Source organism: Heliconius melpomene, chromosome 7 (assembly GCF_056956725.1).
Source record: "Heliconius melpomene rosina isolate 202511_hmr_F chromosome 7, ASM5695672v1, whole genome shotgun sequence".
Taxonomy (NCBI): Eukaryota; Metazoa; Arthropoda; class Insecta; order Lepidoptera; family Nymphalidae; genus Heliconius; species Heliconius melpomene.
In genome coordinates, this window is record NC_140395.1 from 9,934,274 (window position 1) to 10,203,621 (window position 269,348).

A 269,348-nucleotide genomic window follows, 5' to 3' on the forward strand; every position below is an offset into this window, starting at 1 on the left:
ATTAACTGTTAGACCAATTATAAGTAAGGTTACTTACCTTACTCATATTAAAAAAAAATTAAAATCAATTCCAATAGTTTTTATTAGATTTAAACATTAAACAAAAAAAAATGTTATATAAATATTTTTGTAAAGGTTGTATTGTTTAATTATAGAATATAATAACGCCAGTAAACGAAGAAAAAGGTACACAAGATAGCATAAAATAAAAAACGATGTTTTATATCAATGACATTTATTTCATTGTATGTACAAAATCTTATATATCTAATCGTTTCATACAAAAGTGTCCAAATTTAAAGTGTTTGATTACTTGGAATGTTATAAGACACTATTTTTCATTTATACAATTTCTAGGATGAAAATGGTTAAGTGATTTAAAGCATTATCTTCAATACTTCGAGGCAATTAGCTACAATGATATTTTGTGTCAATTATGAATCAGTTGAATGATCAAATAAATTTTAATTTATAGATTCATAAAATATTAGGTTATTTGTCAAATTAACAGTACACAGGTCACAATTTCTAATTAATTTAAAAATTAAATAATATACCTCCCCCTTAATTCTATCATTCGCTCAATGTACAATAACTCTTTGGTATATGGTCCTAAAGCTATATTTACTTTTAAAAGGAATTTGGCCCCTTTGCAGTTGAAATAGAATGTTTAATACTATGGAACTTTAATTATCTATGCTTTTTAGAAATAAAAACACAAAATGTTGCAAAGGAGCCCAAATAATTTCAATTTCAGAGGTACACAGAGTAAATTTCATATTCAAAATGTCAGTGGGCCTCGAATATGTTTAATATTTATCGAAATTAGTCAATTTAAATAGTAATAAACTATACATGTATATATTTTTTTACAGGTGTTTGTAATGTGTGTGAATAATCTCTAAAAAAGAATGTTATTTATTAGTCGACCCTTTAACTTATTTAAAATAATTCTGAGATTAAGTATCTGCATTAAATCTACTTTTATGACAATCATAGTTCAAGGGGCCATCCATAAATTATGTTAAATAGGAAAGTAGAAGTCATATTTAAAATGAGAAAATGTGACATTATGTGACAAAAAAATCACAGTTCAAAATATTATATTTAAATAACAAAAATATTGTCTAAATAAAAATAAAATAGGTCCGTTGCTGTTTTAATTTAAGAATTTCTAGGTGTAAAATTGTTAAATATGCGACGTCACATAAACAAACGACATAATTTATTGATGCCGCTTATAAAATATTCGAATTATCATATAATTATCAACAAAGAAGAAAATATGTATGCTTATTTTATAAATCACTAGGGCCGACTGACTCCTAGCACCATAAAACAAAAAAAATCTATTTATTATCTATTATATATGTGATGAAAAATATCACATTTTAATTTAGAATATGAAAATACTGTCCATAATATCGATTTCCAACATTATTGCTTATTTTAATGAAGTTTTATTTGCAAATGATTCTAGATGTGCTTAATCTACTATTATAAATAAAATATTGAAGACTACAAATGTTTTGATCAAAATGATGACACTTCGTGCAAGATGTCAATTATTAAATATTAATACTTGATATATAAAATAAATGCCAAAAAAAGGCAAATGGAGTAAATGCCAAAAAACAAATTATAACAAAATTGATAAAAGAATAATAATTGATAAAAGAATGATAGTAAATAGGAAATAGTATGTGTGTGGGTTTGATTTATATAATAATATTTGTATTAAGTACAAAAATCTTTAAAATAAATGATTAATTGTGTTGTGAAAATATTTTAGAGTAATTAAAAAATAAATTACGGGTCATATCACATTTGTGGGACCACCTTTAACTTTAACCACTTTGTTACATCACATTATTTTGCAAATACAATATACAAAACACAATTTTGACTACATACTATTTTAATTTAATAATTTCTAGGTGTACAATTGCCAACCATTTGTGACGTCACTTGTCAGATGATAGATGGAGGGGTCAAAAATATGAAATTCGTGTGACGTAATTTATGAATGAAGACGGCGTTACCTTAAACAAATTGAATTATAAATAAAAAATTGACATCTTACGAGTATCAATTCAAATTGTCTAAAACTTATTAAGATAAGTTTTCAGTGAACATTTAGGACTTGTGGTCCGACACTACAAATCATATGAAAAGCCGAATAAAAACGACAAGCTCACTTTCCTGTATAGTTTAGTAACGCTTCGAGTATAAAAATACTAAAATTAGAAAATATGAGCGTGTGCAGGGTTACGTATCAGATTCTATGTTCGATAATAATATTAGAAATTTATAATTTTAGTTGAGAATTACTTTTTAAAAATAATATGTTGTTTTTCAATATAATACAGATAAGAAAAAAATAATATTGGTGCAATTTTCGAAAATTCTTTTTAATACAAAATGTATTACAATACACACAGAATCTGATATCTAACAAGATAATTTTACCACAAAACGCAGCCTTAGGACGATTTTTACCTCCCTCTCATTCTAAGGACCTTACACAATGCCAATGCCATAATAAAGTTCCAGCGTTCAAAAAACAAGCACGCATAGCGTTTTTTTTCACTTTTCACATTATTTTGATATCACAGCACTAATCTTGCACTTCTCTATAGGGTATTTCACTTGTCACTGTGAACGATTCGAAATAATGATTGAGGAATTCGAAAGTGGGTCGTTTTTCAGGTATAGCGTCCCAACATTGCAACATAAGTCTGTATATATCGTCCGGTAGGTAATGTCCGACCGGTTTAGGCATCCTGTACCCTCTTTCCACTTGTTCTATCACTTCTTTCCCATGTAATCCTGGATAGGGTATTTGTCCATATGTAAATAGTTCCATAAGTAATATCCCGTAAGACCAAACGTCACTCTTTATAGAGAATCGTCCGTAAATAATCGCTTCAGGCGCTGTCCATTTAACTGGGAACCTGGAGCCTTGTTTTGGACAATATTCATTGTCTTCTATCACCCTCGCGAGACCGAAATCGCATATTTTGGCGACATTGTTCTCTCCTATCAAAACGTTACGGGCCGCCAAATCTCTGTGGATGAGAAGTTTTGATTCCAAATACTCCATGCCAGAAGCGACTTGCGCAGCAACGTAGACTAAATCTTCGAAATGCAGGGACTTCCCCTCACCGTTCCTTAGGAATTCTAACAAGGATCCCTTGCACATGTACTCTTGTACGATGTACACGGGCTCTTGTTGGGAACAGACCGCGTAGAGGGCGACTAAGCGTTTGTGACGGAATTTCTTCATAATGGCCGCCTCTTGAAGAAAGGCTTGTTTGGACATTGTGCCTTCTCTCAAAGTTTTTACGGCGACCTGAAATTGATAGAAAAACAAAATTCGAAAAAATTGTTTTATTTGCTTTATAAAATAATATTTAATTTATTATATGTTATCTTAGTTTTTATTTACACGATGTATGAAATGACATCGTGACATGATTTTTTGTTTACTTTGAATTTTTTTAATGTACAAACAAATGTACTGCTTAATTTCTTAATAAAATAAAAAGCAAAATATACAATTGGTAATTTTATTTTTTTAATTTAATATGTTAATTAAAACACTCCGTTCCCCACTTTCCGCCAATTATCGAGACATTGTGGTTTGACTAGTGAAAATCAAGCGGTTTTTCTTGTTACCGGAGCAGGGAAATGAAAATAATCCATTTCCCCGAATGGAAAGTTCCGCTGCGTCACGGCGGTATTATTCACTACGAATTAAATAAAAAACATACTGTGCGACAGAAATGGATTGTCTTAAGACCACCTACCCTGTTCTACCAACCATTATACGGTAAAAGTACTAATTTAGGAAAAAAAAAACGCAAACCAAAGCTAACCTCAATATTATTACACCATTTGCCATAATACACTTCGCCAAAGTTTCCCTGGCCAAGCTTCTTGATCAACTGTATCTGACTCCTGGGTATCTCCCACTTGTCCCGCAGTTCAGGCCCGAGGTCCCACATTTGAGGTTCAGGTTTTGGACAAGGCCTGGCTAACACGTGGCAGAGGCCTAACGCGTTCTCTGCAATACGTGAACGCATTTCATTCGGATTATGTTATTTTTGTGTTAGTTTTTGGCTTTGAAAATTATTTTTCAGATGAAGATACAGGAGAGGTGTAAATGAGAAATAATAAAGCTAAGTTGTATACGAGGCTTTTATTTGTTATTTTCCTCTAATAAGGCATTTTAATAAGCCTTTGACGTGTTTAGTCGTTAGATTATTATTATCGAGGTTTTTTTTGTAATAATAAGATGTTTCCGGCTTAGTAAAATACTGTAGGTATATATTATGAACTTATTAAATTAGCTATTTTAATATAATATAATATTCGTAGGAAAAATGTGTTAAAAATTCTCAAATTTTATTGATAGCTAAAATTAAAAAGACCTTCAGCAAATCTTTCAAATTTATTATTTAATTAAAAAGCAAACTTAATAACTAACTTAATTACAAATAAACTGTTTGAATAACGCCGAATATTAAATGAAAATAGGGTGAGAGTTATATTTCTATTTGTAGAATAAATATACTGAAAATCTGCTCTATAATCCTTTAAAGCTTTCAAGCCGCTTGATGGTTTCATTCAAATTAATAAATGAATTATTTATTAAAGGCCACAATTTAATGAAAATAAATTAATATTCATTGTAAGTGGAACTCGTATAGATGATATTTTCTATACGAGTATAGATTTCGTTATTTCATTACAATTTATTTTATATTAGGCAATTATTAAATTCTATAGCAAAAATATATGAAAAAATAAGCAAAAGTATCTCATATAGTCCTACCTTAGCAATAAAACTTTAAAAATATGATAATTACAAAAAGAAAGTACGTATCAAAATAAAACTCACTCGTATACGACATGACCAATGCTGGTAGACTAGGAAACGTTTGATTCGTAGCGATATAAAAACCGCCATTGTCCAAAGGCTTTATTTTATAGTGTTTAACATGGTATCCCCTTCCTTCTTCCCAGTCTTTAACACTGAGGCTGAACCCATGTGGGTTATGTTCTGCAGGTCTAACTAGAAATGTTCCTCGGGGATTGATTTCTGCTAAAAGTAATTTGTCAGCTTCTTTGCGTGATACGTGTGGGAAGAACCAACTGGAAAATAATGATTTTGTTTTAGTTTTTTTTTAATGAGAGGTGAATAATAATTTTAAAAAATGTGAATATATTGTCAAGCAAATACTTAATAACATATAACTTACAATTAAGCAGCAATAATAATATATTGAAAAAGAAATTGGATTAAATAATCAAAACAACAACAAAAAAAAAAGTTATGTTGTTGATATTCCAATTTTTGTTGACGCCAAGTCGCCAAATAACAATTAAAATCACAATCTGCATAAAACTCATCAATTTTTACTATCTTGAAAGCTCAATTTCGCGTCATTTTATAGTACATTTGTCTAACCGTAGTAATTACATGTTATTCTGTATTATGCTTTAATCAGATTTAATTATTAAAATAGTATCTAAACATTATTATAGAAAGACAAAAATACTATTTATGAATTTTACTGTATGAAAACTAACCAAAAAATTAAAAAAACAAAACCAAAACTCACTCTTCACACTCCACGGAACTCTCCTCGGCCACAAAGTTGGCCGGCACCAGTCCCTCTCGCCGCGTAGTGAGGTGGAGGACCCGCCACCAGTCCGTCTCCGCATCGCTGAGGACCTCCATGCGGTCGCCTTTGCGGAAGGAGATATCGGATTCCGCGCGTGCCGTGTACGCGCATAGTGCTTTTACCACACGCCGCCCGCCATTTGATATGCCTATGCAAATGGACATAAGCATATTTATTATTTTCTTATATGAAGATTTCTGTATGTCAAATGTCTAAATATACAACATACATGGCACGTAGATTATGGAACCTAGTGTTAGGACACTCCGTTCCCATAAGACACTTCCGTTCCTCACTATCAGTACGTGGGAATCGAACTCATAACCGTTACGTATACAGTCTCGCACGCTTGGGCACCCGCGGCACGAAGGCTTAAAAAAAAATATGCTTTGACATAATAAGGCTTTTATGCACGATTTATTTTTAATCATAAAGTGGAAACTTCAACAATGTTTTAAGTGTATGACTAATCAAAAATTGTGTAATAGGTCTAGGTATAGTATGATTTAACTTTATACATATACCTTACTTTTTATAATGGCATCCGCGACCCCACGTTAAAAATTAAAATACACTTTTAACCCAATCTTAATATACGGTAGCCATTAAGGAAATTCATAAAATAGTTAATTGTTTGAAACATTGTTTTGACTTCCTTCTACTTTACCTAACAGCTAGTCCAAATATTCTCATAAAACATTTCGTATATTTCACAAACTACGACGGGCGTTTAGATTATGAAACGAATAATTTACTCACAAACTAACTTAAATTTTGCAAAGCAACAAAGACTAGTCTCTTCTCGAAAGCTCTCTGAATATGTATCTGAATCGAGCTTTACGTACAAGCAGAGCTTTGCGTCTTATAAACATGGGCATATCTAGAGAAATTTCCTGGGTGGCCTGGTCTTTAGCTTTGCACATATTTATGGAGTGGGCACCAGACTGTTCTGGGGTGGGCACGGTACCCCCCCCCCCCATCCCCCTCTTCCTACGCCCTTGCTTATAAGTTACGGGACTCGGAAGAACTATGTGAATATTTCAAAGCAAATTAAGGCCGTCAACTTACGCATTTGTATATTCATAAAGTAGTGCGAGACAAGGGCGAGGAGGCGTAGCACCCTGGCTCAGTGCCAATTTGTGATTTAGTTTACCCGAATCCCTAACTTACTATTTATATAAGGGAAATAGTTACTTATTAAGGATATAACGTCTCGGGTACGGTAACTTCTAAATACTACGAAATCGTGGCAACTTGATATGTTTTGTTATATTATGTATACAATTTAGACAATAATATAAAGTCAATGTAGTGTTTTTGATATCATTTGCTCCTCCATTTATATTGAAATAAAGAAAAAAAAATTAAACAATTTGTTAAATTAAATATCTATTGTAATTATGAAAACATGAATGCAACGAGCTCCCATAACTGACTAACAAATCACTAACACATTACATTTCTAGTTCAAAACTTGTCATAAAACTCTCTTTCAGCGCCGCCAGTATATTTAGATAACGCTATATAATAAATTATTAACCGCTAAGTCCTTTTCAGAGCGGCTCTTACATGTTTAAATAGAGTTATTTATACCTTACAAAATTCCTAAAATAAAATATCCTCCCAACATAATCCGGGTGCTGTTTAAAGATTCATTCATAAATAATGATAAGTTACGAATTTGGACTACACAAGACTACTTTTCGTAAACATAATGGGTTTCAGGCCAGTCGTGGTGCAGGAGCACATTCATTTCTTCGCTCTGGTGTCGTGGCTAAGTGCGGCGTTGAGTTCCGACACTCAACACGATGCCTCCAGAATTCGGCAGGAAAACGGGGCACGGAGAGTCTTAACACTAGGTTCCTTCTACCTCCCCTGCTGTGTGCGGGATACAGACATTTAATATAAATACTAAAATATAGCCATTTGTTCGTTTTAAAACGATATATAACTTTAATTTCATAGCACGAACGCATTATTCGTTCGTATTTATTACAAAACGCAATATTTTAAATAGGAGTAGGTAATTACAATTATTAACCTAAAACATGATATGTACTATTTAAAGCCTGTAATAATACTTAATCAATCTTCTTTGTTTATAAACAATATCCATTTAAATTGGTGTTAATGAAATTATAAGTGTTCTATTGACACGCTCAGAAGCCATAAATAATTAAATTAAATCAAACTAAGTATTTAAAAGAAAATAATCCCATGGAAAAATATATTGTATTTTATAGTTATTCCTTATTTTCTCCGTGTTAAGATACTCCATTTTGTACGAAAAAAAGTCATTTTATTAGATATTAAACATTACGTTGTTCCGGCACATAGTAGAAAAAGTAAGGGGAACCTTATGGGAGACATACCGTTCTACAATTTTCGCCCTATTTTAAAGACATTACATGTTGAATGACGGAATTCAACGCAGCGCGTCTTGTTACCAGAGCGACGCGAAAAAGAAAATAATTAATTCTACGAAAGGCAGTCGAACCCCAATACTTACACGCCCCGGGGTTGCGCGTGCGCACGATGTCCGCGGGCCGGCGCGACACGGCCCGGTTGTTGGGCTCGCCGGTGTAGCGTGTCTCCAGCGACGGACATGTCGTGAAGCCCGCCTCGTTCTTCTTGTACGCTGGATATACTGAAATACATAATAGTTTAGTTAATATAATGAGATAGTTAATATATGTACATATATAATCAAATTAACCATTGCAAGTATATTATATTGCTGTTTTGAACTACTAAGAAGGGTAGTTTTCGATTACATTCACGTTTAAAAGACGCATAAATAACTATTTTATTGAAATTTTGAAAAAAATAAAAAAAGTACACTTCTTCAAATTAAATACTTTTCAAATTTGATAAAAAAATAATTAAAAGACATTACATATTACATAGGTACGGAAACCTCGATGGGCGAATCCGACTCGCACTTAACCAGTTTTTTTCAGTAAAATTATAAAGGCACAGCATCTCGACACATAAAATTACTTTGAAAACGGAAACCAAGTAAGCGCGTAATGACTTTCTTGGAATACAAATAAGTACTTGACGTACGTGTTACATACAGACAGACGCTTGTATGAAAACAAATTCCTATATAACATTTTTTTTTCGTCCGCACAGTTTAAAAATACATTATATAGCTGTCAAGCAGTTTCAAAATACATTACGTAAACTTTTATTTTTACTGCGAATTATGATATATATTATATAATATATAATTATCGTAAATAGCGATTACTATACAGCAAATAAATACAACTACTGGTATTTATTTGCCTAATAAAAGGTTATTCTAAACTGTACCTTAATAAACTTTGTCAAATACTTATAAGAAACCAATATATAATTTGTAATTTAAGCTCCTGTTCTATTTATAAATTGCATCAGTTGCAATTGCCTTTCTGAAACAAGAGCATCATAGTTTAGTATTAATTTAGTAATAGTTTAGGTTCCCAACAAATTAGTCATAGTTTGTTAGTGTTGGTGGCCAAAGGTATAAATAATAACGTTAAGTTTATTGCATCAGGTAAATAGCATTCCCAAAATATATATTATTATTAAAACAGAAATAAATGTAATATTTTAGGTACAATCACTATGCCCGAATAGAAAACTATATTTAAAGTACTCTTTGTACGAATTTGAAAGAATTTCATCAAGTGATAGCTATTGAATAGAAAAATATCGCCGTACCAATCTTTTCAAAAGCAACTATAGTAGATGTACGAGAAAAATAACGGGAAACTAGGGCGCGTCGACAAGAACGTATATTGAGGCAAGCATATTGATATTGCTAAGGCTACTTACACTTGACCGGAGCTAAATGGGTCTTTGGCCGGCGTTCACCTTATTATCACGATTTGTATAGCCATTCTATTGAGTAATGGCATTGATTGATGCATATTTTAGTACATGGTTCAATTCACCCAACGGTCACTAATTAGAATTAACACAATAATAGAATATCACAGAGTTCTGTATAAAAACAATATAAACATTAAATTTGAGAAAATGTCACTAGCATCAGTTGCAACAATAAGGCACCAATAAAAGAAAAAGAATAAAAGGTAAATTACTCTAGTCTTGAAGTAAAACTAAGGACATTACTAGCTGAAAAAAATAAAATAGAAAACCCATCGCTATGAACAAATAAACGCAAACAGACGTTAAATGGCGAACTTTAAACATCGTGCGAAAAATTCTCGAGCATTGTTTTGAAAGAAAATTGTTTCCGCTCGGGCATTTAAGAGTGGAAATTGCTGTATTCAATTTACATGAAGATATACAGATAAAATAAATAAATATTTTACTTCGTGATGACTTTGGACTGACTTTAAAAATTGAATTAAAGTTAACTAAGACAATTTTAATTTAAGGGAGATTATCGGTAACATAACGCCAAACATACTGAAATTTATATTAGTAAAGTCATTTAATTCTATATTAATATATTTAAAAGAAAAATAACCCTAAAAGGGAAAGTCGTTTAAGAAAATGCAAAAAAAAAATGTATGGAAATTTTATATTACAAAGAAGAAAGACATTTTGCAACTTAGGTTTTGCGCTCGCAGCTTATTTAAGACTTGCCGCAAAGAGGATTGCCTGAAAGGAGAGAGGCAAGAAATGGGAACTATCAAAGTGCAAGCAGTATACAAGTATGAACCATTAACGAAACGAAAAGGCTGCCTTACATGGTGTTTTGATTTTTCAAAAACGCTGACGCAATCTTGTGAGTGATGAAAATATTCATTGGAGTTAAGTAATAAACACTTGTATGGAACAATAGTCTTTGTTTGGACATTATATAGTATGAATATGAGGCAATACTGGTGTGAAAGATAAAAGTAAGGTCGTCCTAAACATATAATAAAAACTTCCATTTTTATATAGGTAATGTTATGGTTTTATGCAGGTTACTAAATACTTAACATTATTTATATTTACATATAGAGCTGTCAAGAATAAGATGGAAGTTGTTTGATGCTTTTGAAATTGTACAAATGACCTGTCAACAAATCTGTGATAAGCAATAGGAACAAGTACCTAAGTAAAAAAAAAAAGAGAAAAAGGAAGTTATTTGTTATTAGGTTAACTTCTATCTAATTTCAAAGGACGAAAATGTGAGTTATTAAACAAAGACACAGACAAATACAGAGTAAGAATTGGAAAACGTCTGAAGCGTATCTTAAGAGGCTTAAGCAGGAGAGAGGTAAATATTGAACTCACCCAAGGGTCTGTCGGGGTCGTGACGGCGGCTGCAGCACTTGTTACCCATGGCGCGGCCCGCCCGCTACGCCGCGCCAAGCCGCTTCTGTAACAAACAAAAGAACAAAATAAAATATAAATCAAACACTTAAATATTAGGTATTCCGTAAATTTGATTTTGAAAGCGCAGGGACCTACTACCTAATGTGGGTGCGTAAAAGCTCTGCTGGACTGTCCGAATTTTCTACCAATAAATAATATAATGTTTTATATTATTTCTTGAGTAAAACTATTTGATAAACCAGAGTGACTTTTAAACCTATCTAGGTCTAAACAGTATTTTTTAAAATAAATGCAAACAAACAGGTATAGCAACAATTTCATAAGGAACCTCGATTTTGTGTATTAACATAAGTGAAACTGAAAAATCCACGTTATAAATAATAATTAGTTACCTACTTAAAGTTTTATACATGATAACCTACTTAAATTAATACATACATTGGACAAAAGAAATCGACAAACTTCTGGATAATTTGAAATGATAAGCAGGTCAAAAGTGTCAGATACATTATCATCAATCACGCCCATATCAATATCAACATTTTTTCTTATCACTATATCAACAACAAGTTCCCACGACTCTTTCTGATAATACTAATACGTGCCCGAGAATATTAAAGCGACGAAGCGATTTATTATTACCAACTTTCCAATTTATATGATTAGAATACGATATAAAATATATAATACTAGCGGCTTCTCCTGCGTGAACTACGTTATTATTATTTTCTGTCTCCACGAGTACCTACGTCCTATAAGTGATGTCTGTGAAAAATTTGAGACTCCTAGCATTTGTAGTAACGAAGTTTCATACAAACTTTCAACCCCAAAAACAACTACTTAAAGTCGAATATTGCAAATTCCCGTCTTAGCGAGCATACGTCCTATAAGTAACTCCTATACAAAATTTCAGATTCCTAGCTCTGGTAGTTTTTGAGATTTCGTGATGAGAGAGAGTGAGTGACCTTTCGATTTTATATATATATATATATATAGATATTTTTTTTTATTTTTTTTTATTTGTATATGCATGTTTGTTTTGTTTAATAATGCATCATTTGTAAGTTCCGAATCCGCTAATTACAAATATTTGAGACCGGAATTGAAATTTTATATTTACATTTTCCCCATTCGGACAGAGCGGTGTCGAGTTCCGTTACAAACAGTTAATAATGGCGAAAGTGGGTGCACCAAAAAAATCTTCTTTGCCAACTTAACAATATACAAGAAATCATTTTTATTCCCATCAATTTCTAATATTATTTACAATATTAATTACTCAATTTCCACTGGTCAAGGGCAAGACATTTTCCACATTTGATAACAAAATTATTAATATTATAGTTTACTGTAGACAGATTATCAATTCATCAATAATCCCTCAACGTGCCGGGCGTGCACAATGACGTCCGGTCGCTTGGTGTGGAATTACGATGACATAAACGATTCTTGTTACCAATTTGACGTCTCGGCTTACGATGAACAATATTTTTTAAATAAAACGTGATATTTTAAAGGATTGGGGTATTACAATTTTGAAGTGACCAGACATTTTAAGGTGAATTTGAATGACTTGACTTTTTTGTATTGGAATGAAATAGTTATATATAACATGTGAAATGAATGTGTAAGCGCGGCTAAGCTTATACGGCGAAAGCTTCATATAAGCTCTTTCACTTAATAATGTATTTGAAAGTTAGAGCTCTCTTACTTTTAGGGGCCACTTCGACCATCTTTGGGCACAAGTGTGCGACTGTAAACGCGACACGTTGTGGGTTCGATTCCCATTGGAGGAAATGAAATATGTAATATTTTCCTTCGTTGTTCGCTCTTGTAACGAGTCAAGTGTTGAGTTTCGCCACTCAATGCCTCCAGAAATTGGCGGAAAGCGGAGAGCGGAAGTGTGTATGTTCCCAGGTTCCCTTTGTTTACCCTGCTATATGCGGGATATAGCGTGAAGATAGAACTCTCTACTACTCTTACTTAGCTTTCGCTTATGCCTTAATTCGTGTATATCGAATATAGGGCTCAATGGGCTTTCGTATAATAAAAAAATAAAATAAACACTTTGGAATTTATTAGAAAAATATATTAAATTAACAAATTTTATAAAAATTCAAAAAACGTAAATAATAAAAAAAAACACAACAACACTTACTACTTTAGTAGCGATAAGAATTAATGTAATGAATAATAAATGATATTAAAATGGACGGATACCTAGAAAGCCAGTTAACGAGCACGGCCCTTGCATCGTAATATCAAATAACAATATCACTTACAAACACTTTCCTGTTATTGGAAATATGCGTGTACGAACACTACGAACACGTAACGCACTGTTGTCGTCGACGCTATGAAATATAAGAGCGTCCATTGTAAATTGTGCTTAGAATGTACATAAAGTGAAGGAGTTTAACTTGTGTTAGGGGGGGAATTGATTGAAATTTTGTAAAATATTCACAGCAAATATATATTCAATAGTTCTAAAGGAAACTTTTAAAATGTCATTTAGAAAAATAGCACGATTCTGAAATTTCCAATGTAAGTATAGTATTAAAACGAGCTTTAAAGTATGCCGAATCATCAGCAGCATTGTTAATAATTAAGATATTAATTATAATTTCTTACAAATTTATAATAAGCAATTTTAGATACTCGCTACTTGTCTAGCTGATATAAAAATAATAATAATTTAAAATCTCGTTTTAAAAATTTGTCTTAAAATAGTAGTTTCATTTTACCTCCATTTCCTCTCCATCCATATATAAAACCAACAAGATTGCCATATTCTATTTACAGGTACAATTGGATATTTACTAACGAGTTTATTATAAAAAAATCGCATTCAAAATTCTAAAATTAGAGAAGAGGCCCTTAAACCAAAATGGAAGAAAGTAAAGGTGGCAGAGGCGCGGGGAAGGGACGCCCCACCAACCTGTTGCCTTCAATCAATACCATCAACGCAATATTATTCATATACATTCATACAGATTGTATGGAACACAACCAAATTTGTCTACAAATATTCGGACATCGGACAATGGCATGAATGCGAAAACAACCTCAATGCTCAAAAACCAAAAAAGAAAACGAAAGATTTCGTTCCAAACGTAATTTAGACTTAATACCAAATATTACCTATATTATTATTAAGATACAAAAATATTTATTGATTATTATTATTAAAAAGACCAAACCAACCAAATATGCATCAATAAAAGAGATCCAAAAACAAAATTAGTTCCAATTTAAACGAGACTACCATTTAAAGAATAACAAAAGCCTGTTTAAACAGTTACACCTAACGGAAAGATAAACGGAATGATCGATAAATGTAAACATAAAACGATTACAACTTTAATGCAAACATTTACATTGCATTCACGAGCGGGATGGCGATGTTATTAGTAATTGTTATACGACAATATAGATTTTATCAATAGTTTCACAATTTTAGAAAGGAAAGACGTATTTTGCTCCTCGCGCATGTACCGAGGGCGGTCAATAACCCGGTGGGCGGAATCTTGAACTTGAACTACATAGAAAATGTTTTGTGAAAATTTTTTTATTAAAATATATATATAATAATATTAATAAAAACGCCACATGTTTAAAAGAACAAAGCCTAAAACCACATGAATACGCTCGAAGGTCAAAACACCTTTACAATATGATAATTTATTTTTTACCTCATTTATTTCTGAGTATCACCTTCATTGTTTTTTTTATTTTATCTTTGTTTATTCTCCATGTATCTAAACATAATTTTATAAAATTATGTATTTAATTATAATTTAACTCCAAAACTTCCACGTTTTTTGTTGAGTGTATAAATTAAATAAATATTTACGAAATGTATTATGAATAGCTTGAAAAATATTGATAATCTTAAAACATATTGCCTTGCAGTGATCTAAGCTCATGTAACATCGTTAGCACGTCCAGAATACCACAAAATGAGGAAGGTAATATGATCTTCTATCATACATACATTTATGTATGAGACATTGAATATAACGATGTTCGATAATTTACATATTAAACTTTTTTAACGTCACGCTATACTCCGCACAGAGAGCTGGCTACCTAGTGTAAAGACACTCCCAGACTGTTCCCCATTTTTCCGCCAAATTTTTAACGCCTTTGCGTGTTGAGTGGGGAACTCAACGCCACGCTTTGCCTCCAAACAAGAGCGAAAAAATGAAGTGGGAGTCGAAATGGGAATCGAACACAAACTATCGTGTTTATAGTCCAATTTGAACTTCTGCGCCACGACTGGCCTCAATATTAAGCTAAATGTCTCATATATTTTTACTAACATCAACAGAAGCTTTTCAGGTAAAATATTCATGGGGAAACATTTTGTAAAAGCTGTATTATTTTCGTTAATGCAATTTCGATGTTAAATTTATTGAACATCGACATTGCATCTATTTTCAACGTAAGCTGGTGAAATATTTTTAAAATAAAAATAAATAAATGCATTATATGTATAGATATATATAAACCTACTATAAATTTATATGTTACCGTTAAGTAAATATTTACAAAAAGTGACTTACGAGTTTTGCGACCTAATTTAAATTCGCGATAAAGTTATATCCCATCAAAAACATAAATGTGAAATGAGAGTCAACTTAAATGTTAAGTACTTGTCGTCGTTCTTGACTTCATCATCAAAAAAATGGAAGATCTATACGGGTCCTGAGTTCTGTGTTCACTCGGGATAAAGCTCAAGCCCATATTATATTTGCAAGTTACAATTTTTACAGCTTGTACTGGACTATTCTGGTGATATTTGGTTTTGTGCTTGGTCGTATAAAAAGCCCTGTAAAATTATTTGAAAATCTACTTGTCAACTAATTCACGTTTGATTTCTGCCTACCCTGCAAGATCTAGGTACATAGATGGTATTTAAATCAGCTTAACGTATCAAACATGCAGAAGGGTAGGCAGAGGTAACCTAATGGTAAGCCATACGGTTCCCCATTTTTCGCCGAGCTCTGGAGGCATTGCGTGTTGAGTGGTGAAACTCAACGATGCCCTTTTGCCTCGACATCAGAGCGAAAAAATGAAAATGTAAGTTTAAATAAATATTTCATTTCCTTGAGTAGAGATCGTACCGACAATCAGTTGCGTTTACAGTCACACAACCGTGCCCCTGCAGTCCTTAGCACCACGACTGGTCTCATAGATTATAATTGAATTTAATTAAGCGCTCGAACAGCACCTGGGCTACGCTATGATTGCTTCAGGTTCAGTGTTTGTTAGTTGTTACTAGGTCCCCATAGCTCTGTTGAACTTGACAATGATTTGTGTTTAGAGGACGTGGGCCGGCAGTCGGCCGTCGGGCGCAGCTGCGGGCGAGACAATGCCTCCACGCTGCTATGATTAACGCACTCACCTCCACCGACGCGAGATCCTTGCTTTCATGTGTAATTAGTTTTTGCAAAAATAAGATGAAAATATTGTATATTTAAATATAATATACCAGTATAATGTATATTGTATAAGAAGGGTTGGTAGTTCACTGTTGCTTAATATTTTATATTAAACTTGGCCATAATAATATATACAGAATTGACTGAAAGCTATATTTGAGAATAGTTTATTCTTAACGGGCGCCTTTTAACTCCCTAACATGCAATCCCTTAAGTTATTTAATTAACAATTATCACATAAGAAAACAGTATTAGATAACATAAATATAATTAATATAAAATTACCTGCAAAACGGAAAATCCCTAACCAATAAATAATTACGTATAAACCGTATTCTTCCAAACAAGTGAACAACATTTAAATACTTAAACGGAGGACTAACGCAAATCTCAATAGTAAATATCACCAACCAAACTATAATATAAACATATCTGGAACTAAATAAATTATCGTCTCTTATCGAGAATTGACGCAATAGAATAACGCAGTGGTAAATTGTGGCACCAACGTCAGTCCATGTAACATTATAACCGGCGGTGGAGCCAGCGGAGCGCGTAACGCAAGCCATGATGAACTAGGAAGGTTTCTCAGCAGAACGACCGTTGATTATGCAGGAAAACGTCGAGTTACATGTATTTGGTACCGAGATTATTTATAATAAGCCTTATTAAAACGCCGTACACGCTCCGATGGAACTCTCAAGGCATTACAAGGCGCTATCCGGCGGAAACCGTTGCTATGAGAATCTTGTTGGGGCGTACGTCGTGTATTAAAACTTAACTTTGATAACAGATTTTGATTTTTTTAGCTTCACGCTGCGGGGCAGCGAGAGTTTAGTGTTACGACACTCCGTTCTCTACTTTTCGCCAAATTCTGGAGGCAATATATATCGACGCCATGATAAGATTTATTCAAGTAGAGATTATACCGTTATCATTTATCATTGATCTTATAAAACAAATCAATCAAGAAGCATAACTAAACAATTTGTTATGCAAGCAGCAAGTTATTTTTGATTAAAATCTAAAAGTAAAATAAAAAAAAGAATACTACCCTACATTTATGTTAGCAACATTTTATTTATAAATAACTTCGTGGTTATTTAGGACCAGTTGTGTCAGTCAGTCAACGTTTAATATTCTTTTTCATACAAAAAACCTCGACATTGTACAAAAATTTTGTAAGAGGTCAATGGACCTTACGGATGTCAAAATCTAAAAATAAACACAGGAGGCCCACTATCTCACGCTCTAAATCATCGCTCCCCTAAGACGGAAATATGTCGGACATTTCCCATCTTAACCCTCTCGGTTAAGCCATATCCTCTGACCGAAAGGTTTCAACTGTTATGTGGTTTATCGAGACCCGATAAGGGTTGCTTTTAGGATTCGAAAGGGTCTGTTTATATTGATTTTCGTCTAACAAAGACTAATGTAATGCAGTTGAATATGGCTGCAGAAATCTGTTTTACTTTGAAGGTAAACATTTTTATTTTTCAAAACTATATGGGGTATACCTACATATGTAAATATGTTACATACATCTACACGTATATACATAATATGGAGAGAATTACGTAAAGATTTTCTTTTTAATTTAATCCTTAACAGAATATACTTTTATTAAATTAGTGAATCAATTTTACATTTTTAAATATAAATTATTATAAAAAAAAATACACTTAAGAATATAAAAAACCACTCTTCCGAGGGCGGGACAAGGATCCAAGCCATCGGTGGCTAGGGCTCCAGAGAGAGGAACCTCCGCACAATACGTGCCGTCTCAAGTAATACTGCCTTCTGTATCCGGTTCTTGATCCAACAGCTAAGCGATAGCCTCTTAAGGTGTTGGTCGAGGCTTTTCGCTATTAAACCGTTAACCGAAACCACTATCGGCACAATGATAATCCTTTATCATTATGGTACCTCGATCAAATTCTATGAGAAGTATAGAATATATACCTATATTGACCACCTGGGCAATTTGGTTTATATCTAGAGATGCTGCTAGCTGAAGAAGCGGGTGAAGAATGAGTTGACAATACAACCATATAAATTTAGACAAACATCGCCTTTTTTCATCACAAACAAATATAAACTTGAAAAATAAAATTTCACATTACTCTTGTAACCAACCTATAAAATTATTATTCATTTATTACAGTGACAATAATAGCATATTTTTATGGACAATATAAAACCATCGACAAAATGGCCATACAAATCTCATTTTTGTGTTTTTTAAATAATAAGCTAAAATGAGTTAAACCATTCTTAGATAAACATACTCGTAGATTAATACCTCATATACTAATTAACAACACAACGTTCACACAAATACTACGCGTCGAGTGTACCCACACCACATATATTAGATTCTATTTGGTAATCTCGTTTCCTACGTAGATACTGATTAAATTATATTTGGTTAACCCACTTCCTCCGCCACGGGATGTTTATGTGAGAACGTGCGATGCAATGTTAACGTTCAAAACAGTCTCGAGACTTGGTGGCACAAATCTCCTCTTTCTCTCGATTAAAAACAAGGCGTAAAACAAAACAAAACAAGGCAAAAACAAAACAATTACGAAGATTATAAGGGTTGTGGATGGTTGTATAAAGGATATTAGCCTGATGTTATCGACACTACAAGGACGAACAGTTTATACATTTTAGATTTAAAGACACTATTAAAACATGAAATATATTCGGCAATCCAATATGGGATCTTAAAGTTTTAAATTAGCTATTAATTAATTAATTGAATAACTTACCAATAATAATAATAATGAAATGAAGTGACAAAACGCTTTTATTTACAATATATATTTTTTTCGCTATATAGAAGAATCGATGCGGGTATTGGTTTAGAAATGAAAGAATTCTGATACTAAACATAGCAATAACAAAAGTAAATTAAACCGATGGCGATTGACGTAAATCATTTGTAGAGTTAAATATGCGTTAAATATAAGATTCATGGTAAATTGCTACGACAAAAACTCGTTGGCGAATACAAGAGCATCCCGGAAACGCGAGTAATTTTGTAAAACTACTTTTGTTTTACGCCCGTTCACGTCATTATTTTAACGCCTAACAACACTTTTGTATTCAAAACGTGTTATTTCTTAGCTATTTGCATTTGCTATGGTGTCAGTTGAATTAATGTTTTAAATTGAGAAAACATTGTAGCCTCCTGAATCCATACCTATATTATAAATTCGCAAGTAACTCTGTCTGTCTGTCTGTCTTTTACGCAACCAGGGCCAAACGGGTAATTTAATTGTGATAAAATACTCATATAGAGATACTTGAGGGTCTCGGGATGAACATAGGATACTTTTTTTTCTCATATTTGTATAACAAATTTTCAATATATACCAATATATTAAAATACTTATTAATTTGACATGCAATTTATTCCGCCATGTTAATAACAATCGTCGCGTTGCTAAGCAATAATTTGCAAAGTTTGTTGTCAGAAAACGTCACCCAAAATGAGCTGCTTAACGCATCTCTCTATTGAAAACTGAAAAATAATTTCATAAATATATTTAATAAATATTCGTATAGTTCAAGCGGGCGTCCGCATTAGGGTCCACTAGTATTATATATATTTTAATTGTAAAACAAAAGAATAAAAAAATCATAACCCTCATTTTTGCTTCGGCGTAGTTGAGTAAATAAGGTAGGCAGATATATTGCAACGCAACAAACCAACAAGTTACGAAGCCGTATATATAACTTTAAATGGCATTATAACTCTATATTTATAAAGAACTTTAAACTTTAAATTTTTTTTAAACATTATATGAAAATTGCTATTTCCTTTATTTGTACAATTTAACAAAATGACTTTTGATTTGACGAATTAGATTTGAACTTCAAACAAAACGAAGAATATATCCGTTGTTCTTGCATGCTCTACCTCCATGTAATAAATACAATGGAGGGCAATATGGCAGGGAGTATTTTTAGCGCTCAGCTGTCAATGCACATGTTCACGGAGGAGGAGCGCCCTCCTGTCGCCGGTGGTCATAGCTGTGGGGCGCGCTCGATCAATACCACACCAGGGCTTCCCTTGCCACCGTTATGGCCCACGAAAACCTATACAATGCTTGTAATTTTGTAATCTGTGCCCAGTTGGACTTGGAAGAAAGTATATAATACAAATAAGAAATATACATGTATATAGTTTTATTGTCGTAGCATAATGATATGATCGTGTGCTAGTAACGCGACATTTGTGGGTTCTATTTACACTCGGTGAAATGAATTATTATCTATATTAATATAATGAATCGGATGAGTGTTTGTTTGTTTATATAAATGCTAAGATCTCTGGAACTACTTGTTGGAATTACATGTTTTTTTAATAATCGGTGCCCAGTTAGACTTAGAAGAACACATAATACAATACAAATAAATAAAAATTAATATCAACCTATAAATCATTTAGTCTTAGTTGTCGGTTTAAGCTGCAAAATCGTTTCGTAATTAATTCGAACAAATTACAGTTGCAACGTCTTTATCCTTACTTGCAATGCAAATGGCTTAAGCAGAATTAATATCAAGAGAACGTCTGCTGTTCCATTAGGCATGTCCAATGAGTTTAGACATTTACTGGCCAGACTGGTGACTTATCTACGTGGGCTCCGCGTACCACATAGTATAGTGTGTCGAACTGTAAACGCGACGGTTGTGAGTTCGATTCTCATTTGGGGAAGTGACTGATAATTTATTAATATTTCCATTTCTCCGCTCTGGTAACAAGGCGAACCATTGGCGTTGAAAATTTGCCGTAAAGCGGGGAACGGAGTGTCTTAACACGTTTATTTTTTATCCTGCTATATGCAGGATACAGCGTGAAAGTGGAAAAAAAAAGTTATGATGCAAGTATATTTTAATTTTAATCCACAACAGGAAATAATGTGAAACACTGTCCACCCACATTTACTCGTAATTGAAATATGGACGCTCTACTTAATTTGTAGGGAGGAATTCTAATATATGAATGCAATACAACTAAATGGGTTCCAATAAAGGGGAGAATTTCGAATATTTAACTTTAGAGGGCGTTGAAATCATACATTGAGAATGAATAGGTGGTGAATGAGTCCTGCCTACATTTCTTTTCATCTTCACGCTGTATCCCGCGTCGTATACATTCCCGCACAGCAGGGTACGCAGAGGGAACCTAGTGTTGCAACTTCGTTCCCTAGTCTCCGCCGAATTTTCGAGTACATAGTTACATCAAAAATTGTGTTAGAAAATGGTAAGCTGCCACATAATCAGTCTCCTGTGAAGAAGACTATGGCAAGCACTATTTCTAATATAATAGATTTGTCGACATGTATGCACATTATTAAAGTGGGTACTTCCATCATAAATTATTCATTAATACGAATTTTTTTGCGAAATTTTATTTCTATCCGTCAGTATTTGAATCTCATTTTCAGCCTCAAAAAGTTTTCATTTTAAGGTTCTTGTCAGATCAATAATACAAAAATGTCTTTGTTATACGAAGCTTTATGGCACTAACCGATTTTTCATTGATTTTTAATATTGACTTGTCAAATTATTACAAAAAAAAAAAAGGTTTTTATTATTTCAGGTTACACAATGGAAAAATAAAAAAGAGTAAGGTAAATTTATGTATATATTTTTGAAATGCGACACACGTTTTCTACGTTCGTGATGAATTTCCGTGAAGACGGATACCCGCTTTTATTCCTCCACCATGTGGCCTTTGCGGCAGTTTTATAAAGGAAGGTGCAAACCTTATAACGGATTGCTCCGCTCAAACGAGGAAATATATATTTGTTTTTCGACCACACAACTTTTCTCATACTGAATAAGTGTTGTATGTAGAATATAGTTGATATTGGTATTGTTAGAATGAAAAAAGTATAGCGAAGTTGATTATGAAATCTTATTACAAAGAAGTTTGAATTTATTTACAAGGATGGAAAAAACAATACTAGAGTCAAACTACTAAAATATTATTTTTTGGAATATCTAACTCTGAAAAAAATAAATTTATTAATTTATTAGAAATAGATTCAATTTAATCTATTATTTTTCATATTGATGACCAATACTGTAAGCATCGTATGAAGCCTTTTCTGAACTTAAACCTGTTTACGGCTTCAGCAGATTGGATCGTAAGGTGGCGTCATTATTTCCGTAACTTCAGACTGGTGCCCGTAATTTTTTTACCAATAATATTTCGCTTAAGGCCAGTCGGGGGCAAAAGCGTGTGACTATAAACAAGAGAGGCGGTGGGTTCGATTCCCGCTCGAGGAAATGAAATATTTAATAAAAATATGTCTTCGTTTTGTAGTCCAGCGTAGTGTTTGAACACTAGGCTCCCTCTGCCTAGCCTGCTATATTCGGGATACGGCGTGAATCTGAAAAATCTAATATTTCGCACATTGAAGTTTTAATTATCTCCTATACAGTGTAATAGGTATCGATTGAGAATGTCAATAAAGAACCATAACAGCGCGCAGTTTGACCTAGATCATCATAAAGTTCATATCTAGTTACGGCAATGAAAGCATATTGAACAGTATCTATTTTTATGACATATTGACCTGATTTCGAAAAAGAAAATTAACATGTTACATTGAAAAATACCTTGTGCCGCATCTATTCACGGATTGAAAAAAACTTGACAGACACATACTGTAATTATATATATTATATTCCTAAATAATTAACTAACGAGACGACCAAAACACATACAAGTGGAAGACGTATTTACGGATAGACTCTACAATTGGTACACCACTACAAAGCCACGAACAAAGGATTTCATGGAGTGTATCAATAGTAACATACTTATTTTAATTTTTAAATTAAAAATAAATTCATTAGATTATGATATTAGATTAATTTAAATATATTAATAAAAAGTGATGAAAAAGTTAAAATTTTTACATTAGAAAACTGCCTTGAAAAGTTGAATTTATAAAATACATGTAAAAGTTTTACATTTGCAATCTGTATTCCAATCTATCTCGATATGTCCAGTGGTTCGGGCGATGCGGTTATAAATCAGTTGGTTACAATTTTTTTGAAGCGTTGTAAAAATGAAAAATGTGAGTAAAGATTGTTAAATGTAATTTTAAGAATAAAAAAAAGGTTAAGTGCGAGTCGAAATTGCGTTGACTTAGAAACTTTTTTTCTGTGCTCTAAGGTACCGTAGATCTCGCTACGGTACCGTACCTTAGAGCACAGAAAAAAAGTTCAAGCACAGATCTACTAATATATTTGATATTAATTTCAGCTTGACAACTCCACGCGATATTGACATAAATGATCTTAATAAACCGAAAGAAGGATAACAAGTCATCTTCCATATAAGAGTTCCGTTTTTCTCTTTTGAGGTACGGAATCCTAAAAAACAAAATAAATTAGTGCAATGCAACACTTGAATAATTGTGTAACAGAAAGTTTGAAATTTCATACAATTTAAATGGCGCTTTTACCCCTTTGAAAAGTAGATCTCTTGTTATTTGCATAGTTTAGGTGGACGAGTAAATTTGCCTAAAAAAATAAGAAAATATTTTCTGCTTTATTTAAAAGAAAAGCATTGTTTTAATTACAATCACAGTGTAACGTAATTAAAAGAAGCTAAATAGAAATTTGCTTTTAAAACAACATTTGAAAAGAAAGAAATAATTAACTCGCACTCGCTTAACGTCTAATTGCCACTCAAAATGATTGATTAAAAATAACTATTACTAAAAAACTATAGAAGTTTTATTATTAATATGATAATAATAGATTATTATACGAATAGGCAGGCTTGTTTTAAATAAAAGCGAACAATAAAAAAATACAAGGCGACATATATTTATTACACCTTTGTAGCATGTCTGAAGTATCGACGGTTGCTAGGGGTAGTTTGATAAAAGCTAGTGTACAGGTAAGAGTGCTTTAACCATAAAGGCCATGTAAAAAGGTTCTTAAAGACACGAATAAAAAGTGAGGCCTGTACTATACTGCATTAATAAAAATTTACAATAAATATTTATTTTAAACTTACACTTTTTACTTTTCAATTATGATTTCGTTAACAGGTTTTGACGTTTTTCTCATATTTTTGTAAGAATGCATGGAAACAGTATGCATTCGAATATGTGTTTTTAGCTGTTGCAAAAATGCAATAAAGGATTTTGTTTTGAAGCGCTTGTTGAAGCGATATTATGGGTACAACGGGTTTGAAACGTGTAATGTAAAAGGTGCTATTTGACATTCATATTTTATTATATTACTTTTTAATTATTATAAAGAACGCTTCTCTACTAATAAGTACCTATTACGTAGATTTTAGCTCAGCCCACTTTGAATAATATTAATATCATTAACAAACATGAGACTATTGTCTTATTCTTAGTCTATTATAATATACACTATTAGATTTATATTTCTGTTAGAAATAATTAATGAAGTTTACTATAAAAGGATTTCGAATAATACGTCCACATTCTATTAATGTATTGATTTCTGTTTTAAATTGAACAAACATTTTAATTAGCAAAAAGGTAATTATTTAACGAAACAGATTGACAGATGAATTTAATACCTACCGAAATAGCATAACGGCAATACCTACGAATAATACAAAACATTCCCATTTCACATTTTCGATATTACCAACCCTCATTGGGCTGGGGTTGATTTCAATGTCCCCTCTCTCCTAGCAACGTATAAATAACTTCACAGCGAGTATTTAAAGTAAACAAACAGTGGTCGTCCTTAATTCATTTGTATATACAATTAAAAAAAAAACCTATTGTTGTACACTAGAGAGCTGTTGAAAGCATTTTATGCTCCAATTAGGCAAGCCTCTCATATGTAAAGAAAAAACTTAACAATTTCATAGCGTTACGTAAATTTAACTTTCGCTTGCGAATGAAACTCGACTGGTTTTAGTTTTAACTTAATATGCACCAAGAGTAGAATATACATTATAAAAAAAATAATTTGTCGAGAAGTTGTTGATGTCTCATTAAATTTAATTACTTAAAGATGTAAATAAAGGTAAAAAATATATATATGAAATAATTTAAATTAGATATGCCTCTACACCAGAGTGAAGAAATTAAAATATTAGAAATTTCATTCCCTCGAGTGAGAATCAAACCCATAACCTGTCGCATTCACAGTCACACGCTTGTGCTTGAAGAAGTATTTAGTAGAAAATATGGCAGTAGGATCTCTTTTCTCTTTTACTTCTCCTCAAATATGTGTGAAAACGGAATGTGTTTAATAACACGAATATAGAAGTTATCTACTAATAGTCAACGCTCGGAAAATGGATGGAGATAAGTCATGCGATAATACATTGGTAGCACTGTTACAATTGCTTGGAATTGTTGGGTAACGTTCACTGTCTTGGACCACTATTTTCTCTTAGAAATATCAACAAGTATAAAATAATAATTTAATGTTATTTATGTGTCCTATATGGACCAATAGAACTATTACAATAGTTGATAAGGTCGTGCCCAAAGTTGTTATTTTTTATAATTGATTTGTTTGATTTTTTTTTCATTTTTTTAGTATAAGTTCTTGTACAGATAAATTTATCTTTAAAGGAAAGTTTCAGTTAATAAAAGATAAAGTTATATTTGACGTGCACTGTACAGACTATAACAAAACAATCTTTAACTATGACAGTAGAAACGGGCGAAGACCGTATTTTATGAGGTATTAAACTAAATAATGAATGCATGGAAAAGTCCGAAAGTTCTAAATAGCTCAAACATCGTAAAGCTATTAAGAATAAAGGATGTGGGCGCGGCTAATGATGACAATGAACTTATAAAACTGTTTGTAATGTCGAAGCTCGTGTAATGACTTTAGAAAAGTACTATAAAGTTTTAAATAAGTTACACAATTCACGTGATTACAAATTTAATTATTACTTTCGAAATTTTGTAGATTAAGTTTATTAATTATTTTAACACTAATTAATAGGACAAAAGAAATACCTGAAAGTGGAGAACCGAGTGTCTTAACACTAGGTTCTCTCTGCTATAGGGGAATTGTGCTCAAGATGGCATACTATGATAAGATGACACACTACCAATATTGATGAAACTATTAGCGCTAGGTGCGATCTTGTGACGTTTTAGAGAGTGTCTGTAGATGCAGCTAATGCTTAAATTCAGTATGGCTGAAAGTGAATGCAGATGGGCAAGTAATTCATGTTTTCGTTATTTTGAATTGCTAACAATTTTTCTTTCGCTTTTGCTTGATGGTGAAAAGACATGTAAGATAAAGATTTTCTATTTGAACTAATTATAAATGTAAAATAGGATTATTATATGACACAACTAACGCTAAAAACACATCCTGACCAATAAACTTTTGTCCCAACGGTTAAAATTAAATTCATATATCTATTGGGTAAGATGACATATAAAACGTGAGTATAAGATGGCATACTATCTTACCCTTATAAATAGAATCGATGTATTTTTTTTTTGCCCTACCTACAAAATGCCTGGCAATTACAAACGAATATATATTGGTCGCAAGAAGACATGGATAAGGCTGCTAGAACACCGGCATTTAATAGCCGCAAGTGACGAAGCTTATTTCCCTTTTGGAAAAGTAAGTGACTGATAACGGAATCCAACCTCATAGAATTTGCAACATGTTTGAATCTGGCCATAATATTGTTAACTACTGTTGAACTATGCTCAAAAAATAATGATGGCATTTTTATGTCTCATACGTTGAAAGTGTAATATCACATACTAAGTATGTCATTTTACCCTGTAGATATGTCGTCTTACACTAGTCGACCTAGGTGCGATTTTTGTTTGTTTTTATGATGTTTGAAAGATGATTGTTCTGAAACTAAAATAATTTCGTTGATTATGAAATATATAATAGTATACGCAATATGCTGTTCTCAGATGACTTTATTTATTTGAGATATTTGTCTTGAAACAAAAAGTATGTCATCTTAAGCACAATTCCCCTATGCGGGATACAGCGAGAAGCTGATTTAATGAAAAACCCATCAAAATTGCCATATAATTCTTAGAAACTTACAATTTCTGCAAAGTGCCAAGACAAAATTTACTACAAGCTAAGGGCAATATATATGTAGGTAGGTACATATCATATCCGGAAAGCAATAAACGAAGTGGTTTCTGCGCACGGTACGCAACACATTCAGTCAACACAATATACCAGCAATATCTTATATCACTCATCACGCTTAACAGGTCAGGCGTGATTGATGAGACACTATGTTTTCTTCTTTATACTTCAAATATTACGCTTTTAACTCGAACTACTTGTTACATTTCCTTTGTCTCTCACGCACTAAAATCTTCACATAAGCTAACAAACCTAGTTTTGGAAGCATAAAAATATTTTTCATATTCACAAGAACTTATAAAAAGGCTAAAAATATAGTTGAGAGCTTAATAGCAACATTTTCGCTCTGACCTCTTGGACTGGATTTTAAAACATAATTAAAGAAAACAACTCTTTAACGTGAACATAAAGTTTTTAAATAGGTCAATCCATTGAAAACTGGCAAAGCAAGTGGGGATTATGTAATATGAAACATTCTGAATCGTACGAGATAATTACGCTTTGAATATACGTGATTATAACGCCCATTTCAACATGCAATTACATGATATTTCTATATATATACTTAGCACGTGGAGTTTATTATATAAAATAAAATACGAGATTTAAATCATTTGTCTATAGAAATTGCACTTTGCAGGTGTCGGTCGACCACACAGGTGTGTTTAAATAGTACCTATGTCATATTAATATTAGAGCTTGCCTACATTGAAGTAAGTCAAAGCAATTAAAATATTTTATTTCATAATGCGATGGGTATATGACTAGTACTGTCCATTTTCATATAGTAAAATAATTTTAGCATGGTATGTAATTACATAATTTTATCGTATATAGTTAGTTTCTTAATTTATGGGGTTTTGAACGTGCTAGTTGAGCACCAATCACATCGCCACTTTCGCAGTGTATGGAGAACACACGAAGGAGATTGTACGGTAAAAAAGAGAATATTAGACAATAGGAGAATGCATGTCCAAAAAAAGGTTCAGTTAAAATACTGCCTTCATAAATTTTCTTTTAGTATTTACAACATAGAGTTGCCTTGCTTCTCAAACTTTCCATAGATAAACCTCCCACAAACACGTAGGTACCTACTAGCGAGTAAATACATAAAATTTCCACTTCACTAAGATGCAACCCTGCAATCTGTTGCAGACGGTGAGCACAGCCGGTCAGTGCACGTATCACACGCTCAATTACACAATCGACGCAGACCTCTGTTCCATAGATTAGTGCAACCTTTGAGAGTGCACTATAAACTAATCAGAAAAATGCATAATATAATATAGATAAAAATAATAAGAGTGTAATATACATTGACATTCTAATATTGTAGGGTCGATCCCCATTCGAGGAAATGAATTATTATTTATTCATATTTTCATTTCTTCGCCACCAAGGCAAAAACCCGGCGTCTACTGGCGCCACCCAACACGCAATGCCTCGAAAAATGGCGGAAAGTGAGGGAATATAGTGTCTTAACACTAGATTCTTTCTGCTTACTCTGCTGTGTGCGGGATACAGCGTGAAGCTGATCTTTTTTCCATCGTAATAAAATACTTTAACTGTTTAAACTTTAAGTTTGTGATATTAATATCATCAAAACAAAGATTGATGTGACATTTATAAGAAGTCTATTAGCTCGCTTTTAATTAATAAGCAAGAAACTTCTTATTTCAATATAAGGAAGGAGGGGTGCCTGGAATGTCTCGGACAGTAAATGAACTTAAATAGACGGAACGGCGAGCAGCAAGTTGATATCATTTATTTTTAGTTTCGAAAACCAATTCAACAGCAAAGTGGCGGAGTAAAGGGGAAAAAATAGAGTATTTACGTGGCAAAAATCAATATTAATAATATTGTGAATAGCGCTATTAATATATGCGTACTTTAGTTAATTAATGAATACGAAAATAGAAATAATAAACATAACTATTATTCAATAAATCATTCGTTTTTATCGATAATAATAATATATGCATAAGGAAGTTTAACCGATTTTCAAAAAAACATAAACTTAACGAGGCATAATAGTTTAAAAAAATATTGACTTTTAAAATAGGTATTTCAGAAGAAAAAGATAAAAAAAGAAAGGAAACAGATGTACCACAAAGTGAAGCTTTATAAGCAATTACTGTTTACCGTACATTACGAAGAAAGGAAATTGCCAACAATCATGTTTACAAGGAGCCATAACAAGACAAGGTATTCAGGAATGCAAGAAGTTCAGGCAAAGTAGGAAAAACAGCATTTGAGCAGATTTTTAGTAGAAACAATAAAAATACAAAGGCCGATGATAGCGAAATTTTTCAGACTTTCTGGTTTAAGCATATAAATAAAGAAAATTTGTTGAAAGTAAATTTGAAAAATGCGAGTCGTTGTCAGTGAATGCTGTCGAATCCCCTTGTGGTGGTACTACGTGAAACATTTCGGCTTTGTGTTATTAAAAGTCTGTGGAGTTATGCGGTTGTTTTAAGGTTGGCTAAGGAGCAATTTTAATTTTCTGAGTGAAATTACTATTAAATGTAATAATTATGCTCTTAGAAGTGTCGAAAAATACCAAAATGTTATTTAGCTTTTTATATTTTAGCTATCTTTAAATTATTTGTTATAAAATTCCAGCTTTCCTTAAAAATTAGTTAAACTCCACAGAAATATATCGATGGCATGGCATATTTGCTTAATATTTGTCAAGAGCAGTAAGTAAAAATAATTAAATATTTTCATCAATATCACTTATATCGATCAGTTCAATATTATTCGTCCGTATGCAAAGTATTTATTATCAATCCCGCTAGACTTAGCGGCGCACTCAATACATTACGAGGTTCTTGAACTTGAGACTAAACGAACGTATTTATAACATTGTAACTTACACTCACTAAAAACATCCGATCCTGGCTCTATATGAAGAACGGATTTTGGACCCAATATTAATATGTTTGCATTTTATTACAGAAAATCGTGTGAGGAGATAAAAAATATAAAATTCAATTCTTTTTAAACTTTTCACTGTATAGATATTTATATAATAAGCAATAGGCTACTTGTCCCTTTTTTTAAGTATATTTGGTACCAAATTAAAAGCTCGACGTTGAGTTTTGCCACTCAACACGCATTGATTTGAAAAATTCAACAGAAAATGGCGGATTGTCTTAACACTACGTGTCCCCTGTCTACCCATACTATATGCGGGATGCAGCGTGAAAAAAGTCCTTAAAGGTGAACTGCCAATTTTAAAAACGTGTAAACAGACAAATTAAGTCTGAACGTCTGTACGAGATGTGCGTAGGGTTTTATATAAGTACCTATTGTTTGATATTTTCAATACGGATAGACTCTTAATAACCATAATCCATATACTACGCCATGAATAATACTCGTGCCGCGAGAGAAAAATGCTCCGTTGCATTATACGGGGTTTTCATATAGAAAAATGTTAGAGTTATTATTTATATGTTTATCAATTACTTATTTATTAATATTTAGCTCTTGACTAGTATATAGTTTTTACTTACATACTACTGTATATAAATAAAAACTGTATGAGTTGTAGGTATTTATTTCGATGCTGCTTAATGATCTGTTTTAAATATTACATCTATCATTTTTATTATTCTTAATTGAATTTTAAAATTAAATATGTAGATTAATTTCTTATACCCATATTTAGTAAATATTTTATAATATTGCTATACTGACATTTAAAAGCAGTTTGCAAAAATAAAACACAAAAAGCTTCGAATAAAAACTAGTAAGAATACTAGAAGCAAACCTGAACTATAGGCGTTGAGTAGGATGAAACTCTGTATATATATGGAATTCTTATACAAAAACTAATTTTACCTTTACCGTATGGAATATAGAATGCAGCTAGTTCATAAGGAGCCCGTTTAGGAGCATTCTTAAAAATACAATTGGGTCGATTCTTATATACTTGTTTTAAAATCAATGGACAGGTGTTCTCTCACATTCGAACAATGATGGTACGATGAGTCACCAAGAATGAGGAGAGGATTACAAAAAACACAAGCTCGTACTGACTTAAAAATTCAGTTCATAGTAGTGATTCATTCGTTTTTAAAGTATGATAAAAATGAGATACGGATTGCCGACGTTTATAACGAATTCTCATGTATGATGAAATCTAATAAACACCCAAATTAATTCTATTATTTTATTTTTTAAGAAAAATCTAAAAAATCTAGATCCAAAAAGAAATTAATATACCTAATATAAATATAATTCAATTAATCCATACATACACGCAACAAAGTCATACTTATTTATAGACCATGGAGAAACTAGGGTGGAGTACTAATATAATAGTAATTCCGTCATAGTTTCTCATATTATGCTAAAGCTTGTCATTCCTTCGAGTTGAAGTCATATTCAGTAACTCAATATCAGACAAATTACGTGGAAAGATTCCAAACTGGAGTACGTGATCTAGGGCGGGCAATGCGTGTGGCATCTCGATTTTCGGTCAACCAGCCCGATGGGGTTTCAGGGTAAGTGTACTAGGATAGTTTAGCTCGACCTATTGATCTGTTAAACTATTCGTGCTGATGTAAAAATAATTGATTATTATATAAAAAGGAACTAAGTTTATAGGTGCTATCTTATATGAACAAAACTCGTTGTTTCTTATATTCTACTAGCGGAAGCGCGCAGCTTCGCTTGCGTATTAAGGGGTGAATCCTAATAAATGACGAAACATGTGTTCAATGAAATATTTTTAAGAGTCTAAATTTCAAATTTTATAAAAATCGGTGGCGATTTAAAGATTTTCCCATACAAACTTTTAACCCCTTATTTGCATCCTTAGGGGGTGAATTCTAGAAAACCCCGAAACATATGTTCAATTAAATATATTTAAGAGTCTAAATTTAAAATTTTATAATAATCAGTGGCGTTTTAAAGACTTTTCCTATAAACTTTCAACCCCTTATTTGCATCCCTAGGGGGAGAATTCTAGAATGAAACACGTGTTCAATTAAATATTTTTAAAAATCTAAATTTCAAATTTTATAAAAATCGGTGCCGATTTTATTTTTTTTCCATACAAACATTCAACCCCTATCTCACCCCTTTAGGGTTAAAATTTTTCAAAATCCCTTCTTAGTGGATGTCCAGATTACTAAAGTAAACATCTGTCCAAATTTTACGTTTCTACGTACAGCGGTTACGTCTGTGCGTGCGTCTTACCTCAGTCAGTGAGGACAAGTCCTTTTATATACAGGGTGTCCCAGGAGTCAACGATAAAACGAAACGAGGTGATAGACCAAGTCATGACAGTTATGAGAAAAATATAAAAAAAAATCTTTGTCATGTATTTTTCATATTATATTGATTTTAAAAAATATCGGAAAAACCGACACCCTGTGATGGTTTTTCAAGTCCCAGGACTACAAATATTACACTTTCTTCATTTTTTTTTCTGTAATGTAATCATGAGTAACCCTTCTGTGAATTACAGTTTAAGATTGAAACATACCTGCATCAGCTTTCAATAAAATATCGTATTTTTGCCAAACATTAAATTCAAAATATTTACTACACTCAACTTTAACCGACTGTACTGTAAAAAAAATATACTACACTGTTTTTGCAAGTAACTTTAAAAGTTGGCGCATTTAATCTGGATTCCGAAATGGTACGATACTTGCTGGATTACTTCTTTGTTGAAGAGAGAAAAATCGAAATACACGATAATCGGGATGACGTTCAGCGTTTTGGTATCTTTTCCGATACATTCTAGCTGCAGTATTTGCGTTACATTCATGGAGAATGGTTATTCTCCATGAATGAAATGCATATTGGCAATGTGTCAAAGACTGAGTATATGGCCTGCGAGAGCCCGGACTCGAGCACTATCCTTATAAGTCCTGGGCCAGCCCCTAAGTCGGATAAGCGTTGCCTGGGCTAAGTGGCGGGAGGTTACTGGTGTAGTCTGTGATCACAGGATACCGTCCAAACTCTTATTCGGCCAAGGAGATCGTGATCGATGCCTCCAGACTCGTGCATGACGGATCCAAGGTACCTAAACTTTTCCAACTTAGGGGCTGGTCCAGGACTTATAAGGATAGTGCTCGATTCGGGCTCTCGCAGGCCATATACTCGGGCTTTGACACATTGCCAGTATGCATTTCATTCATGGAGAGTGGTTATGTAACGAAAATGCTGCAGCTAGAATGTATCGGAAAAGATATCAAAACGCTGAACGTCATCCCGATTATCGTGTATTTCGATTTTTCTCTCTTCAACAAAGAAGTAATCCAGCAAGTATCGTACCATTTCGGAATCCAGATTAAATGCGCCAACTTTTAAAGTTACTTGCAAAAACAGTGTAGTACATTTTTTTACAGTACAGTCGGTTAAAGTTGAGTGTAGTAAATATTTTGAATTTAATGTTTGGCAAAAATACGATATTTTATTGAAAGCTGATGCAGGTATGTTTCAATCTTAAACTGTAATTCACAGAAGGGTTACTCATGATTACATTACAGAAAAAAAAATGAAGAAAGTGTAATATTTGTAGTCCTGGGACTTGAAAAACCATCACAGGGTGTCGGTTTTTCCGATATTTTTTAAAATCAATATAATATGAAAAATACATGACAAAGATTTTTTTTTATATTTTTCTCATAACTGTCATGACTTGGTCTATCACCTGGTTTCGTTTTATCGTTGACTCCTGGGACACCCTGTATATAGATTTCACTCTGAAAGCTAGGTTCCCTCTGCCACCCTCGTATATATGAGATGGCTCAGAAATAAAAATAAATATACGACATTATCTATCATTTGATTTGAATGCATTTTCCATATATATCGTACTAAGCAGATGAAAGTCTTAAGGCCTAAATCCACTTAGCGAAGTACGCAGTAAGCTATATAAAACCTTGGAAGCCAATAATAAGACTTTATTGTATTGATTCTCACGTAGTAACATACTTTTTATACGTATATTAAAAACTCCTAATAAATCACAATATAGGTTATTAACTAACAAAAATCCGTGTTTAGATTATTTAACAAGTAAGGACATACCGAGTACATAAGTCTATGCCAAAATTCAAAACAGTTAAAAAATTTTGTCTGTACATGAAATATATTACCGAAATAACCAATGTAGCCCTATCAAAATGTAAAAACACTTATAAAATTTGAATGTATGATTAATTTAAAAAAAATGTCGAGCTGTTTGTCTGTATCGAAACTACTGGATTTGAATGAAATTTTACTTGTTGTTATTAAGATTGGGCAGGATCTGGGCTACATTTGATTTTGAAGACTGGCACACCTGATGGAGAACCATAACGATCCAGCTAGGTAAACAATAAGAAATTATAAAATTATAAAATCTATTGACGCAAAAATTTTAAATCTAATGAAGAACTTTAATAATCCAGCTAAATTATAATAAATTATAAAATGCCGCCTTAGTAAATGTTGTACCTACAGTATGGCAATTTTAATTAATAAATGAAATACACATCTTCGGAAAATGCTTTTGACTGTAATTATCATTGGCGAAGTGATTTTGTGCTCAACTGGCTCGTTCGGAACGCCATAATTAAATAACTGAACTGAACTGACTTTAATTACGATGGCTGTGAATTCTATCTCTACGCAGACAAATAATTAAATTCAAATTGTTTTTTTTCAGTTTCCGTAAGATATAACCAGGCATTCAGTTGGAAAACAACACGCTGAGATTCGAATTTGGGAAGAAAGCGGAAAACGAAGTGTTTTGTCACTACCTTCTGCTTTGCCTACTAGCTAGAAGTTTAGATCATAATGGATAGAAGTAGGATAGAAAGGGTCATAAAGTCCACACAAATGAAGTTTATTTTGATATTTTTATATCTATATCCATTTAAAATAAAAAATGCTATGCCTATTTTTTTAAATAAAAATAAAAAAAACGCCCTAGGTAATAATATGACCGACACGAAAACCATGTGTATCCTATAATTTATCAGAGACAATGGTTGAATTTCACTCAGTGATATATCCATTGTCCTGGCGACCTAATAGCTACCTCGTTGCTAGTATTATAACTACAATTATATTAAACGTATAGCCCTTAGGGGTAAAGCTATATTGTCAAACTCTTGGAGTGTCTCGTCAACCCCAACACCGAATTGGAGGAACTTCTATTGTTCTAGAAAAATCTCATTTTTTCTCACAGTTTTATTTTTCTTTGAACTCTTGAAAAACAAATAACGAATCCTTTCATTATTAATTTCATTTTATATCTAAATAAATATTTTTTGACAAAATGATTACTTTAAATATTAAAGGTCGAAGCCCGCTATTTCCACGTTTGGTTACGCATAAGTTTCCTCTTGCCATAGAAGGTCGTCGATCCAAGTTCGGTCACGCAGGGGTTGCCATGTATAACATAATACTTTTCTTATAGAAATTATTAGAACCACAAACAAGTTTCACCGACATGGTCGTTTCACTTCAATGACGAAATAAAAACAGAACTTTTGTTGATTGTAAGACATAAAGAGTTCACATTTTTTGTTTATATTTTTTAAATCTATATAAGACCTTAGATAATAAATATATAAATTATTAATTAAGTAAATTGTTCCATGAGTTAGACAGAAAAAAAACATTTTTATAGTAATTTTATATAACTTACCAATTAAAAACAGAAATTACATGACTTGTACCTGTAAAAAAAAGATAATAAAAAAATGCACCTTAAACATTTTGAAGAAGGTACTTAATAGAAGTACCTACAACTGCTTAATAGAAATAAATTCAACACAAAATAACACGTGCTAGGTTATATTTTATGAGTCATAAAACTAGTGGGAACGATCAATATACTAGAAGTCAGTAATTTTCTTCGGTCGCCTGTAATAGGGTCTTTGGAATAATCTTTTGTTGTTTCTACTTGTAAAATTCAAATATACCTTCGACTTTAAAATAATTATATATACTTGAAGACAGCGGGAATTCGCTGGATTCAAAGGGCGCAGAACCGGACGGAGTGGCGAGAATTAGGGGAGGCCTATGTCCAGCAGTGGACGTTGAAAGGCTGATGGATGGATGGATGGATGGATGGAGACCGCTTTTACCGCTTATGTATGTGTTTTGGAGATTGTGTACTGCGCAAAGTTTGTAAATTCAAATATTTTAGGGAGCAAATATTTACATTTAGGCCAGTCGTGGCGGAGGGGTACAAACGTAAACAAGACACGTTGTGGGTTCGATTCCCACTGGAGGAAATGTATTATTTAATATTTTCATTTTCTCGCTCCCTTTGCCTGCCCTACTAGGATACGTGACGCTAAAAAATATCATAAATTATATATATTTTTAACGTCTTTGTTAATCTGCTTTGGTACTTTGATAGCAACGCGTTTGGACCAATAGGGCATTAAGCTCATATAGAGATAAAATAAATAACTCAATCTATTTGGCTATTTTAGGTAAATAAGACATCAGTAAAGTTTATTATTTCTTTTTATACGTGAGTAGTATGTGAATCTAATAACGACACACTTATTAAGCATGAATCTTTTTTACTGTCGTAATAGATATTTCACATAATTATTTAATACAAAAATACTAAAGAAACCGGGCCGAATCCGAGCAAAGTAGATACAGAACAATCTTTTTTTAAACAGAAATTCCTATAAAAATATTTGACTTGACGCTACACTTAACTAATAATTTATAACTATTTAAAGGACATTAGGATACAACAAGGATATTCTAACCATTTACAACAAATATTAGTATTCGTTATTTCCACTACAATGATCTTAACATAAAATAAAAAAACATTCGTTAATAAGACAACCAAATGTGGCAACAACCCTCCCTCGGAGTTTTATTTTTACATCAACTATTCTGGGACATCAAACGAAATGGTAGCATTTCGATCATAACAGTGTGTTAATTAACGAGATATTCGGCAGTTCGACCCTGATGCTGTGGCAGGCGGATAGTTCACGGTCTTTGATTTGGACCTATGGATATAATATATCTGGAAGCATGGATATAACAGTCTGGGCCTTCTAGTTCACTGCTCAAACTTCAAAATTACTATTATTTTTATAAAATAAGTACAGATCGATAATATATCTTTAAATTTCAAGGAACCTTTATACAATAGCAAAAGTTAAGCTTAATTTTCTGCAGCTGCTTAAGCTACGTCATCTGTGTAATAAGAACAAAAGTATGGGGGCTGTGATATACAATAGCCTTTATTAAAATGCGCCTACAGTAAGTAAACCAGGCCGGAACGTGATTGTTTGTTTGAAGATTGGTTCTATGAATAACTATAAGATAAAAAATGAAAATTTCCAACTTTACCAGCTATAGGCCTATAAAAAAAAATGATTTCATGTTTCATATAAGGAGAGACAGGTTTTGATATCCCACTCTAGACAGTTCCTAGACAGTATAAGTGAACGGCAGGTACTTAATTAGTAGTACCATTTGAGAAATAGAGAATTCGTATTGCAGGGCTGTTGTGAATTACGAGAACTGCTACCCTCATTTATCTTTCATCTGGCTTAGCTTAGACTAAAGCTTTGACTTTAGACATAATAAGTGGAAAAAAGTAAAGGCAGGAAATACTTCACATGTAGAAATTGTACTTAGAATTATACTCGTAGATTGGAAATCCAACTACCCTACCTACACAACAGCGTAACGATCAAGTAACTAATTTTTATTTTATACTAACGGCCCGCTCGCGGCTTCGCCTGCGTGAACTACGAGATTATTAATTTCTGTCTCCATGAGTGACGTCCATGCAAAATTTGAGACTCCTAGCATTTGCAGTAACGAAGTTTCATACAAACTTTCAACCCCAAAAACAACCCCTTATTAGTGGAATATTGCAAATTCCCGTCTTAGCGAGCACCTACGTCCTATAAGTAACTCCTATGCAAAATTTCAGATTCCTAGCACATGTAGTTTCTGAGATTTCGTGATGAGTGAGTGACGTTTCGATTTTATATATATAGATACATTTAAATTTATCTTGTATATTGAAGGCAAAACATAAGTATATTATAAATATAATAAGCTTAATATTTCTTGATTTATTACTATTGTTCCTGTGCAATGATCGATCGAATCTGCTAATGGATGTATCAGAGTTAATATAATTAAACAGAAACAGACCAACACAATATTACTTGGGTGGTACATCAACTATGTAGAGAATACTTGGTGACTATACTAAAAGCAATCCGTGCATGACAAAATAGCAGTTTCTTATATTATTACAGGTTTTTATTAATAATGAAAGTGATTTATAGGAAAATTATTTAGTTACTCTTTTTATAGTAATGTGAAAGTGCCCATGTAAGTAATTCATATAAATAATTTATATTTTAAATTCTTTGCTTGGGTACCTGTTAACATTTGCACTGGTAGCTATTTTTTATTTAACTTCACTCTGTATCCCGCATATAGAAGAGAGCAGAGGTGCCTGGTGCTAAAATACTCCGCTCACCACTTTCCGAATTCTGGAGGCATTGCGTGTTCAGTGGCAAAACTTAACGCCACGGTTTGCTTCAATACCAGAGTGAAGATATGAAAATATTGAATATTTCATTTTCTTGAATGGAAATCAAACCCACATTCTGTCACATTTACAGTCATAGACCATTACTTACTTAAAAAAGCAGTTTACATTTTATATTTTAGAGTGTTATTAACTTTCTTGTAAATAATTCATATTGTTTATAAGGGTAAGTAGATAATAAGAAAGGATTTGATATTTCATTTGAAATAAAAATGAGTCATAACGGCCAATGACCTCAAGCAGCTCTTTATGGAGAAACAAACAGCCTATTACAGTTCTCGCCCAGCAACAGTTTCGTTACACCTGGTAAGTCAATTGGACAGCATTTTCGAATAAATAACCTTAACCTCTAAAAACCCTGTAGCGGTCGTTTTGACTTTATCAAAAAAAAAATTATAACTTATTCTTGGCACGCTATAGGTCACTACTCACCCGTCAACAGCCCTAGCCCGGCAAGGTCAACTAATTGAATGCCGGTTATTTAGAAACATAAAAAATATTTACAGTGAAGCATAATTAAAATATTATAAGATTAAATAAGCCAAATAAAAACGATAAAATACATTTTTCTTGTAATTTTTAGAATCTTCTAAAGTTCATTAATACAACATTGTTTTGTTGAAATAACGAGTATTTGAAACATTAAAATATAATAAAAATAATCCTTGGTTATCTAAATATGTGTATGTTTAGAATTACTAATTACTTAATTAGTAATTGTTAGACAAACGACAGTGTAGAATTGTAAAACTAAATTAAATTAGTAACGCTCGGATTCTCGGATATTTGGGTCAAAGATAATGATATCACTCCAAAGTAACCCGTGCGTAACTTTAGTCTACTTACATTTCTATTTCTTTTTTATCTGTTTTTTAAAGAGTTTAACTATGTACATTTTCTCTTTAAATAAATATTTTCTTCATTTCTTCCTCTATATCAAGACTTGCCAGCGTGTCCAGCCAAGTAAAAAACTGGAAACGTGCGATGTGTATTTACAAAAACCATTTTAAGTGAATTTTGATACCTGTATAGCTCGTAAAATTCGTCTACACCCTAAAATCTAGCAACTTTATTGAAACACACTTGGTTTCTTTCATATATGAAATTTCAACAATTTACCTCAGATATATTAACGATTATGGATTAACGCGGATGGGTCCGAAGAGCTGAGGATCGAGGGTGGTGGCGAGAATTGAGGAACGCCTATGTCCAGCAGTGGACACAAAAGATGGCTATCGATGATGATGATGATGATATTAACAATTAAAAACAGACATTTTTGTGATCCTGTTTAACTTTTTAACGAGTTTATTTATCGTATTCATAATAAATATCAGAAACATTATGAGTTACGTTCAATGCCAGCTCGGAGCCGTGACGGCCTCGTAAGAGCGGCCTACATCACATTACATTATAGTTAATGATGTGTACGAAATCAATCGACAGTACGTACGTAGATCAATAATGTTTTAAGTCCCAATTTCATCTATAAGCAGCTCTATTTAGGTTATTCCATGTCATTAGTAAAGTTTGCAAAGAAGAGAGAGATATTGCCAACTTATTTTTAATATCTTATTCTATAAATTTATGAGTTGTTTTCTATATACGTAATCATCATCCAATCGACAGCCATCTTTTTTCCACTGCTGGACATAGGCCTTCCCTAATTCTCGCCACCACCCTCGATCCTCAGCTCTTCGGACCCATTCGCTTCCCGCCAACCTCTTTAGGTCGTCGGTCCATCTGGCAGGTATAGGTAATACAAAATTTTAATATAAATCGTACTTATTATTAGAAATGCAGTTCCCTATACAAGTTTATGATAATTTCTACGATTGGGCGACTAAAGTGAAAAGTAATGTGATGGAAATTATCATATTGGTACTAAGATTACTATGCCTACGTCATTGGCAGGGTCGAGATGGTTCATGGAAGCTCATTTCGCAACATTTACAAACATCCCACGCCTACTTCACAATGCCCGTCTTAATTTCGTCTGGCCCTAATGACTTCATTCAAGGTGTCCGAATATTTCTTACAATAATATTTTGAGAAGTTGTCACTCAATTTGAGTGAGAAGTGATATCCTTGATAAATAAGTAAATATTTATTTAAATGTATTTTTTTTTCATATTTACGCTGTATTCCTATAACGCAGGGTAGGCAGAAGGGAACCTAGTATTAAGATTTTGCGTTTGGTACCCGAGTGGGAATAGAAACCACAACCATCGCGTTACGGGCACAAGCTAAACATACCAGGGCTTGACTACCACACGTTATTTTAAGAAATATTAAAAATAGGAGAAAAAGATTCAATGAAATTAATACAAATAGTCACTTGCGTGTATTATCACGTTATATTTCAATAAGAAATTGCTGTAATGTAGCAAGGAACGGTGGCGGCGGTGTTTGCTGGTATCTCATTGCTTTTGTACAGCACAAGCCGCGTTAGCCTTTCAAGAATCTTTTAACTTTAAATTGAGGCAATTACGTTTTCTTTTCAATATTACCCAAATTTAGTTTTTAAGTACCACATTTTAATCTGGGACTATTTTTTTATTAAAAAGCATACAGAAACATATAAATTTTATATTATTTGAAAAGTAAGTTTAAAGTTCTCTCTTTATCTGTAATGTTAAGTATGTGGAATCATTTTAAAATAAATGTTTGAGGTACGGAACCCTAAAGATAGAGCTTTTTCTTTCTTATATATAGGTAATATTATGTTTATATAATACTTTTTAAGCGAAAGTTTCTTATAAAGAATATGTTTTTATGCCTTAACCTTTTTGGGAAGTGATAAATAAGTCCTTACTCCACACGGACACACTCAGGTTGTTCCCCGAAGCGCTAGATGGAAGAGTGCGTGGTGGCTATAAATATTAATGACAAACATCGATTCAATGGTACGGTAGACCCGAGGAGAGGTCAGCGGCCTTTGATCCGATTGTTTGACGCTCATATCTCCATCGTAATTAGAAATACCTAATATACTTACACACGGTATGCGTATGCATAATATATGAAACGGCGTGTTGTGAAATAAATCTTGTATGAGATAAACTAAAAAAATCCTAGTGGTTTTATTCGTGGCGCAGGGGCACAAAGTGGGACTGGTTGTGGGTTCGATCTTCACTCTGGGAAATGAAATATTTATTTAAATGTATATTTTTATTCTTTCGTTCTGCATTCGAGGCAAAGCGCGTTGTTAAGTTCCGCCAATCAACACGCATTGCCAGAATTCGGCGGAAAGTGGGGCACGAAGTATCTTACACCAGGTTCCCTCTGCCTACTCTACTGTGTGCGTGATACAGCGTGAAGCTGATAAACAAAGAAATAAAATAAAAAATGTGTATGTTATTTCGAAATATCACTAGCTATTACGATACCAAAATTGTTTAACAAGTGAGTCATTGGAAAGACAATAACATTTGATATGCAGTCATCAATCACAATGCTCTGCTTGGTAAATTGTAATAATATTATCATTAATTGTTTTCAATTTGAAATACGTGAAAGTGAAACATTAGTGTTAAAGGAAAAACATTTTATCATTATTTTATTTTTTCGTAATTCGCATTCGCATTTTATTGTTTTTCAGTAAGAAGAGTATCCAGGAGTAACAAATCACTCTGGTCTCTACTGCTCTATTTATCTCTACGGCATTATTTTCTGGTAAATTAGAAACAAAAGAATCCAGATAAAAATATTGTTGATAACGATACAGACACCTATATCATTAAGTAAATCAAATACGTTATATATATATAAGTAAGAGCAACGACAATTATTTAATTCTACTTAATTACACTATGGCAATCTAAAAATAGTACATTATTCACTTTCATATCAATATAATATTTAACACAGAAATATGGGGTCAGTGTCCACACACTGACTAGACGCTATGAATGATATGCCCACATCAATACAGCAAATTAATGGTTATTTATGTAGAGTTAACAAGCGTATTTGGACACTTTTAATGGTAAAACGTTATGATTTATTGTCATTAGATTAGAAATAAAATCATCGTGACTTTTTGATGACGGCCTTATTTTTTATAAAAACAGAAAAAAAAAAGAAATCTATATTTCATCATAGTACAATAACATAAAAAAAACACGATTGGCTATATATTTTTGATTTATTTGTAAAAATTATATATATTTGGGGTTAAATGAGAATATTTGATATGGCCGATAAAATTCACCAAAAAAACAACATTACTTACAAATGTATATATTCAGGAAAAATAACTAATTTGCATATTTAACGTATACCTTAATACCTAGATACACAATTTTTTATAAGATATCGCTAGAGTAATTTATTTTGAATTGGTTTTATTATAAACTACTCAACTAAATATAAACTATTGATAAAACTATATACAAGATAAATAGTATTACCAACATTAGCGTTCTTCAACCGGATGCCAACTCATTATACAAAACGAGAGCAATGTCTTCATTATATGTCTATGCTTGTTTGACTATTAGTAAGTTGGTAGTATTGAAAAGAAATTAAAGTCCTTTTAAGTTCAAACAATCCAACCTTTAGAACGCAGAAATATTTATTTTTCTTCCTAAAATATATCAGCTAACGATACGATATCTAAATTTCAACAAATTAGTATAAGTTGGCAGTCATGATTATATATATTTTTTATCTATAGTATACAATTTAGGTACATTTCTGCCTGGCTTATTGAAGACAGGTGTCTAGATGTTGTTGTAGATGGATGATAAACAGCAATAAATATTACATTATTATTTAATTATCTTTTAATCGACACGATCATTTCTATCAGAACAATGTCACTAACATATGAAACGAAAGACGAAAACATTTTAGTGATAAGATAGCACGTTCGTGTAATAGTAGCAGTAAATAAATTTAAAATTTTGTCTAGCTACTTACACTTATCACGCTAGAATTAATAAAAATAAATGTTGCAATGCTTCTAATGGAATCTAATTGTATATTATTTCTTCGAATATAGAATTATTATTTATAACAGTAATAAAGATTAGGCTTTATCAATGAAAATATTTATAGATAAAGACGTATAAAAGAGAGAGAGAGAGAGAGAGATGTATAGTATTCGAAAAAGCTTTCCCCTTAAATATAAGTAACTTACATATACTTAACAAAATAAAATAAAAATGTTAATCTTATATTTGTTTAGGTCCCCAAGATAGCAGTACCCAATACGACTGAACGTGTACGGTCATGATAAAACTTGCATGATATTATGTGTCCCATAACGTCGATAACTCCAACAGGAAGGACTCGGGGCGAGGGTAAACAAATAAACAAAGGAAAGTTTCGCAACACAATATCATTTATCCCTATTTATCTCAGCATTAAATATTTATGTAAAAACTTAACTGCTTTATGGCAATTATTAGGCCTCTCCGGTAATATTTCTAAATGGATATGGAAGAATCCGCTAAATGCCTGTCTGAGTACATTCTCTTGGAAATCCCTCTATTGTATGCGAGTGTAAAGCACTGGCAACCCCTGTATTGGAATATGGCTGTCCCGTTTCCCCACACGGTGCCGTGTCCCACCCCTCCTTTCATAACATCGTGGGATAATTAAATATTTATGTCATCGCAGATGGCAGAAAAATTGTAGTCGTAAATATAACTTACTTAATTAACGGTTTGGCCACCTAATTCTCGTTCTTGACAATTATTTTTAATTACTTTAGAAACATTATACTGTTATGAAATTGCATAAAAATGAAAGCGGGGAAGGAACGCGTAACACACACAACAATGGACTATTATATGAAAAAAATGACTGAGTTAAAATTAAGCTAGCAATTGAGATTACGTAAAACAAACCTGTATTTTTTAAAAGATTCTAAATTCTCGAACACATCCCACTGATAAAAACACTGTCACGAACTTAGTTAAATTAACGATATTGACACAACTTAACCGTTAACGTCGACGGTTCAACGACAAAACACACTAACTAGATGCAAGTACACACTATCACTGACACTACGAAGCTTAATAATATGTTATAATGGGAAACAGATAACACTTCATTCTATATATGATGGACAAAGCTCGAAGTCGAAGTCGGTTTATATCCAACAGAAGCGACAAGCGGCCACAGCGACGGTAGTATGGAGACTGCATCAGACGGGGGCTGGGGGCAGGGCATCAGGAGGGGAGCACAGTGGGGCGCGCGCGTCGAGCACTCCTTTGTAGGCGTCGAACCAGCTTTGTATCACTCTGATATGATAACGAATGTTTACAAAGTCGACGATATCTAACGCGAGTAAAAATCAACACTAAAATAAGATATTTCGAAAGTTATGAAATACACCGATTTTTATTATGCTTTGCTTTATTTATTTTCTAACAATTCAAACTATTATAAATTTTATAAAATATTCTTTTGAAATATATTATTTCTGATTTCATCTTTGTTTTTACTAAATGATTTCAATTTAAAAGTAAAGCTCTATCCTACTATTATAAATGTAAAAGTTTGTGAGGATGAGGGTGTTTTGTTGCACTTTCACGTTTAAACTACTAAGCGGATTGAGGTGAAACTTTATATTAATATAACTTATACATCAGAATAATACATGGACTTACATTTATGTAAAGATTTTGTATAATTTGGCTATAATATTACAATAATTTTAAGCGGGCGAAGCCTCGTTTTGGTCGCTAGTATAACATAGGTAATATTGATAATAGTGTCTTTAAGATTGTATTAAAAAATACAATCACAATACACAGTTAGTATTTGAAGATACGGAGTTATTCGTTCCTACATAATAATAAATAAACGAATAAACTACAAATAAATTAAAAAAAAAACATGGATACGGCGATCGGTGAGAAAATTAAGCTCGTTAAAAGCAAACCAAAAAACAAACATATAATTTTCCTGACGAACGTTGAAAACTTAATCTCTTTCACTGAAGTCCACGTCGTGACTCGTGCCAAAATAAACAAAAACAAAAAGAGACTGTTTCGTTACGCCTTGCGTAATTAAGGAGCACATGTTTCCCATTCCCTAAAACTGGATGGTGTCGGATATAATAGTTACGGGAGAATAATGGGTAGGTGTAAATATAGATTATAAAAAAAATAAAAGTGTGTTTCTACTATCCGTTTATAGAAAATTAATATAATTAAATCGATGTATAAGACGAATAGATGAATTCTGTTATAACTTAAAACTAAATTTATTTTAAAACAAGAAATTGAATATGATCGAGCTGGCACTGTTTATTATTCATTAAAGACCTGGTCTGGATATTTATGTAAAACGATACCTTTCTGCCTTTTTTCATCACATACCTCGAACTCATGTAAGGAAAAAATGAAATAATTTCAAGAGAGTTCAAAAGAATCTTTCTTTCTTATTACTTTGCAAATATTTAAGCTATTTATTTAGTAATATTTAAATTTACACAATATTTCACGTCATCGATTCTATCAACTATATATCAGCCATTTCAATATTTAAACCAGTTTCTAAGCAGTGCAAGATAGTATCTTTGTAACTTATACAAAGTGATATCTAAATAGGACAACCGGTCAGTATCAAAAATTCCCAAAACGACCAAAACTTTATTAGGCTTTGAACTACTATTTAGTGTTTAATCATTAAAAGTTAAGCAAATTCAATTCCACACAGACTGTCTCGATGAATGCACTGTCGGCTGTTGCTGATTCACAAACTGGGCCGTAAAATCGAAATGATTACTCAACTGGCAAATGAGTTCGTACGGTATAATGAACTAACTATATAATATTTTATTGAGATTGATATTGTAATTACTGTTTACTTGACAAAATTTTTCGTCGACAAAGAAGTAATTGATTTTTTAATATAAGTTTTCTTAATTAATAATAAATAATCCATAACTGAAAATACAAGAAAATTTATGTTTTAACATAATCACTTAGTTATAACAATATTGTTTTTATTTTAAATACTATCAATTTATATATAGAATGCTTTCCCTGGTAACATCTTATTTGAATAATTATTTAAGCTAAAACACTGATTAGTAATAACCACAAAATAGTAAATACAGTATCAAATGAATTAATTAAAATCTGCCACAAAATAATGAGGGTAATTAAAAATAACATCACAAAAGACATAAATCATTCAGCAATATCGACTCACTTCCATTAGAGCTCCAACTTGAGGCATCTGACGCAGGCGGGACGAAACCAAAACGATCATAAATAACACACACTCAGTATATCGAATAGACTTGAAAGTATATTTAGTTTTATATTTCACAGGTTCCGTTAATGGTATCATGTAAAAATATTAATATTATCATCATCTCTTGCATTTTATGGGGTAGGCAGTGAGTGAGGGAAAGAGTGGGAGTGACTAAGCTCTCTCCGTTCTCCACTTCCAATACCTAAAGAAGTAGCTTACTGAGTAGTAGAGTGCAAAACCGCGTTTACCAGCAGTAACCAGTCCGAGAAAATAAAATACTTATATATTTTATAGGCATTAAAGAATTCCGCAAAGTAGGATGTGAATCAAAAATATCGTTATTAATCAAAACACGTTTCAAATGCACAAAGTCTATTTTAAAACATAAATTATATTCAAGCAGAAGTTAATTTGTCGGAAAGTAACATGCAAATATATTACGCTACAATTCGAATACGCAAATAGAGATTTTTTTTTCCTTCACGCCGAATCCCGCCGGGTAGACAGAGGGAACCAGGGAACCTAGTCGAAAGATGCGTTCCCCATTCACACTTCCGTTCCTCACTTTCCATTGTGTTCGCAGACTAAAATAGTTGAACATATGACAATTTTTCTTTAGCCCATGACCAAACTGCCGGGCCCGCCCATAGAGGGTTCCCTCAGTGATCGAGCCCTTTTATCTGATATCTCACTTGAACTAGCCGCTTTAATTTTGCCCCCCAAAATACATTTTGTAGAGAGAGAGACATTTTGAGATAAAGGTTTTTGACAGACAGACAACAAAGCGATCTTATAAAGGTTCCTTTTTTCCTTAAAAGATATGGAACCCTAAAAAGTCAAAATTACTGTAAAATTTTACAAAATTAACAGTGGAATCAACAAGTGACAAACAGTACTAAATAAATGTTGTGAAAGTTAAGTGTTTGTATATTGGCATGGCAGTAAAAATAAATACTAAAGCCGGGATGCGTTTGAACACCGCATATAAACAATTGCATATGTCGATCTGTCTTACACACACTTTCTTAGGAAGAAATATGTATTTGAAACGCTCGCTGTGGCGCAAGCGTGATTGTACACGCAACGGTAGTGGGTTCGATTTCCATATTTATTATTTTTTATTAATACTTTCTTTTCTTCGCTCTGGCAACAAGGCAATGCGCAGCGTAGACTTCCGCTTCTCAAAATGCAATACCTCGAAAATTCGGATGAAATTGGGGAACAGAGTGTCTTAACACTAGGTTATCTCTACCTACCCTATAGTAGGGTATACCATGTAGATGAAAAAATAAATAAAAAAAAATGTCTGTTAGTCTTACCAAGAGTTCACTTGAGTTTAAAGGAATTTAAATACAAGTGACTAAAAACGGGTACATTTCGTCACTAATTACATACGTGCATAAACATATTCTGTCGCAAAAAATTAAAATATGTTGAAATAGAATAGGTAATATTAAAATATAGAGCACAACCTAACTTATAAGTGCACTGAGCACGAAAATAGGTCGCTAAGCTGCTCTATTTTGAGGCAGAAATTATGCTCCATTTAAGGGTGATAATAATTTATAAGAAATCATGATACTCAGTCGTTTTAGTTTCAGAAAAATTAAAATTTCTTTAAATATAGCTTTTAACATTAACTTTACGCTGTATTCCTCATGTATTTGCATAAAAGCACGGCATAGCGTAGAGTTAGAGGCAAGACACCCAGCTCTCCACTTTCTGCCGGATTTTTAAGATATTGTGCGTGGAGTGGTGGAACTTAACGTTGTCATATTGCCAAAACGAAATATTATTCACTTTCCTCAATAGAAATTATTAGTCACACAAATTTTTTAACTGATACTTTTGTGGCCAATACTACGTTACAGATTAGAAATTACAACTATTCTGTTCTCTCTCTATATTTTCTATTATACTTCTCTACTTTCTGAAAAGTAACAAAAAAAATATTTAATACAAATATACTCGTAGATGCAAATAATATAATCAGTGAGATTTTAACAGCAACAACAGTTAGTCCAACTACATATAATGCAGGTGGACTAACCGTCAGACGAATGTATATATGTATATTTTATACATATAAAGTAAAAACAGCACGTGCCCAATAAGGGTTCTACACAAAGACCGTGGTAAGTATGCATTCTTAAGTTAATGTCAGCAGATGTGGGCTGCGTTTATATAATAGCATATTGCAACAGACGGCGTAACTATCTACATTAACCATATGGTATCCTTAAATTTTAAGTAAATATAAGGCCTCATTACTTATATTTCAGAATTTGGCTTCTTATCAATTTTGTATATATATATATATATAAACTTGTATATTTTTTTTAGCTTTTGGCTGTATCCCGCACACAGAAGGGTAGGCAGAGGGAACCTAGAGGGGCGAGAAGTCGGGAACCTAGAGAGGAGAGGCGGAACGAATGCCGCGCTTTGCGTCAACACCAGACCAAAGAATTTAAAACATGAAATATTTCATTTCCTTTAGTGGAAATCGCACCCACAGGCTGCGCCATGACTGGCCTATTTATATCCAAGGTGTTATTTATGCACCTACCTCAGTAAGTATATCTACTGTAGCAAAATTAATTTCTAGAAGACTACAGAGATAATCAATATCGTCCGCTCCTCAAATTACCGAGTAATTTCAGGCGGTAATTATTCAATTTATACAGGACTAGGCGACAGTATCAAAGAAACGTTTAACGATTGAGGAACGTCAAAGATTCAAAGTCGATTTCTACTTAAGGAACTTGAATATTATTAAGGATTCTCTAGGATTCTGTTTGAAGATTTTTAACTAATTAATTTCTTTTACGAGACAGCAGTGAACTTGTAATAGTTAAGTACATCACTTTCTTCGACACTCACCCATTATAAAAAGAAATTAAAATGAATTTTGTGCAGAATTTAAGCCTACCCAGCTAAGTATAAATTAAAATAACACTTAGTATAAAAATTAAAAATTTTGTAATATACAAATATTATTTACATAAACTACTTAAATATTAAAATACCAGTTTAAATTTATCATAATAACTTCAATTGACATTGCTTCTATAAACCAACAATACTGCCATTGTATTACACCCTGTATAACACCTATAAAACAAATATCAATACCATAACAACAGCACCAAACCCATAACATAGAGTTTATGTGTGATAACCGCGGCATCAGCAAAGATAATTATAAATGGAGCGGACGCGACCTAAATACGGGCACACGTGAACGACTATTTCCAGACAACGGGAAGGTATGTCAGGTGGTTTTCGAAATAGCACCTCTACTGAAATATCTAAATCTGTATTTTATTGCGCTTTTCATATTTAATTTTGCTTGAATTTTTTGTTAGGTTATCCAATTTAGGAGGAAAAAGACAAATTCAAATGGTGCTTCAGGTTTAAATGTATACGTAGATAATAAGTATAACGTATTTTATTTTAGGCCCGAATTTATAAACCGATCTCAAATATGAGATTCATCTTGAGAGTGATTTTACCTTTTAAGGGCCTTAGTATGGTAGGTAGTTGGGTATACCTACTTAACGTTTACTATTAACAAAGCTTAATTATCAATCCTACTTTCTAAACTTTCAGGCTCTGTCACAAAATTAATAATAGACTATAACAAGGTTTTGTATGTATGTAAAATTTTTAGATTTTAATACACGCGGAAAAATCTTTGTAACTTTAGAGGCCTTATTACGAAATACCATTCCATTATTTCTAAATACCATCTTGGTATATTCAGAACTTATTATATCAGAAAAAAAATGGTAAAAATGGCCTAAAAATGCGATATACGTGCGTACATGCAAAAAGTCACACAATTTGATATTCCAACAATAGCCACCTATATACAGGAGAGCAGACGGGATGCAAATAACAAAAATCAATACGCCGAACGGGTTGAACGCAGCAGTTTAACAGGCACAAAATTAACTATATTATATATACTCTTCATTAATACCACATTGAAGGTCCCTAGGTAAAGTATCGAAAATGAAACTCTCTCTCTCTCTCTTTTAAACTACTAAGATGTTTTAATTTCTTTTTTTTTCAAAATAAAAAAAAATAGTTACTTATGCGTATCGCTCTTTTAAACTACTAAGAAGTTTTAATATATTTTTTAAAAAATATTTATAATTTCATATGCGTTTTTAAACGTGTATATAATCAAAAACTACCTTTATTAATAATTGAAAACGCCAACAAACGATAATTGCAATTTTTCACTTACGACACTTTACCCGGTTACCGTCTATATATCGATTGGCACTGACAATATCAAGACAATGGTCGGCATAGTATAATACAACAAAAGGTTATGTACACAGACAGAAAGGCAAACAGTTTACGAATTAAAAGATGATTTACAAACAACGAAACGAATACAGAATTCTCAGATGCTCGGACTTATTGGTAATAGACAATAGATGATCTGACATCCGTTCGCGGACACCGTCAGGTTAATAAATAGCTAACATAAGTTAAATTGAGGCCGTAGTGGCTCAGGGGCAAAACTGTAACGAGATGTTTGTGGGTTCGATGTCCACTCGAGGAAATTAATTATTATTATATTTTCATTATTTCGCTCTGGTACAACAAGGCAAAAGCGCGGCGTTGAGTTTCGCGTCAATGGTTCGAAAATCGGTAAGTGGGGGGTAACCCATTCCATCTGCCTACCCTGCTAAATGCGGGATAGAGCGTGAAGCTGAAAAGAAAACACTAAAATCTCGAACCGAAAAGGACTCATAAACCAGACACTAACATGATGTTAGTTTTCTTGAACAATTGTTGTACTCGTACGTGTGTTATATGTAAACTAAGTGGTTGAGAACTCGAGTGTACGAGCTGGTGCTTGAACTTGTTGACCCAGTAACGGCGGCAGCAAAAACTTCCTCTCTACCTGATTCTAGTCGAATTATTCGTCTAACAACAATCTTTATTAGCCTACTAAAATATTTGTTTTCTTTCTCTCCTTTTTACACTTCTTGTCTATGAATTTTACTTTCTTATTTGCTTAACAACTCTTTTTTGTTTCTAAAATTATATATGCGTTATGGTTTAACAAAGAAGTTTAAAGTACAAAGAGTTAAGAAGTTTAAAGTAATAATGATATAATTTAAAATATCAAGATTATACGCACACAGTAACTATGCTAATTTAAAGCACAAATAAAGAACAAAATACTGCAGTTTATCGAACGTTTAAAAAACTCTATTAAAAAATCATATAAGTTAATAATAGTATAGGTGCATAAATCACGTCGCCTGGAAAAATTACTCGTTGCAGGTAGCGAAAAACTGCATAAATTGCAGCAGCCCCGTCTAGAGTCTAGACTGACACTACAGACACGAGCAACTTCGTTTGTTACAAAAACAAAGACAATCTTAGAAACAACTGCGCTCATTACCGTAACATTAAGTATAAAAGCGTTTCTATGAGAATCATAATACACTATTAAATATTATGTTGATTATGTTGTAATTGTACTAAAAAAACAACACAAAGCTCCTTTGTTGATAGTGTGTTGTTAGCGATAAGCTCTGATGAAATGTCGTGTCTATCTGTGCTTGCGGACGACATTTAATTTTGGTTCAGGATAACAACCTCAGTGGAAATTCATTTTGACGAAAAAGCTAGTATATGCTACTCTCGTTTATTTTCTTTTTCAGCTTGACGCTGTATCCCGCACGTAGCCTCCTCCACCCCACTTTTTAATGAAATTTGGAAGCATTGCGTGTTGAGTGGCGGAGCTCAGCGCCGCGCTTTGCCTCGACACCAGAGCAGAGAAATGAAAATATTCAAATATTTCATTTTCTTGAGTGGTAATCGAACCCAGAACCTATTTAGTCATACGCTTTTGTCCCTGTACCACGACTGACCTCTTACTCATATTCTCGTTTATACGCTGTATTATTATAATAAATATTAAAAACACGATTCGTGTTATATTAAAAATGTTATTACTTGCTACAATTTTAATTTAGCTCTTCTCCATACGCTTTCCTTGCGAGATATTAAATACAAACTCAAACATTCAGCATTGGAAATGCTGCAATAAGACAGGAACTGGGTTAATATCTCAAGGAGGCTTTGAGAGGTGAACTTATTGACCCACATATAGCACAAATTTGAATGACCTGGTAAACGCTTAACTGTACCATTTTTTAACGCTTCTAAGTAAAATAAGTGCAATGGTAACGTGTGGTATTGCGAGGCCGTATTCGTACAAAGTAATTAACTGGAAATATGAATTTGAAATTATTATTATATGAATTACAATATTCCGAAGAAAGCATGACTAACTTTCTTTGTAAGACTCTTAAAATAAGAGAAACTGTTTATTAATCTTCATTGTCTTGTATTTAGTAGTTTCACAAAATGCTAATATTTGGATGTTAATTTTTTTTCAGTTTCATTCTGTATCTCGCACATAGCAGGGTAGGCAGAGGGAACCTAATGTTAAGCGACTCCATTCCTTATTTTCCGCCGAATTCCGTAGGCATTGTGTTGAGTGGCGGAACCTAACGCGGTTTCCTCTAGTGGGGATCGAACCTACAACCAGTCGCATTTACAGTCACACACTGGTGCCCCTGCGCCGTGACTGACCTAGTTTTTTTAAAAATATTTTTTATATACTTCTCGACGATGTTACAATAGTTAAGATCAATAATATTATAATGATATCTTAAGATTTATTTAATTTCTCAAATATTTCAAATTCCAGTTGATATATGTAAGGCATTTACATATGAATAATAATAATAAGTTATAAAATTGTCGAGCACAATGAGAATTTGCATAGAATTTAAACGAACTAAAATGCATTTCCATAGCTCGTCTGTATGTAAATGTAACGCCAATGTAACGCCCGAAACCTAACAGTATTACTAAAATGGAGATAATGGTTATGAACATGATAATCGACATCATTAGTTGAATTTCTAACCGTACAAGGTAATAGTTTGCTATATTTTGCAAAAGCTAGAAACAGACATATTTATTGAAGACTTCCTGGCGCTGTGGCACAAGCGCGCGGCTGTAAACACGACGGTTGCGGGTTCGATTGCCACTCGAATTAATGAATTATTATTGATATCTTCAATACTTCGCTCTAGTAACATGGGAAAGCGCGGTGTTGAGTTCCGCAATAAGCGCCTCGAAAATTCGACGGATACTGGAAAACGTATTGTCTTATCAATAGGTTCCCTCTGCCTACTCAGCTATGTGCGTGAAGCTGAATGAAAAATCACGTTTATTTATATATTCAGCTATTTTCGTCAGTTCCACTAAAGGCAGAGGTTAGACAAGCAAAAGATTACTCGGGTTAAGTTGAAGAACAATAAGCTATCTGACAAATAATATTGTAAAAACTCTAAAAACATTGTTTAGTTTTAGTATTGTGTAAAAAAAGAACATTAATTCCTTTTTCCTTATACATATTTACATTTACCTAACGGTCGTACATGTCATTATAAAGTGTATCTTATATATATAAAATCGAAAGGTCACTCACTCATCATGAAATCTCAGAAACTACAAGTGCTAGGAATCTCAAATCTTGCATAGGAGTCACTTATAGGACGTAGGTGCTCGCTAAGACGGGAATTTGCAATATTCGACTTCTCAGGAGCTGTTTTTGGGGTCGAAAGTTTGTATGAAACTTCGTTACTACAAATGCTAGGAGTCTCAAATTTTGCATAGACGTCACTAGGACGTAGTCATGGAGACAGAAATTAATAATAACATAGTTCACGCGGGTGTAACCGCGAGCGGGCCGCTAGTAAAATATATTTAACGATTTAAAATATATTTTCAAACGTGCAGCATATTCAATATTTGAAGTTCTACTTCGCGCCTTTTAAATAACACGCTTTTGATTTTTAATAGTTTCATACAAATTAAACTGACACTTTCTAGCGTGAAGTAGTTAATTGCTAGCTGTTGTAGAAAGTGGTTAGTGCAGGAAATGTTTCGAAACAATTTTGTAATAGATTCAAAAAAATTAGATAAAATTTGCTTTAAAAGCAAGGATTAAATAAAAAGTGGTCTTGCCTTCAGGACTAGATTTTTCTGTCACCCACAATCAGAATATCATGGATTGGAAGTGTAATAGTTCAACTTAATATAACTGTAGATTCGATTACCTTTCGGGGGGAATAAAGTATTAAAGATTTGTAATTGGCTCTGGCCGTTCGCTTGTCTGTCGTTAATGAGAAATTACAAAAAAAGCTATACATAGTGTTCGACCCTACGAGTGAACCCGCGAGGAAATTCTTATTTATTAATATCGTAAAAGTTAAAAGTAATTTTACCATATTAATAGTTTTCAAGTATTTTCCAATATTAAATTTAAACGAAAACAAAATAGTTCACGTTCACCTCGCACATCATCCAGGTAACAGTGTGCAGTAGCTTTTGAAAAGAGCAAAATTAATCTGAAAACGTTCAAAGCGGCATCAGTCCGAGTTCTATTGCCCGTACGAAATGGAATTTCCATTTGAGATTAGCCAAAACGATTTCAGCACACCAGTGGAGCATTCTATATCTATTTTGTATAGATACGTCTCTGGACACAGACACAAAATAAAAGAGTGGTAAGCCCTTTTTTTCTTTTTTTTGTGTCGATATTTATTTTCTACGATATTGGACTGTTTAGGGGATTGAACAAAAAAATCTGGTGCTGCTAATGGTAATCAATTAACATCAGGTGAACCGCTAGCTCGTTTACATGGTCTTAATAAAATTAAAAAGAAAAAAGCTAATGAAATATATATCATTCAATGCATTAACTTTTTCTAATGACGTAATTAAATAGGAATTCCGCAACTTGTTTTCGTTAATATATTTTAATATAATGATTTATTGTTGTAATACATTAATTATCTTTTTGCAATCAAGAATATTCAATCTATTTATCTCTAAGCCAAATAATTCAATGGCAATCGTGGTGTTTGTTTGGCAATTTTATTTCCTTAGACGAAGGATGTTTGTAATACAAACTTTGTATTCAAAATTTAAAATCAGTTGATAGTTACCAATCAAGTTGTGAACGATTATCTTCTTATTTTTAGAACGACACTAATCACCTTGTCTAATTCTTTATAAATTGGATAATAAACATAAATTATACAAAAAATCATGATTTGTCCGAAAGACTAAAAATACTAAATGAAAGAAAAAAAAATGGAGTACGGAAGTGATTATGACACTTCCGGAACGGATCCAGAACGGAGTGTTTTAATACTAAGCTTCCAAATTCGCTCTGTCTACCCTGCTACGTGCGGAATACTAGCTAATGTGAAGCTAGGAAAAAAATGCTCATATCTGTTCTAAATTACTTGACATTTTATAAAAATGTTATAAATATAGAAATAAACAGTAAAAAAGTGCTCCCGAGAGAAAAAAAGAGAAAAAATAAATAAAAACCACTCATCTATACTTATACCGCCAACGCATGAGGCGTGGGCCGACTTACCATACAAGTAATAATTTGTGGCGTTGAACGAATCTAGCCACGGCAACCCGTGACTCATTGGTATTTTACTTTATGACCCACTAATTGAAGGTGGTAAAGTTGAAATATTAACGTGAAATTAATTGTTTTTTTTTTTGCAGTCGAAAAAGAGAAATTTTAAAAACTTTATTTTTCGTAGAGCTACTTAGAAGCTATTTATTTAAGCTATTCAAAATTTAACGTGCATAAAGAATAGAAATTGTCGTAATTGGACGTACTTTAATTGAACGTATTTTATGGAAAGTATTAATTTTGAAGATATATCATGAATATTTATTATATTTAATTTTGATGTAGAACCATGACAGCCTGACGTAACTATAAAAAGAAAGTTGTTAAGTGTGATGAGCATTTTTCTTTATATTTTAGATTCAAACTATATCCCTCACATAGAAGGTTAAGCAGGGGGACCATGGAACCTAGTGTTAAAACACTTTCCGCCAAATTCTCGAGGCATTGCGTGTTGAGTGAATTTTTGAGATCTTGATTCATCGTGGGTATTCATTATTAAGCATCAGCGGAATAATCAAAAACTTTGACTTTGTGGTTCCTATCATTCAATTTATTTACAAATTAAGTACGCTCTCATCTGTATTTCTAAGTTAAGCAAAGGCTTCCACCATTGGGGGAAGCGTGGTAAGCCTTTTTGCATAGCGTGTGATGTGGTTTAATTTCGTCGACGACCCCGTTCCTCCTGTTCTACTTTCAGATCAGTAACGATTTTCGTTTACGGTCTCCGCCTGCGATTGGCCCTACTAAATGCATAATAGATAAGGTCTATAATAAAACCGTTCGAGTCCCGGCCATTGCACTGTTATGATATTTTTGGATTCTCCACACTAAGTGAATGAATGGGAAGATTCAAAGAGCTATATCATGCTTGGCTGTCCAGGTAGTTTAACGTGCTCTAGATAGAAATATTTTTGTTATTTCTAAATTTGGATCTTCAATGTATAAAAATATATAAATAGAAATTTATACTTAACCTAATTGATACTTATTTATACTTAACACTTAACAAATATTATCTTAAAAATAAAAAAACTTTAACCACATCGAAATAAATCTACGACGAACAAAATATATGTTTTCCATGGCCATATTAGACGTAATGTGAATTTTAATCAAATTTACATGAGTCGAGTTCGCTGAATCATTCCGCTTTAATTATAACCGGAATCGCGGTAGGTACCGTTCAGACACCTCTTCGTGTAACCGAATGCACACTGTTCCACGAATGCACCGTTTAAACTCCGATGCGTGATTCAATGGTCGACCACTCGTCTATTGTTGGGATATCTCTTGTTTACCAACACAATTCCTGGCAATTTATTTCTGCTACTCCACTCTTCGCAGAGCAACTTCTATTTATTCATTGATAATAGAGGCCAATCGTGACGCAGGGGCCATCGTAAATCGACTGGTTGTGGGTTCGATTCCCACGAGGAGATGAAATATCAACAAAAAAAATCAGCTTCGCGCTGTATCTCGCACACAGCAGGGTAGGCACAGGGAACCTAGTGTTAAAACACTCCGTTCCCCACTTACTGCCGAATTCTGTAGGCAATGCGTGTTGAGTGGCACAACTCAACGCCGCGCTATGCCTCGACACAAGATCGAAGAAATGGAAATATGAATTTAAATAAATATTTCATCTCATTCTTTCATCAGGCAGTCGTGGCGCAGCGGCACAAGGGTGGGACAGTAACGCGACGGTTATGGGTTCGATCCCCACTCGGGGAAGTGAAATATTTATTTATGTATATATTTCCATTTCTTCGCTCTGGTGTCGAAAAGTGGGGAACGGAGTGTCTTAACATTAGGTTGCCTCTGCTTGTGTGTGGGATACAGCGTGAAGTTGATTTATTTATTTTTTTAATTTCAGTTTTACATATTGAAATGTTATTAACATTTAATATTTGATAAGAAATATTTTGCGAACCGATAATCCTTGTATAGATTAAGCGGCTTAACTGATTAGAACATAATTAGCTGACGTAATAGATTGTGTGGACCTAGCATTAATATTACGGTAATCATTATAATTATAAACGAATTTTTTACGCAGTTGTAATTCAAGGATTTTTTTCTTTTGTTATATTAAAAACTCAGCCATGTAGGCTAAGAAACTTAGTGATTCATCACTTCACTAAAATCTAATTAGAATAAGGAGGATATTTTAAATATGTAATAACCCCGAGGTGAAGTTGAACCTACAACTATCGCGTGTGCAAGCAGATGCTTTTCGACTGCGGTTCGATGGTCTTAAGAAATTTGGATAATTGTGATATCTAAAATTTACAATGTGTGAATAAAAATGTTTGAAACATGCTTTCTTGCCCCACTTTTGCCGGTTCGTCGGCCATTTTCGCATTTGTTAGGTGAACGGTTTGCTTCGACGATCACGTATCAAGTTAGCCTGAAGCCGTCGCTTCCGATTCGAGAATATATTTGTACGCGAGGATTTTCCATTTCTGCTGTACAGGTTTCCTTCCATGTACACGTGTTTCGTAGGAAAAATATTTTCTGCTTCGATAATATCATAAAACCTGCTTCGTTGAAATTGATATATTCTAACAATAGCGAGCCTTTGTACATCATAAAAGACCCTCACTCCAGATCATTTTTTCTATATATTTGAAATAGTATTATGAGAGTACTTATAAAGACTATTTTTTTAAAATTAAAGGTAATAATAACATTTCTAATTATGTTCGAATAATGCTGATGTTGCTTCCATATTATAACGTAATTTTATTTTATAAACAATTTATCTACTAAGAATCCTGTCGTGATATTTGAAATTCGGTCTATTTAAATATTCAAATCATGATCTATCAAAGTGTTGAATCTTTGTTTACTCAAATTCGTGGTACTGATGTCCAAGTGATATCAATTCTAAATCGGAAGGGTCAATATGACGCCTTGGACGGCGCCAGGACGTCGCTGGAAACACAATTCCTTGAAAACAAGGTTATAATATGAACATATCGCTATTAACTACTTTAATAAGGTGTAAATTATATTTGTTTTAGCAATATTGTGGGAAAATAATTAACAAAAGTATAGATTTTTAGTAAAAAAAGTTTCAAGTAACAGACACTATTTGTACTCTTAAGTCTGTAACCTTTTCTTATGTGTTCATATACATCGATGGCTCAATTTTTTTTCTAGTTTTCTAACATTTCAATCTGTTTAATATTAGAAGAATTAGCATCAACAATACACATAATAAATAAAAATTTAGATAATAAATACTAAATAAATAAATATGTGTAAAAGCTACCTTTTAATCTCTGTAGATGTGGAATCAGGTTAGCTGACTGCATCCGCATTGGATACATGCACAGAATGACAGAAAGAATAAAGAAAAACATGCTCAGGAGTTTGGACATGTTGAGAAAATAGAAAAAAAGGATTTATGGATTAAGAGTAAGTGGTGAGAAAGGCACGGTTAACCTTCAAGAACATAGTCGTAAGAGTCAAGTATAGGATTCAAGTAATAAACATTTGGAAAATGCATTGAGCATGTGTGAAAAAGTTGATGAGGGTGGATGAGGTGAAAGATATTTGTAAAGGCCATAATGTTTGGCACACCATTCTTTCTGGCTACTTCCCTAAGGACAAGGTGTGAAGATAACTCTTAATTAATTGAGCAGATATAAAATATTTGAAGACATTTTTTAACTTTCAATAAAGTGATTTCATTACAACTGTTCTACCAAACAGGCATTATCGTAATGTTCAATGTCCACACACAGCAGGATAGGCAGAGTTCCCTCTGTCTTCCCTAGTCTTAATGCTCCATCCCTCACTTTCCACCGAATTCTGAAGGCGTTGCGCATTGAGTGGCAGAACTCAACACCACATTTAGAATTTTAATTCATTTCTAATATTATAAATTTTAAGTGAACTGCGTTCAATATTTTCTTGTTGTTTAGTGTCCATGCTGACCTTAATTAGTGGTTTATATAAAAGTGTAATATGTGGCATGAACAATACATTAATAGTAAATTTATTTGGTATGCACTATAATCTGTAAATAACATCAATTTAAATAAAAATTTTAAAGTATAAAAATAATCCAATCTTAATGAATAGCAATTTTGAATTAAATTAAGGAAAAAATAAAAGATGAATATATAGAGACTATACAAAATTTTGATTGGAAATAAGTAAAGCTTAGCAAGTTCTTAAGATTTCCTTTATATAATAGAATTTTTCATTCATCTTACTAAAAAAATAATAAACAAAACTCACGGTCTCAAAAAAATCTTCACAGCGCAGTTTCATCAAACGGTGACTATAACACCATATAAAAATATAAAGAACTCAAACTCTTTACATATAACAATAAGTAAGATGACTTCAGGCATCCATTTTTATTATTTTAATTCAAAAATATTCAAAGCACAACATTTACAACACGATAAAACTTGCGTCGCCCAACTTCATAGTGTATCAAAATAACAGACAAAAAAAGCTAATGGAGAAATGTCGAAAATATGTACCATATTCGTATTTAAAATCAGTTCAATACTGAGGTATTTTATATTTGACTATCATTTTATCTAATTGTATATTGATTTAAATAATATAAAATGATACACGTTAATTAATTGCCAATCCATTTACACTATCGTAATTATATACTCTGTGAAAAAACAGCTGGCGCCAAGTTTATGCCAAAAGTATTTGGTAATCTGTCAATGTCAGTGATATTTTCAACTTGTGTCAATAAACGCGCTTGTTTCGTTAATTACTAAATAGAAACTATTATTATATTTGATGAGAAAATATCACATTGTTTATTTATATAAGTGTGTAAAATGAGATAATAGCAAATTTTTCAGTCATGGAGGAAGAAAGTAAAATATTTTCTCTTGATAACTTTTCCTAAAGTACGTCAAAATTGTTTTTAATTGTTATTTTTTTCAATTTATTTCAGAACTTATTCGTAAGAAGAAAAAAGCGTTAAATGGTAGCAATAAACGAGCTTTGATCGAAGCTTTTAACGATTTAGCTACTTATTATTATAAGCAAACACGTTATAGTGATGCTCTTGATGAATACAAAAATGAGGCTGCTGTTTGTAAGGAGCTCGGTCTTCGCTTGGAATGGGGAACATGTAACAGGATGATAGGCGAAATGTATATGCTTTTGGCAGAATTTGATAAGGCTCTAAAATATGAAGAGCGTCACTTAGGTAAATTATATTTTGTAAATTGTCACTTGTAAAAATTATAATCCAATTATTTTACTGGTTCCTTGGATAGTCATGAATAAAATATTAATTTGCACGAAATTTTATAATTATTTTTATTTATAAGCAGTGACAGTAAACATTATTTAATTACTTATTTGCAATTATTATTATAGCTGTTGCAAAAGAACTTAATAACTTAGTAGAAGAACAGAGAGCTCTGGCAACCTTGGGTAGGATATATTTATGTCAAGGCCAAAGTTCATCAGATGAGAGGGAAGCTATACCTTCATTGAACGCTGCAGAAAAGGCATTTATGAAAAGTCTTGTTCTTTGTGAAAAGTAAGATTTCATAATTTTTTTGTAACAATTATAAACATCTTATAATATCATTACAATGGTGTCTTATATTATTTTTAGATTAAATGGTAAGATAAATAAGACAGAACTAATGGATATGAGAGCACGTCTTTTACTCAATATTGGTGTAGTGCAAGAACACTTAGGGTTTTTAGACAAAGCTATAGATTGTATTCACAAGGCAATAACTATATGTGGAAATCATGATTTATATGAAATACTTCATAATTGCTATACTACAGAAGCTCTATTGCATTGTAATAAAAGAAAGGATTTTGCGAAAGCTCTGAGTTGTTTGAATAAAGCCTTAGAAGTTGCTAGCAGACTAGAAGATAAGGTATTTATTATTATTTATAATGTGTAAATGTAATCAAAAGTAACTAATACCAAGACATACCATTCTCCATAATCTGCCCAATTTAAAGACAATGTTGAATAGTGGAACTCAGTGCTGTACTTTATAATATTACTACATTACAACTACATTCTATATGGGTATTTTTAAACTGTTTTTGTTTCAAAATGTTAACCACAATTTTTTTAATTAACCATAGTAACTAATGAGCTTGAATATTTTCATTGTTTACTTTCAAAGAAAAAATTATTAATATAAAAATTATAACTATAGATATTAAAATCATGTGAGACTCTGGCATCAAAAGCAGATATATTATGTAAAATGTCAGATTATCAGAGTGCTAAGCAAGTGTTATTAAAGGCTTGGAAATTAAAAACACCTGAGGAAGAAGAGAGGGAAAATATTGAGTCAAATCTTAAAGTTGGTGAGTACAAATGTGTCATTATTTTTAGCTTCACCCTGTTTCCCCAATATGATAGGAGGGATATATATATGAAAGAGTTTTATCTATCTATAATTTAGTTGCAGCAATATGTTACACAGAGGACTTACTCATATCAACTGATCCTTCAGACCATACTACATTTAAGAAGTTATATGAGAAATTAGGAGACGGGGCTTGTCATTTAAAAAGTTATTCCAGTGCAGTTGAAAATTATTTAAAAATGCTTGAACATGCAGAAATAGCTGGTGATTGTGGGAAGACATTGATACCTATTTATGTTAGGTGAGTACAAATATGTTTTATATTGTGGAATGATCCAGTGAGGCAAACTGTATGTGATAGTTGTGGGCTCAATTTCATTTCTTCGTACATTCTTGTTTAATTTTTTTTGCTCCGATTTGAAAAAACCTGACCTATTTTTATGGTCCCATTCTATTTTGTATCAATTAAAATGTGAAAGTGAGAATGATTTTAAAATGAATTGTATAACATTTTCAGATGACATTAATTGAATGTAACAGCTTATGTCAATTTTTTTACGTTTTTAAACTTTGTGTGTGTGTCTTTAGATTTTTTTTAATGGTTTTCTATAAATGGGATAGAAAATATAGTAAGAAAAAAAATATTTTCCATGAAGGAAATATATGAATATATTTTATTTATTAAAGAAAAAAAACCTAAGCTCTGTAAAGTGTAAAGTAAACTTTTATTACAATTTAATCAATTTAGTTTAATTTATTTCTTCCAGTCTATATCAAACATATAAAGACATGGGCTCATACAGTGAAGCTTTAGTTTATTACTACAAAGAGTATGAGCTTATAAAGGATGTTCCAAAGGAAGCTTATACAACACTTTATAATATAGCAGAAGTATTATTTTTAGCTAAAAAACCCTACGACCAAATTGAAAAAGCTTGCCATGACGCCAGAATTGCAGTAAGTAAAGAAAATATTAAAAATTACCTTCACGCTGTATTCCTCATCCAGCAGGGTAGGCAGAGGGAACCTAGTGTTAAGACACTCCGTTCCCCACATTTTGCCGAACTTTGGAGACATTGCGTGTTGACTGGCAGAACTCAACGCCGCGATTTGCCTCGACACCAAAGCCGAAAAATGGAAATAAAAACTTCAATAAATAAAATATTAAATATAAAGTATATATAAGTATACTATAATATTGTAAAACTGAACAGTTTATTTGGTTGATTGTTCCTTTCTCAGTTATTACTGGTTTGACAAACACTGACGTCATATTAAAGCACTGTTTAAAATACTTATAATCAACATTTTACTATTACGCAGGCCAAAGAATGGAATAAAAAGAAATATGAAATTCGAATATTAAAAAATCTACTAAAATATCAAGAGGAATTAAATGAAAATGACAAAATGGAGGATACCAAACGTGAATTAAAAGTTCTGGGTTACGACGATTTCGACAATCTAGAACATTCTGAAGATGAACAAAGTTCTGCCGGCGGCGATGATGATATAAGAATCGGTGATGATATATGTCTTGATGATTTGACTGGTATGTTATTTATTTAGTAAACTATATAGACTATATTACCAGGCTGGTTGGCGCTTCATGAGGGAGGCCCTACGTTCGGCAGTGGACGGCGATAGGTGATGATGAAAAACTATATAGAGCTCGTGTGTTAAGTGACAGTACTCACGCCTTGGTTTTTTTACCGGATAAAGCGAGAAGAACCAGGAAGGTTGTATTCACAGTCAGACATTGTACTTACTGTGTCATGAGTGCCTTTAATTTAATGTATTTCAAATTATAATGTATAGATAATTGTGTAAATAAAAGAAATCCGTAAAATAAAAAATAAATCGTTGGTTAACGATAGTTGTGTGTTTAAAATCCTGGTCAGGTGCACAATCACAACTAAACAGTTTTCATTTCCTTGAGTTCCACTACAGTGCTTCCATTTTTTTTAATAAAAAACCTTGCTTAAAGTATTTCATTATTGTTTTAGATCTATCGGACACAAATGAAGAAGATATAAGTAAACAACGTGAAACACGAAGACGAGGCAAGGGTTACACCATTAAGAAGAATATGAAAGGAGAAACACAATTACATGTTGTACGTATCATAATAATGTGTGTCAATTGTAATTAGTGTCCGATTTTCACACTACTTTTTATATTTCACACTATGTTCCTTGGTTCTCTCTACCCTTTTATATGAGGACTATAAGTATAGCTAAAAAGAATATTAAGTAACATTTTATGGTTTGTTCATTTCCAGGCATGTATATCAGGAAATAAATTACTCGTTGAACGTTTAATAGCCAAAGGTCATCCATTAAACATTAGAGACAATGCCGGCTGGCTCCCCCTACATGAGGCTTGTATACACGGACATACAGAAATCGTTAATATTTTAGTGAATAGTGGCGCTAATATTAATGATAGAGGTGGTGTCAATTGTGATGGTGAGGATAAACTTTTTTTTTCTATGTATATGAAAGTTGATAATATTTATTATACTAAGTTATTGCCATGTCAATAGAAATAAGTAATTACATTTGGAAAACTTAGCTTGTTTTTTTTTATGACACTGGTCTTAAAGCAAAAGCGCGGCGCAGAGTTCCGCAACTTAACACGCAATGCTTCTAGAATTTGGCCAAAAATGTAAAATAGTATATTAAGACTAGGTCTCCTCTGCCTACCATGCTGTGTGCGAGATATACAGCAGTGTGAAGTTAAAAAATATATTTTATCAAAGCTCTATTGGTCGTAAGTAAATTCTAATGTTTTAGACAGTAATGGCGCTAATATTCATTATAGAGGAGTTGTTAATTACCATCTGGTAATGCTAACAATTTGTTTGTTCTTTCTTTATTTTACATTTTTTGTTATCTGTATTTTTATTATTTTTTTTACTTGTGTTTGAGTGGCATCTAATATGTAACATAACAATTTTATGTTCATAGTGTATTTTTGGATAATACTTACATTTGTAAAATATTTCAGGAATAACACCGCTGTATGATGCTGCAAGTAATGGTCATTTAGAAGTAGTGAATTTATTATTAGAAAAAGGGGCTATTGCGTCGCTCAAAACTGATTTTGGTGAAACTCCCTTACAAGTGTTACAAAAATGGCGTACAGCCACCATATTAACTAAAGACGAAGAATATTTATACAATCACATATACAATAAAATACAAAATATGCCGGATAGACGATCTAAATCTAAAACACCAGTCAAACCCATACAAGACACGACACCGCCAAGTACTTCAAAAATGACAGGTCAACTAAAACAATTATATTCACCTGCACTCAAACGACGAAACATTATAGACGACGAAAGTGACGAAGAATTTGATTTGTCGCAAAACGTAAAGAATCAAACTGCTTTTCCATCTGACTCTAATTCTTCTGACGATGAAAATGACAAATGTGACAAAAGTATTATATTAGGTGTCAAAGAGTATAAAAATGCTATGTCGGCTATAAGAAATAGAAATATGGAAGCACCTGAGAGTGAAAAGAAAAAACACAAGCAAAAACCAGCTTTATTAGCTCCAGAAGAAGTTGATGACGACTGGTTAGAAGATGATATGGGAATCATGAATAAAACCAAGAAAAGGAAATTAAGCGATCCTCTGACTGTAATAGCTAAGAAAACTTCTATAAACAGCCTAAGAGAGAGCATAGATAATATAAACAAAATTAACCCATTAACAGATAATAATAGCAACTCTAAAAAGAAATCACGCTTAAGTGATGTAGTTGTGAGCGATAATAGCTCAGACTCTGATCAATATCAAATAAACGAAAATATTAAACCTAAAAACGTTGACGATTTACGTAACATTTCTAGGGTATTCAATGATTCTAAAACTAAAGATACCAGAGATAATATGAGAAGACGGTGGAAAAGACAGAGTACTTTATTAAGAGCCGGCTTCCAAAGAAAAAATTCTGTAGACAGCATTAGCGGTAGTGACACCGAATTTACAAGAGAAAAAAGATCGACGAAATCGTTTTCAAGAAAATCCTCAATGGAAAACTCATTTTCGAATTCCAACGATGGTTTTAATATATTGCAAAATATAAATCCTAGTATAGTTCAGCCAGTGAATGTTATACAGCCGATTAGTATAGTTCAAAATAAAAATGGTAGAGCCATGCAGACTCAGATACTGCCACCGGCGGCTGTTAAAGTTAAAATTGAAGATAAAATTCTTTTGATTTCCTTGAAGTTGGAGACAATAAATAAATTGACAATCAGCTGGCTGGTTGAGGAAGTGAAATCCAGATATTATAAGTAGGTTATTTTTGTTTTTTCTCTCTCTCTTCCTACCCTCTATATGCGGTATACAGGGTGACACAAAAACGTGAATATTAATACCTAATTACTAAAATAATACATAAAAATGTTTTTTGTCAGAATAACTGGTCTTCGACCGATCTTTAGTCTACTAACATCGGACGGCGCGATCCTCTCAGAGGAAGACCCACTAAGCTTAGTGTTGTCATCACCGGAACTCAATACTTGTGTTACAACGTTCAAAGCCTCGCCAGCGGAACAAAGATATTTGGAATGTTGTGATGCGTTAGATATTTGTGAGTTTTTAGTTCTTTTTAATTATTCAAGGAACGGAAAATGTTGGTATTCTGACTTACAAGATAATTAGATTTTTCTTAGTCCCCTATTTTTCACTTGATTTCGAGCATTGAGATTTGAATGGCGGAACACAACGCCGTGCTTTGTTGTATAAAAATGGGAGAAATGAAAACAATTCATTCCCCGTAAAGGGATTGATATAATCATAACCATAACCATAGTGTTTATAGTTAGATACCAATTTTTTGATAATTTAAATAATATGAGTTAGTAAGGTTCTAATGATAAATGTATCGAATAATACGCTCTCACAACTATATTAATATATCTTTACGTTTTTAGCGCCATCTGAAGAAATACAACAAGCAATAGGACGATGTCACACTACAAAAAGACTAGCACTAGGATCTCAAACACTAAGCTCAATACAAATACGACCTTTATTCAGAGCCTTAACACATCAAAACCATATAACTGCTATAATGATATCTAATAATAATCTAGGCAACGAAGGAATTAAGTATTTAACGGATTGTATGTGTACATTAAAACAATTAACAGTTTTGGATTTGAGCAAAAATAATATAACAAGTGAAGGAATTAAAATGTTATACAACTTGTTCGAAAAATCAGCAAGGCCTATATGTCAAACGTTGGAAGATATAGATTTATGTGGAAATTCAATAAATGACGAAGGTTTTAAATATATATTAAAACTGAGTTTCTACATTAAGTTTAAGAGTTTAAAATTAAATAATTGTAATATAACAGAACATGCTGTGTTTGAACCGAATAGAAGTCAAGTTAATTTTGATACGCTGGAAGTATTGGATATGAGTAATAACGCTTTAAAACAAGATTTTGTGGTTCGATTAATGGCGGTTTTAAATGTTAATATAATTAGTGAATTGGAGTTAGACAATGTTTGTGTAGACGGTAATGTCGTGTCGTGTGTGGCGATTTTTATGGATAAAGCTAAGGAATTGAAAATAAGGAAATTTAGCTTGTCCAATTGTAAACTTGTTGACGGATATTTTATGAGAATATTTAGGTAAAGATTAATTATATTTTTTTTTTATTCTATGTATGTAATACTTACTACTGCAATATTTTTTGTTTAAAATTTTAAATCATATTGTATGTCAGTGGGATAACTTCTTTAAAATAACTTTATTTTGCTGAATTTTATATTAAATATTAACTTCTTTTGTAATAAAAAAATATTTTCTAAAAAAACTATTCTTAATCTAACATCAATTTTCAGATCCCTCGGCCGAGCTAAACATTTACAATCAATCACACTAAAAGAAAATAACCTAACTTTTATAGCATTAAAGAAACTATTACAAAGACAACCTCCAATACCCCAAATAAACTTAGAAGGATGTCAAGACATTTTTAAATTTTCACCGGATTCAGATTTTAAAGTATGGCTGCCAGCTATCAACTTTGGACGATGTGTTCCCGAGATTAATGTAACACCGATATCGAGAACGGATGAAGAAAGGGAAAGTTTTAAACAATTTTCCAAAACGTGGCTAAGTTGCTTTAAAGAAAGGGGAATGATTGAGCACTGTGACGGCGGTGTCACTAAATTTACAGCAAGATAATATTTTTTTAATAATAAATTTATGAATATAATCGTATTTATGAATATCAGCCGTTCGACCATCCCTTGATACACGATGATTGAATTATGTTTAGTTTTTTGGGAACGAATTATTTTCTTTTCTTTGCATTGGTTGACTAAACGCGGATTTGAGTTTCGCCAGCAATACACAGTATCTCTGATATTGGACAATTAGTGGGGAATGAAGTGTCTTAACACTAAGTCCCCTATGCCTTACTAAAATATTATTACCTGTAAGTTATAACTATGTATTTTTTATGAAAGAATTAGAATTATTTAATTATAATTAATATATAATTAATAATTTTTATTTTTAAATATGTTACTGTAAATATGATCTAGTTTTATAATAAAACAATTTTTGAAGAACATTTATTTTATTTTTCAAAAATTCATATTAAAGAAAAAAATTATGTGTCTATAAATATCTTAATTTTAGATAAAGATTACTTTTCAAATGAGGTGATATCATAAAATAATAATATTATGTTATCTCTGGCGATAGTGTATGCAGTGCAGTTTGTTGTAGATGTCTGATGATGACTTGAAAATAAATTGAGTTTATATATTTTAATACAATTGTTATACTTTCGCGCTATACAGTTCTTTAAAAATGTTTCTACCTGCCCGAACATTGAATTATAACAATACAGTTAAAACTTATTTATTTCTATTCTTCTATTTATTCTATTATATTATTTCTTATTTTTTAAAATAACAACATTTTTATATATTGAAAGATACTAATACATGAATTCTGGAGGCATTGAGTGTTGCGTGGTGGAAGACAACGCCGCGCCTTGCCTCGACAGCAGAGCGGAGAAATGAAAATATTAATTAAAAAGCATATGTTCACTTTATATCTAAGTAGTAGTAACCCTAACATTTTTTTCTATCATCCCATATGGCGGTTCAGTTAACCTCACAATCAGTCTTTACAGAAATTACTTCTTTTATGTATTTTAAGGCATATAATAAATATAAAAACACTCTTACTTCGTATTTATCGTGAAATATATTACTTCATACTCCAATATAGAATATTTTTATATTTAATGTCGGAAACAATAAGAATGAAAATCTAACTTAAGTGTTAAAATGTTTCTATTGTACAGTAGGTTGAAAATTATTTTTTTAAGAAAGGAATATATTTTATCTGTGGAATATATTTTAACTCCTGTCAAGTTGAATGTAAACATAACCTTAATAATTATATTATGTTAATGTCACATGGTGTACAAAACTTTTGTATTTACAAAGTTAAAATTTCTTAAATTGTTATTTTTATTCAATAAATAATAAAATAAAAGAAATTCACGATGGCAGAACAAGTAAATCAACGTATTGAGGGTATGATTAATGAACTAGAGCAAATGCGGCGAACAAATCTTTACGATGATGATGAAATCAAGTTAGTAATTAATTTTTTTAAAACTTACTGATGTATGTAAATTTAAAAATAATTACAATTATTTTAAATGGAATTTTTAACGTTTGATTTTAGAGATATTTCAAGAAAAAGAAAAGAATTTGAGTATCGCATTCAACGTAGGGTAAAAGAAAAAGATGACTTTGTTCAATATATAGCTTACGAATTAGCTCTGCTTGAAGATATTTCATTACGGCGAAAACAAGCAAAATTGACTGAGAAGAAAAGGGATATTGAATTTGCAATAACTAAGCGATTAAATAAAATATTCAAACAATTCATATTTAGGTTTCAGGATGTGACCATATATTTTGAGTATATAAAATTTTGCCAAAGTGTTGGTTTTCAACATGCTGTATCTGCTATATTAGGCCAGATGTTACAGGTACTTGTTTTTTATTTTTTACATATAAGGAATAAATATTTATTTAATATTATTTTATATTATAAAATTTTATATTTTTTTCTAATCCTACTAAAACATTAATATTTATTTCTTTTTGATAAATATTAATACTATATTAGAAATATACATATGTATTTATTAAAACCAACATATCATATAGAAGAATTTCATAATATATGTTAGAGCTATCCAAGGAACCTAGTATTAAGACCCTGTACCATAACCCCTGTACCATAACAGCCTCAATAATTGGTATTACATTATACTCCTTGGCTAGACAAAGTGTGTCATAATGCTCTGCCAAGTACCTTTCAAGATGCAATGCCTTGAATTAATCAAAAAGATATAGAAAGGAGTATTTTAACAATATATTTTTTTGCCTTCCCTGCTATATTTGATGTGGGATGCCTTTACATAGTATCATAGTTGGTTATGATATATTCAACAAATTAATGATATTATTTTTTTTAAGATTCATGGAGATAAACCAAAAATGTGGCAAATGGCTAGCAAGTGGGAGAGCAAGGAGCAAAATAATCTAGACAATGCTAGAAATTTTCTTCTTAAAGGAATCCATAGACACCCTGAATCGGAATTACTGTATTTAGATTTGTTTGATATTGAGCTCATGATTGCCTTTAAAACTGAAGATAAAGAGGAAAGAGTAAGTTTAAATTGAAATTAATTGCTTCTAAAAAACAAACCGGTGTTTTAATTATTAAAGGTAATGGAATTTGAAATTAGAATTGAATAGTTATAATAAAATTCTGCTATGTATTTTAATTTTGCTACTTTAGAAATTAGTAGTAACTATTGTATTTCTGGCCAGCTGGCACTGGGCGAAGGTACAATATATCACCCAATGTGAAGTCACAGCTATTGTGATTGACATTCGGGATTCATTATTTATACATTCGGCATCACCCCCAAACCTTGATACAATGTCTCAAATTCAGGTGGAAAGTCAAGTAAAGAAAAGCTTGAAAGCAAATATATTTTTTTACCTATATACCACAGGTTTTAATGACAACAAGTGGTAAATTGAAGTTGCATGGGTCATAAAGTTCATGCAAATAAAGATGCAATTGGCAACTTGTGTAAAATAAATTAATAGAGTCCGATTATCCAGACAAGATTGGAGAAAAGGGGCTATAACTTTTTCATCTATCCTCACATATATATTTTTAATATAGCTTGAAATTACAATAATTGTTGTTGTCTTCTTTTAATATAGGAAAAATATTTAAAAAGAGCAGATGTTGTTTGGAAAAATGGCTTAAAAAATATGCATGATGTAGCTTATTTATTCAAATTGTGTGATTGTTCTCTAAAATATGAAATAGCCAGTTCAATCACAGACTCTATTAAAGAAGAAATTTGGGAAAAAAGGACAGAAAGGGATGTTTGGCCTTATATTGCAATGAAAGAATTAGAAGTAAGTTTTTATTTACAAAATATGATAATAATTTAAATACTCTGAGCTATTTTTCAAATGTTCAATATTTTTTTAGGGTTGCCACTGGACAGAAATCGAACAATTTGTGGACAGTAATGAGGAAAACCCTAAAGACATTAATAATTATATAGGAGTTTATGAAGAGGCCTTGCAACAGGTATTGGTTTTAATTAAACCAACTTTTAAGATTTGGATATGTTATGTTAAGGAATTGATATAAAAACTTGAAACATACTATTGAATATTTATACACAATTTTTATTATAATCTCAAGTATATTTAATTAAAATAATAAAACTAATGATATTGCTATATTTTCACAGACTTAAAATTCAATATTGTTATCTATTTCAGTTCCCTGATGAGAAACTGTGCACAAAATACATACATGGCTTACTCGGACTAAGTGGATCTTATAATGATTCACAAAAAATTCGTTTTGTTAAACATGCTTGGAATTATGGCCATGAAAATGCATTGTTGACAAATGAAATGTACACATTTGGTATAAGAATGTTGAAACTGGAAGATGAGATATCAAGCGATGAATTTGTTGTAGTAAGTTAAAATCTATGCATATTACAATAGTTATCAGTTTATTAAAAAAAAGTATCACTCTGTATCCCACATAAGTCAAGTCAGACAGAGGAAGCCTAGTGTTATAGTTTATTATTGACGGATTATTTAATTTTCGTTGAGTTGTAGAGCTCAACACTGTGATTTTCGACTAGAACAGGAAAATGTATGATATCCCAATTAGTTATACTTTTTTAGAAACAAAAAATTACAAAGCGGGACTTTTGTTCTTAAAAAAAAATTGTTTCTAAAAAAGTAGTTTTATTTCCTAAGTGTGACACTTTAAAAATGGAATATGTTTATGGTTAGTTGATGAGTTTCCTTAAATTGGTTTTGAATTAAAATATTTCAATGATAAATGAATATTATACTATTGTACTCTTTAGTCTATTCAGTCTTTTGAGGTGATTTGAATTTTATTGTACTTGAAGTTTAGATTATCATGTATAGATAAATATATTATTAAATTTTTCACTGTTTTAGATTTTGGATGCAGCTATAGCTAAGAAACCACATTATCGATTTCTATGGGAGGAAAAGCTTCAGCATTTTAAATCTAATGAGAATGAACTTTTATCAATATTAAAAGAAGCTAATAAATATTTGAAATCTGATGATATGATAGCCCTTTGGAATTTTATGCTTGACATTGTAGAATCCAATATTGTGGTATGTATTCTATCTAACTTTATAAAGCTTATATTTTATTATTGTTTAGATTACACCTACATATTAGTATTTTATATTTTTTTCTCTATATTTCAGTTTAAAAATTGTTATAATAAGTTTAAAATATGTGAAAGTGCAATTCTATTATCATTAAAACCAAAACTTTTAAAGAAAATTTATGAGCATAATGGCATTAAAGCTGCAAGACATGTTTATGAAGATTTCATTAGAACACCACCAACACAAGAAGATGTACATAAAGTAATGATTGAAATTGAAATGAATCAAGATAAACCTTTGGTAAAAAACATTAGAAAATGCTATGAAGCTTTAATTCAGCATCATGGAAAAAATAATATTGAAGTTTGGATGGATTTTATGAAATTTGAACAAGAAAATGGAAGCGCACAAACTGTTCCTGCCCTTCATAGAAGGGCTATTGGAATGCTAGAAAAACATTTGGTAGATGATTTCATCAAAGCACAAACTTTAGCTAAATTAAAGTGATTGCAACATTATTTGTCTTTCATTGTATAACACACACTAAAATAAATAACACTTACATGAAACAAAATATATTTATTAAATATAACCACACCTTTACTCAACAATCTAGCAAAGGATCCACATAATACACCTTTTATACTAAATTATTTACAGTAATCATTTCACAATCTCTACAAGAATTCAAAATACCTACTTTGGTGATTATGGAATAACACTTAGCAAATAAACTCAAATTTATAAATGCAATTGTAATTAGTGTAGAGGTGATTACTGCATAGCTGCAATGGGTGCAATATAGTACCTAAAGATTAATGATGAGCCGCGTTTATGTTGCTTGTTCTTTAAAAGGTCTCTCCAGCAGGATTGCCAGGAGGGATATGCTGGCATCAGAGGAGGGTTGCCGGCCCTCAGGCTGCTGCCCGCTACTGCCATACAAGTAGACACGACTACCAGTGGATAAGTTAAAGTACTAGTAACAAATGTGAGCAATGGTACTGTGTAGTATCGCAGGTCTTTTGTTTTTACCAAATATTTGTTCACATAGTATGCCAATATACCAGTGACAGCTACACAAGTTAAATCCCCTAATAGCTTCGGTATAATACCATGGAAGAAACCAAGTATACCATCATCACGATAAATAGATACAATCGCTCCCAGCAGAGAACTGTAATCTTCCTCTTTGCCAATAAATGATGCCATCATTCTTACCGACACTACGTGGAAAGGATATGAGACTATCACAGAGGCCGAGTGCATAATCATATCACGACGACCTAGCTTATAGTAATCTTCAATTTTAGGTTCTTCATCAGTAACTATATTCGGAGGGTCGTTGATTTCAGGGAGGTCGATACCACAGGCGTCGATTACTCTTGAAGTAAGCTGGTTCGAAGCGATAAGACCGAGTACTTTTGCAGATAAACCATTATAGCACCCAAAAAAGCCGTCTGATTTCTTAATAAACTTGATGTATTGAAAGACGTTAGGTAATATCATGGCAGGCCGACCGAAAAGCGTTGTAGAGCGTCGGGGCGGCAAAGGCTCGAATCCTAGCTGGATAAGCACTTTCGCATATTCTATAGGATGGCATATTGTCGTTACTAATAATTGAGAGGATAAAGTTGTTATCTTTTCTTTTTCAATTTCGTCCATGTCAAGCTACGGATCCTTCTTCTTAAATCAAATACTGACAAATTTGTAATCCATAAACAACTACAGATAATATAACTTGACACTGAAAATGAACGATTGTCTACAGATAAATATATCGGTAAGTTATAACCAAAAAAATCGGTATAATATAAATAAAGATTTTTATTACAAAAAGTACGACAAAAAATACATATAATATAGTTATCCATAAAAAAACACAGAGAGACAATTAAATAGATTTTTTTATTAAAATAATGAATGAATTAATATATTTAGTTTTTGTTAATAGTCAAGGTTTATGATTATATTTATCATAATTAGAAACATTTATAAAATTTGCAAACACTAATTGTCATCATAAAGTAAAATAAACGTTAATAGTTATTATAAAACAAAAATAAACGATACAGTTAAACAATGATGTTTTAATTACATTAGATATTATAATTACAATTACACAAATACCGACGTTTGCAAAGTGAGCTTGAAAACGTTAATAAAATTTGTAAGCAATCATAAGGCAAGCCAAACAACCTGTTCACACATTCGAGTTGTGGACGCTTGGCAAGCCTCAACAAACGAGTAAGCGCACCATCACACAATAATGGGCGCGCATTCGGAGATACAAAATAGTCTTTTGTTTGAATAATTCTTACAAACTTTTTAGTATGTTCTATATAATTTTGTTTTTTTTTCAGCTTCACGTTGAAAGCAGAAGGCTCCTAGTGTTAAAACATTTCCGTTGGCCACTTTCCATTAAATTTGAGAGGCATTGCGTGATGAATGGTGGAACTTTGCCGCCGCCAACGCCGCTTTGCCTCGTTACCAGAGCGCTGAAATGAAAGTCTTAAATATATAATTTCTCTAGTGGGACTCGAATCTTAAAAACATTGACTCGTCAATGTTAATGATTGATTTCTTATAATTGATAAAATGAAATTATTGGTAATGTTGACGTCCTCAATGATCATCGCTAGATCAACTTCTTAGTTAAATAAAATAAACATTTATTATAGGTAAGTAGTAGTATTTTAAGTAATCATACGTAAAAAAATCATCTCGTTATTTATTATCGGGTAGGTTGAGCTCGTTGAATGGCGGAAATATCGTGTTCATCATCTTACTAAAGCAGGGAAATGAAAATAATTCGTCTCCGAATAGGAATCCAACCCACAACCCTTGTCCTTATAGTCATACGCTGCGTTGCAAAAAAATATGTACGTAAGTATGTAATCACAATTTTAAGAGACACCACTTTAAAGAAAATAAAAGACAATTTTACAACATTAATATATATTATTTTAATGAATATTATTTTATGCATTAGATGTTATTTCAACATGATTTTCTTCATCCACTGTACCCAGGTGAGCTGACAGCTTTCGTTGAATCGGATGGACATTATTTTCTGGAGTATTTTCAAGAGGATCCTGAAGTAAAATTAGTAATAGTAGACTCAATTAGTAATTAAATTAAATGAAATCAAATCAGCTTCACGCTGTATGCCGCACATAGCAGGGTAGGTAGGCCACACTTAGTGTTAAGATACTCCGTTTCCCACGTTCCGCCGAATTTTTCGTGGCATTGCGTGTTGAGTGGCGGGCTCAACTTAACACCGGGCTTTTGATTCGGTGTCAGAACGAAGAAAATAAAATATTCACATATAATAATTTCCCCCGAGTGGGGATCAAACCTACAACCGTCGCGTTACAGTCACAGCCTAGTGTCCCTGCGCTACGACGACCTAAAATTAAATTAATTTTTTGCTTTGTGTTGTCGGTAAATTGTTTTGATTTCAGTATCAGTTTCACAGCAAAAATAATGTTACTGTAAATTAATGCTAACTTCATATCATCTTAATTATATTTTTTTCAACTTCACTCTGTATACCCGACACTTGTCGCTGAATTCTTGAGGCATTGAGTGGCGTAACTCAACGCTGCGCTTTATTAAGATTAAGAAATGTATACCTCATTCTCATCATCATCAGACTCGTGTTCATCTTCCGTTTCTTCATATGACGCACTCTCGGCTTCTTCCTCTTCTTCCTCGTTTTCTAACGTTTCATCTTTTTCTTCCAAAGGCTCCCACGCTATGTCTTTGTCTACCATATCTGTTGTATTGAAATTTGAACGTAATCGTCAAAATCTTAACTCATTGACAAAATTTTATAACATTTTTTTAAATAATTATTTTTATAATCCTTTTTTACATTTTTCAAAACAAAAATATATACTTTTTCTCACGTTATATCCCGCACATAGCAGGGTAGGCAAAGGGAACCTAGGAACATAGTGTAAATATATACTTGTTACCTCTAAACCGCAGCGAGCCGCGTCTGCTGACGGGTTTCTCCTCAGATTCTACAATAATCGTTGGCAAGACTTCTATGACGACACCATTTGACTTCTTGTCGCCATCTTTGTTTTCTTCTATTTCTTTGTTGAGCTATATTTATTATTTGTACATAATATAAATCTATTTATATAAAAGGACTTGTCCTCACTGACTGAGGTAAGACGCACGCACAGCCGTAACCGCTGTGCGTAGAAACGTGAAATTTTGACAAATGTTTACTTTCGTTATCTGGACATCCATTAAGAAGGGATTTTGAAAAATTTTTACCCTAAAGCGGTGAATTAGGGGTTGAAAGTTTGTATAGAAAAATTCTTAAATCGCCACCGATTTTTATAAAATTTGATATTTAGACTCTTAAAAATATTTAATTGAACACATGTTTCATGGGTTATTAGAATTCACCCCTAAATACGCAAGCGAAGTTGCGCGCGTCCGCTAGTATTATATAAAGACATTTAAATTTAATTGCTTAATTTTACATCTGTCTCATATTTTTATAATGCTAAGTGATTTAAAATTTCAGTGTACTTGTACTTTCTGCCCAATTTTTGAGACACTTTGTGTATTGACTTGCGGAACTTACCGTCGCACTTTGTCATGTCAGAGCCAGGAAATGATCATGATCCTTCTCCTGTGTAGTAATCGAAACCACAACCATCTTGAGTCATCTCACCACAACCACGAGTCACGGCAGCATGATTTTTTACTTACCTGAATAAAAGACACAGAAGGTTCTTGAAGTTTCGTTGCCTTCTCTTTATTTCTCATTATATTTTCATCTGTTTCCTTTTCCAATCTCATTTTATAAGCTTTTTGTGTTCTCCACATCTATATAACAAACACTTTTTTGATTTAGGGTATATTTTTAATATTAAACTTAGATTTATTAGCTTCACGCTGAATCCCGCATATGGCGGGGTAGACAGAGGGACCCTAGTGTTAAGACACTCCGTTCCTTATTTTCCACCAAATTCTGGAGGTTTTCCTTGTTGAATGGAGGAACTCAAAGCCGCGCTTTACCTTGACACCAGAGCAAAGAAATGAAGATATAAATTTAAATAAACATTTCATTTCTTCGAGTGGGGATCGAACCCAACCAGTCGCGTGTACGAAAAACCTGGCTGACCTCCTAATTCTAACTATAACTATATTTATTTCATTAATTCGAGTAGGAATCGAATCCACAACCGCCGCGTTTACATTATTCGGACATTTCACGTTTCAAGAAGCCCAAGAAGATTTAAAAGCATTCATATTATAAGTAAATTTACTCGTCTAAGTTTAATTGTTTATGAAAATAACAGGTAATGATTGTTTGCGGTATTTTTTTAACCATTTCTGAAAAAAAATATCTATTTAGAATTGGAGAAATACTGACTTAGAAGTTGTTTTAATAAAATAGAGAAATTATAAAACGAAAATATCTTACATGAGACGCAGTGTAGCACAATCCCAATATAAACACAACAATTAGGGATATGAACAGTTTGTCAGTGTTCTCTTCCTCCGCGTCAGGCGCCGTGTGCAGCGAGTCGTAGGGCGCGCGCGACGGAGGGTCCTCCACCCATGTCTTGTCTACACTCTGAAATTAAATATTTAGTTGATTAATCATTATTAAAATTGAATAAAATAATTGTAATAAGTACATGAAACTACATGCTACATGATGATAACTAGCATGAGGACGCCCCGAACCCAAAACAGGTATACAGAGACCGAAATCAATTGTATTGTGATTGATATATTTACATAAAAAATAGCACAGAACTTAAAGTGTGAGATGACGAGATTTTACAATGTATATACATGTCTATTTAATAAAAGTTAGGAAGTGGTATGAGGTCTCCAGCGGTGACATCGTGTGCGCGTACAGCATCAGCACGACGTCTGTCGTGCACGTCACTACTAGGAACATAAGCGAGCACTCACAATGAGAAAGCTGCCGTTGTGAGCCCGGTCGTCCCTCTCGCGGTGCACGGGCCAAGTGTCGTCGAAGTCGCTGGAGCACTGCGCGGCGCGCACGCCGGGCGCGTTGACGGCGTTGACCGCCTCCGCGCCCGAGCGCGTGAAGAGCATGTACTCCTCCAGCGGTGACATCGTGTGCGCGTTCAGCACCAGCACAATGTCTGTTGGACATGTGATGTGTGTATACATATATAGTACAAATACCATAACATTTGTAATAATAATTAATCTGTCTATAGAGGACGCTACACTATCAATTTTTCTGAGTTCAAATCCCACTCATGAAAACTTCTTTTAATAGAACGCTAAATTATAATTTAAAATAACACTTACTGGATAAACATCCATTATACCCCTTATAAATCTTCAACCTCGGATCAGTAGTGTTCAGACCTCCGATCTGCACTTCATTGGAGCCGACGTCCATTACTTCCCATAGCCCTTGCGGGGGAAGTTTCTCAAGAGGCACTTCTATTCTATCTATTAAAAGCTTAGCTTCTTGATCTGTTCTTGTATAGTACACTGTGTGTCGTGCCCCTAATAATAAAATAATTAAAATTATAGATTTCATATTATAATAAAAACACAGTGAAAATTTTATTTTGTTATTTTTAAATTTCTTTCCATTTCCTAATAAGTGATAAAAATTTGCAAGTTATGAGAAAAGTGTTATTACTTCTTGTGTCGGTAGTGTTAATTATTATGATTATTATAAAAAAAACACACGTTTTACAAGGTTCAAGTACCGTTCAAGAAGTTTCTATTTTTCACTTCAGCGCCGTACGTGGCTTCTTCTCGGTCCTCTTCAAACTTCAAGTACCCGTCTTGAGTTATCGCGACCAGCAAATAGTAACTTCGTCTGAAAATAGAGTTGTTTGGAAATTGAATATTTAATTTCCAATTTCAAAATGTACTTAATAGACAAAAAAATAAATGTAGTTATAATATTGTTAATAATATTATTATTTTATACTTTTTTAGAGTAAATGATAAAAAAAAGGTAGAGTAGTCTCTAGCTTTTTTAAGCTGAACTTACAACCATATAAAAATAGTGTAATCACAATAACACGCAGTTTGGCATTTGTCACTCGGTAAACGATGGTTTCTAGTCAAAAAGTAAAATTCTTCAATGAACAATGTTTACAGTTTGCATTGTATTTTAGCTTTTATGAAGTTATAAATTTGTTATTTTTTTTTCCTATTTGTATGTTTTTGTAAGTTCAGGTTTACTTTACATACTAACTTGTTTTCAGTTTGTACCAAAAGAAGGACTGTGTTCTTTTGTCTTAGGTCGTTGCTGGAAAACGCCAGTTTAATTTTTACCTAAAAATTAATAAATACATTTTAGTTAAAAACCCTTTAACTACATCATCTTTGTTGTTAGTAAGTTTGAAAAGTTTAATTACTTGATGTATTAACAAAAATAAATATATGATATAAATAATATTAGGTATTATTATATTTCAAGGCACAAGATTTGTTTATTCCTAGGCATTTCTTATATATTACGAAATAATTCAAGTTTTCATATTTCACTCATTTAGAGCAAAATTTGCGGTGGGCGGAACTTAACGCCGAACCTTTACATTTTTTCACCACGTATAATTATACTTATTAATTTTATTTTGATGTATTGCATGGTATTTACCAGTAAATAATACGTGCATTTAATAAAACAAACCATTAAATATAAGTATATAATTAACTAATGTATATTTGTAATTTATTTCGTCCCCGGCCCTATAGTTCATAGGTCTAGTGTCACACAGATTAAAATATCAGAAATATTATTTTCATATAATAATATTGTTAAGTATAAGTGTAAAGTTTATTTTGCATATGCCTTGTAAGAGCCTTTTAAATTTGGACAATTGTAGGCTTTAGCTGCTTGTATTTTTATATAGGAATATTGTAGATGAGAATGATTTTGATATTTAAATAATTTTTCAGTGACATTTGATAAATTACTTTCAATAAAACGAAAAAGAAACCGGGATATTTTATAGGATATTTTTTAAATAATAATTACAGTAATCTTATTTGATAGTAAGTCCGCGATTTGTAACGCAAAAGTAAAATAATGTTTTATTTCAAAATATTATCGCAATAATTCTAAACGTTAAATTCCATTAAATAATAAAAAATTGAGAATTGATTGACTTTTTGATTTTTAAACTTACTCTTGTTATAGGTCCAGTTAAAACAAATTTCCGTTGCAAAATGCTCTCTCCGTTAAAATCAGCTCCTTTCTCTTCCATACAATATTCTCCAAAGTAACTAGTGAGTTCGCAATCGCAGCTACTCTCTTGGTTCGTGAAGTCTTCGGTACAAACGCCGCCATTTTTACAAGGCTCCGAGTCACATTTCATATTACATTCAGGTAATACACCTGTTAAGTCTAGAAATAAGACGATATGTTATCATTGATATATTTAATAATTTAAACATTTGTACTTTTTTTAGTGTCACGCTGAGTTTTGCAGACACAAAAGGGTAGGCAGAGGAAACGTAGTGCTAAGACACTCCGTTTCTCATTTTCCGCATCTATTTCTATTTTATCCTATTGTATGGTAGTGCTTATAGTTTATTTAGTTGTGTAAGAACTATTATTTTCACAAAAGTTTCATTTAATAAATATTCATTTTAATATTATTATTTAAAAAAATATTTATTACCTTGTTCAATGTTCTGCTGAGCTTTTTTCGGCAAATCGACCACGTGATCAGCAATCTTGAATCCTCGTACGCAGCCTACGTAGCCCCCTTGAGGGAGTATGGTAGCGCGCGGCGCTAGGTGCAGGGAGTAGGGGTCGTAACCCCCTAAATTCATTTGGAAATAATCTGTTGGGGGAGCTGGCGGTCTTTGGGGCCGAATTACTTCTAAAATTGTTAATTCGATTATTTTAAAATAAAAATTGTTCAATTATCCCCCCAAATAGAAATGACCCAAAGTCACGATGCATACAAATGCTACGATTGCACCATAATATTTCACTTATAAAACAACTTATACACGAAAGAATTAATTTATTTTCCTTTTTTAAAAGAAATAGTAAGAATTTCAAAATATTTTTAACCTCAGATATATTCAAAATTATTGTTAAAACGAACGTAGAAGCATGATTGTAATAAAGTAGTCGTAGAGGGGCTGGAATATGTTTAAAAATGTTTATTACAATTGTAATACAATACAATCGTAGAGATTTTATGACAATAACTAATTCCTACCCTATTTAGGATAAGATTTAATTAAAAGGCAAAGCGCGGCGTTGAGTTCTGCCACTCAACACGCAAATACCTCCAGTTTGGCAGTAAGTGGGGAACGGAGTATCTTAACACTAGGTTCCCTCTGCTTACCCTGCTGTGTGCGGGATACGGCGTGTAGCTGATTTATTTATTTTATTCATTTAATTATTATGCTGACAATCTTGCAAAATAAGTTGGGTGGAAATAAAAAAATCTTGTACATTCATTCCAAATTGGTAATACATCATTTTAATATGTATACTTGAATAGCAATATGTCAGAATGACTAAATAATTTATTGCGAATATTTTGTTAATTGCTTCGCTGTTATTTTTAAAATTCAACGAGTTCTTATGATCATAGGTATATTATTAATTGGATTTTAATAATATATCAATCAAAATCTAATTAAAATTGTTTGAATGATGATGAATGTGTTTGTGGTTTATGTATTTAGCTTAATTTTTAAGACTAGTTGTTACGTACATGCATAATAACTTACCGAATAATAAATATTAATCGATTTTTTGCAATATGTAACATAACATTGGACATTAATAATAATTTAATAAACAACTTTAGATACTAATTATTTATTATCTCATATTGTATGAAACAATGTGTCGTTTATGAGTATTATTATAATGATAGAAATTGATTTGGGGTACAAACTCATATGCGATAAAAATTTAGCAAAGGTATTGTTCATGAAAGTCCGTTACTTTTATATTCCTTAGGTGGGAATCGAAGCCGCAATTTAAATGTACGTATATATATATATATGCACACTAAAAGATAAAGATTTTTAAAACACTTGGAAAGAAAACAAAAGAAACTCACCCAATTCCGGATTCCGCCATGGCTTATTCGTATAATTAGACAGCAAATTGGCAACTTTATTAATAGTTGTATTTTTATCATTGACGTGTAAAGTTGTCGTATTCTCCGTCCTTATAATGGCGATCTGAACACTTTCACCTTTGTTTATTTTTTCATATGTAACATTCATTTGGACAATCTCATCTTCATTGTTGAAGAGATATATTATTTCTGTGCCATTATGTATGAATAAATGTATGAAATTATTCAAATTGTCATTCGCGTACAGCACTAATGCGTTGTCGTCGTAAGTTCTCAAGTTCATAAGAACGTTCTCAAGCATCATCTTCTTCAATCTGATCTTTTCAGCGTCCGTCGCGTTATCTACTAAATAGTTTTTTTTGAGATATGCCTCTTTTGTTTGGAACGTTAAGGCTTTCTCGTTTATGTCTGGAAAGTTTATAATTGTGTGAACTTCTATAGTATTTCAAATATATTTAAGTTTTTATGTGGCTTGCTTCGACGGTTTAATATTAGTTTTTTAGAAACTCCTTTGAAATTAAATTATGTAATGTATTTTCTTAATTAAATATAGAAAATGGATTTTTTACAATATAATAAAAGGTAATTATAGTATAAAGTGTTTGTCAATGTGAATATGTGAAAAAAGCAATAAAATTTTATCTCTATGCACATTTTATTTAAGATTTTATTTTATGGAGTATGTAGAGAGATTGCTAATATATCATTCTATACTTTCGTTCTCATTAATTTAGTGGACGACTTTATTTTGTTGTGAAATTTAAAGACTTAAACGTTATTTTTCTTTTATAGGATTTAAATTTAGACTTCCATGTCTCACTAAAGAAGAATCTGAATGTTTCATAAATCAAATTATCATCTCAAACTTCTCTATATTGTTTCATTACTGAGTAAAATAAAGAGGTAAAACTCGGTTAAGATTCGAGGCCGTGTTATGCTAATGGTAATTGCATTTGTAAATAAACATTTCCTAACGAGACGGAAATAATTAGCGAATGTGTAACGCATTGTTTTAGTACTGATAAATGTTTTATCATCAATTTTGTATATTACGATGCATGACGGTTGTTGTGGGTTTGATTTCCACTAATGGTATATTGGAAAAAATTTACTTTAAATTAATTTTGAGTTGTATATTGGATTGTCTTATCTAAAATATAATGACTACAAAATAGCGGGAAAATAGGAAAAAATCAGTTTCTTAACTAAATTCTCTTTAACGTAAACGTCAGATTTGTCTGAAGATGCAAAAACACACACACACACACATATATATTATATTTAGTAGATATTTTTTATGTTATATTTAAAATATACAATGACTGCTATTTTAAATTAACAAATTTAAGATTAAAGCTTATATTATGAGTCTATTGAGCAACATAACGGAGTGTCTTGGCACTAAGTTCCCTCTATCTACTCTACAAACTGCCTAAATGTAGGATCCAGCATGGAGCTGGAAATAAAAATACATCTACATCTTCACAAAAAATAATTTAGATACTAAAAATAACATAACGAACTCACTCTCCTCACAATGTAAGCCCAAGTGCGCCCAAGGATTCTTACAAATACACTCGTAGGACGACCAAAGCTCCTTACAAGTGGCTCTGTTCTGACACGGATTGGGGACGCACGAGGGCTTGCAGTCCTTGATGATCTCAGACAGATGGACGGACATGTAACTGTATATATCTAATATTTCACCATTTACTACTAAGCCGCGGAAACAACCTATGAGACCTTGGTGGACTGTTGATTTTTTAAGGTGTTCTCTGGAATATAGAAAAAAATAAAATAATGTGAATTAATTTGATAATTATGTATATACCTAAATAAGTATTTAATAATGTTGTTAATAATACCAGCTTACTACTTTAAACAATAATAAATAATTTAATCGAGGAAGTACTAAAGACATGTAACGTTATATCGTGACAATAAATACAGCCACAAAAGAAACCAATTGCCTTTTTTACGATAGATTCGGCAATTGATACTTAGTATGTAGAATAAATCTAATGTAATATATTATAACGTTATCTTTGTAATGTCTTTTCATTGTATCTACATATTATCCTATATGTACACATACATTTACAATTGTTAAGTATTTAGGTATGAAAAATATTTCTATCATATTAATTTATTGGTTTAAAAATATCTATAAAGTTCTAATTACTAAAAAAAAACTTGAATTTAAATTCAAACAATAAATAACAAAGAAATATATTTCACATAAAACTATTTACCCATTCAAAGTGTAAACGTACTCTATAAGCTTATACAAAAATATTGTACACAAAAGAAATTGAACCTATGCCTCTTATCCTACTACAATTTGATTAATTTTCTTTATACATCTTTATAATATAAATTAGTACCAATACTTACGCAGTAGCCCCTCCAATAAACATAGAACCTTCGAAAGGACCAAATTCCTCTTCTAATAACAAATTAAGCATTTGATATTCAGTATTAAGCATAAATCTGACATGATAAAAATTATAATCTATCCAAATTTTGTGCCACTCTCCGCCATTTAGTTTTCTTTTGGAATTAATAACGAGTTTTCTTGTAGTACCCGTGTTGAGTGTAAAGTTGAATGTCAGTTCGTGTTCTGTAAATTGTTAACAATTAATTTTTTTTATTAGCTTCACGCTGTATCCCGCACTTAGCAGGGTAGGTAGAGAGAGTGTAACATGAAATTTTCAATAAATTGCGTGCGTGAATAACGGAACTTAACGACGCTTAGTCTTGCTATCAGAATGAGGAAATGAAAATAATTAATTCCTCGCAAGTGGGAATCGATCCCATAACCGCTGTGTGACGCTTGATATAGCGCTGTACCACGACAAGATAATGTAACAAATTCAATATTATGCTAAGCATATTGATGAAATTAGATGTAAACTTATAAAACGATATTATTTATACTTTTTGAGATATATTTGAGAAAGAATCCAAGAATAGAAAAATGACTTACCACTAGTCAAAGCGACCATAAAAGATGGATAATTAGGTCTAATGGGTGGTTGGAACAACAAAATGGCGCTGGTACCAGTAGTTCGGAAACTAAACGCTATGTCGCCTTTCCTCCACCCTGGCACCTCGATATAGGACTGCGACGTGGTAAATGTTACTACGTAGCGTTGTGTGTCTGTTTTGATGGAATGAAATATTCTTTAAGGGTTAAATATATTTTTGAAAAAGCAACTGTTGAGTTTCTTGCCGGCTTTTCTCAGCACTCAGCAGAACTGCCTTCCAAGCCAATGGTAGCTTCATGTGGGACTGACACTACTGACATTTCTGTCTATATGACTTGACAATTCAAAAGTGCTGGTAATATAAGCCTTGAATTTGAAATATTTTGATTTATATTTAGAAATAGGCCATTCAAGCATTTATCTCTACTAAATTACATGTCCCGTAACTATAGCACAGGCTCAACTTAATATAGAAGAGTTAAGAGATGGCAGTTCTTAGAGGCAAAAAACGCTCAAATGTCCAAAGATATAAGTTTTAGCGAAATAAGAGTTAGATATTACACATAACATAATTTTAACTGTCAATCTAAAATAACAAAAACCATACATACTTGTCTCAACACATTCCAAAGGCCCCAAAGTGATTCTACCCTGAGCCTCTTCAGTTAAGTCCTTTTGTTGTAAAAAGAACATTTCAGTGATGCCCAAACTCTTGGGACGCACTAAGGTTCCTTCATCAGAATGCCATTTGTTTTCATTTGCATCACAATTGCATGATTGCGTTGGATTTACGCAAGTCGCGTTTACTCCGCACGGGCAGTAACCACTAAAATATATAATAAATAGTGATATAATGAAGAGAAAATGATTTTAGAATATATGAGATAGATGTAGAGATGTAGATACTACCCAATAGAAGGCATTCTTTCTATATCTAAAGTACTCAATACAACCTCGATACCGTAAGACTCAGTTCCTTCTCACCAGTATAAACGTGTAGTTTAACGCCGTGCTTTATTTTCTACCGGAGTGGAGAAATAAAATAATTAATTCTGTCAAGTGCAAATTGAACCCATATTCATCACGTTAATAGTCATACGTCGACGTCATGACGGACTTTAAATAATAAAAAAAACAACTTAGAGGATACAAATATATAGCAGATTAAGTTCTGCAGCAAATATTTAGATATTTAAAAAGAAGATGGAATGCAAATTAACTTTATTACTAGACAAACCAAAATTATCTGAGCCATTATTATATAAGCGAAGTTGAATGGCTACCGTAATAATAAGCAATAAAACAAAATCATTAACGCTAAGTAGCAATAAAAAAGATAAATTACCTAAAATTACTGAAATTTCATCAAAATAATTATAAAATAAAGTGATTCAAATGAAAATTGCTCAAAGCTGTCATATCACATTCACCTCGCATTGTGTATATAACCAGATTAATATCGACGATCTCTAGGTAAAATATCGAAAGTGAAAGATCGCAAATTTCTATGCTTGCTGCTTTGAACTACTAATAAGGGAAGTTTTCGAATACATATACATTTAAAAAACGATAAAAAAAACTTATAAAAACTACCCTTCTTAGTAGTTCGAAAGAGCAACAAAAATATTTGCGATTTTTCACTTTCGATTCTTTACCTAGGGACCATCGATATAACGGGCCGACATTATCGTCACATTAGCACGTGATATATTAACGTTAAATACGAATAAAGGATTGTAAAGTAATTTAGTAAAACGGTTAAGGTTGAAATTAATATCCAAAAAGGTATTAATGAGGGTATGTACAGTATTTAATGTATCCTTTAATACATTGTATGTGAACCCTTTTAGGTCAAGGTCTTTAGACCGCTGTAAATTGTTTAATTTATTATCTAAAGGTTAACACAGCGTGATTTTCAATTTTGTTTATTTCTACCTAGAACGCGTGTGGTGTGTGGTTTTTAACGCTATGCTCGCTTGTGCCATTATATTCAATAGCCGAGGTATTTTAAGTATTTTTTTCCACCAAGTTTATTAACGTTAGCGTTACTAGTCTTTTTTAATAAACAATTAAGTATTATATCTCATTGACACAGACAATTTTTTATACTAAAGATGTATCTTTATATAAGAAAAATATAATAAAAATAACCAAAAATACTCACCGTTTAACATTCCCTATATAATCGACAGTATCATTAGACGACGATATGAACCACGTCGCGCTGTGTAACTCCAGAGGCGCCATGTTACAATCGTATTTGATGTATTGACGACAAAACAATGAATGGGATATTAATTCTTGTAGCATTTCCGCGGAGAACTCTCTGTATTTAATTTTAAAACTAAAATCTTGGCCGGATGCTGAGCGGACGTCCTGGGGAAATGTTATTGTTTAATCTCATTTGTTTATTAGTACAAATAGTCTATACTATGACAGCTATTTATTATGATATTTTATATAATGTAGCAAGACGAAGATATTTATTAATTTTCTACTTTTGATTTGGTTTGCTTACATTTATAAAAGTTTGGCAAGTTTATTATTTTATTTGGTAACTTTATTATGCTTCGTAGGTATAGAGAAATATAAAATAAAATGATATTTACACTTTAGTGTACATCCTATTTTTTATTCCTTCCTATTTATTTGTTTTAATTTATATTAAATAGTTAAAAAATATTAACTTCAATATACAATATTTAAGAAATCAATACTTTAAATTATTCATATTTTAAATAAGTAAACTTACCACTTGACTAGGCAAATTATGTTCAACAACTGTAGTAGAGGAGTCTGCTTCTATTTGGAACTCACATTTGACGTGAGCTGGAGGAAACTTGCCGTTACCGTCTATATCTATTAAATACACGTCGTTTCTTGTATAACCAAGGAGAGCCAGTTCTTCACAAGTCTTACGGAATGTGGCGAAGTGGCAGTTTTCTCCTATATAACCTGGGATCGTAATTTCATTTTAGTATAAATATGTGTATTACAATATTGATAAAAAATTGTGTTTTTGGAGTTGATAAAAAAACAAGTAAATTACTAATAAAGAAAACAAAAACCTGACTGCATAAACTAAATAAAAAAACCTAGTAACACTCGCGTCATAAAGACAAATCCAATACGTATAATTTATTAAAATAGCTGGTTTAACAGTTACAAGGGAATAAAAGAAACGACACACATACATACATACATAGGTGCTAAAAACATAACCCTCATTTCGCAATCGTGTAAAGAAATTCATATGTTTATTATTAGTTCCCAATTTTTTTAGTTAGTAAAAGGTTATTATAAAAAACTTGCAGCAATTGAAAGTAACAAATTGTTTTGAATGAGTTAAATTCTTAATATATATATTCTATTTATATACTTTACCTGTATTATCACAATTACATATAACTCTATCCTCCCTTATGGAGCAAATGCCGCCATGCTCGCAAGTATTGGGTCTGGTACAGGGATCTACGTATCTACAGTCATCTATCGCCACTTCTCCCACAACACGTTCTGTGTTTATTACAAACCTATAATTATATAAATATATGAATTGTATGATGTATGGCAGAAAACAATTTAATTTGTAATAGTTAATCGATTTTTTAAAGTTTATTACGTATAAATCCTTTCACAACTTTCCACAAATACTAAAAAAAAATATTAAAAAAAGAGAAAAGCAAAAAAATCTTTTAATCGAGAGAACATAGAGATGATTGTTGTTGTTGATAATTATTAGCTCAATTATAAAACAATGTAGAGTAATTAGAAGCCGTTTGTCCAAATATTGTTCTGGCGAGCTTAATTCTTATAAGAATATCGTATCTTATGGACAATTGGCTTCTGGATTTAAATTAAAATAAAATGTATAAAAAATGTTAGCTAATAATTATATGATGATCTATACGTATAAAGATACGATAGGACCTGCTTCCTAAGATGCAATATAATTAAATTTGCGTAATGTCTATGATCATTTACATAATAACAACCTTTTCTACTTAATTTCCTACACTCAGTATTAATGTTGTCGTGAAAAACACTATCATATTTAACAGGAAAACGAAAAAATTTTAATTTTAAATAAATGATAATTACATACCTTGGCTCAATTAAAAGACCATTAATTTTTATGTTTCTCATACATCCAATTAGACCTAAATTGGCGGATTTCAACCCGCTACCAATAACGATTTTATCTTGTAATTGAAAATCTAATCCTGTAAAAAAGCAAATGTAAAACTTACATAATATTACATACTTAAGTAAACATGTTTTATTACTCAATTCTTACTGTTACATCATGCTTAAGCAAGAATTATTAAATAACGATAAGATTAGATCAAGATCTAATTAGATAGGATATAACCTGAGAATCAATCGAAAAGCACAATTTATTGAAGTAATTACTGATATTATGAAATACAATAAGAATATATCATTGGCAAAGTAGTGCATTGCAAATATAAAAGAAAAAATAAGAACGTCCTCAAATTGGTTGGTATTTATACAAACAAGTTGTCAGTTTAAATTAGCAGGGTTTCTTTACTTCTAGAAGGTGCTAACGTAAAAAAAGCTGAATGGCAACAGACAATCAAACAATATTGACGCTTATATACGATTTAGTATTTTTTAAGTATGTTTTTTATTTACATTGGTAGGTAGTTAAATGCCACCTAATCTCCGTCTCAAGGTAACTAAACAAATAAAAGTGATTAAAGTGCTAAAAAGTTATAGTTAACTTTAAAGTTATATTTGTTTATTCAAGAAAACTATTATTTCTAAATAATAAAATTGTAAAATATTATATTATTTTGTAAGTTAATTTTAAGAAACAAATAAAAAACAACTCGGTACGGACAGGCTCTGAGGTTTTTGTATGTATAAAAATGTATAATACGAGGTTAAAATATTAGTTGACATTTAAATTTTAAATGGCATTAAAAGATAAAATAATAAACTGAGCGTCGTGATAAACTTTTTAATTTCCAAGGTCAGCGGTGAGTAGGTAAGTTCTCGTATGTTTCAGGTGTGTTGAAATTTGAATTGATGATTCTGGGTTCACCGTTCAAATCTCAGTCGATGTAATATTTATATTTTTAAACATATTTTTTTACATTTTACAATATGTTCTGCAGATTAGCATAAGAAGATTGTATTAAAACATTAAATTACATATGTAATTGTCTTATTAATGTAGTGTTTTCTAAGTTAATCTAAATAATTTATAGGTAAGTGTGTAGAAAACCGACCATAATGAAGAATAAGAAGACCTTTAAGTTTTCCGAGTCTATCCATGTTTTACCTAAGCATATTTCAATCAAAGCCCCTACAAAATGCGAGTCAATAGTCAAAAAATAAACAAGATAAAGTAAGTTATATTTACTTTTACAACATAATACCATAGTTTTTTAAACATCTATTAAAAAAATCATGGAATTTAGTAAACATAGAAAAAGAGTAGAATAGAAGAGTAAGAACATGCTTTTTTGTAAGATTTATAAGAATCAATTAATAGTATTTTCCATGCAAAATACAATTTTATTCGTACCAAACATTTGAGCATGTTTATTATGATGATCGACGGTCAGTTTAATCCTGCCTTTCCTATAATCTAATTCGACGTTATGCCAGTCGTTGCTGACGTTGAATTTAACTGATTTTAATACGGTTACATTTTTACCTACGTCTGGTACTAGCTCGAAACGAATTTCTTCTTTTACCATTCTTACCTAGAAATTGATTTTTTCGAGATATTTAAACAATTCATGTATAAAAATTAAATAAAATCTAAAGTTCGTATTAATCAATTTGATATTTAAAGCTAGGTACATACATATATTGGTTATTTTCAAGATTTTTAGTGCCAAAATAAAAAAAGCCGTACTCGTTGGGCAGCAAAATAATTATTATAATTTTAAATAATAAAATTTCTGTTATTGATATAGTAATATCAAAACAATTCTACGATTAATACTTTTTTTAGAAACGTATAAAAATTTTGAACGTAGCGGGATTTGAACCCCCTGTCTTGGAAAGCGTCCAAATGCTTTGACCTATAATGATGAGAACCTATAACTATACGTTCTCATCAGGGTAGGCAGAGGGAACTTGAGAACTTTGTGTTAAGACACTCTGTTCTTCATTAATTCATTAAAATAAAACCACCGAATACGACTCGATTTTATCAAACTTAAAATGAAAAGTAAAACAATAAATATTTCTTTTTATATTACTTCACAAACAAATTCATTAAAGTAACATAATTATAGCAAAGTTAATAAAACTGAGTGTTGTTGCAAAAAATGCTTTCAAGACTAAAAATTATTCAACGTTGTGAAATTATTTTATTCATACATTATAATAAAAAAAAATGTATTACAGCAATAAAATCATTTTAATTTATTGTTTCTTTAAGTTAACACAGAGTGCTAGTTCACTGTTGACTATGACACAGATAATATATCTACTTATGTTTTTTTAAATATATTTATAGAATACATAATGTTATGCAAGAATTAATTTTATTCGTATAAATTATCATAATAATTGTTAAATGTGAAAAATGTGTAAATATATCTCATCTTAACGAAGGTAACGAGTTTTTATTTTAATAGAACATTTTGAAGTGTTATAAACAAAGTTACGTTATCAAGTTATTTAAATTTTGTACGTTTACATAAAAAAATAAATCAGTCTTTTGGAATATAACAAAAAATGTATGACTATATATATAGCTTATATAGTTATGCTTTTTATAATATTCATAATGTATTATTTTACATAGTTAATTAAAATTACACAGAGACAATAAATAGTTGCCAAATTAAGTATATGTAGCGATAATTTACAAAAGACATAAAACAAGTAATATACATACCTCCCAATAGCCTTGTCCAGAAGTAATCTGACTGTAAGCCAAAACCGCCATATTCTTGCTGGTTTTAAAGTCGAAAATCAAATTTATACTATTCGTCTGATTCAATGGCCACCAAATATGGGAGGTGGCGAAAGGATAAGTTATCGGTATCACTTCGATATCGATCTCTTCGAACTCCGGGTCCAGTACCCCAATGTAATGGACCTTAGGGTTGTTTTGTTTTAACTCGTACAAAATCGATACATCGTTATAATAAACGTACTTAAGGTTCCCCGCGAAATTGTTGAAAGACTTCAATCCTTTCATTTTGTGTAGATCTGGACCCCCACAAATGTAAATCTCGGGGTCGATACAAACGAATTTCGCGTCACCAGGGATTTCGTAAGTAGCTGTTATATCGTCGAGGTACACGAAGATTGTTTTTTCTTGTAAAATAATAGTTATGTTATGCCACTTGTTGTTATTGACCCTTTCTCCTAAGTAATCTTCCACTGGTCCGTCCCCTAAATCTATTTGTATAGCGACTTTTTCCTGATGTATCGATAACGCTATATAGTGATGTTTATCATCGATTTGTCCGCTCGCGTAAAATAAAGCGGAATCGTCGAAACGAGTCTGAAAGTACAGTACATATTTCTTAAAAATAAAGTGTAAGGGAATATAAAGTTTTTCTATAAATTATATTATTTCCAAATGTTTCGAGAACATTTCACAGCTTATTAAGATAATTAGATAATTAATGTAAATAAATACGTGTTTCCTGAGCAAGCTTCGTTTTTTAAATGAAGTCACTGTTTAATTTTTTATTGATAATAATTATTACTAATAAATTAATTTTTAACAAAAACAAAAACCGACTTCTAACAACGAACTAAAAAGTGAAAAATAATTATATAAAGATTTTATAATTTTGAAGTCACCAGCCATCACCAGATGGTGGTGGTAGTGGTTGTCAACGAGTGGTTGTGATTGTTCTATGTAAAACTTCATTTAATTAGCTATTATTTTTGTGCAAAGTTACATTTTGGTATATTGACAAGAACAAACATAAAAAGTATTCGGGTGAATTCGGAATCTCCCTTTTTTGAAGTTGGTTGAAAATGAGAACATCCTCTTTTTTGAGATTGGTTGAAAAGAAATGCAACGATCAGGAATCTCACTTCTGACATCAATTTAACAAGTTTTTGCTTGTAACTATTACAGTATAATTAATTTTTGACCAAAAAAAACAAACTTTCTCAATTTTCTCCGGATTCCATAATCGAAACCTAACCAAACTTTCACCAAATTATCCTTGAAGTGTATCCTTTCAAATAAAAAAAGAATCATCAAAATCGGTTGGCGCGAGATTGAGTTATTCGGCTATTAGTCGCGCACATGCATAATGCAAATTTAAGACTTATGTGATTTTCTCATGGATACCATTGTCAGACATGGACCAAAAAAAATGGGACCATTCGGGAAGCTATACCTTTCAAATAAAAAAAAAAATTATCAAAATCGGTCCACCCAGTTAAAAGTTATGAGGTAACAAACATAAAAAAAAAAAAAAAAAATACAGTCGAATTGATAACCTCCTTTTCTTACAGAAGTCGGTTAAAAAAGATGTAAATTGTTTCACTATTCTCTCATACTAATAATACTTAAACTAAGAGTATGTTTAGTAATACGTAATGTATTGAGTGACGTCTCATCAGAGTGCGAGAATATTTTATTTCTCTAATTAGAACGCGAACCTACTACTACCATTGCGTTTACAAAGTGACGCTGTACCAGTAGGCTATATTTAAAATTATTTAATTTAATTGTCAATTTCTATTCAAAGTCCCATTTAAATATTAATTGTTACGCAAAATAAAAAGCGAAAAGCTTTATAGACTGTCGTCACCTTCTTAGCGAAACCTTTTAGCGGTTGACATTGAGATTCTGGGTTGTTTTTAAATCTTGATTTTTTAATTGTGTTTTTATAATTCGTGAAAAGGTCAGGTGAAGTTTAATTTTTATTTCTTTTGTTATACCATCGGGTCCATTTTAAAAGCGTCAAATTGTAATTCGGTTGGGACTGTGTAGAATGCTAGTATTTTTGAAAAAAAATCACTTAGACAGACAAAGTAAAAAATTGGCTATTTTCTGGCTTCACGGATATAGCAGGGTATGCAGGGGAACCTAGTGTTAAGACACTCCGTTCCCCATTTTCGCTGTCGCGCTTTCCATTATTATCAGAGGGCAGAAATTAAAATATGAATATCTACTGATTCATTCTCCCAAGTGGGAATCGAACCCACAGCTGTCGCGTTTACAGTCACACGCTGCCACTACGTCACAACGACATCCTTCGGATTAATTTATGGTTAAGTTCGCCCTGCTCTATATTAAAATGTATGATTTTTTACTAAAACATACAGATTATATATCTAATAATGAAATGAAAGCAATATTACCAATAGTGTACGTACGCGGTATGCATTGGCGCGGTATTGCATTAGCATTCACAATCACGTACAAATATACTGTTATGACGCCATTTAACAATTTATCATGTTTAACGACTCTCTAAAATCCCTTCACCAAATTTTTTTATAGTTATTTTTTTATGATCAATAAAGGTTTTATGGTAAAACTTAAATTAATGTTCTTTTGTTATTAATTTTTACTGTCATTGTAAACGTTTGGTAATATGCTGTTAAATCTTTATACTACTTAGGTATCTACTTGTAAGGAAGGAAGGAAGAAAATAGTACATATTTATAAATAGGCAATTTAAATTAGATAAAAAAAACTATTTTCTATTCAAATTAATTTGGTTTTTATATCCTGTTCATACAGTTGTAAGCACTTAAAAAAATATGTGGAAAATTTTAGCTTTCTGCCTATTTGGTATAATGAATGACAAAATAAATATCATAATTAAATCTTACCCGAAAATGCAGACTGACTCTAGTGTTAGTGGAATGAACTCTATCTTTCCAGTCGTACACGCGGTAGGAAACGTAGCTGGAACCTCGCAATGTTAGTATTGTGGCAGCTGAAATATATTTATTATATTTGAATTATTTCAAAAATCCTTCAATACTTAAAGTTACAAGAAAAATAGTAATACATAGAAATATTTTTATTTACATACGTTTCTAGTATGGAAGCAAATAGATGTAAAACTATGAGATTTTAACCAACGTAAAAAAAACACTTACTGTAAACATCGCAAAGCTGTTCTTCATATAGGGTACCAAAACAATCACACCTGTACCCATTATACTCATTAATACATCTAGAACCTTCGAAACACAGGTTTTCCATAGTTTTACATTTGTCTATACATCCTTCTTTAACGTTTTCATGTTTTGTCGCTATCAAAGGAACTATAGGCAATAAATCAGATGCAGCTTTCCCTGAACCTAGTACCATATCGCTGATACAACCAACAAACGATTCTATTATGTACTTAACACCGTGGAGTTTTTCTTCAGAACTAAGACCTTGGGATAATAAAACTGATTATTAGATATATTAAAATTAATTTTATGTGGGAAAGTATAAACAATAAAAATAAAGTTTATCGATATTAAAAAATTCAAGACAGAACGTTATAATTTAACATTTTTTAATTAAAAGTCATATGTTAATTTATTTCACGGAAATTAGAAATATCGATAAATTAATTAAAATAAGACAATAGCTTGACATATTGACAATTAATCGAGATGACATTATAATACGGAAATATTGAAGGAGATTTTCTAAACAGATAAAAAGAATCGTCTAGTTTATATGGAATTAAAATATTATATAGCATTGAAAGTGTTATTTGCGATAGCGACAACCCTCACCTCCAATAAGTATGACGGATGTTAAGTTGTCAGTTATGCCATAATTTGTGTCAAAGCTTAAACCCTGAAAATATATAAAAATAATAATAAATACATATATAAATAATCGCAATGTTTTAATTTTTTTTTATAAATACTTATTTACGCTTATTTATCGTGTATCAACCAATAAAGCACTAAAGTCAATTTTATGAACACATATAAAAATATAAAAAAAAGGATATAAATAAAATAATATTATTTTCTGTACCTTTAAATATACTTCCTCTTTCAGCTGGTCTACTTTAGCGATCAGTCTAGCGCCGTGCACGTCTATGGTGACCACAACGCTGTGCCACTGGTCTCTGTTCAGCGCTCTCCCTACAGTTACTGATGTCAAGTGCTTGCCGAACACGTGGACGACTACAAGTTAAATTATTGTTATTATTTTAAATTCACGATGTATCCCACTCAGTAAGGTAGGCAGAGGGAACCTAGTGCCCCTAAGACACTCCATTCCTTATTTTTCGCCGAATTCTGGAGGAGGCATTGTGAAGAAAAATGGAAATATGTACTAAATATTTCATTTTCTCGAATGAGAATTTTCGAAATTTACAATAAAAACATGATAATTAAGATAACATAAAAAATATATCAGCCAAAGCTATACTTTGCTAGTATAAAGGATATTTATAATAATAATTATTATTTTAATGTATGTAATGAATTTAGTTGGGCAGGCATATTAAATATAAAATGTCTACTGGATTTTTTTAATGATTATTAATTATTTATATTTAATTTCATAAATAAATGACAATTTAATTTATAAGTAACAGTAGACCTTCTGAAGTATGTCGAAATAATTATTTATTGACATCGTTTTCTACCCCACATGTCATATCTGACCTAATTTTAACTTAAAAAGCTGCCTTGAATTTTAATTATACGAGTTCTGAATTTTAATATAAATTTCATTTAAATTAAACGACTAGACGTCGTCCGCAACTTTGTTTGTGTTGTCTTTAAGATGTAAGATAGAAAATCCCACTTTTCTCTTTTCGACAATTTTCAGAACTTTTAAAGGGGAACACGCTCAAGAAGCTCTCCAGTTCTCCCGATTTTTCAACTTTTTTATTTTTATTCCAATGCTATAGGTGGTAGCGTGATATTATAAGCACTACAGCTTTCCTCAATTAATGGGATATCTATCACAAATTTATTTTTTCAAATCCAGCTCATAGTTCCTGAGATTAGTGCGTTCAACCAATCACACTCTTCAGCTGTATAATATTAGGATTAGAATATGTTGATTATAAAATAGATTAAAAAAGCTTACCTTTAAGCTCTCCCTTCTCCACAATAACGTACAAAGCGTAGGGTTGCATTTTAAAAACCGGATTCTTCACATTATGATAAACTAAAAGACCATGAGGAAGTCTTGTACGAAACTTAAACGATATTTCTCGGCACAATCTGTAATTTAAATTAGACTCAAGAAACAAGTTTTTTTACTTCGACTTCTTGATGATTTTAATAAGCTCTCATTAATATTTAATAGTGAATCAAATTATATTTTAATTTAATATAGATGGTTTTATTTAAATAAGCCTCGTATCTTTTAAGTTTTTATGTTTTTATGTGATTGGCAAATTTACTTTGTCAGACATGGGAAATGATTTGAATTATTGATGTAAACATGTATGTACCCGTATACTAATATTAATTACGATAGCTAAATATGTTTTTTATTATTGTTTATTTGTATTTTAGATTAATAGAATCTAATATATTTAAATTCAAAATTATTAATATAATGTTTTTTAGGTATATCATAAATAATTCAAATAATAAGACTAATTTGTTTTTTTTTTATAAAAGTCTAAAAAATATGACTATTGGTGTGGGCCACCTTAGTGCTACGTTGTATAATTACTTATTAATTATATTATATGTACGTTATTAAAATATCAATTAATTATTAAATAAAAACATACCTCAATTGAAACCTCTGTATAATATCTCCATCTAGCTGTATATAAGTATTGTCCTTGGCAAACATGAATGTCTGATGATGACCAGATTCCGCAAATGTTAGGAACCTGTCTCTATCACTAGGCGGTATCGGCGGTATGATAGTGGCATACGTAGAGGTAGAAATGTTGATAGTGGTGGGCAGTGGCGATGTTAGTGTTGATGATAGTGTTGTTTGTTGTGGAGCTGAAACAAATCATTGTAGGGTAATAGAACAACATACCAAACAATATAATATTATGGTACATATTAGTACTTTAGTAATTAATAGTCATTAATTGTATATTTTCATAACTTAAATAATTAAAAATAAGTTAAAATTCCAACTGCTAACATTTTGTAGAAGTCTCCAGAAAGTTAAACAAAGTAACATATATTCTAATATTTTTTGGAAAATATGCTCAAATATGAATAAAACAATATGACTACAAATCTCAATACCGGTATATTATTCTTCGGTTTCTGTAACTTTATAGAGACTAGGTATGTAGACTCACAGATATAAGCTTTAATAAAAAAAGCATAATATTGTAGACAAGAATTAAACTAAGTGAAATTATTAAAAGTATATTAAAAACAACGAATTTAAAAGGTAAGCACTATAAATTACAGATTTTAAGCCCTCCTGAAATAATTTCCGATATACAGGGTGGAAGAGACAGCGCTTCTTTTATTGAAACTGCATATAGGGTATTATATTTCAAACCCACACCTAAGAAATTAATCAAGGTACCTCAACAGTTTGGACGTAGGATTTTTTTTTATTTCACGATTTTTATCCATACCTGTATTTCGTGTGACGCACACATACGTATGCGACGTTTCCCATTTGACAGGTAAGTGTGTGCCTACGTTATACTTTACAAATGGCGTTTTATTTTAAAACGATAATTTTATTATTTATTTTGTTTGAAAAAATAACTTTTATAGAGTAGCTAAAACTGTGGTTTCATTTAAAGTGGTGCTGACAATTCCACCCTGTATAAAATGAAATATTACAACAATACAGTTGACCATCGAACTTGTTATTCTCACATGAAAAAGCCAGTTACATAAGCTCGGTCATCTCTACCACATTAAAGATGTTTTATTTATTATTCTAGTCTATTTCCTATTGTGTGATGAGGTAACAGTAAAAGATAAATAATACGTCGAGTACCTTTTTCCTCTGAAGCTAAATCTACTGGGAGACTTGTGTCAACATCAGCTATTCCATATGAAATCAATATAACGGTTATGTATATTCCTCGTCTTTCCCGCAAACCCATTTTGCTCTATTAAGATCATTTATCTGAAATAAATTAATGAAAATGTTGTAACGTTATGGCTTATTCATTATATGAGAATAATGGGCTTCGAAATAAGTAGTTTTTCTTATTTATTTCTTTCTTTAATATTGCTTCTACATAATGAGTAAGGCTTAAATAACTTAGTGTTTTGACAATCTGTACATTTGAAATAAATAAGTTAAATGGTGGGGCCCAATACTGGGTTTTGTCTTGTAAGATTTAGTTTGGAAAATAAAAAAAATCCTTAATAAAAAAATCACAACCATCAAGTGTTGACATGTTTGCCAATGTTAGGTCATCTGTATGACACAGACTCATAAGAAGTCGATTGTAACAATGACATACATTCATTAAAATTAAATATTCCTACCAAATTCATTTATCTGAGTTTCTAATTTTGTTATCAATTTAAAGAAAAATATTTTTTTTTACATCTCAACGGCCTTGATCGTAGCTTGTAAGCATAATAAAAGCTATGCTGTGTGAGATTGAAAAAATCTGTTAAAATCGTATCTAATAGAATAGTTTGCTACTAGGACGACGACGACGCAACGATGGCGTTTGGTCATCCATATTTTTGTAGTGGCATTATTTTTCTTAAATACGACTCAGCATAACACACAGACAAGTGAAACCCAAGAGAAACATTGAATTTCTTTACATATTTCTTTTTCCATGAACATTTAAAGAAATTCAACAACACATATTCTAGACGTGAGTACAATTCATTTAGAACAAAAGGAGGATGTTTTGTTTAAGTAGTGTCATTAAGCAAATGATACAACATAAGTGTGTTCTTTCAAATCTTTTTCTATTTGAATACTTATATGAAAATATTTTTAGGATGGTTTGAAAAAATCTTTTATAAAATATTTTTTTGGCTATTTTGAATATAAATAGTACAGTTAGTATATATAATAGTAATAGTATAGTAGCTACAGTTACCGTGTTCAATAGCGGAATTCAACGCCGTATTTTATTCTTTTTCTTTCTCAAAATTCAAAAATATCTTTAATTATATTATCTCACTACAAATATATGGTCGTTGTAAATTTTGTACGAACATAAATGAAGTTGTTGAGAAAGTTGAGAAACGAGTTCAATACAATTTAAAAGATAATGAAAACTACATTAATAACCTGTATTACCTTTAATTATACGAATTATAAAATTCTTTGTTTATTTACCATTATGTGTTTTAAATATTATAGAATGGAAGCCGTTAATAGAGTCATTTAAGAAGGTACAGTACAGAGTCATTAAATAACACGAAACAGAGTGTTTAATTTTTTTTATTTTCCGTCAAACAACATATTTTGCGTTATGTGGGAATAAATAGTACACTTAAGTTTTTTTCACAAAACCGTTAAAAATATGACTTTTTCTATAGCATTCCACCTATGTAACATCGTAAACATCGGTATCAAAGAAATAATTTAATCTAGGCATCTCTTTTGCTCAAATATTTTTTATTACATGATCGAGACATGTTCAAATACATAATTCTACATGAGTCAAACAATTTCTTTAAAAAAATCATTTCCGTTCCTAGCTGTTAGTACAAAATATTGTTATTGTAATTTATGCCTTTTGCCTTTATAGTAGCGTCCATTTTTATAGTACCAATATTCGCATAGGGTATGGAGCGGAAATATGGAATCAGAGTGCACACACACTACATCGCGTTGGCTAAACACGACCAATATAATTTGACCCGTTTTGGTCTCACAATTTCTAATTAAATAGGGTTAAGGCGAAGGATTTCAGAGACACAAGAAGGGTCAAGATTTTTTGGTTGTCGCGTGCATCTGAATTGACTCAAGTGCTCTACAATCTCAAGATGGTTTCGGTATGACACATTTGTAATGATTTTTTTAAAGTTTAAATATTTGGTGGTTATTTGGTTATTGTTATTTTTTAACTTAAGAAAAATCTGTATTTACATATTTTTATTTTATTACAGATTTTTAGTATATTTATTAGAATAACTACACGTGCATATATAACTGCAATTAAAACAAAAATGACAAAACAATAAAACAATTATTTTTTAAACATTCACTTTTTTTAGTATTACGTAATAATACTCACGGTAAGAATAATAAAAATTGAAATATAAAAACAAAACTATAAATCACAAATTAATTATCGCAATTCGGGCGTAAACATATAAATACATTATTGTTAAATGCACACATCGGACACTTCACTTTCAATTCGCGCCAATTTATTATCACAGATAATATTTGTTTTCTTTTTTTTAAATTTAGTATACGCACAAGGACATCAGTTGCGCGGCCCCGTCAAATCGCACTGAGGAGTTAACAGCGCGTAATGACACCTCCAATTTGTCCTCGCGGGTCAGACCCTGTTCCCAGACTCGGGTATAGGAGACGAGCGAGTTAGTTTTTTTATTACTTGAAATATTTATCGTTTATGTGATTTTAGTATATATTTTGCATAAATTGAAAGTTTGCAAGAATATTCTTTACTGTGTTTATTTAGGTTAAATTAGGTCCAGTTCAGTTCTTTTATTATGGCCTTCCGAGCGTGCCAGTTGAGCAAAGAATCACATCGCCAATGTCACGTTGTATGGTGAAATTAAAGTAATATCTATGTATATTTATAAACATCGTTTTTTATTGTTGTAAAGCTACAAAGGTACCTTTGTCTCATAGACCAAACTTGCATATGCCAAATGACTAGCACTGGGACTAAGATTGGCAATTTATCAAAAAAAACTATTCCGATTCGTATAAATTTTCATAAAAAATATACACATACAATACATGTTTAGATATACATTGGTATCAAGTATTTTGTTTTATTTTAAAACACTTTTACTACTTTTATTTCCTACGCCAACGCCTTTAGGTTTTTTTGAGTTAATAATTATATTTTTTAATCAAAACATAACTTTTATTCTTGAGTTGCACTTCTCGAGTGCAATTGCACGAATGCATGCAATAATTAAACGAATGACACCGGCCAAGACATTTGACACTTAACTCTTAATTGGCATTGAGATTTGATTTTTACTATCTGTGTACTTTTTGCTATACTTACTAAAAAAAAAACAAACAAATACAATTAGTTTCAATAAGGAAGTTCAATGCTATGTTTTGTTTTTATTGTATAAGGATATAGCTTGTTCATTTATTAACTAACATAAAAATGTTGATTATAAGTACCTAAATAATATAATGTCAACTATGTACCTACATATATGTAATTCAAACGAGATCTAAAAAAAAATATGATAATAGTGAAAGAAGGAGGGAGGGATTCGTTGACCTATGAGGACGGAGTGTCGATAATATATCATACATTAGGCAAGTTCGAAGTAATTGATGACAGTGAAATGACTAGGCGAAAGAGGTGTAAGAGCGCTTGGAGCTGGAGAGGAGGCTCTCCGATCTCAACTTTATGACTAAGCCGGAAAAAAAGAAAATGATGAATTTAATGTTATTCTAAAATATAATAAATTGGTTCCGTTCCTTTGTTTATTTTTTAGTACAATTAGATAATAGACAAATTTGTTTTAATAATAAACTTCAATTCATTTAAGATCGTGATTCGATTTGAATCGTTTACTTGAATCGATAACGCATTGTTAAACTACAGTAGTAATAGTCACTTACATAGCGTTTGTTAACTTTCTTAGATATTCTTCCATTTAGCAACAAATTTATTACGCTTTCATCGACGCAACTTGTTATTTGTTTTCAATAAAATTCCTTACATTTATAAGCATAAAAGTATTTATAGCTTACATGTAAAATAATATTGCTTTTAGCTATGCCTTATACATTGTTACAGTTAGAAGTTTCGTTTTAAATTGATAAAATAATAATTTCCTTTAAACCTATCAAGCATAATAAATATAAATAAATAAAAAATATTATATTTTTATTAATTTTATTACGTTTCTTTATTCTAATAATATATAAAAAAAATAAAAATGTAATGTATTGTGAATTTTAATTTTAGAATCTTAAGTAAGGCATGATAATAGAACGATAACTGGTAACATGATAATTACATCAGCACCATCCTCTTTGAACAACAAATTATATAAACTCGAATGTACAGGTACGGAAATTTTCCATTGGTCTCTATTTATATATACACACTGTAAAATGGACGGCTGCTAGGGAAGACAGTCTAAAAGTGATTATTTAATATTTTTACAATAAAAAAAAAATATATAAAAATACAATATATAATTGTAAATTTATCATACATTTTCTTTTTTCCGTTTTTGTAGGTTTCTAGTAATAAATATGAAATAAATAAAGATATATTTACATAAATAATCTAAAATTACAAAGACTTTTCCATGTAACAATAACAAATACGTATATCAATTTTTATTATAGGGCTTCCGTTATATTTTCATGTTCAACATCAACGTTATTTCATAAAAAAAGACAGAATTTATTGTACTTTAATAAAACTACTTTTCTTTTTGCCACCAAGCTCTTTACGAGAAGTGTTTTTGTGTGAAAACGATTACTCTATTACGTAATTTACAACCAAAATATATTGAACTGCATCGATTATATTATATTAATACTCTACATTCACATTATTTATAAGAAAAGGTCTTTTTATGGTGGTCTTATTGATCGATGAAAGGTAGGTGCTACAGACGGACGCGTAAGCAAAAGTTAAATATTTTCGTTGTTATGTAATGGTAAATGGTAATGATACAAAATTAGTTGGCTGGATGAGGCAGTGAATGGCCGCGGCCATCGCTGTCTACACGTTTCCATTGCCTGCAAAGTTCATTTAAATTTAATATTAATATAAGCATATTTGTCTGTATTATATCCAATAAAATTAGTTATATACGAAACCATCGTGGATTTGATTCCCACTTGTGGGATAGAATTATTTTATAGTAATATTTTTAATTCTTCGATCTCGTAGTGTGGTTTTGTCCTGCTAGCAATAGAGACAATAATCATTGCACTTTACTGCATTGTTTATTTATTGTAAAGTGTATTTTGTCATTAAGTTAATAGGAATTTATATAATACTAATCTAATTTTAATGATACGATCGTTTAACATTTGTACGTAAAACTAGGGTAATTACTTTATTTATATTCGACTTCGCTACTACGTTTATGGTTATAATATTTACATTAGAAAAGATTAAAAACGTATAGAAGAACAAAAAGGCATTTGGTGACATGCTCGAAAAGTGAAGAAAGTCAATTGTTTTTGCCTAAACTTTTAAATGCTAGAATATATAAAGAGATGGGTTAATATGCAAAAAGAATAACGTACTAAATTTAAGGATCAAAATTTAAATAAATTAGCTTACAACTAAAATATTTCGAATTCAAAAAATATATAAATTTAGTGATGGAATTGCCGAAATACGAATAGAGACCGTAGAAATAGTGCACAGGCACAGGCACAAGAGTGTGACTGTAAATTCGACAAGTAGTGGGTTCGATTCTCATTCGAGGAAATGAAATAATCAATATTTTCATTACTTCACTCTAGCGTCGAGGCAAAGCGTGGCGTTAAGATTCGCCATTCAACTTGCAATGTCTCCAGAACTTCTCGGTCAGTGGGGGGCGTTTCTTAACACTAGGCTTCTCCTCCCTACCCTGCTGCATGCGGGATACAGCGTGAAGCTTAAAAAAAATAAAAACTTAACTTTGAAATATCCCACCGTATCGTCTTACAACGTGGCCGCGCTATCTCGCGGTGCGCGCTGACCGGTGGCGGATGCGATGACGACCGCTGCCCATCCACTGGTACGATCGACCCAAATACTGTAAAAGCTTCGCTACATTTTCAACTATAATCTGTTTCATCTAAAATATCCTCTCGATTCTCATTCTAAAGTACAATGCTACTTGTTTTTGTCTATTGTATATATTTACATATAAATGATTATATAAATTCTATTATAAAATTTGCATAAAGAATACTACTTATTGTAATATATGAAATGTAACCTATCGAAAATAGACATATAAGAACGAGAAGAACCTAGTAGAGTAGACACTCCATTCCCCATCTTTTGCCGAATTTTCGAGGCATTGCGTGTTGAATGGGGAACTCAACCACGCTCGGTTGTCTTGGTACCAGAGCGAAGAAATTAATATATTAATAAATAATAATTTATTCTCGCGAGTAGAGATCGAATCTAGAACCGTCACGTTACGGTCACGCTCTTGTGCCCCTGCGCCTCGATGGTTATATTAATTTATAATTTTAACATGTATATTATAGATCTAAATCGAAAAAATTGGCATAAAACACTTAGCTATTTAAACAATCTCATATGCTTAGCATAATGTATTATATTTTTTAAACATTTATTATATTTTTTAAATTATTAAAAAAGTTAGAAAACAAAATATAGTCTTATTAGATACTAAATGTGAACGAATGTAACTAAAGACTATCATTATTGAGACATTAGACATGAACTAACCTAAAAAACTAAAAAAAGGCAAATTAAAAAAGAAATAAATGTATATTTGGCATCGTAGATTGCTCACGCGAGCCGTCTATCATAAAAGTTAGTTTACATAATAACTATCGTGATATGAAATGTTACGTATGCAATAAGATTTCGTGTAATCAACAAGGAACCTAAAAATATTTGTAAAGGTCAATTTTGAATTCCTCATTCGTTTAGTAATTTTTAGTTGAATAATGGTATGCAGAGGGAACTTGGAAAATTTGTGATCTTCTGTTTCCTACTTTCCACCGAAATCTGGAGGCATTACGTGTTGAGTGGTGCATCACAGCAACGCGTTTTTGCTTCATTGCCAGAGTGAGGAAATATTATATAATATTAAATATCTCATTTTCTCGAATGGGAATTGAACCCGAAACCTGTTACGTTATTTTAACTTATACCATTATCCATTTTACTATTCAACTTGAGACCAGTAGTGCCGCAGAAACACAAGGGCAGACAGGTTGTTGGTTCGATTCCTACACGAAGAAATGAAATATCTTAACAGCCACAGCGGGTAAATACTCCTAATAGCCTCGGTAGTGACAAAATTCTTTTTGTACTGAAGCACATAAGTGTGAGAGTATGTACACAACTGTCTCTAGTGTTTACATCTATGACCGTATCGTACGTGCCTTCAGCTAAATCAAGAGAGAGAGATTAAACAAGAACGCACTGTACGTGATTGAATGTATGTATTGTATTTCTACAATATGCGTACTCTGCCTTCTTTGAATATTTTATGTTGCCATGTATAAAAATATTCATTTGTTTTTCATGTTATTCTTTTTAATGTATTTCTTACTGAGAATGAGAATGAAGATTCTGTTAATTGTTCTCATGTGATATTTTCCTGTCTATTTTCTTCTTCTTATAAACCTTTTATAAGAAGGAGATAAAATAGATAGAGAATGTTCTAGTTGTTTGGTTATCGTCAGTACAATTAGAACATTCTCTACCTATTAATAATCTATTATTTTACGCCTATCTAACAGATTCTATAATGTTTTTTTACGTTACTTAGAGACATCCTATCGAAACATAATAATAAATCACTTCGTTTTTTATTTTTGATCGCAATAGATAATAAATAAGGAACGAAGTATCGAAACTTAAGTAACGGAAACGTTTTTACATTTTAAAAAATCGTACATAATTTGATTTCAAGTTGTAATTTTTTTTCAAATATCTATTTCTATCTCATATAGTACCTAAATCTTAACTTACAGTTCCACTAAGTGTAAAGTAAACCGATAGTTATTATGTAAAACATCTATTTAAGTCTCGTCGGAGTAGAGTGCGGTTATTTTGCATGCAATCTACTTTACACGTAACATCCGCTCGAATTTTATGAGAAATAAGCTTTTATTATTTGACTGTGACATGGAATTTTTCTCAGCGATTTCTTTTTAAATTTCCGACATAGCTACTTGTATTTCTACAATTGAAAGTGATCGTTCGTTTATTTTTTTTAAAGGAGATTCTTTATCTCGCAATCCTAAGAATATTAGTACGGTTTTGATAATAATTTTTGTGACCATATTTTTGAGGTGGAGCCATACAAATCTTATAATAATATCGGATTTATTATATTAGAATTCAATATTTTCTAGACTTAAGTTTTATTGGGTATGTACATTATTTGTTTATTTTGCTTATTGAAATTATATAGGGGTTGTTAGTTCAAAACCGATGTAAGATTATGTATTTAGAAAACTATAACTGTAATAGAGATGTAATGTAAGAATAAAGTGATTTGTTTCTCATATACTAAATAGTTTAAAATTTATTGACTAATTCCTAGCAATTTGTATGAGGCTTTAACATGACCTTGGTTCTTAGAGGCGTTGATATAATTATCCAAGGAAACGATTAAACTTGAACCCACAAAGATTTCGTGTTTGGTAGACTCCTTGTAATCTCGTCAAGACGACCTAATTTTATCTAATAACCTAAGAAGTACTTTAACTTTACTGTCTCTGATTTTGAAATAATTTAAACTTTATTCTTATTAATGAAACAAAAAGCATATTCAAAACGTTAACGTCTACAATAATTCAACACCAGTTTTGTATATATAATTTATATGGGGAGTTGTATTGATTAAATAGATAACAATAAACAGGTTGTATGGTATTTTAAATTGCTAGCAAGTGAAAAAACATTTAAAATGGAATAAAAGAGTAAATAAACAATTACATTTCAATCCTAGTCTGGTCAGGAAAAAACTAGTCCAGTGAGACAGTATAACAGAAAGGAGATTGAAACCGCAAGGTCTTACATTTAAAATTAAAACAAGGTAGACTTGTATAAACTAGATATATTTTTTTATAGATTAGAGTTCTTTGCAGCTGAAGGTAGGGTCTTAAGAAATAACATATTTGTCTAAAGTATTTCATTCAATAAACTGGGTGTTAATTTTAGTTAATAGTAATTTATTACTGTCTATGGCACGAATATTAAAAAAAAAGTTAAGGTGTAAAGTAATTTTCTTTTAATAAAACTAAAACGTTTATACTTTAGTTGTCTTAACGTATGAAAGAGTTTTATTTGTAGTATACAAATTATGTATAAAATTAGTAATCATAAAATTCTAGTAACATTTTTATAATGCTTGAAAATAATAAATTTGTAAGTCAAATATCGATACAAATTTACATTCGAAGGCTTGTGTCTTCAATACTGGCAACTGACGTGACGTGATGTCAGACGTCAGTTAACATTGTCAGTCTAATGAGACCTTAAAAAGCGAAGAAAGTAAAATAGTACACGACATTTTCAACTAATTTGTAAAAATATTATAAGAAATTTTGAATTTAAAAAAAAATATGATAAAGGAAAAAACAAAGAAAAATATTATATAATTGGGTCAATTTGCATGTTTATCATGCATATAAATAAAAACTAAAATAAGTTCGAAACTAAAAACAAACTTATAGACAAATAAGTGGTACTAAGTTACACCAAGCCACTGCAATGCGCTATAGCATAGCATCAAAGAATGCGATCCTAACCACACTATTTATTTTTGGGCTAAAATGAAAAATCATATAATAAACTTATTGCGGCAAATATTTTTCAAGTTGCCATGCAACAGATACGTATTCTGCAAGGAAAATGCTGGCTTGCGAAACGGGCGAACGCGAAGGTGAAGGCACCAGCGCCGGGCGCCAGTCGCCGGCCCGAGTGAGAGCGAACACGTCGCTTGCGCTGCCTTCACTAAACTTTGACTTGAAAATCGACGCGCGCGCAACTATCAAACTAAATCTTACCCCCTATTATTAATTGAAGAAAATTTTTTTTCAATAGTGACCTATTTATCTGTGCGGACTGTGCCTAGTGTTTAGTGTCGCAACTTTCCAGTGAGTGCATATTATTTTTCTCGTTATTTGACACATATGTATGACGTGTAACGGGTGTTGAGATCTGATCCGCTCGCTAAATCTGTGTGTCAGTGTATCTCGGAACAGTGTGCCGGAATTTTAACGGACTTGCTTAAGCGAAGGTAAGAACGGATGTTTACAGTTACGTTTTATTGTGTAATCTGTGAAAGCACTTTTATTATAAACATGAGGTATATTTTATTTGAGTGGAGTGGCGAGAATTAGGGGAGGCCTATGTCCAGCAGTGGACGTTGAAAGGCTGATGGATGGATGGATGGATATTTTATTTAAGATTTCGTAACCATTTCTACAATATTATCTGCTGATATTGCTGCAGTAGATAAGTTCATTTTGACAGTATTTCTTGTGAAAGGTTTCGTGGTGAAATGCAATAGCGCCGTGTCGAAAGTTTCAATTAAACACCGATATTAGTAAAGTTAAGCAAAGCAGTGGGTAGACTGAAGTGGAACTAGTTTTATTTTACCCAAAGCGGCGCCAGGAAAGGCTGATATATTCATATGAGGGTTTGAATATTCATCGATTGTGTTTGAAATTTTCTAAAGGCTCCAACGAAAATGTTGGGGAAAAACGGTCTAGGAACGGGTTTGTGGCCAGAATAAACAATGCAACGGGTGAAAAGGTCCCTGACTCATCTCTCGTACTCAGCGCGTGTCCTAAAGCTTTGGTTTCGAATATATTTACCTTTTAACTAAGTTGTGCCTCATTTTGTAAGCAGATGGTAGAGCGTTAGTGTTTTATTGAATGGGACGTGGATACTTTTATTGTAAGGCTACTTAGAACATATTTACTTTGAAATATTTAATGTGGGTATTTTGAAAACATTTTTCTTTAAATTTATTTACATAAATTATAACAATCAGTTATAATAACTTTCTTAATAACCACTATAGTATGTTTTTAGGGGAAGTTGTAATTTTTTATACATATAGAAAAAATATAATGACATGTCAATCCATACTGAACTTTGATTTTTTTTAGAAAACAAGTTAAACTTTTAACATACGCGCTTAAAAAGAATGTTATTTTTGAACTAGAGAACTTAACTGCATTATGGATAAGATAGGGTCTATTTATTAACATGGTAAAAAAGATATATAAAAAAATAACATCAATTTAAGAAGTATAGTTATTGTAATTTATGTTGTTACATGCCGTACGTATTATGATTAACAATCACTGAGCATACGTGATTTTTCTTTGTAATAAATATTTGTAATATATATATTTTTATATTATAATTATATAATAATATTAATTATTATAATACTTATGCCTAATTGATGTACGCGTACGTGCATTGAAAATTAAATTCAATATTTTTCCTCAATCTGCATATTATATTATTTTCCTTACCACATCTATTAAAAAAGAAAAGAGTAAAAACCAGTATCTTTATTATTCAAGACTTAATAAAATATCAGATAAAGAGAAGAAATAAATATTGACGTAGGTACATTATACAAACTTTATTGGAATGAAAGAAAAGGACAAACTTTAGGTCTGTAATAATATTTTATTTTGGTAATATGGTAATAGTACTTTGTTTGTAAAAACTATATTATGTCTCATCTCTTAATCAAATTTAAATACCAATCATAGTTTTAGACATAAATAATAATAGGAGGCCATCGAGAGCAGAGGTACAATCGTGTGACTGTAAAGCGTTGAATTCAACAAGCAATGAGCTCGAAAATTCAGCGGAAAATGGGGAACGGAGTGTGTTGACACTAAGTTCCCTCTGATTAACTTGCTATTTGCATAATAGAGTATGAAGCTAAAAAACAAAATCATATAATTAAACGCAAAACGCACAACGACGATACAAAGCTTAACTCTAACTTAACATTAAGTTAACATTAAGTTAAGTTAATACTTGAACTCTGAACTATACGTCTCGCTTATAATCTGTAAGCGAGGACTACAAAATAAAATACATACATTACATGCAATGTACCGGCACCGGCCGACTACTTTGTGAAAAGTGCGCAATATCTACGTGATGACATCAATGTTACGTTAATATTATTATATGAAATAATTTCCTGTTTGTGTAATTTTCAATTTTCATCTCACTTTTTGCTTACATATACTTATGTTTTATTTTTGGCTAACTCTCTTTTTTTATAATAAGTTTGCTTAGTGTTTCAAATTTTATTAGGTTGTTCCTAAGATCAGATCCTTGCTAAGAATTCTGTACTTAAAAATATACCAATTCTAATATTATTTTTGGTTATTTGGCAAAGAGAGCCATTTTATAAACGTACACATGCATATCATATGTACTATCTATATCTGTAATATCTATATTAGCTGAACTGCTGAACTTGCAAACTTAGTGTTAAGATACTATTTGTGTTGTCTGTAACCCCTTTTACTTATATGGTAGACCGTCAAAATGCCGGCTGTCTTTCTACTGTGGATTGTTAGTCTTCTTATTCTTTTAAAAGTACTTTTGGATACTTTACAAATTAATAATATTATTTTTAAATTTATAATATATATTTGCCCATAAATACGTAAGCGATATAGATAAGCTAAATGTCAAATAATATACCTAATAAGCATAGTCCATTATAATTTAATATACAAGTTTCTCATTTATAGTCTGTGTGATTTATTATCTTATGTTTATTTATAAACATCTTTAGCATATAAAGAAAACGCGGAAGGCGCGATTGAAGTTACCATTTAGATGTTGCCATGTAATTATGTACATGCTGTTTATATTTATGAGAATATCATAAATATATATAAAAGATATAAAAATATAGAAAAAATATATATATCCTTAAGGTTTGTATAATTTTTGTTAACATATGGTTTCTTATAAGAAAAGTTTGGGTTGTACCTTTACGTGGTTTTTTTCCCGTTTCCGGAAACAATTACTTAATAGTTCCCTAAATATTAAATATCTACAGCCAGTTTTTAGCTTTCTACGCCCGATTTTTTCGGCTGTGCATTGTCTACCGTCTACGGTCACTCATTTAGTAACGGAAGATATTAACACAAAGGATTAGTCAATAGGGAAAGTGTTTACTAATTTATTTTCACTTGCAAATTTTATTACCCCCTGCCGACACTGCTACGTACGGGATACAGCGTGCTAAAAACTATTAATAATAAAAAAAGTAGTGGATTCTAGTAATTATTTAATAAACATTATTGGAATAAAAACATGTTTTTGTGCTTATATCGTAAATAATAGGTACGTAATTTATTAAATTACCTCGTTCGTTTTTATTCATATTTATTTAAAGCTATGTTTTATTACTGTTTTTTTTATTGTCTACCTACTGATAAATTGATTTTATGTGCAATTAGTTTTATTACTAAGGACGTTAATACAAATAAGAATAAATGATTTTTAAAAATTGAGAGGCTACTCGTGGCGCTGAGGCGTAAGCGTACGACTGTAAATGTGATAGGTTGTCGGTTCGATTCCCACTCGAGGATATTAAATATTTCATATTTTCATTTTCTCGCTCTGGTAACCAGGCAAAGCACAGCGTAGGGTTTCCGTAAAATGAGGGAAAGAGTGTTTTAACACTATATTAGTTCTGCCTTTATTTATAAGTCAAAAAGCCTGAAGAAAACTCCAATAATTCGACAAAACGGCAATATTTCCAATAGTCTAACGCAATTTTGTACGTAACATTATAATCAAATCATAAAAGTTGTTCACAAGAATTTTCTATATGCAACATAACGTGGAGTCACGTTAGAATCCTATTCCTCTTGTCTTGCATGTTTCCATACATTATCTCCCCTTATCGTGTTCAAGCCGCTGTTATAACAAAGGGAAGACGACAAACAAACAGACTAGATGCTTATATTTGTACTATAAGCCTCGATAAGATGTTTAGGGAAAAAACCTAAGTGTAATAAACGTATTAGTCTTAGGTTTTTTTTAATCGTCGTATTTTTTTTTGTTTTTGATTAAATTAGAAGGCATTGCTTGTTGAGTGGTGGAACTTGATACCGCCCTTTGCCTTGTTATCAGAGGAAAGAAATTAAAATATTAATAAAGAATAACTCATTCCTTTGTATGGGAATATTAGGTGCCTATATTTATATACATCAAGCTTGAAATATGTACAGGTTTCATTAATAAGCATAAAATCAAGAAAATAACTATTACTTAAATTCTTTTTATTAAAGAATTGTATTGGAAAGATATGCAAGCATAAAAACTATGTAAAAAACTTGAGAATCTGAATTACACGCACTTCTAATTATTGTAGCATCTTGAAACTTGGCAATTACATGGAGATTAGATGACAATATAATATTATGGTACAGCTCGAGCTGGTCTGATGATAGAATCAGAAGATGGCTTATGGAATCTTTTACTCTCTAATAGTAAATATATCGGGATTGTGCTTATTACATTCGTCTTATTAATGAGTTCTGTTTAAAAAAACATGTTTTTTGAGCTACTAATTTTAGAAATATTTAATAATATATTAGAAATTGTTTTAGTTCTGTAAGAAACCATGGCGGATGCATAGTATTAAATTGATGAACATTACGTAACAACACTTTTTTGAATACGTGAGAAAAAAAGTAATTGCGAAGGCGTTATTTTTTAAATTTTAAGTTTTAAATGTGAATCGTGATGTTTTCGTCCCGGATGCATTTTTGATTGCCTTAACGTATTTGGAATTTACATATAATTATCATGAAGACACGTTTAGTTTTATGAGAATATTATTTTTTATTAGTAAATTATTAATTTTGTATATTTTAACCTCAATGTATTTACATATAAACATATAAATATACATGTTTCTAGTAAACAGCTGGTAAAAACCACATTCTTCGAGCCACAGTTTAAAACCTTAATTAACGTTTAACTAGCATTAATCGATACAAATAAATTCAGTGCGCTAACTAACTTCTCTGAGTGAGATTTTAATTTGTAAGTATCTATTAAGTGTTTTTCAGGTGATAATTAATATTGAATAGCTAGCTGGTTCGTATTACGAAAGTAAAACATTAATAAATAATTATAAGTGTTAATTATATATGAAAAAAGATATACAAGTTTCCATATGTATGTCCTTGAACATTAGTAATTAATTATATGTTTTACGTTTATTGCAGTGGGTACGTGCTTGCACGAAATATACGATATGTTAAGAATGCTTATGTAGTGTACGATATACCTTTATAGGAGTTGCGAATAGTTCGAATGTCTTTTATGGATTTGTTTGTATGAACTCATCTATTAATTGAATTATAAAAATAAACTTTGAAATAATATGATTAATTATTTGTTTTAAATTACAATAAACCTAATAAGGGTCATAATCAGAAAAAGTGCACATTTTGTGTCTTTTCTTGTCCCGCTACTTTGAATGCGTTTTAAAAATACAATTTTAAAGATAATTTAAATATTTTGCCATTTAAGATAAATTTACTTATTAACTTAAAGATTTTTGTAATATTTTAAATGTATTAAGGCTTTTAATAGTATTTTTTGTTAGTTGCAAAAAACTTTTCAAAATGCTTCCATACAATTTTTCGTGTCCCATTCACCACTTTACTTTTAAAAAATTGATTTGTTACGAATATTTATGGTTTTATTTGATTTCAGATATGTTTATATTACTTTACTTTATGCATAATATTAAATAGAACTACTTTTATTGATACATTATTTAATAAATAATATATATTAATTAAGTAAATTTGTCCCAAAATATTGTCTTTTTGTTACTCAGGGCTAGTAACGTACAATTAAAATATGAACGCAATTATTTTGGATGGTATTTAATATTAGTTTTTATTGTGGCACCATTATTCGAAAAGTCAATGCTGTCATAGCTACAACCAGTAGTGTTCTCGCAGCAGTTGAGGGGTTCAAATGTTTTAAAGGGAATGCGTAAAATTACATCTCAGGGTTATAAACGGCTTTTATTTTGGTAAGTATTCTATAATTTCGTTTTCTTGTTTATGTTATTTGCTTCTTTTTACAAAATCTCAAAAAAGAACGTCAGTGCTTGCACATGCAACACGCGGCTTATGAGCAAATATTTAAAAAGGTTAGAATTTCTCAGACTTCATTCTCAATTTCGTTATATTTACGGTTTACGGTATTACGGTACGTTACGGTACCAATGTTTTCTTATATATGTTTATAATAAAATTTTATCGAACCGATGCTTGTATATGGAAGATATGTATATAAGAAAAAAAAATTGCTGGCATATGAAAAAAACTATTAGTGACTTTTCATAACGTAAAGTAACCAAAAATAATTATTTTTAAGTTTTTTTGCTTGTTTGCTTGTTTGTCTATGTGTTTGTGCACGCTAATTTCAGAAACAGCTGAACCGATTTAGTTAAAATTTATTTTTATTCTTTCTGAAATTAGTTGTGATTTTGTGATTTTTATTTTTTGATATATATTTTTGTATTTTCAGTAAGCGTAAGCTCCTATGTCAAATGCTGAAACAAATGCTTTTTTTTTTAGATATAGAGAACGTCTTAAAAAGACCAATCCTATTAAATATGAAGATATGCGGAATAAACACTTACAAAGAATTAAACTTAATTCCAATGATAACGACTCAAATTTTAATATATTTTAAAGTGAATTTAATTTTATCGTTAACTTTGTGATCTCTAACTAGAAATATAAGTTTATTACGTTACGAACTAGCATTATTATATTGTTAATATTCTCATTATGTTTTTTTTGTTATGTTTTCTTCTTACATTTATAATCTGTTAATTCAACGATTGAACCTTTAGAATTTTGATCTGTGTCTCATTAAATAAAAAAAACAATAGTTTTATTCATATAATATCGTTATTTTGTTGTGTATAATGCCTTATGTCATCAGTTTCGTAACAAACTTTATCAGTGTTGTTACTTATCAGTTACGTTACGAATTCGAAAATGTCCACTTTTCTGATTATGACCCATAAAATGTTTTATGTTTATATTAGTACTTTTATTTATATGTGAAATGTCGACTTGAGGATTTTGCCATCGAGTGGAAATTAATTGATATTTGTTTTAGTCACATATTTTATATTTTAGGTAGATAGATCCACTAATGTATATCTTTTTTGTATAAAGAAAAAATTGAAAAATAACATTGAATAATAATAAATAAATTGAAATAATAAAAAAAAAATAATAATAATAAAATTTAATAATAATAAATAAAAACATTTAATAATAGTAAATAAAAAAACTGAATAATAATAAATAAAAAAAATGAGTAATAATAAATAACGGAAAAATTGTATCTAATAACTATTTAAATATTAACTTTCATTTCAATCCACTGACGTCTATAGCTAATTTAAAAGCTTAAACATACATTAAGAAAATATATAATTTCAATGTTAAACATATAAAGTAAAGACCTTAAAATGTCCTATGTTACATTTTTATTTGAAACGCAAAGGTCGTACAGAAACTAGTATGTTGGCATTTAAAACTTATTTCGGACTTTGAGGCTTCAGGACGAGTTCGACTGTTACAAGCTAAACTATTTTTGCTAGCAAGACTTACTTTTTAGTTAGGTAGGTATGTTTCAAAGTGCATTCAGAGAATCGACAGAAAACTACAAATATTCATTTTGAAGAGAGAGAGAGAGAGAGAGAGAGAGAGATATTTAACATTTTCGAGATTTGTAGTCTAAGGGAAACAATTTGAGAGTTTTCGCTAAAGATATTTAGATACTTTCCTATAAAAGTAGCGAAGGCAACATTTTGATTACCAAAATATTTTGTTATTTCTTTAACATCACGCTGTATCTCGCATATAACAACATAGCAACATGTAGAACAACACTACGTAGTTATTAAACACTTGGATATGGGGATCCAACTCTAAATTATACTTTTCTAAAGTAATAAATGTTATAAAGTAAATCAATATTATATCAATACTAGCGGACGCGCGCAGCTTCGCTTGCGTATTTAGGGGTGAATTCTAATAAACCACGAAACATGTATTCAATGAAATATTTTTAAGAGTCTAAATTTCAAATTTTATAAAAATCGGTGGCGATTTAAAGATTTTTCCATACAAATTTTCAACCCCTTATTTGCACCCTTAGAGGGTGAATTCTAGAAAACCATGAAACACATGTTCAATTAAATATTTTTAAGAGTCTAAATATCATATTTTATAAAAATCGGTGGCGATTTAAGAATTTTGCCATACAAACTTTCAACCCCTTATTTGTACCCTTAGGGGGTAAATTCTAGAAAACCATGAAACATGTGTTTAATTATATACGTTTAAGAGTCGGAATTTCAAATTTTATAAAAATTGCTGACGATTTAAAAAAAACCTATACAAACTTTCAACCCCTTATTTGCACCCTTAGGGGGAGAATTCTAGAAAACGATGAAACACGTGTTCAATTAATTACTTTTAAAAATCTAAATTTCAAATTTTATAAAAATCGGTGCCGTTTTTAATTTTTTTCCATACAAACTTTGAACCCCTATTTCACCCCTTTAGCGTTAAAATTTTTCAAAATCCCTTCTTAGTGGATGTCCAGATTACGAAAGTATATTTTTGTCTAAATTTAACGTTTCTACCATTAGCGGTTACCGCTGTGCGTGCGTCTTACCTCAGTCAGTGAGGACAAGTCCTTTTATATATATAGATTATATCAGTCGGACATTACAGAATGACATACAAACAAGAACCACAATAACCACATAAAAATAAAAAAAATGAAAATGATTTTAAAACATTTATATCAGCATTATATTAAAACTTGATATGAGGGATAATTAATTACGAAATGCTAATGACCAGTGGAGGCCGCTTAACTCGTTTTGCTCACATTCAAATGATAAGGATTTTTTAGTCACATTTTTGCTTATTTGTTTTTCTGTTACTTATTTTATAAGGTTAAAGTCGCCTCTCTAAATATACAGATTTCATATATTTTTTGTGCTTTTGTTGTCTTCGCTTATGGCGCCTCTAAAAGGTTGATATTTAAATATATTTATTGGTGTTTTATTAGTACGATAAATACTTACTCAAAGTTTTTCCTTAGTGTAATGTAATGATACAGTCTATCCGAGAAATTCGATTTTATTTCCCACTCTACCACGTCTCTATTTCTTCTCTGCCCTACTAATTTCTCTTTGCCTTTCGAAAAGATTGGACATATAACATAACATACTATAAGCTTATAGATATATAGCTTCGCTTTATCGGTTCACAGCATCTCAATTTATCGTAATTATTTATAATTTGAGGCAGCATACTACTGTAGACTCTGGTCTGGTCAGCTAATAATAGTGGCGTGAAGTATCACATATTAAAATGCATTAGAATTTACTTCCTACTACAAGAAAATATGGCGAGATAATATCACAAAGAATCTCGATGTACTACTACAGGGTGTAGCGACTAAGATATAGATCTTGAAGAAACTTGTTCAGGTTAAACGTGGTCCTCCAAGGATTACTAGACACGGATTTATGTATAAGTCGTGAGCATATCGCGTTAATATAACTTTTTGTTTATATTATAACTAAGAGGTCATGTTAAAGTTCTGCTAATATCCATTTGAAATAAAAATATTATAGAATTAATTCTATAATTATTAGTTATAAAATATGACCGCACACAGTAGGAACATAGTGTTAAGACACTCTTTCTTCACTTTCCGAATTCTGGAGGTATTGCATGTTGAGTGGTAGAACTTAACGCCACGCTTTCCTCTACACCAGAGCGAAGAAAAGGAAATAATAATGAAAACTGTAATTTAATATAATATTAGTATATTTGGTACGGTATGGTATTTTATGGTAAAGAGCAGTCATGTTTTGACAAAAAACCTGCGTATAAGATTTTTATTTAAAGGAGAAATGTATTAATTGTAATTTAAGTAAAACTTTTTAAAATATTTAAAAAGATTTGCTTAAAATCAATAAGTCGAACCGGATTTGGCGAACTGAAACTTTTAATGTCACATATATCGTGTAACCTTCGCGTCATCAAAACGAATGGAATGACACCATACAATAAATTGTCAGAAGTTTTCGAAACATTGACTCATATTTATGGTAACCTATATAAAATACTCGTATGTAATATACTTGTAGTTTCTACAATAAATTGGAACAAACATACTGACATATACATATATCAGTGACACATTATACCACTTTCCGTGGCGCAGTCGGGTAAAAATAATATCCATTCACACCGCAACACCAGCTCTTATCTGTCCAACAACAATAAGGTAAAATTACAAGGATTCTGTCACCGTGGGAAAATAATAGACCAAGTTACATTATTGTACGTATCTACTCGCTGTTGTTCTCGCAAGTATTCTTTCAAAACAAATTAATCTAGGGTGCTCTTTAGATATAATTGTGCAGAAAGATACTCTTAGATCCATTTGACCTGGATCTGGAAATCGATTGGGAATGTTAATATTTTTTATTTTCACGCTGGATCCCGCACATAGTCCGTCTAGTATTAGGACACTGCGTTCCCGTTGAAATACTTCCTCGTTCTACTTTCCCCCGAATTCTGGAGGTATTGCGTGTTTACTGGCGAAATTAAACACTGGGTTTTACCTCATTACCAGAGCGAAAACGTTAAATGTTCTAACAAATGACCTCATAAAAATCTTATAAAATTCCTAATTTAGGGCGCTTGTAACAAAACATGTAAGAGAAGTGATGGCTTCACAATTGATTGATATTTAAAATGTGACCTATTCATTCGATAGTGAATTTCCTTTTTAGTGTCATTATTTTAATTCCTCGCATACTTCTTCATTACTGTTGATTAGTAAGCAAAGAAAACTCTGATAATTCCGCTCATTTTTTCCGCTTTTTAAATTCATATATATATATTTCTTATATTAACTTACAATAACTTACATATAAAGTATCTAAATTATTTTTTTGAATCGTATTGCAGTGACTGTATCCATTTCGGATAGCGATCATTAACATAAATGTTTTACTATAAAATTGCATTAAGGTCAGTGTGGGTTCATGACACGCGTGACACAATTCTAATATGTAGATATATAAAAACAGTTACAACATTTAATATGACGCCTATTCATATTCAACCTACTTAAAATGAGCTTGTTGCAAGTCATTTTATGAGTAAAAAAGAACTTAATAATTATTAAAATATCTGCTAATGGTTCCGTACAATTCATACAATACAATTTCTGGATTTATATAACGGGTGGTTATAAAAGTTAACAAATTTATGTTTGCGGGCGTACGTACCCATTTTATATGAAATTAACTATAAAAGTAAGTTTGTAATATGTATTTTCTACCAAGTACTTTTAAAACTCCAGGCGATCTTGAAATATCATCTTGATAAATCGGGCAACAAAATGATCCTAAAGGGTTTAATTTTTCCTTTTAAGCCACGGCCTAGCCTAAACAACATATTTTATTGAAACAATTTTCTTTTCTTGATGACATAATTATTTTTGTATTGAAAATATATTTAAGCATCTATGTTTCATTAAATATGTTCTCAAAATTTCTGAATTAAACAGAACAAATACAAATGTCTAAATGGAAAATGGAAGGTATGCTTCGGAAGGTGATACCTTCCAACTGAACTGGATAACCTTAAATATTAATATATTTTAATATAATTTCATATATAAATTTTATTTCATTTATATTATAATATTACCACTTGTGGCATAAGTGGTCACAAGTGCATTAGTATAACTTGTTCGTACTGAACTGTCAATCTTTGACCTCGCGCCAGCCTCGCATTCACCTATGCTATTGGTCACCGGCTCGCCTCCAAATATAGTTTTTTATATTTTTATTTTATTTTAAATAAATTTGTGCTGTTTTGTAACTTAATCTAGATCATATATATAAGCCAGCATTTTCATTATTTAAATTACCATGCATGTATGCTAGAAATATGCCAGATATCCCGATTATGGCGGGATGTCCCGATTTTGAACCAAAAATTAAATGTCTCGAGTGGGACACTTACTAATAATTTGAGAGAGAACTGACACCAAATATACTATTTCATTTTTCATTTTATGGCCAGTTTAAAGATATTATAAATGTTAGGTGGCGAAATCCACCAAGCTTTGTCCAATCTTATATGGTAATCAAAAGTACGTACTCGTTTATTTAAACAAACATTAATATTAACGGGAATCGAATCCATTACCCCTATTAGTCATTAACTAGATACGTCAGTCTAGTCATTAAGTCAATTCCTAAGCAAAATCACAACCAGAAATAAACTAAACATTAAAATAAACGACGTTTAATATGAAACAAATGTATATAATATTCTAATTTAACACCTCACTCGAAGTGGCAGTATAATAACAGAATAAATAGTGTTAATGAAAAACTGTACGGTAATGATAATGATCGCCATTGTATTGTGAATTACCTCGAAATTAAATTCGTAAGAGTGTTGCGAAACGGTGAGTTGAGTGATGAATGTCAAGCATACGGTTAGTTTTAATTTGATATTATATTAGTTATAGTGGTAAAAGAAAAATGGTTAATTGGTAATTTGATTTGAAATGTGTTTGTTAATAAAAATTCTATTACATTAAGTCATATAACGTGCGAGATTGAAATAGGTGGTGTATGTTATGTTTAATCGTTTTATCGATTATCAGCATCGAGCATGGTAAGCGGAAGAAGCATAGTGTTAAAACTCACCACTCCCCATTTTCCATCGAATTCTGGAGGAGTCTATTCTGATCTAGAGGCCAGTCGTTGAGCAATGGCACAGGCGTGTACCTACCTGTAAACGGGACTAGTTGTGGGTTCGATCTCTACTCGTGGAAATGAAATATTTCACATTTTCTTATTTCACTACTCAACACGCAATACCTCCAGAATTTGGCGGATAATAATAATATAATAGATAATAGCGCACTAGGTTCCCTCAGATTATCCTGATATGTGCGGGATAAAGCGTGAAGCTTACTTTGTGTTATTACGTAACCTATTGTCCAATAGTACATTTTTATCCTCGTTGCCCACCATTTTACATAAATAATAATTTATTAGTCAGCTTGACATTAAATTACTACGCAACAGCTCGCAAAAGAAACGTTAAGCAACGGAGCACTCGTGTCTTTGAGTAATTTTAGTGAAGTCCGATTTCAATTTTTGGCATACTTTTTACTTTTGTATCAAATGAGGCACTGGCGCAAGCGAAATCAATTGCCGGGTTATTTTTGTAATTTATTTAGATTGTTTATATTAGTTTCTGTTATAATTTCTTAATGTTATAACAGATTGTTAAAATGTACTTATACTAGAAGAGACTTACTATACTAGAATTCAACTAAAATAGTTGTATATTAGAAATAACTTGAAAAAAAATTATTGTTAGAATTTATAAATAGAAACTCTATACCTAATAATGGATTATGAAACCTTTCGAGTCGGTTACACCTTTATGTTCACTTTACGTTTAAAAAAGTACTTCTAGAATCCTTTAAATAAATAATATTTCTAATTTGACTTTTAATTATTAAAAGTTAATCTATATATATAAAATCGAAAGGTCACTCACTCATCACGAAATCTCAGAAACTACATGTGCTAGGAATCAGAAATTTTGCATAGGAGTCACTTATAGGACGTAGGTGCTCGCTAAGACGGGAATTTGCAATATTCGACTTCTAAGGGGTTGTTTTTGGGGTCGAAAGTTTGTATGAAACTTTATTACTACAAATGCTAGGAGTCTCAAATTTTGCATAGATGTCACTAGGACGTAGCCATGGAGACAGAGATTAATAATAACATAGTTCACGCGGGTAAAACCGCGAGCGGGCCGCTAGTTTGATATAAAATTTTCGTTATCCTTAATGAGGCAAGGTGCCTAATTTAGTTTTTCTTATACTTCGACGGCGTACAAAAACCGATTGTTGTCAGGACAATGGTCAAAATCACTAGCGGGGCGGAATCCCAATAGTTTCGAAAGTGACCGTCGTTTGTATGGAAATTGTGAGTGGTTTACGTGTCGTCCCAGATACCTTATTGCATGTATTAACTTTGCACTTGGACAAGGATATTTTCATGATTTTCGTAATGTTTGTAAATATTTACTTGTTTTTGAGTCAATGTCGTATCAACAAAATTTTGCTAATAATATTTAAATACTATTTAATTAGGGTATATATAAGTATGGTGTATTTACGTACATTTTAGTCTTTGTCTAGACACATTTAGTAATAAATCACTTCAACTAAACATAACACTACAAATATATAGATTATTTTTACTTTTATTTACAATATTTTCATTTATTTTTCTACCTCTAGATTTCGGCGAAAAACTGTTGAGCGGAATGATTTAACACTAGGCTTCCCTCTGCTTACCCTGAAACTGAAAAATAAAATGTAATAATAATAGTAATAAAAATAAATTTCGATAATTTTATTAAGCACCTTACAATTCACATACAAAATACACATGTAATGTGCGAGGCTATATTCAAATTGATTTTGTACGGAACGTCATTCATGCGATATTAATTACTTCATATTACGATACGTTGAGTGACAATGATATAATAAAATTAATATTTATACACTTGAATAAATCAAATATGGCCTCATATATTATTTCAATAAAATTCAAATTTACTGTAACTACCGTAATATACCTTATATTACGGTTACGGTACAAACAATAAAACAAATAAAAATATTTTCTATTTTATTCCTATGCTTGCTAATTTGAGTGTGAATATATGCTCAAATTTAATTACAAATCACCGAATACAAACGCGTGGTTGAAGTTCGATTTTGACTTAGGAAAAGCGAATTATTACTGTTTCTCAAATCTGGTGCCATTCAATAGACAGTACCTCAGATTCAGACGGATGCTGAGAACGAAGTGCTTGAGAGCGATTGAATACGTGATATATAATCACTCTTAAGTCTGAAGTCGATCTTGATATGCCGTTTTCTTTTATAGGTACGTAATATATGAACGAAAACGTCATCTCAAGATCGATCTCAATAGAGCTTTTATAAAAACGGGTTAGGACTTAGGTTCTTTTTGTCTATTCTAGAATATGCTGAATATAGCGTGAACATGAAAAGTTTATTTATATTAAGTTATATTAAATCAGAGAATAAATAATAATAAATAATAGCCTTTTTCACTTCACTTCAGTTTTTTATCAAATCGTGTTATATCAGCCATTGCACGCGTCGGTTTATAAAATGCGGGCTATTGACCTAGTTATTAATAATGGTTTCTACGGTTATAAAATTAAGTAATAACAAATAGCATTGTGCTTATTGTTGCCTATTGTTCTATTTTGAAAATATATATTTTAATAATAAATGTTACAATTGCTTATATTGAAATTGGTTTCAATTTTTTTTATTAATTTTGTTTTAGTAGGTTTTTGAATTCATAATTCGAACCAAGCGTTTTATAAATAAAATATTTTGCTTCCTCGATTTTTCATTTAATTAACTGCAGCAATAGGATGATACGATAGGATATGACAAAAGCTTCTAAATTAGAGGCTGTCTTGGTGCAGGGGTACAAAGGTGCGCCTGTAAACGCAACGTTTGTGGGTTTGATTTCCACTAAGCCCTAAGGGAATGAAATATTTTATATTTTCATTTCTTCGCTCTGGTCACAGGGCTAAGCGCGGTGTTCCGTTATTCAAGTAAGAGCTAACACTAGATTACATACATGGGTTCCCTCTGCCAAAAACAAAATTAAATTAGAATTTTTACGATCAAATACCAATAATACTGCACAAAATTTTTGGGCAATTACCGACCACAACCGGTCGCTTATGTCACGGTGAAATTTGAAAGCTATAAACTTTCTATATGTTAGTTAGGTTCTTGTGTCAAAGGTACGTATAACATATTACTTAATAACTTAATATAAGAAACTGTTATTATATGAGTATGTTTTTTTTAATAATCATTGAAATTCCATATTTTTATAAGGAGATTAAAATCAGCTTCACGCTGTATTCCGCACACAGCAGGGAGGCAGAGGGAACCTAGTGTTAATACACTCTGTTCCCCACTTTCTGCTGAATACTGGAGGCATGGCGTGCGACACCAGGACGAAGAAATGGAAATGTAAACGTAAATAAATATTTCACTTCCTCGAGTGGGGATCGAACCCACAAACGTCGCGTTACAGTCACACCCTTGTGCCGCTGCGCCATGACGGCCTCTGAAGAAAATTTTAATTGTTAATGCAGTTATACTCTTAGTTTTGTATATTAATCGACATATTGACAATTGTAATATCAACATGGCATATCTACAGATTCATTGCTCTATGTATTTAGTCTTATCTGTATCTATTTGTATAATATAAGTGTTAACAAAAATAACCAAAACTTGAGATGCATGAAAATAACTAGATTGGTGTTCCACTTCGGTAAATTATAACTGTTTCCAAAATCATAATATTCATCTTACATTTATAATGTACCTAATAAATTCAATCTTATCTAATAGGAATAAAATTCAAATTTGCATACAATTAAAATAATTATTCATTAGACGATCGTTGTCGAATTACTACTGTACTGGATGGTTTTTATAATTTAAAGAGAACAGGGTTTTTTTTAGGTTTTAAAATAAACGCCGCCGTGGTGCAGGGGTACAAAGTACAAACGTGCAACTGTACGATGAATTATTTAATATTTTATTTTCTTCGTTCTGGTAACGAGGCAAATCACGGCGGTAAGTTCCGCCACTCAATACGAAATGTCTCAAAAATCCGGCAGAAAATGGGGAATGGAATTGTCTTAATGGGAAACGGAGTGTCTTAACACTAGGTAGGTAGTTTTCCTCTGTCTACCCTGCTATGTGTGAAATATAAATTCTTTTAAATTTTAATATAACTAACCATATGGATTTTTTTTAAATTATATTAATTATGGTGTCTTTACTTTACGTAATATATTAAGAAATATTTTAAGATTTAACAAAAAATAATTATACAATTAATGGAGTCATGGACGAAGTACAGTTTAAAATGCAAATAGCAATGCGTCACTTATGGAATTACAAAATAATCCAAGTTAGTGTAGAGATAAAATCTGTTTAATCATAATTCTTTACACGTTTCGAGAAACTGGAAATGGTCGATTAAATTACGGGGTCCTTGACTTTATAACAAAGCAACATCCTCATAGTTTGTTTGTTTTAAAAATAAAAACCATAGAATATAATAAGTTTAAATAGAAAAATGTAAATTCTGTTGTTAGCAGCCTATCGTCATTTTTTCTAGAAATATGTAAACGTGAAAATCTAATATATTTCAAGGTTCACTTTCTAGGTTTTGTTGGCTTTTCTGATTTATAGGTTTTATTGCAATATGGGAGAAGAGACAGGTCACATGTTGCAACATCTCAATATTCTTATTTAAACAATTCTAGTAGGATCATCTTTAATATAATAATAAATTTCCGAGCCCAGAAGCCTTTTAGGCTTCTAAGTCACAAGAATAATACAAATTACTAACTTACTAGAAATTTTACCAAGAAAAAAAATATTTTGATTACCTAAAGAATACTGGTGGATTTTTACGTAATTATAATTAAAGTAACGGTGTCGCATCTTATTTTTAACAATCGAAGCGTATTGATGCAAAGTGATCACCGATCCGTCACGGAGGTCGTTGACCCGACTCGAAATCTAACAATTTTCCACTTCTAAAACACCTGTGCCTTTACATTTACGAAATTTGGACTCTATCCTAAGGATATAAGGTTTAGTTTGTTTTATTATTACAATGAAAAGTCCAAATGCACTTTAGTCCAGTGACTTTTGTCTCAGTCCGCGTGTTGGATATGAAATAACTGTAGTTTCCTTTGTTTTAAATAGTTTTTTTTTTGTTGTTATAGAAATAGCAATTGGTTATTTAATATGAATGGTTGGTTTTATATTTTGTTTTATTTATGTCAATGATTTTAGAGGTAAATAATAGAAAGTAAAAAATGTTTTTTTCATATCTTCCCTTTTTTCTTTTTTCTTTTTTTTGGCACATAGCAGGTCAGAGGGTCCCTGGAAATCAAGTGTTAAGACACTCTGTTCCCATTACGATTGTGTTTCCCTCTTTCCATCGAATTCACGAGGTATGGCTTATTGAGTGACATAACTCAACGCCATTTTTCATTATTAAAAACAGAAACACAACAAATGAAATTCTTAAGCTCTCTTAATATTTATATATAAAATGCACTTTGAAATAAACTTAAAAATAAATGTCGATACAATCAATCGGTCACATCTCAGCGGCTGCGCCAGGTCCGCGCTGTACAGTGCGAAGACCTCGATAGTTTTTGTTGCATTTTCTCTTTTATCCGCTTCATGGATCACCCTGAATTGTTTACAACTGGGATAGAATCTCATTTAATTAACAGTGACACTGTTGTTTACTTTTGCAGTTTATTATGCCAATTGAAATCGGCAATTGGAAAGTTTAAATCAATTCTCTATCTGACGGTTTGTTTATACTCGTAGTAGTAAAAAAATGCAGCAAGGAGAGGCTGTTTTGGTTTTCTTTGCCTAATATACTTACTTATTCTATTTACTCTTTTATAATATTTACTCTTTTATAATATTTATATTAATGACTAGCGGCCCGCTCGCGGTTACACCCGCGTGAACTATGTTATTATTAATTTCTGTCTCCATGACTACGTCCTAGTGACGTCTATGCAAAATTTGAGACTCCTAGCATTTGTAGTAACGAAGTTTCATACAAACTTTCAACCCCAAAAACAACCCCTTAGAAGTCGAATATTGCAAATTCCCGTCTAAGCGAGCACCTACGTCCTATAAGTAACTTCTATGCAAAATTTGAGATTCCTAGCACTTGTAGTTTCTGAGATTTCGTGATAGTGAGTGACCTTTCGATTTTATATATATAGATATAGATATAACCAACAGTACAAACAAAAGTAGTTTAGCAACACTGACTATCATTAGATGAAGTATTTACCACGGTTTGTGGCAAAATACCGCCGCGCTGGCAACTTATTGTGTAACCTTTAATTATTTGTGATGACGCTCCTAATAACAGATTATAACATAAACTATTAACCTCATCAAAATGCTTTCATATTTTGGTGTTGCCCATTAAATAATGATCGTCAAGATTACTCGTCATAATAATCAAGATTACTCGTCTTACTTTCAATTTTAAGCATAAGTGTACGTTATATAATTGTTTAGTGGTATTTTTGTATGTTTGCTGAGAGTAAACAAAGTTTTAAATTATATTTTTCAATTCTAGTCCTTTGCTATATGAGGACTCGAGTCGAGGATCGATAATACTGTCGTTCCCACACAGACTTTTAATTTAAAAATCATGTTTTATTCTCAATGTATGTAATATCAGATTTCTAAATTTAACTACATTTATTTATTTATCTCCATGCATTTATATTGGAAAGTACAGAAAAAAATATATAAAATAGCACTAGTTTGGCAGTAAAAAATGGTGAGAAATTTTTAGCTAAATATTTAAATATTATCTATTAAAATTTGTCTATTTTATGTACCTACATAAAATATACAAAATATTTCTGAATTCTTTGAATAAATTTCATTCGAATTCTTCGCAACATCCGCTCGATCCACGACAGTATAAGATAGAAATAATAAAAAATAAAACCTTTTTTGAAGGGCAACAATTTTAAATCTACAGAATTATAATAATTTCATATAAATTATTGATAATACAAAAATATAGGTCGTGATGAATGATGATGAGATGTTTTCCTCAATTTTGAGAGAACAAGTATATTTTGATACAAAATATATATATATATACAAAATGATATATTTCAAAACCAAATAGCATATTCGGTCAAGTGTAGAACAACAAGGCCGTATCCGAAAGAGATATTTATTTACAACATCGCAGTTCTCTCCTTGAATGTTAAAAGAAATCTTACATTGCTTGCACGCGAAGTTTTCTACACCTTGCTTTGTCTATAAATGTATAATGGAATACATACGACTGTCTATCCATCTGTTTTCCTTAAGACGACAGGTATAAGGTTCAAATTCGGATCACTACAAATTGATATACTAACACGCAAATACGAGCCTTATTTTAATGATAATAGAGGTAATTTTAATATATTTCTTCGTATACATATAAGGCTAAATGTATGCTTTTCTTTTGGTTTTTTTCTGTTGTCAAAGAAGGGAAACCTCAAAAGGGAAGGGATAATTGGTTTGTAGGAAGACGGTACCTTAATAGTAGTTTTATGGTTGTATTTATTGAGGCAATAGCATCCATATTACGAACCACATAGTACTTATCTTCATTGCTATATGTGTACAACTTAAGGCTTCTTTTATCTTATGGCATAAGTTTAAATAACACAATGATTCCCATTAAAGCTTATCTAGGGGTTAATTTTATTTTTAAATCAGTTACTCTGTATCTCGTACACAGCAGGATAGACAGAGGGAACCCAGTGTTCCGCCGGTTCCCCATTTTCCGTCAAATTCTGGAGGCATTACGTGTTAAGTAGTGGTTCCCTCTGCCTATCCTTCCATATGCGGGATCAGAGTGAAGAAAAAAAATAATTGATTGAAATAGAATAAGTTTTTAGACACGATTGCGATCACTGTCCTCAAGGTTGGTGACTGTGCGACTAGTTACTCCTATTGCTTATTTAAATAGATCAGCTTTTTGTATATAAATTATATAAACTGGTATAAAATACAACATTTAGCTTTCAATATACCTTTGCCTATGATATTTAATATTATAATAATAATTTCTTGTGATCTTTTTCTCCTCCTTCTTTCTATTTTCCACTAGTGCGCAGATATGTGAAGAGATGCACCTATAAGTCCATACAACTTTTATTCATGTTCACCTATTTCATTTAAGTGACATTTGAACTCACTCTCAGTTCCCATAGTGTCTGTTAATGGAGTCGATTCTCAGTACAATGATTATTCTATTTATCCTAATATCTTAAATCAGGAAAATAAAATATTTGTTTTTTTATTTTCCTGATCCTGTGAAGTAAAGTTCCCGTTGAGTTCCGAAAATCATAACAACGAGGTATACCTCACAAATTATAGTTTGTTGAAGGGAAAAAGCAGAGGACGGAGAACGGATGGACTGACGCGATATGTGTTAACACTATGTTTCCAGGTTTCATCTGCCTGCCTTCTGTGAAGGTAATAAAACAAAAAAAAATCTTAAACATCACACAACAGCAGGTTAAGGTCAAATAAGCTTAATTTATTTTTGCTATACAAATACAATATATATTCAAAACTGATAAATTGTCCTTATAATATAATTATATATTTCTCTCAGTAAGATCCGGCTGCGGTCTAGGTGTCAATGTCGCGGCTTTGGGATTGTTTTAGCGTAAATTATATGGCTACTTGAAAACAAGGTCACCTAAAGTATGCTGTGCTGATTTATATCAATTTATTAAAGGTTTTTATTGACAAAATCGTGACATGATATATCTATTGTTTATTTTGTAATTGAATATTATTAATTGAGGTCTTGGAGTCACAGGAACTGATTGTAAACGTGAGGGTCGTGAGTTTGCATCTTACTTGAGGGTATAAGCTGTTTTCATTTCCTCGCTCTGGTGAAAAGATAAAGCTGGCCGTAGAATTCCGTTTCTCAACAATGTCTCAAAAAAATATATTTGAGATATTAGAGTAAATTGTGTGATGGTGGAAGTAACTGTGCTTTTTCTTAGTTATAGGTTTAGGTAAATGCTACAGAACCTATACTATTGTCTGCCGACTGGGAAGCTGGGACAGATATTTTAGATTTATGAATAATAATAATCTATATATATAAAAGGACTTGTCCTCACTGACTGAGGTAAGACGCACGCACAGCCGTAACCGCTGTGCGTAGAAACGTTAAATTTGGACAGACGTTTACTTTCGTAATTTGGACATCCACTAAGAAGGGATATTGTAAAATTTAAACCCTAAAGGGGTGAGATAGGGTTTGAAAGTTTGTATGGAAAAAAAATTAAATCGGCACCAATTCTTATAAAACTTGAAATTTAGATTTTTAAAAGTATTTAATTGAATACGTGTTTCATAGCATTCTAGAATTCTCCCGCTAAGGGTGCAAATAAGGGGTTGAAAGTTTGTATAGTTTTTTTTTAATCGGCACCAATTTTTATAAAATTTGAAATTCAGACTCTTAAAAGTATTTAATTGAACTCATGTTTCATGGTTTTCTAGAATTCTTCCTTTAAGGGTGCAAATAAGGGGTTGAAAGTTTGTATGGAAAAATTCTTAAATCGCCATTGATTTTTACAAAATTTGAAATTTAGACTCTTAAAAATATTTAATTGAATATGTGTTTCATGGTTTTCTAGAATTCACCCCCTAAGGATGCAAATAAGGGGTTGAAAGTTTGTGTGGGAAAATCTTCAAATCGCCACCGATTTTTATAAAATTTGAAATTTAGACTCTTAAAAATATTTCATTGAACACATGTTTTATGGTTTATTAGAATTCACCCCTAAAATAAGCATGCGAAGCTGCGCGCGTCCGCTAGTATATTAATACATTTAAAAAATTACACAGAGTGGTGGGGAACTGTCGATAAATTAAAAAACGAAGAGAATGGAATAATAAATCACTTAGCTTATTAATTCTTGTAGCGAAATAAGACAGGTGTGTGAAGAAAGTTTAGTCGTACATAAACACCTATCACGAAGTCAATGGCATCAAGTTCAAATCGATTTTCCACAGTCACAATTTCACAAGGTAAATTATCATTGAAAATAATCATCACATAGAAAATCACACACAATTTATTATCATTAATATATGTTGTGAAATACAAGGAAATGATTATGAAATTTATAAAGTTGTATTTCGCGGGAAAGCGGGAGTAAGTAATATTTCATACGAGGCCTCTTCTTATTTTCACATTAGACACTGACAGGTAATGAGCGTTGTAATTTAGAGATTATCGGGATAATTGAGTAAGTAAATTAAAAATGACCTAGTGATGTTAATGGTTTGTTAGTGAAATCTTGCAATTAGAAGGCTAGGGTGGTTAAGGCGGAATGTGGGGAACGGAGTGTGTTAACACTAGGTTTCCTCCGCCTACCCTGCTATGTGCGGGATACAGCGTGAAACTGAAACAATAGGATAGCGTTGTATTTTAAAAACAATTATAACTTACTCTTGATATTATGAACACAATATCGACTTTCACATAAATATTTTTTTATAGTTAATAATTTGATTTTATTAACTTTTAGTTGCATTGTTACTGAACTAAAGCTTAGGTAGCTTATCCTTAAGTAAGAGTGTATTTATTCTTACATAAATTAAACGTATTTTTAAATAATTTCCATTATAAAATCCTCACGAATCCACAAAGGGCGTGAAAATAAAATTTTCTCTCACAACATTTGTATACCTACTGAGAAAAAAAAACCAGTTTCGCTATGAGACCAGCGGGTTTCTCGTACATATTATGCGTAACAAGTTAGTTTTCACCGTTAGTCAATCTATTTCGTTTCCCGTAACATTTCCTGTCAGTTCATCAAATCAAATCAGCTTCACGCTGTATCCCGCACGCAGCAGGGTAAGCAGAAGGAACCTAGTGTTAAGACACTCCGTTCTCCACTTTCTGCTGGATTCTGGAGGTGAACTCAACGCTGCGCTTTGCCTCGACACCAGAGCGAAGAAAAGAAATTATAAATTTAAATAAATATTTCATTCTCTTGGGTGGGGATCGAATCCACAACCAGTCGATTTTACAGTCACACTTTGTACTAAGAATGGCGTCGGTTCATCTCTCGAAGAAAATGCATTTGTGTCTAACGACACTTGGATACGCTTCAATGGTTTGTAATAAGACCTCGTGGAACAGCTCTCGTCATACTCCGGTCGTTAGAAATCTCTGCTATTTGATATTCAAGAGGAAATATGTTTATTTTATTGTATTATTAAATTTATTGCTAGGAAATTAAAGCATGGAGATTTTCTTTTAATATTAAATTAAAAAACTTAACACGCATGGATCTAGAATTGCCGAAAAACGGAAAAAAGAGTGTCTTAGTACTAGGTTTTCTCTCCCTATCCTGCTATATGCGGGATACAGCGTGAACAGCGTTACAGTGTAAATTAAAACTAATATTATCAATATGTAAATAAGGTGCTGTTATATTTTTAGTATCTAGGTCGCGAATGAATTCTATAATATTCAATATCATAACATATTATGGCAAGTGTGGCAATGGTAAACTTTATGTTTGCTATCGTTTCGCAAATTAACTTTGATGTTGAAATTTATAAATATCGTATATATTTTTTTTAATAAACATGGAATAAATATATATACATCTGTTTTCTTTTCATATATTTTTTTAGCTTCAGGCTGTATTCCGCATAAAGCAGGGCAAGCACAAGGAACCTGGGAACCTAGTGTTAAGATATTGTTCCCATTAAGACATTTGCCCTGTCTATTTTCCGACGAATTCTGGAGGTGGCGGCACTATTATCTGAGCTCCTCGCTTTGTCTGGACACCAGTTTGAGTGTTATAATATTTTTTCATTGCGGCGAAGAATTGATCTAATGCAATTCTATTTATTTATCTTTCGCAAAGAAATCGTCGATGATGTCAACGTCAAATCAACTCCGAGTTTGAACTCACTACCGTCCCCTGCACATTTACAACAAAACAAACAAACGTACAGAGTAATTAAACACAAGTTAGTAGTTAATTATAACAAAAAATCAGGATTAAAAGACAAAACTAAGGAAAGATGTTGCTATAAAAGCGTGTTATCGGGGACCTTCACAATTGATGGCAAAAACTATAATAAGTATAATAATTATAGTGCGTTCACGTTACACAAGTTACGTACGTATTTCCGTGATTCCGTTCAATCGTCTAAACATCTCATTTGTCGTGAGAAAAAGGAAGCTGGTTTGACTTTCACCCGCCTTTAACGAGGCCATGTTTACTTTTTCGCTTAGGTACTAGTAGGTAGGTTTGACAATTGTTTCTTGTGGAAGATCTTTTTTTGTTTGAGGTTGATGACCGTATTCTTAGATGTTAAGTTGTATTTTACATATAGTTTTTTTATTTCTTATGGTGGACTTACTTTTTGTTATGAACTTTGTAATTGATTTATTCCTACGTTCTGAATGAATTTCGTTACTCAACACCACGAAAATTCGGGGAAATGTGGGGAACGGAGTGTTGTAATACTAGGTTCTCTCTGCCTTTTTTGCTTTATGCGGGATACTGTGTGTATCTGACACAAAAATTATATATATATTTTTCAATTTTAATATGGTTTTGTATTAATGTTAAAATAATAATAAGTAAAATTTGATTCAATATAAATAGAGGAAGGGAACCTGGGAACCTAGTGTTAAGACACTCCGTCCCCATTAATATACTCTGTCCCGTATTTTCCAACGAATTCTAGAGGGATTGGTGTTGAGTGGTTAGACATATAGTTCACTAAAATCAAGTTTCCTAGCATGTAGTTTTTATTTAAATTGTAAAATGTGTACCTACAACAAAATTAATCTAAATCCGTTCGGCCGTTTTTGCGTGATTGAATAATAAATATCCAAATTAACTTTCACTTTCGTTTCATAATATTATTATGATAATAAATGTCTCTTAAATAACTTACTTACGTCGAGACATTTTGTTTATCTTATATGCCTCTCTAAATGAAATATGGACATGAATTTATGTAATAGTTTTTTTTTCCGCTAATAGAATAATAAGAAAGATAGTATTGATTATTAATAATGTTTAATATCTTTGTTTAAACAAAAGTATGGGGGGGCACTCGCCCCGGTAACGCACACTCCAGAACTCAGCGGAAAGTGGAAGAAGACTGCCTTAACACCAGGTCTCCAGATTCCCTCTGCCTACTATGCTAAAAAGCCATAAAAATCATCAAATAATTAATAATCATTAATATCGTCAGCAAACATCGTAAACCATTGTAAGTACATCTAAGTAGTGTGTGTACAAAGAAAGTCTAAACTAATATATGTAAAAGTGCCATTTAAATAGCGTACGTACATACAAATCGATCATTTTTGTTTGCCCTAAGTAAAATCGACATAGTTGTAAAGAGAAATTCTCTTTCGACACATTGTATAGGTTTCCTAATATTAGTGAATGAATTTTTCTATACGTTTTATTCTATGTAAATACAAGTTATTATTCGCGGTGGTAGCGTGGTCGCGATGGTAATAGCAAATTCAAATTCATCTCTGAAGTAATTAACTTTTTTTTTTTAAATATTTTAGTTTTCTTTCATGACGAAATATGACATTATAGTCTTATTGTCTATGTCTACCACACAAATGTTAGGGAAATTATTTATAATTAAAAATACTTTTGTATGTTAAATATGGCAGAAATGAGAATATTTCTTTGTTTATCAGAGATGACTAGTAATAGTAATACCTATAAGATTATCTACTCATTGTGTAGACACCGACGTCACTGATCAGACCTTCGTATGCGCGTGCGCATAGAATAGAAAGCATGTGAAAACAAGACAATGCGCGGATTAAATTTGGTTAAACAGCTAACGAAAGTGGACGTAACTCGTAAGGTGTATTATATTTTGTTATGAATTGTATAAAGATAGAGTAATTACGAAATTAGTTATGTTTTGTTGTTTTTTATAATATGATACAGATTATCAAATTTGTAATAATTTAATAAGTATAAAAAAAATTAAATATATTCAGGACATTTGAAAAAATAAACTGCTTATTAAAAAAAAACAGAAACGCTCACATATACAATAGTACAACTATACAAACAATAGTCATTTTAAAGAAATATATAACATTGCAACACCGTATCATATCGCAGTTTCGATTACCTGTAGTGTTTTTCTACAAAAAAAAACGTCCTTACAATGATAGCGCGTTCACATTCCGTAACTCGTTGTACGAATGGGGAAGCCGACACCCATGACGCCTGTAACTAGAGCATTTCCTGTTTGCACATTACTTGTCTGGTTTTCTATACGTTTTTGTGGGCCTGTTGGAAATTTTATGCTGTTATACTATTTAGTTTTTTAAATTGTGTATGATCATTTAATTATTGTTTTTTTTTATCATTTTTAGTTATTAATTCTGTTTTGAAGTAATTTAGAACTATAAATGATTTGAATGAATTTAATATTTAAGTTTAACTATATTTATTCTTTCACTTATCTACACAAAATAATTTAATATTTAAGAATTAGACAATTTTACGATGAAAGGTGCTTAATCAATTATATTTAAGATGTACATATTTCTAATTCTTTATTTGATACGAATATATCCCTAGAGGACCGATGGTCAGTTCAATTCAAAACAATTACTATTCTTAAAATATTTTTTTTTTTCTCTCATAACTAAGCCAACCGTCTGTCGCAATGTGGGTATACGAAATAACTCTATCTGGATCGTTTATTTTACGCAACTATGAGATATTTGTCACGCTGGTGCTTGCTGGTGTAGGCGCAGGTGTTTTGCCGTCTACAGACAAATATTATTTTAGCTACTACTAAGACCAATACATTCACTAAATCTAATAATAATAAAATTAATATTAGATTATTTAGTGTTACTTGGATGATGATATTAGATATTAATATGTATATATATTTTTATCTATATATATAAAATCGAAAGGTCACTCACTCATCACGAAATCTCAGAAACTACATGTGCTAGGAATCTCAAATTTTGCATAGGAGTTATTTATAGGACGTAGGTGCTCGCTAAGACAGGAAATTGCAATATTTGACTTCTAAGGGGTTGTTTTTGGGGATGAAAGTTTGTATGAAACTTCGTTACTACAAATGCTAGGAGTCTCAAATTTTGCATGGACGTCACTTATAGGACATAGGTACTCATAGAGACAGAAATTAATAATAACGTAGTTCACGCAGGCGAAGCCGCGAGCGGGCCGCTAGTATAAAATATTTTCATTTCGAAAATTACAACGCAATACAGGTTAATACCTCATTATACCACAAGTTACCATCACGTCTATCATTCTACAATATTTCTAAGAAATCTACAATTAAGAAATAATTTTAAAAAAATTCTTAAGCTGCCTATTAGCTTTTTAATAATTTGTAAAGCTATATTTGACTAAAAATACCTAAGTACAACTTAACGTCTTTAATAAGAAAGTAGAACGACAAAAGTTTAAGATATTAAGGGCGAACCTTTGAAGTACCGTTGTGATCATTTATACCGTTATAATTACATACGGTTGTGTGTTTTCGGCACATTTATGTACAATATGTGAATGAGAATATTCATTTAGTATTTGATTTTAGTAATTTTAGTGTTAAGATTCATAAAAAAATCTGCAATCGATAACTGAATATATTTTTGTATAATATTAATATTAAAGTTCAAGCAGAAAGCTTATTGTAATTATTATCAGCTTCACGCTGTATCCCGCACACAGCAGGATAGGCAGGGGTAACCTAATGTTATGACACTTCGTTCCCCGTTCCCAACTTTCTGCCAAATTCGCGAACCATTGAGTGGCAGAACCCAACGCCGCGCTTTGCCTCGACACTAGAGCGAAGAAATGAAAATATAAACATTATTATAAATAATAATTATTATAAATTATAAAATAAGTATATTTTATAATAAATTATAATATATTTTTTTAAAAGGACAACAGATTGGAGCCTTAGGAATGATAATATTGATAAAAATTTTGTTGAACTTTAAAACATAAAAACTCATTTGCTCCCGTTCCTTCTGGAATTTCGCAAAATTCTTAATACTCCTCTAGGAACAGCCTACGTGATAGAATTTTAGCGTCGCTTGTAAGTTAATTAAAATCTTGAAATCCTTCAAAAATATTATAATTTAAATTTACTAAATGAATATTTAATGCAAAAACAAGAAACGTATAAAGCGTGTTTGCTAAAGTTAATTAGATGCGATTGCTATTACAAAGTACGCTGAATTACGAACTAATATTATGGCAAGGAGAAGCCCCAAAGTAATTAAGTAAACAATTTCTATATTAACTGAAATGGGAAACAAGTAGGTAGTATTTATAGCTTTATTAAGAGAATATGATGAAGTTTTGGTTTAAGATAATAATTTACTTTATATTTATTGATACATTAACGACCCCAGTCGTAATTCTGACTTGGAAGATTTTCAGGATGGGAAAGAAGGGGAAATTGTGTAAAAAAATGTCGTTTGATCATTGCTTTTTTAACTTTTTTGGTAAAAAGAAAATAGTTTTAGATTTTTTAAATATATTTTTAAACCATTTTCCAATTGGCTGTCATAGAGCAGGGTTAGCGTCAGACTGAAAACGCGATGGTTGTGGGTTCGTTCCCTACTCGGATGAAGAATACGTGAAAACTCAATGTCTTAAAAACTGAGTGGACAGTGGAGAACGCCGTAAAGACACTATTACACTAATTCCCTGCCACCCCTGTCACGAACAGTGTAAACCCCCATTTTTTAATAAATATAAGCATAAGCAAGCAAGAAAAAAATATCTTGTTAATCTTATTAAACTTATCTGTATTCTTTTATGCTATTATATTTATTTATCTATATATTTAAAACAGTTATTAATAATACATATATATTTAACAGTCGTCTAATTACCTTGTCTCTGTCTACTTTGGGGTCAGTTAGCTGTGACGAGCTTAAACATATTATTTACTTCATATATACCGTTCTGCTCGTAAAGTTATCATTATATCGATGATATGTGCTTTATCATTATCTCTAACGATATTACTTCAACTGTTAACTAACGTCAAACGTATATTTAACCTTTATATGAAATAGTGGTACAGTATGGAGATGTCTGTGTATATGTTAATAATTGGTAGGTTCCATCTTATTAACTGTGTGAGGTTGTAAGTTCGATTCCTACTTGAGGTAATGAGGTATTTAATATTTTCAATTTTTTCGCTCAGGTAAAGTAAAGTGTGGCTCTAGAACTATGCGAAAAGTGGTACAGAAGTAACTTAATTGATACGGATTGTCTTGACATTGGGATCCCAGGTTCTCTCTGCCACCCTGCTATATGCGAGGTACAGTGTGAAGCAAAAAAATAATAGAGAAAAGAATATCTAATTATTCAATTCCCTCTTCCAAACAAAACATGGAGACAAAAAAATATTATAGGTACATTTAAAATAAACTCCGGCCTATTTCTTATATAGAATGCTTAGAAACAGACCTCCGCAAGCAGTCGGGGTCGAGGCGGACATACTAATGAGTTATGCATATCAACAATGTCTCTCCTCTTGAGACTCTTTGTTACGTTATTTCGGTACTCTTTGTTGATACAGCCGACTGCTTGGAGTCAACCGAGTGTTTAACAGACTTGAGAAAGATAGAATATTTATTTGGTAAATAAAACTATTTTTTATGGGTTTTTGAGGTATTCTTTTCAGTTTCACGCTGTATCCCGCATTTAGAATGGTAGGTAGAGGGAGCCTAGTGTTAAGACATTCCGTTTCTCTCCTTTCGGCCAATTCTCAGGCAAAGAAATGAAAATAATAAATGCTTCGTTTCCGCAAGTGGGAATCGAATACACAACCTGTGGCGTTTACAGTCATTGCCATTGCTTGTGCCATTGGGCCACGACTGGCCTCAGCCTATTTTAGTAATCTTCTATATATATAAAATCCAAAGGTCACTCATTCGTCACGAAATCTCAGAAACTACCAGAGCTAGGAATCTCAAATTTTGCATAGGAGTTATTTATAGGACGTAGGTGCTCGCTAAGACGGGAATTTGCAATATTCGACTCCTAAGGGATTGTTTTTGGGGTTGAAAGTTTGTATGAAACTTCGTTACTACAAATGCTAGGAGTCCCAAATTTTGCATGGACGTCACTTATAGGACGTAGCTACTCATAGAGACAGAAATTAATAATAACGTAGTTCACGCAGGGGAAGCCGCGGGCGGGCAGCTACTTAAGGTATAAATTGCAGTAGTAGGTGCTACTGCTTTTCGGCAGGAATAAATACCGCTAGAAATTGTTCTATACTAATTATTCTAGAATCATCAATATCATAATTACTAACTCTGAGTAATTTATAAACTCAACTTTAAACGATTTCTAGCATTTAAAAAAAAAACAAATATACAATAATACAATACAATTGTGTTTTTACGTTTAAATCATTTTGTTGTTATTATTTACAATTGGAGAATTTAAGAACTAATTATAAGGCAAGATGAGAAACAAACCAAGGATTTTCTCACAATAACAATGTTTCTTCAAATGTTAAATATGCTTACCTTTTTATAATGTCTTCATATGCAAATTACATGAATTTATCGTTACATATTATTATTATAAACATTGTAATACTTAAGTTACTTTTATATAAATCTAAATAGGTTCTTCAATAATCTCGTAAATTAATGCAGCTGGTCTACGCTAACAACAAATATAGTGCCCACCTCAGAATTTTCTCGCGGAATTATCAATTTTTTATTTCCTTACATTTTGAACTGTAAAAATAATTAATATACATACTATATTATGTTGGAATTTTATGCCATGTTATCTTTACCTGGACTAACCTAACCGGAGTCCTATCCTAACTGAAAGTAAGAAGCCTAACTGGAGACCAGAGCGTCCTGAAAAATATCTGTAGATACGCTTATGGTTACAAATATATTTATTTACCTGTTGTTATCACTTCTTTTAAATTGCATGTAAACTTCTCTGTTATTATTGGTAAGATATTCAAGTAATCTATTTTAGTAAATATTTACTTTTCCATTTATTGACTTAGGAATAGACAGACCGGGTGGACACACGGATACACCAGAAATTTTAATAACAATAATATTACCCTGAAAAATGAAAAAAAAAAAACCTTTAAACGAACAAATTTCTTCAAAGCTTCTTTCTATTCTTCTATGCCAGCTTCTATTCCAGGTAAGCCTTTATTAATTGGAACATAAATTTTGCCCACTCATGAGAAAATCGTGACCACTATATTACAAAGCGACCACATGCAATTTACGCAACATCTAGTAACGATTATTGCTATAGATTTTCATTAAACTATGATATGAAATTAAGATTATATAACTAATAGTTCTACACTGATACCTTCGTACTATAAACATAAATAAATCTCCTTTGCTAATGCGCAGAGAGAAACAAGCATACATTCAAAACTTTTATATTGTTAGCGAACTCTTGTAAAAAAGGGTGGATATAGGTGAAAAAGATTATAAAAGCAATGGAATTATGTTAATTGGGGGTAGTTGCTTGTAGGCAACGACCCTTATTGGAAGTTAACTCGTGTGAAGTATTGTTATTGAGTGATACATGTCACTTATTGCAATTACGTAGAATCTCTTTCCGAATAATTTAGAAACATATAGACGTGTATTTATGTGGTTTTATCTTGTGTTTTTAAAAACGCTTCCTCTTTCTAACAATATATAATATTTGATCTTATTTACCTAATTATTATCTAAATTAAGATGAACTACAATTTTACAATTAGTATGGCGTTACCATTACAATAGTCCTATTGCATAACTAGCAAGGTAATATAATTACTCGTAGCTATTAGGATTCAGTAGGCGTAGGATGGAGTTCAACGCCACAGGACGGCCATGCTACATATTATAGTATATTAGATGGTACATATAATTTGAACTTTATTGTCTTGAATTAGAAAAATATTTTAAAATGTCTCGTAATTTGTGTTTTTTAAACTAAGACATTGATATTTAGATTTTTGAACTTTACAAAAAGTTAAAGGTAAGAGTAAATCTTAAATAAGAAACGGTTTTTTGCTTTAAAATTATAAAAAAAACGAACATATTTATTTTACAATTACAATTTTTTTATATTATATGTTATGTGTAAAAATATTAATTTCTTTAATAATAATTCTGAACCTAAAAAAAATCTTTAAAGTCCACAACTTGCATACATTTGTCTTTATATCCGGTCAAAAAATAATTTATTTTACGATCTTTGTGATACATACATTTATTTTTATATAATAATAAAAACAGTCCCTTCAATAAAAAATCGAAGCTAAAAATATCTTAAAGTTAATTCTAACATAATATATTGCATTACACAATAGTCTTTTACATCCGGTCAAAAAATAACTTATTTTACTATAACAAAATATATTTATATAAAAAATATTTAAGCTTAAAATATAACAATTACTTCCTGCAATAAAAATTTTAAAGCAAAAAAAAATTAACACAAACACTTCCATGTCTTCCACTATGCATATGTCGTTTGCATCCGGTCAGTACAGCAGTTGCGTAAGAACATTTACTTGTATTACGTTATAAGTTCGATTATTTTATTGCGTCGATTACGTGAGAGGAACCTCACGTCATCTCTCTATCGCCCGAGGCTTGAATGTTTTAACGTGATTAACCTCGTAAAGTTATTGATATGAACATGTGGCAAACTTTAGTTTCTCATAAAAAACACGTGATGATAAGATTTTTTTTTTGATATGAGGTTTATTTTTGTTATAATTTTCTATTGCAGTATAATTGAGGCGAGTCGTGGCGCAGAAGGTTCCCTCTCGAGGAAATTAAAAAAAAAATCATTTTCTCGCTCAGGTAACAAGGTAAAGCGCGGAGTTAAGTTCCGCCAATCAACACGCAATGCTTCCAGAATACATAAAGACGCTTTTAATTTCCTTTAATTTTTTTTCTTAACTCTTAACTAATATTATCGAAGTTTCTCATTTGAAAGCTAAGAAGATATGCATTCTACGACTTTAGTCGTTAATAAACATAAGACCTCATTGCATTATTTAATATTTTAATTGTTGTGTTCTTTGGTGCCATGCATATTTATTATTAAAATTTTATGTTTGTACTAGAATTTTAATATTTCCATTGCGTAACGTAAACATTATTAATATTATTTATTTATTATATGTGAAATAAAGAGCCTACGATCGGGTGCCATGTGGTTTTCTAAATACATTAAACCCGACTTTGTCTAAAAACTAATTGTTTCGTATAATTTCCACGAATAAGGTTAGAACCTAGAACTATCTTGAACAAATAAATACTTTAATACAATACAAATACACTACCAAGGAGTTCATATTGAATTTCTTCGTAAATTTAAATAAATTCACCCATTTATCAATGTCTCGAGTTTTCTCGAAATTCCATATAAAAAGTTGTATCGTGGCAACATTAACATAATGTATGTGATAAATGCTATTAGATAACTTGTCACATCGTGCATAATATGATGAATATAATGTAGTAGTAATGAAGTCGATAATGATATTCGAATCCTAGGCGCACCTAAGAACATAATTTCTTTTTCAGTATTTTGTACTCTATGTTGTTGAAAATAAGGTTCAAAACGTTTCACGTTTGAAGTGTTTGTCAAATTGCCGTCTAACCTGTCGGTTCACCTCTTACTTTCGTTATTTTCACTTTCGATAGGAGGGATTTGTTTTATATGGTGTTGATGATGGTTCATTTTATTGTGTTGATATGTACGATAATTCGAGGATTGTGGATTCGATGCCCGCTTGAGGGAATTCATTTATTTCATTTCTTCGCTCTGGTGGGAAGACAAATTTCCTCCATTGAACACTAAATGTCTCATAAGTAGACGGTCCATGGGAAACGGAGTGTTTTAACACTTGGTTCCCTCTGCTTACTCTGCTAAACAGGTATAAAAAATAAAGCAGCTTTGAGAAAATGTATGGATAGATAAAAAATAATTAATTTCATTCTATAGGCACCCACTTAATATAAGGTTCCGTTGACTTGCTTGGGTGTCGTCATCGCCTTTGATCGTTCTTTGAACCCAACTGGCTCTTAAGTTGAATGGCTTTTAAGTACGTACCTACCGACTCAAATACACTTTTGATTTTAAATGTTTTGAAACTTTTCTTAGAGAGAGTGAAATTCGAAAGGAAAAACAAAACAATTGTTCCTTATAATCTTTTAAAGCGTTGTTAAAATGATTTATTAAGTAATACTTCTTTTTGTTACAGATTTAAAAATCTACGAATTTGCTGATGTCAATATATTGTAAAGGTAAGCTTAGTCAATGTCTTTTCAGTATGATGGTAGAGTCCGATTAGTGCGGCCTAGTGAACTAAAGGTCGTTAGTTCGATTTCGAAATAGGTTAAATATCTCGTACAATGAATAATAAGTTTATACGGCTTAGTTCGCTTAATATATGCAGTCTAATTTATATATGTGTTTAGCTATATGTTTAAAAACAAATCCTATTTAAAAAAAAACATATAAAGTGCAAATTACGATATGGCAAGCTTGGAATCCCCTTCTGCTTGTTAGATGTATAGGCATAGCTATATTATATTGTATATCTTATTTTTTTCAGCTTCACGCTGTGTCAGGGTAGGCAGAGGAAACCTAGTGTTAAGATACTCCATTCCCTACATTCCCCTCAAATATTAAAGGCATTGCCTGTTGAGTGGCGTAACTCAACGATTTTTATAATTTTTATTCGCTTTCAATTATCTGATAAAAAAATATATTAATTACTACTTACAGTATTGTTATTTTTTGTGTAAAAAAGAAACTGTTTTATACACTTATTTTAGCCTGTATTAAAGTACGGGAAAGTGACGTTTCACGTTCACGAGTAGCTCTTAAATGCCAAATAGCGATCTTAACCTAACCTTTAAGCTCCGTCCTTAGTCTCAATCGAGTCTGCTTTATTAGAGCTTATAAACTTTATTTACAATCTATTTGGATAGCATATTATAATAATAATCAATCTTGGATTTATATGAACTTAATTGAGGTCATTGGTGGCGCAGGGTTCCCACTCCTCCCATGCCTCCAGAATTGGGAGGAAAATGTAGAACGAAATATCTTAACACAAGGTTCCCTTTGCCCTAATCAGGGCGGGATACTACAGCGTGAGCTAAAAAAGTTAACATTAATCCGGATAATGATAAAAGACGTTCACGTCACTTTATTTAATTACTATTAACAGTGAATTCTTAATTTGGCGCCATTCAATCGATAAGAAATAAAGAATTCATTATATTCGAATACAAAGGCCAGCTATGATATTTGCATAAGTGGAAGATTTTTATAATTCAAGGTTGCGACCTTTCTCATAAAATAGAATGTTTTAACGATTTTGCATATGCTTAATATGAAATTAGCAAATATGTTTTTATAGAAATTTCGTAAGTCACAAGAGACCTGTTTATTTGTTTGAACACTCGTATCTCAGAAACTACTGGTTTGAATCGATTTTTATATATTATTTTTGTAACTGATTACTTAATAGTACTTGCGTTCGGTGTTACCTCCGGCATTTAGGATGTGTCATGTGTTATACTCAACTCTTGGGTATTTCTATTTGAACATGCCAAGCTGGCCATGTCAGGCCAAAGCTGCATTTAAAGCCCCAGTAATGCTAAGGCGGAACGGATTCCTTTTAAAGAAAAGAGTTTTACATTTCCACCATCAAAAACTTTTCAAATTTGTTATTACTTCGATCTGCTCTCTAAAATTAAACGAGTTTATTTCAAGTTTTTCTGCTCGCTGGACCATTTCTGCCCGACTGTATATTAGTAGAAATACAAGTATGCAGCTTACTCTTACGAGTTCAACGTAGTCCTTAATGAGTCCGCTCCGCTCCTGGAAACCAGGCTTAAACGCTGAACAAATATTAATAAAACAAAGATTAAAATATTAGAACACATCTTAAAGTTTATTTTATCTACGTATTTAATAACTAGTCTACGATATAATCGTCCCATATCATGAATTATAACACCTTAAGGAAGGAAGGCGTACGTTTAATACCATAATATTTTTTCCCATGTTTATTTTTCCCTTTGATCTCTAACATCCTATGGCCTTAGGGACCTTTATAAACATTGTTATCTAAGATATTTAGGGTTGTTAAATGTTTAAAGAGTTTACGTGTAATTATAAATTCTAACTTATCAAAGGGATTTGTAGGAGTTTGTTTTTTTGGGTATTTTTTGGTCTACTTGTACCGTCTTCGTCTTTCATCTTCTTCCATATTAGATGCCAAGTCCACACTGTCCACAATTTAAAAAATCTAAATTTCACGCCATAAAAATTTTATGGGTATTAAAATTTCTCTAGATATTTGTAGAAATACATATAGCTTCGAGATACGCAGGTCTCTTAATTATTCACTAATTAATAAACTAATGGGCTTGATAGCAAAACAGGTGCGGTTTTATATCATTTCGACATTTAATATCTAAATCATGTCTAGTTTTAGTGTTTGTGGATGTTTTACCGGTGTGCACAAAATCTGAATATGGACATCCTTTATTTGAGTTATCATAAAGTTTCTATAATATATAAACTTGATTTAATGTTCATTAGTAAATGACTTATTAAATTTTAATTTGAATACATATATATATATATATATATATAATACACAGTATACACAAGCCATGGGCGTATGAATGGGGAGGCCGAGTGGTCCGTGCCCACCCCAAAATAGTCTCTGTAGCAGTAGTTTGCCCTGAGAAATAAATTTAAAAAAATCTTTAAAGTTCAAGTATTGGTACTGTGTTTAAAAGAAAACTGGACAGTAAAACTATAAGTGAAATTTTATCTAAAAACAATGGCTGAATAAGTCTTAAGTAAATTTTTTTAATAAAGCTATGAGCATTGACCGCTGGCCAGCCCACCTAAGACAGCGACCGGTCTGTCACGGAGAAAACCGAATACATAGTAAAAGACGTGACACCTGTTACTTTCGCCATAGGATGAAAGAACTCATAATAAGTTATATAAGCGACTCGTAGAGGTCTCGGCCAGACGGTGACCTATAGAATATAACTGATCGGCTTTCTTGTTAGATAGATTTTCTAATGTCATATTAATTTAGATGTCCAAATGTTTTCTTTTTTTATTAGTTATAATTATAACATTTCCCTTTAGTATAGTAGTATGAGGTCGTTGAGGCACAGCAGAGGCTTAAACGTGTTACTGTGTCGCGACAGGTGTGAATTTAATTCCCACTCGGAGAAATTAATTATTATTTATTAATATTTTCATTTCTTCCCTCTGGCACCAAGGTAAAAGCGCAGCGTTGAGTTCCGCCGTTCAACACGCAAATTCGGCGGGAAATGTGGATTGAAACTGTCTTAATGGGCGCGGAATGTCTTAACACTATGTTCCCAGGTTCTCTCTGGCCTACTATGCTATGTGCGGGTTACAGCGTGAAGCTAAAAAAGCTATGTACAATGTACATAACTACATGTATGTATGCCACAAAACTACGACACACGAAAGGTTATAATCTCCTTAATATATTTAAATGATCTATTGGAACAATTATAATCAGCTTATATTCAATTAACAAAAGACCTATAAAGATAGTGTCGCTATAAAGGATTTATATTGGCCGCTGACAGCTGTCAAACCACAGACTGATAATTGAGACCGTGAAATCGATTAATCGCCTTCATTGTTCTAAATTTCTCTTAACGGTTTTCATGAGCGAGAGGCACCATTCATTATAATTTATGCACTAAAATTGTGTCGTGTAAAACAATAAATGTATAATAAATATAGAGTATTCGAATAATATTTCTTTTAAGTAATAAGATGAGATACTGGCTGGTAATATATATTTTTTAAAGTTTTTATTATTATCAACTATCCTCATACCTATATATTATAGGTTATATAGTAAAAATATTATAATAATATGAGTAACTGTAACCTAAACAAAAAAAGTTAAGAGTGCCAAATATTGTATGTTTTTTTAATGTAACTAAATTTTATAGCACGTTCTAGTAACGTAAGCAAGGTAAAGTGACAATTTCTTTCTAATCAGGATAACGTTAGTTGGCTTTTATCATTACACTGATAATGAATACGTAATATTTTTTAACTTCTGTTATTATATTATTAATTTTTAATTAATAAATAATAGATAACAAATGATATTCGCTTAAAGTTTAAATTTATTTGAACTTTGTATAGCCGTTTTGACTGCATCAACGTAAGAGCTAAATGCAATTCGACCTATAGATCATTGAAATCGATATTTTTGACGTCAAAACAATGTAACACGAAGTTTCAATTTTGAGTCATATTTCGTTGTAATAAAGATGAAATTACAATACTAATTTTGTTTATGAAACGAATAATTTAACCCGGCCCTCAAGTAAGATGATGAAAATGCGATACGTGCGGTGTCTGGAGATCCTCTCATTATTATAATAGCGTCGGCAAATTGCTCTCTTTCGTGATTGTACTTCAAGTGTTAGTTAAACTTTCGATTTTAAAAGTTTAAAACATATAACATAATACTATATATTAATCCTTATATTCTAATTCTTATACAAAATTCTTTATTTAATTTTTGTTACGTTAGGTTTACGTACTGGGTTTATATCAAATTATTTGATACATCTAGTTTTGTCTATTTCTTCTTCAAAATATAAGATTTTGCTATAAAATAGAAATAGAGAGTCTGATCTTTTTTCAATTTATGCTTAATTACAAAAATAATAGTCCATTTTTTATGCAGAAGTTGCTGCTTACGTTATATGAATAAATTAAAAAATACACCAAAGTAATAGCAATGTGTTAAATAGTCTTATATAATAGAAGAGGACCGAAATGATTTATTCAGAAAGGTGTAATGTAAGTCTAAATGTGTCTTTGTTTTCGAGTCGTCGGAATAATTCAAACCGCTAGCAGGAAATATCAGTGTATTTATATATTCATTTCACGGCCATCGACAACTGCTTACTTCTTATAACACATTTTACAAAAATATTATATTACATTTAGATACTTATCGATACATCGAACACTAGCGGTCCAAACGCGGCTTCGCCCGTTTAAAATATAAAAAGTACTTGTTATATAATAGTCAAAAGCTGATATGTTATTCTGATGTGTACGCTATATTACTGTTAAGTTTTATCTAAATCAGTTTAGTAGTTTTTCGTAAAAGTGGAACAAGCACCCATTCTTACAAACTTTCACACTTATAATATTAGAAGGATTTTCAAGTACATAACCTAACCTAAAAGGCATTTCATCATCATAATCATAACATCGTAGCTCTCGATTACACCATTTTAAAATTTTGGCTCGTATTATAAAAAATACGGTCCCAAGTCTGAGATAAAGCGATTTATAAATAAGTGTTTAAATACATTCCAAAGGAGAGAAAAAAGAGAAAAAAGTGATGTCTGCGGAATATTTTATATCATTTTTTTTTAAATAAGTAGAGCAGCCGCCAAAACTTGGACTCTAAACTTCATAACAATATTGTAGCGTGGGCAGCGACCGTGTCCGTATTACGACAAGATCACCTTCGTACCATTTATCGCGTTCAATTTATTTGACCGACTCATATTCGTATTAAAGGTGACAATGGCATATTTTTTTGGCATATAGCAAGGTAGGTAGAGGGAACCTGGGAATCTTTTGTTAAGACATTTCGTTCCCATTAAGAAACTTTCGTTTCCCAGTTTCTGGCAGTTCTAATGTCATTGTGTGTTGAGTGGTGGAAGTCAACGCTGCGCTTTCTAGATACCAGAAATAAAGGAAAAAGAGGAAATTCCACCCAAACAAACAAACGATTGCAGTATACTGAAAAAGGTGGTTAAGTAAGCTCTAAAACCCCAGCATAATAAAAACAAATTCGCAAAGTGTTTATTATAAACCTTCGTATATAAAGATTATATACGTACTATAAATATCTATAATATTTAATAGTATAAAATTATATTTTGTAATATATATATCTCGTGTTCTAAATATATAATGTAAGTGTTTATGTAATTATTCTTAAGGTAATCTTGATAATTATTTATTATAAGTTATCAGACTAATATTATTTATAATAAACAAGTATTTAATCGAGAATGATGCAAAATGATGCAGGTCAAAGACGTCCAGTTAGTTGAGTTGAAGTACTGCTTATGTAAAATTCCCCTGCAAAAATTTAAATTATAAATGCTATATTTGTTGAATGCCTTAAACGTTGTTTTGGTAGTTTGTTCAAAAATGTTTGCGTGTTGAGTTATATGTGGAGAATGTATGATTAATACATAAATACCATCGATTTTTTTACTGAATAATAATTCGAAATATTTAATGATAAAATATCGAATATTATGTATACCGACAATAAAGGACTTTGGACACATTAGCAAACTTTTTCAGCTTCACATTGTATCCCGCTTGTAGCAGGGTAGGCACAGGGAGCCTAGTGTTAAGATACCCCGTTCTCTACTTTCCACCGAATTCTGAACATTGCGTGTTAAGTGGAGGCACTCTACGCCGCGCTTCACCTCGATATTACAGCGAAGAAGTCAATTTTTTTTTTCCGAGTGGGAATCGAACCTACAACCTGTTGAACTTATAGTCACATGCTTATACCATTTTCCACGATTTCAAACATTACTAAATATTTTTAAAATATCAGAAAATATACAAGTATTTAATTATCTACTTTGTACAGTTCGGAAACAGTCATCTGTGCCCGTAACAATGAGATCAATTAATTTTGAACAACGTTAATTGAAAAGTTCAAAATGTATAGAATTGATAAGTGAGGTCGAGTGACTTTACAATAAGAAATGTCATTGCCATACATTTTAAAGTTGGCTTGGATAAACGCCAATGAAACGTGAGTTTGGGGCAGAGTTATATTTTTCTTTTTCTTTGCAAGGAAGCTAGAACAATTGAGAAATCTGGTGCTTACTAAAAATAAAAATCAGCTTCACGCTGTATCCCGCACACAGCAGGGTAGGCAGAGGGAACCTAGTGTTAAGACACTCCGTTTTCCACTTTCTACCGAATTCTTATCTACTATATTATTCTAAATATGTTTTGAAGCTTTCGTGGCGCAGTGGTACCACATCTTACTGTAAATGGATAATTGTGGATTCAAATAAGAAGTGTACGTTTCAAAATTCATGGATAAACATGAACTATAATAGCACTTCTGACGCATTACTTTTTTGATATTATCTTCTCTTAATAAGGTTTAATTCTATGGTAACTATTTATTAATCTTCTACACCAAGGTTCCGGATATCCTCCTCCCCATAGTTTGTAAGACATATGTCTTATTTTAAATGGCATACAGTTGAAATCATTATGCTGAGTTATTTTATTGTATAGATGAATGCAACGGAGCATGGATCCGGAGAATTGTTGATGATTTACATATACTAGGTACTTGTAATAGTAGTTTAGGTACTTCTACTAGAGTTTTAACTAAAATTGGTAAGGATTTGTTCCAACTTGTAATGACTATATTGTAGTTATTAATGTCTCCACTAAGCTCTACCTATTGTTTCAGACAAGGATTTAATACGACAAATAATTAAAATTTTGTGAAAATTGAAATTATTTTGTATTAAAAAAGTTAGGACATTTCATTGATTCCACTTAAACAAATCATATTAGCATTGAACTTGAAAATTTAAACGTTAAAATTATTTGTATTTTATGTAAATATTCAAAGATAATAAAGAAATATTAATGACTTTTAGTATATTATGATATAATGATAATGATCCAGCGAGGTAAATTGATTACCTTTACAGTATTAACTGATATAATAGACTACGAATCAATTAATATTGTTCAAGAATTACCTGTACTCGCAAAGGTTATTTTCGTTATGATTGACATTAAATTATTATAGACTATACATTTAATATCAATTAATAGTGCAAGAAAGGGGCATTTTACAGAGACTTTAGAAAAAAATTACATAATATAAATAAATGGAAATAAACATAATTTATAATAACATAAAAACCAAGGCCATACATAACGTTATTTCTTTGTAACTTCGTGACCTAAAAATTTATTTGTTACGGTTAAAAGAATATTTAGTTGGAGAATAAATGCTAATACAAACAATTATTTGAAGTCAAGAAATACCGTTAAAGGTACATACGTGAAAGGCTTTCCTTTCAAGGAGAGTGTTTTTTTATACAAAGTTAGACTGGGTTGTATAGGTATGTAATCTCATTATTTTTAAAGGATATAAGTTAAATAAAAATTTAATAAATCTAAAAAATATACATCATTTTCTCTTTACTCCTTACATTTTTCATATTTTTTAAATAAAAAATAGAAATGTATATTTGAGTGACTCTAAAAATATGTTTCTGCAAAAGAATGTGAAAGGAATTTATACTATAGTTTACCATTAATGATGCTAAATGGTTTGTTTGGTACAACTACCATATAAGTAAATGTTAGTAAGTAAGTGTGTAACGTAATGGAAAATTTCATTCCAAATCTCTTACAAGTTAACTGATGGGTATTGTTGAGATTAATTTATATTAAAAAAATAACAATATTTTTATATTAAAATTGTTTTTTTACATATTTACGCTTCTTCTGCAACTTGTAAATGTCAACGTGTATTTTTTTAAATCCTTGTATTGAATTACTATAGGCACTCTAGATAGAAAACTTACGAAACATAGATATCAGATACGGCTATGAAAAGTAGGTGAAGTAATTGAATATCAGATACATTTCTTCCGTAACGCGAGGTCAGGCGTGACCAGAGCGAATTCTTCGAACCCACTATTCCAATTGAGCTGATAAATACAATCAATGATGTAATCTTGTACAAAACAAACATTGCTTTCAATGTTTGGATATCGCGGCGTTGGGTTTCGCAATCATCAGACAAAATCGAAATTTGGAGTAGGTATATAGTTTTAACATTCGGTTCTCTGCTCTCCCGTAGTTCATAAAAGACGAGTAGAGTTTTTTTTATGTAATTTTTCAGAACACTACAGTGTTTATTGTTCGTATCTTTTTAGTATGTAATAGAAATATATTTTTTAATATTACCAATTATAAGTATAGATATAGTTTTTATACGAGTGCAGTATTTTTTTTAGCTTTACTCTGTGTGCCGTACTCAGCAGGGTAGGTATAGGGTACCTTGTGTTAAAGCACTCCGTTCTCCATTTTCCGCCGAATTATGGAGGTCATGCGTGTTGAGTGGGGGAAGTCAACGCCACGCTTTGTCTCGCCACCAGAGCTTAGAAATGTAAATATGAAATATTTCATTTCCTTGAGTAGGAATCGAACCTACAACCAGTTCCGTTTACCGTTTAAATAATTAGAACAATTAATAAAATAGAGCATTCAGAATCATTTTTCTCAAGGAATTTGGTCAAACATTCAGACCATGAAACTGTTATATTAAATTTGCATTAAATTGAAAATTGTTATGACCGCTTCAACAATCTATAATTTCGAATCATCTAAGCTCACGGCAACTCAAATGTTTATTAGTAGATAAAATTTGCGTTGCTCCATTTGTCTCAACCAACTATCCATACCTATATTATAAATTCGAAAGTAACTCTGTCTGTCTGTCTGTCTGTCTTTTACGCAATCAGGGCTAAACTGCTAATTTAGTTGTGATAAAATACTCATATAGAGATACTTGGGGATCTCGGGATAAACATAGGTTATTTTTTTTTCTCATATTTGTATATTTTCGATATATACCAATATATTAAAATACTTATTAATTTGGCAAGCAATTTATTCCGCCATGTTAGTAACAACCGTCGTTGCTAGGCAACGATATGCAAAGTTTGTTGTTAGAAAACGTCACCCAAAATGAGCTTGCTTAACGATGCGTTAAGCAAGCTCATCTATTGAAAACGTAAAATAATTTCATAAATATATTTAATAAATATTCGTATAGTTCAAGCGGGCGTAGCCGCGCTCGGGTCTACTAGTAGAAATATAGATAGATAAAAGACGCAGGCTTAACTCGAACAGCCCTCGCTTTCTAATACTTTTACATTACCGCCATTATAATCACATTTTCTAGACGGTCAGAGAATCTTCTTGTTCTTGTATAGCAAATTGACATTTTACTATGCTGTGAATTTCACTATCATAAACGCCATATAAAATATTATATTATAATATTAGTTTTATTCTAAGTTTCATAAGTTATTAATAGTAATAATTAAGATTTAGTTCAAGGTTGGAGATAAAAGCATTTTTATGATACTTTAATATCATTTTAAATTAGAACCAGAGATATAGAGGACTCGTACAAAATTGCTAAAACCGCTTTCGTAATGTTCTACGACAAAAATCACGATTCTGACATTTGAAATATCTTAAGTGGTGGCATTTGTTCACATACCATTTGAAGTATGGGCGTGCGTACTACCAGGCATTTGTATATTCCATAGACAACTATTTTTTAATTAAGAATAAATAAAAATAATAAAATAATAATAATAATAATAAAAAATAATAATAATAATAAAGAATAAATAAAAAAAATATCAACGTCATATGGTCTAATTATAAAAGAGACTTTTGTGAATTCTATTCGCACTCAGGTGTGTTTATTATTTTTATTTCCTAACTATGGTATCTAGATAAATATCGTTAGGTTCTGTAATTAGGTTCTTTTAGTCTACATTGCTATATGTGGGGTACAGCATAAAGTCAGAAGATAAAAATCTCGTCATGGTGGTACAATTGAAAAGTGTCTGACCATACATGCGATGGTTTTGGGTTCGATTTCGTCGCAAGAAAATTGAATAAAGTCATACATTTAAAACACGTTTTGTCTTTAAAGTAAAAAGTATTTTAGGTCTTTCTACCAAATCTATCATGTATCTGTAATTACTAAGTTCTTCATCCCCACCACTGGTTTTCTCTGCCTACATCACACTTCGCGGGAAAGGTGTGGAAACGCAAATTAGTATTTATGACCATATCCATCCTAATTTTCACTCGCTGCCGTCAATACGGTAAGTCTTCTAGGAATTAAAATAAGGACACGCGTTGAATACGTACGTGCTAAAAGTAAAAGTTGTTTAGATGCTCATTTGAAGTGTTGCAACCTTGAAAATGAAAATTCTAGGACGTGCTATGAATAACAGACACAATATTTGAAAATATGTATTAATCTTTGAATATTATCTTTTTTATTGTTTGCAATTAATAGCAAAGTAGGCAGAGGGAACCTATGTAGTTACAAGATACTCCGTTCCCCACTTTCGTCGAATTTTCGGGCCATTGTGTGTTGATTGACGAAAGTAACACCACTAATATTCATTAATTTCCCGAATGGAAATCGAACCTGCAACCGTCGCGTTTACAGTTACAAGCCTACCACTGAGCTCACGATATTTCATTGAAATACAGATTGATTTAAATTGGTGTGGACTCAGCTACATTAGGCCTGCTAAGCTAACATTATTTATATATAATTACCAATTGATCATATTGAACAAATGATATCTGGAGGCCATTGTAATGTCGTTGTGTTGAAATATGAGTCAACAAAGTATATTGTATAATTATCCACTAATAGTATTTGGAAACTTGAACAGCGACTACGTGACGGTCGCGGCTTCGATTTCCATTTGGGGTCATGAAGTATTTTCATTTCCCATTTGTGTTAATATAAAAATGTCAAACAATTCTCTCATCAAAGTCGAAAACAAACTCTTTTTTTTTAATTGCACATATAATAATTGTCCATAATATGTATCTACTATACAAGACATATTAAAAATGAAAGTGAAAACCATAAAATAAAACAATGAACAATTAGCCCGGCTTATTTGCACAATAATGAAAACAAAGTAATATTATTATAAATGAATAGGTATAATAATTTATTTAACTTTAATTTAAAAAGTGACAAATATTTGTAAGCACAACTAAAGCTAAATTGTAACAGCAATTAAAAAAAAAACGTGTGTTAAATAAATTAGTTGTCAATCACTTATCTAATTATTTTTGTGTCATATAATATTACAATTAACTATTGCAAATTCAATTGGTTTTATCATTTCAAATGTTGGAGTGATTGTTGGATAAAATAGGGAGGTTCCTTTTAGGGTTACGCACCCTAAAACCCTTATAGAATCACTTTTTTTAGCTTTACGCTGTATCCCCCCATTTAGCAGGATAAGTAGAGGGAACCTAGGGTTAAGGTTCCCCGTTACCCACATTCCGTTTAGTTTTGGCGAAACAGTTGAGTTATTTAAAAAAAAAATAATTATAAAAGATTTATCTTTTGATATTGTTATGTAATTAATTTTATTATTTTTTGGTATGCTATAGACGATATAAATGGTTTTTATTTTACGTGTCTTCTTATTTTTTATATAGGATGAATATTGTAGAATGGTTGTTTTTGAAACGATATTAAAGTAGAGCTACTTTCATCCAATACGCAATATCTCTTATACACTTAACCTATACAAAGAAATGCAATAAAGATATCGTAATTCTCATTAAGCTGTAATGGCAACATCCACATCAATTTAGTGCAGCTTACTTCCTAAATAATCCACCATTATATAACGTCATCACGAATGATTATTTAATATAATATATCAACATAATGATTATTATTTTATAAAGAAATATGTAATATATCTAAGTCTAAATATAACACAATGGATTTGAATGTTATACCTCCATACAAGGAGAAAGTTTTAATTAATTGCATCTTGTGTTGAGCGAAGAGTTTTTGGGGGCGATGACGTAACAGTTTCATTAACCATACTTACGTCTATTACGAGATTCTATTTACATTGTGAAGGTCTGGGAACGGAGGTGATGATTCAGATATCAGATCCAGCTTTCTTCTTTCTCACTTTTGTGTCGCGCTTTCTCGGCATAGAATATACTGTGACACATGTCGTTTGTAGTAAGTGTTCGAAGTGAATTGTATTCTATATAAAGTATGTTAAAAAATATGTAAAACTCTTGTGTATTTGTTATAGTATACTTTAAAATAAGTTGTAAAAATATATCTAATTTGAATAGATCATTTAGACAGTTTCTAATAGGTGCGGGTTTGAATCTTGCAACGTTCAAATTTTAATACGTTTCCAAATGCTTCTCTCTCCTTAGTATGTGATTGATACTTTATTTTTTTTAGTTAGTTATTTTAGTTTATTATTAGTTAGTTGTTTTAGTTAGGAGACATTATGATAAATCTCTCCATTCTCCAGGAGAACTGAATATTATGTAGTGAAACCCACCAAAAATTTTTGTCTAATAAACCAAAGGTCAAAGATACAAACAATCGTATACAATAGTCACTTTCGAACTGTGCAAAGATGATGTCAAGAATAATTTTAACCAAATGGCATTTTAATGAGAAAGATGTAATTTCATCTATTTGTTTTTGAAATGTTGACTCGGTCGGTTCTTTTGTTTTTAAGTCGCAATAAATATACCTATAGAAGTTTTAAGCTTAAATTTCACCTTTAATAATATTTAAATACTTTCCACTCCTTCGAAAAAAAATTTCTCGCTCTGGCCAAGAGGCAAAGTGGCGTTGAATTCCGCCACTCAACGCTTAATGCCTCTAGAATTTGCCGGAAAGTGGGGAACAGAGGTGTCTTGAAAGGTACGGAGTGTCTTAACTCTAGGTTTGCAAGTTACCTCTGCCTACTATGTGCGGAATACATGTGAAACTAAAAAAAAATATCACATTGAGATTCGCCACCTAAAACCGGCCAGTGTGAAATATAACGTTAAGTATCTAGCGGAACATATTTTTCCTTACGCTCTTTAATGGCCGTACCGATGAGTGACTGATAGAGAACACACAGACGGAACTACTTAAACGAAACTACTGGACTTAGAAAGTTGAAAATTAGTATATACGTATAGGTAGGATAGAGACTGCAGGGGAACACTAGGGATATCCTCGAAATTTCTACGGGAACGAGAAAACACGAGCTTATCCATTATCTAGTAAGATAAGAACAAAGAAAATTATATTTTTGTAGAGGTTGTCCCTACAAGAATCGTGCAAATAAACAGAAAAGAATAAAGTGTGGAATCGTGTTAACCATTTTCATACATCAATTTGATCATTACACCGAATTCCAATATCTTAAAAATATTAAGCTATAAACATTAAGAAACTAATAATTAAATTTCTTTTCAGAACAATGTTTATGTACATACTAAGTAATTTAAACTTTATTTAGCAATAATTAGCGGTTAACACAATTCTCTTTTATAATTACTTAAATAATAAACATACCAAGGAAATGCTTGGAATTCAATAAACACATTTACGAAGCATAATTACATTTCCATTCAGTCGTGTGTCGGTGAAAGTACTTGTAAATCTTGATTGCTTTGCCGAGAAATTGTCAAAGAGACTGATGGCTTTAGTTAAATGTTCGACAGAGTTATGGTGCCCTACACTGAATGCAATAGCTACAAGAAATTATGGTCCCCATGACAAAGTTGAGGCCAGTCCTAGCATAGAGGCACAGGTTGTGTAAACACGATAGGTTGTGGATTTGATTCCCATTTGAGGAAATTAAATATTTAATTTTGTCATTTCTTTGCTCTGGTGTCCAAGCCAAACGTAGTGTTGAGTTCTATCACTCAACACGCAGTAGAGGAAGTCGGCGGAAAATTTGGAACTGGGATCTTAACACTAGACTAGGCTTACTTTAGATAATAGAGAATCATTTTGTTTCAATTATTGTCAAAAAGATTGATAGCTTCGACCCAAAACTATGATACCCTACCCTGAATGCACTAGCTATAAGAAATTATGGAACGAGTTTATCCTACGTACGTGACTTGTGGGTTTAATTGTAATCGATCTTTGGAAGTCGACATATAAATGTATGATATATAGCAATAAATTGTATCTTGAAAGTTTTCATCGGAAACATTTAAATGTGAAATTTATGTCTTAAGTGCGTTAAGTTTAATGATTTCGGTATATAGTTACAAAAATATCTATTTAAATAAATAAATAATTGAAAAGTTTGTTTTTCTGTTTTTTTTATCTTTTTTTTGTTTGCCCTTGGCATTTTAATTGTTTAATATTGGCATGAATTCAATTTCTTATATTTTAAAATATTAATTTCTTGTAACTTGAACTTTCTGCCAATTAAATACATTGCAACTGCTCTACCAAATTAATTTAATTTTAAATGTTAACAATAATGATTTTTAATAAGTATAACCTTTTGTTCTCAGGTAATCTTCAAGAAAACAGTTGGTTTTTAACGTATTCTCCAACTTCTTCCGGCCAGGTGAATATAATTGCAGCTGTACTGTAATACTGTAATATTATTTACATAACAGTATTATTTAGCTTTATTTGAATAAGGTTGAAATTTCTGTGTACTTTTCGTGATGATTCATAATTTTGATTCGCATGTTGATTTGGGTCACAAATTTTAGCATATGGCAAACGAGGCTTGCAGGACACTTTGCAGGTGATAATAATAAAATTATATTTTCATGTCAACAATCTGGCTATCTTTTTATTAGGGCTCGTTCCGTATTTCATTTTTAAATGAGTCAAAAAGTATCATTAGGTATTCTTAAAAAAATAAGGAAAAAAACTATTTTCTTTTGTCCTAAAAACTATTAAATTGATAAAAATTGTAAAAATAAATCGTAAAATTTGAGTACATATTTATAAACCTAAATTCGAATTCCAAACTAATACTACCATAATCACTAAGCCATCAGTAGTTTTATATAAGCAAAACCATATAGGTACATACCAACATTTTCTTTTTATACAACAAAATGGACGCGACAACAAAGGCCGTTTGCGTATAAACTTGACGATATATATATTATTAGAAGGAAGTGATCCATGCACCAAGGTTGACCGCCCTCTCACCGATGCGGCGCACCCAATATCAACCGGTACCAATAGAACTATAGTTATTATATAGTTATTATATATACAAACAGTATATAACAATATGATTATTGATGTTAACCTATTTTGTTATTAATCTTCAGGAATTTCAGGAATCTTTTAGGAATTCAGCGGAAAGTGGGGAACGGAGTGTCTTACCACTAGGTTCCTTCAGCGTTAATGATTAATTTTTTTTAAATATGATTTAATATTTAATTAGGGTATAATTAATGTATCCTAACTATGTCCATGTCGTGCGACTACTTAAACATCTTAACAGCTATTTTTATTATAAAAAATTAAGTATAGTTTTTGTTCAGCAGTAATGCCGCTATTAGCGGTACCAGTATAGCTACTTCTTGTTAGATTTCACTAAACGAATGAGCTTTTGGTAGACTAGATTAACGATTGTGGTGCAAAACACGACTAGATTTTATTTTATTTTTATTTTTAAGTATATTTTTTCATTTTATTTTTTAAATGTCGCAATTTAGGTATATACTTACGTAAAAAATATTTTTCCTTAATATATTAATATAGGGGTGCTTTTTGTTTTCTTTTTATTATAGAGGTGTTTTTTTTTAAATTGAGAAACGCATTTTTTATTAAGCTAAAATAAGTATACCTAACATAGGCTATACTCGTAAATAATTTTTCTTATACATTTCAAAATTAGTATTCTCTATTAAGGATTCTCTATCAAAGATATTTATTTAAATGTTTATTCTAAATTGGATATAATAATATTCATAATTAAGAAAGTAAATTTATCTTTAGCTATATTAGAACACTGTCCCGTTAGCACCTGCAGGTAATCGTGAATGTTGTGTCGACATTTTATATTGCTGTTATTAATCTTGTATATTAAAAATTATATTTTTATATCTAACATGGAGTTAGGCATGGTCTAACTGTGAATGCGGTGATTAGGGATTCGATCAAAAAGTTTTATTTAAATTATTGTTATTTCCCTGCTCTGGTAGACATAACACGGAGTTAAGTTTCGCCACTCAATACGCTGTTTCTAAAATTGGATCGAGAATACGAAAACTATTAAATTTAAACTTATATGTAGTTAGTAATTAAAAATACATTAATTTGTGTCTACTAGGTAAGCAAGAAATTGGGCTTTTTTCAAAATTAAAAAAATACTTTGATCATTTTATTTGTTAAGTTTTCTTACATTAAACAAAGACTACAGTGTCTTAGTAAAGGATTGGGATGATCTTTTAAAGTGTGCCTGCTCCAAAATTTTAAATATTATACTAGCTTTATAATTGTGGGCGATAAATAGTAAACCATATTTTTAAATTAAAAATGTTTATTTTCTTTTATATTTTGACAATAACGTATGTGAAACTTTTTACGTCCTGATGAAATATGGTCCACCTTCTAACATTACATGTAGCTAGCTGTATATAAAAGTAAGCGTCAAGCTTGATCAGCCACCATGAAGAGAAACTCCAGACGGTGTTGGTCTTCGGTTTCGTGATCTCCATTGATATGTAAAACTGTAAACTGGGCCGTTCCGCATTGTTAATTTAGTGCGACTAACGGTACTATAGGTTGGATAGGGTTGTCAAAGTTGATAGCCTAAGGAATTAGGTTGGAAATGGATATTATTGGAGTTGTATTAGAATATTGATAGTAATTATTTGAGGTCAGTGGTGGCGCAGTGATATAAAACTGTGATTGTAGGTTGTAGGTTCGATTCCTATTCGAGAAAATGTAATATTTATTGTTTTCATTTCTTCGCTCTGGTACCAAGGCAAAAGTTCCACTACTCAACATGTAACGCCTCGAAAAATTTGGCAGAAAGTGGGGAACGGAGTCTTTTAGCACTACCCTCTGCCTACCCAGCTATAGTTCAGCCATAAAACAACAAAATGTCTCAAAATTGTGCTGATAGGGAATGACGTGATTTAATATTCACACGAGGTTAGCTCTGTTGGTACTGACAATACTGTGGTATTAGTAATTGTTAAAAACTCTATATATAACATATATACTTGTATTTGAGATGTGGAATTTTTTTATATCAGTACCAATATATACTTTTATTATTTTTATTATAGTACTTAAAGTTAAAAAAGTAGTATTTTTATATCTACTTCACCTTTAGTTTTATGTTTCATAAAACATGATTATAAATATATAGTTAAGTACTACATTACAATGTTAGTTTGTAGATAGGAAGTTTTTTATGAATATAAAAAAAAACTGAATGACTGACTAATATGCAAATACCCTGGACAAATAACAGTATTTTATTTTATATTGTCCCCGCAAATGATTTTGCGGACAGTACCTCTTTATTTTTTAGTATGTTTTTATTTTTTTAAAGAATTTTCTTATTAAAAAAAATCTATTTACTTATACTACAAGAATGTATCCCTATGGAAATTACGAAAATGTTACCCAACGCATTAAGCATTTTCTTGTCAAAAGTCTGAAAGTAATTTCGGTATACGACCGAAATTTAGTTTACTAAATAAGTATATTATTTGTATACATTTGGAAAACTTTCAAGTTTTTTCATCAAAAAAACCTATTTATATTTTATACAACATGAAAATATGAAATTAAATGATTATTTGAAAAAATAGAAACTACTAAAACTGAACATTTTTAGTAGTAAGTAAATAAAAAGAAAAAAGATTTAGTTTTCATTCGTACTAAAGGTGGTCTACAAATAAAGTACCGTTATAGTTACTTTCAAGTTGTTACTTTAAATTACAAAATCTGGTATTAGTTTACAAACGTTTACAACGGATTTAAATGGAACTAAATAACTTTTATTGTTTTCTCACTGTTTCAATTTATTTGTTGTAATTTATATTTTTCTATAATCATTTCTTAGAAATTTGTACGTAGTTAGAGAAAATGGGAGTAATAAATAACTTTGAATTTTGATTTATCTCATTTTGTTTTTTATTATTTATTTTCCAAGTTTTTTCATATAGAAGTACTCTTCTAGGCCAGGAGAGCTTAGTGTCTAAATCAACCATTGCCCTAAGTGGAAATCTAACCCATTGTGAAATTATTATTGCGTTACTACTAAATAAATATATTAATACTACAAATATTTTTCCCTTCTTTCGCTACCTTAAAAGAAAAGATGCCATCCACCGCGCGTCCTACGCTCTACTAAGAATCATAAGAAAACCAGCACACTGATATACAAAACACGGAAATAATTCAATACAATGACTTACTTTCATCTATTTGTAACCTGTCATTATTCTAAAGCGGTTTGATGCTCCAATGAACGCAGATTTGTATGAAACTTTCTTTCCATATGTGCCCAATCTTCATATATTTGGTAAACTTGAAGGTGCTTTGTTAGAAAGTGGAGGGATGTGGAAAATTATATTTATATTTGTTGTATTCTTTTGTATGTATGTATGTTTATATGCCTTTTTACCTGACTGCGGCTAGGCTTAAAAGAAGGTTATGGTTTTAGCGCGTATCTACGTATCTGATACTTATGTCCGTTCCTTTGTAATTGATTTTGATGAACGATATGTTGTCGTTGGATTTGGAAATTTAGATATATAAATTTAGATTATGCAAGTTTAATCTTATAATAATTTAATATAATCACCTGTTAGCTATAGTAAATTAGTTATCTAAAGTAAATTCTGGTTAAAACGTAGACATTAAAAATATAGGATACTATTGATAAAACTGTATTTTATGTTGAATAAATGGAAGCAAAGCTTTTGGGTGTTGTAATTTAAAAAACTTACTGTAACAGTACCTACAGATATTGGTAATAACAATAAATTGAAGTCAGCCATATTGCCTATACACAACACATAAGTGTTGGTGCAAAAGTGAAAATATATCAACAAGAGAATTGAAACTCGTTAAATTTAATTGTTTATAATAAAATCTAAAGCGATAATTTGTTTTATTTTATTGAAACATTTATTTAGGACAGTATTTATGAATAACTATCAATTCTGAGATCAATCTTGAGATGCTGTTTTCATTCATTAATTACGTCTATGAATGAAAACGCCGTGAGTTCCGCATCTTAACTGACAGTGTGTGGATCAAATGTCTTAACCACGAAGTTTCCTACGCACATCCTACTATATACGGAAAAACACGGTGAAGCTAATAAAAAAAATCTCATTATAATATTATTTTTTATATAAAAAATAATACATAATATAAACAAACACGTTAACACGTAAGTGATAACAGACAGCGAAGCACGCGCCTAAGATTTGAGGTAAAAGTAATGGGAACAAAAGAAATTATTTTGCAATAACCGCCTGTGTTTTATGCTCATTCATGGCCGAAATATATTCCAGCTTCATCAGCTTAGTGGGCCGTGAAATTTAGTACCATTTATCCGGTGTGCTTATTGGTTTTCTTAAATTGTGTTACTTTTTTAAATTGTGTTACTTTTTTTACTTTTTTAAATTGTGTTACTTTTTTTACTTTTTTAAATTGTGTTTTTAGTATCTATCTATTTCTATTGATTGTTATTGATTTCTTTTGTGGGACGGTTGATAGGTTGATTTGGGTTAGTGGGTATTTTTGTTTCTACTTTTTGAGATGGGAATAATCTTCATTTTCCTGGGTGAAAATCGAACCCACAACCATTGCGTTTACAGTCGCTTGCAAGTGCCTCTGCGCCACTATAGCTTCTATAATAATCGATAAGTTATATTATTTTGTAATCTCATATTATAAGACTATTATAAATAAGAGGGCTCCATTCTTATTGAGAAACTAAAGTAAACTTGAAGAAGTATATTTTAACTATAATAGTTACACGTTATAAACACATTTAATTACTATAAGATAGCTGAGATGTTCTCGATATTTAAATGTTTTCGTGTCAGTAATTGGTTTATATGCAATTTTGATTTTAATCCTTGACCTGCTTGTTTCGACGCTTTCTATAGATTAGATATTTATGTTAATTTTTAACTTCATTTTCTTTGTCTTCGCCGCACATAAGAAGGAGAAGCAGGTAAACAGAAAGGAAAACCTAATGTCAAGACAAGAGGTGCATTAACGTATGTAGAGATACATGTTCTTAAATGGAGTTTGACTTTAGTTTCGGACAGATCTTTTTATGTCTTTTTTAATTTTCAGGCAAAGTTTTTTCTTACTTAATAATAATTAATAGTCTGGGATGGGCAAGGACCAAGTAAAAAAATATATACGAAAGAATACAAAATATTTTCTTAGCCCAATACTATTCGACAATAACAAAGCCTTAAAACTCTTCGTGATTGTTTAATATTAAGGTGTATAGAAAGATAGTGGTAAAGAAAGTTGTCAGAATAAACATTTTTTGTATTGTCACACAAACATTATGGCAAATGGTTTTGGTAAAAATTCCTACCTTTCACTTGACAATCGACTTCCTTTGCGATAATTCTTAAACTCTATACATAATTCATTTTTAACCGCAGTGTAATTTTGTATTATTGGAGACAGAAAAGCGTATACTTATTGGAGTAGTTTTCTTTTTTTTTATTGTAAGTAAGCTAGTCATATAGTCTCTCAATGTTGTCTTTGAAAAACCAACCCAATATTGAATATTGCAATAATTTCCAGTGAGGCCAGTCGTGGCTCAGGGTCACAAGGTGGAGAACGGAAGTGTCTTAATGGGAACGAAGTGTCACAGGTTCCGTCTGCCAATGTTATGTGCGGGATAGAAACATCATGAAGCAATAATATCCAAATCATGAAAATGTACTAGAACAAGTTTCACACTAACTAACTAACTAAAACCAATAATTGGAAATCAATATCTTCTACTGTCCCTACAGAAGTTTCGCTATAATTATAGCAATGCAGCGCGGTGCAACAGCTGCATTAGCGTCCTATCGATACTCGTACCTGCAGTTGGCACCTCGCTGCAGGCAATTAACGAAGTCTCGGGCGGTTTGCTTCTGACACCCGACATGGGAGGATACCCCTAATGAGAAATTGTAATTGATATCAATTAGATTTGTATGTGTTTTAGTTAATATAGTAATTATTTCTATAAATAAATGTAATATTATGACTAATTGATAAACTGTTAAGTAGTTAAAAATTTAAAGTGGATATTTAATTTATAAAAGTTAATGTCTTAAAAATCACTTGCACCAAAGCTATTATTATTTTATTACCGATCTATTATTTATCGCGAAATTTATTATTAATTAAGATCAATTATTATTTTAAGTAAATTATTCAATTTTATTAACAATCATCATTTTATTAATAAAATAAAAAACAAGCGGCAAATTTAGTGATACATTTGACAGCTCGTGAACGAGTCCACAGATAAAATTTACTATATACATACATGTATAGACTTGTTAGGAAATTTTGATGTTGCGTGCAGATAATAAATACAACGTAGACGAACCAAGTTTTACATTATCTTTACAGCAATAAAATGACATGTAGCACTTCACTGTAGAATGTTTTTTTTTCAACGTTTATATCTTATCTTGTATGTACGCGGGGAAACTTAATTCGCCACTTTCTGCTTCTTTTGCAATATTACATGCTTGATAGATTTTTTTACTGTCACGCTGCAGGACACCTCATATTATGCAGGTCGAAGTAACCTAGTGTTAATATATTCCGTTTTCCTCGCACCGCCCAATTTTCGAGATATTGCGGGTTGAGTATCGCGAAACTTAACGCCGCGCTTTGTCTTGTCACTAGAGCGAGGAAAATGATTAATTAGAAACGATGGCCTCATCGACCGACCGACATTAAAATTATATATATACTAGCGGACGCGCGCAGCTTCGCTTGCGTATTTAAGGGTGAATTCTAATAACCCATGAAACATGTGTTTAATGAAATATTTTTAAGAGTCTAAATTTCAAATTTTATAAAAATAGGTGGCGATTTAAATATTTTTCCATATAAACTTTCAACCCCTTATTTGCACCCTTAGGGGGTGAATTCTAGAAAACCATGAAACATGTGTTTAATTATATACGTTTAAGAGTCTGAATTTCAAATTTTATAAAAAATGGTGATGATTTAAAAAAAACCTATACAAACTTTCAACCCCTTATTTGCACCCTTAGGCGGAGAATTCTAGAAAACGATGAAACACGTGTTCAATTAAATACTTTTAAAAATATAAATTTCAAATTTTATAAAAATCGGTGCCGATTAAAATTTTTTTCCATACAAACTTTGAACCCCTATTTCACCCCTTTAGGGTTAAAATTTTTCAAAATCCCTTCTTAGTGGATGTCCAGATTACGAAAGTAAACTTTTGTCCAAATTTCTCGTTTCTACCATCAGCGGTTAAGGCTGTGCGTGCGTCTTACCTCAGTCAGTGAGGACAAGTCCTTTTATATATATAGAAGATAATTATATATTTATTATATATATAATAGTATTTTAAAACACGCCCAATTTCACAACTACTATAATTATGTTGTAACATATATATTGCAAAATTATATTTATTGAACGTTTAGCGTATTAGCTCCTTGGTAGATCGCTATCTTTGTTTAACCCATTACTAGAAATTTATGATCCAAATTGAAATATTTTTTATTTTTGCTGCCATTAAGAATCGGTGGCCGTATTTCATGATATGAAATTGTTTTTATAAGCCAAAGTAATTTGTAGTCGATTATTTACCAGTCGTGAATACAGAACGTTTGAAATAAATGCTTAGTAAATTAGATGAGTTATTGATGTCATGCTATTCCTTTTAAATTGTACTTTTCGTGTAAAGCGTTTCGTGTTTTTAGCGTCAGGCTGCATCCCACCAATGTAAACCTAGTAAGACACTCCGTCTCTATTAAGACACTTAAGTTACCCACTCTCCGCCAAATTCTGGAGACATTGCGTGCTTATTTCCTGTTACCTAACTAATTTTTTAACAGAGCGAGTGAAAATATTGCATATTTCATTTCCAGTGGAAATCGAACCCACAACTTGTCGAGCTTATAGTCACACACTTGACCCCTGCGTCACGACTGCCCCCAATATACATAGTTTTTATAATGATATTACATATTTATAGAAATAATAAAAAAATCTTGAAGTTATTTTCTATGTAAAATCTTGGCGTTTGATAGTTATTTATTTTTATCGTTGCAGTCAAATTGTTTGTGTCAGTATTCACGGATCTTCCTTATATGTTGTAACTAGCGGCCCTCTCGCGGTTACACCCGCGTGAACTATGTGTTATTATTAATTTATGTCTCCATGACTACGTCCTAGTGACGTCTATGCAAAATTTGAGACTCCTAGCATTTGTAGTAACGAACTTTCATACAAACTTTCGACCCTAAAAACAACCCCTTAGAAGTCGAATATTGTAAATTCCCGTCTTAGCGAGCACCTACGTCCTATAAGTAACGCCTATGTAAAATTTGAGACTCCTAGCACTTGTAGTTTCTGAGATTTCGTGATGAGTGAGTGACCTTTCGATTTTATATATGGACCGTTTATTTTGAAAGTGGTGTAAGTCCATTTTTGAGAAAAATGAGATATCACGTAATTCATGCTTAATTTAATGTAATGTTTTTATATATAACTAGTCCGTGTTTAATTTCTCAAAAAAAAAACCCATTTTTTGAACAACTGAAAATCGGTCGATATATGAAATTGCATAATCATCGACATACTAACCTTTAATTTTCTCGAAACAAAAGAAAATGGACTTACACCACTCTCAAAATAAACGGTCCATATATAGATACTCAGTTGAGGCGAATTAAAAATATATTTATCAATATTATTTTAACATTATTACAATATACCTACTTATATACCCATTTCGAGTGGAAAAGGAACCCATAACTATCGATTTTGCAATTAATGTAGTACTATCACTACACTTTAATGGCATATAAATGTAGCTAAAAGTTCATTTTTTTACTGGTTTTCTCTATAAATGATACTCGCAAGTCTTAGTTATTTCCTTCCGCCATTTAATTGAATTGCGATTTTATTATACAATATAAATTAACTCAGTCTTAAATATAAAGAAAATAAGGTTAATAGAAACTACGGGTAACAATACTATTACTGACTGTGGCTTACAAACGGATAACAATAGAAAGGAAAAGTCTTTTGTTCATTGAATTTGTATTGAAGTTAATAGTTTTTTGTGTTAATTTTTATTTATTTTTCACTATAATGATAGTAAATCTATGATATTTATTTATTTTATAAATGGATATAATGAAATAATTTATATGAGGCACTCGTCGTAGCAAAGCGGCACAGGATTTCATAGAAAACGCGAAGGTTGGGGTTCGATTCCCACTCGAGGAAATTTATTATTTAATATTTTCGATCAATCGATTTCTCATAGCAGCAAGTCGTCACTTCACGCAATATATGGAAAAAATGTAAAAATTGGGGAAAAATGTTTCCCTAGGCTTACTTACTTTAAGCGTTGCAGGGGGCAATATGGAACTAAAAAACTATCACTTTAATGGTGAAGAGAGTCAAGCCACAACCCACGTTTGAGCATGAAAATATATTACTTAAATTGCCAAAGTTCTAACTTGTCTTTCTTCTAAATTTATTTCACGTTAAATATTTTTCCGCGCTCTGCTCTCTGTTCTTAAACATGTTTAAAGGCACCGACGATATAATCGATTATAGTCTCATCCAGATCATAGAAATTTACAACCCAACTTAAAAAAATATTGGTTATGTACTTGTAACAGTTTCTTTCAGTTTAATTAAAAGCCAGTTCCATTGAATTTATAAATAAACTCAATAAGTCTTTTACAAGCGGTACGTAAATAGCTTGTGCCCAGGTTTTTTATGCGAACCTGTAAAATTGTCATTGTGTTTTATCGTTCGGGTTGCGTGCTCTTTTTTCCGATAATACTTTTTATATTTTTGGGCCAATGAAGCCAATTCTACTATTACGCAAGGCTATTAGGCTTAAATAAATATTTTCGTGGCCCAATGGTATAGTAACTGGCTGTAAACACGATGCTTGTGGGATCGATTACCACTCGGGGGAAATAATTATTATTAATTCGGAGAATAAGTATAAAATGCGGGTTAAAGCTAGGTTACTCTGGAATTCAGACAAAAAACCTAGGAGTACTTTGCCCAATTAATATAGACGTTTTACGTAAATTTATTACATACATTTGTTTAATTTTATATAATCTCATGATGAAGTATATTTTTTCATATTATCTTAAATACCTAATTATCTTTGCTATTTTTAATATAGGGAGGAGGAACGAGGGAGTTAATTTATTTGTTGTTGACACCTCATTTCTTTTAATGATAAAACAACTGTACGTTTTCAACTAGCGTGGACCATGCTGCATAGTAGACAGAAATATTGCCTTGCCTTGTCAGACTAAATTAAATGAAAAAAATGAAATATCTATCGAACCCACTACTATTTGCATTTCTATTATAGTTCATACATTACATTACGGCTTAGACAAATACCTCGTAATCATTTCTGAATTATGCTTTGATATTAATGAATCGGGATAATAATTGATCCAGCGGGAACCCGCTGGATTCAAAGGGCGCAGGAACGGACGGAGTGGCGAGCATTTGGGGAGGCCTATGTCCAGTAGTGGACCTTAAAAGGCTGATGGATGGATGGATTAATGAATGAAACTAAGAGATTTCTCAATGAATTGTGCTAATACCGACAAAATATTGTTTGTTTTCGCTTCTTATACCGATATGTAAATATTGCATATTCTAGTATTGACGTTGCGTGACGTATCGCATACTATTTGTTGATTTAAATAAAAAAATAATACGTTCACCATTTTATTGGAATTCTCAATTTTGGATTTTCTTTTACGCATTTCCTCATTTTTCAATTCATTATTATGATTCTTACTCCATTTTTATGTCATTACTTATTGACATGGTATGTTAAAATAGGCTAATTGATTGGGAAATGGGTCCTTGGTATTTTGATTTTTTTAAATTGAAGCATATCAGAGACGTGCGTACGATACAGGAGATATTCTTGAAATTCTATTTATTTTAGAACTCAAACAATAATCAATTTCGTAGAGACTAATAATATATTGCAATACATTCTTTACTAAAATATATTAACTCCGGGTTTCTTCACCATGCGGGATAAGGCGTGAAGATAAAAAAATTAAACAAAAGAACATACGTGCTAATAAAATTTTCCCTTACCTTCTGTCTATGCTACACAAGCGGCTGTGGATACCAAAACACACATTCACATATATATATATATATATATATATACATGTGTTTTTATGTCGTTGTGTAAGAAATTACGTTAACTCTTGCACTTTTGTCTGAGATATTATTACATATTGCATATTGTTACGCTCGCTGCCTAAGAATTATTGTTTGTTTCAGTAATTAACAGCTTTGCCATTTCGCTAGCAGTCATAATATTTTAGTAACTGTTATTAATTTCACAGTTTTTATTTAAGTGTTAATGAACCTTTTTTTTTATTTCACGCTGTATCACATATAGCTGGGTAGGCAGAGGGAACACTCTGTCCTTACACGTCAAAATTCGACAATTTTTGAGGCATTGCGAATGAAAATAATTAATTCCCCCGAGTTATGTACGGAGGATAGTTATGAATTTGATTATTATTATATTTATTTTTTTAATTTCCACGCTCTGGTAACGAGGCAAAGCATGACATTGAGTTTCGCCACTCATCAGATAGTGTCTCGGGAGTTCGACGGAAAGTGGGGTACGAGTGTCTTAGCACTAGAGTTCCCTTTTGCCTACTCTGCTGTGTGCGGGATACAGCGTGAAGCTGATTTTTTATTTTTTTTATTTTATTTTTATAAATAATTATACATATAATTCATTAATCAAAAAGTATCGTAAGTATCATACATTTTCTTCTTATAGCTAAATAAATAAAATAATTCAATAACAACAAAAGGTTTGCCATATCAAAATAAATACACATAATATTTTATTTTTAACACCTACATAAAACAAATACAAAGAAAAAAAGAAAAATAAAAGCTTTTAAAAAAACGGCGATTGCGAAGTGCCTCTAATAGATTTGGTTGTGAAATGAGAGCGAACGTGTTTAAGTAAGGCTGGCTCTATTATGGGTTTTACGTGTACGGTTGGCAATTTATATCACAATTGGAAACATGGGAAAGGAAAGCCGACTAATGACACACTTTATATATGGGTTTACATATATTAATGTGTGTTGCTTGTTATTTATTTGTGTCCCGTAAATAGCAGGAAAGGCAGAGGGAACCTAGTGTTAAGACACTCCGTTCCCATTGAGACAGTTACGTTCCCCACTCTCCGCGGAACTCTGGAGGCATAGCGTGTGGAGTGGCAGAACTCAGTGTTTAAATAAATTAATTAATTGTTAACTTGAGTAAGTGTGAGAAACATAGAGCCTACTTAGTAACTCTTTTCATTAATTTAAGAAACATCAACGAAACTATTTTGTTTAGTAATTAAAATCTTTGCTCGAAAATTATGTTTCGTTTTTTCACAATTTCGCACTGTATTCCTCATATCACAGAGTGGGCAGAGAGATATATCAGGAATATATAACTTTAAGGGATATTTTTTTCTGCATTGCCACTAAAGTACGACCTGAAGATAAATAGACGTGCGTCGTCAATAAATTGTACCTACAATATAAAATAGAATGGGAGAGTCTAGTCATTACGGTCTGTATGCTGAATACGGGATGTACATAAAGCTAAAAAACCGGCTAAGTGCGAGTCGGAAATGTCAACAAAGGTTCCGTTCCGTTATCTATAAAAACGTCAAAAAAATCTCGCATTGTATGGGAGCCCCTTTAAATATTTATTTTATTCTATGTTTTAGTATTTGTTGTTACAGCGGCTACGGATCATCTCCAAAAATGTCAACTCTCCAACTATCACAGTTCCTGATATACTGCTTAGACAGACAGACAAATAGTGGAATCTTAATAATAGGGTCCTATTTTGCCCCTCGGGCACGGAACCCTAAAAAGCATCCGTCTAACAATAAGAATTATCAGTATAATGCAACAGGAATAACGTGAAACGGTAATTGAGTATTGTTTCGCTATTTAACCCACTTGTTAAATGGAGCACAAAGATGCTGTGCACCTTGTGTACCACATGTGTGTTGTTTATGCTAATTTTTGTTTTAATTTATACTAACTATTTAAATGTATTTGGTGTATGGTATAAAATATGCAGAATATAGCAAGGTAGGTGCAGGGAACCTAGAGTTGAGACACTCCGTCCAATTTCCGATACGATACGTATTGAGTGCTTAAATCTAACGCCGTGTTTTTTTTTTTCTAACTAGAGCGAGAAAAAAAAATCTCTAAGTGAATATCGAACTCAGAAATATGGCTTTTACCGTCAAATGTAGATGTAGTAAATAAATATTGGAGAAAATCGAACTTAAGTTTTGGTGTAAGCCATTGTCTTTACTTATAAAGGAAATGTTGAATACGGATATTTCACGTCTTATCGGTAACTTAGTGAAAAGTCATCTTCAAGTCTCTATTTCCCACTTGCTTATAGAACTTCCACACTAAATTATATAACACATTGTAATGTAATTATGTAAATAAGCATTGTATCGACTAAGATTTGAACCCACACTCGTTGCATTATGTCACTATTAGGTATAGTCTAAATTATTTCAAGTTCAAGTCAAAAAGTTTTACTTAAAAAAAACCAAAATAATAATAACAATTTATACAAATATTTCTAAGGCATCATTATAATAACATGTAAACAGTTATGTAACGACTTCATATATTTACATAGACAGCAGTCAGTGAGGTGCATTTAACTGTACTGACTAATGGCGGTATTACATCGCATTCTCATAAAAGCAAACACGAGTTAGTGTTGTTCTTTGTTGAGGCATGCTAAAGATTATGGGTTCGATTCCCACTCGTAGGAAATGAAATATATAATATTGTGAGTTTCTCGCTCTGGTAAAGAAGTAAAAGCGCGGAGCTGGGTTCCTCCCTCCAGAGTTCAGCGGAAAATGGGGGGTGGACTGTCTTAACACTAGGTTCCCTGTCTACCCTGCTCTATGCGGAATACAGCGTAAGGTTAAAAAATAAAAATAGTTAAAATTTTGATGACTGTTTTATTTTTATAATTTCTCACTTACTTACCTAAACGAATGTAAGGAAACGTAAATAAACGTTACGTGAAGCAGTCGAAGCCTTTTTAGCTCGTTTAGTTATCTATCACTAAATTACGTCATTTGAAAAACATAGTTATTAGTGCAATTTTCAAGCCAATCGTTATGCACTATCACATCACACTTCAGGCGAATAATTGAATATATACTTGCGTGCTGGTATTGTTTTAATTACTTATTTTACGTTGTTTCGATTTCTTTCAGATATATTTTCGAGTCTTGGCGCAGGTGCGCAAGAGTGTGATTGTACGCTCGGTCGTGGGTTCGATTCCCACTCGAGGAAATAAGATATTTAATATTTTAATTTCTTCGCTATAGTGTCGATGCAAAGCGCGGTTTCTAGTTTCCCCAGTCAGCTCTCATTGCCTTCAGAATTCGGAGCGGAGCGGAGTGTCATAACACTATCCTGCTTTGTGCGAAAAATATAACGTGATGCAAAAAAAATGCACGAAATATATCTCCAGTTCAATTTAATCATGCATTTATCACTCTAAGGCAGACTTATACTAAACTTATAAAGCAGCTTACAGTCCACACTTATTTATAGTATAACAGTTATTTTTTGCAATATCAAATAAACGTATGTTTTTATATGTAAGATATATTTGTAATTCTATAGCTCACAAGCGTGTGTTGGCTCTTGACACAGATTTATATGAAAAGTATAATGTAATAGAAACGCCAGGACAAATAAGGCACGACGTCAACGCCCTACTCGTAGACGTTCTCTCATTAATTAAGGGCAGACTGAGAGATTTGGTGTGTGGTATAAAGAATAAAAGTAATTAATGTGTAAGAAGTTGCTTTTCTTTTTTTGTTTCACGCTGTATCCCGCAGATAGCAGGGTGGGAGGAAACTGGGGAGGCAAAGTATAGAAAAGAGTCTCAACTTAAATCTAGCCCAGCTGTTTCAATTATAATTACTATTTTTACATCACTTTTTTCTATTTTCATTCACGTTGTATCCCGCATATAGGTAGGTAGGTAGAGGGAACTTAGTGTTAAGATACTCCGTTCCCCACTTTCCGCTTTTCTGTCGAGGCATTGCTTGTTGAGTGGCGAAACGTAACGATTACATATATAGTAACGTACATAATTTTTTTTTTTAAATCCGCTTCTCCCTTTTAATTTGCACCATATAATATATCTTATTCTCAACCGGTCATGTTAACGGTGATATGGCGGGATTGAGTCGACCTATTCTTCTTACTGCTTACACCTGTCAGCTGGTCAGTATTTCTATATGTGTATAGAGTTTGTTTTCTGGTTTGGCAGGGGAACAAGGAAAATAAATATTTATTTAAATTAATATTTACATTTCTTCGCTCGGAGGTCTTAACACTAGGTTCCCTCTGGCTATCCTGCTAAGGGTGGGATAAAGCGTGAAGCTGATTTAATTTCATTTTAATTCCAGCTCCACGTGAGCTTGAATTAAAGGGGTGATCACTCAAAGCTATTGAAGGCCATTGTGGGCTTCCAGAGTAATAAATATTTTCAATGTAGGTCATTAGTAGACTTCTTCACTTCACATCAGAATCGCTTGTTTATCTGTTCTGTGTTTCCCGTAGACCTGCAATTATCAAATTTCCAAATAAGGTAAATTATAGATAAACACTTACAAATTTATGATTGTTGTTCATTTCAACTTTTGTAAGTATTTCCCATTCCCGTAAGTACAATCCTGTAAATAATACGGAACCTTCGGTTACCGACTCGCACTTGACAGTTTTTTTGTATTTTGTACTTTTTGTTATTTTTATAAGAACGATAACGTAAACAAACATACTTACAAGCAGAAACCAATACAATTAAAAAATGTCAAAGCCAATTACTATTTTAATTAATTATTTATTAAAATATTCTGTGGCCTCATTATGGATTAATTAAAATAACTGGTCTCAATGTGCAATTAATATATTGAATGGAACACATTGTACATTAACATTTTTGTTATATTAATTAAAGGTAAGAGCAGTTAAGAAAGAAATTTCAATTGTTATTATAGTAAGAGGGTAATATTAATCTAGATATCTAATGAAATCTAGATATCGGAACCATAATATGTGTTTTTAATACAAATATAAATAGTTGGGGGTTTACTTTTGCTTTATAAGTCACGACGTATTTCATGCATTAATTATGTATATATGTATCTATAGATGTTGAGTGGCGGAACACAACGCCGTAAAATAAAAATATTAAATATTTCATTTTCTCGAGTGGGGATCGAATCCACAATCATATAGTGCTCCTACGCTACATTTATATCTTAGACAGTATTAAACCTAATTTATACCAATTAGTAGATGTTGTAACATTGAAAGTTACATAGAAAAGTTGTTAAGCGTAAGTAGTTGCGACAGAATTAGCATAATATATTATTTATTATATAAAATTTACTTATAATATTTGACTGTAAACGCGGTTTGTTGTGGGTTCGATTCCCATTCGAGGAAATGAAATATTTAATTAAATTTATATTTCGATTTCTTCGCTCTGCTGTCCAATAAAAGGTGGCGTTGAGTTCCGCCTTAGAATTTGAGGGAGAGTGGAGAACGGAGTGTCTTTACACTAGAGACTTTCCCTCTGCCTACCCTCCTGTTTGCGGGATACAGCGTAAAGCTTACTTTACTTATATTTACAACGAAGTGCCGGGTGTGTGAACGTCTCAGTCTAGTTGTGATTGTAATTAGATGCTTGCGTCACTTTGTGTCAGATTACGACCGGATGACGTGACTGAAAATCATAATTATAATGTTTATAAATATTTTTGGTATGAATTAATAATTAGTAATAATGCCGTATAGGTATATATTACAACCTATATTCCTAAATTTGTATAATATATTATTAGGGAAAATAATATATGACGTCATTGATAATATTATTTTCTCTAATAATATTTTCTTTTGTTTGTAAAACTTTTTGGCTCTACTTTTAGAGACGCTTAAGGCTCGAGAACTTATATTTATTATGATGGTTGGTTGATGTTATTATAGAATCAGGTTATATTATTTTAACATATATTTTCTTATTAAATTTATTAAAATTTATAATGTTTATAAATATTATATATTTGTACCTAATTATTATATAACTTATACAAAATAAACTAAAAATACACAAATTTAAAAGTGAGAACAACTGGAATGACTTTGCGAACTAAAAAGAACGTGAGTTTATAGAAAAAAGTATATTTTGTATGCCAACAAGCACGTATGTCTATGTATTACATGTTACGTTAGCAGGATTTCGTATCTACGTCCATTTTGACATTCGTCACGCGTCCGAAAAATTATCACGTTACATATTTTTATGACGAAGCTGAACTAAAATGTTTACGTAAATAAATGGACTGTAGAATAAGAATAATATTTTTGTACTGTAAAATAGTATTTTTTTATAGCAATCAGGGTTTGGTCAGTTTAGATTGGAATCACACAGAAATATGTATGGAAATGTGTATTTAAATAAATATGTAAAGTATTATATTTTGAAATATAGTGCTCAATAAAATAAAATTCGCAACCGTCGCGTCTTCGCCATTGTCGTCGACTAGACTTTTTACATAAAATAAAAAATAGAGAATAGACTCTAATTTTCACAATCTCTATCATTGTTGAGTTTTTTCGATAGCTGAATAAATGACAATTTAATCTAAGTATTTTTCTTACATTTTTTGACGTTGCCTTTCTAATACTGAAATTAAAACGTTGGCCTTCCCTTTTTATTGAAAGGTCAAGTAAAAGTCATCATTTAGATAACAATGAATAACTGTACGATTTAGTTTGTATAGTTAATATCCTTAATTTAGCAGTCTGAATTCAATTTAAGTAAGCTAATGTCATTAAAGTCGTAGGTTGTAATCAAATGAATCTGATTTTATTGCTTTACAATTTAGGTATATAGCTTAGTCATCGAACGTTTTTCTATTTTTACACGAACTTGCCTTTTAAAAATATATTCTACTGCATTTTTTAAAACACAATATAACCCGCTTAAGACAATTTCACAGGGATCCAATCTAAAACGCTAAGATATCCATATAGATACTTGCTATCAATGTTAAAACTACCTATAAAATATATATTTCATATCGAGGTTTTAGCCCCGTGAACTGAAACGCGTTTTAGAATTTTTATCAGAAAAAGGGAAAAGAGGAAATATATTTTATATTTGAGGGCCCAAGAATTATATTAGTAACAATATTTATACTTACCAGAATAATTACTAGATTTATCTATCTATCTATCGATGCACAGATAATATAATAATAGCCACAGTAAAGAAATTCGTGACAATATACTGTGTCAGTCACAAACGTCTTCAAAACGGTTTTAGGTCGCGGTCAGCTTGTAATTTGCTTTTTTTCCACTACAACCTTGTATTTAATGAGCTTGTATTTTGTATACAGATTTAAACTGACAGTGACAGGTATCGCAATGCCAGTCTGTCTGTAATATTTTTTAAAAAATATTTAAAATGAGATCGATGTGTGTGTGTGTGAGTTAATAGTATTTTGTTATCTGTGGTCATAAACTTAATAAATAATATTTATTATAGAATAAAAAAATTGCTCGCACATAGTAGGGTAAGCAGAGGGGACCTATAAGCCTAGTGTTAAAACATTTCTTTTCCCCAATTTTCGCTGACTTCCATTTCCAATGTCTCCAGGCATTGTGTGTACGTGGCGGAATTCAACGCCGCGCTTTTTGTCCCGTTACCAGAGCGAGAAAAATGAAAATATTAAGTACTAGTAGGCCCGGACGCGGCTACGCCCGCGAAAATATAAGCCTAAATAATTAAAATAAGTTAAAAAATAATAATAAGTGAAGATTTATTATTAGAAAAAATATCTGAGTAACCGAAACGAACAAACAAAAGAAGTAAAAGTAACTAAAGGAAATTCTTAATATTAGAAAAAGTACCTAAAGTTTGCCGTGCGCGCGTACTAAACATTTTTCTATATTAAATAATTATTAATTTTTGCGACCAATATTAAATAAAATCCCAAATTATTAAAATTACGATATTTTAAGTGAATAACATCGGTATAGATAACCGAACTGAGATAAATTAATTATAAGCAGCAAATAATTACATAAAAAATAATAGTAATTCGAAAATATATAAAAATTTACAAAATCATCAAAGTCATCTGCCCGTTCGCGTCGGTCATACTATACCACTCGTAGGCTAGGTCATTCCGAATCAATGACATCTTAATTATTTATTAGAATGTTATACAGTAAACTATAATTTCCATCAAGATGAAATGCTAAAAGTGACTATTATATTTATTTTCATAAGGATGAATATCAAATTACAGAAATCATCTAATTTTTGTTAATTTATACAAATCTATATCAGCGCGCGCCATGTATGCATTAAGCAAACTCACTTTGGGTGACGTTTTCTTAAAACAACAAACTCTGTAAGCCGTTGCTTAGCAACGCGACGATTGTTATTAACATGGCGGAATAAATTGCATGTCAAATTAATTATTTTAATATATTATATACCATATCGAAAATATTACAAATATGAGAAAAAAAAGTATCCTATGTTCATCCCGGGACCCTCAAGTATCTCTATATGAGTATTTTATCACAATTAAATTAGTGGTTTGGACCTGATTGCGTAAAAGACAGAAAGACAGACAGACAGACAGACAGAGTTACTTTCGAATTTATAATATAGGTATGGATTTCATTATGCTGCGTGGGAATTGAACCCACAACCCCAAATCTGCGCCACGACTGGCCTCAGACGATAGATATATATTTTTATAACATTTATTTACTATTTTCTGTAAACAAATCAAAATATATCAACTCATACTAAACCAGTACAAACTAAACTCATATCACAATATATATTACTTAAGACAAAGTGTTGAAGGTGGTATTCAATTTGCATACAAGCTACGTTCTACGAGCAATCGTTTATCTTCGCAAATAACTACAAGTGCAGAAATTTGCTGAACAGAAAATGATGAATTCGTACGTCCGCGAAGATTAATATAATATTTTCTCCTCTCAGCGCTAGAAGTGAGTGAAATTTGAAATGCATATAAAATTTCCATTGCATAACTGACGTACTTCATATGAAGTTATAATATAATATATGTGATGTATTTATCGTAAATATTATTGTGTATTATATTTGTTTATAATTTGCTACTTGTTAAATCTCACTGTTGTAGGTTCCCAGGTTCCCTCTGCCTACTTCACTATATTCGGGTATACAGATATGGAGTTTAAATGCACATATATTGCTGTTACTAAGTGACTGATAGATGCTGTACAGCTGGAATTAGAAAGAGTGTAGTATGCTGAAATTTGGCATCTACGTTGATGAGTGAGGAGGAGCGCTCTAAGAGAACAAAGATTACTGTGAGGGGATTTTACGTTTTTAAATAGTTTTCTATATAATTAGTTTTAATATAAATATTATATATACCATAGTAATAAAGATAGGATGATTGTGTTTTATTAATGTGAATTGGATTGTCAAAGAAATTATTAGTACAATATAAAGATTTATAAATTTTTAGTAAGTAGATATTTAGTTTTTTTAATTATTTTTTTGTAATAGTTTACAACTATTCAAAATTTCCTTTTACCTCCATTCTTATAAGTGAGTAATATCAAATTTTACCATCTTTCTTTAAGAATTTTAAGTTTAAATAAGGCAACAAAACTCATATCTAGGTCACCCCATGACCATAAATACCACCATATATAAGTGGTATGACGCAATTTGCAAAGCAAAGATTGTGAGCTTCTCGTATAAGGAACTTAAGTGCTAATAATGTAATGGAGATCTGGAAAAATGACGGCATCGCGTAGGATTTAGCGATAAAAACGAGATTTTACGCTCGACTTAATATAGGACAATGTGCTTGCGACTTTGTACTTTTAGTATGGATTGGATTGAGGTATATTTATATTTATTTTGTAATGTCAAGAGGAACCTTGAATGGACATAAAGAACCTTATATTATGTACGATTGCTGATCGAAATATTTTATATGTTAATAATTGTATTTATACAAATATTTCATTTTCAGCTATTTTCAGATTCACGCTTTATCAGGGTAAGTAGAGGGAACGTAGTGTTAAGGCACTCCGTAGTCCGTTCCCCACTTTCCGTCAAATTTTGGAGGCGTTGCGTGTTGAATCCAACACCGAGCTTTTGCCTTTGTAGAGCCAGAGTGAAGAGATGAAAATATTATAATATGTAATAATTCATTATCCCCGAGTGGAGATTGACCACAACCATCGCGCTACGATCACAATAATCATAATAATAAAAATACGCTACCATTTGTTATTTAGAGAATGCCATATATTAATATATAATACGTTTTTATTTTCTCACATTCTATAAAATAACAAATATAATATTATAGGAGACAAAGCGAATAACTCCAAGTAAACTATATCATTTATCAAGATGTCCGACCCACCAGCATGTCGGCCATATCTTAAAAACGTAGACGACAGAGCGTAAATACAAATTTATTGATATTTTATCGAATTCGCTTATTACACTGTTCAAGAATATTTAGAGGATAAGCATGTATGGAATTAATGTCTATTGAATGTCAGGCAGGACAGCTAGCTAGCCAACTAATGTAATAGTAAAATATACCATTGACTTTAAAAAGAGCAACTGTTGAGTTTCTTGCCGGCTCTTCTCAGCAGAACTGCCTTCCGAACCGATGGTAGCTTTTTGTTGACATGTACATTCGACGATTCAAAAGTGCTTATAAAGTTTATTTGAATAAAGAATATTTTGAATTTGAATTTGAATTTGAATTAATTAGTTGGTATTGCAAAACCGGGTGGCGAGGTCCGTGACCGACATATGTATGTGGTACAAGAACTGCATCTGTCAAAATGTCAATTATTGAATCGAATTTACAGTTTATGATTTCTTCTTCTTCGTGTCTTCTAGATATGACGTGATATAGGCAAAGTGGAGTGGCAACTGGCACCCTCCAAATACCATATTTGATGAATTACAATTGAAGAAATACAATTAGTTCTTGTAGAGTTTAAAATTGAAACAGATTTAAATCACATCTTTACTCGGTTTATTAAAGTAGTTTTTTTTAATATAAAAGATACATAAATAATCGTATTTATATGATGTAAATAAGGAAAAAATAGTTTTGGATGCTGCGTGACTTTAATCCGGATGTCTTTGTTGAAGGATAAAGTTCAATGTTATATATTTAAAACAAGAAAAAACGTACAGAAGTTTAAAGTATTCTGTAAAAATCTTTGTGATATTTAACAATAGTCTCTGGTCTTCTTCTTGCCTTCTGTAAGGAGTTCAAAACGTCAGGTTTTAAAAAAATACTATTACCTAAACAACTTACAGTTTATAAGACAATTCTTTTCGCAAAATATGATAGTAAATTTTGTGTTTTTAATTGTTCCTTAAATAAAAAATATATATATGTTACTATAGTTAGATACGTGAGTGGGTATAGTAACTTAATATAAATTGTAGGTAGAGTCACGATATACAATACCGTTACTTATAAGTTAGAATCCTTTGTGTTTTTTACTTCAAAGCTTCCGCTTGAAATAACCAATATTTATAGAAATAATAAAAATATTTAAAGGATTATTACTCTATAGGATTATTTTATATATTTTAAAAATATTATTATCGGGGAAATATATACATTTGAATTTATTATTATTCAGAGGTCGTCTTGGCATTGGCACAGCTAACTGTAAAAGGCGGCGGTTATGGGTTTAATTCCCGCTTGAAAGAATTCATCTCTCCTGTAGGAAAAGTATTTGAAGTACATCAATTTTTTTGTGTTATAGAGCCTACATGTACAGCTATGGAAATATTAAATATATATTTGTTCCTTATGTGTGGTATATCTATGATGACAATATACAAAACAATTTAATAAAAGAACAACAATTGAACATTAAGTTATCTAATTTATCAACAAAAAGCCGAAACAATAAAAATATCTAATTTTCATTCCTCCGAGTGAGAATCAAACCCACAGCCAGTGACACTATTAAAAGATAATTTTCTTTAACCGTTATACTATAGTTAAATTATAATTTATGCGTATAAAACATAATATAATTTTAGTAGGTAAGTAGGCATGTCATATGAAATCGAAAGTAAGTTAGGTCAGTACACTTATCCTATACTGCATATATATAATGTATGTAAGTCAATAGAGGCCGTCGATTTATTAGTCATTCCCCAAATCTAATTTTTTTACTTTGGTACTAGGGCAAAACGTTTCAAGAATTCGGTGGATAGTGGGGAACGGAGTGTCTTAATATTATGTTCTCTCTGCCTACTGAAGCTAAAAAAAAGGCAAGTTAGTTACTAGCAACATATTATCGCTTCGCCTTTAGAAAATTAACGTGAACTCGTTTAAACCAGGTCGAATCAATGTTAGCTGTATGTGTTTTTAGAAGATTAAACAAACTTTCTTTATTCGATGCGATTTATTATGCGGTTGAGTGACAGAGCTGAGCGCCTTGCTTTGTCGTTTTTACCAGAGCGGAAATCGAACCCATAACGTCGTATTTAAAGAATATAAATTAAATCAGCTTCACGCTGTATCCCTCACACAGCAAGGTAGGTAGAGAGAACCTAGTGTTAAGACACTTCGTTCTCCACTTTCCGGCATATTCTGGAGGCACTGTTGAGTGGCGGAACTAAACGCCGCGCTTTGCCTGGACTTCAGAGCTAAGAAATGAAAATATAAATAAAGAAATATATCTTAATCTCAAAATTTAAATTTAACAAAAATATAGTTTTACATTTAGACGTAAGATAATATTTATAAAAGATATAAAGAATTTCGAGGCTAGTTGGCTGTTATGATAACTTTTATAAAACACTTAAGTATTTTTACAAGGTTCGTATATTACCTCGTTGCCTTATGTGGGGTATTATGTGAATGGAAAAACTGTGCTATTGTTTGTTTGTAAGATTTCGAAATACTAAATGAATAATTTTTTTATAGTGTATATTTATCCTTTGTGGTCTTATATTTTTGATATCTTATGTGTTTAGAGGCCAGTCGTGGCGCAGGGGCAGAAAGGGGGGTGAGTTTAAATGTGACAAGTTGTGGGTTCAATCCCCACTTGAGGAAATTATTTGTGTCAACACGAAATGTGCTTAGAATTTGGCGGAAAGTAAAGAATAGAAAAAAATCTCATCTATTAGTTTTGACTTTAAGTTTTACCCCGCGTTCGAGATAGTTTACTCGTGTGATGGTGTGGTGTACCTACTCAGTCAATTTTTTTTATGAGAGCAGGAAAATGAATTTTATTTCTCTCATTTTTGAATATATTTTTTAGCATTTTCTATGTTTTTGGCCTTAACCTTATTATTAAATACGACATAAAAAAAACTATCTATAGTAATAAAAAACCATAACAACCATGACAATATAAAATACAATGTTAAACACAAGATTATCTTTAACTGTTTAATACTCGTATAGTACGTAGGTACACATAAAGGTAACTATTAAACATTTATTACTATGCACTCTCTGTGCACTGTGGGAATAGTAGGAAGCCGTGTCAATGACACCGGCACCGGCCCGGCACCGGCTGTGCAAGCATAGCACAATAATAATAGCTCTAAAAAATGTATGTTTGTATGTATGTATGTATGTATGTACATCTGAAACGTGGTTTTAGGGAACAAAAAGTTAATTGTTGTCGAATACGCCAAGGTATTCCGGTGATAGGATGCGTTTGTATATTTTTACTTTATATAATGGAATGGAAGTAAGTTTTGTTAGTGTTAAGGTTTTTTCTTGTAAATATCAGTTTACTTTGGGAGACTCTATTGTTAAGATACTCCGTTCTCCATTTCCGGACCGAATTTGAGTTGCGAAACTCTACCTCGTAATATATAGGAAACGTATAAAAATTGATTTTCTTTCCTAGGTGTGGAATAATACTTTAAAATGCTGAAATTGGGTGGACTTCCAGTATTTTCTATAGCAATGAAAATAACTAGGCTAGAATAGAACCCACAAACGTTGCGTTTGCAGTCAGATATTTAACTGCGATATAATTTGTATTTAATTTTGTGATAAATAATAGACTAAAATTGACCTTTCAAGCCATACAAATCCAAAAATCCAAATCCACGGCCGTTACCTTTGTAAGTGACGTTTTTAAACTTGATAATAACCAGTCACGAGATCGAGAGGTAAACAATAATTTGCACAAAGGAATACAAAAAGTATGAGAACGAAAGGAAACCCGGTACAGGCCTTGCTCGCTGAAGCATGACACTACCGTTGTAACCGTTCAGACCTGCCCTTAGACTAAAGGTCATATTATTATTATTATATTAATAATACCTAATTACTTTGGAAAATGTTATTATTAAATTCTTGATGTGTTGGAATATATTAAACCAACTTTTTATTGATAAATCGTTTGAGGATAGATTATTTGTAAGAAATGGATATTTAGAAATTCTTAATTTTATCGTAACATGTTGACTTACCAAGAGTTACTAAGATTAAAAAATTGTAATTTAAAATATTAGACCTTTTGTAGATACTTTAAAATCTTATTAATTGCCTAATCTTTTTATTTTTCTTATTCTTCTGTATATATCATACAATTTTGGTGAATTTATTATTAATTTAAACGTTTATTTTGTTCCAGAGCAATGTCTCGTTGGAAGGGCAAAGTGAGGTAGCCGGCAGATGGCAGCAGTTAGCGCGGCGATGTTTCGGCCCGGGGGCGCGCTAGACCCCCCACTTTACGGTCAAAGGGTACGTAGTTCAAATATTTAACGATAGATGGCGTTGAAATTTAAATTAAACTTTTAAATTAACATTTACAGTTTTCATTTCCTTATTATTATATCTAAAAGTTTCATTGAAAATTTATAATGTCACTGAAGTATATTTAAAATGGTCCATATTTGTTTTGTAAATTTATTTGCTTTGGCTGTATATGTCAAGATCTTGTGCATTTTGCTTTGATCTTGTTTCGTAGATAATCTAATTTGTAAAGTCAATTTTGTATCAGTTTCTTTAATAAGGTTTTTTGATGTTGCGAGAGAACTGTATGTATAAAATTACATTTGTTGAAAAAATGTATTATATGGATATTATATGTACCTATTACTTTTTTATCTGAAAGAGAAATGATTATGTAAATTTGATTCTCGAATCATATTTTGTTTTTATACAAAAACAAGAAACACAATTTATTCAAATTAAAGCTCGTGAGAACTTCCAAGTAAAAGTTAATTACTTAGATATGATGTAATTATCTCATCTTATTATTCATATTTAAATGAGTCTTGTTAAATTCTACGCAAGTAGGTATATTATATTTATATTTGTTGTAATAGTATGGCATGTGTGAAAGTTTCTGTGTTTGGAATCTTAAATTTACTTATTCATGAAAAATTGAGTAACGAATTTAGTCAAAATTTACTTATTTGGCGCAGAGAAAAAGAAAACACGTCTGACAGTGCGAATAATAAGAAATTTTCATAATTTATCTGCTTCAGTAAGACAACATGTGGCGTTAAGTTCCGCCACGCCATTGCAGAAATTAGTAGCGGAACTCTGCCTGCCCTGCTATATGAATGATAAAACGTAAAGCCAAAATAAAAAGAACTTTATAAGGTCTATTTAAATACTTGACACAGCCTGGTAAACGATATCAACCATAGCTGTTATCACTTTATATAAATTTAAAAACTTCACTCCTAGAAGACATTTCATAGCGTCTTGTTTCTTGACATGTTATTATACAAATAAAATAATAAATACATTGTATACAATATATTTTATTTATCTTTTCGAACAATTTCATTAACATAATCTGTTTATGGAATTTAAACAGAAACAAACAGTGATGGCGGATGTTTGACAGAACTGACAGAACGAGCGTGCATTGATTGTGTGTTGACAGGAATGTAAATACAGATTCACGTTTGTAATCTATGATAACTCGTATTATACGACATTTATGTAAAATGAGCATAATATTATTACGGTACTTTTAAAACAAATTGTTTAAGAAAAAAGTATTTTATTACCTTATGTCTTTAGCATATAATAATAATCTAGTCAGTAATATTATTATTATTACTTTACCCTCTAACTAAATACATAACCACTGATATTTTCTGTTTTATTTTCTTTTCTTTTTTAGCTTAATTACACGCTGTATCGGTTAGCAAAGTGTGAAAAGAAAAAATGAAGTTCATTCTCCCGAGTAGGAATCAAACCCGCACTTGTCACGTTAATAGTCAGTCACTGTACCGCGCCAAGACCGACGTCCTCATAACATTTGTAAAATGCTTTATTACTATCATTATTTTAGTGAAAATATGTATAAATAAGCGTTAGCTATATATTTAGTAAAATGAAAAACATATCTATCATTAATTCTACATTATCGATATAAAATAATAAGTTGCGAGTAGAAATCTTTGATGAAAGCAACTCGAAATTAGATCTTAATTGCGCATTCAGATGACATTGAAAGGCCCATCCATGGCGTAATCGCGAAGATCACGAGTAAAAGTTGGTGACGCCGTGGGAACCTTTGTGTTTTAGGAAAGTCATTGTGTAAGAAGTAAGAAAAGTAATTTTCTTGTGCAATATAATGCTACTATTGTAGTGTCGTTTGTATTTGTTTATGGTAAAAAAATAGATTTTATTTTTTATTTTATACGAATACAGGACTTTCTTTCCATTTTAGGCAAATTTGTACAGGACTGTAGGATGAACTACACCATAATTTTATCTAAGTAGTCGTAAGTCGTAAATCGAATAAAAAATATAGTAACTTTAATCATATTTATTTGTTTTTATTTTATTTTTACTCGTAAATTAAAGATAATATTTATTTAGATGTAAATGCGTCGGTATTTAATTTAAATAACATATCTTATTCAGTTCTTTCAAATAGTAAAATAACGAGTACAAAAATCTTTTTAACCGACTTCTCTAAGAAAAGGAGGTTATCAATTCGACTGTTTTTTTTTTTTTTTTTTTTTTTTTTTTTTTTTTTCGTCTTTATATTGGATTGAGCTTGTAAAGAACTTCACATTGCCAGCCATAGTAGTGCCTTTTAAATGCGATTACACAAATCGAATATGGATATGAAATCGCAAAGATTTACCTATGAATTAAGTAGGTAAAACTTTTATTGTAATTTTTGTGTTTTTGCTTGTTAGCCTGTGCAAGCGTCGCTGGCGTTAGTAATTTAGTGTGTCCATCCAATGGGAATATGAGCCTGTGACATACTTACAGTACTGGCGACGAACAGACTTTACACCATCAATATTATCAAGATTTTTTTTTATTTATTTATTATTTTATTTACAAAAACCAATAGAAAATTACATTAAGACAATTTTACAAGACAATTTTTTGACAAAGAAAATCGCTTGAATGTCAAGAATTTGAACCTTGGATATCTCACCAGGATTCCCTGCGTGTTGCGTATCCTATATTGCGTAATAAGTAGCGGAAACCAACGCTTTATTTTACATTTATATATTCCAATCAACGCAATCATAGCGAGATAAGACCTCTACTCCAGTTAAAAATACCTTAAATTAATATATAAAAAATATTAAATTGTTAAAGAATTATTAAATTAACCAACTTTTCATCTCCCGGGACAGCGTTGCGAATTAAAATTCTATCCACCCGTAAAAGTTATAATCTGTAATTATTATAGGTCCGCACGACTGCTTTCGGTTAATCAACAAATTGGTTACGAAGTTTAGAAGTTAGAAAGATTTTGTTAAGAAATAATTATTGTTATCTTGTTAGTGTCATTGTTAAGTTACTGTGAACTAACTACATAGCTCTATGAGATCTCTCTCTCTCTCTCTCTCACGCTGTATCCCGCACACAGCAGGGTAGGCAGAGGGAACCTAGTGTTAAGACACTTCGTTCCCCACTTTCTGCCGAATTCTGGAGACTGGATTGCGTGTTGAGTGGCAGAACTCAACGCCGCGCTTTGGTGAGACAGTGACACGATGAAAATAAGTTAAAACTTCTTATTATTTTATATTTGACTGTGAACTGAAAGATATTATAAGAATCTTTTATAATTATTATTAAATCTAAATCTCTAAATCTATGCGGACACATAAATATACATATATATATATATATTTTAAGTACTTATAAGAGGCCGCCTGCAATTTAGTTTTGTGGGTTCGTTGCGTGGGTAGGTATATATGTATAATCAAAGATGATAATTATCATTTTCCTCGTTTTTCCGTAGAAATTTGGAGACCTCTCTTGATGCTTCCCTACATTCCCTCATTTGGTTATCTATACGCTAAATTTTAGCGTTCTACGCTGTCTAATTTTCGACTGTGAGTCGTCTCCGTAACGAAAGACTTATATATATATTATATAAATAAAAAAAATGTAACAATAACTCAAAAAGAACACTTGTATAATATATTATGTATAAATTTGTTAATTGCAACGGCCACGTTTTAAATGTGAAACGTGAGTGTCATGTGAAATTTAATTACGTGAAAAGGCACGTACATTGATCGATTTTAATAAATTATAATTGATCGAGTTTAACTTTAATGGTAGTTATTATTACTTATGCATATACTTAAATAATAACATATTCTTAATTTTGTATAAGATTTTTAGTCACTAAATAAAATTACAGAGAGTATTTATATACTTTATGATAGAGTAAGTGGAGATCGGAGTATGACACCAAGCCACCGTGCACCGCTAAGGGTCCAATTAGCATGTAAATAACTCTAAAAGGTTTCTGATATTCAGGGTTTGGTCTATTGATGTCGATAAGAGGACAATATAATATTTCATCATCATCGAACGTGCTATGTATGTAATATACCTTGCCCTGGTCCGGGATATTTTTCTTCCGGGATGTCTTATTTCTTGCCTTCTTTTTACAATTAATTACGTCTACAGTTCTCAGGTCCTCATTGACTCCCTCCATCCATCTGAGCTTTGGATCTATTTGAACACCCAAAATATTATATTTCATTAAAAAGAAACTTATTTTAAGGCAACTTTTTTTATAGATAAAAGTATACATATAGTTTTATTATTTTTTAAAAAATAACCCAAATCTCATGTTCCCACACGCACTTCCCACTTTTTCGCGTAAATTTAACCATAACCTTTTTGGAGGGCTGGATCTACCCTGCTCAACACTAAGTTGCCTCCTTAAGTGCCTACCTTGCTATATACGGCAGACACGTGAAGCTATAAACGAATTAAAGTAAGTTCCTCTGTGCAGCTCTGCAGGTTTTAAAACCATGAAGATGGAGTATTAAACATTTGTTTTCTTTTCCGTTTATTTTTCTTGTATTTTTATATAATTGTAAGTAGAAATAAAGAATAATAATGAAAAAAATCGATAAGCTCCATAGAAGTATATAAAATTGGGACACGTCCAATGTTCCCCATGTCTTTTTCACTGTAGCTTATTAGCCTAACCTAGATCTGAGGTTCCGTTTCCGTTCATTTTTTACATAGCATCTGTTTGGCCTATGGAGCCAGGCTATAGATGACATGGCTGGAACGTTACAGTCTGTTACAGAAATTTTAACCTAAATAATCCTGAGGTTTCTTTAGAATAATTTTATACCTTCATTATTCAAATTAGTCATTGTTAATAAAAAAATAAGTAAGGTAACCTCCATAATGTTATTCTTAATTATTTTATTAAAAATTTGCAAATTAGTACGTTAAAAATATCGCTATAGAGTTTACGGTACGGTTTTCTAGAGTAAAGCATGCATAATAAATTATGTTTTTGCTTTCAGAATATAAAATTTCATGCATTAAAATCAAAATAAATAGAGGCTAGTCGTGAGAAAGTCTTAGGTTCGATTGTTTTAATGTGCGGCATTGAGTCCTACTAATTGGTTGAGTGTTCTCAATACCTCCAGAATTCTGAGGAAAATGGGGAATGGAGTGTCTTATCACTACGTTCCCCGTGTCTACCCAGACAGCGGAAAACAGCGGGGTAAAGCTAAAAAAGTAAAAATATTTTAAAATGGTAAATATTTTAGAAAAAAAGATTTTCCTTAGTACCGAGGTTAATATTTGTACCTGATTATACTGTGTTGCGATGAATATGTTAAGTAGTTTTAATGAAATAAGTTATTAGCTTCAACAGATTTCATTTAAATATACTCGTATGATCAATGAATACTTATGCAAGCCTATTATAAAAAAAGTGTGTTTTTATAGTATAAAAAAATACTAATTTATGTTTTTATATATACTTTCAAATATTTATTTATATGTACCCTAAGTGCACTTCCAAATATGATTATTGTAACATCATTAATGTTGATATAAAATACAAACCAATAAATAACTCCCACATAATAACTAATAATATACGACCTTCCTTTCAAAAACTATCGTTGTCCATGTCCGTGCTCTGGAATGCATCGCGAATAATTTTGACATCACGAATGTCTTAGGGCTAATAAGGCCATATAAAACACGATTGTAAGCCTCAAAATCGATTTTTAATACACTATAGTATTCCTATTCGATTGTTAACATTAATTGAAGTTTGGTATTATTTATCTGTGGATCAATAAAGTATAGGGATGTCAGAAAGACGGATGTTGTTTAGATTGTGTCATAGATAATTAAATGATTACAGTGAAGTGAATTCGGCGGAAAATGGGGGACTGAGTGTGTTAACACTAGGTTCCCTCTGCCTACCCTGTTGTGTGGGAGATATAGCGTGAAATGTCCGTGTGAAGGATGGTTTTAAATTTCACATAAGGCAATGTCTCTATTTAAATGTTTAGAGCATTTAATATATAAAAATAACAAAAATTAACAAATCCATTTTATTTATTCTCTATTTGCAATACATAGAAAGCATATTTGGTACTAACATTGTGTTATCGCCGCCCACATTCGATTAGCTCAAGCAAAGTCAAATAACTAGGCCGACAGGTGTCACGCTGTGCACTCGTGTACATTACAAACAAACCTTTGTTGTTGTGGACGTGAATTAAGTTATGCAACTATGCATATTATGAAAGTATTGTTGTTTTTGTGCTTGTTGTTAAAGGTGAATGTTGTTTGTATTAAGAAGCAAATATTATATTATGAGGCAGTCGTAGCGCAGGGGTTAAAGCGTACTGTTAACGCGACGGTCTTGGGTTTAATTTCCACTTAAGGAAATGTTAAATGTAATATTTTCATTACCTCGCTCGGGTAATGAGGTAAAGCGCGGCGTTGAGTTCCGCCACTAAACACGCAATGGCTCTAGAATTTATATCAAAAGTGGGAAACGGAAGTGCCTCAAAATACTTTATTTCCCGAATTGGAATTAAACTTACAACCAATACCTCCCTTCAGTCAAGCCTTAAAAGCTTGTAACCTTTTTGCATTTAGTTTGTATATCACGTCCATTAGCTAAAGCTATTTTAGTAAGGTCATAGAGAATTTCTTAGATATTTGACAAACTCGTACGCTTTCGTTGAGGAATGCGACTGTGTAATCATACTAGATATATTCATGAAAGGTGATCCTTGACGGTTTACGTGGAATATTTGGGCAAATTTTAGTCATGAATAATTCTCTAAATTATGCATTTTGTTTTCCTTGTTTCCCTGTTTAGAGGTTTCATAAATAATAATAAGAAAGTTGTGAAAATTACAAAATAGGGTTTAGTTTTTTTTTAATTACAAATATTCAATAGAAACAGTCTGTAGAAACGCGTTTTTCAAATAAAACCAATATCTCTAAAAGGGATTAAACTGACATTTTGATGGTTCTTCAAGCATATTAATTATTCTTATTTTCTATTAAATTCATTGTTACTCAAATTAAAATCACTTCTATATAGGTAAGCTAGTAAGCTTTTTTAGTAAAAACTTGTTTTGTAAAATAATAATCTGAAGAAAGACATGTTGTAACATGTCTGTTTCTAAATATATATTTCCGTTTACGTTAAACGTTTTCGCTTAAAAGAAAAACCGGATTTGAACCGTTATCCCATTCAATTTGCAACAATGAACGCGCCGGCGTATACAAAAGACATAATTGTTACGTCAACTTGTAAGGGTTACTATACACTGATTTACAGACTCGGGGCACTTAATTAGTTCATTGTTTTTCTTGAATTTAATACAGATTTTAAAAGGATTTATTTTGATTTCAATTAGACAATATATATTAGTACTGAATCTTTTCATACTATTATTAAAAAAATAATATGCTAATTTTGTATGTAAACTCGCCTTATTCAATGCAAACAAGAAAGGTGCGTCGAGACAGGTGGTTGCGCCCACGACGCTTTCCAATACTAAAATATTTTTATTTTATCTATTGTTCTGACAATTACAGGCTTTTATTAGATTTAATAAATCAGGTTCACGCTGTATCCCGCAAATAGCAGGGTAGGCAGAGAAAACCTAGAGTTAACACTCTGTTATCCACTCTATATCGTGTTTCTCGAGGCATTGCGTGTTGATTGACGAAGAAATGATAAGTAATATTAATAAGTAATAATTCATTTATACCTGAGTCTGAGTGGGAATCGAACAAACAACCGTCGCGTTACATTAACACCCTTGAGTCCCTGCCGACGACGGCCTCAATTACGGCCGGCCTAGATTTAATACGTATCATCTATATATATAAAATCGAAAGGTCACTCACTCATCACGAAATCTCAGAAACTACATGTACTAGGAATCTGAAATTTTGCATAGGAGTTACTTATAGGACGTAGGTGCTCGCTAAGACGGGAATTTGCAATATTCGATTTCTAAGGGGTTGTTTTTGGGTCGAAAGTTTGTATGAAACTTCGTTACTACAAATGCTAGGAGTCTCAAATTTTGCATAGACGTCACTAGGACGTTGTCATTGAGACAGAAATTAATAATAACATAGTTCACGCGGGTGAAACCGCGAGCGGGCCGCTAGTATCAAATAAAATGTATATGTTTACACATTTTATTAAAGCAATTCCAAGTTTATAACCAAGTAATATTGTGAGGTTATTAGTTCGCTATAATAATACTTGGAAATTGTTTCTAATTGTAATGAAAGTGGTGTTGTGGTAATTGATATGAAGGCTGATCTTAATTGGATTAGTTTAGAAGGTAAATATATATACAAAGTAAATATATTGTATTTGTTATTTACTTGCAACGATTTTTAAAAATATATATACCTCTTTAAAGATATTGTATTTTGGAAGAGGGATCCTAAAACAGCTTTCTTTAAGGCAGCTTATTTTAATTTTAATATTGCCTTTGTGGAATTGGAATCTATTACATTCCACGTTTTATGTATTACTTTCCGTTCGGTTATTTATTGATAAAAACACAAGTAAGCAGTTTACTCTTACGAGTTCAACGTAGACCTTAATGGGCCCGCTCCGCTCGCGGTGGAAACCTGCCTTATATGATGCTTAAGCGAGTTTTTTACATAACCTATTCACATAATATAGTTAAATAGGTAGCTTGTTCAGTTATAAAATTTAAAACAAAATCTTCAATTAAATCAACATAAAGTAAATTCTACGTTATTCAGTAATGAAATACCATGAGAAAAGAACTTGATTTAAGACACAATTATAAATAAACATATATAAAACTACTATAATCTATTTCATTGAATCCCTCAAGAACTGGATGGATTACTTGTAATGTATACAATTCTAAGAAAAAATTCTTAAGTGGCAAGCAATGTGGGCTAGTAAAACGGGATGCTCTTAACAGGTTCATATTTTTTTACACCTTCGAGTTACGAGTATTTTTAAAACAAATATTTCTTCAAATACTGAGGCCAGTCGTGGCAAGGGTACAAGTGTGTGACTATAAATACGACTGGTTGGGGGTTCGATTCCCATAACTTATCCCCCAGGCGCACGCTTATGCCCGGGTATTACGACTAGCCTCTATTCTCTACTTTTCCATATAATGAAATGTGACTATAATATTTTGTTTCACTAAATATCATAGATTTTTTTACTTTATTTTTATACTCAGCTCTAACCTATACGAGTAGACATTTAAATACATGTCAAATTATTTACTCGCATTGAGTTTTAAAACAAGTATAAAAGTTAGAATAAAAAAAAATACTTTTCCAACCCGTTTCAATCCACATCTCCCACTCTTTGTAACTGCATTAAAAAAGTTATTTAAAACGTCTCAAACAGTAGTTCTTTAAAAATTAAAAGTAAATGTCAGAAGTTCCCAACAAAGCGGCGTTTTTAAATGTTACTGCATTTTTATTCTCAATAGAATTGCTTGGGGGATGGAAAAAGCAAATGGTATGGAAAACTGCATTCGTGGGGTCAATTGTGGAGATATTTTGTTGCATGAAGGTATGTTAACATCCCTTCTAAGCTACAGCCACAGAACGTGAACTCGTTGAGAAATGACGCTATTTACTTATCTATATTTTAATAGTAAAAGCAGAACTTTAAAAAATCCAGAAGTAAAACTTTATACTTTTTTTATGAAAATTTTGTGCATGAAAGAAGAAGAAAAATATGAACATGAATAAGAAAAAGAAATAGAGAAGGAGAGCAGAGACACACACTACCATAAATTTGAAAATATACATTTTTATATAAATTGACATATGAGTTACTATGGCAACGCGTATTTCATCTCAAAGCGTCCTCTCGTTTTGAGTTTGAGTTAAGATGTCTTCTTTCTGTCACTGGGGTGATACAGTTCATTTGGTTTTGCGTACATAATATTAGTAAATATATATATTTTTGCCTGTTTTATAGTTTATTGGAAAGATTTTGCTTAGAAGAAAAATAATAATATAGTTTGATATTATGTATATCTTAAGTAAATGTTTATTTCTTTATTAACTACCCTTTTGAAAATATCCATCGTTAATCATAATAACTTTATATTACCTAGTTTTGCTTGCATAACTTGCTTAACTTGATATTTAATAAACTTATATATTTTTTAAAATAAAACTTTCAAAAGTAATTTAATATAGTAACAAATAAATATATGTTTTTTAGTCTACTCTTAGGATACATTGCCTTTATCTCCGCCAGCCGTTAACCGCTTGTTCACGTGGAACACTGGAACTGGTACAATATTCACGTGTTGCAATCTGGAAAATTGTAGGAAATAGGTTGTGGAATGACTTTTGTTCTCTCTCTACCACATTTAAATAGCGAATTCTTCCTTTTTTCAAGCAAAAAATGGTCTCTTACCTTGTTATTCTGTAATAAAGATTTCTTATATAATAACTACATAAATTATTGCTTACTTTGTTGTTTCTGCTTTACGCTTTTTTCCTAATAGCAGAGTAGGCAGGGAAAACCCAGCCTTAAGAACTTAAAACACATCGTTCCACACTTTTACCTCTACTTGAGATATTGTGTGTTGAGTAGCTGAACTCAACACTGCGTTCGGTAGAATGCTTTAGAAGGGAAATAAAAAGGAAATTGGTAGGAATCGAATCAACTATCATCGTGGTTTACAAACAGATGCCATCCTAGGACGGCCTCCCCACTGTAAAACTGCATAACTGTTTTAAACGGAGAAAATAAAAACAAGTTAAGTAAAAAATTAAAAGTAATCGCAATACCAAAAAACTACTACTAGCTTTTTTAAGGCAGTTTATTTTTATTTCAAAAGAAACTACTTCATTACAGTTTTCCGGAGTACTTGAGCTTATGTAAAATGTACAAAGTATTTAAAGTTTTAGATCGCATTTCGAGTGTCCTGTTGAATGCAGTCCAAGTTAAAATTCCACTTCCTCCTTAACGTTTCATACTGAACTTTCCAGCTATTAAGTGCAAATTAGATAAGTGCTGAGAAGAGGTCTCAGATTCGAATACCATTATACGTTTCTTGGGATATTGAAATTTTTATGTTTAATACAATTGTTTTTAATTTCTGTTATAGCTTGCTTGGATGAGCGTTTTTCTGATCGCTTTTTATCGAGTTGTTTTAACAGTAGTTTTTCTGTATATATTTGTATAGTATTATTTAAATTTGTTTATTTTTACCTTCTGAAATTTAAATATATTTTATTTATGTAATTTAAAGGCGTAAATAAGGTTTAGCCCCGTGTAGTTTAGTGGGTTGGTATCGGATTTTAAACGCGACGGTTGTGTATTGAGTTAAATGAATAAATAGTTCATTATTTAAATTTTTCCTATCTGAGAGACGGCGTTGAGTTTCGCTACTAAACACGCAAATTCCTAACAAATTGGGAGAAAAGTGAGGGATAACGCGGTCTCAACACAAGGTTTCCTTTGTCTACCCTGCTATATGGAGAAAAAATTGAAATTGTTTTTCTTGTAAACAAGTTATTGAATATTATTTTATACGATGCAAAAGCAACATTTTACATAACATAATATATTCTAAGTTGGCCAAGGCTGATCAGGTATTTATTAACAAAAACTACGACGACAACAGGTCAAAATGTCAAGAACTGAAGGTCAATAAGATTTTACTTTTAATTTTTTGCTCATTTTTCCTAATGGCGAATTTCTTAATAATATTTTTATTATTTATTTTACGTAATTAAATGTTATGTAATGTACCAGAACTACCAGAAGAAGATAATATGTAGGGTCACTTTCAGAATTTTATGATTTTTTAATATTTATTATTGTATATCATTAGTTATTTATTACTTAGTAATTATATTGGCGCCATCTGATAGCGTCTAACAGTGTAGACAATAATTATGGATCGAACTCAGGGGCATGTTTATATTCAAATGGTTATTATAAGGTGTAGATTCGCATTAATATTTTGCAGCGTTGTGTTCCGCCAATTCAACACGCAATGTTTATGAAAAATAGGGTGGAAATAGGCTTTTATAAACAAATATGCGGTAGAAGGCACAGTCACTACACAAATGATGATTCCTGATTATCAAGATCTTCATGGTGCAGCGCCATAGGATCTGGCTGAAAACGCGATGGTTCTAAGTTCGAATTTTACTCGGTTGAATAAATTATTTTCATTTCCTTGCTCTGGTAATATGAAAAGTACGACGTGGAATTCCATCTCCGTCAACAAAGCGTCTTAACATTAGGTTGCCTTTGCCTACCCTATGGAATGTATCCCAGTAAAAATACTCAAAATCGAACCCATTACTACCAACCATAAATAGAGAAAACCACTAGAAATTACATAAAAATATTGCTAAAACTCCATGTTAGTAGTTACATACGTACTCGTAAAGAACTACAAATGTTCTTGCGCTTTTAGCCTCGGAAGCATCCTCCATTTTATGTGTTGCCATAAATTTAAGCTCCAGATTGCTGGTGAATTTTTGCTCCATGGTATGTATGGCCATGGGTCTTATTTCCTTTTATTGCCACGTATTAGGTATAAATGGTTGTTTGTTAATTACTATGGGATATCCCTTTAGTTTTATGTTTCCATTGATGACTTTTCTATTTTATTGGAAGGATAAGATAAGATAAGATAAGTTAGAGTAAGATAAGGATTAGTTTAATTAGGTGAGTTGGAACGTGTGTGGTACCATTGTTTTTTTACTTGTTTCGTGGCTTTCACTTCATTTCCCCGTTTTGGGTAAAAATTACACGTTGCGTAGAGTATGTACTGTCATAACACTAGCTTTTCTTCCATATTGAATGAAATATCAATTATATAAAAAACTAAAGATTTTGTAATATTTGTGTGTGTAAGATTTTTGTCAAAATAAATGTGACGAAAATATAAGTTAAGCGATTTATGGAAGCATTATTCTAATTTTATGAAACCGCCCGCGTAAAACTAATGAAGAGACATATTTGAAATTCAAATTCGTTTGAGAGATTTAAAACAGGCTAAAATAAGTGTTTCTTATATAATATTATATAGCAGCAATTACTCTTACGTTGTCCTTTAACGTGCCCAGATTTTGTAGGTTAAAAATAAAGAACATTTTTTATAGTCGAGATTAAATTAAGATAGAAAGAACACTCTCTACAATATTATTATATTGCATCCATTTTTTATATCATAAACAAAATCTATATTCTTTATACTTTGAAAAAAAAAAAACTCCCTGCATTGAGTTGGAATTCAGGTTTTTCTCTTTGTTTATCAAACAAACAATCAATATAATTACTCATTTTAAATTTAAAATACAGGTTTCCTTCTTTTTCCGCATACCAGGGTAAACATAGAGAAGAGAAGCGTTACTTAAAGTTAAGACTCTTCGTTTCCCACTTTCTGTCCAATTTTTAAATGACGGAACTTAACGCCGCCCTTGGGTCTTAGATAAAAGGTAGCTACAATTCAAAGGTATATATACCTATTGAAGCATAATTTTTTTAATGTACATACATTCATAGGAGATATGTTTTATTAGATATTGAAAGCTAATATTGTGAGACGTCAGCATCTAATAGCTATGTACGTCTGTGTGTACATGTCAGGACGGTGATTGCAGTGTGGTTGCCCTCATAGGTCAATTCTCGTAATTTCTATCACCACTTACAACGTTGATTATTATTAGAAACTAAATATAGCACAAACTAAATTTACGTTTGTTAATTATTATAGAATAGCTATTTACTTGGAGAACGGAGTGTCTTAACACTAGGATCCTTCTGTTCTGATGTGTGAGGGATATAGAGTGAAGTTGATTTATTTATTTTTGTTATTTACTTTTTAAAGGAAATAAATATATAGTTAAATTATAATACATAGAAATTCAATCAAAAATTCTACAAGTTTATTTATTAATACATTTCAGAATGTTTTTATGACGCTGAGGCTTGGTCGTAGCAAATTAATTACATTGATCATTTCTCTAGAAAATTAATATAGATTAGGTAAAGCCTGAACAAGAAGAAGAGAAATTACATTTAATATAGCACATGAAAGTCAACTTTCATATGTATTATGTATATTCATATTCTTTATCCTATCCTATATCTTATAAAACAAAGTCGCTTTTCGTGTCTGTCTGAACTTTCTTACTCTTCTTCTTCTAAACCACCCAACGGATTTTTATGCGGTTTTCACCATTAGGTCGAGTATTTTTCAGGGAAGGTTTATATATAGTTTATTATTTGTACATTCTTATGTAAACTAACATAAATACGATAAATGTGTCTAAAGTCCTACCCGTTGAGACACTTTCGCGCATGCGCTGCTTTAATGGTAAGTACTACATGAAAAAAATGTACTGGAGTATTGTTCCTCTTAATAAGATCTACAAAAAAGTCCGCGAGAGCATATTTTTATCTTTTAAGGATAACGTGTAGTGATCATATTTCTGTCTAAAAATAGTAATTTCAATATATTTTTTATTGTGAGGGATATTTTTCCATAATGGTATTAATCCTTATCCTTTAAAATACTTTATTAATTTTCTACGTTAAACGAAGATAAAATTTGTTTTTTACACTATTTCGAAATTGCGAATAGTATTAGAGAAAAACGCATTTAATTGTTGACACATCACGCCGTTGACACATCAGCTGTGCCGACTCAAGTTTTACTTATCCCTTACTCTCAGCATATAAATAAGTATATTAATTACGTTGGCCATTTAATGTAGATCAAAACTGTCTTTTACTGTTTTTTCATTTTAATAAGTACTTTAGAAATTGTTACAATATCAAAAAATCATTGCTGCGAAACGCGCCCAGCCACGTTTTGCTTATACAAGCGCGTCATGAGCAGTCATCGGTGGTTCAGTGGTAGAATGCTCGCCTGCCACGCGGGCCCGGGTTCGATTCCCGGCCGATGCATTCTATTTAATTTTCCTCACAGGCAGCCACGTAGTACTTGCTTTTCATCAGGGACAGAATACCCTCTTCAGCATTAACTACAAGCTCGCACCAAAAAACCCGCCTGCCTCTATAGCAACGAAGTGTTAGATGCGTTTGCACGTATTGGATAATTGGAGTTGAATGTATTATTTCAGCGCGATATATTTGGTTTCATATTTTTTGTAGTAGTTATTAGTAGGTAGGCTTTTGTTTATAATTTCTTCCGTTTAAAAATAGTCATTTAACTATCTAAAAATAGTCATTTAAAAATATCTTCGTAAGTACTTAAAAAGATTAGTAGCACAGATTTAAAATTACGGTACCTACTAAAAAATCCTTGCTGTGTAAAACAATTGGAAAATCCTTATTGAAATTACGAAAATGCGGGTTGCATTAGGGTTTAATTAATTTTCACATTATCTTAAGTGCTTTGCAAACATACATTATATGAATAATCCAGTAGTAAAAGCGGGCGAAGCCGCAAGGGGGTCGCTAGTATCTTATAAAACAAAGTCGCTTTTCGTGTCTGTCTGTTGTTTCTAACTCTTCTTCTTCTAAACCACCCAACGGATTTTGATGCGGTCTTCACCATTAAGTCGAGTGTTTTTCGTAGAAGGTTTATATATAGTTTATTATTTGTACATTCTTATGTAAATTAACATAAATACGATAAATGTGTATAAAGTCCTACCCGTTGAGACACTTTCGCGCATGCGCTGCTCTAATGGTAAGTACTACATGAAAAAATGTACTGGAGTATTGTTCCTCTTAATAAGATCTACAAAAAAGTCCGCGAGAGCATATTCGTATCTTTTAAGAATAACGTGTAGTGATCATTTTTCTGTCTAAAAATAATAATTTCAATATATTTTTTATTGTGAGGGATATTTTTCCATAATGGTATTAATCCTTATCCTTTAAAATACTTTATTAAATTTCTACGTTAAACGAAGATAAAATTTGCTTTTTACAATATTTCGAAATTGCAAATAGTTTTACAGAAAAACGCATTTAATTGTTGACACATCCCGCCATTGACACATCAGCTGTATGTTACTCAAGTTTCACTTATCCTTTACTCAAAGTATACAAATAAGTACATTAGTTACGTTGGCCATTTAATGTAGATCAAAACTGTCTTTTACCGTTTTTCATTTTAATAAGTACTTTAGAAGTTGTTATAATATCAAAAAATCCTTGCTGCGAAACGGCTCGCCACTCGCCATGCGTCCGCCGCGTCGCCTGCCTCACACGAATCGGTGGTTCAGTGGTAGAATGCTCGCCTGCAACGCGGGCGGCCCGGGTTCGATTCCCGGCCGATGCATTCTATTTAATTTTCCTCACAGGCAGCCACGTAGTACTTGCTTTTCATCAGGGACAGAATACCCTCTTCAGCATTAACTACAAGCTCGCACCAAAAAACCCGCCTGCCTCTATAGCAACGAAGTGTTAGATGCGTTTGCACGTATTGGATAATTGGAGTTGAATGTATTATTTCAGCGCGATATATTTGGATTCATATTTTTTGTAGTAGTTATTAGTAGGTAGGTTTTGGTTTATAATTTCTTCCGTTTAAAAATAGTCATTTAACTATCTAAAAATAGTCATATAAATATATTTTAATAAGTACTTGAAAAGATTAGTAGCACAGATTTAAAATTACTGTACCTACTAAAAAATCCTTGCTGTGTAAAACAATTGGAAAATCCTTTAATTAATTTTTACATTATCTTAAGTGCTTTGCAAACATACATTATATGAATAATCCAGTAGTAAAAGCGGGCAAAGCCGCAAGAGGGTCGCTAGTTAAAAATAAATTAAAACTCACATAAGTATAAAATATCGAAATTGCAACGAAAATGAAAACATTTGAAAAATATTAAATGCTTTTGTTTTATATGCGAGCGGTACTTGAAATATAACAATCGTTTTCACAACTGACGTTTTTTTTTTCGAGTGATAGACATATCGCATGGAACAATGGAATGAATATAAAAACCACCTCAGTTGCATAAGCCGCAAAAAAGTGGTATTTTTGTGATGATGGAAATAATTTTGTTTTGGATGGATAATTATGTGTAGAACGAGTGTTCTGATTGTATGAGATACTTCTAGTCTAGTGTGTGATGCTCTTGAGAATGAAGATAATGCTTCTTCTTCTTCCTGATAATGTACATCTCAAGTAAAAATCATAGTTCTATACTGCTGCTGTGAGTTATATGCATAATAAGTCCTTAGTAACGTGACGATAGACTAAAAAAGATTCGAAATCTTTACAAAATTCTTGGCCAAAGTGCGTGAGGTTCCGCTACTCAACAAGCAGAATTTTGAATTCCTCAAAAATTGGTCGGAAAGTGGAGATCGGTGGGAAACATTAGGTTCCCTCTATCTGCGCTGCCATATGCATGCCCTGGGATACAGCGTGAAACAGAAAAAAAGAATATTTGAAATACGATTCTTTTATTGTAGGTACAATATCTTTTTCGTTTAAAAATGTTATATTAAACTGCATTTAATTTGCATTTTAACCTATTTTTAAAACCCATACACGGGAGACAGGTAAAGCAATTATTGTAAAATTTTAATATTTCGTAGCACGTACTTATCCAGCTTTCAGTCTTAATTAAATATACTGGGCCAATATTGCTATTAATTAAAGGCATCTGTAAACCAATATTTTGACGTTTTACTATTAATATTTGTGGGTTGAATTTAATACTTTGGTCAGATCGTGAATTACAATTTAAAATAATATGGAAAACGGTTAAAATTGTGGTTTAGGTTAGAACTAAAATTAGTTTTTGTGTAATAGCTAGTGATGTATTCGTATTTGTATATTTTCTGGGCAGCTTGTTTTGTTATAGGTAAATATTGTTTTGTGAGGATTTTTTTCTTTTTACTCTTTGCGTCCATTTTAAAAATGTGGTTGGCTAAGATTTTTTCATATGAGTTCATTAGTTGTTGATTGACATATAGATTAAAAAACGTAGAATTATATCTGCAAGCTACTAATTAATCGCGTATATTTGAGTTTTATACATTTTTGGAAAATTGTCCCGCGTTTAGTTCCGCCAGTTCCAGAGTTCGATGAAAGAGTTTCATATAAAATTTGTTAAAATCATCATCGATATTAAAGTTATGCGTCGAGTAATATATTGGAATTTATTGGCCTAAAAGCTGCCTGACGCCGTTTGATAAAACGAAAATGGAACAATACAATATTTGTTGTACATATGTAAGACTAATTTTAAATAAACCATACTAAATGTAACTTAGTGATCATAAATTAGAGCAATTTTACTTACCAATCGTTGGTAATGGGTTCGATTTAGAATTCAACCACGATTTTTAAAATAATAATTAAATATTAGCTTTTTATTCGTATGTAATCATAAGAAGTAAGCAGATTACAATAGGTGCATACGAGTTGAATAAATTATATAGCATTGTTGTGCTATTAGTATTGCATTTTTCTTAATTAAACATCTACTATGACTCAATCAAAATATTTAATTTCTTCGAGTAGGAATCGAACCTACAACCGTAACGCGTTCACAATCACGCGCTTGTGCTCTTGAGCTACGGCGTCCAAGTTACAATTTATATTGGAAAACACGGGCGAAGTCGAAAATAAAAGCTAGTAACGTATAAATAATTTCTGCTAAATACCAAGAAATAAAACTAGAGATACCCATCGTACTATGTTCGCTCTATAAATTTTTACACGGACATTAGGCTACGAATTTGTGGCCTGAGATACGTTACATTGCAAACGTTTAAATAGCATGCATTTACCAGACACTACCCAAATGACTATTGCATTTGCTCAGACATTACCTTAATCGAATCGTTTAGTCGGTGTCCGAGTTCTCCTCGAAGTGTACCTATATTAAAGTGTGTAATTGACGTATTGTGTAAATTAAGATGGTCTCTTGATAATTAAAAGTCTTTTTGGTGTTTTAATTTTGGTTACAGGTTCTGTTCTCGAAAAGGGCAATATTGAAATATGGAAACGGAAGTATTATTAATGTAACTTCTCGCTGTACACTGTAAACAGCAAGTGATAGAAAGAACCTGGTGATAAGACATTATGTTATCCACTTCCTTCCGTCCTTATTCGAAATATTGATTAGTGAGTGGTGGAACTTAACCCTGCATTTTGTCGTTCCTGAGCTTAAAAATATTTTTCTTTGTGAAATTGAATTTATAACTATCATGCTTACGGTGAAACGTTTCGGGCTTACGATAGAGAGGTTGTTGTGTTAAGTAATTTCCTTATAATAATATAACTTCCACCAGCCAATCCTTGAACCTAACAAACTCTCTCCATATTCTGTATAATCTTTATAATTATATTAAAATCAAAATTTACAAAATTAATCTCATATTTACACGATTAACATTTAAAAGGATAAGTAAAGTGTTCAAACACAACCCAAGTGTCCTACAAAGTCACCAATACAAAAACGTAGATCTATTTCCGCACTTTCGCCATTTTTAACATCCTTTGTCTCAAGGCCCTCAGATAATGTCGTAGTAAGATACCCTTGTAATATATTCCAAGTCCTATCTAAGAATATATCAGAGTCCAGCGTGATCGGCGATGCGTAATTTGTTAGAATCCGACCTCATTTCCTTTGTTTTTTTTTGAGGATTAAGTGTGACTAGTACAAATTCTTAAATTTATTTAACTGACTAAAATTTCTACAATTTTAGTTTATTAATAATAACAATCAATTTGAAAAACAATTGTTAGTACTTGTTTGCTTATCCTAGGTTATTAATTGGTTTTTTTAGAACGCACGAACATTATTCCAATACGTCCAAAAGGACTTTTGATGTGCTTCAAGTTTTTATGAATTTTAGATACGAAATGATGTCAATTTTTATGTAAAACTAGCTTTAGCTTGGTAAGAGTGACGCGGTTTTTGCCACTCGCTATTGAATATTCCTACAATAGGTGAAAAATGGTGAACGGAGTCGATGGTGATGTATCACAAATTTCTTTTCAAAATGCGGACTGCATTTTCTCCTGCAAAAAGAGCAAATACTTTTAAAAGCAACTAGTCGTCGCCCACAACTTTGTTTGCTTGAACTTTAAGATGTTTAATGGAAAGCTTCATTCATTTCCGTTCTCGTATAAATTTCAAGAAATCCCTTCTTACTTCTCCCTTTAATTCCCCAACCTACATGCTTAATTTCAACTTTATAGGTCTAGTAGTTTTTCTGGGCGTTGTTTGTCAGTCACTTGGTAACAGAAAAGTCTTATATATATATATATATATATATAATTCTATTGTTCCCAAATTATAGAAAATCTAAATAAATTGACCAAACATAAATAAATTATAGCCCATGCGTTATTCTGACGTTACATTACTATAAACTTTCAAGTGAAAGAAGAATAAACGTCCATCCTCATAATTTTCATATTTATAATATTAGTAAGATTAGTAGGATTTTATCTTCATTAAAATAATTAATTTCCTAAATCACCATCTAAACGTAGACCGGAAGAAGGGAGCTATCTCGTAAATCAATATAAATGTTGTCTTTAAGTACTAAGTAAGCGTGAAATCTGTTTTGCACTGAGAGCAGATAACTTCTAATCTTTGTTCTAGGATGCGATAGTGTTAAATTAGTAAGACGATCACGTACTAGATAAACGAAGCTGTAAAGTCGTCGGGTAAGATGTCAATGAAAAATTAATCTCGATCTCGACGTAAGCTAAAATTTTCAAAATTTATTTTGTACCGTCCTGTAAATTGATATTTTATTTTCTTTTATGACAGTTTTATATATTTGAAAACTACAAGTATTACTCGTATTTAATTTATTACTTTAAATAATTGTTTTGAGATTTATTTACAAGTTTCTTAAATTTCGCGTGAGGTAAAAAATAGTACAATATACGAACAAAATATATATATATAAATAATTATTAATTAGAATAATAATATAAAATAAGCTAGTTTCATAGTTACAAATAAAAGTTACCAACTTGGCGTGAATTGTGAACATCAAAGAACTTCTTATGTCTTCTAATAGTTGGCTGTTCTGTAAACAATGCTTTGACTCGCCTTACGCTATAAAACCAGTTGAACTGGCCCTTGCTATAATAAATTCGCCCTAGAAAGTGGAACTGAGCAAGCTTTGTACTTGCATAAAGGAAAGTATTAAATATTTTCGTTATTAAATTGTTATTTCGTATAAAAATATTTATAATATTTTGTTTATAAAATACTCGCATCCCGCTCGCGGCTTCGCCTGCTTTAAAAATAAGGTTTTTAAATTATAAAGCTGAACTTTTACTTTTAAAACAATGTTCGAATTAAATAAAATAATAAATTAAATATTAGACATGACTATGAGCGTATTTCTTTATATTTTTGATACATGAAAATTGCATTGAACAAAAAATATTCCTTTCATTGGTCTCTACTTGGCTTTATTAAATTACCAAAATGTATTAACTTCTAACCAGGTTCTATCAGTAATTGAAATAATTGGACTTTGTCGGTTTTTATTTATGTTCTTTTAAAAAAATATATCTTTAAAATATTGTATTAGTTGTATAATTGTTAGCACTTTTTAATTTTATAATGTAAAATTACCTGAAGATTTTGCTTAAATATTTAATCTAAAGACAAAACATCATTGAATATTTACACATTGAACCCCATTTGGGGTTTAATGATTAAATTATAACGTGACCATGTAGAAAAGGGCTCGCACGCAAATTATACGCTGTAAAGAAATCAAATCGAGCTTTCAAATTGGCCTAAGTATTATTGGTTTCTGTTTTCGTAATAAAAAGGAGGTAACTCAAAATTTTCTTTTACTTTTTTTATAATAAAGTACAAAGTCCATCTAAATAGTAGAGTTGGCCGATGTATCTTAGTGTCAAGACACTCTCTTCTTTAATTATTGATTTGACTTACAACAGTGGAGTTGTAGTACTGTTTTATTACATAGAAGCAATGACTAACGTAATACATAAAGAAGCTATATTGTCACATAAGACGCCATTCATAAAAAATGTATTTTTTTAATTTTTAAGAAAATAATAAATAATTATAATTTGCTCTTTGATTTAATTTTACTTTTGTAATATTTCGTGAGTTCCGTTCAGTAGTCGAACTACCGTGTAAAAAAATTATAATTAAAAAAAATTGCGTGAAAAAAAATTAAATTTATTTTTTTTTAAATTTCAACGTGTTCCATTTTGTATTGTAACGTGGGTATTGTAATCAGGACAAAGAGTGGCCCCGACGGTATCGACAATTGTATTCGGATAATCCTTACCTGTTCACCTTAAATTTTATATTAGGTTTACACACCTTTCATTTTACACTGGTTTACCGTTTACGCAAGGCTTATTGGACAAATTATTAAAGAGAAAGTACAAATAATTTATATTTAAAAATAGATTATATTAAGTAATTAGATATCAGTAATTAAAATGATGCATAATTATGTAATCCTGGATTCAATTCCAGAGCGAAACTATAAAGAATACCCGTAGTTTACTTTTAGTCAATTAAATTGAAGACTAATGTCTTGATGGATATCCTGGACTGACCCAACACTGGTGTTTGTCCATATATAAAGATAGCACGTAAAGGGAACCTAGTTATGTTAAGACCATAAGTTCCCCATTCAGACACATCCGTTTCCCGCTTTCCGTCGAATTCTTAAGGCATTGCGTGTTAAAAAATTAAAAATAGCACATATTTCATTCCCTCTCTTTCATTCAATTAAACTCATTTCCCCTAGTAAGATTACAACTTAAAACCTTCACCTACTACTAAGCTAATCTCCACTAAGCCATAACAGCGCAATTTTGATATGTTCACACTTAATATAACACTAATTTGTATTAAGCTTACTTCGCGTTCATTAGGCCACGACTGCAGTTCATTGGGTTGCTCTCAAAGCGATCCTCTTCAATTATTAGCTAGTGCAATGTGCACATTCATCCTTTTAAAACAACTATTGGTGGATGTTTTAGTAGAAAATATGTTATATGTAGAAAGAAGTACCTAATATAAGGATTTAATGATATTTGTTATTTCATCAAACAAAACCTTAAATGTACTTTAAAAGTATGATATGGTGGTGTTAAACTCCGCCACTCATCACGCCATGTCTCGATTTCGAGCAAAAATGAAAAAAAATAATGTCTCAACTCTAGGGTCTTCTTCTTTCTATAGCTATATGCGGAATAAAGAGGCTGAAAGGAAATCTAAAATTAGAAAAAGCACTGGTTTATGCTATCTTCAAAATATTTTTATTCGGTTATATAATATTAATTGAAATGTTCGTATGATACCAACAAACTGGAATGCAATATTAAACGAAAATATCATATATAGTCGTCGGTTGAACAATAAATGGAAAATGTACTGTGTGAGTGTGAGAGTTGATATAAAAAAAAATGTATATGTATTCTTTTGTTGATTTATTGCTTGTTTCTGCTTTGTCTCATTTTATTTCAATTTATAGTATAATAATCTTGGTATTTATATTTAAATGTCTTTCATTTTCTCTATCGGAGGTGCCGTCATGGTGTAAGGGGGTGACAGCGTTTGACTGTGAACGTGACGGTTGTAAATTCAATTCCCATTTGGGGGAAAAATAATTTTCCTCGCTCTGGTGAGAAGACCAAGCGCGGTGTTGTGTTACAAAGTGTTAGAAAGTGTATCATTACACTAGAATTTTTTTGTTGTTATTACACTGTTACCATCTACCTATCCTGTTTAGTGAAATAGAGCTTGTAGCTAAAAAACCCCGATCTCTTAAATGAACATTACTAGTTTTATATTAAGTACAGTAGATTTATATTAATTTGAAATATTTTATAAATTTTTATTTTATAATATTTTTTGAATTGTTTCAGGTAATTAGCAGTTGAAGTTGTCATATATACAATCAATACAAGAATAGTAAATATGTATATTTTAGTGAATATATTTTTAAATTTATTGATATTTCCTTCAGAGTATACATATTCTATATTCATTCATATTCTATATTCTACGCATACAGTAGAATAGGCAGCGGGAACCTAGTGTTAACATTCTGCGTTCCGCACTTTTCGCCGTATTTTCGAGGCATTGCGTGCCGAAATGAAAATATTAAATATTTCATTTCTTTGATTGGGAATCGAACTCATAATCTCCGGCGGTTCCGGTTTATGAGCGTTTGCGCCACAGGTGGCCTATGACCTCAAGTTGAAAATTGAAGTCGCAATCATCTCGGTTATAGTTAGACACTGTGCCAATGCGTCACCACCAGCAAATATCGTTAAACGGGCACAAAACTATTAAAAGATTTATTAAGATTATTTCACTAAAAAAAGTCGTTTCCATTAATTGTGTTGTCTTTGTTTATTAAAAATGCATATTGAATAAACAATGTTCTATGCGAATCTAAGTGCCTGTCCACGTACACGTATAGACAGACTACGTTACCATAACTCATGCATGCACGAAAGTCATATTTTATTTAAGTTTTAAAAGCTTTGAAAATTTCAAACTGCGTTAACATTCACGTTGTTTTATTTATTCGTGTTTCCATATCGAAGAGACTTCGAACGAGGTTATAAAATATATTTATACACATACGGTCTTTTATGACGTCACTTTATATACCATAAATATCTAAATATTCGAAGGAGTTGATATAAAATACATCCTCTATATACGTATAAGTATCGTTTTTATGATAAAAACTGGTATATACAGTACTCGTCTGGTACAGTTTCAAAATTGTGTCGTACAAATAAAAAAATCCACTCAAAAGTTACGACTTTCGCGAACGTAAAAATAGATTTTACACATCGGAAGGGGCCTACGAGATTTATATGGTGGCATAAAAATTCGATCAATAATTTTTTTAACGGCTACGGGATCGTAGGGTCGTTCTTCGAAATAAATATAGCTTAAATGACGTCGTGATTTCTTCAAATGTCTTTTTTGAATAAGATGAACCAATTTCACGTTGTGTTGCCAGATTTTATCTTGGATTGGGGTAAAGCGGGTTTTTTTTACGTTTTAAGAAAAAAGCGGGTTTCTTATATCAAATGTAAGTAACAGAAGTTTTTAGTACTTGTCCATTTATTCTGCGATAGATAACTATATAATTTCTTTTTTATAGAAACACGTCACTACACTTTTAATAATTACTGTTTGATTTACTCTGTACGTTATAAAGCCAGTCTTGAGATTCCATATTTATCGAAATTTTTAGTAAATTATTAAAAAAATACAGTTCTACTCTTCTTCTTCCTGGCATTAATCCCGGCTATTACCGGGTCTTTTGCGTTCTACTATTAATTAAATTTTCTATTTTCGTACAACAAATATAATCCTAAGCACGTGTCTAACACGAGGCCAGTCGTGGGGCAGGAGCACAAAGTGTGATTGTAAACGCGACAGGTTTTGGGTGCCGTTTCAGGTTCCCACTCAAGGAAATTCAATATTTAACATTTTCATTTCTTCTCTCTGGTGTCCACGCAAAGCAGAGCGCGACGTTGAGTTCCACCACTCAGCACGCGATGTTTTCAGATGAAATGGAAACGGAGTGTCTTAACACTAGGTTCCCTTTTCCTACCCTGCTGAGTGCGGGATACAGCGTGAAATTAAAAAAACGTGTCTAACAACTTTTTTAATTTTCCACTTAAATTCAAATAAATTTTACATAAACACAATCTCGTACGTGTACAAATTGACTTATATCAGTAACAAGAATCAATTTGATATCGAAGGTTGTATATAAATTGATTGGGTACTCCTTTAAGCTAAGAAAGCCGACCTGAATACGAATATGATTCGCGGAAATTGTGTGGATTATTTTGTAATATAGTAAAACGTATAATGGGAAACGGCGTTTTTGTGAAATTGGTTTGATATTTGACATGGGGTCATGACGATGGGGAAAAGTGCAGGTTCAAATTTTGGGTGATTTTTTTTAATTTAATTCAAAATGTTAAAGAGTAATTACATAATAACTTTACCTATATCTCTTATAAAATAAACAAAAACATACATAATCCCTAAAGGGATGAAATAGGCGTTGAAAGTTTGTATGGATTTTTTTTTAAATCGGCACCGATTTTTATAAAATGTGAAATTTAGATTCTTAAAAATATTTAATTGTTTATTAGAATTCACCCCTAAGGGTGTAAATAAGCAGGCGAAGCTGCACGCGTCTGCTAGTATATTATAAAAATTGGCAAATTTTTCCCTTTTCCACTAAGGTTAGTTGAGATCGACAAAAAATATATTACTTGTATTTGTATGTAAAATAGTAAAAAAGATACAAAAGCAGAATCGATGAAAATTGAATGTAGGTTTTGACTACAAAACCTTATAGTTCCAATATCAGAAAGTCGAACGAAAAGTTAAACGAAACACGAAACTTTCCCGTCACGTATTTGATATTCCATTCCGGACTGTATCAGTGTACCAGTGTAGGGGTCCATTGTATGAAGGGATGTTTGGATGTAGCTGGCTCTACGTAACTGCTGAGCATTTATTGTTTACTTTTCTATAATGAAAATTTAAAGGATTAATTTATTTTGTTTTTATTATAATTTTTTTTCAAGTTCAAGTAAGGTATCAGATAAAAGGGCTTTGGCTAAGACAAGCTGAAATTTCAGAGATTGAATCCACTAATTTTGGTACGGAACCTTCGGTTTCCAGGTTCTCTCTGCCTGCTATTTGCAGAATACAGCGTGAAGCTAAAAAAAATAAATAAACATAATATAATGCAAATTAAATTAAACTAATTTCCCCATTTACTCATATTCTCCACACGGTCCATTAAATATTATATGTGAAATCCTAAATCGCACAAAGCATTTCATTCAAAAAGCATAGATTGTCGGTATTTGTTAAGCCTATTCAAATGAAAGAGAGCACAAACTGAATATTACACAACCACTACACGTATTGTGTATATATTTTTATATTTTTTTCTCTGTATATACGTAAAAAATATACATATCTTTTTTTTTTGTTGTGAGAATGCTAATTTTATTTAATTAATTTAGACAAGTAACCCATTTGTACAAGCTTTTATTTAACTTGCAGTGCTTTGACCCAGTTTTCGATGGAGCTGAAATTTTTATTACTACTTTTAGTTTTGCTGATTATATAAGATATAATCAATACCTATTATATATTGTTAATCCAAAATGGCCGCCGCAACAATATGGCGGATTACATTTTTTTTGCACAATTCATCTTATATGGGTATCAAATGAAAGGGCTTGTAAAATACAACTTGCCATAAAAAAGAACCATCTCGAAATATTATTTAAAAAAAGATTTATTCACTAATAGTACATTTTGAACAAATCTGACTTTATGCAACGTCAGCTGGAATCAATCAGATAATAAAACTACTTCATTTTGATTATACGAGTCTTCATAATCAAAAATTCAAAATGCCGCGGAGAGCTTTGCCATTCCGCTCTCAAGTTTAAAAAAAAATTAAATCTCTACACTCTACCAACCTCTTACTAATTAATTAGCATTTGTATAATTGTACATTATTAAAAATGTAATTTAATAGAAAAATATATTAAAAAAAATATCTCGAACAAAGACGTACCCTTAACAGCCCTCTAAAATGCTGAATTTTACTTTCAAACACGCGTTTATTTTTTTAAACAAAACCGTGCGATGAAATAGCGTGGAAAAAAATCAACACCAACATTTTCGACCGTTGACAAGAATATATAAGCTGAGGCTAAAAGAGAAAACTAAAACAAATAACTCTTTACACTTTCAATAGACGAATTGAAAGGGATTCACATTTAATCTCTTTCAGGCTAAAATATATTAACTGAATGTATATAGATAGTAATGTAAATATTTAGAGAGCCGATGGAATTATCGAATATATTGCACTTAAAAAGCGCGGCGTTTAGTTCCGCCAATCATGCATGCCTCATTAGTTCGGGGGAAAGTGGGAACGGAAATGTTTTAATGGGAAAATAAATGTCTTAACACTAGGTTCCCAGTTTCCCTTTGCTTCCTTTGTGCGGGATACAGCGCGAAGCTGAAGAAAATGAGTATCAAACGTTATCGAAACAAAACTAACTTTGTCTTTTATTTTGTTATAACAGATTTTTCCTGTTCTTTTATCAAATTAAACATAATGCGGATATATTGAAATGTCAAAAACAATATGATAAAACGATATCCGTATTAAATACTTTCATATAATAAATATAAGAATGAAATTGTTATTCTTATGAACGTTTATTATTTCTCTATTCCAACTTACTCTTGTATACCGTATTAATGAATATTTAATACGAATAATGTTTATAGTCAGTATCTATTATTTTAATGGGATTTAACTCCTAGCTTAGGCACAAAGTGTGAGTGTAAACGCGACAGGTTATAGGTTCGAGTCCCACTCGAGGAAGTGAAATTTTATTTGCTGTGGTGTCTAGGCAAAGCGCCTCAAGAATTCGGCGGAAAATGGGAAATAGAGTGTGTTACGCTAGGTTTTCTCTGCCTACGCTGCTGAGTGCGGAATACAGCGTAAAACTGAAATAAAACCTCCCTGTTCTTTTAAAAGTTCTAAGCCTGGATTTTCGCTTTTGTGCTCGCTCAGACCTTTATAAGATCTTAGAGTTCAATTAAATGAACCATACTAGAAAACTGATAGAAACAAATTAAACGAAAATTGTACATAAGTAGAAACAATTCATTCCTTTCATTACATTGACATAATCAGCTTCACGCAGACAGCAGGATAGGCAGAGGGAACCTAGTGTTAAGACACTCCGTTCTCCGCTAAACATTGACATAAAACCTATAGTAATTTTCATTAAAGAGAAACAATAAAGTGTAATAGATTTTTACTGCTGGTTCAATACCACTTCCGAGGCTTTAATGTTCGAATGTTACAAAAAGCGGTTCTCTCGAAAACGCTGACGCCCAGTAACACCCCTTATCTGGCTCACGGGCGTAATGCTACGGAAAATCGACCAAAAAATTAGGTACGGTCAGCAGCGAAGTTATTTAACTGTTTATGTTTGATTAAAGTGTAGCAGTGATATTTTTGGCTAGAATAATTGATTATATTTTTTTTATTATTTATTGATTTCTTTTATGTAATTAGCCTTTTAAATATTAGATTAAATACTTGTTCGGTGTTTTATTTATGTGTCTATAGCTTAGCTTAGCTAGCCATATTTCTAAATGTATTGAGAAAAATAGTAGGTAAATTAAACGAAAAACAGGCAGCCAAAATGTAGAAATATAAAAGAATAAAGTTTCGGGCTAATTACGATATATTAGTAACATTATTGAAATATATATTTTTTAATAGTTGAATAATTTAAAAAATGTCTGTTACTTTTTTGCGTTGCGTTAATTAAAAACAAAATCAAATTTTAGACGGCGTTGAGTTCCGTCATTCAACAATAAAAAATCGGTAGAAAATGGAGACTGGAGTGTCTTAACACAAGGTTCCCCTCTGCCTACCTATCCTGCTGAAAATCAAATTTTCTTTGCGGCGTGTACACAAAATTACACGTGTATGACATTTGCCAAGGTAAAATTGATTTTATCGGACGACGACGTTAATAACATTAGCTCGTTTGCCGTCTTCATTGTGCTCAGTAAATACGAGTCGCCCGATTGTAAGATATAATTTCTTTTTCCATTTCCTGGATTTTATTATTTTATTAATGGTGAATAGGTGAATTGGGGCTGAGTTGTCTTGAAAATATTCTTTACGTTGTTAAGCTTTTAGAATTATATATGTAGGTTTCTATATTAAAGACGATAAGATTCATTAACGTATTTGATATATTTTTAAAGCTGATAAAATTATAACTACTGTGAAAGCTTTTCTTTGTTATGAAATTGGAACGGACAAATATGAAAATTATCAAAGGAGATTCTTGGCACTAAAGTATATAAGGCTATGGAAATGCAAGTCGTTATCTGATCGATATCTTTTAATGATAACTTTTAAAGTGTATTAAAATACTCGTGCTTGCACGTTGCAAGGCAGAATCCAACGATTTGATTTGGTACTCATATACTTGTTTTATTTTTAATAAATCCTCTTCCCCACTTCAGTACGTTACCTTTAGTGCCCTGAATAATGTTAAGTTCTATTAACATCTTTACTGCTAGTACTATTCTTAGTGCATCTCTTAGCTTAACACACATTTTTAAATTATCTATTAACACGGAGATTTATTTTCTGCTGATATGTTTTCGCTATTGATTACAATATATATATGACAAACAAATAAAATATGAATTTTGTTATTTAATAGTAAATTACAGAATAGAATAGAAGTTTTCGATAGTCATTTTAATTCATTTGTAATATGAACTTACATTACTGCCTGTCGCGTTAGTATTTCTGTCGTTTCGTTTTCATCAGCAGATGTGCGAGATTTCATTTATTCAGACTTATCCATTAGAAGAGTCTCTGGAGGAGTGACCTAGGTAACTTGAGTACTGAAAGCCTGCTACGAGGGCTATGTTTTTACGGCATATGTCTCGCATATCAATATATTTGTTTTTTTTTTTCACATAATTTAATTACATTATTGTGTGATGTCCACGTAAATCAAATAGGACATAATTGGGTGTATTCCACATTGAGAATGTCATATGGAGAGGTCCGAGTTTCCCGCTTACCGAAGGTTCCGTGTTAATTTCAGAAGAAAACAGGAACGTCGCTTATAATAATTGATAAATTAAGCTACAAATATAAGATTGTCATATCTTTTTTTCTTTAATATTACAAAAAGAAAAACATTTTTAGGATTTCTTTCTTTGATTGTTTTTGCTCATTGGCAAATTACGGAACTGTAAGTCCACGAAAAGTATTCTGTAGGTTGCATTGCACTTATATACAAATTAAGTGTATATTAATATTTGATATATTTATTGTGAGAAAATATAGTAAAAAACTTATACAATATAAAAAATAAAATGTCGAAAATATACATATAGGTACATACATGCCGCTATGTTACCTTAACGAGACGAGAGGAAATCGCTCGAAAAAGCGGCTATACGCGAAGCGTGCTTTGTTACGCGGAACATCCATTGTTATACTGGTTTTATTTAAGCACAATACTTTTATATGTTTAAAATGCAAAACAATTTATTTGGAATTACTTTTTTAAATTCAATTTTTTTTTGCGATCTCGATTAAAGAGAGAGGTAATTGTTTATAAACGTTTTAATATTAAACAAGTCACTGGAATGGGAAAAGAAAAGACCTATAGAATTGATACACTCTTTGAATTGAAAAGTAAAATTTATTGAGGAAAGCCATGACTTCTGTTACATCGTATGAATCGTTTTAATGTGACCTACTTCACCTGAGACCTCGGGCACTTAAAATGTGTTTTAAAATGTCATATAATATAGTTGATACTAAGTTATTTTCTTTTGACCTTGAGAGCGAAGCCTCAGGTAAAAGCCAGCTTAAATAATAATAGAACGGCATAGCACAAGCGGAGTTACACGCTTAAGAACACGATAGGTTGTGGATTTATTCCCCACTCGAGGAAATTAAATATTTGTAATTTTCTTTTCTTTTCTCTACTCTGGTGTTGAGCCAGTGCGGCGTTAAGTTCACACAACTGCTCAAATTCTCCTCAAATATCGTCAGACTTCTGCGGAAATGGGGAACGGATTATTTTAACAGTACATTCCCTCTAGGTTCCTATCCTGGTATACGGGATACAGCGTGAAGCTATAAAAAATGATTATATTATGTCTTATAAGCTAGTAACTAACAACTATAGAAAAAAATAGATCAATATCTATATTAAACATGTTTCTTTTAAATTTTAATTTGAAAAAACTAAATCCCAACGTAAACATCCATTGCATTCACAAACAGAAGCACGTGTTATTGGAACGAGAGCTTTTGGGTACAATTAAAAATTTTCACATGAAAAGTCACAAAAATGAGAGAAAAGTTCATATAAAAATAATCGTAGAATCTTTTCGACTTTATGTCTACGAAAATGTAATTACGTGGTAGAATCTTTAATATTTAAATACGAGACGAACATTTATTTATTTAAATTTACATCTTAATTTCTTTGTTTTGGTGTCGGGGCATAGCGCAGCGTTTAGTTCCGCCACTTGACACGAATGCCTCAAGAATTCGTCGGTAAATGGGGAACGGAGTACCTACCCCATAAAGCGGCTTACAGATTTTTTTAATGCAATATAAACAATATTGTATATAAGGTACATGTAATAAAATTTAATTTTTACTCACAAGTAAGTCTTTCTTAAAAGAAAGAATAAATTTTACTAAAACTGTTGTTTAGTACATGTTAAACGCTTCATACGCACCAGTGAAGCAGTTATATAACCCCGTTCTAGTATCCAATAACCTTTTAAGAAAGTTTTAGAACTATCCTGTTATCGAGTTCGCGAAGAAAAATACGATGTATTTCCGAACGTTTCCAAGTTTTCTGAATCGCAAACACAGTATGGGTTTGTACCGCCCACGGCTTCATACTTGAAATGCTTGAAAAGTATTCGCGTTTTAATTTTGTTTAAATATACCGTAAGAATGTTAATTTATATGTTAATAATTATTCAGGTAAAATCTTAAGAAAAGATGTTTTTAAACGAATCATTGAACTTTTTTTAACTTAACTTAATTAATATAAATTAATTATAATGTAGCTTGAAATAGTAGTAAGATAAATTGGCAGATCTTATGTGTGATTTAATGTTTGGCTATCTTAAATTACAAAGCGTGGTGTTAAGTTACGCCACTCAACACAAAATGTTTGGAATTTGAGCGGAAAAAGGAAAATTAGCACTAGGTTCATTCGCCTACTCTGCAATATACGGAATTGACTATTCACGCTGTATACCGCGTGAATACATAGTGGGCTAGGTAGACGAAACCCAGTGTTAAAACACTCCGTTCCCCACTTTCTCAACAAATTTCAATTTTCCATAATCGATGTTACACCCCAAAAACGACATTAAACACCATATTAGCTTTAACTCTCCGTTGTGTCTGACTTTAGAGCATAAATCTTAAGGAACGCACCCAAATTTTGTGCCGATTAATTTTATTACTGTAAATGAAATTTTTCATCCAAATAACTTATTCATTAGAGGAATCAATTTCGCGTAATCTGTTCTGTGTCTCGGATTGTTTGTTGAAGTTTGAAAAGGGTTCCCCTTCGGAGCCTCGGATTTTGCACAGAATGGCCCTATTTGGCGAGGCCATGCTAATTATTTCGCTTTAGTGTTTGCCTTTCAAATATTTTATTTATTTTGTATAAATACGGAAATTATTTTTGTAATGGATTTATTTGTTATTATTATTTTATTCTGGTCACAATATTTAAAAATAATGGAGCCGTCATGGTTCTCAGCAGTTATTAGTGCCTGATTGAAAGCGCGACGGTTATGGGTTGAAAATAATTAATTAAAACTTAATAATTTATTATGCGTGGTAATTATTTATGAGAGGGGCATAAAATAGTAAAAAATTCTATGTCAAATCTAAAAGAAAAAAGTTAAAAATGAAAAGTTAGACATACAAACGGAGGATTGAGTAGTAAAACTGGCTTTTGTCTTCTTATCAGAGAGAGAAAATAAAAATAATTTATAAGCTCTAGTGGAAATCGAACCCATAATAATCGCGTTAGCAGTCAGGGGAATTTAATATATGTTATACATAATGAATTTGTCGTATGTAAGATAGACAAAATTAAAAGTTCAACATGAACAGTGTTAGTAAGAAATGTATGTTGAAATAGACGATAAATTCGAAAATACAGGATGCATTTTGTCACCAAATCTAAATTCGTTTGTAAATTGGAGGATTTCCCAATAACTCGGTATTCGTCCATTCCGTCTTAACCTTTTTATTTGTAGATGTAGCATTACCAATGTAGATTTTTCCTTAAAGAATATTCGTTATTTATTTACGTATAGTCACATGCTCTATTGAGGCCTGTCGGGTTGCATAAGCGAGTGAACGTGATATGTTATGGGTTCGATTCGCACTCGAGGAAATGAAATATTTATAAATTTCATTTCTTCGCTGTAGTGTGGAGGGAAAGCGCACAATAGTAATAATAGATTTGTTTGTTTAAGAAATTAAAGAAAACTGAACGTTGCCAAAAATAAATTTATTAATTTATTTACAAAGTCAAACGAATATTAATGTCATAATTTGTCCAGACTAATATAAAAAGAATTAAATAAAACATAGCAACTTAAATCGCGTGTCTGTTCACGTATTACTTGCACAAATAAATGCAATTTGTATTAATAATAAAATACGAATAGATTTATATTATTCTATTATAAAGAATATAATAAGTAATATTTACATCAATACCGAGGCTTATTAATATGAAATTGTAGTAGTTAATTGAAACCGTGTAATACTCGATACTATACTGAAAGCCAATTTGGCCTTGTTAGTCGGAGCCAAGGTATCAGAATGTACCTCCTACTAGGTATTTCTTTAATACCTTTGAAGTATAAGAGGTATTGTCTTTACAGTTACATAGCTATATAGTTTTATTTGTATATAACGATTAGTTCGATTCCCACTCGAGGCAATGAAGTATTTAATATTTCATTTTCTTCGCTCTGGTGTAGAGGCAAAGTGTGGCGTTTAGTTCCGTTTTCAGTGAAAAGTGGGGAGCGGCTAAGCTCTCTTTACCTGTTCAGCGACATGTGGGATACAACGTGAAGTTGAAATAAAAACTGTTAGTCCTCACCCGCAATTTTGCTTGGACCTTTATACGCTAAATCGAAAATCTTGTTCTGTATTCAAATATATTAGTAACTATGGTAGATATAGAAGTAATTATATAATTATAATACTGTCATTATATATATCTGCATGATATTATATCTTTCATCAAGCGTCAACCAACGAGGTCCCCAGTTCCCGGTATTCACATTATTCCTGGCCACGGTACCGGCCATGGTAACGGTGTGAAGGGGGGCGCTAAGAATCCCCGGGTTACGTCAGGGTACCACAAACGATGATATTATATACTGACAGTATAATATAGTCATCTTAACAACACGCACTAATATAAACGATAAGAGGCAAATAACGGAAATTCCACTCACTATTTTGTTAGTAATTTCGCAAATTTCCAAATATCCCGTATCACAATCCCGGGACTCAAATGCAGGGATTATCTGATTCCAATTATGAGTTTCCACTGGGCACGTGCTGCCCGGTCACATCCCCTAGGACAATGCGGCAGGCTAGTTTCATTAGGCTATCTTGCTTTGGTATTATCGTTAGCCCTTTGACCTCTCCGTACAATGACAGCCTATTGAATTAATTATACACAGATCTGAAATTGTGTACGGTAGATGGTAGAGTAATAATATTTTATTATCAAGAAAAAATCTTTTATGTATGTATATATATTTATTTAGCAAATATATAAAAATTTCAACGAAGTGGGATTTGAACTCGTGCCTCTTGGAAACCATCCGAGCGCTCTGACCGCTAAGCCATACGTTTCGGTTGGACGGCTTTCAAGGGGTTTCATAAATTAGTATTTTTCTTTCCTATGTGTGGAATAACATTTTAGAAATGTTAAAAATATTCTGCTTAAATTTAGTATTTTTCTTTGTAGAATTTCTGGCTTAAATTTTCTTTCACAGATTTAATAACATTATGCTATAAACAAAGAGTTTGATAGAGGCGGAAAGTGGATATACAGATATTGTTTGTTCGATGTTTTTATTTTAAGTTTTAAATAATATATATAAGTTCTACAATGAAAAAAAAAACAAAAAGAAAATGTAATTTATCTATGTAGATATCATGAAAAGTACTCGCCTAGATAAATCTAATTAAAATAATAATTAAATCAACTCTAAATTTGGACTTAGTACAACTACCTCTTAGTAGTCTAACCTTTACTTTTTAAGACAAAAAACAACAATGATTGTTTCTTCAATAAAATCACTAATTAGAGGTGCGAAAATTACAATTGGCAATTGTATCAATTTGAGCAAACAGTCCATTCTCTTCAAAGCAAGACTTTTCGAAAGTCAGAACGCCTTGCTAATCAGATGGGTCACGCACAAAGGGAACTATTGTAAAGCGACTGTAGAACGTTTTGCACTATAATTGCTTTTGGGATGGCTAACGATATTTTAAATTTACTCTTTGGATAATACGTACCTAATTGGATAGAATTTTATTGTTTAAAAGTTTAAATTATGATGTTATAATCATGGAGGTCTTAGGCAAAAGCTAAACTATAAACGCGACGGTTGTGGGTTTGATTTCAAATTGGGGGAAAGAACAAAGTCAATTAAAATGCACTGTTTCAAAAATTCGGCAATAAGTGGGGATCAGAGTCGCTAAACAATATATTCCATCTGCCTCCTCTACTTGAAAAACATAAAAAATATATAACACTTTATATTTATATGTATAAACTGTATACTGAATATATTGAACTTGTATTATACTATTTCATTAAAATATGTCGTAAAGTGACAAGTATTAAAATTTTTGTCTTTTTTTTTTTCAGATATACGATTCACCCGAAAATTCACGTCCTAAAAAGTGGTCTTCAAAGTTAAAACTAAACACTTCCGGAAGTTCCAAGTCTTCGGAAAAGTCACCCGAAAGTCCTTATATGTACGGTACTGTTAGTGCACAGGATGGATCTGCCTTGTCTAAATCAATGAAATATGCAGAAACTTGGCTTTATGGGTCAGTCAGGACTCAATCTCCTAATGTTAGACCTAGTGTTTTCTCAACCTATTCAGACGTATCAGGTCCTGTTTTAATAAGTACGCCTCAAAAACCTACTCCGCACAATTATGCTGTTATATTATGTTCCTGTCCTGAATACCTTAATGGTACGAAGAAAACAAATTCAACCAAAGTCAGTATATGTAAGAAATGTAAAGGATCTCGCTTACCTCTAACGATAGCCGAAAGTCCTCGTATGCTTGTTGGTGGTACAGTACGGGGTCCTCAAGTAAGTCGTGATGTTGGTCTTCTAAGAGCAGGCACTGTTCGTGTTCAAAGCACTAAAACTAGACCTACTATATTGAAAGCAAGTGGAGATTCTGATCCATATGATTTGATGAGAAGGAGTAGATTAGCACCACCTCATGAAACTCGAATTGGCAGTCAGTTTTCAACTTCAAGATCACGTGCTAAAAGTATTAGTCCATGTCGAATCAAAACAAAGCAACCAAGTCCTGAAATTCTTAACAAAAGTAGAAGTAAGTCTGTGAGTAGAGTTAATGATCTGTGGATTGAGGAAGAAGTTAGTACTGGTGACAAAAAGAAATCTATCTTATCATGTGACATTAATCCGTATGATTTAGTTAAAACTGGTGGACGTGATGATTACAGTAAGGTTTTTCAAGAATCACACAAGAATAGTGACCACTCAGTAAAAAAATCTAAATCAGATACAAATGTAAAAGCTATTGGTGGGCAAAGAATTCGAATATCAAATGAACTAAAACCTAGTAGCGTAGATGATGAGTCGGCATACGATCCCGTCAATTTTGATCTCAAAAATTATGATTTTAAGTCTACTGATATGTCTTCTGCACTATCTTTACCACATATTAAAAATGCCTCCCTAAGCAAAAATACTAGTAAAAAGCTTGTTAGTATGCCTGCAAATCGCGTAAAACAAAAGAGTGTATCACCTAAAAGACCACCGAGAAGAGCAAGAAACCATAAAACGGATGATGATAGTGAGAGTGACAATCAACGTTTGCCTGAAAGAAATTTTGCCAAAAAAATAACTGCTGATAATTCTCGGAGTCCTAAATATAAAAATAGTAATAATGACACAATTAAATCTATCCTTAAAAAACCAAGAAATTATGATTCAAATAATATTAATGTGAAAATTGATGGTTCTGATGATTCATATGAAAGTAAGCGTACAAATTCGTCACAATTTTACATTCCTAAACCTAAAGATAAAGCAATGATCTCACCTCAGAATATCTATCAAAGAAAACGTGTACAGTTTCTAGTAGAAAATGAAGAAACCAAAGTAATATATACAGCTGATTTAGATTTACATGATCACGTTAATCATAATGATAATCCGAATGTAATTCTTGAAGTTAGTAATGAAGATGAAACTGTTGCTGAAGGTGATATTGTGAGTCACAGCTTGGAGATAAATGACACTGTTAAACCACCAGAAACTCCAATAGTAGAGGTGCATAATGACTCTGGAATCTATGAAGATGTCCAAATGAATACAAAATTTGATACTGAAAATAAGGAATCCATATCTTCTTGTATAACTTCTAATAATAATAATACGAAAAATGAAGCCAATGAGCTCGCTGATAGTGTGAAAGGTATTTTCAATATTTCTATATATGAATTACAAATTTTACAAATTATTTGTATAGTAAATATTTATAGCTATTTATATTTTTTTCTTTTATTTCAGATAACACTATACCAAAAATTCCTGTGCTCCGAAGATCAGAATCGGAAAGAGTCACATCTACCATATCTATTTCACCTCCTAAATTCTTAGACACAATGGCATTAAGGTCGAAAAATAAACATGGCCACACAAGTCAAGTATTTCTTGAATTTGTCAATGAAATTGAATCAGTTCATCAACAGAAATTTGTCCAAGAACAGCGAACACAACCCACAGATATTAATCAGACTAATTCATCCCAAACTGATTTAGATGTAGGTAATTTGAGCGATAACAGTGAAATAACACAGAATGTGTTAAAAAATTTACGTTGTGAAATATCTGGGTCCCCAGAGCCACCGCCTAGGCAAAAATCTAAATCAAAAAAACATAACTACGTTAAAACTAAATTTGTTCGTAACGACTCTACTAGTTCTACAAGCGACGAGTGGTCTGATACAAATGAAAATGAACAAAAAACTATTTTGAGAGTTAAACAATTTGATTCTGATGATGCAGATGATCAAAAGCAATTGAATTATAGCTATAAAACAACTGAACTTGAACCAAGAAAAACATCTATTCAAATAAATGGCAACGAATGCTATTCGACTATGAATGTTAGCAGTGATGTACCAATCTATCTTTCTTCAGTAGTTGTCAATGATGATTATAGTAATTCCTGTAATACTTACCAAACAGGTACTACAGTAACTATTAGCGTCGGCACTCCTCAAAATAAAATTAAGAAATCAAAAAGCCAAATATATATAGGAGCTGTATTCCCCGGTGATAATCACAAAGTAGATGAATCTAATACATACGAAGACTATTACAATGATGATAGACATTCAAATTCATATAACACTGAAGATATATCTTCTATCCTAAGTGATCCTGTTGAAGCTGTAAGAAGGAATCTGATTCCCCATGTGTGTGGTAAAAACGAAAATCTTATTAACAATACAAATCAAATAGAAGCAAATAAATTTCAAGGACATAAACATTCTGAAAGCGGAAACTTCATAACTAAACTATTTGATGATCCATTTTTTGCGCATTTAGCTGAAGGACTCGATTCAGAATTGGTTAAAAAATTAATTGAAAACTCTTTAATTAAGCTCCAAGAAACAAAACACCAAGAAGGGACAGATAGCAGCACAATGACAATAGAAAAGCTCATAGAAAGCTCTCTGATTAATTTAAAAGAAGAAGTCGAAAGAGAAAATATTAAGAACGAAAAAAACGTAAGCGTCGAGCTACCAAAGACCATTCCGAAAGAATGTATTGAATTAGGAACTCAAACATCAGGCTGCCTTGAACGTGACATTAAAGGCTGCTCTGCTCCCTATGAAAGTATGGAGTACGAGAGCGGTGCAATAGGAGTATTTTCAGATCTTGAACCGATGTCGGATTGTTATAATGCGTCAGCGAGTGAATTATCAACAGAAGATGACACAAATTCTACCCGATCCAAATTTTACCAAATGTTAGTAGATGCCGCAATTTGTGATATCGAAAATGCAAATAATACAGATGATGACCATCATTATGAGTCTATTCGATTAAATAATGATCCCATTTATGAAGAAATAGGAGATATGCCTCCACCATTGCCTATTAATCCTCCACCAAATTCACTTATGTTAGATGATGAAAAAAGAAGTGGATCACGTTCCATATTTGAAGGTGCTTCTAAATATGATATCTTGTCTTATTTAGTAGACGCTAAAGAGAGGGGAATCGATGACGAAGAAACTTACATTACTAATTATGAAAATGAAAGTGGATCACAATCATTGTTGGATGAATCAAAAACAAAAACAAACATGATTAAAACGCATCTTAGCAGTAATACCAGTCAATTATCCAATGCGTCCGATTCAAGTGAAGACAACTCTTTAGTAATTAACCAAGAAACTATTGAAAAGGCTGTTGTTTGTAAGAAGCCTTCAGCTGAAATTGAAAGGAATGATTCTGGTGTAGGTTCAGAAACAAGTAAATCATCTAGAAGCAGGTTACAAGGAAAAATAACTCCCAGTAATATAATAAACGATAAAGATACACCAATACATTTATGTGAGGACTGTGATACTGCTGTCGAAACTCAGATAACTGAGCAAGGTATTTATATGAATTTATTTATAACCATAAATATGTTAATGCAATTTATTAAAACATTTTTTTATATTTTCCAGGTTCAATATACGCACCATTGGTATGTCGTAAGTGCTCAAAGAAAAGAACTGAAAGAAAGGAAATTATAACTGAAATCGTTGAAACGGAAGAGAAGTATGGACGTGATCTACAAATTATACTGGAAGAATTTTATAAACCTATGTTAGTGGCTGGTCTACTTACGCAGGAACAATTAAGTGCAATATTTTTGAATGTTGAAGAACTAATTGAAAATAATCAAGTGTTATCAGAAAAACTAAGGGACGCACTCGAAATTGCCGTCGAACAAGGAGACGAGGTAAATTGACAATTAAAATTGTAGTCAACTTTTTCGTTCTCTAATATAATTAATCTTCTGGGAGTTTTAGTTATTTACAAGTTTAATTCTCATGAAATCTTGGACTTAGTATTTTTCTATGGATATTCCTGATTGGTTGCATATGTTATTTAGGCGCTTTTATTTGTAGTTAAATCTATTACTTGTGTAAGAAAACTGTTTGTTTAACTTGTTTACGCTTGTCATTCAAGATCTGGGCATTTTCAATATTTTTAGATTCTTGATATAATTTTTAGTACATTATCAAGTTCTGTATCAATTTTAAAAAACTTTATAGTTAAATATAATATATTATTGTGGCTTACTACCATTTTCAGTTTAATCTTAGATATTTGTAATTAAAATAATAATTATCATTATTAATATACTAGGATGAATATTATAGGCTTTTGTTTTTATTTTAATAGATTTATTGTTTTATTTCAGGACTTACTAACAGTAAATGTTGGTAAAATTCTCTTGGAGTGTTCTGGTATGTTGACAGCCTTTCAGTCGTATTGTGTGAAACAAGCTGGTGCTGCATTGTTGTTAGCCGGTCTTGAGAAGGAGAAGGAACTCCTAAGGATATTCTTGCGCGTCTCGCAAATGGAAAATGCGGTCCTGAGAAGAATGAACCTTAACTCTTTTCTCATGGTAATTATGACAATGTAATATTTATTTACTACTAGTATAAATTTGAGACAATTAAAAAAAACGGGTTTTATATTATACCACTTTAATTCTACATACACTTATTTAATTTCTGAGACAAAATATATATACTAAAAACATTGAATCAGGTGCCGGTTCAACGCGTGACAAAATATCCGCTCCTTCTTTCACGGTTGCACCGAGCAACGCCCAGCTGTGCATCGGAGAGGGAAGACGTGAAGGGTGCTCAGCGGTGCGTTGAATCACGTTTAGAGGAGATCAATGCAGCTGCTGCAGCAGCAGCGGCAGCGGCCAGGGATGTACCACTGTGGAGACGGTTGGCAGCGGCGAAGAGAACTGCACATGACTTGCACGTTGCCGATATACGGCTAAGGAAAATGGCGGTAGATGTCTTGGATTGGAATCATGATGATGCCAGGTTGGCTAAAAATTAGTTAAATACATTTTACGTTATATTTTGAGATAAAAGTATAATAAAATATATTCGGATGGTACAGAATTATGAGATAGGCACGAGATCAGGTATCATTATACAAAAATGTTCTTATCTAAACAGTATACTTTCATTAAAATTAAATGATAAAGCAAATTCTTAGAAATAATTACTTCTCAACGAACGTGAGATATTTCAATCTATGCTCGTCTTATTATCATAATTATTGCTGTTGTAAGAAAATTTAATTCAATATTATGCTTACATTATATTATTATACTTAAATAATTTTAAGCTAACAATCGGATATAGAGTTATTACTTCGCTGTTATTGATTATTCTATTCTTTTCCATTCTATTTTATAAAATAAGGTTTATTTTAAAAAAAAGTTTGACGAACGAACGACATGTTGTGGGTTCGATTCCCAGTCGAAGAAATGAAATATATTAATTTCTTCGCTCTGGTGCAGGGGCAAAATTACGGCGTTAAGTTCCGCCACTCTACACGCAGTACCTGTCTTAACAGTAGGCTCGCTCTGTATACTCTACGCTATGCTACAGGATACATCGTGAATCAGTCAGCTGTGAATCGTCATATCAAATACATTTTGAATATTTATTAGCATTTAACATACATTTAACTTATTCAATAATTTGCTAGTTCCAGTTAGTTTAAACTATTGAGTGTTTGTTTAGGTTTGCAATGGAAGGCAGGCTGCTGTTTACACAACCCAATGACAACAATTGGCGTAAGGGACGGACGATTAAGTTGATGCCGATCAATGCTCTTTTGGTAACTAACGGAAAGGTGAGATATTTACATTTCGCTTATTTTACATTTAATTTTATAGTATACTAGCGACCCTCTTGCGGCTTCGCCCGCTTCTACTGCTGGATTATTCATATAATGTATGTTTGCCAAGCACTTAAGGTAATGTGAAAATCAATTAAACCCTAATGCAGCCCGCATTTTCGTAGTTTCAATAAGGATTTTCCAATTGTTTTACACAGCAAGGATTTTTTAGTAGGTAACGTAATTTTAAATCTGTGCTGCTAATCTTTTCAAATACTTATTAAAATATTTTTAAATAGGATGATTTTTAGAGAAATAATTACAATTAGAAGAATCTTGATAGAAATATTCTTCGAATTAGTCGAGACGAACTTGCAATCCATACAGCATAAATATTTATTTTATTTTACTACATATTTACAAAATGTTATATTATATATAATGATTCTCAATACAAATTAATTCATTCTAGCCAACGATCGCACACAAAACGAACGAAATACGGGAAACAAGAGAGGCGAGAGATAGAGAAGCGAGGGAGAAAGAGGGCGATGCCCTCTTCGCTCGCAGTGGAGTAAGGGAAGCAGCGCTACTATTGGTGAGGGAGAAGGCAGGGCGATACACGTTACAAAGAGAGCCCCTCTTCCTAGACCGATGCGTGGTCGCTGCTGACCACGAGCCGGAACACTTTTTTGAAGTCCACGAGATAACTACGAAGGACTCATTTATATTTAAGGTACGTGTAAAATATTTATTTGTTTATGGTTAAATAAATTTTTCGATACTAACCGTTTCTGTATAGTATATGATTCATTTGGCAGAAAATGAGAAACCGAGTGTCTTAACACTAGGTTCCTTCTGCCTACCTTGCTGTGTGAGGAACAGCGAACTGAGGCTATAATATATATTTTCCTGAGAGCTAAGTCTAAAAAGAATGAAATTAATAGCTATAACATACACAAATATGATCCAATAAAGCTAATGATTCTCCAATCTCGTCCACGATATCAAACAACACCGTTTTCCCCCCTCCCCCCCACATAAGTCTTCATTTATGCATTAATTTTGTCATTTCCGTTACACTGACTATGAAAGCACGTACATACATATCAGCCATTAGTGCATGCTAGCCTAGTCAGCGTTCCACCGTTATACTCGTATATTTACTATTTGCTACACACCATTGCCCCCCTATTTACGAGGCAACACGTACTTTTATTTGGCACCTGATATATTTTTGTTTTACAACGGGTTTGTTCGCGTAACATAACAATTCGTTGATGGATAAAAAGTAAATTTATAGTGTTTGTTTTTAAAGGGTTTAAATAAGTTTTATTTTTTTTGTTTGTTTTTTGTTGATGTACATTTCCGCCTTTATAAGGTTGTAAAGGGAGGAGAGTAGAGAGGCTAGAGTTAAAACACTCAGCTTTCCACTTTCAGCTCAATTCAATGCATGCGGTAATGTTGTAGTTATATAAAATAAAATCGTACTTTATGCAATGAGACTGGAAAACTCACTGTTCTCACTCATTCAACCCAAAAATTCGTTGGAAAGTGGGGAATAGAGTGTCTTATCACTAGGCTTCCTCTGCATACGAACTTAATATATTTTTTTTTCCATTTTCAGGCAGAAGAAAGTACACGCACACGCACTTGGTATCGACAACTGCAGTACCACGCGCAGGGCGCGGGCGCGTGGCGCAAGCGGCGGAACGCCCTCGCCAACATCATGATAAATCCAATGCTTACTAGAAACTAGACAATCCCGCCTTCAAATTATAATGCATTTGATTTGAAAATATTTGTTTTTATAAGAATGTTTATTATTACAATGTTGAGGGAGTTGAAAGAACAAATTTGATAGATTTTGATTTAATGCTATGTTTACATTTTTTTCTATGTTTGTGAAATCTTATTATGTGTTTAACTAATTTGTTCTTAAAACCTTTTTTTAAATTTCCGAAACTAAAGAACTAACCGTAAATTGTATATTTTTACGTGCTGATTACATAATTTTTTTAAACAAGAATATGTCATAGAAATATTACTTAAAAAACAATCTGAAAATTGACAATTTACGGTGGTTTTATATTCTTATAATTTTGTTGTTTTCTTTAAGTATCTTCAAAATCGTACAGCGACCTGTCATAACAAGTGCCACAGATAATAAATATAATCGCGTTAATAAACTTATTTTAACATTCAATAACAGTTAATATGTTATTTTTTTCGATATTTTAACAGTAGTTGGGTTCACTTTTTATCATTTTTGGTTTTCGTGTTATAATTAAGGAATTGCCACTAGTTTAGGTTTTAGCTTATACCAAAATGTAGTTTGATTGTTGTTTACGCTGCCCTTTTAACTATAGACCGTTAATTATATCAAGAAAAAAAGAAAATAAAAAAAGCTTATAATTTGTATATAGTTTACTTTAATAGCTGTGATATGCCGACTTATCGAAAAAAATCATGTTTTTTTTAATCTGTAATTATGTAAAGGGTTAACATTGAAAAATAATAAATGTCAAAATAACTTCCTGACTAGTCTTAAGGAAATTGGATTAGATTTTAAATATTAATATTACAATTTTGTATTTATTGTATGTATTCTTAATGTAATTATTATTTTAACATGCTATGTAAATGTAGTTTAGAACGTTTTCGCCTTTAAATTTATTTTTGTTTATTATTAGAAAAGAGAATGAAATAAATAAATTAATTAAATACGTCGTTTTTTTATTCTTTTTTGTACTGTCTGGTTATTCATTTACCTTTGTTTCTGGCTTTTCTATGTTTTTCTGTCAAGTTATTATATAATTCAAAAATGAAATACGTTTGCAGGAGCGAAATGTCCTCTAAATGTCATGCATAAAGAAATAAAATACCAAAAATAATATTGCAATATAATTACGCACGAAAATCAAATAAAACTTAATGGTTCTGAAAACGTCCGTAGCATTCCTCTTTGACAACGATATAGAGGTCTAATTATGACTTGGAAATTTGTGAAGGGGCCGTTAACACTTAAAGCAATGGAACCCTGAAGCCTGCGATATCGATACTGTTCGGTCTAAAGTTAAAATGGCTGAACGAAGTGGCGATTAACAATAAAGAGGATCTTCCTTTCCTTTGTATTATATTTATTCATTAACAGATTTTCAAGATTAAATAATTTATTTAAGATTATTTCGTTTGAAATTAGTTTAGAGTTCAATAATATTTACAATAAATGGAAATGTAATTTGGAAATAGGGGATTAGCGGTAAAAGGGAATAGCGGGTTCATTTTCTTCTCACTCTTTATGCTATATATTTTCGTTACCTTGGTCTGTTTTAGCGAAGACTTTGTAAGCATTGCACAATGAGTCGCGGAACTGAACGCCGCGCTTCGTCGCATCAAGCTTGTCGTCACTAAAACGTTATAAAAGTACGTTATAATAATAGATATCATTTCTTCTTCTTCTTCACAGTCATACACTTGTGCCCCTGTACCACGACTGGCCTATAAACCATAAAGTTTAATATAAAAACATAAACAGGCTCAAAAACTATGCTCCAACTATGAACCCTCATAATCTCAAGTTGGAATGAGACAAGCAAGTACTGGCAGGAAATAAACCAACTAAGTTCTCTTAGGTTAACCGCATTTCTCAAGTTCAGATTAAGCCAAGGTAAGTTCTGCATAGTTCAGTGTATGCGATTGTAGGAACATAATAACTGTGTATTAAATGTCTGTTCATTATTTCTAAGTCTGTGGGAGTATAATTAATTATTAATTATTTGTGATCAAATTTAGGAGCGAAAGTTATAAATCTTGACGACATTTTATTTTATATTATTATTCTGTAAATTCTTTGTTAAAATCTATTTTTAAAGTGCTTCTAAGGTTGGATTTGAAATAAGTAATCTTCATCAATGACCACCATCGAAATTATGGTGATAGTTACTGCCAATTGTAAAGATTTCATCATATTTTATGAATAACCATAATACTTACTTCATTTTCGTTCTGTATCTCGCATATAGTAAGGTAGGCAAAGGGAACCTGGCAACCTGGTTATTAGTTACTCCGTTCCCATTAAAACACCTCCGTTCATTTGTGCCGAATTCTGTTGGCGTTGCAAGTTGAGTGGAGGAACTCGTTGTTACTTTCTTCTTGTGATTAAAGACAAAAAAAATGTTTGAGATATAAGCTGTTTTGTAGTAGCACTCCCACAAAATATCAACTTTAAAAAAAACCACAAAATGAAACGGCTCGTATGAAAATAAAAAATTAAATTGCAACCAAACGCGACCTTTTATCGTTGCAATAAAAAAGATGACCCTCGTAAAAATAATTTTATGTCCCCTGATCCCATACGTGTAGTGAAACAAAAGTTAGGACAATGAAATTTAAGGGTCGTCACCCGTTTATATCCTGAAATAATTACTCTTTAGGGTCAGTCAGGACCGTTCAAGTTGACATAAAAGGCGCGTTCGAATGATGAAGCAAAGAAATGATGTAATTAATAAGGTACTACGTGTTGTATGGAAGTTGGCTACTTCATTGAATTACTAAGCTACGTTTTCTTTTAATTTTTTTTAAAGAATATCAATAAAATTGAAAAAGCTTAACTAATTTTGATTACATTTTTCTGTTTTAGCACCTATCTTAAATATGTAAGTATAAGAGAGTCTAATAGTCTTGCTATAACAGTGTACATCAGTAGCTACCGAAATAAAATAAGCTACTTACATTGAAAATACCATTTAAAACTACACCAGAATACTTGTAATAATAAAAAAAATATACCAGCTTTTCTCTCACCCTCACGTACAAGTTGAAATTTCCAAATTTTAATTATTATGAAATGAGTCTTTTGTCAATATGCAAAATTACATTTTTGCGGCCTCGCCCTCGCCGCGGCGAGAGCTCTCTCTCTACTCGCGTTAATTCATTTTACGTTGTGCTGTTTAAATATTTTCTGAAAACTCGTTGTGTTCTCAGATCTATGATTTTTTTAATGAAAAATAATTGCGCAAACACTTTTAGTTCTATCAAAATGCACATTATGTTTTTTTAGACATTTACTTATTAGTTTACTTTAAACCCGACTGCGTCGAAGCGGGAAGGATTATGTTTTTAGCTCGTATGTATGTATTTTTGTACACATGTATGTCTGTTTCTTTGTTCCCTTGTTAATGTTAAACTAGTGAATGGATTCAATAAATGACTTTGTTGGATTTATCTTTATGGCGCGAGTGTTAATTGTTTATAATTCACTTGTTTTAAATATGCATGCATTCTTTTCGCATTTAGCAGGGTAGATAGAGGGATTGCGTATTCAAGATATTGCTTGTTGAGTGGCGAAACTCAACGCCGTACTTTTGCCTCGACATCGGAGCGAAGAACATGCAATGCCTCTAGAATTCGACGGAAAGTGATTAACGGGGTGTGTTATCACTAAGATCTCTCTGCCTACTCTGCTTTGTGCGGGATACAGCGTGAAGCTGATTTACATAAAAAATAAAAATAATAACAACATAAATTAATGGCTGACCTCATTCGAAATATAAACATTATAACATTCACGAGTAAAGCAAATGTTTAATATTTCGTAAACAAACGAAATTTTCTAAGCAAAACAAACATTTTCCATCTATGATCAAAACAAAGCATAATAATTAGGCGAAATGAGTATAACAAACATAATGTAAATCTGTCCGTGTAATCACCTTAAAGCGTAATTTTGTCGCTTATCTCGCTTATCCTATATAATCCTAGTTTAGAAAGTCACTAAATCGCTCTACTATTAATTGTCGTTTGTTTGGAAAATAACGATGGTTTGTTAGTGTGAGCCTTTACTTAACGTGGGGGTTGCAGATTCGAATGAAACTTTTTTTTTCAGGTTCACGCGGGGAAATAAATATAAATTGCTTCGATTGGGGAACGAACCCATAACCCTCGCGTTTACAGTGATACCTGGTTCACTGGTTTAAATAAATTCACAATAAACATATAGATTTTAATGTTTTTGTATGAGTGGAAACTGGAGCATATAATGACATATATTTGCACTAATATCTCCTGGAGGACGTGATAATTGTAATGTAGCGAAAAGTGCCTTCCGTGCTCTTAGCTGGAGTGATTCTTGAATACTTAAGTATAGACTTGATATAGAGTATTTAAAATTAATTTCTAAATACGATGAAATTCACTTAAAGTTATAATTTATAACTTTTTTTCAGCTTTACGTTGTATTGCTACAGATATTAGAGTATTCAAGGGAAGCTTAGATACAAGACACTCTGTTCCCCACTTTCTTTTTAATTTTTGAGACATTGTTACAACTCTCTGTTAACTAGAAACAAAGCGACGAAATGAAAATATAAAATATTTCAATAAAATATTTCTCCTAAACGGGAATAAAACCCAAAATCATTGCGCTTACAGCTGGTACTCCAACGCCACTACGCCTTCACAATCTTGTTTTCTTACGAGAACAAAAAAAAATGAAAATAATCCGTTCCTCCGAAATGGAATCAAACCCACTATAATAACGTTGTGGTGGGCCCTTATATATAAATATTAAATCAGTAAAACAAAACATACAAAACATTTCATTATTTCCATTTAAAAATTGCATTTAAATATAACAAGCGGAAACGGGAATCCCACGCCCGACGGAGCGGGATCGCTCTCCGTCAGGTAAAGGATTACAAGCAGCCGATAGCTTTAACGGCTTTCGGCAGCCTACTCAGAATGGCCCGTTCTAAATCGCATCCGTTTAGCCTTTTGGAGAATGATATTGAATTTACCTATTTTAGGGTGAGAAGGTTTCTTAGGTATTTTGTGTGGAGGTATGTGTAAATGGCTTATAATTTTAAGTTATTTTTATGTGATATACGTTTCCATGCATGGTTTTGTTTCTTATAAAAAACTATAATTTATAAAATTATGTATGAAAAATATTTTCATTTCTTCGCTGCGGTAACGATAAATTGCGGCGTTAAATTCCGCCTCTTAATGTGTTGAGTGCTATGCAATGCCTCCATTATTTAGCAGGAAGCGGGGGAACGGAAACGTCTTAATGGGAACGGGGTTCCTTTAACACTACCTTAGGTTCGAGGTTTCCTCTGTCTAGCCTGCTATATGCGGGATACAGCGTGACGCAAAAGAAAAAAAATACAACCCCTGAAAAAATCTTAGGTAGGGCAAAATTTCTCCAGCGATTTATACTGCAATTAAAAATTGTTTCAGAAGTTTAGTTGTTTTGTAAGTAGGAATATTTACATTTCTCATATTTCCTTAACAAAAACATAGCAGAAATAATGAAAATTTTGAGCTGAAACATCTCACAAATGTATTCGACTACAATATGCTAATGGAATTTTACCTAAATACTTGAAGACAACAGATTAAGATGCTTATCGTATTTGAGAATTTACTATAATTTTCTATTTTAGTGTTCGCTAAATTAACTAACCCCCGAGGACGGATTGTGGGCCAGTAATTCGCTCGCGGTTTTATATAGATAGGTAAATTGGTGAAAATTTGAATCTATCTGTATCACTTATAGCAGGGAAGCCAGAGGGAACCTATTGTTAAGATTCCCGACTTTCCCCCAATTCTGGAGGTATTGCGTGTTGATTGGAGTAACCGCCAGAGAAGCTTCCGCGCAGAGCAAGAATTAAAATATTAAATACTCTGTCACGACGTGCATCAAAAAATTTTATATTAAAATCCAACACCAAAATGATCTTTTAAATTAATTATATGTTTTTTTTTACAAATAGTTTAATATTATGTACAAGACTATAGTTGATTTTCTAAATAAATATATTTAATCGATAAATACTATTTCTATTGTTAAATATAATTAATATACATAATACATACAGATCTTTTATTTCCTATCAAACACTCAAAGATTTTAATAAATTTTTATTTATTATATTTAAGATAAGTGGTTTTTTTACATTTTAGTTTTATAATATAATTAAACTAAATTGTAAAATTTATTCAGACTGTCTTGGCTCCGGGTATTGCATCTAATGTAGTCAGTACTTGAATTTTAAATCGCAGTCGTCGCTATTTCATTGCATATTCTTAAGCACTACCATTTTTAAGGTGATTTTTAATGTCTAATATACATAATAAGGTTATAATTTTTCAGTTTTAATATAGCTTCTTTATTTATTTACAAAAAACTGAATAATATTGCTTTTTTTCGAGCTTAAGTTTAGCTGAGAGATTGCAAGCTGGAAGCTGAAATAATGATAAATTAATTTATTAGCCGACTTAGTAAAATGAAAATTATCATAAAGATGATAAGATTTTTAGGTATCAAAGGGGATCTAGAGGCACCTGTTCGGTATGATAATATATGAATTATTATTTTTTTGTATCCTATCTACTGTGGCAGACAATGCGGGGCGTTGGGTCTCATTACTATTTTCCAAAGATCTGTAATCTATTTAGGACAAACTAGACAAATATATAGTCGAATTGATAACCTCCTTTTACAGAAGTCGGTTAAAAATAAAAAAATAAAAAAAAAAGCTTGAAAAAGGTCACCAAAAATCACTATATTAATATATAGTCACTTACCACGGCTATACTACAGTAGGCTCGTTAAGAAGTCGACATGGCAAACGAGACATTCAAAGAAAATGCTTCAGCTCCAACGCTAGGGTCTAAACCGAGCCAGTCTTATTTCAGGCACGGAGCGGCGCCAAATGAACTCAACCTTTTTAGGGCCGACAATGGGTAAGTGCGAAATAAGCACTACTTTTTACAATGATTTAAAGTCACTAGAACATATATATATATATATGTTTGTTTTATTTATTAATTTATTTTGCCATTGCCTGTGGTAGCCGAGTTATAATATATATAAGAATTGTTTTCATTCAATCTGTTTTGATATATTAGGAAACATTCAGAAGCCGGAATTCTAGGTTAAAATCAATTCAAATTATATTTAAAGTATAATAATTAAGCTGAGTGATTGGGTGGAAATAGAAAGTGGAGAAAGGAGTGTCTTGTTATTTAGTTATACTTGTTTTTTCTGATCTTTGTTGCGAAAAGCGTGAAAGGAAAGCTTAAAAGTAGGAAATAAATTAAAATCGTACTGATATGGCTTACGAATGCGATACAGTCCCATTCGTAAGCGGTAAAGAAAAAAAGCCTTAAAAGTAGTTTTTACTGGAATTTAGTTTTATTTTTTTCAAAGGATAAAATTTTAATAATTACTTTACACAAAAAATCACAGCAATAATTGAAAATATATTATAGTTTTAAACGAACCGATATACTGTTAGCGCGTCGATAATACGCCTATAAATTGTTAAATTCCTTTTAAAATTGTATCGGGTTGGGATTATTTAAATATTTGCTTTGTAATATGTTGTTTACTTTTGTTATTTTCATTTCAGTATAGCAATATTAATTGGTGATCATTTTTACAAAAACAAAATGTAAAATTGTATATTGTATATATATTTTTTATAAACTTTAAAAAGAAAGATTTATTATTTCTTTTATTGTGAATTAGAAAAAAAACCATATACCTAAATAAGATGCAAATATTTATTTTAAACTAGTGGGCCCGGACGCGGCTACGCCCGCGAAAATATAAGCCTAAATCATTAAAATAAGTTAAAAAATAATAATAAGTGGAGATTTATTATTAGAAAAAATATCTGAGTAACCGAAATGAACAAACCAAAGAAGTAAAAGTAACTAAAGGAAATTCTTAATATTAGAAAAAAAAACCTAAAGTTTGCTGTGCGCGCGTACTAAACATTTTTCTATATTAAATAATTATTAATTTTTGCGAACAATATTAAATAAAATCTCAAATGATTAAAATTACGATATTTTAAGTGTATAACATCGGTATAGATAACCGAACTGAGATAAATTAATTATAAGCAGCAAATAATTACATAAAAAATAATAGTAATTCGAAAATCTATAAAAATTTACAAATTCATCAAAGTCATCCGCCCGTTCGCGTTGGTCATACTCATATTATGCCGCCCGAAGGCTAGGTCATTTGGAATCAGTCACATCTTAATTATTTATTAGAATGTTATACAGTAAATTATAATTTCCATCTAGATGAAATGCTAAAAGTGACTATTATATTTATTTTCATAAGGATGAATATCAAATTATAGAAATCATCTAATTTTTGTTAATGATTTGTATAAAGAGATTTGTATAAATCTATATCGGCGCGCACCATGTATGCATTAAGCAAACTCACTGTGGGTGACGTTTTCTTAAAACAGCAAACTTTGCAAGCCGTTGCTTAGCAACGCGTAGCGACGATTGTTATTAACATGGCGGAATAAATTCCTTGTCAAATTAATTATTTTAATATATTGGTATATAACGAAAATATTACAAATATGAGAAAAAAAAAGTATCCTATGTTCATCCCGGGACCCTCAAGTGTCTCTATATGAGTATTTTATCACAATTAAATTAGCGGTTTGGCCCTGATTGCGGAAAAGACAGACAGACAGACAGACAGACAGACAGACAGACAGACAGACAGACAGACAGAGTTACTTTCGAATTTATAATATAGGTATGGATGATATGAAATGATAGGAAATGTGGTAATTTCCGTAGCTTTTAGAAATAGATAGAATAGCTTTTAGAAGAAATAACTTTCAAAATCAACTTTATAGGATTACACATATAGGTTTGGGTTCAATTCCCATTCGGAATAAATTATTTGCACTTCTCCCTCTGGCACCAAAACAATGCGCAGCGTTGAGTTCCGCTATACGCAATGTCCAAAAATTGGGGGGGGGAAATAGGAAAGCAGGATGTTAACACACTTGCTTTCCATGGAAAAAAAAAGAATATATAAAAAAGATAAAAATCAATTTCCATACCTTTTCCAGTGCCTTATTCACGTACGCCATAAAATGTTTATATGAATAGCACTACAGTGCTAGTGTTGTAGCGTATTGCAGAAATCAAAGGCGTCAAACTGAGTGAATTTGTTGCTTCACTAGCTACGTACGCCTGTGAGTGCTAAACGTGTACGAGGATATCCTTTCAGCAATCGTAATACAGTAGGTTCTCCTGTTAACGTTTGTACTTTAAATATTTGACTTTTGGAATTAGATGTAATATATTTAAACTGATATTTTAATTTTATAATAAAGAAATGTTATTTCTTAATTAATTATCAAAATCCATAAATATTCTTTACTCAATTAAGCTAAGAGTTTTGAAATCGTCAAGTTACATAGAAATGATAATAGTGTCCTACAGGAAGTTACCACCAGCTCGGAAGGCAGTTCTGCTGAGAAGAGCTAGCTTAAAACTCAACAGTTATTTTAAAATATAATCCTACTAATATTTTAAGCAAAAATTATTAAAAGGATTTAGAGAAAACTTTACAATATTAACTTAGCATATATATTAGAGATTAATAGCATACATATACATTAGAATAACACATAGGCTACAATTTATGTAAGCATTTTGTATTTAGGCCGCTAGTAACAATCATTAGTTTCCCGTATAAACATCAACGGGATTTATTTCCGCATCATCGCATTATTATCATTATAGTAATCTTGTATTAATTAGTAGGCTTTATCTAATAATATATTTTTAATTTCACTTTAAATAGTTGAAATGGCAAGTCGAAATCACTTGTAAAATTTTATTATACATACTATGTTCTATAGTAACTTCTTGAAAACGAAAACTAGAGTGATCCACTTGTTTTTTTAAAGTTTTGACCCTAGAGTCACAAACTCTCACTTTTACTTTTTCAAAATATACAAATATCTTATAGGGAAAAAGAAACCCTTAAAAGATCACTGTATTGTCCGCCCGTCTGTGTATCTATGAGTTGAAATTCAAACCATATACTTAGAGCTACGGTCCCTTGATTTCCTGAAAAAGTCGTATTTCTACGTTTACTTCAAATAACTATTGCAAAAAAACGCATATTTCGACAATATAAAAGAATACAAAATTAATAGGGTACTTCCGGTTAACATTACGATATAACAACAACAAACAAAAAAAAAAAAAAAATTATTAAAACAATAAAAAATAAAGTAATAAAATTGAAATACACAAAAATATCTTAATAATCATAACGCGTTGTTAATAATCAGTAATAAACAAAAAAATATATTATATAGAAGATTTTTTTGTCCGGGATCTATTTTGAAGGCGGTGCTTGCCCGTAATTGTCATAAAGGAGAAACGTGAGAGGAATTTAGCACTCGCCCTAGTCCTGCTTTTATAATTCATATAAATTGTTTGATTTTCTTTGAATTTATGTTAATTGAAGATTTCTGGGCTGAGTACTTTTAATATTGAACATATGTAGAAGGTTATAAATTCAAATTTCGTAACTTCTTAAAAAAAATCTAGGATAAGTTAATGTGGATAGTAATATGGATTTCTTTTTAAATCCACGAATTGAAGAATTTGTATATTTTTTAGCTTTCTGTTTTATCTCGCATAGTAAGGTAGAGAGAGCGAGTTTAATGTCAAGATATTTCATTATCCGATTTCGAGATATTAAATAGTGACATTTTTAATAATAATAGAAAATAATTAATATTTTTATTCAAAACCTGTAAATATATATTTTTGTACTGTCATTTTAATTTTTACATTCAAAAATATAAAATTAGTTAGGCTATACATATAAATTCAAAGTTTTACAATGCTATAAGGAAGTTTATGCGAATTTAGTTTTAAGGTTCTGTTATCTTAGTGGGCTCTTACAGCTGGAGTGGCTGAATGAAGGGGTAAAAAACGTTTGAACGAATCAAGGGGCCAGTTACAGCGATTTGTCTTTTGGGGTCATGGTGTTATTGCCGGTACCATCTCAGCCATACAATTTCACTACTTACTCCCTTCAGATAAGATATGAACTCCTGTGTATCAGCTAAATGGTATTCTTTTCGGTAAATCGTGACTAATAGGAGGTAACAATTTGTGTCAGTATAGGAAGTAGTGCAGTAAGGCTATGCGATAATGTAGTTAACGATTTCAGGCAGTAGTTCTCGTTGTATAGCTTTATCTTATGTTTATCAATTAAGTGGTGGGTAAAATTAGGTAAATTTCTTAGTATAAACTAAATTACTAAGTAATTCTAAGAATAATATAAATAACAATAAATTTAGCATTTGCTTATGGAAAAAGATCATGTGCAGTTATCATTGTATTATCTAATTTTCGTCCAATCCCAGGAAGCCTTCCATAATCGACCCCTATTCATGTTCAAAATTTGTATTTCTACGTCTTTTTAATAGCATCGAACTTAATGTATTTATTGAACATATCAATATAATAATGATTATTTTTAAAAAAAGCTATCGTACCAGTATCGATATACTGGTTACTTTGCAAATTTAAAAAAATATATTCCCTAAGGTCTAGATGCTCCCACTCGAGACAATGAATTATTATTTATTAATATTTTATTTTTCTTGTTTTAGCAATTAGACAATAGCCTGGCGTTGAGTTCCGCAACTCAACACGTAATGTCTCGAAAACTTAAACAGAAAGTGGAAACGGAATATCTTAACACTTGGTTTCCTCTGCCTACACTACTGCTTGTGGAATACAGCTTGAATCCAATTTAGTTTTATATAAGCTAATATAGCTATTCATTCATATCTAAAATTAAAAATAAAACGGAACAATCAAACACAGAAATCTCTATGAAAACCAACAGAATAAGCATTTTCATTATAATATCTTCACCTACCCACCTACAAACAAAATAGAAGGCATCATTAACCAACATAATTAATAGATCCCAAATTTCCTCACTCATCCATTGTGCGAGAATAATTACATATCAGTGGAGGATGAGGAGGAGGAGGATGAGGAGGAGGAGGAGGAGGAGGAGGAGGTTGATAGACAGGGGTCTGACTGATTAGTGCTGGACAAATGACTGTGGCGCTGATGTGTCCTAATTACGATGGACGATATATCGATAATTAAATATCTTGCGTTTGTATGTAAACCGTCATTCTTAATTACTTTTAGTTAGACACGTCCAATATTCATATCTAAAATTAGAGAAAATGAATTATATTTATTCCTTTTTGCATTTTTTCGCTCTAGCATCAAGGTAAAGCGTGGTGTTGAGCTCCGCCACTCAACACACAATGCCTCGACTTTAGGAAACGGGAGTGCTTTAACACTAGATTCCTTCTGCCTACCCTACTATGTGTGGTATAAAGCGTGAAGCTGAAAAGAAAAAGTGTAAAGTAAAATTTTAATATTTTCGTAAAAAATTCAAACTTTTCATTAATATTCCATCTTTTAATGCATGCAAAGCTAAAGCAATTTTAAAATAGCCGTATCCTACATTTATTTTTTGTAGCACTTACAAACTACTCGCAGCAAGTTCCTGCAAACTTAATCTTGTGTATTTTGAAAAGATAAGATATCGTTTTATGTTAAGTAGTTTCAACAGTAATTAGGGAAGTCAGGAGTACTTAAGATTTCAGTTTTAAATAACATTTACATAAAGTTTTACTTTTGGTTGGTGATATATTTTTGGTATTTCTTGTGACTTTCATATAATTAAATAAATAAAATAATAAAAAACAATTGTTTTTTTTTTGTTATATATTCTTTGACTTAAAAATATAAGGATATGAGCCGTTTTATTGACATCATTTTCGGAAGATACCTACCGTGACGTAAGAGGTTTAGAAATAAATATAGAAACAAGAGACAGGAACAATAATATTTGAGCATCTAATATCCTAACTGAAACGATGGATGTAAAATGAAATATAACTATTACTACCCCATATAACTATTAGGATAGGTAGTCACAGTACAATGACCTTGCTCCAGTATTATCAACAATACTAGTTCCAGGTGGATAAGATCCTCTTGTTTTCTCATCGATTGTGTAATAATTTCAAGAATGTTAAAAATCTTGCATCACATTACGCCATCTATACCGGTATTATAAATTCGAAAGTAACTCTGTCTCTGTCTGTCTGTCTGTCTTTTACGCAATCAGGACCAAGCCGCTAATTTAAATGAACTTAGGATACTTTTTTTTCTCATATTTGTAATATTTTCGATATATAGCAATATATTAAAATACTAATTAATTTCATATGCAATTTATTCCGCCATGTCAATAACAGCCGTCGCTATGCGACCGTTGCTAAGCAACGATTTGCAAAGTTTGTTGTTAGAAAACGTCACCTAAAATGAGCTTGCTAAACGCATCTCTGTATTGAAAACTGAAAATAATTTCATAAATATTCGTATAGTTCAAGCGGGCGTAGCCGCGTTCGGGTCCACTAGTTTTAGCTATAATTTAATGACTGGTCATGGCAACGTGTTATATGATGATAGGTCGCTATCATTAGATAGATACTTTATTTGCTAACAAACAGCACCAGCGCCATAAATACGAAAATCTAAATCTGGGGCCATAAAATAGATTGTGATTCATAGCAAATGCTTTTATTCGCCATACTAATATTTGAGATATCGTCCAATTTTTGATTCATGTGGTTTTAGGAGTTCAATTCTTTTATGGGCAATAGTCAATACATACTCCTTTATAAAAGATTGAAGTATTCCTCTGCTCAGTTCAAATGTTGTCTAACGACCGTGACCAAGCGCCTCTTTGAAATAATATTTGACCATGGGACCAGTCGTGGCGCAAGGGCTCAAGCTTGTGACTGTAGTCGCGTTCAGGGTTCGATTCCTCTGGTTCCTATGCCTGCCCTGCTAAATGCGGAATAAAGGTTGAAGCTGAAAAAAAATTTGGCCGTAAAATAGCTTTGTGTGAAATTTTTGAATATTTTTTTTATTTGTAAATATTTTTTTTTAAAAACATTCAAAATAAAATTTAGAATTTATGAACAAACTAGACTGAGTAAATTTTGGCTTATTCGTAAACGCGGACTTCAACAGCGTGCGTAATTAGGACAGTCGAGTTTAAAATTAATTAACGCAAACGTGAACAAGAAATTTCACAGCGGTGTGAACTCTTGCAGTCGAAATTTTAATACATATATACATACATATATATTTTGTGCCAAAATTCACTATAAACTATTTTCTGGTATTCTTAATGATATTTGCACTATCAACAAATATTCAATTAAGATAACATAGTTATAGAATAGTTATTAACCAGTTGGTCTGTAGAGATACTGTGTGTGAGGTCAGGTGGCAGCCAACCCAGACTAAGTACTCCCTAATATTCATATTTCATGCATATTTCAAAATTTTCTATACTTAAGTAGTACTATAATTGTTAGTACTATTTAAGTATAGAATTCTTTTATTTCTTGGAAAATGAAACTAGACTGGAAAGAAAAATAAAAACGTTTATTACTACTGACCATAATATGTATTATATACGTTTACGATTCTGAACTTTAATAAAGTTAATTTGTTGAAAGATTATTATTTACATTGAATGTGTATTTTACACGTCTAGATATCTAGACTAGATCTATACTAGATTAGGGTTTTCAACCTAACAAACTATTGAACTTTATAATTTGAAGTAAATACATTTATGATTATGAAGTTATTAATTTTGTATACTTTATATACGACTCACCTAGTAAGTATATTTAGTATTGTGTCGTACATGTATCAATAGTTGCACTATAAATCCGGTCATCATTTTCCGACCAAACTCAGAAATGATCATTATGAAAAGTCTATTTTATCTATCTAGATTTTCCTCACAGAAAATATACCGAGTTGGATTCAAATTCACAACCTGATAGCATCACGCAGAAGCGAAAACAAAGTAAAATTAGTAAAACAACGCTATAATTTTTCCATATTCCCATACAATTTAAATAATACGCCCGTAATTAAGGGGAGGAAAATATATTTTTAATGCTCTAGCGGAACTTAATTGTACCTTTAAGTAATATGTGCAGAAAATAGCGTTAAATATTAAGGAAATTTCTCCTTTGCAGGTGTTAGATATAATTAATTGGCCGTTGGCCCGAGATCGTTTACCTGCACTAAGTTTGACCTGTTTACATTTTATGGTATCGATATTTGTAACACAAATTATGATTTCAGTAATGAGGCTAGTCGTGGCGCAGGAGCTTTTTCTTTCTCGCACTTTCATTCTCACTCGAGGAAATTAAATATTTTTTAGTTCTGCACTCAACATGCAATGCCTCCAGATTCAGCTGAAAATGGAGAACGAAGTGTCTGAACACTAGGTTCTCTCTACCTAGGATGTTGTATGTGAGATACAGAGAAAATAAGTAATAACTTGCTTTTAGTTTGTATTCTTGTAATAAAATTTTGTTATGCCTGACTCATGCTATAAAAATTTAGGAAGGTACTTGTCAACTGCGATGTAAAAAATAATACATATATAAATACTCGATTTAAAGCGATGCAGTAGTACACGTTGATGATATCATTCGAGAAAAAGATAATAAAATATGTACCTACACAAATATATTGTATATATTCTATATATAAAAATCTAGATAAAGTACAAATGATTTAATTTTGCATGTTATTGTATCGTTATGTGTTATACCCATAATAAAAAGATCTTAACTTATTCGCTATTTATTATTCAACAAAATGTAAATGAAAAATGTATATCACCATCCAGAGAAACATAAATAAATAGACACTACTAAACATTGGTTGAAACTCGAAGGAAGACTCATTAAGTCAGAATCGTCTCTATTTCATGTAAACGGACTCTTAATTTGTTCTAGATACAGAAATGAAATAAATTTTGGCTGCAACCGTATCTTGAATATTATTTTGAAAATATAAACTGCTTTAATTATCTTAATAATACAACCTGCTGTTATTATAATTATTATTATTATAATTATAACATTCTTGTTTTTGCTATTTCAATTTTAATATATAAATCTTACATCCGCGGTGGATATCAAACAGAATTTTAATGAATATGGTATGAACTTTTTCTCTTGTTCTCTACAATGTTCTATCCTGCATAGAGAAGAAAGAAGAAGAAGATAGAGAACCTAATTTATTACGTTTAGTATAAGTAAACTTCGGTCTCTGTTTTCCGCCTAAATCCTTAAGTTTAATTACGAAGTTAAAAGCTAAAAACTGTCGATTACCTTAGTAAGAATCGCCAATATTCGTAAGAGTAAGTTACCATATTTGACTTCATTTAAAATTAAAAATTAAATCAGCTTCACACTGTATCCTGCACACGGCAGAAAAGGCAGAGGGAACCTAGTGTTAACACACTCCGTTCCCCACTTTCTGCCGAATTCTGGAGACATTGCGTGTTGAGTAGCAGAACTTAAAGCCGCGCTTTGCCTTGACACCAGACCAAAGAGAACGGAAATATAAACGTAAATAAATATTTCACTTCCTTGAGTGGGGATCAAACCCAAAACCTTCGCGTTACAGTCACACCCTTGTGCCGCTGCGCCAGAACGTTCTCTTAATCTATTTGACATAAAGTTCAACATACAATGTTTAAATTTGGTAATTGCTTGATCAGTGTTCCTATGTTACACAGAAAGTGTAAAGTCTAGGAGGTATAGTAGAATAGTAGGAAAATGGTATTAGGAAAATGATCGTTGTTACTACCGAATAAGGGGTCAAAACTTTTAACGCAAATATAAAGTCAGAATTCGGAATTGTGGCTTGGCTAACTATGAGATGTAATTCATGGTAAATGTAGCCACGAAGCGATGTGCGGTTCACTTACAAGTACATTCTGAGGAACTTTAGTTTTTAAGTGTTTGTTATATGAAAAATGAATTATATCACATATTTTAAGGCGAAAAAATATTCGCCAGATTAATTTAGTTAAGTGTATTTAAATGATTAAACATTCTTGGAATTTTCTATTATTTTTGGTTGCAAAAGCCTTATTATGACTTATTTATAAGTTATAGAACGATGTCGCGGATTATTTTTTAGAAGTAATGAAGTTATATATTTTTGTAATTCTTACAAAGAAATACATCGTAATTAGCACTTACTGAGAAATGTAGCTTTTATCAAAAAAAAAAGACTTAAAGTTTATTATATTAGTATAAATAGATATATAGATAATCGAAATTTAATTGACTTCTTTATTTAATAATTATTAAAATTTTATTTTTTAGGTAATAGATTTTACAATAAAATTACTGTTAAAAATAAAATTCTATCTACAATTATATCCTTGGAGGATAAAAATGTTAAGTTTACAAGTTGCAACTTTAGATGCATGTTAGAGATATACTCGTATTCTCGATCTTCGTTTGACTCTCTCGAGAGTGATACGCTAACCTCACGAGGTGAAGAAAATTAAAAAATAGTGTCAATAAAATGTTAGTGTTGCGTCTTTCTTTGTTTATACATATTATAAACTATGTTTATAATAAAATCGTAGAGGATTGGTGTCTCTACATGGAAGATATATAAGAAAAAAATATTATTGATGGCATTTAATAACGTAATATATTCAAAAAGAATTGAATATATTACGTTATTAAATGCGTGGCGTTGTGCTGAGGCTTCAGAATTCGGCAGAAAGCGGGGAACGGAGTGTCTTAATATTAGGTTCCCTCTGCCTACCCTGCTGTGTGCGGGATACAGCGTGAAGCTGATTTTTTATTCAAAAAGAAGGATTTTAAAATTATTTGCTGTCAGTTTGTTCACACTAATCTCAGAAACGACTTAACCGATTTAATTGTATTTTTCATAATTGTATTATGTCAAACTTTCCTTAAAATGTAGTATATATTTATTGAAATGGGTTCATAAATAAAAAGGTTATATCAATATAAAATATTTAGTTCTACAAAATGACCGCTAAATGGTGCAGATACATATACAGATATAGTGGTCAAATTCGCAATTATCAGTCAACGCTTTAATTTTGAACTATTCTGGAAATAGCAACGAGTGAGTCCAGAGTTTACCGTGAATTGTTCGTTCAACTACTCATACAACCACCTGACCGATTGCAAACCTACTAATATAACCTGGTCAATACTAATATAAATAATGTTTTTTTGTTATCTTTTTATCTTCATGCTGTATTCCGCATAGGTATAGGTATAGCACAGTGATCAGAGGGAACCTAGTGCTAAGACATTTAGTTCCCCTATTTCCCAATTTTCAAGACATTGTGGATGAAATCCAATTTCGTACTTTGGCCTGTTACCAGAGCAAGTAAATAAAAAAATCATTACTTCCGCTACTCAAAACGGAATGCGTCAATAATTAAGTGGAAAGTTGGGAACGGAATGTCTTAGCACTAGGTTCCCTTTCCTGTTATAAGCGGAATACAGGGTGAAGTTGACAAATAATATTAACATTGCATTCCACTACTTACCTTTCTTTTCATATATTATTTACGAGATCTACATTGTTGTATGTCGCAATATAACTAACATAGTGTTTCGTTATACTAACAAAGACCATTATTACCAAGATAACTGCGGTTGTATATAATTCCCACTTAATTGAGTCATATATTATCAAAGAAAGTAGCTGGTCCTCGTTCAACTAACAACAAATATTTTCGTCTTCTAAATGACCAGTATTTCATGGGAAGTGTTATGTTAAAATACAATGTTTTGCTTGATGGTAAAAGATGGTAAAAGATACCTGTAAAACAATGTTTCTGTTTTTTTTTTTTTAATTATTTACAAAAAATATATATTTATTTGATTCTAAAGCTAAGTCTACGTGATGTGTAAACGATTTTTTTTAATATTTCTATTGAGTAAGTTTCTTATTCTTAATTAATTTTCTTTTTAATATAAATAAATTAAAGTAATATTAAGTTATTACATAGTATACAATTTTATTATTTAGTGTTATGTGATGATTTGAGAGTGCTTGCAAAATAGCCCTAGTATATATGATAATCTCGATGATAGTTGAGGCAAAAGAGTTGTATAAAGACAGTAGGATTTGGTGCTTGGTTCCCTCTGGCTTCTCAGCTAGGTGTGAACCGTCAAATATGGAATTTAAAAACTAATTAATATTCTTAGCTATGCTTTGCGGGAAAAGCGTTAACTATAAAAAAATAACTATTATATACTTTATAAATGTTTTTTTTTCCAATAACGTAGCTACATAAGACCATTACATACAGTGGATGTTTCTTTCATTCTACAGCTCCCGTCTACCTCGTGAGAGTTGACAGGGACAAATCGAATATAGCTTTTTGCAATCTCCTTCGAGAATTTAAGCGGAGTGAGCTTAGAAGGTATCATTTCTGTTGTGACTTAAATTTTGTATTACAATTATTATTTATTTATACAGGATGTTACTCGACCTACAGTAATCTATGTGTAGGGGACATCATTACCTATTCATTTTACCCCCTTGTATGTATATATGTTAAACGATATATTGTGGTTCATAAGATATACAGTGTGGTCACGGTGATGGTCCCCTACTCACAGACCACCGTTGATTCGTCGATTAAGTTACACATGTATATGTCAAATATATTACTGTTTGACATATACAGCTATTTGGGATATTACCTTAACGTTAACGTTAGCCAAAAGGTTCATTATAAAGTAAAATATACAAAGTGATATATAGTATGGTCGTGTATATTTCTTATTTCACAGAAGAAAATCAAAAAAAATGTTGTCATAACAAACTAAACAGAAACATAAATTGACCATTATTAGATACTTGCCAAACAATAAAGGAACCAAAGTATTTATAATTTTCCGTTCTTCAAGAACAAAGAGATTTTATTAGCTAAAAGGCAACGGTAATGAAAATAAGAAACCCTCTCCTAATATATTTCTAAACAAATATTATGAAAACAATTTTCTCATTCCTCGGCCAACCCCTTTTGTTTCAAAGCGTATCGATTTATATAAAGTCTTTGATGAATAAGAATAAAAATAATAATATCCTCCTGTACTGCGTTACACGGATTTTACATTTTGAGTAATACAGTTTTAGTTAGTAAGTATGTTTTAGTTAATAAGTAATTTTTGAGTGCGCAGTATAAAAATATATTGTGACTGACTGTAAACGCGACGGTTGTGGATTCGATCCTCGGTACAATGAATAGTTTTTATTTCCGCCATTCAACACGGAAAATTGGGCAGAAAATAGTATCTGTTTTTAATTAAACTTCTTAATTAAAAATTAAGAATGATACATGATAGTAGAATAGATTACACCAGGGTTGCCTAGAAGAATCCTGCCGCAATAACCTTTAATTAAATTTATGGTAATGCGTTTTTGGAAAAATTGCACTCGTAATATGTTTTTTATGTGAATCCAACACAATTTGAAAGAAAATCGCATAAGGAATTGGAAAAACTATGGCCACCTCTTAGTCTGCCGTAACTCCAGCAATGATGGAACATATTATTATTATATATTTTTTTAATTTTACAAATATTCTTTCCCATTTCTTGCCACGAAGAACTATGTAATATAAAGAGTAAGCATAGTTTCTAACGATAAAAACATATTATATATTTTCACTTTAACTACAATAGTGAAGAAATTGAGATAAAAATAGCGAAGAGTTTAGAGAGACAAAAATCAGTCAATAAATATTTCAATTTGCTTCTTCAGTGGCGAACCGAAGACTTTCTGGCATTTAGTACTTAAGCTAAGAAAAAATGGAAAGGAAGTGGCACGGGAGGCAATTTTTTTTTATTATTTTTGTTTTCTCGCCCTGTTGACGATGCAAATCGCGGTGTTAAGTTCCGCGACTCAACACACAATTTTTAGAGGTTGCATATTGAATGGCGTAAACTCGGAGGAACATGAAGAATCGAATAGCTTCACGTGCATCCCGCATACAGGAAGGTATCCGAGGGTATCAAGTGCCATATTAGGTCCAATTTTCTAGGTGCTACATGTTGAACGTTAAAGCTCAAAACGGCGCTTTGTCCTGCTACCAGAGCGAATGAAAATAATCGAACCTACAACCTACAGCTAGAGGCTATACCACTGCACCATAATGAACTCAATTATATATATAAATACGAAAACCAGTCAGCGCATTTCCCATCTCCAATATACTAACAATCTACAATCTGATTTAACTTGACTCCAGTACGCTCCGTTATCATACATTTTTTGTAACCTTTCTCTTTATTTCCCCTTTTGGTGGCTATTTGCATATTGAATTTCGATAGAATGTTGAAATTTATTACATTCTTTAAATTTTGTATTGTACGCGGGTAAGGGGTTTACAATAAAAATTTGTATCTTTTATAGACCGTATAAGTAAGTGTATGTGTGAATTGGTTTTATGTGGTGTAATATTGGCGAGACAAGGATAATTTTGGATAAAATATGATTCACATATCTTTTTATTTTATATAGATATAGACGTTAGACGTGTGTATTTTCTTTCTCTATAGTTTTTTTTTGCGTATCTTCTATATGAAGGTTACGTAGCCATTTCGAACATTAATAGGTCTCTCTGTTCTTTGTTTTTACTTTTGTTCTTTGTTTATAGAGAGATTTTTTATTTTTTAGTTTTAGATAGTACAGATAATCTCTTCTTTGATACCAAATAAATATTTTTCTAACTTCCTATATCTTATAAAACAAAGTCGCTTTTCGTGTCTGTCTGTTGTTTCTAACTCTTCTTCTTCTAAACCACCCAACGGATTATAATGCGGTTTCCACCATTAGATCGAGTATTTTTCGTAGAAGGTTTATATATAGTTTTTTATTTGTACATTCTTATGTAAATTAACATAAATACGATAAATGTGTCTAAAGTCCTACCCGTTGAGACACTTTCGCGCATGCGCTGCTTTAATGGTAAGTACTACATGAAAAAAATGTACTGGAGTATTGTTCCTCATAATAAGATCTACAAAAAAGTTCGCGAGAGCATATTTTTATCTTTTAAGGATAACGTGTAGTGATCATATTTCTGTCTAAAAATAGTAATTTCAATATATTTTTTATTGTGAGGGATATTTTTCCATAATGGTATTAATCCTTATCCTTTAAAATACTTTATTAATTTTCTACGTTAAACGAAGATAAAATTTGCTTTTTACACAATTTCGAAATTGCGAATAGTTTTAGAGAAAAACGCATTTAATTGTTGACACATCACGCCGTTGACTCATCAGCTGTATGTTACTCAAGTTTTACTTATCCCTTACTCTCAGTATATAAATAAGTATATTAGTTACGTTGGTCATTTAATGTAGATGAACTGTCTTTTACTGTTTTTTCATTTCAATAAGTACTTTAGAAGTTATTAAAATACTAAAACATCCTTGCTGCGAAACGCGCCTCGCGACGTTTTGCTTATTTATACAAGCGCGTCATGAGCAGTCATCGGTGGTTCAGTGGTAGAATGCTCGCCTGCCACGCGGGCGGCCCGGGTTCGATTCCCGGCCAATGCATTCTATTTAATTTTCCTCACGGGCAGCCACGTAGTGCTTGCTTTTCATCAGGGACAGAATACCCTCTTCAGCGTTAACCACAAGCTCGAAAAAAAAATCCGCCTGCCTCTATAGCAACGAAGATTTAGATGCGTTTGCACGTATTGGATAATTGGAGTTGAATGTATTATTTCAGCGCGATATATTTGGTTTCATATTTTTTGTCTTCCGTTTAAAAATAGTCATTTAACTAAAAAAAAAATAAAAAAATAAAAAAGCCTTTTATTTCTTGCTAAAGTAAATTACAACTATTCTTAGGTTAGTTACATTAGTTAGTTACATTTTTTTTTTTTTTTTTATTATTCTTAATATATATGTATGTATTTATTTTTTAAATTTATTTTATTTTAGGGTTAGTAACGTAATGTTTATTTTATTATTTTTAATATAATTTTTTGTTTATTTTTTATTTGTTTATTTATTTCAATATATATCGCAAGAACCCCTCAACAGGTGAAGGCCTCCTCCAAAGTTTGTTAATCTTGACATAATGTAATGTAGTTTATTCAGTTTCTTGATTGGTATGTTCCGTATGTTTATATGTTTATATTTTTCTTTGGAGGGTTGTGGTCATATTCTCCCACGGTGACCAACCGGCTTGGGAGATTAGATTCATTAATATTTGTTGTTTGAATATTATATGTGTGTTTTTTGTGCGAGGGGGGTGGTAGTTGCTATTTGTATGTGGATTTATTTTGTTGATTATTGGCTGCGTCATTTGGCTTCTTGTTAGTTAAAAAGTTTAGCATGCTGGGCTTTAAAACACTCTCGGATAAGCTTGATGATCTTTGTATCGGTCTCTGCGTTTTGTTCTTCTTACATGCTTGCAGTTTTTGCTCAGCTCCATGATTCTTGTTGTGCTCAGGGGAATTGGAAAGAGTTCTTTTTTTGTTTTCGTATACTGGTGTACATATATTATTGTTTAGTATTACAATTTTATCATATTTGATTATTGCTTTGTTTCCTTTTTCTCTCTCCATCTTTACTTCCTGTTGTAGTAACTTTCTTTTTTCCAATATATTTTTCGGGTAATCCTCTTTAATATAATAATGAGTACCTTTTAGTGCTCCTTTATTCTGAGATATATCTATTTTCATACCAAGTGTGGAGAACGTAATGATAGTAGGTCGTGGCTTTTCTCCTTTCTTACCTATCCTTTTTATTTCTTGTATGTCTCTGCGGTCCATGTGTATAAAGAAATATTGTGCAATAAAATTGACTATATTTGATTCTAAATTTGAATAAGAGGTTTCATTTTCTTCAAAACCGAATAATACAATATTTCTCTGTCTGACTTGTTTTTCGAGGAAAAAGAGACGTTTGTCTTGATTTTCTATCTTTTCGCTAATGTTTTTGAATTTTTCCTTCCAAGTTTTGAATTTTTCTTCCAATATGGTGTTAATATTCTGAGTAACTTGTTGTGTAACTATGTTGCCATTTTCTAGAATCGCTGTTTTTTGCTCGTTCAGGTCGTTTTGTATTTTACGAAGCACACTCATAATTTCGTCCATGATTAAATATTATAAACGTTTCCACAAAAGTGTTTACAATCTTTATATATAATTAGTGCCCTCTCTAGGATTTTGCGGTGTAATATTTGATTGATTTTTGCCCGGTCGATAATTAGGAAAGTGCTCGCGAACTCGCAATAGATGGCGCTTCTTTTTGGGGCAAATTATGCAAGTCACGTTACGAACGTAGTTATTTGTTTTATTTTTGAAAAAATAAACTACTGAATGCGCACTGAGGGCTATCTTAACCTTATAATTTTTGCATCACTTAAATAAAACACAAATATACTTGCAAAATTTTTCACTAAAGCATTAATTTTGATGACGAAAAAGAACAATGTCTGACGCACTTTATTTTGTGATTTATTGTTTATTAAACTTGCTCACGGTCACTGTCCACAATATATGTCCTGAATCAGATGATTATTTAACCACTCAATTAGTTTTATTGATGATTTAAGCACTGATTACTACTTTTTATGAATATTTCTACGGAGCGTATGCTACAAGAAGCACTGCAGCGCCCCTCCTCCAGTCATTTAACTATCTAAAAATAATAATTTAAATATATTTTAACAAGTACTTGAAAAGATTAGTAGCACAGATTTAAAATTACGATACCTACTAAAAAATCCTTGCTGTGCAAAACAATTGGAAGATCCTTATTGGAACTACGAAAATGCGGGTTGTATTAGGGTTTAATTAATTTTCACATTATCTTAAGTGCTTTGCAAACATACATTATATGAATAATCCAGTAGTAAAAGCGGGCGAAGCCGCAAGGGGGTCGCTAGTTTATCATAAACCACAGCTATATTTTTGACGGTACCTACAGAGTACTGGTACCTGTCTTGTATTTTAATTTATTTATACCATTATAATATGTTTTAATAGTCCCTAAGTAATGTATTAATAAAGCTTCATTCCAATTTTCATTTAAACGTAAATCATTGTTATTATTTTCAGTTCTGCGTGTTGATTGGCTAAAATCAACGCACCGCCTTGCCTCGGTACTCTGGTACCAAAAAAAAAGTTATTGCTCGAGCGGGAATTGAACCCTCAATTTGTTACGTTTACAAGCCTACCCATTACCACTGGCCTGTAAGTTAATAAAATGTCTTAAAATTTATAAAATAATCACAACTTGACCTAATAAAATTTTAAAAAAAGAATAACGCGAAACCCTCGTGGTTTTTGTCTAGTATTAAACATAAAAATTATCTACTCGAATGATTTTAAAATCTACATTCATTTAAAACATGTATATGAATATCAATTTAAAATTTACTTTTAAATGTGACATGCATTAGTAAGGTAAGGTTATTTTAATTTACTAGAGTAACATTCGTAAAGCGTCGGAACGGAAGTGGAATTATGTCGCGGTCGGATATATTAAAAAACTTTTTGGTTCACTTTGGGCTTGCTCATTTCTATGGCTGGCACTTTTCATTCAAATGGAGAGGAAACTTATAGTATTTTATATATTTTATATAATTGCAATATATTCTTATTAATTCTTTATTTATATTGTAATATAATATAAATAAAGTGAAAAGCTTGTAAGCTCCTAAATAGCTTGTCCTCTCAAATACCGATATACGTTGTCACCGATGCCACATCAATCAATGTCCAAGACCGATGCCCAAGTCTCACCTGCTCTAATAGATGAGGCGTAAAACTGGAAGGAAAATAAGTGACGCGTATGATGTATTTTATTGGACAAGATATTAATTTTTATTTATTTATATTTTAGAGTAATTTATTTTTATCCATTTTGATAAAAAAATAATTTAAAAAGTCCATTTGGTCGATTTTAAAAGAGATAATGTAGATTCCCACTTGAGACTGACTTCCGCTAAAATACACGTAATATTTCAAATTCTGGTAGCAATAAGATAACAGAGTACTCTAGTTTCTCTTTTCTTATCCCGCTATACGAGGAGAAGCGTGAACCAGAAGAAGATGGAAGTCTTAGTACCTGCCAAATGCGGGATACAGTCTTCAAGCTGCATGTGATAGGTAGGCAGAGGGAACGTAGTGTTAGGACACTCAGCTTCCCATTTTCCGCCGAATTCTGTAAGCATTGCGTGTTGAGTGGCGGAATTCAAAGCATTAAGAATTTGACTCGACAACAGAAACATAAAATATTTAACTTTCTCGATTGGCGATCGAACCTACCCTCTCTCATTTACATTCACACGTTTGTACACAGGGGGTGTAACGACTAACCTCTAAACTTAAATGGTAAAAGTTAAATACAGTTGTTACAATAAAAATATATATTTTAAGAGTAGTTTTAACATTTTATATACTAATTCATACCTTCGCAATATAATGCTCTTATATAAAAAGCTTAGGTTTTGTACTAAAAGTATAAATGTTTTATAAAAATGTTTTTAAAATGATACAATTTTTCCACATACTACTAGTTTCTATCTACAGCTAAAAGTATTTGCTTTAATAACTTGACCATGACAAATATGATATAATGTGAGTATTTATTAGGCCGTTGTGGCGTAGAGGCAAGCGTGCAACTGTAAACACGACGGTAGTGGGTTCAATTCTAATTAAGTAGTATGAAATGTTATTTTTTTTTATGTCTTTGTCTCTGGTAGCCAGAAAAAACGCGGCGTTGAGTTCCGCAACTCAACACGTAATGCCTCAAGCACTCAGTGGAAATTAGGGAACAGAACTGACTACTCCTAGGTTCCGTCTGCATACCCTGTTATGTGCGGGACACAGCGTGAAGCTAAAAAAATACTTTTTCAGTTTCAGGTTTTCGCATAGTTTAGTTTCGTTACGAACCCTTACTAGTAAAGTTACGTGACATTTATCATTCTCTGTGGTCAGACACTGTTCCACTGACCACTAACGCCCAATGTTAATAACCAATCCTAATCCAAAAATTGCTACCATAGATTGAAATAGACAGAGATGGAGGTAGGCATGCAGGTTAGTGATTGGATAGACATGTCGGACAGTACGAGATAGACGTTAACTGGAGATAGGAGATACATTATTAATATTGGGCGTAAGTCCCTATGTTACATACCTGACTAAAACCCTATATTATCTGGCGCATAGTAGGGTAGGCAGAGGGAACCAAGGAACCTAATGTTAAGACATTTCATACCCATTAAGACACACCAATTCTCCGCTTTAAGTCGAATTTCGTAGACATTGTGTATTGAATGTTATTCAACGTAAATGTTAATAAATGTCACTTTATATGAATATACCGATCGACATTTAAATGGATATTTAAACAAATTATGAATATAAATAAAAGTAATAAGTGTTTAAGCAAAAAGCTTTTAACGTTAAAACATCCTCATAACAGTGATAACGATGGTCAAGCCAACTGAGCCGAACTGGAAACTTTTTTAATATAGCAACCACAACATAATTGCCCGCTCGTTTGACACAACGTGTTTCACAAATATATGCTACTTATCTTTAGTCTTGTATGGAATTATTGATATCTGGAAACTGTTCCATTTAAATTTTACGGGACTCTTTGGGATTCAATTGGTTGAAGAATTGATCCCGACTGACTGACAGAGACAAAAATATGATTTGTTTATTTGTGAATCCACTACAAAGTTATTTCAATGGTAATATTGGTTCAGTTGGTATTGAAAGAATTCAAAACGTTTGAGCTTTTTGAAAGAAGATGATTGTCTATCAGTTTAATTGTTTATTTAATTACTTTTCTCATTAAAATTACGTCACACATACATGTGTTTTATTTTTTTATTATATTTTAACAATTTGATGTAAGCTATCAACATAATATCCTATATCTTATAAAACAAAGTCGCTTTTCGTGTCTGTCTGTTGTTTCTAACTCTTCTTCTTCTAAACCACCCAACGGATTTTGATGCGGTCTTCACCATTAAGTCGAGTGTTTTTCGTAGAAGGTTTATATATAGTTTATTATTTATACATTCTTATGTAAATTAACATAAATACGATAAATGTGTATAAAGTCCTACCCGTTGAGACACTTTCGCGCATGCGCTGCTCTAATGGTAAGTACTACATGAAAAAAATGTAATGGAGTATTGTTCCTCTTAATAAGATCTACAAAAAAGTCCGCGAGAGCATATTTTTATCTTTTAAGAATAACGTGTAGTGATCATTTTTCTGTCTAAAAATAATAATTTCAATATATTTTTTATTGTGAGGGATATTTTTCCATAATGGTATTAATCCTTATCCTTTAAAATACTTTATTAAATTTCTACGTTAAACGAAGATAAAATTTGCTTTTTACAATATTTCGAAATTGCGAATAGTTTTACAGAAAAACGCATTTAATTGTTGACACATCCCGCCGTTGACACATCAGCTGTATGTTACTCAAGTTTCACTTATCCCTTACTCTCAGCATTAAATAAGTACATTAGTTACGTTGGCCATTTAATGTAGACCAAAACTGTCTTTTACTGTTTTTCATTTTAATAAGTACTTTAGAAGTTGTTACAATATCAAAAAAAATCTTTGCTGCGAAACGGCTCGCCACTCGTCATGCGTCCGCCGCGCCCGCCTGCCTTACACCCATCGGTGGTTCAGTGGTAGAATGCTCGCCTGCCACGCGGGCGGCCCGGGTTCGATTCCCGGCCGATGCATTCTATTTAATTTTCCTCACAGGCAGCCACGTCGTGCTTGCTTTTCATCAGGGACAGAATACCCCCTTCAGCATTAACCACAAGCTCGAAAAAAAAAACCCGGCTGCCTCTATAGCAACAAAGATTTAGTTAGATGCGTTTGCACGTATTGGATAATTGGAGTTGAATGTATTATTTAAGCGCGATATATTTGGTTTCACATTTTTTGTAGTAGTTATTAGTAGGTAGGTTTTTGTTTATAATCTCTTCCGTTTAAAAATAGTCATTTAAATATATTTTAATAAGTACTTGAAAAGATTAGTAGCACAGATTTAAAATTACGGTACCTACTAAAAAATCCTTGCTGTGTAAAACAATTGGAAAATCCTTATTGAAACTACGAAAATGCGGGTTGCATTAGGGTTTCATTAATTTTCACATTATCTTACGTGCTTTGCAAACATACATTACATGAATAATCCAGTAGTTAAAGCGGGCGAAGCCGCAGGAGGGTCGCTAGTAATATATAAAAACAGAAATTATTTGTGACGACGATGTTAGATTTGATATTTATATTAGGTACCTATATACAATTTACAATTTTCACTATTATAAACCAAGTATTTTTGCATTCTTTTATTCAAAATTCAAATTGCAACTTTTACATTTAAATTTAGACATGTACAATGCATATATCACTCACTATAAAATACTATTTTATAATCCATCTATATTTTAAAAATTTTTTTGTAAAAAAATCCGTTTTTCGTTTTATACTTATCCAATAGGATATCATCTGCGGGTCTTTCGAACTTTATTTCTCATCATGTTCGTATTTAAGTCTGTTATTTTGTAAAATAGCTATTATATTGCAGGGTTATGATATTTTTTCAGCTTCATGCTGTGAAAGGAGACTAGTATTAAGATACTCCGCTGCCAATTTTCAGCGGAATTCTGAAAGCAGTGCGAATTAAAGACCGGTTCATGTCGTACTTTGTCATATTTTGCATAGAGTGAAGAAATTAAAATATTTAATATATCATTACCTTGAGTGGGAAAAGAACTCACAATCTGTTTACCTTACAGGGTTGAACCTTTGCACCACAACTGGCCTCTGGGCCTGAACTAAAAAATGAAAAAGTCAAATTTTAACACAAAATAACAATCTCCAAACGCCTAATCAAAAAAGTTTCAACCCGACTATGGAAATAACACAAATAAATGAAGGGAAACGTGGAAATCAATCAATAAAAATTTCAATTTTCCTCCCGAGTGGCTGACCGAATATTTTCCGACGTTGCCCATAACTCGACTTTACATTTGAATATCATACATACATTTCTTTGTTTTTTTTTTCTTTCCACCCCTTATCTTACCCTTGTGATTTTTTCGACCATTTGCATATAGAATTTGGATGGAGTGCTGGAATTTATTACATCCATTGAATACTCTACTCTTATTCGAATATAGCGGTGTGATTCTATTTTCTTATAGATTACTTCAGATAAGGGAGTAGTACAGTCGTTATTTTTTATGTCTTTTGACTTTTATGGATTCTTCGATATATTCTTGTAGTTTTCCTCGAGATGTGTAAATGTTATTTCTATACGAAATACCTATAAATATTTTCATACATTACACATATTGTACTGTGGAAAAAAAAACATTATTTGAACATAGGCTTACAACTACGGCTTACAACTACGGTTTTTGAGGTATAGCTAAAAGCTTAGACAAACATACTAAATTTAAAACAGACTATTTATTTAAAAGAATTTTAAATACTAACTAAGTCTCAATTTATTGCGACTAAAAGCTGCAATTACGAAGCTCAAGTGGCTGGCGTTGTTTAGAATTATTTTGCATAAATATTCGTACAAAAGTTCTAATTGCTGATAAATAAATTTAAATGTAGGGCAGAGGGCACTGAGTACGAAATGGACCTGTCTTGTTTTTACTTTCCTTTAATTCGGAATTTACAGATAATCAATAGACGTTTAATTTGTATAATAAGTGAGATCACTTTTATAATAAACTAGCAACCCGCTCGCAGTTTCACCCGCGTGAATTATGTTATTATTAATTTCTGTCTCCATGACTACGTCCTAGTGACGTCTATGCAAAATTTGAGACTCCTTGCATCTGTAGTAACGAAGTTTCATACAAACTTTCGACCCCAAAAACAACCCCTTAAAAATCGAATATTGCAAATTCCCGTCTTAGCGAGCACCTACGTCCTATAAGTAACTCCTATGCAAAATTTAAGATTCCTAGCACTTGTAGTTTCTGAGACTTCGTGATGAGTGAGTGACCTTTCGATTTTATATATATATAGATAAATTAAATAAAAATAACATTTATTTCTATTACATATAATTAATTACATTAATCAAATAATTACATACACATTCTTAAATTCATTTGATTGTAATCATCAATTCATTTCCTTTTCGATGTAGTATTATCACAATTATTTAGTTATCCAATAAATCATTAATAAAACAGAAGAACTAATCAAAAGATAATATTAAAAATTTCATTTTCTCGAATGGAAATCGAACCCACAACCTATCGCGTACAGTCACTTTTGACCTACATATAATTATATAGCAACCTTATAATTATGTCGTAAAAAAAGATATACAACTAACATTATGAAATAAGTAACTTAGGAATATAGATGAAAATTCATAACTTCCCAAAACTAACAGATCTAGAGAGGAATCGCGTATATTTGAAAGGGCACTACGAGTCGTATATCAAGCGCGGTGCAGGCATTGAGGGATGCTGTAATATCCGCCAAGAAATGGCATCTCTGAGTAATGCCTGGGATGTAGACGGAATAAAAGCTTTGGAGAATACTTATATCCATATCTTGGGAATTGTAAATGTTTTCATATATTGTTAAAAATGGTGAAGAACTGAAGAAGTATTTTTTTATTCTTAATTAATCAAATATTATACATATTCCTATTCTTGGAGTAATTTTTACAATTTCTACTATTTTAATCACTAAGCACTTTATATGTGAAAAAGAAAATTCTATACTAATAAAAATAAAAAATAAAAACAAGAAGTAAATAGCTTATGTAACATACTTACTAAAAACAAGCTAACAACCTTAGCAAATCCAATCTTAGAAATAAATGAGTGAGTGTGAAAAATGAACCTGCTCGAGTGTCGATATGTTATTAATGGAATTTCAAGAAGTTAAATCCACGTAGAGACGTTTTTCGTGTTTTTTTCTTATTATTACATACATATGTTTGGTAGTATTTCTTAAAGATGTTACTTTATTTTTGTTTATTTTTGGTAGAAGCAAATGTTTCGTGTAATTTAAATTTATTTGGTATAATAATCAAAATTCATTTATTTACATATTATTTTTATATATTATCATTAATTTAAAACACAACATCTATAAAAAATATTAATTTATACACAAAAAAATAAGGAGGACGTCAATTTTTGTACGAATCAAGTAAAAAAAGTTATAATTATTTATACTTACATGAAAAATAAAAAAAACAAATACTAAAATACACCAACGCCAACCAAAAACAAAATTATTCACAGCATTAGCATATCACAGTAAAGCCCACCTAAAAACTAGAACCAGCTAAATATTTATACGTTTTCCATCATAATAATTCTATTCACGAATCGCAATTTACTTTGCGAGTTGCGTTTTTCGTTACTATTTGCATTGCCAACAGATAGTTAGATACCAGGTTCTGCTAAACACTGTAAAGTAAATAAAAAACATTACCCACCGTTTGTTAACAAAGCTGGAGTCGAGCCAACCGCAGATAGGTAGGTAGTGGGGTACACCACCAGATCGATCCGGTGCATTCGTTGGAACAGGTGCTAATTGATTTCCCTAGATTGCTTCTGTGTTGAAAATGTTTATTGTGAAATAATTGAGACGTTGAATGTCTTAGATTATTTAGTTTTTCGTCGTCGTCGTAAATGTGAGGGATATAGCGACAAGGGTCCGATTCCTTATTAATGGGGGAATTGACTATTTTCATTTCTTCGCTCTTCGATATCACAATTAAGAATTATTTAATATTTGTTTTTCTGGAAATGGGGATCGTTTATATCGGATATAATTATTGTTTTTAGTAAACCTAGTATATTAAATAATTTGTATCCCAGGGGGACACTATGTAAATATAAATTCGTTTGTTCTCACTCGGAGAAATATTTTTTTTCATTTACCTGTTCTGACAAAACAAACTGTGGTGGGGTTGAGTTGCGCCTCTTGACATGCCTCGATATCAGTTGAACTTAACAATGTCTCTCTCTCTACTCTCTGTCTATTCCACTAAGCGGGAAACAGCGTGAAGCTCCTATTAATATACGAAACTGAAAACGCGTCGTTAGCTAACATTCGCCAGTATACGTGCAAACTGGTAGTCTAACTTCACTTAAAAGTTTTCACGACATTGTATGCAGTTGACAACTAACATAATTGAAAATAGAGATCGCTAGCAGAAAGTTCAAAGGGAAATACGGGAGAATACAAAGGACAAGAAAATTTAACAAATATATATAATAAATCCATGCTCCAGTTCATGTTCCCTTGATGGTTACGAGTTCAATTCTTTATATTGGGGGAAAATCTGCTTAACATACCAATGAAGTGGCATATAGATTTATAAAATGGGATCACGGTGTGGAGGATGGAGTGTCTGTCCACTGATTTCTACTTATTATTTTACTAAAACTATTACTCAAATAAAAATCTATTTAACTAATAATTAGTAATCAATCAATCAATCAGCTTCACGCTGTATCCCGCACACAGCAGGGTAGGCAGAGGGAAGCTAGTGCTAAGACACTCCGTTCCCCACTTTCTGCTGATTTTTGGAAGCATTGCGTGTTGAGTGGCAGAACTCAGCGCCATGCTTTGCTGCGACACCAGAGCGAAGAAATGGAAATATAAAAGTAAATAAATATTTCACTTCCTCGAGTGGGAATCGAACTCGCAACCGTCGCGGACAGTCACACCCTCGTGCCGCCGCGCTACGACGGCCTTTACTAATAATTAGTACTATTACCTAGATTTTATATGATTGTATTTTGAAGTAGATTAAATATTAGGTATTAAAATAATGTCCGGTAACAAATATATGGCGTTGGTCAGATATTATAATAAAGTTAACGAAATTTTAAACTGAAAATTCCACATTCATTCTAAAAACTTAATTAACTTTCGTATACGTTTTAGACGAATCTTGTTTTATATGCAAATACACATTGTTGTTGAAGTTCTTGACTGTTATTTTATGTCACTTTTTAAAAGTTAGCCATTAGCATCCTTCACATTTTATGCCGGGCAGCAGGATCAGCAGAGAGAACCTAGTAGTAAGACACTCTTTCTTCCATTTTCCACTGAAGTTTTGAAGTGAGGATTAAACCCTCAACCATCGAGTCAGATTCTGTTCCACTGCGCCACAATGCACAATGACCTCATATACATACTGGACGTTAAAATTACAATAATATATATACCTTATACAATATTTAGCACACCAATTGAAAAAAATATTAATAAAATTTTGGGCATATAATTTGTCGTTTAAAATAATTTTGAAGTGCAACAGTTTGAACTATTAATTCAAATGAAGTTTCATCAAAAACATTTATTTGTAAATTTTTGAGTGAAATTTTTTATAAATTTAAGCAGTAAACATTCAAAGGCAATGAGAATAAAAAAGAGTAAGAGAGCTACTCATTGCCAACACTGAACGTTACTTCAACTGCACTTACACCATGTTGCCGCACTCTCACATGCTTTCGTGGAGCGACTTCAAACACTTTTAACTTTTTAAGTTTAAGCTACTTTTTTATAGAGGAGTAGAAAACTTAATAAATTTCAATTTAAGTATTATATAATATACTAGCGGATGCGCGCAGCTTCACTTGCTTATTTAGGGGTGAATTGTAATAAACCATGAAACACGTGTTGAATGAAATATTTTTAAAAGTCTAAATTTCAAATTTTATAAAAATAGGTGGGGATTTAAAGATTTTTCCATACAAACTTTCAACCCCTTATTTGCTCCCTTAGGGGGTGAATTCTGAAAACTCATGAAACAGGTGTTCAATTAAATATTTTTAAGAGTTTGAATTTCAAATTTTATCAAAATCGGTGGCGATTTAAAAAAAAATCCATACAAATTTTAAACTCCTATTTCATCCCTTTAGGGTTAAAATTTTTCAAAATCCCTTCTTAGTGGATGCCCAGATTACGAAAGTAAACATCTATCCACATTTCACGTTTCTACCATCAGCAGTTACGGCTGTGCGCGCGTCTTACCTCAGTCAGTGAGGACAAGTCCTTTTATATATATAGATATTATATGTTTACACATTTAGCAGGGGTAGTAGTGGATGTAGTGTTAAGACACTCCATTTTCCACTTTCTGTACAACTTTTGAGACATTACGTATTGAATAGCGTAAATAAAAACGTGTTGTCTTGTTACCACAATGAGAAAATAAAAACAACATTCCTCGAGCGGGAATCGAACTCGTAACCATCACGTTTGCTGTCGAAAAGTGGAGACTGTTCCTGCGACTAGACTTAGACCACGGTACTGGAATAAACATGTGAAACTTTTTTATATATATATACCCTTTTCTTTATATATCTATGTAGAACTGTCTGAGAAATTTTAAGTTCAACTTCACCTTCTTACACTGAAGTACGTTCGGAATAACGTCCTCATTTTAATTTGCTGAATTATCAGTTTCAAGTGAAGCTAGTGTAATCGATTTTGAAGTAACATTTTTATAAGGCACTAGTGGACCCGGATGCGGCTTTGCCCGCTTGAAATATACTAATATTTATTAAATATATTTATATATAAGTCACAATAAGGCATTTTGTGACAAAAAATAATTGATAGTTAAATAATTGATAATAAAAGATTCACACAGACACATCTATACTAAAATAAATGTAATATAAAGAGAAATTAAGCTTAATTTAAGCTTTTTAAATTTAAAACAACACAAAGTAGTTAAATAATAATAGAAAATAGAGCTTTCCGTTCCCAGCAAACAAATTTCTAACAGAACGTACAAAAGTTCAACTGGTAGCACTAACGATTTCAAATTTGGCTCCACTCCAGCCAATCTATTAACAATACAGCCATTTTCAGTAACTATTCTCAAATAATACACACATATACTAATTAGCTAAAACTAACTGTGAATGGTTAGCCGTTAGTTCATTCAATTGATTTGTTAGATTTATATTAATATATGTATTTATATAAGCTTCACGCTGTATCCCGTAAACAGCAGGATAGGCAGGGAAAACCTAGTGTTAGGATACTCCATTCCTCATTTTCTGCCAAATTCTGGAGACATTTCCGCCTTGCCTCGGCAGAAGAGCGAAGAAATTAAAATATAAATTTAAATAAATATTTCAGTTTCTCGAGTGAGAATCGAACCCACAACCAGTCACACACTTGTGCGTCTGGGTAACGACTGGCCTCAATATAATTAAATTTAATAATAAATTTAGTTAAGTTTCCCGTTTCACTATATTTGTAATAATAATCTTTTGCCTCTACAAAGAAAAAAAAAAACATCCCAAGTCTAATTAATTAAAGTGCGGCATTGAATTTCAACGCTATTTATATATTTCTCTATAGGATTTTTTTAGTCTACATAAAACAGGTTACATTTTCCGAAGGTAAATTATGTTTTTTAGCGTCACGCTGTATGAGAGAATGTAGTGTTAAGATATTCCGTTCCCCATTTTCCGCCGAATTGTGGAGGCATTGCTTGTTGAGTTGCGGAACTCTACGCTGCGCTTTGCCTCGACCCCAGAGCGAAGAAATGAAAATATTCAATATATATTATTACTATACTAATTTAAAATGAAGTCTTATATTCATTGTTAATACTTCAAATATTTGATTGGGATCAATAAGGAAATTGTAATTCAATTTGAGAAAGAAATTCTATATAAATGTCGTTTTATTAATAAAAGAAAATAAAAGATTTGAATGACTCTTAAAATTCTAAATTCAAGTACTACTAAATAGAGACAGGTATATTCTCAAATAATAAATGTCCAATTCAAACGCATTGCATTTCTGTTTCTCTTTTACAGTCTTTCTACTCATTTATCTCTGCCTTTCTTCTTTTTAAAGAATAAAAGAGAATTACAAATAAGTCCATCGTATCGCAGTGTGACAGACAGATTCTAAGCGCGATGGTTTTACATATAATTCCCAGTTGAAAAAATGATTTTCATCTCTCCGCGGCGACAAGATAAACCGGGGCACTGAGTTCGTCACTACATGTAATATTTTAGTATTCAG

At 31.6% G+C, this 269,348-nt stretch overlaps 7 protein-coding genes and 1 non-coding gene across 12 annotated transcripts; 4 read left to right on the forward strand and 4 right to left on the reverse strand.

The window, feature by feature from the left end:
- Positions 1-218: 218 nt before the first annotated feature.
- Src64B (Tyrosine-protein kinase Src64B) lies at positions 219-61,350 on the reverse strand. Of its 5 annotated transcripts, none has more exons than XM_085188709.1 (8): positions 61,129-61,350; positions 36,204-36,234; positions 10,932-11,016; positions 8,200-8,337; positions 5,628-5,838; positions 4,904-5,157; positions 3,879-4,066; positions 219-3,352 (listed from the first exon to the last, which is right to left on the reverse strand). In XM_085188709.1, the coding sequence occupies exons 3-8, from the start codon at positions 10,978-10,980 to the stop codon at positions 2,618-2,620; spliced, it is 1,575 nt and encodes a 524-aa protein (XP_085044835.1). In that variant the 5' UTR covers positions 10,981-11,016; positions 36,204-36,234; positions 61,129-61,350; the 3' UTR covers positions 219-2,617. The 5 variants fall into 5 exon arrangements, with proteins under 5 accessions (XP_085044835.1, XP_085044836.1, XP_085044837.1 ...); XM_085188710.1 differs by lacking the exon at positions 61,129-61,350 and adding an exon at positions 44,969-45,094; XM_085188711.1 differs by lacking the exon at positions 36,204-36,234 and having other exon boundaries at positions 61,129-61,315.
- Positions 61,351-61,580: 230 nt separating this feature from the next.
- LOC146537806 (tonsoku-like protein) lies at positions 61,581-69,757 on the forward strand. The gene is made up of 14 exons (XM_085188714.1): positions 61,581-61,736; positions 61,817-62,074; positions 62,248-62,413; positions 62,492-62,768; positions 63,060-63,213; positions 63,312-63,516; positions 63,983-64,172; positions 64,539-64,767; positions 65,222-65,331; positions 65,497-65,683; positions 66,225-67,527; positions 67,651-67,826; positions 68,170-68,878; positions 69,092-69,757. Exons 1-14 carry the CDS (start codon positions 61,724-61,726, stop codon positions 69,435-69,437), a joined length of 4,323 nt encoding a protein of 1,440 aa, XP_085044840.1. The 5' UTR covers positions 61,581-61,723; the 3' UTR covers positions 69,438-69,757.
- Positions 69,758-70,630: 873 nt separating this feature from the next.
- On the forward strand, positions 70,631-74,511 carry LOC146537807 (U3 small nucleolar RNA-associated protein 6 homolog). The gene is made up of 8 exons (XM_085188715.1): positions 70,631-70,868; positions 70,962-71,271; positions 71,765-71,956; positions 72,527-72,727; positions 72,804-72,905; positions 73,103-73,306; positions 73,808-73,993; positions 74,090-74,511. Exons 1-8 carry the CDS (start codon positions 70,777-70,779, stop codon positions 74,498-74,500), a joined length of 1,698 nt encoding a protein of 565 aa, XP_085044841.1. The 5' UTR covers positions 70,631-70,776; the 3' UTR covers positions 74,501-74,511.
- A 46-nt stretch (positions 74,512-74,557) lies between these two features.
- Positions 74,558-75,655, reverse strand: LOC146537808 (mitochondrial carrier homolog 2-like). The gene has a single exon (XM_085188716.1). It carries the CDS (start codon positions 75,653-75,655, stop codon positions 74,768-74,770), a length of 888 nt encoding a protein of 295 aa, XP_085044842.1. The 3' UTR covers positions 74,558-74,767.
- Positions 75,656-76,931: 1,276 nt separating this feature from the next.
- Positions 76,932-103,305, reverse strand: axo (axotactin). Its single transcript, XM_085188717.1, has 30 exons — positions 103,175-103,305; positions 100,954-101,085; positions 99,758-99,980; positions 99,100-99,236; positions 98,032-98,183; positions 97,782-97,845; positions 97,146-97,430; positions 96,873-96,979; positions 93,955-94,569; positions 92,626-92,806; positions 91,177-91,294; positions 90,456-90,604; positions 89,824-90,026; positions 89,236-89,447; positions 87,683-87,897; positions 87,071-87,244; positions 86,479-86,704; positions 85,612-85,859; positions 84,064-84,492; positions 82,654-82,857; positions 82,159-82,376; positions 81,222-81,301; positions 80,725-80,837; positions 80,312-80,515; positions 79,943-80,139; positions 79,443-79,595; positions 78,725-78,841; positions 77,971-78,103; positions 77,626-77,768; positions 76,932-77,085 (listed from the first exon to the last, which is right to left on the reverse strand). Exons 2-30 carry the CDS (start codon positions 101,060-101,062, stop codon positions 76,972-76,974), a joined length of 5,523 nt encoding a protein of 1,840 aa, XP_085044843.1. The 5' UTR covers positions 101,063-101,085; positions 103,175-103,305; the 3' UTR covers positions 76,932-76,971.
- A 7,433-nt stretch (positions 103,306-110,738) lies between these two features.
- On the forward strand, positions 110,739-233,173 carry RhoGEF64C (Rho guanine nucleotide exchange factor at 64C). Its single transcript, XM_085188719.1, has 11 exons — positions 110,739-111,077; positions 146,006-146,048; positions 187,534-187,643; positions 224,195-226,010; positions 226,106-228,208; positions 228,283-228,560; positions 229,026-229,232; positions 229,379-229,668; positions 230,380-230,491; positions 230,949-231,212; positions 232,104-233,173. Exons 3-11 carry the CDS (start codon positions 187,575-187,577, stop codon positions 232,233-232,235), a joined length of 5,271 nt encoding a protein of 1,756 aa, XP_085044845.1. The 5' UTR covers positions 110,739-111,077; positions 146,006-146,048; positions 187,534-187,574; the 3' UTR covers positions 232,236-233,173.
- Positions 203,883-203,953, forward strand: TRNAC-GCA (transfer RNA cysteine (anticodon GCA)). The gene has a single exon. It is a non-coding gene; the product is annotated as a tRNA-Cys (tRNA).
- A 22,384-nt stretch (positions 233,174-255,557) lies between the features above and the next one.
- On the reverse strand, positions 255,558-256,394 carry LOC146537812 (uncharacterized). Its single transcript, XM_085188228.1, has one exon. The coding sequence runs from the start codon at positions 256,392-256,394 to the stop codon at positions 255,558-255,560; it is 837 nt and encodes a 278-aa protein (XP_085044354.1).
- Positions 256,395-269,348: the final 12,954 nt, after the last annotated feature.

Excerpts from the sequence above, each read along its gene's own strand:
- Src64B (XM_085188709.1), bottom strand. The coding sequence starts at position 10,980 with ATGGGTAACAAGTGCTGCAGCCGCCGTCACGACCCCGACAGACCCTTG. Across the intron at positions 4,067-4,903 it reads ATTGGTCATGTCGTATACGA|AGAACGCGTTAGGCCTCTGC; the intron begins GTGAGTTTTATT and ends CACGTATTGCAG. Across the intron at positions 3,353-3,878 it reads AATGGTGTAATAATATTGAG|GTCGCCGTAAAAACTTTGAG; the intron begins GTTAGCTTTGGT and ends TATCAATTTCAG.
- LOC146537806 (XM_085188714.1), top strand. Across the intron at positions 62,414-62,491 it reads AGTCTTGTTCTTTGTGAAAA|ATTAAATGGTAAGATAAATA; the intron begins GTAAGATTTCAT and ends TATTATTTTTAG. Across the intron at positions 64,173-64,538 it reads GCCATGACGCCAGAATTGCA|GCCAAAGAATGGAATAAAAA; the intron begins GTAAGTAAAGAA and ends ACTATTACGCAG.
- LOC146537807 (XM_085188715.1), top strand. The coding sequence starts at position 70,777 with ATGGCAGAACAAGTAAATCAACGTATTGAGGGTATGATTAATGAACTA. Across the intron at positions 71,272-71,764 it reads TATTAGGCCAGATGTTACAG|ATTCATGGAGATAAACCAAA; the intron begins GTACTTGTTTTT and ends ATTTTTTTTAAG. Across the intron at positions 72,728-72,803 it reads TTGCAATGAAAGAATTAGAA|GGTTGCCACTGGACAGAAAT; the intron begins GTAAGTTTTTAT and ends ATATTTTTTTAG.
- LOC146537808 (XM_085188716.1), bottom strand. The coding sequence starts at position 75,655 with ATGGACGAAATTGAAAAAGAAAAGATAACAACTTTATCCTCTCAATTA.
- axo (XM_085188717.1), bottom strand. The coding sequence starts at position 101,062 with ATGGGTTTGCGGGAAAGACGAGGAATATACATAACCGTTATATTGATT. Across the intron at positions 87,245-87,682 it reads TTTGGAATGTGTTGAGACAA|ACACACAACGCTACGTAGTA; the intron begins GTATGTATGGTT and ends CCATCAAAACAG. Across the intron at positions 78,842-79,442 it reads TGTGCTACACTGCGTCTCAT|ATGTGGAGAACACAAAAAGC; the intron begins GTAAGATATTTT and ends TTTGTTATATAG.
- RhoGEF64C (XM_085188719.1), top strand. The coding sequence starts at position 187,575 with ATGGCAGCAGTTAGCGCGGCGATGTTTCGGCCCGGGGGCGCGCTAGAC. Across the intron at positions 187,644-224,194 it reads CCCCACTTTACGGTCAAAGG|ATATACGATTCACCCGAAAA; the intron begins GTACGTAGTTCA and ends TTTTTTTTTCAG. Across the intron at positions 228,209-228,282 it reads AACTCAGATAACTGAGCAAG|GTTCAATATACGCACCATTG; the intron begins GTATTTATATGA and ends TATATTTTCCAG.
- LOC146537812 (XM_085188228.1), bottom strand. The coding sequence starts at position 256,394 with ATGGACGAAATTATGAGTGTGCTTCGTAAAATACAAAACGACCTGAAC.